This window comes from Triturus cristatus, chromosome 8 (assembly GCF_964204655.1).
Source record: "Triturus cristatus chromosome 8, aTriCri1.1, whole genome shotgun sequence".
NCBI classification, from domain to species: Eukaryota; Metazoa; Chordata; class Amphibia; order Caudata; family Salamandridae; genus Triturus; species Triturus cristatus.
Genome location: NC_140591.1, coordinates 419209475 through 419497832, shown reverse-complemented (window position 1 = coordinate 419497832; position 288358 = coordinate 419209475). Strand labels below are relative to the sequence as shown.

The 288358-nt window shown below is 44.3% G+C and overlaps 1 protein-coding gene across 1 annotated transcript; it reads right to left on the bottom strand.

Annotated features, from left to right (window-relative positions):
* Window positions 1-74400: 74400 nt before the first annotated feature.
* Window positions 74401-211118, bottom strand: CCDC122 (coiled-coil domain containing 122). The gene is made up of 4 exons (XM_085623737.1): window positions 211005-211118; window positions 184727-185125; window positions 100226-100342; window positions 74401-74550 (listed from the first exon to the last, which is right to left on the bottom strand). The coding sequence occupies exons 1-4, from the start codon at window positions 211116-211118 to the stop codon at window positions 74401-74403; spliced, it is 780 nt and encodes a 259-aa protein (XP_085479863.1).
* Between the last annotated feature and the right edge of the window lie 77240 nt (window positions 211119-288358).

Below are 288358 nucleotides of genomic sequence, written 5' to 3'. Positions count from 1 at the left end.
TTATTTAACCTCCCATGGTGCCCACATTCAGCACGGACCCCTCATTCATGCTTTGTTAGACGCAATACATCTACCCACTGCTATATCGATTATGAAATGTAAAGCACACACGAAGGTTACTGATACCATTTCTCAAGGCAATGATTTAGCTGACAAAACAGCTAAACAGACTGCTCAGAATCGCACATTAGACATGACAAAGCCAATAGTTCAGACACCAACACAGTGTATGACAATTAAGGACCCCGCACTTGACGTAATTGACATACAGACACATGCCACAGCAGAAGAAATAAAGAAGTGGACTGAACTAGGAGGGATCCAGACAGATCAAGGATGGATGACGAAGGAGAAATCTGTATGGTTTCTCCCTGATTCCATGGTTCAAGCCATTATAGCTACAGTTCACAGTCCAGCACATTTAGGAGAGAAGGCTATGCTAGACAGCATTCAGCACATTTGGTTCAATAAACATTTACGAGCAGCAGCTAAACAAAAAGTTCGTACCTGTATGATATGTTGTCAGTTTAATCCAGGAAAGAGTGTTCCCGTAGAGCAGGGTGGATTTCAGCCTCCTGACCATCCTTTTGAAGTCCTCCAGATGGATTATATTCAGATGGAACGTTGTCGAGGATTCAAATATGTTCTCGTAGTTGTCTGCGCTCTCTCCCGTTGGACAGAGGCGTATCCCGTATCAGATTACACTGCCCCGACTACTGCCAAGCAGCTAATTAGAGAATTCTTCCCACGGTACGGTTTACCACGTGTTGTATATTCAGATAACGGTCAGCCTTTCTCATCCGAATTAATGAAACATGTCTCACTCTTGTTGGGATATCAGTGGAAATTCCACTGTGTCCGACACCCCGAGGCAGCAGGTCTCGTGGAACGACATAATCAACTTTTAAAAATCAGATTGTCTAAAATATGTCAGGAAAAGGGTGTGGACTGGATAGTAGCCTTACCAGTTGCGCTATTTTACATGAGGATGGTAGCACACTCTCGAACAGGGCTATCGCCTTATGAGGTGATCTTTGGTAGGCCACCGAATATGTGGGGGACGCCTATACCCCGTAAAATAACTGATGTTGACTGTAATATGCTGACAGATTACCTGGCTTCCTTGATGTCTGCACTACAATCTTGTCGTTCACAGGTAGTCGCAGCTTTTCCTGACAACACCGAGGTGAAACCTCATGACGTAATTCCCGGCGATTATGTTCTCGTCAGGAATTTTGATCGGAAAACCCAACTGGAGCCAAGGTGGAGGCTTCCTAAGTTGGTCCTGCTGACGACCAGAACAGCTGTGAAGATCGAAGGGAGGAAAGGCTGGGTGCATTCCAGCCATATAAAAAAATTTCATGGACTTCCTCCTGACACAAACAGTACTCCCCGTGTGTCTTCCCCCATTGACTCAAAGCTACCTTTGGCTGAGGCCAGTAGCACCGAACTCTATAAACAGAAACTCAGGTCCAGATCTAAACTGTCGGACGATTTGATTGTTTAAGTCCTCTCCAAGGTGAAGCGGTTGAATCTGTCCCGACATGTATCCCTTAGGTCTGAATCATGTAGAGTCCAGAATCATAATGAAACGACATGTTTATTGTAAATCACTGCGTAGCCACTGTATTGTGACTTTATTAATTTTGTTTTTCTTGAGTTTTTTAATAGTTACTGCAAGTATATTGTTGCATATGTATTATCCTGTTTCTAAACGTGCTTTCAATATAACTGATGAACATTCTTTTAGTGACTTACCCCCACATGAGTTGTCCTATAGACTTGCGCTGCGTAATAACACATTCATTAGTATGTTACATCATTCCCATCAGACTAGTAATGCCACCAATTGTTGGGTGTGTGGCCGACTCCCTCCCTATCAGAATACCAAAGGAGTTCTGCCTTTCTTTCCACATCCGTTCACACACAATGGCTCCTGTGGAGCATGGTTTAGTTTATTAAATTCCATAGACCCAGACACAGCAGTTTATCAACAACACTGGATATGGGGAAATCTGAATATAGTTTTATTCAAAGTCTGTCACCCCAATAAGGAGGGTCACCCCAGTAGAACAGGAACTGATTTAGAAAATGAAGTGTATAAATTAGGTAATTTTACGCCTAATCTTATGATTTTGAATGTCAAATCCGAAGTTGAACTAATTCTGCCCACTATGTCAGTATTTCCAGTTAAGGGTGAATTATGTGTGAGAAAAGTTGGTTCCATACATATGGGCCATAGCCAATGCGTTACTATAGTAGAATATAGTGATCAAGGTAAATCTTCATTTAGAGCTTCTCGCCATTCTTACTTCATATGTGGCCAGACGGCATATATGCGTCTGCCTCTAGATTGGGATGGTACCTGTTACATAGCATTCCTTTTGCCACCTGTTTTCCTAGCTCCCCCTGATTATTATCGAAATGTTCATTTAGTACACAATAGAGAGCGAAGAGATCTCCCAGTTGTCGATTATACTGAGACAGCATGGGACAAATATGTAGATTTCAATAAAGGTATCTTTCCCTATATAGGTACTATATCAAATAGTAAGCTGATACGCAGACTCACCAAGACTCTTGAAGCTGTAGTAAACGAGACTATAGCCGCCCTAGGCAATCTGACAGAGGAACAATCAGTGATGAGAATTGTTGTTCTCCAGAATCGTCTTGTCCTTGACGTCATCCTGGCCGATAGGGGCGGAGCTTGCAGGGTCATCGGATCCAGCTGCTGCATATTCATACCAGAAAATTCGCCATCTGTATATAAAGCTATAACACGCCTTCATAAGATTGTAAGCCAGATACACGAGAATCCAGGCACTTGGACGTGGTCCGGGTGGTTTTGGAGTGTGATATCAGCCTGGGGATGGAGAGTTCTATCCTTCCTAGGTATTGGCCTTCTCATACTATTCAGTTGCTGTTTATGTCTACAATGTGGACCAGCGATTTGTGGTCTGTGTGCCACATCGTGTATTCCACCACCAAGGTCTCGTTCAGAATGCCGGAAGAAGAAGGAAGAAGAAATGATGCTCCATGAGCAAATCGATGGAATGATGAAGATTGATGTCTCTTGAAGGGCAAGAAGGGGACAAGGAGGGAATGTGGAAATGTGGATTTTCCTGATCAGTTATGTCCCCTATCTTGGACCCCAACGGTTCTATATGCATGTTACAAGTACATGTATGTTCCCTCCAGTTCCAGTTTCTAAGACGCAAACATATGTGTGTCTTCCGTCGACATGTTCTCTGTCAGATCCGCCATCAATGGGCTGGATATTCGATTCCTAAGTATGAAAGGCCACCGACTTTATATGGCTAAGTTACTCCATTTTTACAGTTCAGGCAAGTAGGCCCGATTCTGTCCTCAAAGCCTTTCCCTGCTCTCTGTCTCTGACAGCTTCAGCTTGAGCTCGCATCTGTATCCATGAACTTTGTCCTACTCCCTGTGCAGCTAACGGTGCCTGCCTCGGCCAGTTTTCGCATGCCTGCCATAGAATTATCTATTTTGCTCTTCAGCCGATGCATTCCTGTCTAGTGATTTAGGTAAACATTTCCTTTAGCTCACAAGCAAGGACTCAGCCTTTCCGTCCTCCTGCAAGTGATTCATAGCCCTGCTGCCATGGAAAGTTTTCTGCCCCTCGCATCTCATATAGACACTTAGACGCTTGTACACGCACACACAGTTAGTATAGAATAGATTCTGTCCGAGAGTCCTTCCTTGTGGATAACATAGTTCTCCAAACATAGGATGGTAGATATGATTTGGGATTAGGTTGACTTGACCCCCCAGACTTCTCGTCTCCACATGTAGAGCTAAATGTCAAGTCCCCTTCACCCCCTAGTTGCACGTCAATTACACGTCATGCTGCTGCGCGCGCATCTATGCCAAGTATTATCTTATAGATCCACCTATGTCTGATAATGCAAACCAATCATGTTTCTTTTATTCCTTATTACGCCTAGTTTCGATTACGTACCTGTTTTGTCACTCTTCTTATCAAATGTTACGCCTTCTACATTCGTTTCATTGTAATGCACTTATTATAAAAATACATGTCTGTCAATAAATTATTGTACTTCACTTCCTGAACCCTCGTGGTGACGGAACCTGAAGGCCGCGACTCGAGTCGGCCATTTTGAATGGAATAAAGCCCATTTAGAAAACCTCTTATACCACGGATTCTGCCTCTTGTTATTTTGAGCTATTTTACTTTATTTTAGGATTCCGTATGAAATTCAGTCCGGTATTTTATTTACCACACTTCACTGCATCCATCCTTTCAAGCAGCAAAGACTTGTAGTAGAAGAAAGAACTACAGGTTCTCAGAACTACAGTTACGAATTGTCATATCTGCAAAGAACATAGACTGGTAAGAAAGAGTAGAAGAGTAATGTGATGGTGGAATCTTGAAGGAAGTACGTGGAGAGTAACCCAGGGTTTTTTTCTGTGCATATACAGGTTATAGAAAGCCGTAACCAGAACACATCGAACAATATAAAGAGAGGCAATACTCAAGCAAAAGATCTGGTAGGAGAAAAGCTCAGATAGAGAGAGAGAGAGAGCGAGTGAACAAGATCTGTTAAGTAGGTTAGAAAGGGTACTGAATGGCATTCTGTCTCCTTCTGTGCATTAGGTCTCCCAGAAATCCCGCTGAAGATTGAGGAGGGAGCCAGGCCAGCTCGAGTGTCTCTTTCTCTGTCCAACTCCCCTTTCCCCCTGCCTGGAGCAGCTGAATTAACGCAGTGAGCTCTGGGAGGAGGGCATTGGGAACTTATCTTCATTCTGCCTCCGTGGAGAGTTCCGTTTGGCATTCTTGACAGATTGAAGTGCCCACGAGTTTCCTTCACCTGGGCAGAATGGCGGAGGGTTTCAGTTTAAAGGCCTTAGGGGATATGTCGGAGGGTATTCAGAGGGAATTAGGCACCCTAAGTGATGAAAATAAGAGTTTAAGGCAGGAGGTTATGGCTTCTAGACAGGAGACACTGTTATTGTCCCAGAGAGTTAGTGAGATATCCTCAGGGGCAACCTCCGCTCAAACCTTTCCTAGTGATGCACAAACAAGACAAGACCCACGCACTGTAGCTCAGGTTGTACACTCTGTGTCCCCCATCATTCCTTTGGCCCCCCCGAAAGATATTGTGGAGACCCTCAGAAGGCGCAGCTCTTTCTCACCCAATGTTCCTTACATTTTATGTGTCGTGCCAATTTATTCCCAGATGCTCAATCACGAGTAGCTTTTATTTTGTCCTATTTGGGAGGGGATGCTGCAAATTGGGCCATGCCATTAGTATCTCGGGACGATCCTTTTTTATATAATTTAGAACAGTTCAAGACAGAATTCCTCAGAATCTTTGACAGGCGCCGAGTATCTCAGGCTACAGACAATGAACTTTTAGAACTGCGTCAAGGTAATAAGGATCTTATCTCTTACTTAACTCAGTTTAATAAACTATTGGTGGAGACCAATTGGCCAGAGGAGAAGAGATCAGCTCTGTTTTATCGAGGCCTACGTGATGACATCAAAGATACCTTAGCACAGATTCCAAAGCGACCTATTGAATTCTCAGAGCTGGTGGATTTAGTTCTAGAAATCGATTTCCGCAGCGCAGAGAGAAGAGGAGAAAGGAAGACGAAGGACTTTCGCTGGAATTATCCACGCTTTGATCGAATGAAGACAGAACCCAGCAAGTCTACTGGTGGAACGGTAGAAAGTGAGCCAATGCAGATTGGGTCTGTTCGAGGCCCTTTGAGTAAGGAAGAGAAGGATCAAAGGAGACTGAAGAAACTATGCATGTATTGTGGGGGATCTGGGCATTTTGTGAGAGAGTGTCCAAAGAGGCCGAAGACCCCAAATCCGGGAAACTCCCAAAACCATCTGTAGGCGGAGTCGCTCAGATGGCGAAGGAGAAAAATCAGACTCCAAGAGATCACCAAATTTCGAACACCCTTCAGACTCGGGCACCACATTTAACCTTACAGATGAAATTAAGATTTAGGAGGCAAGAGCGGCAAGGAGTGGCAATAATGATCGATTCAGGTGCCACTGGCAATTTCTGCGATATAAAATTTGCCAAGAAGATGGGAATCCTGGCAATGCGTAAGGAGCAGAAGGAATCAGTCCGGGCTGTTGATGGTACTAACCTCTCGTCAGGTCCGATCACTCATCACACCGAAATGGTGGAATTGATTCAGTCCAATGGTCATAGTGAGGCTTTACAGTTCAATTTGATTGATGCCCCGCAATTTCAGATAATTTTGGGACTTCCTTGGCTGACCCTGCATAATCCTACTATCGATTGGGAAGATCGAACCATCGAGATGGATTCCGCCTACTGTGCTGACCATTGCTTTTCTTCAGAGAGCGAACCTTCCGAACCATCTTTGGCCACCTTGCTGTCTTTTAGTGGAGAGTCTATTGGAGTAATAAATACCTTGGAAATTCCAGCAGAGTATCAAGAATTCCAAGAAGTCTTCAGTGAACAGGAGGCCGAGAAACTCCCTCCACATCGTTCCTACGACTGCACCATCGATCTGGAACCTGGGGCTGCATTACCTTGCAGTAGGGTTTATGCGTTAACGGAAGCGGAGAACTGCTATCTGAAAGAATACCTAGATCGTTACCTGGCTAACGGATTTATCCAACCATCTCAGTCCCCAGTGTCTTCGCCACTATTTTTTATTCCAAAGAAGGAGGGGTCTCTGAGAACTTGCATCGATTATCGTGCGATCAATCGGGTAACGGTCAAGAACCGTTACCCTTTGCCTTTGATTTCTGTCCTCCTAGATCAGATAAAGGACGCTCAAATCTTCACAAAATTGGATCTTCGAGGGGCCTATCATCTCATCCGCATGAAAGAAGGCCATGAATGGAAGACTGCTTTTAGGACGAAGTACGGACTATTTAAGTATCAAGTCATGCCTTTTGGCTTGTGTAACGCTCCAGCAGCCTTCCAGCATTTCATCAACGATATTATGGGAGATTTGGTGGATCGGATCGCAGTGATCTATTTGGATGACATCTTAATATACTCCGCTGATCCAAGAGAACATTCAAATCATGTAAAGGCTGTCTTGGAGAGATTGCGCAAGCATCAACTTTTTGTAAAACTGGAGAAATGCGCCTTCAATGTGCGAACTGTGGAATTCCTAGGTTTCGTGTTATCTCCAGGAGGAATCACCATGGAAGCAAAGACGGTGCAAGCGGTGGTAGACTGGCCGTCACCAAAGGATGTGAGAGAGATTCAGAGATTCTTAGGATTCGCTAATTTCTATCGGCGATTCATCCAGGGATTCTCGCAGAAGATCATTCCAATTACCAGATTGCTGAAGAAGGGAGTGAAGTTCCACTGGACAGTGGAGGCAGAACATGCTTTCGAGTTTCTCAAGACGAGTTTCACCTCTGCTCCCATCCTGCTTCATGCAGACCCTACAAAACCTTTCTTTGTGGAAGCTGACGCTTCTGATCAAGCAATTGGTGGAATTTTGTCTCAACGACACAAGTCAACTGGGCAACTACATCCAGTGGCCTATCATTCTCGGAAATTGAATTCAGCTGAAGTAAACTACACCATCGCTGAAAAGGAGCTGCTGGCTGGGAAAGACGCCTTTGTCGAATGGAGACATCATTTGTTAGGGGCCAGACACACCGTTACAGTGTTTACCGACCACAAAAATCTTCAATTTCTAAAATCTGCAAGAACGTTAACTCCCCGTCAACTACGATGGTCTCTATACTTCGCAGACTTTGACTTTGTGATAACTTATCGACCAGGAAACAAGAATGGGAAGGCGGATGCCCTGTCCCGGATTCAAACCGAAGACACCGAACATTCAGTGACTCCGCAACCCATAATTCCTGAATCCAAGATTGTGTGTTCCATTTCTGAGGCCCATTATCAAGAAGCAATCCGAAAGCTAATGTCTGAAGCAGAGATGGCCGAGTGGGCCAGTCAAGAAGAAGGTCGGCAAGTAATCAATTCCTTGCCTTATCAAGACGGGGCCCTATACCTTCCTACTAAGGAGATCCAAGAACAAGTTTTGAAAGACTGCCATGATCAGCCGTTGGCTGGTCACAAGGGAGCAATGAAGACCATTGATCTGGTTCAGAGATACTTCTGGTGGCCTAATATGACTTCTCAAATAAAGAAATATGTAGAGTCTTGTGAGATCTGTGCCCGGGGAAAAGCTAGTAGGCAGGCTCCACAGGGGTTGTTACAGCCTTTGCCCACACCACCGCATCCTTGGCACACTGTCACATTAGACTTAATAGTAGACCTTCCACTGAGTAAGGGTCACAACACCATCTTAGTAATAGTAGACACCTTCACCAAGATGAGCCACTTCATTCCAGTCAAAGGGATCCCTTCAGCTTCTGAATTAGCCCGTCTTTTCAGGGAAAACATTGTAAGGGTCCATGGAGTTCCCAAGATAGTGATTTGAGACCGGGGACCCCAATTTGTGTCACACTTTTGGAAAGCGTTCATGAAGGGAATGGGAGTGGAGGTCAGACTATCTACTAGCTATCACCCTAAGACCGATGGTCAGACCGAGCGAGTGAACCAAGAGCTTGAACAGTACTTGCGTCTGTTTCTCTTAGATCAGGGAGGTGACTGGCCAGATTTATTATGGATGGCTGAATTTGCGCATAACAATGCCAAACACGCTTCCACAGGTTATTCTCCCTTCTACCTAAACTCTGGTCTGCATCCTAATCCCTTTAGTAACCAGGGAGATTTTGGAGTTCCAGCAGTCAGTGATTTATTCACAGATCTGAGTAGGGCTCGTAAATCTGCAGAATCCAACTTACACCAGGCTAAGGCAGGCAACAAGAAACAGGCCGACAAACACAGGAGGAAGACACAGCAGTATCAAGTTGGAGATTCAGTATGGTTGTCTTCAAAGCATCTTAGGTTAAAGGGAAATAGGAAGTTCCAACCTCGCTTCATAGGTCCCTTTGTCATCGAACAAATTCAGGGTCCGGTCACTGTCAAATTAAAATTACCTGCTCAGTTAGGAATTCATCCAGTGTTTCATGTATCCCTTCTAAAGAAGACAGCTCCTAACCTCAGACTAAACAAACCTCCCCCCCCAGTGATGTTTGACAAACATTTAGAATATGAAGTAAAGGGAGTGCTAGATTCCAAGAGAAGCAAAGGAACCCTACACTATTTAGTGGATTGGAAGGGGTTTGGTCCTGAGGAGAGATCATGGGAACCCGCAAAGAATGTACATGCTCCTAGACTAATTAGACGATTTCATGCACAACATCCCCTGAAAACCTAGACCGATGGATCGATCTTTGAGAGGGGGTACTGTCAGGATGGGGCTGAATGCTACAATCACGCCGCGCAGTTCATTAGGACTGCATCGAGTTTGGGTTAAGCCCTCCCTCTGCAATTTATGGACAAGTATTTAGAGCTTTAGATTTTGTTCAAAGATGGCCGCCGAGTTTTCCTGACTAGCCCATTGCGTTTGAAGTCTCGCGGGATCACGAGACTTCGTCTCCTCACGAAGCGCGTCTTGCTGCGCACTTCAATTTAACCATAGTCGTGTGAGGGAGCATTAGTTCACGCTCCTCACAAAAGAACTCCTGGCACTAGGAAATTCATTTGTCTCCGCAGGACTGTTGTCAGCTGATGGAGACGCATCTCAGAGAGAATTGTAGACTTAAAGTCTGAGAGAGAAATAACCTTAACCAGAGTCGCGGAAGTAAGGAGAAGTGGTATCAGAGTTCCAGAGTAACTTCAGAATATCCAGGGTCTCTCGTCCTCCGGTAGGCTTACCGTTGAGTAAGGAGTCCGCCTGGAGACCGGCAGCAGATACGGTGAGAGTGTTCACTCAGTTTTCTCAAGTAGCAGATTCAGAGAGACTGGAGTCCAGTTCATTCTCCATTCAGCAGAACTTTGCTTCGTCTCAAGCTCTGTCTCCCCTTACCGCCCTATGCGCTTTTCCTTGAACTTTCCCTTCCTCCTGTCTATCCTTCCCTGTCCCTTTTTGCGCGTTACCTTGAGAGCAAGGGAGACTTGAGACTTCACTGCATCCATCCTTTCAAGCAGCAAAGACTTGTAGTAGAAGAAAGAACTACAGGTTCTCAGAACTACAGTTACGAATTGTCATATCTGCAAAGAACATAGACTGGTAAGAAAGAGTAGAAGAGTAATGTGATGGTGGAATCTTGAAGGAAGTACGTGGAGAGTAACCCAGGGTTTTTTTCTGTGCATATACAGGTTATAGAAAGCCGTAACCAGAACACATCGAACAATATAAAGAGAGGCAATACTCAAGCAAAAGATCTGGTAGGAGAAAAGCTCAGATAGAGAGAGAGAGAGAGCGAGTGAACAAGATCTGTTAAGTAGGTTAGAAAGGGTACTGAATGGCATTCTGTCTCCTTCTGTGCATTAGGTCTCCCAGAAATCCCGCTGAAGATTGAGGAGGGAGCCAGGCCAGCTCGAGTGTCTCTTTCTCTGTCCAACTCCCTTTTCCCCCTGCCTGGAGCAGCTGAATTAACGCAGTGAGCTCTGGGAGGAGGGCATTGGGAACTTATCTTCATTCTGCCTCCGTGGAGAGTTCCGTTTGGCATTCTTGACAGATTGAAGTGCCCACGAGTTTCCTTCACCTGGGCAGAATGGCGGAGGGTTTCAGTTTAAAGGCCTTAGGGGATATGTTGGAGGGTATTCAGAGGGAATTAGGCACCCTAAGTGATGAAAATAAGAGTTTAAGGCAGGAGGTTATGGCTTCTAGACAGGAGACACTGTTATTGTCCCAGAGAGTTAGTGAGATATCCTCAGGGGCAACCTCCGCTCAAACCTTTCCTAGTGATGCACAAACAAGACAAGACCCACGCACTGTAGCTCAGGTTGTACACTCTGTGTCCCCCATCATTCCTTTGCCCCCCCCGAAAGATATTGTGGAGACCCTCAGAAGGCGCAGCTCTTTCTCACCCAATGTTCCTTACATTTTATGTGTCGTGCCAATTTATTCCCAGATGCTCAATCACGAGTAGCTTTTATTTTGTCCTATTTGGGAGGGGATGCTGCAAATTGGGCCATGCCATTAGTATCTCGGGACGATCCTTTTTTATATAATTTAGAACAGTTCAAGACAGAATTCCTCAGAATCTTTGACAGGCGCCGAGTATCTCAGGCTACAGACAATGAACTTTTAGAACTGCGTCAAGGTAATAAGGATCTTATCTCTTACTTAACTCAGTTTAATAAACTATTGGTGGAGACCAATTGGCCAGAGGAGAAGAGATCAGCTCTGTTTTATCGAGGCCTACGTGATGACATCAAAGATACCTTAGCACAGATTCCAAAGCGACCTATTGAATTCTCGGAGCTGGTGGATTTAGTTCTAGAAATCGATTTCCGCAGCGCAGAGAGAAGAGGAGAAAGGAAGACGAAGGACTTTCGCTGGAATTATCCACGCTTTGATCGAATGAAGACAGAACCCAGCAAGTCTACTGGTGGAACGGTAGAAAGTGAGCCAATGCAGATTGGGTCTGTTCGAGGCCCTTTGAGTAAGGAAGAGAAGGATCAAAGGAGACTGAAGAAACTATGCATGTATTGTGGGGGATCTGGGCATTTTGTGAGAGAGTGTCCAAAGAGGCCGAAGACCCCAAATCCGGGAAACTCCCAAAACCATCTGTAGGCGGAGTCGCTCAGATGGCGAAGGAGAAAAATCAGACTCCAAGAGATCACCAAATTTCGAACACCCTTCAGACTCGGGCACCACATTTAACCTTACAGATGAAATTAAGATTTAGGAGGCAAGAGCGGCAAGGAGTGGCAATAATGATCGATTCAGGTGCCACTGGCAATTTCTGCGATATAAAATTTGCCAAGAAGATGGGAATCCTGGCAATGCGTAAGGAGCAGAAGGAATCAGTCCGGGCTGTTGATGGTACTAACCTCTCGTCAGGTCCGATCACTCATCACACCGAAATGGTGGAATTGATTCAGTCCAATGGTCATAGTGAGGCTTTACAGTTCAATTTGATTGATGCCCCGCAATTTCAGATAATTTTGGGACTTCCTTGGCTGACCCTGCATAATCCTACTATCGATTGGGAAGATCGAACCATCGAGATGGATTCCGCCTACTGTGCTGACCATTGCTTTTCTTCAGAGAGCGAACCTTCCGAACCATCTTTGGCCACCTTGCTGTCTTTTAGTGGAGAGTCTATTGGAGTAATAAATACCTTGGAAATTCCAGCAGAGTATCAAGAATTCCAAGAAGTCTTCAGTGAACAGGAGGCCGAGAAACTCCCTCCACATCGTTCCTACGACTGCACCATCGATCTGGAACCTGGGGCTGCATTACCTTGCAGTAGGGTTTATGCGTTAACGGAAGCGGAGAACTGCTATCTGAAAGAATACCTAGATCGTTACCTGGCTAACGGATTTATCCAACCATCTCAGTCCCCAGTGTCTTCGCCACTATTTTTTATTCCAAAGAAGGAGGGGTCTCTGAGAACTTGCATCGATTATCGTGCGATCAATCGGGTAACGGTCAAGAACCGTTACCCTTTGCCTTTGATTTCTGTCCTCCTAGATCAGATAAAGGACGCTCAAATCTTCACAAAATTGGATCTTCGAGGGGCCGATCATCTCATCCGCATGAAAGAAGGCCATGAATGGAAGACTGCTTTTAGGACGAAGTACGGACTATTTAAGTATCAAGTCATGCCTTTTGGCTTGTGTAACGCTCCAGCAGCCTTCCAGCATTTCATCAACGATATTATGGGAGATTTGGTGGATCGGATCGCAGTGATCTATTTGGATGACATCTTAATATACTCCGCTGATCCAAGAGAACATTCAAATCATGTAAAGGCTGTCTTGGAGAGATTGCGCAAGCATCAACTTTTTGTAAAACTGGAGAAATGCGCCTTCAATGTGCGAACTGTGGAATTCCTAGGTTTCGTGTTATCTCCAGGAGGAATCACCATGGAAGCAAAGACGGTGCAAGCGGTGGTAGACTGGCCGTCACCAAAGGATGTGAGAGAGATTCAGAGATTCTTAGGATTCGCTAATTTCTATCGGCGATTCATCCAGGGATTCTCGCAGAAGATCATTCCAATTACCAGATTGCTGAAGAAGGGAGTGAAGTTCCACTGGACAGTGGAGGCAGAACATGCTTTCGAGTTTCTCAAGACGAGTTTCACCTCTGCTCCCATCCTGCTTCATGCAGACCCTACAGAACCTTTCTTTGTGGAAGCTGACGCTTCTGATCAAGCAATTGGTGGAATTTTGTCTCAACGACACAAGTCAACTGGGCAACTACATCCAGTGGCCTATCATTCTCGGAAATTGAATTCAGCTGAAGTAAACTACACCATCGCTGAAAAGGAGCTGCTGGCTGTGAAAGACGCCTTTGTCGAATGGAGACATCATTTGTTAGGGGCCAGACACACCGTTACAGTGTTTACCGACCACAAAAATCTTCAATTTCTAAAATCTGCAAGAACGTTAACTCCCCGTCAACTACGATGGTCTCTATACTTCGCAGACTTTGACTTTGTGATAACTTATCGACCAGGAAACAAGAATGGGAAGGCGGATGCCCTGTCCCGGATTCAAACCGAAGACACCGAACATTCAGTGACTCCGCAACCCATAATTCCTGAATCCAAGATTGTGTGTTCCATTTCTGAGGCCCATTATCAAGAAGCAATCCGAAAGCTAATGTCTGAAGCAGAGATGGCCGAGTGGGCCAGTCAAGAAGAAGGTCGGCAAGTAATCAATTCCTTGCCTTATCAAGACGGGGCCCTATACCTTCCTACTAAGGAGATCCAAGAACAAGTTTTGAAAGACTGCCATGATCAGCCGTTGGCTGGTCACAAGGGAGCAATGAAGACCATTGATCTGGTTCAGAGATACTTCTGGTGGCCTAATATGACTTCTCAAATAAAGAAATATGTAGAGTCTTGTGAGATCTGTGCCCGGGGAAAAGCTAGTAGGCAGGCTCCACTGGGGTTGTTACAGCCTTTGCCCACACCACCGCATCCTTGGCACACTGTCACATTAGACTTAATAGTAGACCTTCCACTGAGTAAGGGTCACAACACCATCTTAGTAATAGTAGACACCTTCACCAAGATGAGCCACTTCATTCCAGTCAAAGGGATCCCTTCAGCTTCTGAATTAGCCCGTCTTTTCAGGGAAAACATTGTAAGGGTCCATGGAGTTCCCAAGATAGTGATTTGAGACCGGGGACCCCAATTTGTGTCACACTTTTGGAAAGCGTTCATGAAGGGAATGGGAGTGGAGGTCAGACTATCTACTAGCTATCACCCTAAGACCGATGGTCAGACCGAGCGAGTGAACCAAGAGCTTGAACAGTACTTGCGTCTGTTTCTCTTAGATCAGGGAGGTGACTGGCCAGATTTATTATGGATGGCTGAATTTGCGCATAACAATGCCAAACACGCTTCCACAGGTTATTCTCCCTTCTACCTAAACTCTGGTCTGCATCCTAATCCCTTTAGTAACCAGGGAGATTTTGGAGTTCCAGCAGTCAGTGATTTATTCACAGATCTGAGTAGGGCTCGTAAATCTGCAGAATCCAACTTACACCAGGCTAAGGCAGGCAACAAGAAACAGGCCGACAAACACAGGAGGAAGACACAGCAGTATCAAGTTGGAGATTCAGTATGGTTGTCTTCAAAGCATCTTAGGTTAAAGGGAAATAGGAAGTTCCAACCTCGCTTCATAGGTCCCTTTGTCATCGAACAAATTCAGGGTCCGGTCACTGTCAAATTAAAATTACCTGCTCAGTTAGGAATTCATCCAGTGTTTCATGTATCCCTTCTAAAGAAGACAGCTCCTAACCTCAGACTAAACAAACCTCCCCCCCCAGTGATGTTTGACAAACATTTAGAATATGAAGTAAAGGGAGTGCTAGATTCCAAGAGAAGCAAAGGAACCCTACACTATTTAGTGGATTGGAAGGGGTTTGGTCCTGAGGAGAGATCATGGGAACCCGCAAAGAATGTACATGCTCCTAGACTAATTAGACGATTTCATGCACAACATCCCCTGAAAACCTAGACCGATGGATCGATCTTTGAGAGGGGGTACTGTCAGGATGGGGCTGAATGCTACAATCACGCCGCGCAGTTCATTAGGACTGCATCGAGTTTGGGTTAAGCCCTCCCTCTGCAATTTATGGACAAGTATTTAGAGCTTTAGATTTTGTTCAAAGATGGCCGCCGAGTTTTCCTGACTAGCCCATTGCGTTTGAAGTCTCGCGGGATCACGAGACTTCGTCTCCTCACGAAGCGCGTCTTGCTGCGCACTTCAATTTAACCATAGTCGTGTGAGGGAGCATTAGTTCACGCTCCTCACAAAAGAACTCCTGGCACTAGGAAATTCATTTGTCTCCGCAGGACTGTTGTCAGCTGATGGAGACGCATCTCAGAGAGAATTGTAGACTTAAAGTCTGAGAGAGAAATAACCTTAACCAGAGTCGCGGAAGTAAGGAGAAGTGGTATCAGAGTTCCAGAGTAACTTCAGAATATCCAGGGTCTCTCGTCCTCCGGTAGGCTTACCGTTGAGTAAGGAGTCCGCCTGGAGACCGGCAGCAGATACGGTGAGAGTGTTCACTCAGTTTTCTCAAGTAGCAGATTCAGAGAGACTGGAGTCCAGTTCATTCTCCATTCAGCAGAACTTTGCTTCGTCTCAAGCTCTGTCTCCCCTTACCGCCCTATGCGCTTTTCCTTGAACTTTCTCTTCCTCCTGTCTATCCTTCCCTGTCCCTTTTTGCGCGTTACCTTGAGAGCAAGGGAGACTTGAGACTTCACTGCATCCATCCTTTCAAGCAGCAAAGACTTGTAGTAGAAGAAAGAACTACAGGTTCTCAGAACTACAGTTACGAATTGTCATATCTGCTAAGAACATAGACTGGTAAGAAAGAGTAGAAGAGTAATGTGATGGTGGAATCTTGAAGGAAGTAAGTGGAGAGTAACCCAGGGTTTTTTTCTGTGCATATACAGGTTATAGAAAGCCGTAACCAGAACACATCGAACAATATAAAGAGAGGCAATACTCAAGCAAAAGATCTGGTAGGAGAAAAGCTCAGATAGAGAGAGAGAGAGAGCGAGTGAACAAGATCTGTTAAGTAGGTTAGAAAGGGTACTGAATGGCATTCTGTCTCCTTCTGTGCATTAGGTCTCCCAGAAATCCCGCTGAAGATTGAGGAGGGAGCCAGGCCAGCTCGAGTGTCTCTTTCTCTGTCCAACTCCCCTTTCCCCCTGCCTGGAGCAGCTGAATTAACGCAGTGAGCTCTGGGAGGAGGGCATTGGGAACTTATCTTCATTCTGCCTCCGTGGTGAGTTCCGTTTGGCATTCTTGACACCGAGCAACTTGCTAGAGCCAGAACATAATTTCTCACAATCTTCTGAGTTCCCGTCGTATATTATGCCGCATTCAGCAAACAGACAAGATCCCGTATTAAACACCATTCTGTCACTGCAGAGAATTATGGATTCTATATTAACACTCTTGGAAAAGAACTTGGAAAACTCGGATCAGATTTTTGAAACTTAAACTGGAATCCTTCGATATCTTGTAGATAAAAAAAGGAAATAGCAATTGACTCAACCAAACCAACCTGTTCAAATGACACACTCGCAATCTCTTTTTCTACAGTATGACGCAGGCAGAAAAGAGAAGTGTCTCTTAAATCCCTCAGTCCCCAGCATTCCCCCATTGCAAGAAAATGGGGAAAAGCAGAAGGAAACTAAGATGGAAAAAAACCAAATACAACTAAATCAAAAAACGAATCTCCTCAATGGTGATGAAATTTACTCCCTTCAAAAACTATTCAAAGAGCCCTGCCCAGGAAGTGTCAAGGGGAAAGCCATTCAAAACAACATATCTCTATTTCCAATTTTTCAAGAAAAAGAACAAAAAACTGGTCTCTCCCCTTCTCGAATAATCGATGGGAGAGGCTCAGGGGAAGCCCCAACCCGGAACCAATCATTTCAACTGGAAACCGTAAGAACGCCTCATAAAAAGGAGAAATACAAGATCTGGCAAAAGAATAAGAAGAAGTTGACAAAGAAAAGAGCAAAATGGAGAATATCGAAAAGAGCTCCGCGAAAAGTAAAATTTCTCCAAGCAAGCCCAATAGAACAAGAAGGGGAAGAAATCAACCACATCAAGGAGAGTAGTAATGGATCCCTTAATATTGTCCAGCAGTCTCCTCCAAAAATCCCTCTAATCGAAATAAAAGACAGAAAAGTCTTAAATCCGCTTGCACCAAATTTCTCATCAAAATTTTTAAAATCAAAAGAACATATAACAGAAGATAAACGCATCTATCAGGATCTCCAGGATGATTCCGAAAGCCCAATCTCAAACTTTTTAGAATTTACAGATATATTTCCTAGCGGCAATTGTCAAACCGAGGGAGAATAGTCGAACTGTTACGTAAGAATAGACTGCTCCAATCATTAACTACAGGAGAAATAAAATTAGTCTCTTTTCCTGACAAAATGATCTGCTCAGTGGCTCGCGAAGAGTTCTGGTCAAATGTAGTTCCAGCTATTATCATTAAAGAACAAGACATTCTTCATAAAAACAGCTTTGATATCGCCATGGTTAAAAAGGCCAGCTCCGTATGTGAACAGATGAGGGATGCCAAGGAAATAATAGACATCTCTAACAATAATCTTAACCAGCAGAGCACGGAAGGTAAAGAAAGGAAGTATGCGCAAGACATCCCTCTGCAGATCTCTATAAAAGATGGAGTCCGGCAATTCTGGAATGGATCGGACTCATGGCAAAACCCGCTACCGGATGAAAATTCCTGGGCTTGGATAGCGGGCTCTCTGTACAGGAATAAGTTAGGCAGGGATTTGAAATTGCCTTTTTAGCGATAGACATGCAATAGTGTCATGGAACATCGCGGGAAAGACTACTGACAAAATGCTTTCTATTCTGGAATATTTACCCTCAATTGTGTTACTGCAAGAAACATGGTCCATTACAACTTTCTCTCTAAAAGATTACTTTGTGTTTGTTAAAGCAGCAGAGGGCTCTAGAAGAAGCCACGCAAAAGGATGCCTAGCAATCCTACTGAGAGAAGAGATAGACTGGGACCCGGAGGAAATTGAGCTCTCGCTCCCAAATGTCCAATACATTAGCATTAAGTGCCTGAAGAAAGAATGGAGAATTCATCTAATCTCTTACTTTTTAATATATATTTCCCACCAGGAACCACAAAAGATCATATCTTGACCAAAGCATTCAAAAAAATCGAATCAATCCTAGAAGTTAGGGGATATCCTATGATGATAATGGCTGGGGACTTCAAGGGAAAGATCTCTAATACACTAATCAATAATAGGGGGAAATCTCCACAGGATGAAGCCTGTTCAACACCAACTCCCATCTTACCCGATAAAATAAAAGCAGATAAAAGGAGGAAAATGCTTTTGTCGTCTATTGAAGCAATTAATGGCATTATAATAAATGGGAGAAAAGATGCTGATATTCCGGCTGCATACACCAGACTGGAGCCAACTAAGTCTGTATCTGTAGTTTAGATCTATTTCCGAAGGTCCAATCGCTTTCCACTCAATATTCCCACGAAAGTGATCAAGCATTACTTTCCGTAGAACTTGACGTCTATACTCCGGATACTTCTCCGTGGTCACTCCATTCTTTTGAAGGGCAGGCAGTTGTAGATCACAAAACAGGAAGGGTACATTGGAATTCCAAAACAATCAGTAAAAAAAATCATACAATCTCCCAAGATCTGCTAACATCTGCGAGTAAAATAGGCAATCCGATAAACAGATTTGAAGCTACTTTACAATCGGTAGTTGCCTCTCTCCAAGGAAATACTGCGAGATGTGAAAGCGTTAAAACATGCCATGTGGGAAAACTTGTGGATAATAATTCTCGACAATTAAACAAATTGACTAGAATTCAATTTCGCTCTTTCTGTGTGATAAGACAAGGAGGAATAAGGAAACTGAAAAAAACTCTACCAACGGAAAAAGGAGAAAGAAAGACAAGCTCTAAGAGATCAAGTCTGGGTCAACATCCAATTCGCAGTAAAACACAAAAATATTAAATCATTCTGGAACATAATCTCTGCACAGATGGGGATACTAAAATCTGCTCAAGCGACACTAGTATCATCATTTGACTGGGAAAAGTATATTCTAAGGCTTTATAAATCTAATCATCAGCATCTCATCTTCCCTGGACTGGATCAAGCACTGAAGAATCAATCTGAGCAGGAACCAATGAAATTTTCAGCCACACAAATCTCTATTCTGATATCCTCTGCCAGGTCATCAGCAGCGATGGGACCAGATAAGATCCCAATTAAAGTCCTACAAAAAAACGCTGATGACTGGGGTAAATTCTTAGCCCCACTCTTCCAATACTGCCTGAAAAGTGGGGAAATACCAGAATCTTGACAAGGGAGTGTGGTGGTTCCCCTCCTAACAAAACAGGCACAAGAACGAATCCTGCAAACTATAGACAAATAGCCCTTCTCGACGCCACCCGTAAGATCTTTGCTGCTTGCGTTTTGGAAGACTTAAAAGACTGGGCTTTTTCAAGAAAAGTGATCCCCGTGTATCAGTCTGGGTTTCGCCCAAAGCATTCTACATTGGTCAATATTGCTGTGTTCCAAACAGTGCTTGATAAGTTTGTTACGTTAACTGCTCAAATTTTATTTTGTGCTTTTATTGATTTTTTGACTGCGTTCAATAGCATAGACAGATTGACACTATGGAGAAAATTGGCTAATTTGGGGATTCCTAAAGATCTCTTAACAATAATAATCTCCCTTCACACATCTATATGGTGCAGAGTCCAAATGGGGGGAGAAAAAGGCCTAACCAAACCTATTCCTTCGCGTAACAAGCTGAAACAGGGATGCTTATTAGCTCCCCTATTATTCTCCATCTACCGGGGCTTCTCTTTCAAATTAAAAATTACCCTCCAAAATTAGCTCAAGTTGATATACTGCGTTTAATGTATGCCAATGATATCGTCATACTCTATCATACCCCGATAGGCCTGCAGAGAACCCTGAATGAATTAAATCATTACGCAACTGATTTGTTTTGTGTGCCAAATATAACTAAAACTAAAGCACTCCCTTTCAGTGGCAGAAGGAAGCCTTTACCTTATATATGGACTTTAGGAGGTGAACCGATAGAGACAGTAAAAGAGTATGGTTCCTTCCTTTACTTTTATAGATTGCCATGTTTTAATTTGTGTGTATTCCATGGCATATGATAGAATCGGAGGGATTTTCATACCATAAACCTCCAACATTGGTGTAAAGTGTCTATTTCCCGTAGAGAGGTACAGTCTCTGTAAGCCCCAACGTGGGATTCTGCCTTCCTACTTACGTGTTGGAGGTGTGCTGTATCTTCTAAATTAGAAGTAAAAATACGGCCCAAATAAGCATACTCTTTTACTGTCTCTATCGGTTCACCTCCTAAAGTCCATATATAAGGTAAAGGCTTCCTTTTGCCACTGAAAGGGAGTGCTTTAGATTTAGTTATATGTGGCACACAAAAAAAATCAGTTGCGTAATGATTTAATTCATTCAGGGTTCTCTGCAGGCCTATTGGGGTATGATAGAGTATGACGATATCATTGGCATACATTAAACGCAGTATATCAACTTGAGCTAATTTTGGAGGGTAATTTTTAATTTGAAAGAGAAGCCCCGGTAGATGGAGAATAATAGGGGAGCTAATAAGCATCCCTGTTTCAGCTCGTTACGCGAAGGGATAGGTTTGGTTAGGCCTTTTTCTCCCCCCATTTGGACTCTGCACCATATAGATGTGTGAAGGGAGATTATTATTGTTAAGAGATCTTTAGGAATCCCCAAATTAGCCAATTTTCTCCATAGTGTCAATCTGTCTACGCTATCGAACGCAGTCAAAAAATCAATAAAAGCACAAAATAAAATTTGAGCAGTTAACGTAACAAACTTATCAAGCACTGTTTGGAACACAGCAATATTGACCAATGTAGAATGCTTTGGGCGAAACCCAGGCTGATACATGGGGATCACTTTTCTTGAAAAAGCCCAGTCTCGAGCTATCGGTAACGGGAATCTCTGCTATAGTAGTTTCAAATATTATCAGGTGGGCGTACAATTTATTACATGCAGCACCAGACACCTTAAGGCATCTGCTAAAACTGGAGACTTTTAGAGAGGCAGCGTCTGGGTATACTTTTAATAAGAATAGGGTAAAACCCTTTGAGGTTTCTCAATGCAATGTTGCACTTTTACAGGAGTGGTCCCCAGCAAACTTGAAATTGTTTTTAAAACTTTTGGCCCCTAGAATCAGTTATGAATTGGATAAAGAACATTGCATTCAATTGAAGCATTATAAAGTGTTTGCAGAACAAATAGAATTTAAAACCTATGCTCCCTATTTACGTTTTCAACTAGAGCACGGAGTAATGCGCTGTATTCTACTCCCACGTTTGGGTATACTCCCTTTAGCAACATTCTTAGCTAGCTGGGAAGGTACAAATAACCCCAAAGGCATATGTGAATTATGCAAAGGTGGCCGACAAGATTTGCTTCACGTTTTACTAATCTGTCCTAATGTGAGTATAGTAGCGGCACGATGACGTTACATCATTCCAATTCAATTAAAGTATAATGCATTCTTGGCCCAAGATTTAATTACGTTGTACAACTCTCCTGTTTAATGAATTTGTATGCCATAACTTGTTTAAGTTTTTAAAAAGCTTTCTGAAGCTGTTACAAAGTTAAAACTCACAATCAGAAGATTTTATCTTATCTTTATTGAATGTTGTATGGGTAGGCGATAGAATATTGTTACTGCTCCATTTTATAGTATGTTTTAAAAGCAAAAGTTTTACCAACTTAATCATTTTAAATCCAATAATAATAATTTGAATCCTGTATTTGTTGATCTCAGTTGAGGTCTGAATCAAATATAAAATAAAAAACTGAATTTACTGATGCTTCAAATATTGCCTTCTATATGTGAGTCTTTAAGAGCTTGGGAAACAGTTCCTCTGGTTGCTCCTCTTTCTGTGAAGAAACATGGTGCTCACTCCAGGAAACATCTGGGGCCTCTGGATTGGCTGTGCACATTGAGGGTGTGATTAGTGTCCTATATAATATGATTTGATCTTCTGCTGACTAGACAGGCAGAGGTATGAGTGTTGTACTAGGTCTTATGATTCAACATTCTGGTTTCTGGGCACGCCAGAGCAGAAGGGAAGAGTAATGTCCATGGTCTATAGATCAACTGTTTTGTGGCTAGGAATGCAGGGAGGTAAATGTTTGTCTCATAGCCCTATGATTCGACTGTGTGTTGGCTAGCCAGGCTGGATGTAAAGATGGTATCCATGGTCCTATGGAGTGACCATCTTGTGGCAAGACACACTGGGAAGGTCATTTCCTAGGTCGTATGATTTGACTGGTTAGTGGCAAGAGACAGTTGGAGGTAAGTGTGGTGCCCTAAACTTTATGTATCGACCATCCAGAAGCCGGCCAGGGTGGGAGGTAAAGATAGTGGCCTAGGTTCTATTATCTGATGGTCTTTCTGCTGGCTGGACACAATGGAGATACATGCCTTTCTTTACATTTCAGGCATGGCAGTGCTTCTTCTTCAGGATCCCTTTTTTATAAAGCTCTTGTTACCGAAGTGGCATTTTAGAGAACTGGGCAGGATATGCATGCTTTGCAACATATTTGTACTTATAAGGACCATTGACAAAAAAATCCAAAGCAATCCTACTTTACACTTGCATGGGTATCACTCACCCAAGTGAAGTGAAAGAAAAAAAACACATTCTATAAGCTGAGCCAAAAAAGAGATTGTATCATATGATTTTTCAAATTCATAACATTAAAGTTCAAACGTCTTTAAATTAAAATCTCTACAGTAGCTGCCAATTCCAGAGCCAAATTGGATCCGGAGCATCATGCCAGCTTCCGGCTTCTATTTATGAGTCTGTTCTCATTTGCTATGTTCTGTGGACAACACAGCCATGATCCAAAATAAATACTAACAAGTATTAACCCTATATGATGGAATCACAATGAACTTCAAATCAATTTATTTTGAATACACATTCTCGGAATGCTATAAATTAGAATAAGATTTTACATGATTCAAACTTATTTATAAAATTGACCACATCTTTCTATTGAAAAACCTGGATTACAAAAATGTAATCAAATTGTTTTTAAAAAAAAGAGCTAAAACAAATACCTACCTAATAAGATTTTTACTGTAAATGGACAATTCAAGAATTGCAATGCATTGGATACATAAAAATTCGATTTTTTAAAAATATCGGTCTAAACAATACATTAATTGTTCCTTGAATTCCTTTGCTGCATAGAGTACAGTTTGAGCCCCCTTTGACATGTTACAGATCCATCGGCATACAAAGGGAGATGTTATGTTATGTTATGTTATGTTATGTTATGTTATCAGTTTTTAAAGCGCTCAGGGCTGGAATTTAGATGTAAGAATATGTTTCATTTCTGAAGAACAAGAAAAAGTCAGGTAAGATTGTGTTGCCCCTTATTTGGGGGAAGACACAACATACTTTAGTCATTGCACCATTGTTGATGTTACGCAAGTAGCTTAAATCCTGTTTTTTTTATACTATTTTTCAGAGAAACTCTGCTTGGAACAGCTAAGCAGGAGTCTCTTGTATTTCTTAGCTGGCTAAATGCAATTCTCTAGGATTGAAGGAGATTATGAGTCTCATCAATTAGTTCCTCCCAGATAATATGTTGCAGAGAGTACTTAGGGGCACATGTACTAACATTAGTGTTTGTGATTACCAAATAGTGAATTTTTGTGATTCGATATTTGGTAATCACAAACACTAATGCACTAAAGGGTGTTTTATACTTTTTGCGATTCCCAGTGGGTTGCAAATAGAACTACCTCATAAATATTAATGAGGTAAGTCTTAGTTTGCGACACATTGGGTATCGCAAAAATTACTGGGATGGTGGTTTGCTGAGGTTAGCAGGCCACCATATCTGTGGTTACTTTAAATAAATAAATCGGTTTATTTTTTTTAAATGCAGCCCGTTTTCCTTAAAGGAAAACAGGATGCATTACAAACAAAAAAATAAAAAACTTATTTCCATTATTTAAGAGTAGACAGTGAGTCTCATCAATTAGTTGACCCTTATTTAAGAGTAGACAATCTGACCTTGGATCATAGATGGATTCTTCCTTGGAAATAGGAGAGATCAAACTCCCTTACACAAAAGGGTGGTTTGCTAAAGCTGTGAAACAGTTTGAACAGAGCAAATGAAGAAACTTATCCCATTCCTTCGGTACAATATTCAGATGGGACATAGTTATATCACTGAGCCCTTGAAGGTTTTGCTAGAGAATATATTCCACCTTTAGTTGGAGCTCAGGAGAAATCATCATGTGTAAAACTTGTGTCAATGTCCAAAGGAACAGAATTTAAAGACCAAGAATATAATGCAGTAATTAGTTATTCAGAAATGGAGGCAAAAATGGGAGTAGCATTTTTCTCCTTTAATGTCCGTGTTCACTGTTACAATACCGATACTCTATAATCATTCTTTAGTAGGATTAATTTTAATGTAAACCAAAGTTTGGCTTCATAGTTTTGATAAAGTTACCAAATGGAGGCCCTTGCTAATCTCTCCATTAATACCCACATATTTAAACAACCAACTGCTTCCATTTTTTTTGTACATTATTTGCATATTAAAAGATACCAATTACATTGCTAGAACTGATATTTGACAGCAAAAAAAAGTATTCAAATTAGACAAACCCTTTATTAACATTACCAATTTTTTAAGATAATTTTTTTTAGCTACTTTGTTGAAAAACTGTGATGTCAGTACAGATCATCAATGTCAGATAATTGGTTAAAGTGTCTCTCTAACTTTTGCAGTAATCAATTCTTGAGGATATCAAGACGGATATAACTGTTTAACTCTTAGATTTTTTGCTTTAGGAACAGGCTCTGGTAAGGAACCAAGCTGGGCTGGCTACCACTTACTGGTCCAGATATGAGGATTACTACCAAAAAACAAAACCTCTGCTTTGAAGGAGTTCAAATTCAAACAATTGTCTGACATCCAGTTCCCGATGTGACTCATGCAGTCGTGGAAGCTGCTTGCTGTGGAGCTGGATGATCCACATATAGAGACAATTATTTGTGTATCGTCCGCATACAATATTAGGGAAAAACCATAATTTTTATTAGTCTGGCCAGCTGCATGACGTAAAGATTAAAAAGAGTGGGACTCAGGGAAGATCCTTGAGGTACCACACACAACAGAGAAAAAGGAGGGGATACATAGTCGCCTAAAGTGACCCACTGTGAACGCTCCAACAGGAAGGAACCTAGCAGGGAGAGCGCCTTATGACTTGTGGCTGGAGTAGGCTACTGATGTAGTTGAGGACGTGGTGCCAGCTCTGTGAAAAGTACCAGGTCTTGGCTGCATATTCTCATTAATCCAGGTCTTAGAAGTTTATAAGGACCTAGGTTTGGGGTAGTCATGTGGTCCGGTGCAGTTGTTTTTGGGTTATATTGCTATGCCAGACTTCTGGTCATCCCAGTTCTATGTTGACAGCTGTTTCCCTGTGTCAAAAAAGTCAGATCTGAGTGGTCCAGCACTCAGGTAGTCTGCATCTTTATGTTTTAAATCACCCCTTTTCAGTGGTGAGGGTCTGTGTATAAATTGGCCTCACTCCCATTAACTTGAATAGGCCATCATAATAAGGTGAGAACTCTACTTTATATAGGGTGTTTCTGGATATGTTGAGATGGATACCATTCGTAAGGCTAACATCAGTTCCCTTTTCTGGGAAGAAAAATGGTGGCTCTTGCCCTCCACCTGTGCCCCTGAAGGCCGGTTCTACCAGGCTTGGTCCTCCCATTAGGTTCAGAGACATGAAGAGCCTGCAGCCATTGTTTTGATTCTGAAAATTAATATACTTAGATTGCTTTTTTGTATTAAATGCTGATTAATATTGAGAAAAAGTTGCAGTCGGCACTAAAAGTTTCTAGAAAACGAATGCACTGAATGCTGTATTCTTTGTACTCCAGGTTGGCTACTCAGTTTTCAACCACAGTTATTCGTAAGTCAAATATGTCAGCCACTCAATAAAATTCTTCATATACATTAATATCAAATTCATCTCAGATCATAGCCAAGAAAGTTGTTGGATGAATGCTAAAAAAAGATCATAAAGTAAGCAGTAACTGCATTAGGGACCTTACCCATGGTAAAAGAAGACTGACTACTAATTAAATTGTTTTTATGGGAGTTGGTTTAATTCAGAGACCCTTCTTTAAATCAGGACTACCATTACCTGAGCAAGCAAGACTTCAGCTCTGTCAATGAAAATTGAATTGAGTTTTCTCGTGGCATGCCTCATTACTTTCAACACTTTCCTACACTTGCTCTTTAGGAACTATCAAACAATGCTGAGGGACAAAGTATTTTCTTTACTTTTGGTGTTAACTTCTTAGACAATACAATTCCCATATTTTTGGTACCATTTAGGTAATTGTCCATGTAACATATCAAAAAACATCTTTAGAGATTATTTTTATTTACATAGAGAAAGAGTTTGACTGCATCAGCTTGGACTGCTTGTAACAGACAATGTTAAGGAAGTTAGATTTTTATTAAGTCATTAAGAGCACCTTCTGATAATATTAGGACATCAATAATGATCAATCTTTGACTGCAGCAGCTTGGACTGCTTGTAGGAGACACTGTTAAGGAAGTTTACAGATCTTGTAAAGGTTGTTAATGCTGAAAAACCCAAGAAACAACTTTTTGGGGGCTGGCAAAAAGATGTTTCTCACAAAAGATGTTGCCAGAGCCACAGCTAGCAGATGGAAAGAGTTCCTTGATCTTTGCTCATCACTTAGATATCTGGGTGCTCGCTATGACTTGTTTCACGCAGGTTTGTTCAAAGTTACATATAAGCTAAAAACTATAACCTACAACCTTGAGAATCTTGAAAATATTATCAGTGATCACACTGCTGATGTTATGGATACAACTGGTCCTTCAACCCATTAATTCTTCTTATTATTTAGCTATTGTTTAATACACACAAGGTTGTTTCACCTTGCTTATTAATTTTTTTTCATTGCAGGTTTATACAGTATATACTGTCTTTGTTTATTTTATGGTAGTATTAATGTACTCTTTCACATGGTGTGTCTTCCTCCATAGATGTGCAGTCTTAATTATGTGCTTTCACCACCCCATGTTACTTTTCATTCCAGTAAACTAAGTTGCTTCAGTTGTCCTTTGTTTGACGTACTATTTTTCCATCTATCTTATTTACCTTGTTTTCTCCCTTCTCTATAATCCTTACTTCCCTTATCTCCCTATTTATTCTCTCCTCATGTCTCTTCCCCTTTTGATCAGGTTGTCTTTTAGCTGTATTTTGCCTGTTGTACTGTATTATTATGTTTTCACTGAATACCAATTTGGTTGTATTTTCTTTATTTTAATCACTTCAAAGTGCTTTCATGGAGTGTTTAAGGTTTTTAAAAAATCCTATAAAAAGACAGAGGGTCCTTTCTCGTTTAGATAAATATAATCCTGATTTAATGTTGTTACAAGAGACTCATCTTAAGAACTCCTGGGCATGGAAACTAAAATGAGGTTGGGTGGGCTAATTTCTGATTTCTCCAATTTCCATTATGAAAAATTGGGGTAGTTGCGTTATGCAACAAAAAGCCTATTATCAAGGTTATTACCCATGAAACTGACAATGAAGGTAGATGGATTATAGTAAAATTTAATATCAATAATATTCCTTTGACAGTGTTTAATGTTTATAGTCCTAAACGGGATGATTATAACGTTTGGTCTGATACTGCTAAAATGTCTTCAAAAGTAGGTTCATTATTTAATATTGGGAGGTGATTGTAATCAGATTATGGACCCTTTTCTTGATCGACAAATTCAGTCAGATTTATTCTTCATAGAATGCACAAGCGATTTTGCTCTATTATCTCTCACAGGTTATTGATTTATTCTTGGAGGCTTTTTATTCTCCAGTTCATGGGTCACTATCTAGAATATATCTTTCTTAATAAGTAAGCACTTACCCTAAAATATAGTTGATGCTAAGATTGAGTCCATTCCAATTTCTAATCATTCTTCAGATATTACTAATTTGAATTTAGTGCTGATTCAGGATAGGATGGGTATATGGACATTTAATAATTCCTTGCTAAAGATACAGAATTCGATTCATTTTTTAAATCCTCTGTTTCTGAATTGTTTGCCCTGCCCAATTATTTTGTGATACATCCAAAGCAACTGCTCTGGGTTTTATAATTGAGTATGTATCTAAAAAGAAGAAAACGTTTGACAAACAGCATAGAATGTTGTTTGTGACCATTAAAAACATTGAACATCAATCATATTCCTCTACATCTGATACTGATATCTGACACTAATTAAGGCCAGAATAACTTTTAATGAAATGTCTGCAAATAGTGCTTCCCCCATTCTATTTAAAAGTACTGTCTGTTATCATGGAGGTCATAAGAAAGTGGGAACGTTGTTGACTAATTATCTTAAGGTTAGAAAACAGCGTAATAATATAGAATTTCTGCAAAATTCTTAGGGTGCTCACATTTTCAAAGATGATGATGTATTAGCTACATTTGTATATTTTTATAGAAATCTGTCTAATCCAGATGTCATTAAACAACAGTCACATATTAACTCCTATTTACAGTTCATCGACCACTCTGTTTTAAAAATAAAAATTATTGGCATTTATGTAATAGTACATACAACAACACATCTGTTAATGCGATTAGTATGGACTAACAAGCAAGAGTACACAATTGTGCCCTATGTGGACGTTAGAGCGTGTAAACCTAGAGTATGTAGGCCCCCACTCAGTCTTTGAGCTGGCGACAGTTCCGCGAAGTATAACTAACCAGCTTGCATGATGGTTGCTGCGCCTTGCTGGGGTTGTGGGGTGCGTCTGTTCCCCCCTTGTACTTTATCATAGGGGTTATGGGATGGCAGCCATGTGTTAACCATGTCATCAACCACCCTGTTACTAGTAATATTGAGTTCTCTTTTTTAGAAAGAGATATTTCCCTACAAGAAGTTTTTAATGCAGTTCATCTGCTCAAGAAAGTGAAAACACCTGGCCTTCATGGTTTTACTCTTGAGTTTTTTCTCCATTTTTCTGATATTATAGTACCAAAATTATTACGTTTATTCAACGTTTCCTCATCTTCCATTTGTACTAATGGCATATTCCAGGAAGTTCTTATCTGTCATGCACATAAAGATGGTAAAGATCGTACCCATTGTAAAAACTGTAGGCTGATATCACTTGTTAATGTGAAGTATAAGATTTTTGCCAAAGTGTTAACTTTACGGTTAGTCTCTTTTTACCTAAATGAATTGGCAATGAACAGTCAAGCTTTATAAAAGGAAAGCTTTATCTGAGAGCGCTGGATTATTTTTCAAATGTCTTAAGCAAACCTCCCTTTCTTAAATGCCCTTCAACAGCAATAAAATGTTTAGCCGAATTAGCCTTTGATAGGCTTGATTGGAATTTTATACTGAAATCCTTACAGTGGCGTGGAATTGGCCCTGAAATTACATCTTTAAACTCCCTATTAGATAACTCTCCCAAACCTCTGCAATTGTTCACAGGAAAATATGCCCTTTTTTTCCTTTCAAAGAGGTATTCGTCAAGGCTGGCCTTTATCCTCGGTATTATTTATTTTTGCTGTGGAACCTTTTCTTTCCTGACTTCAAAATAATCCATTAATGTCAGGTTTCCAATATGGGGATAATTGTTTAAAGTTATCCGCATATGCTGATGATATTCTCTTTTTTATTTCCAATTCTGCCATTTCTTTATAAGCCTTACTTGTTGAGATCACTTCTTTTTCATCCAAAACCAGGCTACAAAAATTCAGACATAACTGAAATACTTCTATTACACACATTTTGCAGCAAACAATCATTTGAGTCCTAGTCTTCCTAGAATTCCTCTAAAAATTCAATATCTGGCTCTAAGGTTCACTGATTCCATCAAAGAGTCAGTCAACATCACATTACGGGGGTTTAGTCTAAAGTGAAGATTTTGTTTTCTAATTGGAGCCACTCATTTTTATCTTGGTGGGGCCATTTGGATTAGATTAAAATGACAATTTCACCTCTTTATATACCATCTCCATGACCCCTGTAGATATTCCTTGTTCTTATTTAAAAAAACAAAAAAAAGATTCCCCCTTTTCTAAGTTTTATGGGAAAAAAGAAACCTAGATTTCTTTTGACTAAACTTCAAAACCTAAACAGAAAGAAGCAGTTCTGCTTCTGGATATTTACCAGTATCACAAGTCTTTCTGTTTACGACAAGCCCCTTATTGACTAATTAAGAGGATTACCCTATCTCACCATTATGGTTCGCTATTGAAGAAACATATATTATCACTTTTACCTCCAAATCATCTATCACTGCTACACGAATCCTTAAACATACTTGTGATTATTGAAACTATGTTTTGCTTCCAACATTATACATCGCACCACAAGTTGCCTCTATGGCATAATAAACTAATCACACTTAACAACAGGTCAATTTATTGGACATCATCAAGGGAAAGGACATAATTTGGGTTAAATACTTATTTCAGGATGATGATTCCATTTCCTCAATTCCCAATTATTATTATTAGTCAGATTTGTATTGCGCATGGCTGCCCCAGCAACGGGGCGTCCCAGCGCAGCCCAAACTCAAGACATACGCCAAAGAGATAGAAATAAAATGTTAACCCAGAAGGCCAGGGAAGAGCCAGATTTTTATGGCTTTACGAAAGGCCAAATGAATCTGGATTGCTCTGATGGAAACAGGAAGTGAATTCCAGAGTTTTGCCGCCAGACTACGAAAGGAGCGACCACCTGCTCTGGCTTTAAAAACACGAGGAATACAGACCAGCGCACGGTCAGCCGATCTCAATGGGCGCCAAGGTACATAAAACTCAAGCAAGTTGGACAGCTCCAAGGGGGCCTGAAAGGTCAAGATCTTATGCGACACACAGAGCGCCTTAAACTGAATGCATTTTTCGACAGGCAGCCAGTGCAGCTTAGGGAGTATGTGAGCAACTGAACAGGACTTTTGGAGTGCTACTAACAAACGCGCTACAGCGTTCTGGACCCTTTGCAGGCGCTTGATGCTGGCATTGTTAGCACCCAAATAAAGGACATTCCCATAGTCCAATCTGGACAGAATTGATGCCTGGATGATGGTTTGTCGCACCTTGGGAGGGAAGAAGCCCAGCAATGGTTTTAAACCATGCAAGAGCCCAAAGCACACCCCTGCCACTGCTTTGGATTGAGAGTCGAAAGTCAGACCCTGATCGAGCCACACCCCCAAGTTCTTCACAACCTCCTTGGGTATGGGGGCGGGTTTCAGATGCTCCGGCCAACACTGTTCAGACCACAGCTCGGGGTCCTTCCCAAACAGTAAGATATTACACTTGCTGGCGTTCAGCTGCAAACAGTTGGCCGCCATCCAATCTGCCACCGCTAAGAGGTCCTCTTTAAACTTAACGAGATTGTCGCCACAATTCTTAGAAAAGGTGATCACCAATTGGGTGTCGTCGGCGTACGACACCAGTGACAACGCCCTATCTTTTGCTACTGCATCCAGGGGGCGAACATAGATGTTTAACAGAAGAGGGCTCAATACTGAGCCCTGCGGTACCCCCTGTTGCAGAGCAAACTCCTGAGAGTGGAATTGTGGCACAGACACTTGAAATGACCTCCCCTCCAAGAAAGAGCGAAACCAGTCCAGGGCCACATCCCTGATGCCAATTTCCTGAAGATGTGTTAGTAAGATCGCATGGGAGATGGTATCAAACGCGGCACTTAGGTCCAAAAGGACCAAGGCCGCTGAATTTCCGCTGTCCAAGCTGCCCCTGATAGCTTCCGTCACTGCCAGTAATGCGGACTCGGTGCCATGACGAACTCGAAAGCCGTGCTGAGATGGATCCAGAATGGCATTCTGTTCGATGTACTCGGAAAGGACGGAGTTGACGTGCGATTCTGCCAACTTCGCCAAAAAAGGCAGCTGGAAAATCGGCCGATAGTTGCCTGATTCCGCAGGATCCAAGGAAGGTTTTTTGAGTAACGGGATGACTTTAGCATGTTTCCAAGCCCTGGATACGACTGCAGATGCCAGGGACAGGTTAACCAGGTCAATATCCCATGAGGAGATCAAAGAGTGAAACTGGCGAAACAGGGCAGGGGTCAGAGGATCCGCCAGAGAGCCCAACTTGATTTTCAGGCAAAGTGCCTCAAATTCCATAGGTGACACGGAAGGATGGCAAGCTGTTACCCACCGTAGGACCGAAGGGCCTGGTGCCTCCACCTCAGCACGCAGATCCCCCGCTGGCAGATTGAGGTAGATCCGCTCAACTTTGTTCACAAAGTAATGAGCCAACTCATTACACTGGTGATTCGAAGAAATCGGGGAGACCACAGATATGTCCGCACTTTTCATGCCCTTGAGCAGGGACAAAATTGTCTTGGCAGGATTAGTGCAAGCCAAGATTTTATTGACCACATACTCTGCTCGTGATCTCCGAATAAGCCAGTGATACTGCTTAATGGCTGCCCGATATACCATTTTTGCTGTGGCATCGTGTGAGCATCTCCTTTTTAGCTGTAATTAATGAATTATTAAACCAGGGATTGGATGGCCCTCGAATCTTCGCTCCCAATCTAGCTGGAATACAGGTATCCAAACCCAGTGACACCCATTCATGGAATCGTGAGATCGCTAGATCCATGTCTAAAGGTAACTGGGGCCTATGGCTAGACAGGCAAGCAGAAAGTAGACCCAAGTCCAGTTTATGCCAGGGACGTTTCGGAACTGGGGCTGGGCGAAAGGGGACGGCTTTTCCCTGCAGTTGCAGCGAGAATGAGACCAAAAAATGGTCAGTCCACGCCTGCGGGACCGACGGAAGAACTTTTAGAGGACTTATGTTAGAGAATATAGGATCCAGTAGATGGCCAGCCACATGCATACTCTCAAGGACACATTGCACCAACTGGAAGGCCTCCAAGTCAGCCAAAAAACTAGAAATCTCGGCTTTCTCATAATTCTCAAGATGGAGATTGAGATCCCCTAAAATGGTAAAATTCGCAGCCCTACTTGCGTATAACGCAACTTTGCTCAGGAAGTCTTCCCTGAAGCTATTAAAAGGGCCAGGTGGCAGGTAGATTAGAAGACCGGACATAGTGAAGTTGTGGTTCAGCATAATTTTAAACAATGCTCTTTCACAATCCGCGATATTCTCTTTGCTAAGGCTGCAGGTATAAACATCCTTAACAATCACTGCGATACCGCCCCCGCGTCTCCCACCCCGATTAACTGCTTTCAACACATAGCCCTGAGGAAGGGCCAGCCAGGACTCAGCCACCGAATCCTGCGTAAGCCATGTCTCTGTTAAAAATAAGGCATCCGGAGCCTCATCTACTAACAGGTCAAACACCTCAGCATGGTGTTTCGCAAGCGACCGGCAATTCAAGCTAAGGGAACTTAAACTCCACAACATCTGAAGGACGGGGAGCCCAGTCCACCCATGGCAGCTGAATTAAGCAGAGTTTACAGTCGAAGGAGCTATCCTGGGGCTCCCAGCATGCTGAAGAGCATTTAGTTTCCAAAGACAGGAGCTCCTTTCACGAGTAACTGGTGAAATCAGCGGGAAGACGGGCAGGGGGTAGACGACTGGCGACTGTCGGGCGCGGACGGACTTGCCTTAGGCGCGCCTTCAATGAAAATTCAATTGCTCCAGTTCATTTCATCCTAAGTTTTTCCTCCTAATAAACACTATTTTGGATGTTTTTTCTACATTGGGAGATGACCAGGTGACAACCTCTAACACCTTTGACCTAACTCGGATTTTAGCTTCTAAATCTAAGGCTTCTACGATTTATAATTCTTTCGGCTCCCAATCCCTTCCGGCCTACATTGAAAGTCGAGGTGCTCTGGGGAAATTATTTGGACCTTACCTGGCCAGGAATAAAATTTGGCTTAAAATGTGTAAAATCTCCAGCATGGCATCTAAAACTAAGACATTGTTATTTGTTTTTTATGGACTATATGTATCTCCTTCTCTATTAGTTAAATTTTCTCATAATACTAGCAGTAAATGTTGGTTTTTTGATCACTTCAATATTGATTTCATACATATGTTATTTAGGTGCTCGCATACTTTATCCTTTTGGCACAAAGTTTGGAAACAGATTAGAGTAATATTCAACACCACCTACCAATTTAACATTACTAACCTTTTTCTTGGCAGTCTAATTGAGGATAGCAATATAAATCTGTTAAAAAAGAAATTATTGGATCTTTTATTAGCCATCGCCTTTCAACAAGTAACTATTAACTAGAACTATTTTTCAAATATCTCCTTCGAAGTTTCATGGTATGCTGTTTGTCATCATCATAGATTGGACAGAGCATTTTTGTGTCCCCCTATTCTGGCTGTGAATAGAGATGTAGTTTCATCACCAGTAACATATTTTCCTAATAATGTTAGTAAATATTGTTCAGATAAACACATTTTATTGTCAGAGAATTTTAAACCACCTTGAATATAAAGAACCTCTGCTTTCGTTTTCTCTACAGTCCCATTCGTATAGCTATGTACTGCTATCTATTATCAGCCTTATATTTGGCCTTCATAGTCTTTGAAATTATCCTACAATCTTTGTCTTCCTCCCTTCTTCCCCCTTTCCCATAAAATGAACATTTAAAAAGCTTTTACTGTGCTTGATGACTTTAACTCGTTATCATTTCTCTGAATTTGGTTTCTGTTGTTTTTGACATTATGTACTTTATATAACTAAAAACCCTTTTTCTTGTAATTCTGTCTAACAAGATTTATTGGTAAATAAAGCTTTTAGATTAAAAAAAGGAAGAAAAAAAAACCAATGTGCCAATAGTCTTTTAGATTAATTTAAGGGCACAGTTAATTAGCAACCTTCTACGATTCAAGGTGACATCAAAAAACAAGTTAAAACACACTTTTTTGCTGAAATTTGGGAAGGCTGATATTGCTGGTTCAAATTGTCTATAAAAGATTCAGCAGGGTTATAAAGTTTATGAATCTAGTGACCTCTTATGGATGAGTCAGAAAAATAACAGAGTGGTGGCAAGTGCGTACGCTGAACCAGTTAAAAGGGGAACATAATAATTTCTGGAGTTCTGTAATTAGGACTGCACAGGTGCAAACGATGTGGATCACATTTTTATATTTAGGGAGTCTCCATTCCTGCATGCTCATAGACTGAGTTCAACTATCGAGGGACTCGAGAGCTGGAAGAATGCCAAGACGTAGCTTCATTAATTTTAATTTGTAAGAGGCTGGATGAATGTCAGCTAAGTATTTTTTGGGGTGAGGCTGTGTGCAACTAATAATAACAAGTGAAGTCCGAGTTCTCCTTCTAACGCTGTTTTATTTTCATGGAAAGAAAGTTTGTTTATTATTCTTTGAATGTAGACAATGGCATTCCATTATCTAACTTCATCTACTTAAGCAGCTGTTTTTTTTTCAAGTCTATCTTTACTGATTCAGGGAAGATCCTTGAGGTACAACACACAACAGAGAAAAAGGAGGGGATACATAGTCGCCTAAAGTGACCCACTGTGAACGCTCCAACAGGAAGGAACCTAGCAGGGAGAGCGCCTTATGACTTGTGGCTGGAGTAGGCTACTGATGTAGTTGAGGACGTGGTGCCAGCTCTGTGAAAAGTACCAGGTCTTGGCTGCATCTTCTCATTAATCCAGGTCTTAGAAGTTTATAAGGACCTAGGTTTGGGGTAGTCATGTGGTCCGGTGCAGTTGTTTTTGGGTTATATTGCTATGCCAGACTTCTGGTCATCCCAGTTCTATGTTGACAGCTGTTTCCCTGTGTCAAAAAAGTCAGATCTGAGTGGTCCAGCACTCAGGTAGTCTGCATCTTTATGTTTTAAATCACCCCTTTTCAGTGGTGAGGGTCTGTGTATAAATTGGCCTCACTCCCATTAACTTGAATAGGCCATCATAATAAGGTGAGAACTCTACTTTGAATAGGGTGTTTCTGGATATGTTGAGATGGATACCATTCGTAAGGCTAACATCAGTTCCCTTTTCTGGGAAGAAAAATGGTGGCTCTTGCCCTCCACCTGTGCCCCTGAAGGCCGGTTCTACCAGGCTTGGTCCTCCCATTAGGTTCAGAGACATGAAGAGCCTGCAGCCATTGTTTTGATTCTGAAAATTAATATACTTAGATTGCTTTTTTGTATTAAATGCTGATTAATATTGAGAAAAAGTTGCAGTCGGCACTAAAAGTTTCTAGAAAACGAATGCACTGAATGCTGTATTCTTTGTACTCCAGGTTGCCTACTCAGTTTTCAACCACAGTTATTCGTAAGTCAAATATGTCAGCCACTCAATAAAATTATTCATATACATTAATATCAAATTCATCTCAGATCATAGCCAAGAAAGTTGTTGGATCAGTTGCTCTGTTTTTATGGCTGTTACTAGATCTTATGTTTCCTATTTTCATTTGTAAAAGTTAAAGCCTTTTGGAGGAACATGGCGGCCGGCAGCTAACGGTCGCGGCCGCACTCACCTCGGGTCTTCACAGGATGAGGAGGAAAGAAGGGAGGTAGGAGAGGCATTCCGGGGTCCGGTGAGCTGTTTTTTTTTGCCTGCTGATGGGCGTGTAGTTTATGGCAAGTCTCCCTCTGTTCCAATCGCCCGGACTCGATGGGCCTCAGCAGTCAGCCTCTCGGCTGGAGATGGGAGGAGGCAGCGAGGCTCCGTAGGCACCGGGTCCTTGCCTGTCTTTGGTTCCGGGTCTCGGGGGCAGTGTCAGCACAAGCAGCGGTGACGCCGGAGCAACAGCAGGGTCCCTATCGAAAGCTCTTCGAGCAGGCAGCTGAGATATCAAAGGTGAGAGCTGCATGTCATCCTGCAGAAGAAAATAGAGGTGTAATTCAAGCACCAGTGGGGGTTGAGTCTCCGGTAAGGCGCAACGACGGAGTTTTAAGCTTGGTGGGCTCGGTCCCGGCGTTCTGGGGAGGTGGCATTGACATTCTGAGTAAGTGTATGGAGGTGAATGAAGGTGGTTATACAAATGGTATTGTTTCTCCTCCTAGAGTGGGTCGCTATACTCTAAGAACAAGAGCTGCTTACTCTCAGCAGAATCTAGAGGCTACACACGTCTCTGCAACCCAAAAAAAGACATCCATTATTAACTTAACTAAAGCAAAGTTAAGGAGGTCTGGGGCTAGATTCGGGGAGAGCGACGAAGAGGAGGAGGAATTAAAACAAAGAGGAGTTTTCAAAACTAAAATTAGAGTAAAAAAGAAACCCGCACTTACCTCAAAAATCACCCCCTCATTAAAAAGCTACTATAGAGTCATGGCTACCACAGTGGAACCCAATCAAACCACGGAAGAGACCCTTGAAGATACGGAGGGGTTTTTCTCTAAGGTAAAAACCAAGTCTAAACAGTCTAAACTGAAATTAGCTGTAAGCGACGGGGGAACTTCCTCCCACGTGACCCCGTTTTCTCAATGCAAACAAAGGGGGGCTAAGCAATCCACTAAGCGGTCCACCGGGTCTTCAACCGACTCCCCAGTGCTTAAGGCCCCTCAACAGGATGTAACCCTCTCCAATAGGTTCAACGTTTTGGGACTACAGGATGAGGAAGAACTCGCACCGTTTAAAGATCCCCCTGGAAATTCCTTAATAAAAGCGCCCCCTCGGTGTCTCATAGCGGGAAATTCGGAAGCAGCAGAGGGCTCAGAAGTGCGATCTCTGTCGGATATATTAATCACCATGAAGAAGGAGATGCTTAGTGGATTTAAGGTCTCAGAACTAAACCAAGCAGAGCTCGCAGGGAGGTTCTCTGTTTCCGAAGCCAATCAGGCGGCGATCAAGGCTTCTTGTGAAGCTCTGGCCCAGAGGCTCGACGAGGTGGTTGCAAGGACGGACCTCCTCGAAGCAGAAATACCTGGTATTAAAGAAAACATAAGTGAGGCCGCAAAGGAAGTAGGGAAGTTAGCCTTACAACAAAAGGTTCTGAAAGACGACATCGAAAGGTTGGAAAATCACTCAAGGAAGAATAACCTAAGGCTCCTCAATATTCCCGAGAACTTGGAAGGTTCAGACTTAAAGGGGTTTGTCATCTCAGTCTTAAAGGGGACTGTTCTGAAAGATCAGTCTGACATAGATTTGATGTCAGAAATCCAAAGAATTCACCGGGACCCCTACAGGAAAAATCCGAAAAGACTGAAACCCCGGAAGATTTTGGTCAACTTCCTCTCATACTCAGTAAAAGATCTAGTTTTATCACTTGGTCTCAAGGAGGGTTCCTTAACTTTTTCCCCCAATGGTTCGGATTCATTTACCTTTCAAATAAGGTCTGACATTTCTCACATAACGGCTACAAGGCAGTGGGAAATGGGCAGTAGAATGGAGGAATTGAGGTCTCTGGGTGTTAAGGTACAATTAAAATTTCCGGCTCAGTTGCGCACCATGCATAACAATCAGATGCACCTATTCCACACAGTCGAAGAAGTAGACCACTTCATAGTTGGATTAAGGGGGGCAGAGCAGGCAAAATGAGGTTTTTCATCTAAACAAGCGAGGGCCTCTCCACAGGATAGTATATCCTTCGTAACACCCTCTTTTTCTTATCCTGCCTCCAATCTTTTTCTCCAGTACATTATTTTCTCTTTTTCTTTCTTAAACCCGAGGTGAGCGTGACCTAATGGGTTCACCCATCTTTAAGGGAGGGTTCCTCAAGGGATTAGGGGCACGCACGGGGTTGTGGGAGGGGTGGGATCCAGGGGGAGGGGGGCACTATGGGTGGGCAAGGAATAAAAATAAAAATAAAAATAATAAAAACAAAATAACCTCATCTCACTTTTGGGAATCAACTTTCAGTATGACATCAATGCGGGAGGGCGATGAATATGGATGGCAAATGTAACTATTGATCAGGCCGGTTTGGGTCTTCTTTCCTGGAATGTAAATGGGCTACGATGTATCAGGAGGCAAAGGCTGATTATGAAATACCTAGAGCTTTCAGAAGCTCGGGTTTGCCTCCTACAGGAGTCCCACCTAACCACAGGGGAGTCGAATAAACTATTTTCAGGGGCACCCTGGATAAAAACCTTTGGTGTCTCGAATCAATGTATGAATAGCCGTGGGGTGGCCGTCCTAGTTAAACGGGGACTAACCTGCTCAGTTAAATCCATCCAGACGGATCAATCAGGGAGATGGGTGATAGTGGAGTTGGACTTTCGGGGGACTGTTTTGACGTGCGCCTCATTCTATGGGCCGAATATTGATGACCCTTCTTATATTGTCAAGCTACAATCTAAGCTTATGCTGGTGGCTCCCCCAATAATTGTTGGAGGTGATTTCAATGCCCTATTAGATCCTATTCTGGACCGGTCGAATCAGGTGCGTTCCATCTCAACCCCCCTTGTCAGACGGGCAATGAAGAATCTGATCCATGATCTCGGCTTGGTCGATGTGTGGAGGGTCACGAAAGGTGACAGGGCTGGATATACCTTCTACAGCAAGAGATTTCATCATTCCTCTAGGATCGACTATTTATTAGCCAGCAAGTCTCTATTTGGAAAGGATTCTGATGTATCTATCCTTCCTAGCCACCTCTCGGACCATTCCCCCGTTTTCTGTTCCATCAAAAAATTACTAATAAAATCTCAATTGAGATGGACTCTCAGCAGGAGGGGGTTAGATGACTCAGACCTAATTCAGGCTATAAAAACTTCCTCTCTGGAATTCTTTGACACCAATATAGGTTCAGCAGCCATCGAGGTAGTATGGGACGCCTTTAAGGCTACACTGAGAGGTCGATTTCATAATCTCATATGTTTCAAAAATCGCTCTGAAGGGAGTGCGTTAAAGGCGGGCGAAGAAAAGATCAGACTGCTAGAAGTCGAGCATTTGAGGCTATTAAAATCCTCAGACGGACAAGGGGTGTTGCAGATAAATCTTGAACTTGAACAAGCAAGACAAAGATACAGGGGTATTTTAGAAGAGAAGTGTAAGAAGCAATGGGAAAGGAGTAAAATGGAGAATTATGAGTATGGAGAGAGGGCTGGGGCTCTTTTGGCGTAGAAAGCGAGATCCGAACGCTCGAAGAATGATATAGCCGAGCTGGTGATAAATAACCGAGGGGATAGATCCACAGATGCCGGTGACATCCAAAACACCATACTTTCTCTATTTGCAGATCTTTACGGGAAGAATTTATCCCCCTCCAAACAACAAATTTGCGGGTGGCTAAGCTCAAAATCCCTCCCCACGCTAACACAGGCTAATAAAGACCTCCTTGATTCCCCAATCACGTTGCAGGAAATAAGAACCCAAATAAAGATCTCCAAAAATGGTAAAGCCTCCGGTATTGATGCCCTCCCAAATGAAGTGTATAAATCCCTCTCCGAGGAAGTCATTCCGGTTCTGGGTTCCTTGTTCCATTCAATTTACAGCCCAACAGTCCCTAATTCATGGAGGGAGGCTATCATTGTTCTGATCCTTAAGCCAGGGAAGGATCCAGCTAGAGCGGATTCTTATCGCCCAATCTCCCTGCTAAATGCAGATTATAAAATCTTCATGGGCATTTCGGCAGGGAGATTGGGAAAATTAGCCCCGGGATTGGTCAATGCAGATCAGAAAGGGTTCATTACTGGGAGACACATTCAGGAACAAACCCAGCTACTTATTGGGAACATTGATCTGGCGATCTCTAGACTCGAACCCTTGGCGGTGGTTGCATTAGATGCCGCCGAGGCCTTCGACAGGGTATGTTGGGCCTATCTTTGGGAGGTGCTGGAGGAGATGGGATTTGGTCCAATTTTTATACACACTCTGAAAAGGTGCTACCAGGATGCTTCAGCTAGAATTCTCATCAACGGCGAACTTACCCCTAGTTTTAATATTCAAAGAGGGACTAGGCAGGGCTGTCCTATCTCCCCTTTATTGTTCGATCTTTACATTGAACCTCTCGCTCAGGCTATAAGATTAGATGAGACTATAACCCCGTTCAAGACTCAGCAATATCGTTCTAAAATCGTATTATATGCGGACGATATAATTATCTACACAGATAACCCCGAGATATTACTGCCAAAGGTTGGGGCTCTACTGGAAGAGTTTGGGGCAATCTCCGGATATTTAGCTAACTCCGCGAAGACGGAGGTAATGTGCTGGAACATAGATCAGTGGAGTGGGGCCACCAGCAAAAAATTTAAATATCTTGGTATTGTCATCGTAAAAGATCTTGAAAAAATCCCATCTATCAATATAGAAAAAACAATAAGGGAAATTGATCAGTTATTTGCAAGGTGGAGGAACCTCCCTTTGACCATCTTTGGGAAGGTGAATCTAGTCAAAATGACAATCCTCCCGAAATTAACTACCTGTTTAATGCAATACCTCTAGGTTTTCCTAAACACTTTATCTCGAAGGCGCAAAGTAAAATCGGGAGCTTTATCTGGGGTGAGAAAGGGGTTAGGCTCTCCTGGAAAAAACTAAGACGTCGCCTAGCCAAAGGGGGATTGGCGCTCCCAGATATACAGTGCTACCTGGTCGCCTTTCAGTTTAAGGCCATTAGGATGCTCCTAGTAGAACCGACTGCATGTTCTTGGGGAAGGCTGTTGGGAGAGTTGGTTAACTCAGAATGCTGTGGAAATAGAGTTGGGTTTCTCTACAAGTTTGGTTCACCAAAATTTTTTAAACGAGTAAGGCTGAAGGTGATCAAAAATGCTTTGGAGGTCTGGTATTTTATTCGCTCTAGATGTGGGATAGGCTACTACTCCGATCAGGCACCAATTTGGGACTCCCCGGGGACCCCCCCTTGCCTCCAGGATAGTTTGGCCCTTCCAATTAAAAGAGCTGGGGTTGAGATCTGGTCTGAGTTGGGGGATGAAAATGGCATTCATCCTTGGGAGGTATTGAAAGCAAGAATTGGTATGGGGTTTTCAAGATTTAAGTTTATCCAACTAAAATCCTGGTTTGAAACAGAAAAGGAGAATTTAAGGGGAAATGGAGAGGTTGAAGCTGCATTAAAAAACATTCAGCATCGGAAAAAGGAGATCTCCATATGGTATAGGCTACTGATCAACGCGGATGATGTCGGTATTCCCCAACAGGTGTCAGCTTGGAACAATTCTCCATTTGAAGCCTATATCGGGAACCTTTTGGAACCCTCCGTGACCCTGCTTTATAAATACACCAAATCAGCTAGTCTGAAGAAAAATCATTTTTTTGTCACCAACCGAATCTACTATACTCCGGAGAAGATCTCGAAATTCGCCCCCAACCCTGAACCAAGGTGTCCCAGGTGCTTGCTCCCTAAAGCCAATGACATACATATCTTTTTTGATTGTCCCAAATTAGGATCATACTGGGAAGGGGTGTGCAGATATCTATGTATGTCCTTTGGAACTGACATTCTGTTGAACGGCTCTCTGATTTTCTTTGCTAATGATCAGGTGTTCACTGCCAGTATGGCTCAATCCGATAGAGGGCTGTTACTATGTCTGATTTTGTTGGCCCGAAGGGAGATCTGTCTAAGATGGAAGGACCCCCTCCCTCCGAAAATCGAGGACTGGTTAAAATCCGCACTTGCTATGGCCCGATTAGAATCCTTGAGCACCAGCTCTGGCCCCCCTACATTGTGGGCACCCTTTATACGTATGGGTCAGGAATTGAGACTCTGCTGATCCCCGGTTGCAGATGTTAAGGGTCGATAAAAACCATGGTCCTATGATTAACACCTAAATCCCGGACGATATAAGGGGATTGGTTGGATAACCTAAACAAGTGTAGGTGGTCGGAGGGCGCCCCATCATTAAACCGACCAGTTATGCCCTGCAAACAGTTTATAGGTGAGATGAGGACAAAAAAAAAAAAACAAAAAAAAAAGAAAGTTGTTGGATGAATGCTAAAAAAAGATCATAAAGTAAGCAGTAACTGCATTAGGGACCTTACCCATGGTAAAAGAAGACTGACTACTAATTAAATTGTTTTTATGGGAGTTGGTTTAATTCGGAGACCCTTCTTTAAATCAGGACTACCATTAACCTGAGCAAGCAAGACTTCAGCTCTGTCAATGAAAATTGAATTGAGTTTTCTCGTGGCATTCCTCATTACTTTCAACACTTTCCTACACTTGCTCTTTAGGAACTATCAAACAATGCTGAGGGACAAAGTATTTTCTTTACTTTTGGTGTTAACTTATTAGACAATACAATTCCCATATTTTTGGTACCATTTAGGTAATTGTCCATGTAACATATCAAAAAACATCTTTAGAGATTATTTTTATTTACATAGAGAAAGAGTTTGACTGCATCAGCTTGGACTGCTTGTAACAGACAATGTTAAGGAAGTTTACAAGTTAGATTTTTATTAAGTCATTAAGAACACCTTCTGATAATATTAGGACATCAATAATGATCAATCTTTGACTGCATCAGCTTGGACTGCTTGTAGGAGACACTGTTAAGGAAGTTTACAGATCTTGTAAAGGTTGTTAATGCTGAAAAACCCAAGAAACAACTTTTTTGGGGCTGGCAAAAAGATGTTTCTCAAAAAAGATGTTGCCAGAGCCACAGCTAGCAGATAGAAAGAGTTCCTTGATATTTGCTCATCACTTAGATAACTGGGTGCTCGCTATGACATGTTTCACGCAGGTTTGTTCAAAGTTACATATAAGCTAAAAACTATAACCTACAACCTTGAGAATCTTGAAAATATTATCAGTGATCACACTGCTGATGTTATGGATACAACTGGTCCTTCAACCCATTAATTCTTCTTATTATTTAGCTATTGTTTAATACACACAAGGTTGTTTCACCTTGCTTAATTAAGTATATACTGTCTTTGTTTATTTTATGGTAGTATTAATGTACTCTTTCACATGGTGTGTCTTCCTCCATAGATGTGCAGTCTTAATTATGTGCTTTCACCACCCCATGTTACTTTTCATTCCAGTAAACTAAGTTGCTTCAGTTGTCCTTTGTTTGACGTACTATTTTTCCATCTATCTTATTTACCTTGTTTTCTCCCTTCTCTATAATCCTTACTTCCCTTATCTCCCTATTTATTCTCTCCTCATGTCTCTTCCCCTTTTGATCAGGTTGTCTTTTAGCTGTATTTTGCCTGTTGTACTGTATTATTATGTTTTCACTGAATACCAATTTGGTTGTATTTTCTTTATTTTAATCACTTCAAAGTGCTTTCATGGAGTGTTTAAGGTTTTTAAAAAATCCTATAAAAAGACAGAGGGTCCTTTCTCGTTTAGATAAATATAATCCTGATTTAATGTTGTTACAAGAGACTCATCTTAAGAACTCCTGGGCATGGAAACTAAAATGAGGTTGGGTGGGCTAATTTCTGATTTCTCCAATTTCCATTATGAAAAATTGGGGTAGTTGCGTTATGCAACAAAAAGCCTATTTTCAAGGTTATTACCCATGAAACTGACAATGAAGGTAGATGGATTATAGTAAAATTTAATATCAATAATATTCCTTTGACAGTGTTTAATGTTTATAGTCCTAAACGGGATGATTATAACGTTTGGTCTGATACTGCTAAAATGTCTTCAAAAGTAGGTTCATTATTTAATATTGGGAGGTGATTGTAATCAGATTATGGACCCTTTTCTTGATCGACAAATTCAGTCAGATTTATTTTTCATAGAATGCACAAGCGATTTTGCTCTATTATCTCTCACAGGTTATTGATTTATTCTTGGAGGCTTTTTATTCTCCAGTTCATGGGTCACTATCTAGAATATATCTTTCTTAATAAGTAAGCACTTACCCTAAAATATAGTTGATGCTAAGATTGAGTCCATTCCAATTTCTAATCATTCTTCAGATATTACTAATTTGAATTTAGTGCTGATTCAGGATAGGATGGGTATATGGACATTTAATAATTCCTTGCTAAAGATACAGAATTCGATTCATTTTTTAAATCCTCTGTTTCTGAATTGTTAACCCTGCCCAATTATTTTGTGATACATCCAAAGCAACTGCTCTGGGTTTTATAATTGAGTATGTATCTAACAAGAAGAAAACGTTTGACAAACAGCATAGAATGTTGTTTGTGACCATTAAAAACATTGAACATCAATCATATTCCTCTACATCTGATACTGATATCTGACACTAATTAAGGCCAGAATAACTTTTAATGAAATGTCTGCAAATAGTGCTTCCCCCATTCTATTTAAAAGTACTGTCTGTTATCATGGAGGTCATAAGAAAGTGGGAACGTTGTTGACTAATTATCTTAAGGTTAGAAAACAGCGTAATAATATAGAATTTCTGCAAAATTCTTAGGGTGCTCACATTTTCAAAGATGATGATGTATTAGCTACATTTGTATATTTTTATAGAAATCTGTCTAATCCAGATGTCATTAAACAACAGTCACATATTAACTCCTATTTACAGTCCATCGACCACTCTGTTTTAAAAATAAAAATTATTGGCATTTATGTAATAGTACATACAACAACACATCTGTTAATGCGATTAGTATGGACTAACAAGCAAGAGTACACAATTGTGCCCTTTGTGGACGTTAGAGCGTGTAAACCTAGAGTATGTAGGCCCCCACTCAGTCTTTGAGCTGGCGACAGTTCCGCGAAGTATAACTAACCAGCTTGCATGATGGTTGCTGCGCCTTGCTGGGGTTGTGGGGTGCGTCTGTTCCCCCCTTGTACTTTATCATAGGGGTTATGGGATGGCAGCCATGTGTTAACCATGTCATCAACCACCCTGTTACTAGTAATATTGAGTTCTCTTTTTTAGAAAGAGATATTTCCCTACAAGAAGTTTTTAATGCAGTTCATCTGCTCAAGAAAGTGAAAACACCTGGGCTTCATGGTTTTACTCTTGAGTTTTTTCTCCATTTTTCTGATATTATAGTACCAAAATTATTACGTTTATTCAACGTTTCCTCGTCTTCCATTTGTACTAATGGCATATTCCAGGAAGTTCTTATCTGTCATGCACATAAAGATGGTAAAGATCGTACCCATTGTAAAAACTGTAGGCTGATATCACTTGTTAATGTGAAGTATAAGATTTTTGCCAAAGTGTTAACTTTACGGTTAGTCTCTTTTTACCTAAATGACTTGGCAATGAACAGTCAAGCTTTATAAAAGGAAAGCTTTATCTGAGAGCTCTGGATTATTTTTCAAATGTCTTAAGCAAACCTCCCTTTCTTAAATGCCCTTCAACAGCAATAAAATGTTTAGCCGAATTAGCCTTTGATAGGCTTGATTGGAATTTTATACTGAAATCCTTACAGTGGCGTGGAATTGGCCCTGAAATTACATCTTTAAACTCCCTATTAGATAACTCTCCCAAACCTCTGCAATTGTTCACAGGAAAATATGCCCTTTTTTTCCTTTCAAAGAGGTATTCGTCAAGGCTGGCCTTTATCCTCGGTATTATTTATTTTTGCTGTGGAACCTTTTCTTTCCTGACTTCAAAATAATCCATTAATGTCAGGTTTCCAATATGGGGATAATTGTTTAAAGTTATCCGCATATGCTGATGATATTCTCTTTTTTATTTCCAATTCTGCCATTTCTTTATAAGCCTTACTTGTTGAGATCACTTCTTTTTCATCCAAAACCAGGCTACAAAAATTCAGACATAACTGAAATACTTCTATTACACACATTTTGCAGCAAACAATCATTTGAGTCCTAGTCTTCCTAGAATTCCTCTAAAATTCAATATCTGGCTCTAAGGTTCACTGATTCCATCAAAGAGTCAGTCAACATCACATTACGGGGGTTTAGTCTAAAGTGAAGATTTTGTTTTCTAATTGGAGCCACTCATTTTTATCTTGGTGGGGCCATTTTGATTAGATTAAAATGACAATTTCACCTCTTTATATACCATCTCCATGACCCCTGTAGATATTCCTTGTTCTTATTTAAAAAAACAAAAAAAAGATTCCCCCTTTTCTAAGTTTTATGGGAAAAAAGAAACCTAGATTTCTTTTGACTAAACTTCAAAACCTAAACAGAAAGAAGCAGTTCTGCTTCTGGATATTTACCAGTATCACAAGGCTTTCTGTTTACGACAAGCCCCTTATTGACTAATTAAGAGGATTACCCTATCTCACCATTATGGTTCGCTATTGAAGAAACATATATTATCACTTTTACCTCCAAATCATCTATCACTGCTACACCAATCCTTAAACATAGTTGTGATTATTGAAACTATGTTTTGCTTCCAACATTATACATCGCACCACAAGTTGCCTCTATGGCATAATAAACTAATCACACTTAACAACAGGTCAATTTATTGGACATCATCAAGGGAAAGGACATAATTTGGGTTAAATACTTATTTCAGGATGATGATTCCATTTCCTCAATTCCCAATTATTATTATTAGTCAGATTTGTATTGCGCATGGCTGCCCCAGCAACGGGGCGTCCCAGCGCAGCCCAAACTCAAGACATACGCCAAAGAGATAGAAATAAAATGTTAACCCAGAAGGCCAGGGAAGAGCCAGATTTGTATGGCTTTACGAAAGGCCAAATGATTCTGGATTGCTCTGATGGAAACAGGAAGTGAATTCCAGAGTTTTGCCGCCAGACTACGAAAGGAGCGACCACCTGCTCTGGCTTTAAAAACACGAGGAATACAGACCAGCGCACGGTCAGCCGATCTCAATGGGCGCCAAGGTACATAAAACTCAAGCAAGTTGGACAGCTCCAAGGGGGCCTGAAAGGTCAAGATCTTATGCGACACACAGAGCGCCTTAAACTGAATGCATTTTTCGACAGGCAGCCAGTGCAGCTTAGGGAGTATGTGAGCAACTGAACAGGACTTTTGGAGTGCTACTAACAAACGCGCTGCAGCGTTCTGGACCCTTTGCAGGCGCTTGATGCTGGCATTGTTAGCACCCAAATAAAGGACATTCCCATAGTCCAATCTGGACAGAATTGATGCCTGGATGATGGTTTGTCGCACCTTGGGAGGGAAGAAGCCCAGCAATGGTTTTAAACCATGCAAGAGCCCAAAGCACACCCCTGCCACTGCTTTGGATTGAGAGTCGAAAGTCAGACCCTGATCGAGCCACACCCCCAAGTTCTTCACAACCTCCTTGGGTATGGGGGCGGGTTTCAGATGCTCCGGCCAACACTGTTCAGACCACAGCTCGCGGTCCTTCCCAAACAGTAAGATATTACACTTGCTAGCGTTCAGCTGCAAACAGTTGGCTGCCATCCAATCTGCCACCGCTAAGAGGTCCTCTTTAAACTTAACGAGATTGTCGCCACAATTCTTAGAAAAGGTGATCACCAATTGGGTGTCGTCGGCGTACGACACCAGTGACAACCCCCTATCTTTTGCTACTGCAGCCAGGGGGCGAACATAGATGTTAAACAGAAGAGGGCTCAATACTGAGCCCTGCGGTACCCCCTGTTGCAGAGCAAACTCCTGAGAGTGGAATTGTGGCACAGACACTTGAAATGACCTCCCCTCCAAGAAAGAGCGAAACCAGTCCAGGGCCACATCCCTGATGCCAATTTCCTGAAGACGTGTTAGTAAGATCGCATGGGAGATGGTATCAAACGCGGCACTTAGGTCCAAAAGGACCAAGGCCGCTGAATTTCCGCTGCCCCTGATAGCTTCCGTCACTGCCAGTAATGCGGACTCGGTACCATGACGAACTCGAAAGCCGTGCTGAGATGGATCCAGAATGGCATTCTGTTCGATGTACTCGGAAAGGACGGAGTTGACGTGCGATTCTGCCAACTTCGCCAAAAAAGGCAGCTGGAAAATCGGCCGATAGTTGCCTGATTCCGCAGGATCCAAGGAAGGTTTTTTGAGTAACGGGATGACTTTAGCATGTTTCCAAGCCCTGGGTACGACTGCAGATGCCAGGGACAGGTTAACCAGGTCAATATCCCATGAGGAGATCAAAGAGTGAAACTGGCGAAACAGGGCAGGGGTCAGAGGATCCGCCAGAGAGCCCAACTTGATTTTCAGGCAAAGTGCCTCAAATTCCATAGGTGACATGGGAGGATGGCAAGCTGTTACCCACCGTAGGACCCAAGGGCCTGGTGCCTCCACCTCAGCAAGCAGATCCCCCGCAGGCAGATTGAGGTAGATCCGCTCAACTTTGTTCACAAAGTAATGAGCCAACTCATTACACTGGTGATTCGAAGAAATCGGGGAGACCACAGATATGTCCGCACTTTTCATGCCCTTGAGCAGGGAGAAAATTGTCTGGGCAGGATTAGTGCAAGCCAAGATTTTATTGGCCACATACTCTGCTCGTGATCACCGAATAAGCCTGTGATACTGCTTAATGGCTGCCCGATATACCATTTTTGCTGTGGCATCGTATGAGCATCTCCTTTTTAGCTGTAATTAATGAATTATTAAACCAGGGATTGGATGGCCCTCGACTCTTCGCTCCCAATCTAGCTGGAATACAGGTATCCAAACCCATCGACACCCATTCATGGAATCGTGAGATCGCTAGATCCATGTCTAAAGGTAACTGGGGCCTATGGCTAGACAGGCAAGCAGAAAGTAGACCCAAGTCCAGTTTATGCCAGGGATGTTTCGGAACTGGGGCTGGGCGAAAGGGGACGGCTTTTCCCTGCAGTTGCAGCGAGAATGAGACCAAAAAATGGTCAGTCCACGCCTGCGGGACCGACGGAAGGACTTTTAGAGGACTTATGTTAGAGAATATAGGATCCAGTAGATGGCCAGCCACATGCGTACTCTCAAGGACACATTGCACCAACTGGAAGGCCTACAAATCAGCCAAAAAACTAGAAATCTCGGCTTTCTCATAATTCTCAAGATGGAGATTGAGATCCCCTAAAATGGTAAAATTTGCAGCCCTACTTGCGTATAACGCAACTTTGCTCAGGAAGTCTTCCCTGAAGCTATTAAAAGGGCCAGGTGGCAGGTAGATTAGAAGACCGGACATAGTGAAGTTGTGGTTCAGCATAATTTTAAACAATGCTCTTTCACAATCCGCGATATTCTCTTTGCTAAGGCTGCAGGTATAAACATCCTTAACAATCACTGCGATACCGCCCCCACGTCCCCCACCCCGATTAACTGCTTTCAACACATAGCCCTGAGGAAGGGCCAGCCAGGACTCAGCCACCGAATCCTGCGTAAGCCATGTCTCTGTTAAAAATAAGGCATCCGGAGCCTCATCTACTAACAGGTCAAACACCTCAGCATGGTGATTCGCAAGCGACCGGCAATTCAAGCTAAGGGAACTTAAACTCCACAACATCTGAAGGACGGGGAGCCCAGTCCACCCATGGCAGCTGAATTAAGCAGAGTTTACAGTCGAAGGAGCTATCCTGGGGCTCCCAGCATGCTGAAGAGCATTTAGTTTCCAAAGACAGGAGCTCCTCTCACGAGTAACTGGTGAAATCAGCGGGAAGACGGGCAGGGGGTAGGCGACTGGCGACTGTCGGGCGCGGACGGACTTGCCTTAGGCGCGCCTTCAATGAAAATTCAATTGCTCTAGTTCATTTCATCCTAAGTTTTTCCTCCTAATAAACACTATTTTGGATGTTTTTTCTACATTGGGAGATGACCAGGTGACAACCTATAACACCTTTGACCTAACTCGGATTTTAGCTTCTAAATCTAAGGCTTCTACGATTTATAATTCTTTCGGCTCCCAATCCCTTCCGGCCTAAATTGAAAGTCGAGGTGATCTGGGGAAATTATTTGGACCTTACCTGGCCAGGAATAAAATTTGGCTTAAAATGTGTAAAATCTCCAGCATGGCATCTAAAACTAAGACATTGTTATTTGTTTTTTATGGACTATATGTATCTCCTTCTCTATTAGTTAAATTTTCTCATAATACTAGCAGTAAATGTTGGTTTTTTGATCACTTCAAGATTGATTTCATACATATGTTATTTAGGTGCCCGCATACTTTATCCTTTTGGCACAAAGTTTGGAAACAGATTAGAGTAATATTCAACACCACCTACCAATTTAACATTACTAACCTTTTTCTTGGCAGTCTAATTGAGGATAGCAATATAAATCTGTTAAATAAGAAATTATTGGATCTTTTATTAGCCATTGCCTTTCAACAAGTAACTATTAACTAGAACTATTTTTCAAATATCTCCTTCGAAGTTTCATGGTATGCTGTTTGTCATCATCATAGATTGGACAGAGCATTTTTGTGTCCCCCTATTCTGGCTGTGAATAGAGATGTAGTTTCATCACCATTAACATATTTTCTTAATAATGTTAGTAAATATTGTTCAGATAAACACATTTTATTGTCAGAGAATTTTAAACCACCTTGAATATAAAGAACCTCTGCTTTCGTTTTCTCTACAGTCCCATTCGTATAGCTATGTACTGCTATCTATTATCAGCCTTATATTTGGCCTTCATAGTCTTTGAAATTATCCTACAATCTTTGTCTTCCTCCCTTCTTCCCCCTTTCCCATAAGATGAACATTTAAAAAGCTTTTACTGTGCTTGATGACTTTAACTCGTTATCATTTCTCTAAATTTGGTTTCCGTTGTTTTTGACATTATGTACTTTATATAACTAAAAACCCTTTTTCTTGTAATTCTGTCTAACAAGATTTATTGGTAAATAAAGCTTTTAGATTAAAAAAAGGAAGAAAAAAAAAACAATGTGCCAATAGTCTTTTAGATTAATTTAAGGGCACAGTTAATTAGCAATCTTCTACGATTCAAGGTGACATCAAAAAACAAGTTAAAACACACTTTTTTGCTGAAATTTGGGAAGGCTGATATTGCTGGTTCAAATTGTCTATAAAAGATTCAGCAGGGTTATATAGTTTATGAATCTAGTGACCTCTTATGGATGAGTCAGAAAATAACAGAGTGGTGGCAAGTGCGTACGCTGAACCAGTTAAAAGGGGAACATAATAATTTCTGGAGTTCTGTAATTAGGACTGCACAGGTGCAAACGATGTGGATCACATTTTTATATTTAGGGAGTCTCCATTCCTGCATGCTCATAGACTGAGTTCAACTATCGAGGGACTCGAGAGCTGGAAGAATGCCAAGACTTAGCTTCATTAATTTTAATTTGTAAGAGGCTGGATATTTGATATTTGATATTTGAGGGGGTATTTATAAAGCGCAACGTTCGCTCCGGAGGGAGCATCATGGCGCTGAAAAACCTGGATGCCCGGTCTAAGGTAGCTGCGAGGGAGGCTAGATGGCGGCTTTAGTCCAGTCATCTGGGAGATTAAAGATCCAAGTTTTGAGAAGTTTTCTGAAAGGCTTCTCTAAGGTCTGTTGTCTCAGGTGTTTAGGCAAGCTGTTCCAAGCTTTGATGGCCAGGGAGCTTAAAGTTTTTCCACCTTGTGACTTCAAGTTGTACCTGGCGGAGGACATGAAATTGCCATGGGCAGAACGAAGGGAGCGACTCGGGTTGTAATGTGGAAAGCGTCTGGTTAAGTATTTGGGACCAGTGTTGTTAAAAGCCCGAAAGGCAACAGTAAGAATTTTGAAAAGTATTCTTTTATGGAGGGGAAGCCAATGCAGTGTTTTTAGGGCTGCAGAGATTGAGGATTTGCGGGGTAATTTTAGGACCAAGCGGGCGGCAGTATGGAGGACGCTTTGGAGTTTGGTAAGAGTGGATTTTTTGGTCCCAGACAGGAGGCCGTTACAGTAGTCAATGCGCGAGATTACGAGGGCTACTGTTACAGTTTTCCTGGCTTCAAGAGGGAGAAAGTCGAAGAACTTTCTGAAAGATTTAATTATGCCGAAACATCTGCCGGCAACCGTCCTGGCGTGTTGGTCGAATGATAGATCTGCGTCAAATACTACACCAAGGTTTCTAGCTGTTGTGACAGTTTGAGGAGGGGCAACAGAGTTGTCCGGCCACCAGAGGGCTGGGCAGAAGGAGGTGTTCTTTCTGATGGGGAGGATCTCTGTTTTACCAGAGTTACATCGGAGGTGGTTAGTGTCCATCCACTGGAAGACCGCAGTTAAGCAGTTTTTAAGATTAAGCTCAGCTTTATTTGAGTTGTCCTCAAGAGGTACGATCAACTGAGTATCATCGGCATACGAGGTGACGGGTATGCCGAAGGATTCAATCAAGGTAATGAGGGGAATGAGGTAAATATTAAAAAGGAGGGGACTCAGGATGGACCCTTGGGGTACTCCAGAGGAGACCTTTTTCTCCTTAGATTGAAAAGGACCAAGGGCGACGGTTTGGGACCTATCGCTGAGGAATGATCCTATCCATGATAGGGCTGTGTCTGAGATCCCTATAGCCATCAGTCTGTTGATCAAGATGGAGTGTGATATGGTGTCGAACGCTGCCATGAGGTCGAGAAGTATCAGAATGGCTTTCTTGCTCTGATCTTGCAGCGTTTTAATTGTGTCAGTCAGTTCGATCAGAGCTGTTTCAGTTGAGTGTTTAGGGCGGAAACCAGATTGTTGAGGGTGAAGTATATTATGGGTTTCCAGGTAGATTTTGAGTTCTTTATAGACTAGCTGTTCAGTGATTTTTCCCAAGGCAGGGAGAAGGGTGATTGGGCGGAGATTGGTCAAGTCCACTGGGGATTTGTTAGTCTTCTTCATGAGTGGTTTGACAACACCCTTTTTCCATATGCGAGGGACAGATCCAGAGCTGAGTGACAAGTTGACTATGTCATTGATGGTAGGGTTCACCACGTCTATGATTTGGTGGAGAATCTTGGGGGGGCAGGGGTCAGAGGGGGAGCCGGATTTGCAAGATAGGATGGCTTCTCTGGTTTGGGCCAGGGTGACCGGCGTGAAATATTTGAGACTGCCAACTGATGAATCAAGTAGGTCTGGACTAAGGGGCCCTTGAGGGGTTTGCGGAGAGGGAAAATTTCTATGGATAGAAGCAATTTTTTCGTCGAAGTATTCTGAAATCTTGTCACATAGATCTTGGGATGGGGGGATTTCGGGTTGAAGGGCCTTGGGCTGAGTAAAAGATTTTACTATAGAGAACAGAGTTTTTTGTTTCTGACTAGCTTCCTTGATGGCTTTTACGTAGAAGGTTCTCTTGGCCGATTTAATGTTAGAGTGGTAATTTTTCCTCTGTTGGATATAGGCAAGATGGTCGTCATTGTCGTAAGTTCGGCGCCATTTGCGCTCCGCTTTCCTGCATAGTAGGTGAGCGTTAGCTAAGTCAGGGGTGAACCAGGGGGCATTGTTTTTTGTTTTCTTATGAGTATTAACCGATCGATTAGTGGGATTCCGGTTTTTGATTTCTTGTGTGATCCAGTTGTGGAAGAGATCAGCATCCCTTTCTATGTTACCTGATAGGGCGGGGAACTGGGAATGAAGGATAGGATTAAGAATAAAGTTTTCCTGGACAGTTTTCCAGTTGACAGAATTGTTACAGTGGGGATTTGTTTTATTGATAGTTTGAGGGTGGCTATTTGTGATGTGGAATGGGATCAGGCTATGATCTGTCCATATCTGGGGGAGAGGGGGCAGGGTAGTGAGAGAAGGGAAATTGGTGCAGACACCATCGAGAGTGTGTCCTAATACATGGGTGGGAGAAGTAACACTTTGTTGAAGATGGAAGATTTCAAGTGTCTGTAGAAAGTTATTAGTTTGTGAGTCAGATGAAGACTCGAGGTGCAGATTAAAGTCTCCTAGGAGAGGGAAATGTGGATAACGAAGTAGGAAGAGTCCCAGAGAGTGGCTGAGGGAGTGAAGAAATTTGGAAGCATTACCTGGTGGGCGATAAATAAGTGGATGAATGTCAGCTAAGTTTTTTTTGGGGTGAGGCTGTGTGCAACTAATAACAACAAGTGAAGTCCGAGTTCTCCTTCTAACGCTGTTTTATTTTCATGGAAAGAAAGTTTGTTTATTATTCTTTGAATGTAGACAATGGCATTCCATTATCTAACTTCATCTACTTAAGCAGCTGTTTTTTTTTCAAGTCTATCTTTACTGATTTTCAGAGACAGTCATTACAGTTGTATGTGGTTTGTGAAAGCACTCTATCTAGCATAGTAACCGACATTACAATTATACACATGCACAGCCGAGTAACAATTTAGTTCACGTTCTTAATGATTGATTTATGTGACATCTGCCCATCCTCTTGGGTATACACATATGTATTATAAGCTGTATTCATACGATAATCTTCAATTGGGAGATACAGGTTGGCCTTGAGGCACACATAAAGGACAAAACAATGCAGAAAACCATTGCAAATCTCCCTCATCTGGGAGACTAAACTATAAAGCCGGGTGTTAGTCATTGTCGCAATCACAAGGATGGCCCCTTCCTAATGAGTCCAGGTCCTGCCCTGCTAAACCCTGCTGCTATTGGTCTCTCATAATGTGTGTGCCAGTCATATGTGTTATCTCTTCAGTGAGTGATTGCACTGCCTACACCATTCATGGGTGTTACAGTCCACAACTACGGATGCACGATGTGGGTGGAGTATGGTGCGCCTCAGGTCACGCTTCGATATCCACCCACTCATAAAGATTCAAGTCCTTCTCTGCCCTTCATTCAGGGTCGTTTATCATCTCTTTTGGTTGTCTGGTTTGTTTTTCTTAAATATACCAGACGCACAGTAGACAATTAAACAAATAAATCGGATTTTATGATACCGAGACAAACATTATTCATTACTTCCTTTATTGACTTATTGACCAAAGAGTGAGATAAGACAAGTCCGTCAACACCTAGCTAGCAAACTTCATCAAAGCCAACAACGTCCTGGGCATCTCGCAATCCAGACTTCGCAGAAACCTCAGCACCGAGACCGCCCTAGTTGCCGCCACCAACTACATTTGCTCCCTCCTTGAACAGGGCCAAATGGCAGCCCACATCCTCCTGGAGTTCTAAACTGTCTTTAACACCGCCGCTCATCACACACTAGCCACCAGACTCCAAGACACCGGCATCCCCGGAAAGGCCCTTGAGTGGATGTGCTCATTTCTCACAGACAGTAGTCAGACTCCTGCCCTACCTCTCAGAATCGACAGAGACCAGATGTGGAGTGCCCCAGGGATACTCCCTAAGCCCCACCGTCTTCAACATCTACATTGCTCCCCTCGCAGCCATCGTCAGAAACCACAGGCTCATCCTCTCCCTCACCAAAGAACCCAATATCCCCAGGCAAAACTTCCAAGAAGGGATGAAAGCCGTCGACACCACAATGAAGTGAAACTGCCTGAAACTCAACTCTGACAAAAACAGAAGTCCTCATACTTGGCTCCACCCCCTCCGCATGTGACAAAACCTGGTGGTCCCCCCACCCTCAGAACCCCCCCCCCACCCCAACGGACCACGCACAAAGCCTCGGCATCACACTAGACTCATTGCTCATGATGAACCACCAGATCAATGCTGTATCCTTGGCCTGCTTCAACACCCTCCACATACTCTGAAAAAAGTTCAGATGGATCCCATCCGAATCCAGACAAACAGTCATGCAAGCTCTCATCAGCAGACTGGACTACAGCCCCGGAATCAACAAGAAACTCTTTTGCAAGATCTAGACCGTCCAGAACGCCGGAACCAGACTAATTCCTCCACAACATCGGACCAGTATACCTAAACCACTGCCTCTCCTACGCACCCAAGAGAAACCTCTGATCAGCCGACCTCTGTATAACCATCATCCCATGCATCTACAAGACCAGAACAGGAGGAAAGTCCTTCTCCTACCTCGCAGCCAAAACCTGCAATGACCTCCCCCTCCGTCAAAGCCCTACACTGCTCCAGTTCAGGAAGGACCTCAAGACCTGGCTCATCGGATGACCTCAGAACTCAACGGAGCCGCCCCACCCCTACTTGAGACCCTTGCGGGTGAGTAGCTGATCTTTACAAACCCCTGATTGATTGAGTGCTACGGGTGGGTTTGGAACATGGGTATCACTTGGGAAGGCAGTAAAACATCCATAAATCCTTAACTTTGTGGTTATGTACCAACATCTCCATTTGTGTTTCACACCCAATTCGAAAATCTGTACATACTGGCAAACACAAGTGTTTAAATCGGGTTGGCAAACACAAGTGAGCAAATAGGATGTGAAACATTGCCCTAAACATCCATAATTGTAGGTGATTTAGGTTAAGTGGTATTCCAGATCGAGAAATATTTTCTGTGTTGGGAAAGTATCCAAAAAGTAAAGGTGCTTACATAGGTTTATTTTCCAGCAATGGAAAATCTGCTGGTTCAAGACTGGCCATGAAGACACAAATCCATGATTTTATTACGAGACAGAAGGCTCTATTATGCAGACTCTCTTCTTGCATTATTCTGTAGCTCACATAAAAGAACACTACAACTCCCATACTCCATACTCCTGCTTGCCACATAAATAGCATTAGCCCATACACCATTTCCTCTTTTATTGCTGCTAGAGAAAAGTGCATTACATATCACTGTTTGCTAGCACTGAATTGTGATTTACTGTAGGTTGATTGATGTTTAAACTAAAGTTTTTATTTCTTTATGTCAACTTCACATAGGTGGCTGCTTTCAAGGCAGTAAGAAATTGTTACTTTGTTGTTGGACAAATTCATAAACAGCCTTTAAGGCTTGCATGTGAAATTGTAACTTTGTTTCAGTGTGCCCGTGGCTGGTTTGTTTATTTAAGGGGGAATTCATACGTTTTCAAAGGTTCACATGTGAATAATTAATTGTAACAGTGTCAGGCTGCTGGGGTAGTGTTGCCTATATTTATTTTATGGTCAGATACACTGTATAATTTGTTGCAAGGCAGAGTTTTGCCTGAGGGAGTTGTTATGCAAGCAGCTACCTGGATTTATGTGAATGGCATTGAAAGGCACATCTTTTTTACTGTGCAACTTTGTTCAAAGAAAATATTGTTGGTTGACTGCAGTATTAATAATGAGGAGGATGAGGTTTTTAAGAAAACCTGTGGTGAAGTTTTGGACAATTCAGTTCCTAATTCTATTCATAAAGTGGTATCTTCATCATTGAGAAATGGCCGATGATATAGGAAATTCGTTGGCGAATGCCATTACAAACTCTTTAATTCCTGCAGAAGGCAGGTTACATGCCCAGTAAGGAGAATTAGGTAGCACAGCAGTAAAATAATGATGAAAACAATTTTATTTCCAGTCGTGTATGATGAAGATTAATTATGTGGTGGCAAGACCGGCTTTAGGGCAGCGCGACTGGTGCGGCTGTGCTGGGCGCTGACCTGTGGAGGGGGCGCCAAACTCAGGGGGGCTCAGTGTTTTGCAATAACTTAAGATGGGAGAGATGAGGGGCACTTATGCCCGGTGGTAGTGAGAGAATGCGAGGAGGTGGTCAGGGGGTTTGGGGGCACCAAAAAATGATTCTCGCACTGGGCGCCACCAGCGCTAAAGCCGGCCCTGTGTGGTGGTTCAGTTCTGCAGGGAGATAACTAAGCCTGGGCAAAGCACTACGCTACGCTCACGTAGTTTGCGAAGTTTGCGCTACTTCGCACTATGCGAATTGCACGTAGCACTGTGCAAACACGTGTAGCGTAGTGCAGCGGTAATTTTTTACTTGCTCGCGGTCCTCAACGTCAAGTTGGCGACCGCAAGCAAGCAAAATGACATCCCGGTGAGACTTTTTCCTCGTTCGCGATCAAGTTGCCGATCGCAAGCGTGGAAAATAAACCTCCCGGCGAGCTTCTCAATGCGGGGAGGTCAGGTTTCTCATTGCGAGTGGTCGCGTATGCTCGCGACCGCTTGCGATGAGAAACTACCAGTCCGCGTTGAGAAAGCTGCCGCTCGAGTAGAAATCTACTCGAGCGGCAGAAAACGACCGTATGCACTGTGCAAGATGCAGTTTGCACTGATTGCACAGTGCGGACAAGCATCTGGCACTGTGCAATCAGTGCGAACAGCATCTTGCACAGTGCACTACGCATTTTGCGAAGCTACGCGTAGCTCGCGTAGTGCGAAGTGCACTTCGCGTAGCTACACGTAGCTCTACTTCGCAAACGACGCCCAGGGTTAGAGATAACCACTAGGGGTGGGCTGAATTTGCATAGTCGCGCTATGCAAAGCTCCGCGAAATGGTAAAAAATCTCTGCGAGCAAGCAGAAATTCCACGAACACGCGGAATTGCTTGTTCCGCCCGTTCGCTATGCTTTTTTCCTGTTCATGAACATTGTTTGAGTGCTCGGGGGGAAGTATCTTGCGAACACGCATTTTGAAAGCGCGAACAAGCAAAAAAATCCGCGAATCCGCCGACCGCGGAATTTTTGGCAATTCCGTGTTCGCCGTGGAATGCAAAAATGACCCAAATTCTGCAAATTCCGCGAGCGGAACGGAATTTACTGCCCAGGCCTAATAACCACTAGATGTCAATGTGGAAAACCCATATTATGAGTAATATGGGAAGCCGAAGTAAGAGGCTCTCTGATGATTTATGTTTATAAAATTTTGATGAATGCTATGACAATGAAATCACTATTATTTGATGTTTATTAATGTCCTGCAAAGATGAATATTGGGAATAAGCCTCATATTTATATTTTGAATGAGAGAAGTACTCTCATGTTTGAGTCTGGGCTCATTCAGTAGATTGGGATCTTCTACTGTTTACTGATGAATACATTAGGTCCACGATAAAAGGTTCAGTGGACAGGAGTGTTGGATCTAAAATGAGGGAGGAGCGCCCAAGGGCAATAATGTTTGAGAAAGAGGCCTAAACTTCAGGATTGGATGTTAAGAATGCACAATTTAAAAAACAAAGGTGGGAATGACACAATAAAAGATGTGGATAGGGTAGGTCCTGGTGCAGAGTTAAACTATTGGATGCCCTGGGTCCTGTTTTCCTATTATGTGAGCTGATGGAAAGGCAAAAAAGTCAGGGGCCAAATAGACCCAGAAACAATTTCTGGTTGGACACAAATAGCAATCTGCTTTCTTTGGAATGCAAAAGTGGGTCTGTGGTTTGAGAGACACATGGGACCCTTGTTGTTTATAGATCCCAAACTTGGGGAGCTAGCCGGCTTGGATACATAAGGGCCAATTCTCAAGGGTCTCTGGGGATGAATTTATTAAAGAAATTAGGCTGTATGTTCAGAACTTTGCCTCTCTGAACAAGGCACAGTCATCTCAGGCCCGTGTTTTGGACGCGTCTCTCCAAGTGCCAGTGGATATTGGGGAGAGGGAGTTTGATTCAACCACTGGAGGACCTTCTACAGACCCTTCTATCCTTCTACCATCAGCAATATGGCTACTCAAGGCCAACATTCTTTCTACAGAGAAAGGGAGAATGCTTTGTTGTCAGCAGACGCCAAACAAGGGGAGGGGAATCTCAAAGTAAATGTAATGTCCTCTCCCCTTGGAACAGTGCAAGGCAAGTTGGTCCTTTTTTTCAACAGTAGGTATTACAGATGGTTACAGGTTATCAAATAGAATGCTAAGCAACCTCAATACAGACCAGGTGGCCATTGCCAATACATTTTTCTCCGGAAGGGTGGGATCTGGTCACCACAAAGGTACAGTTGTTGTTGCAGAAGGGAACTTTTAAAACCATTTCACTTACACCCCACGGTTTTGTCTGCAACATCTTCCTAGTGCAGAAGAAGAACAAAATTATATATTGGCCTGTAATATACAGAAGGGATCGCAAACAGTTTGTTCTGTACCGCCTTTTCAAAATATAACTATCATATGCCTGAGGAACATCCTTCTTTCGGGGGACTGTACGGTGCATCTGGATTTTAAAAAACGCCTACCTGACACTACTAATATGTCTAGAGCACAAGAAATACTTGCAGTTTCTGTGGCAAGGATAGGTGCTCAGATTCAAGTCCTTTCCATTCAGTCTATCCTGCACTCCTTGGTGCTTCACCAAGTTCATCAGGCCTCTTGCAGTGGCCCTCAGAGCACAGAGATTGAGGATGGTCGTGTACCTGGAAAATATCCTATTCCTGGGACAGGAGAGAGGAAAGCTGGTGAAGCAAATTTGGAGAGACATATCATTGGATCAGTCACTGAGTTTCATTATCAATTTGGAAAAAAGGAGTTTGTGCACTCAGGAAGGATGGAATTATTGGGGTTTCTGATGAATTAAAATATGTAGCTTCTTCTGTTACCTGAAGCAAAGCTAAAGCTTATAAATAAAGCACTGAGGGTGATGTCCTCAATTCAAGCAATTTTTCCAGGACTCCTTTATTACACGGCTCTCCAGCACCTAAAGATAAGACACCTTCAGAAAGGTCTAGAATACTAACAAACAGACCCTTTAGGTCAGCAGTCAATGCAGAAGAAAGGTTGATGCCTAAGTCATGTAAACAAATGTAAAGGGTGCGCCCTCTTCCTTATGTTTCCAGATTTTGTCTTAGAATTGGATGCAATTCACAGTGGTGCAAGATGTGGCAGTTACTTGAATCAAGGAGGATGATTCAGGAAGGAATCCTCAATGTTTGTTAATTTTTTTGAGCTTCTTGTAGGCTCCTTTATAATCCAGCGCTTTGAAAAGAAAACCAGGATCATATGTGCAATCCTCCTTTGCATCAACAACATTGGAGAAGTCCGATACATGCACAGACTCAGAGGAACAAGGAAATTGCTATTGGCAGGTTTAACCAGGCCCCATAAGAACTTTGTCTACAGTGGAAAATATCACTGGTGGCAGAATACGTTTCAGGACTGAACAAAACAGTAACAAATTGGTATTCAAGGTCCACATATGAAAGCATTAAGTGGTGTCTTGCATTTCAGACTCTGAACAAGATATGGGGTCCTTTCAGCGTAGACCTCTTTTCATCTTGATTGACAGTTTTACAGTTGGAGACCAGATCCCGAAACTCTAGCAACGGATGCTTTTCTTCAGGGAAGAGGGAATTTTTATGCTTTTCCGCCATTTATCATGATTCCAAATGTGTTTCCATGATCCACAGTCAGTTGGCAAGGGTCACATTGGTAACTCTATTGTGGAGGGCGCAGCCTTTTTTTCTCTTCATTTCAAGAATTGTCAGTCCATTGACCAATTCTTATTTCAAACTTTCCTCTGCTGCTGAGGCACTTGCTGTCAAGACTACTCACCTGGAACCTTTACTCTTCCGCTGGGATGATGCTGATCCTCCTTTCACTTCCAAGACTAACCATTTATCTGAGATTATATAGCCAGGTGAGCAGTGATAGCTTTAGAAGAGAAGAAGGGGATGGGATAGAAAAAGAAGAGCCACTGCTAATTTGAGTAGTGCGTTCTTGGCGTTTACTCATATTAGCAGTAGATCTCCTTCAGACCGCTTGGGTTCTACTGAGATTGGGTAAGTTGTGCAGTGTACCTATGCATGTAAACAACAGAGAGTTAGGGCTCACATAACACACATCTTAAATTGATACATTTACATGGATACAGTGTGCATTCAATTTACACTTACTTTCTAACAATAATTCGGTTACTTCCTTGGCTTCAGGAAATAGTAAAATACCAATGAGTACTTTTACCAAATAGTCTGGCATCTTTCTCTCATTTGAGGTGAAATAAACGTTGCCAATAAGACTTCCTTCAGTCTCTCCTACTTAGGTTTAACTCAAAATACTGTCCCTCCTTATTAAGATACTTTACAATAAACTTTGGGAGGCTTGTGTCAGTTTCTCCTGAAAAGAAATAATGTCTCAAAAAGAACTCCTAATGTCAGTCCATCTAGGTCCAAGAAGAGTTATTATATTGTGGTGACTTTTAAGAGTTACGTTTGAGTGCACTAACCTTTAATATGCCTTGTTCTTCTTTTGCCGGTGTGAAGTATTGCAGGATACAGATCAGGGAGATGGCGAGGAAAGTGGAGCAAGATGGGGATCCAAGTTACAGGTAAGAGATGTTCTTCCGAGGGATGCAAGAGAATGAGATTTCTTCCGGAAGGTGGTAAACACAGGTTCCAAGCTGGGGACAGGAAGGAAAGATCCTCTCTAATACTGACTCTGAAGCCAAGCTTGGTATTGTGGCTTGGGTGCGGGTTACATAGAAGCGCCCAAGCAAGATGGCTTTGAAACCGTGAAGCTGTGGTATTCTCGCGATTTCTCACAAGTGTTTAAGTGGCGTGAACCACACTGCTGGAATCAAACCAAAAGCCATCCTATGACACTGGAAGTGTTTTCTGACATGTAGGTGTTTACTCAAGCCGGGGGCATCAGGCTCAATATTGGAAGGGCATAAGAATGGGATAAATTCATAATGGGGGCCCATGGTGAGGTGATTTAGGATACAAGAAGAGTCAGAATGTGCATTCCTAACAGTTTTCCCTCCAATGGCCTTCTCAGTGTGTGTGCTTAGGTGAGTAAGAGATGTGAAATAAAGGAACCAATCGAGGGGCGTGGACATGGGAGGCAGGTTCCCAAGACTTCCAATCTATTAAATAAAAGAAAAAAACTCTTGATCCATTTGGTGTCAACTATTCGCTGAACTTGAAATTCTAGGTGATGGACTTACTACTATAGAAGGAGAGGGTTTGTCAGCATGAGTGTTGGGTTTATGTAAGAGCAGGGGCGGCTCCCCATGTGGGTGGAGGAGCGTCGCCCCACTGCTTTCTCACAGTGCGAGAAGGAGAAACATAAAATGGTATTATAAATACCATTTTATGTTTCTGCTTCTTGCACTGCAAGAAAGGAAAGGGGTTTGGTTGGGGGCGGGTGGGCCTGCTCGAAGGCAGGGGAGGAGTGGCTAGCCCAATAATGTGGGCCCTGACTGTCTGATCAAACCAGTCATGCGCTCTCTCTATTTTCTATATGAAGGCTTCATGCAGCCTACATGGAGAAAATGGCCTCCCACCATTGCAGTGTTGTTATAGGATTAGGGGAGGGGAGGGAAGCTACCTGCTTCCCGTTGCAGAGGACGAGGCGGGACTGATGAGGCAGGACCGGGCCAGTGAAGGTAAGTTTTTTATTTTAAATTAAACCCCCCTCCACGCGCACGACCCCCGACCTCACCACCCGCGAGTCATGCCGGCTGCGACTGTGTAAGAGAAGCAGTGAAACATGAAAGACTGGATGTATGGTGAAGTCATCAGGCAATTTCAATTGGACAGCTACTAGGTTGATGACCTGCTGAATTGAAAAAGGTACCACAACTCTGGGTTGTAGTTTCTTTAGTCCAGCCAATTGGAAGAGCTTAGTGGAAAGCCATACTAAATCGCCCTTTTGATATGTAGGTTCTCATTTACAAGTTTTATCTGCTTGTTGTTCATCAGTTCTTTAATATATGCTAAATATTGTTCTATAGTTTTTGGTAGGTGAGAAAGAGTGATATGATGCTTGTCAACCAAAGGGACCATTTCTGATGTTGCTGGAATCTCAATGGGTGGAGATGTAGGATGCCTACCTGTTAAACAGTAAAAGGGGTAATAACCTATAGCAATGTGATCAGAAGTGTTCGGATGCAAATTACACCAGGTGTAATATGTTCTCCTACTCAGTGAATAGGGTCAAGAGAAGACATTAAAGGATTTGTTCCAAAGATTGGTTCACACATTACGTTTGCTCATCCATTTGTGGATGATAGGCAGAAGAGAGTCTGATGTCTATGTCCAAGGAGGTGCATAGTGCTGCCAAAATCTTGACACAAACTGTTTATCTCGGTCAGATATTATATAAGACAGGAGTCCCTGAAGTCCGACAATATGTTGAATGAAGAGGTTGGTTAGATCTTTTGCCATTGGAAGTCCTATCACTGGAATGAAGTGCGACATTTTATAAAAAATATCCACCATCACCCATATAGTGGAATAAGCATTGGACCTAGGGAGGTCTGTGAAAAAACTCATACTAATAGTGTGCCTAGGGTGTGGTGGTTACTGACAAAGGATGCAATAATCCAAAGGGACCTGAATGAGATGTCTTATTTCTTATGCATATCAGACAGGTTTGGACATAGTCTTGAACATTCTTGTACAAAGTAGGACACCAGAACCATCTTTTACAATTTGTTATTGTTTTGTTAATCCTTATATGATCCGCTAGAGATGTGTCATGACACTAAGGTAAAACCTCCTGTATTAGTCCTTGTGCAGGGAGAAAGAACATTTGTTTCTGGTGCAATAATCACTCATGAACACTATCTGTCATTCTTTAACCAGTTCTCTCGCTGTATTTTTAACGTTTCTTTGTTGAGATGACTTAAGAACTCAGGGTCATGCTTGTTACCTATGACTATCACCTTCTCAGAGGGAATTACATTTTGTGGGATATTGATTTCTGTTCCTGAAGAATACACTAGTCGGGATAATGTATTGGCTTTAGTTTATTGAGATCCTGGTCGGTAGGTGATCACAAAGTCAAATTAACAATAACACATCAACCAACGAATTTGTAATGGGGTTAAAGGTTTCAGGGACTTGAAGAATTGTACATTTTTGTGATCCGTATAAATTGCTAGTGTCTCCAGCTCCTCTCTAAATTACTACAGAGGCAATAAATCCATAAATTGTGTGACAGATCATGTTGGCTTGAAGCAACTGAAGATACTGCAGTTCTACCTTGCACTCTCTCATATTAAGATTCCTCAATAAGGGTCTTAAAATATGCATTCTCAAGTCTTTATATAGCTCACAGAAAAAGAGCAGGTGCAACTGAGATTAGGACATTATTGAGTTACATGAGCATGGTATAAGATCTTGGTATAAACATCTGAGAGGTAAGATACCAAATAGTGAACCATACCAAGTCTAAATCTCATTAAAAAAAACCTCTGGTAACGTGGCACCTTGTCTAGATATGGTTCCATATTGGGGGTGTGCACAACGGGAGATGGCCTTCTACTGACTTCTTCCTCAGTTCCATTGCCACTATTTTCCCTACTATAAAGTTTAATATTTAACTTTTCACTGAGATTTTGGTTGATTGATTGATGCTCTGTGGGTTTTTGTACAAATGCATCCTACCAATAGCACGCAGATCATTTTTGACATGCATCAGCCGTGTAATATTGTGGACCCATGACAATCTTTAGTAGTCAGCAATTATCGCTTGGCTATGTACAGCTTCAGGCCTGGACCAGACTGAAAGCCACAGCATAGCTGGCGCTAAGCCTTATGATATCACCTTATCATTGGAGCCCTAGTTCCTCATGACTTTTTTGAGTCAGGACCCTGTTAGTAAATGATAGCAGTCTTCGCAAGAAACTGTTTTGTGTACCCTGCAGGTGTGAATGATCAGTATGCCTCCATACCTCTGCGCCATAGGAGGCAATCAATATAGATCTAGCTTTGTAGATTTCAATAACAGTGTCAATTACCATGGACCCTAACTTGGCAGCACATTGAAACAGCGAGGGTATGTTCTGATTGAATTACATTGTCCTCACTCTAATCAAATGCTTCTAGGAGCTCGTATTGTCAAAGTGGACACCCAGATAAGTAAAGTGGGTACACAATGGAGTGCGGTGCCATCAATATGGAAGAGAGCAATCCTGCTCAAAGGGTGGTCAACCACCAAGGCCAAAGATTTTACTTTGTTAGTTGATAAACCAAGATGAGACATAAAAGCCACATAATCCATCAAATGACCTCCAGAGTCCCCGCACCATTCTTGCCATGAGAACACAATCATCAGCATACATCAGTATTGGTAACATTGTAGTCACTGCGCTAGGAAGATCAGTGTTTAACTCAATCAGATAACTGTCAACATAATTAATATAGAAACCAAAGAGAAACTGGACCAACACACACCCCTGTCTAACCCCACTTATCTTTATAAGTGATGTGCATTCCCCGTTTGTTCCAAACCTAAGACTACCTTCCACACCCTGGTGGGGCTGAGAAAGTAAGTGGACAGTCTTTGGATCAGCACCCTATTTCACTAACATGCCCCTTATTAACATTGTCAAAGGCTGCGCTAAAGTCCACAAACACCCTAAAAAAAGACACCCTTCTTTGGCAAACATATTTACTGATTAGTAGGTGGAGATTCAGATACTGGTCTGTTGTCCCTAATCCCTTTTTGAATCCATACTGAGCTGTCTTTAGTATACCCGTTTTGTTTGCCAAATTCTCTAGTTGTTCCAGTAGTACTCTACCGAAAACCGCAGCTGTAGAGTCTTTTAAGGATATTTGGCGATAGCACTGAGGGTCACCCATGTCCCCCCCTTTTAAAAATAGGGACAATGATTGCCCTGGACCAGGATTTGGAAGGGCCAGCACGAATCCCAAGATGGAGCACATTCACCAAGATCGGAGCCAAAAGTGCCAAGTTATTCTTAAAGAGATTAATTGGGACCCTATCAGGCCTGATGCTTTGTTGTTCGGACATCTTTACACAGCAGATATCTTTGAGAGTAATTGTTAGCTGATCATTGTTCTCTAAGCTAGTTGCCTTCTTCAGAGTGTACAATCGTTGTACGTGGGATAATGGAAGTCATATACATTGGTAAAATGATTGACGCAAATGTGCTTTGGGATGGTTGCATCTAAACTGGTGACAGGGCTATTCACAAAAAAGGTGCATTCACTACCTGCCAGAATTGGTTGCTTCTAAGCCTCCCTTCTAACCTTCTCTTTCCATGTCATAATGGTTTCCTTATAAGGTTTCCCACGGGTTCTGATTTCCGCCAAGTCCCTTAGTGAGCTTTTAAGTGCTTGTAAAAGTCTGCCATGTGCTTGTGAGCATGATTTGTCACACCATCTTTTGCATCTTGGGGTTCGGTGTGGTTGGGATACTATTAATAGCTCATTTGCTTACTTGCAAATTTCAGTAAAGGCTCCAAATACCCTCAACAGGTCGGGCTGAGAACCTAAACACAGCTCAAATTGCTTGTTCCTCCAGGAGCTGTGACTGAAACGCCTCAGGGTCAATATTCCACTATTTATGTTGTACTCTCCCATTTCTAGTGTGCTCCATTGAGGAAGCCAACTTGTTATTAGTCAATCGTGTCAACCCTAAATAAAGGCTTAGTGCCAGCGGGTTATTGTTGCTCATAGAGCTCTTTGTGATATAAAACGTGTGTACCTTCCTCGCCCATACCTAAGATATTGTGATGTAGTTGATCAGGGACCATTTCCCCTGCCCGTGTATGTTACCTACTTGGAGACTTCATTAGAAGCCAGGTCTATACTAAGTATAAGGTCACCATCAGCCTGTTCACTTTGCGCCACAAGGAATGTGTTCAAAATGTGAGTGGTTACAAGATTCATTGTCACCTGCGCCACAAACACAATCATTAGAAATAGGGCATATTCTATCATTAAAATCACCCCCCATATTATAACAAAATCTTCACACACCTGTTGAAGTACAAAGTGGAGACAATCGTATTAAAGTAATGGGTATTTATTCAACATGCAACAACACCCACGACCACGGCGTCTGGCAGGTGCAGATTCTCAGCACGAACAGAAACGTTGCTGAGAAATCCATAGTTGGCGATCCACCACAGAGCTTGGAATACAACTTCAAGAAATAACATGGTTGTCCCCCTGGAGGTCGCCTGTGCCCACAATGGAAGGCTGCATGCGCCCACCTCGTGAACAGTAATTGCAGTAATATCACAACATTTCCCTTCTTAACAAACGAAGGCAAAACAAGACAAGAGAGAATGACCAGCTAAGGTAAAACAAAAGATAGATTAAAATGCAATAAAGAAAAGCACAGGTAATGGTAACAACCTGTAAAAGAAATAAATAAACATGTTAGCTCAGGACATAATCCTTGAGTTCGTCAGGTAATCTCCTCAAGCGAACACTACTTTTGCCACGTCATTTCACATGTAGAAGTAACAGGGAAATGTGTTGCATGTAAGGAGGAAGGGACAGGAACGGATAAAGTAGAATCCACGGGTGGCAAGGAAGCCAAAGTATCCTGTAACCAACAAGAAGACTGTATTTAATCTGTATTTAAAGCCAGACGATTCACGATGATGTCAGTTTGGGCGTTAGTGAGGAGGATCCGATTCCGCTTGTTCCACCATCCTCTGTTTGCTAAAAGAGATGAACCTCTACCCACTTGACTAACTTGCACGGGTGAAGAAAATCTGGAAGTGCCTTTCATTACTTTGTTAGGATTTTTAATTAAGATTAAGAGCCAATCACCAGGTTTGAGCGCTTCATCACTAAAATGTTTGTTAAAATCCAAATGACACTTCATGGCATCTTGATTAGATTTGACCCTAGCTTTAATGACATCCAAAGACTCTGGCTTATGATCAACCCTGCTGGATAGCCACATTGGACACAAGTTAGAGTGCACTTTCCTTCCTCTAAGTAAGGTGAAAGGTGCAACTCCAGTGGTGCAATGGGGAGTGCTGTTGTAGGACCATACCTTATCCTTCAAGTAGTCTAGCACATTTAAACCTGATGAAATTGTAGTTTGTACACCCTCAATCTGTTGCCCCTCTCCACTGGACCATTGGAGGAGGGTTAATAAAGAGCCACTTTGAGGTGTTGAGTATCATATTGTCCTAAAGATTTGCACATGCGTTGGGAAACAAAATGAGTTCCGTTGTTTGTGACAATTGATTTAGGAGCTCCCTCAACACTGAAGATGTGTTCTAAAAACCTAATGACATTATCAGTAGTGAGACCATCACAAAAGCAATAGAACATCCACTTTAAAAAATAGTCTACCATAAGGATTAAGAATTTGTTGTGGGCAGATAACAACTCATAAGGACCAGATAAATCTAGACCAACTTTATCCCAAGGGCCACTAGGAAAAGGTACAGGATGTAAAGGAGTTTGTAAAGGTTTCCATCTCTTGTCAGGAAGAAGGCATTCTGCAGAACTTTCAATAGTTGACTTGACTTGACCCTCCATGGAAGGCCACCAATAAAATTCCTTAATGCGTTGACAAGTTTTAGAGATACCAAGGTGACCCTGATGAGCTATCTGAATAATCTTCATGCGTAAACTTTCTGGAGGAATAAACAAGTCATGACGCATGACAATCTCATCAGTAATTGACATTTCATTGAACACAAAAGCAAAATTCCTAATTTCACCAGAAAGTGTACTACTTTCTGGCAAGCCTTCATGATAAATTCTTTGACCCTATTAAGGTTGTGGTCCTTGGCATGTTCTTCTCTCCATGTGTTCTCAGAAATGGGAAAGCATTCTTCGACTGCATCTATTGCTGCCAACACACACTCAGACATTCCTGTGTCATTCTCATTCTCTTCACATTCTAAAGACATGCAAGATAAACAGTCCGCTCTGAAATTCTTACCACCAGGAAGATGCTTGATTACAAAATGATACTCTTGTAGGGTAGAGAGCAAGCGTACCAGCCTTGCAAAGGCCTTATTGGGACCGGCACCAGTGAGAATGTATACCAGTGGTTTGTGGTCGGTAAAAATGTCAAATTCACGCCCCCAAATTTAAGATCTTAACTTATGTATAGCCCAGACACATGCAAGTGCCTCTCCTTCGATGGTGCTGTAACGTGTTTCCGTGGGTTGCAGTGTTATGGAAGTGAAAGCACTTGTGTGCTCTTTGCCTCCCACCCATTGACCAAGCACAGCACCCAACCCAGACAAGCTAGCATCCACATTCAAAAAGCTTTTACATTCATCCCGAAAAGGTTGAAATGCAGGAGCTTGCTCAATGATGACTTTAACTTGGTTAAAGGTATCTTGCAACTCATCATTCCATTTGAACTAGGCACCATTTCTAAGGAAACCTCGATGGGGTTCCACGATTTGGGCATAGCCATGCACGAAACGGGCATAGTACTCAGATAGACCAAGGAAAGGGCGTAATGCATCCTTGTCCTTGGGTGATGATGCATCAAGCACAGCTTTGATTAATGACAATTTGGGCTTAATACCTTCAGGAGATAGTGTGTGTCCTAGGTAGTACAGATCAGGAACGCCAAACTTGCATTTTCCATGTCTAATGGTCATGCCAGCTGTGGACAACTTGGAAAGGACCTTGGACAAAGTGATGTTATGTGCCTCGCGACTGCTAGCATGAAACAGAATATCGTCCTGGTAAGCCTGGATTCCAGGAATATTTTTTTTGAGTGTATCCATGAGCTTCTGGAACACACTAGCAGCAGAGGCAAAGCCAAACGGGAGCCTGAGATACTTGAATGCTGAAAAAGGGGTGATAAAAGCTGTGAGTTCTTGGAAATCAATGCTAAGGGGAATCTGATGGTATGCAGAGCATAGATCAATGAGGGAAAAATACATGGATCCGCCCAGGCCAGCCAAAAGGTCATGGATCTTAGGAAGGGGATGACCATCTATGATGATGTTCCTGTTCAAGGAGCACAAGTCGGCACAGAGTCTCACCTCCCCAGATTTTTTTCGGACAACGACGATGGGAGGAACCCAAGAAGAAGAATATCCCATGGGGCAATGCTCCCCTCAGATCAAAGATTGGCTAAAACTTTTTTGAGATCATCCCTGACACTAAGGTGTAAGGGTCGAACTTTGTGCACAACAGGTTGGGCATCGGGTTTGAGTCTGATTTGATGTTCAAATCCTAAAACAGTGCCGACCTTGTTAGTAAAAACCATTGGAAATTGGTTGACAATGTTCTTGACATCTGAACAAACATCTGAAAAGGAAGAGTTAGCAATAGATATCGTATACACATTGTATGCATCATCAGCTTTGTAACCTTGAGGTAAGTCATCAAGGACTATAGGATTATCTGAATCTGGTTTTAGGTAAATTCTCATTTTAGCTAGATCCTGCCAAACAACGATGTTCCTGTCTTTAACTGCAACATAAATGTGGGTAAAGACATGATGCCTTAGGCACATTAATTTAGATTTGAAATAACCAAGTTTCCCCATAAGCCTTAGGGTTAACATAAGTCGGAGTGAGTGGTATAGAACCATGCCATTCCTCCTGAAATTAAATGTCAGACAAAATCGTGATGGGTGAACCAGAATCAGCCATGACTTTAAATGGTACACTAGCCATCAAAAGGTCACACCATGGACCCTTAGCTGTGCCTATATTGCTTATCATATTGCACTCGATTGTCAATACAACATTACTGAGTTTTTCAGAGCATGCATGTAAATCCTCAGTAATGTCAATGCTGTTGATTTTCATTGGTCTTCTGGTACTTCTGTATACAGCCTGAAAATGACCAAATTGTTTGCATGATGTGCACTTCTTGCCAATGGCTGGACAATTAGGAGAGTTGCCAATATGTAATTTAGAACCACATCTGTAACATGTTAGAATCTTTTTAAAGTGCAGATCTTCCAGGATTGCTAAAGGTGGAAATCACATTAATAGAAGCTTCAGGTTGAGAGACAAGTGAATTAACAGATTGGCCTTCATGTATAGCGTCGTATTGCTTTGGTTATGTCAATGGTCTCTGATAAGGAGGGATTCCTGCAACTCAGTAATCTTTCCAGAATTTTTTGAAAAAAACATGCAAAGACAAATTGATCTCTAATGGAAATGTCTGCATTTGTGTTAATTTCACAAGTGGATGCAAGTATTCTCAGTTCTGCTATGTATTCCTCCACAGTTTCGTCACCATTTTGTTTTCTTTTAAAGAAGTTGTGACGCTTGAGCATGATTCTTGGCTCTTCATCATATTATTAGGTTAAACAAGCTAATGCTTCCTTAAAAGGATCCCAGTCATCACCTGACCCTACTTGGGGTGCATGAGGCAAATTGTCAAAAACGTTTTGCGCAGCGAGGCCAATGCAACTATAAAGAACGGCTGCTTTACGTGCAGGTAAAAAACATGTGGCATCAATTGCAATCAAATAATTTCAAACATTTTTGATCCATTGATGCCATTTAACGCTTGGTTTGCCTGGGGACTGTAAAAAGGTGGAGAAAGTGGGATTTGCTGTGCAAAAGCCATGGCTTATAGTCACAATTATACAAAAATGTAAGATAAGCAGTAAAATATAGTCAAAGTGATTCCTTTTAGGAATTAAATAAATAATAGTACCCGGGTTCAGTGCTTTCTCCGTAGAAGAAGATGCAAAGTGGAGAGCAAGGTGAGTAAAATGACAGTACCTGGGTGAAGATTGTAGAGGCTGCTGGGTTTACAGAAATTGGCACCTGACGCTGAGAGGGTACACATTTGGAATAGGCTCCTGCCTAAGCGTGTTGTGTGCCCTGCTGCAACATAGAGAAGCACAGCACAGCGCTGGGATAGGGAACACCCAAAATGCAGCCTCTTGATGCGATGAAGGGGGGCGTGTCGTTGGCATTCGGGAGGCACGTTGAGACTTCTTTGTGGGTGTTCGCGTTTCCAAACTGCGTCCTGGGACTTTCTGTGGAAGTGCGGCTGATGGGTAAGCAGCTGGCTGAGAAGATCCCACGAGGAACCGAGGGAGGAAATAGATCCAAAGTAGCCAGAAGAAGCAAGACTGTGCTCTGCCTGATGAGCCGAAGATTGCGGGTCGGTGGGTGTGAAAGCAAAATCCCAATTGTCGCCAAGATGTTGAAGTACAAAGTGGAGACAATCGTATTAAAGTAATGGGTATTTATTCAAAATGCAACCACGCCAATGACCACGGCATCCGGCAGCTGCAGATCCTCAGCACGAACAGAACCGTTGCTGAGATATCCACAGTTGGCGAATCGCCATAGAGCATGGAATACAACTTCAAGAAATAACATCCTTGTCCCCGAGGAGGCCACATGCGCCCACAATGGAAGGATGCATACGCCTACCTCGTGAACCGTAATTGCAGTAATATCACAACACCCCTGCCTGCACCTTTTTTAGACCATGAACAAGTGAATCTACAATTAAAACATTTTTGTTCCCAAACTTATTATATTAACAGTATTGCGAATTATAAAGTGTTCTTGTGAAGATTTATTACATGTGTATTTCTTGTCATAAATCTGCTTCAATATATTAGATACATACAGAGTGTGTATCTTACAGGTCCAGGGCATTTGCTATGTGTTATGTGTATTTTGAAAGTGATTGGATAATGGGGTTATCTTCAGATTTCCCCATTACAAACATGAAGTGGAGATGGTATAAGTAGGTATTCAAAATGCTTGCAGATGAAGTGTGATCGATTTTCTGGTATAATACATTACATACCTGTACTAAAGTAGGAAGGAAAGAATTTTCTTGATGCAAATATGCAATAACCAAAACTAAAAGCTAAATATTTTCAGTACATGCTGTCTTACAATTAACAGGTTTATTATCTCTCATCTGTTGCCAATGGAGCTGTGCACCCCAAAATACTATGAAAACTTAAGAAAAATTAAATACGACTTTTATATAAGATAAAATAAAGCAGACTTTTTGTAAACAGGGGATGTGTTACATATTGTTTCCTAGTAACTTATTTCTATTTCACTGGTGAGAAATATAACATTCACGTACAATGTTTATTGAAGCCTTCTTGAATGTTACTCTGTCATGCCAAGGCATTTCTTCAGTTCTGCTGCTGTTTTTTGCATTTGCTGAATGTTCCATTTCCGCTGCCGGTTGCTCAGTTGAACTTTATTCAGTTGACAGTGCAAACGTTTTAGAATAGCTTCGTACCGTTTGTTTTGCACCTATTTCAATTTAAGTGAAATAAAATATCTTTCAATGTCTTATAAATATCTAGTAAGTCTACAAAAGTAACATGCACTACTGTGGCATAAAAAGTCTATTTGAAAATAGTAATGTTCACAGGAATGTTGTGAATAAAACTCAGACTTATTTGCAAGTAGCAGCTTCTAAGGATGGCACTTCTTCTGGCCTACAAACAGTCCTTGAATCTTCTAGCATTGAAACTACACAAATAGTATCATCGCATTCTAGCCTTATGACATGAACGCATTCTAACTGCGAATTCTACAATACTGCCTTTACATAAATGGACTGGCAATTCAAAAGGAACCTTGGGAGAAACAGAAGGCATGCTTCTTGTGCCAGGTTGGGAGGGCGCCCAGGGTCAGACTGAAGCTTTTCTTTATATTGGTTGGTGGGGGCGAGCCCAGATAGATTTGAGGAACTTCGCTTCACAAGAGGTGGAGCGCACTCCCAATGTAGTAAGGAAAGAATCATGATGTGCGAAGTAACTCTATTTTTGTCACGTTTGTGACCGCTGAGTGATTCAGTAGTAATCCTTAAGATAGTCTATAGTAAAACGCATTTTTGATTTCTAATAACTTTGGTCATCTTTGACTAATTTGTATGAAACTTTCTAAAAGAATAAGTTACTTACCTTTTAAATGCTTTTCTGTTGGATGCTCTATACTCAATCGCTGAAAGGTTGTTCCATTGACCTCTGTTGCAACTATGTCCCACTTCCAGACATGCCATCATACAGCTACCCAAAGGGCCCCAGTGCTTTGTTTCAGCACCCAAAGACATGGATGCATAGCTCTACACATACAGATTTTGGTTTCCTCAAATATTTAAAACTTTACACAAACCTTGATAATGAGGAGGGAGGTCACCCCAGAAGACAATAGGTTTTAAAATGTGCAGCATGTTGGAAGCAGGTGTGAGGGATGGACCCATGCACTGTCTTCCTATGGGTTCCTCTGGAACAAGCATGACAAATGTTGCTTTATGCAGACTTTGAGAAGGCACAGGTTGTCAAGAACATCCAGAAGAAGAGAAGGATTAAGCACCCAAAGCAGACCGGATGCTGAAGTCTGGGTCACTGCCAGAGCTGCAGGGGTTGTCAGGTGTTGGAGGAGTGAGACAAATAAATTTAGCAAGGCAAAAATGGAGTTTTTTTACATTTGTGATACTATAGAAGGGAGTAAAGCAATATGTCAGCAAGCAGTGGTTGGAAGATACGATGTTGGCCTGGAGGATGGACACTTTATAGTGAGCCCCTGAATCTTGATCAAGGAGCTAGCATTAGGTTAGTGGTTTCATTTGTGCCCAGGAGTTTCCTATTGTCACAGTCCCATCATGTGCTGTACACAGAACAGCTGGACATTAGAAAAAACCCAGGATAGATTGGACCATCTATTCTTCTGGCCAGGGATATGCAGAGATACACAAATGTTAAGCTGAACCTGTACTATGTGCAAATAAGTGGTAAGTCAGGAGGTAAGACGGAAGCACCATTGGTGCTACTACCAGGTCAGTATGAGATGGTGGGAATTTACATTGTTGGTCCATTTGAACCCCCGTCCGTTTCAGACAACAAGTACATTTTGGTTGTGGCGGCTCATGCCACCAGGTATTCCAAGAAGCTACTTCTCTAAGGTTTGATTTCCTCGGACAATGTTCTTCAACCAGGAGAACCAGCTTTGCCTCCTCATACACAAGAGATAGTGTGACATACCACTTTTTCACAACATATCACCCAGAGATGAATGGGTTGATGGATAGATTCAATAGGAGTGTTAAGAGCTTGACTGGAATGCAACCAGACAACCTCCGAAGGAAGTGAGATCTCCACCTGCCTTCCTACAGATAAATTACACTGTAATTTAACTCCAGTCCCAGTATGGTGAGTGGGGCCTGGCTCCACTCACCTTAGTCAGAGAAAGGTGGGAAGTCATTTCTGAGTCACCACAGAAGGCTGTGATGAACTATATGGTTGGTCTCAGGAAGTTGAAGGCACAATACACAAGTCAGTTGAAGAAAAACCTTGAGGCAAGCCAAGAGCTGATGAAAGTGTAGTATGACAAAGAAAGTGACGCTCACTGGGTACCAGGAGAGTCAGAAGGTGTTTGTGGTGTCACCCACTTGTCCAAGAGCTTTGTAGAATAAACAGAGCGAGCCATAAAAGGTAGTGCAGAAGATTTCTCAGGTTAACTATTTGATGAACACAGGTGCCACAAGGGAACCAAAGGGGGTGTTTCATGTGAACTGGCTCTTAATATCATGGTTATAAAATAGGAGTTTGAGAAAGACAGTGAACCTCTTCCTGACCTTTTGAAGTCAGGAGGACAGTGAGCTTTTTCCTAACTTGCTGCATAATGATGTGTAGGATGGTTCTATGAATGGGGTACAACTTGCCCCGGAGCTAAAGCTTAAGCAGAAAGAGTATAAAGTGGCCCAGGGAAAATTGACCCATGTCTTCTCACTAACTCAAGGGTTGCTATCTCTCTGCGTCAGTGACACAAATACAGGAAATAGTCTGCCTGATGCATGCAAGACTTACTGGATACCTGCCTGAATGTAAGAATGCATTAAAGCATATATGGCCAAAATGTTGGGATTGGGAATTAATTAGAATTCCCATGGTCTTTGGGCCAGCCCAGTGGTGTTTGTCTCACTTGGCTGGTCCAGACTTGTGCTTTCTGTGGGCTACCAGGCCCTTAATGAAGTCACAAAGACAGATGCAGACCCAATCCCAGGAGCTGATGAGCTAGTGGAAGAGGTGGGTGTTGTCAGCTATCTGGCAACCTTTGATTTGACCAGTGGCTATTTTCGAATCGCTTTTGCACTTAGTGCCAAGAAAAAGCCTACGTTCTCTATGCCAGAGGGATTATACCACTTTAGAGTAATGGCCATTAAGCTGACGAATACGCTTACCACTTTTCAGCACCTGGAGAGCTATGGCCTAGAGTAATGGCCATTGAGCTGACGAATGCGCCCTCCACTTTCCAGCACCTGGAGAGCTATGGTCTATCAGGGCTACACGATTTCAGTGGCCTACCTGGACGATATTGTGGTGTTCAAAACTTAATTGAAGGACCACCTAATGCTAATAAGACAAGTGCTGGTCATGAAACAAAGAGCAAAACAGACCGTCAAGGAATCAAATGCAAGATGAGGGCAGTCCACTGTAGCCTACCCGCCATCCAGGAATTAGTGAGAGCCTTTTTAGGACTCACTGTTTACTATGGGAACTTTGTGGGGAACATAGTTACCCACTGACAGCCCTGACATCCAAGAAATAGCTCAAGAATGTACTGAGCAGTGTCAAAAGTCATTTGAGGACCTGCAGAGAGCACTTATGCAGTGTATCTTTATTTAAGGCCCCTGATTACTGCCAGTTCCTCATATTAGAAACAGTTGCCAGAGATAAAGGAATTGGAGCAGTGTTGAATCAACTTGATGACAAGAGTAAAGAACATCTGGTGGCCTGTTTCAGTCACAAACTACTCCATAGACAGCAGAACTGGGTGGCCATTGAAAACCATGCTTTCACAGTGGAAGAAAAAGACGGAATGAATCATAGGAATACAGATGAACCTTCCTACTACCAACTTTACAGATCCAAAGTAGGAGTGGCCCCGGAACATCCGTGATAAAAGACCTCAACCCCCATGGTTGAAGCCCAGTTGCTCCGACTGTCCCTGTGGCCCCCAAATGAGGTCTGTTAGACCTGGCTCCATAGGTGTGGGTCTCCCTTCTATTTTTTGCCTCTACTTCCTGTGTTTTGCTGTGTGTTGGACTCCATTTTTGCTGGCCTTGATGCTTTGGGCACTTTGCCACTGCTGTTCAGTGCCAAAGTGCAAGTCCTCCCTTTGTAAAGTATTGTTATGGATTAGTGATTCCATGATTGGCTTATTTAATTTACTCGTCTGACCCTAGTACAGTGCACTATGTGTGACCAGGGCTTGTAAATCAAATGCTGCTGGTGGGCTTGCAGCACAGATTGTGCCACCCACAGAAGCAGCTAGTAAAATGAGACTCAGGCCTGCCATTGCAGAGCCTGTGGGCAGTATGGGACCGCTATGTCGACTTGGCAAGTGCACACACTTGCCAGTCCCCAAACCTTCCCTTTTCTACATATTAGTCACCCCTAAGGTAGGCCCTGTGGGCAGGGTGCATTGCATGTGGAAGGTACGATATGCCCTGATGTGTGTGGCATGTCCTGATAGTTAAATACTGCCAATTTCATTGTTCACTTTTGAATGGCTATCTGTTCCCATAGGCCAGGATGGGGAGTTTGTTTATAACATCTTATAAACATAACTTACCCTGGGAACAATATAAGATATTAACGTTTAGTATGCCTGAACTCAGAATGTTAAGATGCATCTTTTTGTGAGGGTGATTTTTACATTCTGTGTTTGAAAATATCACTTTTAGAAAGTAGGTATTTTCTTCCCTAACCATTCCAGTCTGCCTCTGCTAGGTTTGTGTATTGCATGTCTGGCTTTTGGATGACCGGGGCTGGAGAAAGGCAGCGGTTCCGGAAGTCTGATGAGTCAGGGCTGGGCTGAATAGGCCTGGTCTGCATTTGGAGTGGTGGGAGGAGTAGCACCTTCACCTGTGACGGCTCCGCCTCCCTGTGGTGTGTCTGGAGCCAGGGCTCACACTGACAATGGAGGTTATTGTGCACTTGCAAAGTGCACCACAGAACTGGTTTTGGCTGGGTACAGGCACTCTCTGCCTTCAGAGAACAGAGGATTTTGGTGTATAAAAAGAGGGGCATCATCATCAACAATACAGAGACCTGCCCAACAAAGTGGATAGAGTGAACAAGCTTTCATCAATAACCCTTACACATTCAAGTTTACTTTGTTTTGAATTATCATGGTCGGCAAAACTTTTTATGCCGTACACAGATAGGGTCTGATGTCACTCAATTTTTAGAAAAAATCTTAATCGTGTCTGTGTGTGTAAAGTGCCTCCGTTGTTGTCCCACTTCCTAAAAATGTAAAGAGGAAAGAGGAAGAGAGAGACCATGTGCGTGTGGTATCCGCTCAGAGATAGCAGTGATAGAAAAAGGTGAGGGAAGGATGGCGGTGCCTCACGGAAGTAACACCATGGAGGATACGCAGACAGGTACTCGCCTGCTACCTCACGTTCTCATCATTAGCGACTGACATCCAAAAGGAAAAAAAATCAAATAAAAAACCTCTTATCAATACCATCATGTAGTGCTACGTGTGAAAATTAAATTCTAATTTGTGTATCTGTGTTCACAATTAATAATAATGTCAACCCAAATAGGCGAGATGGGGTCTGATCAGAACCCACGTCTATCCACGTTAAAACCGAGCAAAACAACACTAGCTGTATGATTGTTTATTCTATGCTGTGCGTTTGCTCACTTAAAACCAACATGTTTCATTGCCTTGAACACTTTGCGGCAATTTCATCAGGGCTAGGGTCGACTGGCCACACTGCACTTCTGGTTCAGACCAATGAACTTTTTGTCTGCACCTGAGGAAGACACAATTCGTAAACACACAATCAGCCTTTTCAACCGCATAAATCATATGTTTTTTGTAAGAGAACTTTCTCTTAACAGACTGTGCAATTAAAATCCGGTGCCTGCAACAACACCAGGAATATTTACCATGCGGTTGCTCATCTTGAGCATACCTAAACCTCTCTTGTAAATGGGTGTAAGCTACGTCCGGGTGTGCATGTACACTCTTTTCTTGGTCGTCAGATTGCCACGGGTATATATTTCTGGGGGACACAAACATCCAGTTAGAACCCGTACTCAAACATAAGTGTCAATAAAACTGGGTATGCAGGTCAAACGCCACCTTCACTATTACTAATGTGTAATTGCTGCAGACATCTACTCATAAATAATTGCTGCAAGTATCTAATCATGCTTTCCATGGAGACATCTACTCTATTGTGTTTTGTAAGTCATCATTTGTTCAGCCTCACGTTTATGTGTACCAATACTAATCAGTGCGACTATCTTGCCAATAGTGTAAGTGAGTTATTATGGCTTCCATCTAATCGTCGCGCCCAAATGGTGCCTCAAAGTATCGTAATGTACCATCTCCTCGCGGTATATTAACAAACAGCCAATTTCCATATCTATTTAGTTCGTAAGCAATATATGGGGATCCCTACTCCTTCCTTTATACATTCGTCCACTCACCTCGTCGGCCTGCTGATCCCGATAATATTCAGCCTCAGAGTGTGGACGAAAAAACACGTCTTTAATACGCACCGCGCGACGCTTTCTCGCATGCGTAGTGGTTTATAAGTTAGTTGAAGTACGCAGCGGCCATATTGTGTAGACTGTTATATGCATGCCGAGATGAATCCCTTTTATTCCGTTTATTAATGTTAGGAGGGGTTCAAATAGGACAAGAATGCCGGTATTGCTTAAAGAAAAGAGGTTTTGATCATACGATAGTTGGAAGCAAAAAAAAAAAAAAAAAAAACATTTTTGGGAAACAGATACCCAGATGCATGTTGCTCTATTGACAATTAGGTCCATTAGTGATTATGGGCTAAGGCCTTATATGATAAACCTGGAGAAATTTAGACAATCAAGGTTCTAGACTACAGACTACCAGGTCACTACCTTATGCCATTCAATGTAATCGTTCAATCCCTGTTGGTCCACTTTCTCCTGGTAGATCCAACGTGCCTCTTTCGTAGTCAGTCTTGCTTCCATATTGTATAGGTCTCCCACCAACCTTTCCAGCACGACCCAACGCAAATCTTTTGGACTATGTTTCGCCGTACTGAAGTGTTGTACCAATTTCGTGGTTAATTTACCCACTCGTATAGTACCGAGATGCTCCTGCACGCTGATCTTAACTTTGTGTGTGGTGAGGCCAATGTAATGAAGGCCACAAGGGCATGTGAATCTGTAGATGACATTGCAAGTGTTGCAATTACTAAACATGTTAAGGTACCATGTTTTGCCTCCCGACAGCATGACACTTTTAGTCGGTATTGTAAGCTCACACACTGTGCACCCCACACATTGATAATGCCCCGAAGGAATCCCTGTGTCTTTGATCTCTGGTTTTGGTCGAGAATGAACCAACCGGTCTCGCAGGTTGATTGATCGCTTACAAGCGAAGCGGGGTTGAGGCATAATCATAGTAGGGGTGTTCAGCAGGGACCAATGTCTTCTAATAACTTGTCTGATTTTTGTAGACAAGGGTCTAAAAGTGGTAACCACGGGGATACAGTCCCCCTTGATCTTAGGTGTTCTGTCAAGTAATGCAGCTCGGTGAGTATTCAAGGCTCTTTTTTTGGCTTGTTTAATGACCTGTCTAGGATATGCTCGCTCTTCCAATTTACGGGACAAGGCCACTGCTTGTTCCACAAAGCCCTCAGTGGAGGAACAATTCCTGCGGTATCGCAAGAATTGCCTTACAGGCAAATTATCCCTGAGGGCCCTGGGGTGATAAGATCTATAGTGTAAAAGTGAGCTCTTATTGTATAAAAAGAGGGGCCCAGACCCCAGACTTTTAGATCACTGCTGGGAAATCAAGAGGAACCATTGCCAAGGAGAAGAGCCGGATAAGCTGATAAGGAATACTGCCCCTGTGCTGTTTGCTGTCTGGGGTTGGCCTGCAGTGGTTGCTTGCTGCTAAGGAAAGGAGAAAAATACTTTGCTGCTTGCTTTGTCACCTGCTGGAAGAAAAGATCTCCAAGGGCTTGAAGCTGAGCTTGCCTCCTGTTCTGAAGTCTCAGGGCCACGAAGACTTAACCACCAGCTCCCCTGAATTTCCTTGCTGGGAATTCCAGCCTGCAAAGAGGTGCCTGCTGCTGTTTAGGACTTCTAGAGAATGTTTGTCACTGGGAGCTGGAAAATGGACGCAAAATCGAAGAAGCATGTCGCATCCATGTCTGTTTCCGACGCATCGCTGAAGAAACCGTCGCAGGGCCTGCAGCGGCTCGATAAATCGCCGCACGACGCATCGGGTGCAATGATCTATGAAGTCCGAGATCACCGCACCGATGCAAGCCTCCTGTGCGGCTGCACGAGGCCACGCATCGTACCGGATTGACGCATAGCATCAAGGCGCCAAGACTGTCGTATCGCTGGGGGACATAGTAAGAAACAGACGCATCAACTCCCCACGCAGTAAGAAAACGATGCATCACCTCCTCTCCAGTAAGGAACCAACGCTTCACCACCCCCGAAGCAAGAAACTGACGCATCACCTTCCCTGCGTGTAAGAACCGACGCATCACCTTCCCTGTGGCGATTTTGTTTGTTTTGCGTGATGCATCCCAGGTACTTTGTGAGAAAAGTGTCACATTTAAAACTTGCATTGAACTGAACTATTTCTACCATTTGAAAGCCTTATTTTTAATACTGTATTGTGGATTTTTGTTGTTTGGTCTTGTTTTGGATTAGATAAAGATTACTTATTTTTTTTCCAAACTGGTGTGGTGTCCATTAGTAGTGTTGTCACTGTGTTTCTGTATGTGTTCACAAATGCTTTACACACTGCCTCTGAGATAAGCCTGTCTGCTCGTGCCAAGCTACCAAGGGGGTGAGCAGGGGTTATTTTAGAATTGTATCCCACTTACCCTGACTAGAAGCAAGGGTCCCTATTTGGACAAGGGTATCTACCTCTGCCAACTAGAGACCCCCATTTCTAACAGAGTCTGACACCCTGTAAGTTCAAAACACATTCTTAAACTATTGTCTAACAGGAAGAGCCCCATCTTTCAAGCTCAAGTGATGGACAAATCCCCAATACTCACCTAACTTCTCACTGAAACCTGAGCACATTTTCTTCTTCAATTTGTCATACAAAATAAAGGGAATAATAGGACCAAAATATACCATCCCTATAACTAGTATCTGGTCCATAAAGTAAATTTAAAACAAGATCTGTTTTGAACGATTCCTTGAGTCTGGGGTGTGGTACTCAATTTTTCCCTAAAAAGGAGAAATGTCCTCAACTACCTAGGTGGCATGCTTCATCACTGGGCCACACCTGACGATAAATCCAATTATTAATGAGTGTGGTAAGCTCTACTTGGAGCTCTTTCAGAGGTTGTACGTGTTTTTTTCCTTGGCACTTTCTAACTAGTCAGGTGAACTGGAACCCTATTTATAAAGATAAAAATGCATACAGGACAGCTATTAGTTCTATTGGCATTTACCGAACACACCAAACCACATTGGTGTTCCCTATGTTAACCTGCCCTCCAATCTCATCCAATGAGGTGCCTTCCTCCTGCAATTTATGCTATCATGATTTGCAGGGAGAAGGTTCTAGAGACTGGAGCACCATAAGGAATGTACAATATACCAGCCATTTCGAGGAGGTCCCAATCGGTACGGAACCCTGGATCCTCCCTGTCTTTCACCAGCCAATCATTTATATCAATCAGTTGAGTGGCTCAATCTCAGAGGTGCATGCGCGTGCCTTTGTCATAAGCGAACCTCAGGATTTTACTTGCCCAAAGAATAAGTATATATTAAAAAAGAAGGCAAACCTCAAGTACAAAAAGATGGTCTGTGTAACATAGTTTAATGTAAATGTACATTGAAAAATAATACAGCATCAGTGTAGATCTTGTCAATATGCCAACGGTGCTGTGGTGAATAGCACAGTGAATAGTAGATCAAGTGAGGGCAAGTGCACAATAAGTGATAGGAGGGATAAAGTGAAAAAAACATGTAGAAGAGTACGCATATATTCATGTCCATTATTGAACTCATTTGGAGTCCACTACACAGTGGGTAACAATGTTTCAACCTCTCTACTGATCTAAATTCCTGGGGGTCTTCATCAGGATAATAAAGCAGCACCTAAAACAAGACAAGAATACAACTCTTTGTGAGGTGGGTACATAACAAATCAGAAAACCTCTTAAAGCAGACTGTGTACATATCACACTTACCCAGAATGATAATTACTCAAGTGTGGAGAAAAGCGCGAATCATCCTCTTATTACCTCCAATTTAGAAACATAATATACGAAGTAACCAAAGAAAAAATCTTTCTCAAGATTGAAAAAGGCACTCCACATTTTCCTTAAAAGACAGCTAATGCCCATAAACACCAGGCCAAACATCTCTGTGTACTGGCTCTCAAAATGGGGGCGAATGTTTGAATTGTTCAGCATTCCGTCCATCATTTGTTCCTTTTGCTTTCGTCGCCCTAAGTGGGATGGATATGCCCAGCAGTGGGTCCCGTGCTCACCGTGACACTGGATTCAAGCTAGCCTGGCTAATGAGGGGTGGTGCCCCGAAACTGGTCCCAGGATGCTTTTTTCCGGTCCAGGGAGGACCTGGTTCGGCAGTTCGGGCTGGACTGTTCCCATGAGGCAAAGGGTCAAGACGGAATTGCATATGGCTGCGTCCAAACTGGGGTGGCATGGTGAGCAAAAGAATGATTGAGTAAACCCAGATCTTTGTGACTGGAGGTGAATGTTTACATTATTCAGCATTCCATCCATCATGTGTTCCTTTTGCTTTTGTCACCCTAAGAGGGAAGGATATGCCCAGACATGGGTCCCGTGCTCACTGCGCCACTGGATTCAAGCTAGCATGGCTGATGAGGGGCGATGCCCCGAAAATGGTCCTAGGATGCTTGTTTGTGATCCAGGAGAACCTAGCTTAACAGTTTGGGCTGGACTGTTCCCATGAGACACAGGGTCACAACTGATTTGCATTTGGCTGGGTCCAAACTGGGGTGGCATGGTGAGCAAAAGAACAATGGATTAAACCCAGATCTTTGTAACTGTGGGTGAATGTTTGCATTGTTCTGCATTCCGTCCATCATTTGTTCCTTTTGCAAAGCAATATATAGAACTGTACACCTTTACGTAATGTGGTGCCACAAAAACACTGCAACAATAAACAGAGACTCCCACAATGCAATAGCATCAAGGGAACTCTCTGTGTTTATTTCCTCTTATTTCCTCTTCCATGCATTACCCGGTTTGAATGAATGAAAGAAGTGAATACAAGACCCCTCTATGTTTATTACGTTCATCTGTATTACAAAGGACTAAATATAACATTGTAAATCACCCGTGTCTACTAAATGATTTGATCAGACAGAAAACTACCCCTTATAGTAAAACACTTTTCACAAATCAGGATGAAAATTAGCTAATAATTATGCCACGCAGTGCAGGCGAGGTGCACCTGTCATCCTTCAGAGCCGACTGAAGCGGAAAAAAGCCACACACGCTCAGAGGGCCCGATTCACAGAACTAACTTAAGACAAAATCCTAAACTTACTACCATTTTCGTATTCACAGAAGGCACTTACTCATTTTGGTATTCACAGAAGACACTTACTCACTTCGGTATTCACAGAAGTTAGGAGTCCTAACTTTAGGACTCCTAAATGCCTTCTGTGAATACCGAAAGTCTTAAAATTAGGATTTTTCTCAGTTTAGGAGTCCTAAAGTTAGGACTCCTAACTTTACTACTACTAAACTGAGAAAAATCCTAATTTTAAGGCTTTCGGTATTCACAGAAGGCATTTAGGAGTCCTAAAGTTAGGAGTCCTAACTTTACTACTACTAAATTGAGACAAATCCAAATTTTAAGACTTTCTGTATTCACAGAAGGCATTTAGGAGTCCTAAAGTTAGGACTCCTAACTTCTGTGAATACCGAAATGAGTAAGTGCCTTCTGTGAATACCAAAATGAGTAAGTACCTTCTGTGAATACCAAAATGGTAGTAAGTTTAGGACTTTGTCTTAATTTAGTTCTGTGAATCGGGCCCAGAGTCTCCAAATATGGTCTCCAATTCAAGGCACATAATGTGCACGGCTCATAGCTCACCCCTAGGGGTAAAAAATGTAAACAAGGGCACCACAAAAATTGAGAACTTTCTCAGTCAATCAGATAATGGCCTATCAAAAATATCCCAGCAAAAATAATGACAAAAGACGGGTTGTGAAACGACTACAAACTCTAGGGGGTCAACACCAACATTGAAGAGATACTACAGGGCCAGAGGCCATGAAGACCCACCAATGTAGACACATAATTACAGCAAGTTTGACCTAAGTCTGCATTATAGATGGTATAATAGCATACAAACGATACCTTCAAATACATAGGAGAAAGGCATCTGTTTATAAACAAAACAGGGTATGACCATTCGCTGTTGCTGAATTATGGTAATTTCCTTGAAGCATGTGACATGAAGGTTTTTGATGATTCACTTTGTATCAGGGGTTGTATATAGAGGTGTATTGGATTCACATTTAGGTGTACATACACTGAGTGCTCGATATTGCCTTCACAGCATGGAAGAGGAAATAATACAGAGGTTCCCCTTGATGCTACAGGGTTGTGGGATTCTCTTTAAATTGTTGTGGTGTTTTGGCACCATGTTGTATAAGGGAGTAATGTTCTAAATATTTCTTAGACATTTTCAGATCCATTACACAAGAATGCTTAGCCTGGTGTGTATGAGCATTAGTGGTCTTTTAAGGACAATGTGGTGTGCCTTTTTTTAATCTTGACAAAAATGTGTTTTTTTGGTTACTTCACAAATCATGGTTCTAAATATGAGGTGATAAGAGGATGATTCCTTCTTTCCTCCACACTTGAGTAATATTTGTTCTTGGTAAGTGTGATACATACACAGTTGGTTTAAAGAGGTTTATTAATTTGTTATGTACCCACCTCATAAATAATTGATGTATTCTTGTCTTCTTTTAGATACTAATTCACTATCCTAATGAAATAGCAACTCAGATCAGTAATGGGGCTGAAATGTCAACGCTTAAACAATGTTACCCACACCGTGTAAATGACTCTAAAAGTAAGGCAAATATTGGGACTTGAATGAATGTGGTCTCTTCTACATGTTTTTTCACTTGATCTGTCATATCACTTATTACGAACTTTTCCTTATTTGATCCACTATTCAGTGCACCATTCACCACAGCATCTTTGACAAATTGACAATATCTGCATTGATTGCTGTATTATTTGTCAATGTATATGCACATTAACCTATGTTCAAATTCAAATTCAAAACAGCTTTGTTCGATTTTTTAAAAGCAAAACCATAAAAGCATACATATATAAAAATTCATTTTTAACAAAAGGAAATGCAAATTTATACCGGTTAAAAAGACATATCCTAATTCATGGAGATCCTAAATCTTATAATGGTTTTGAGAAACGTTAAAACAGAGAAAATGAGAAATTCATCATCCAACATTTTCATTTTAACCAAAGCCACTCTACATTGCCTCAACCCATGTTTATTTAAAGCGGGTCGGAGCAACCTTTTCCTAGGTTCTGAGTAATATTTGCAAAAAAGGATACAATGCAGAGACGATTGAACAGAAACCTCGTCACAAGGACAGGGAATAAGGTCCTTTGACCAGCAATTCATCACAGGAAAAGTCACTAGTCTGAAAAAGACATCAACCCTAAATCGGGTTAAAAGCATTCGAGAATAGCAGCTAGGGACAAGATTCAAGTATGGCTGTATGCCTGGCTTTTGGATAAGTAAGTGGTTAACCATAACGGAGCTCTTACATTTCTCCAGCAACCAGCGTTTCTCTGACAAAAAGTCCAAGCAGAAATTCTTAAGTTTTTTCCTTGACAGAGCTGCCACGGTGTCTGGAGAATCAAAAAATTCCGAGTGGCCCATCTCAGCAAAGAAAGATTTAAGATATTTGAACCAGGAAATTTTTGGGGACCCATCTAGGCCAAGACAGTCCCTGATTATATCCCTGTTCAAACCTGTCTCGGTTCCCGACCATACTTTATGCCACAACAAAATGGGCTCTAGGTTAATGAGATCTGAGATATAAGGTACGCCCAGCTCTTGATGGCAAACATAAGAGGAGGTGGACCCAGGCACTGCCAATACAAAACGAAGGAAAACATTTTGACAGATCTGGATACTCGAGGCGTTTCCTATACCCCAAATTCCTGCACCGTACAGTGCGGTAGATACACATTTGGCTCTATAAATGTCTAACAGCACTGATACAGGGCGGCCCCCTACCTTATTGGAGAAATGTTTGACAGCCCCTATGGCTCGTGAAAAAGCTAGTTTTCTTGATTCCCTTGCTGCTGACCAAGTGCCCTTTTTGTCAAAATTAATACCCAAATAGGAAAAAGTATTGACAGTCGTAAGTTTTGTGTCGGATAAAAAAGAATTGCAGTGAAGGTTCTTCTTTTTTGTGCAGCACATATTAAATGTTTTGCTGATGTTGATCTTTAGACCCCTATTGCCCATGTACTCTGAAAATTTGCTAATCGATCTTTGAAGACCGATTTGAGTCCGGGCCATAATTACTGCATCGTCTGCATAGAAAAGAATGGGGATATGGGAGTTGCCAATTTTTGGATAATCCTGCTTATCTTCCAGGAGGTGAGATGCAGCTGAGTTAATATATAAATTAAACAAAAAAGGAGCTAAAATACAGCCTTGTCTCACACCCTTTCCTATAGGGAATTTGGAAGTGCACTCCCCCTTATCTCCAAAACGGACCCTAGCACCCGCATCTCGATATAGTTCTCTGATAAAAATTAGAAGGTTTGGGTCCACTCCCATATCCTGCATAGTTAGCCAAAGTTTGTTGTGATTGATGCAGTCAAAAGCCGAGCTTAAACCCACAAATGTGAGGAATAAGTTCTCGTTTTTTGCCTCGACATATTTGGCTACTAGGAGAGCTAGGTTCAATCCTTGCTCAATAGTTCCCAAGCCTTCCCTAAAACCATATTGGAACTTGGAGAGAATACCTTTTTCATCGGCCCATGTTTGCAGTTTATTGAGTATCACTCTCCCCGCGATCTTCATGAGAGTATCAAGTAAGGAGATCGGTCTATAGCACTTCGGCGTATTACGATCTCCTTTCTTGAAAATGGGCACCACGATGGCTTCCTGCCAGGTCCGTGGAAAACCCACTTTAGTAAAGCTGTTAAGAACGTTAGTTAAAAGAGGAGCCCATAACTTTTTATTAGCCTTGTAAATATCCACGGGTATTCCGTCCGGGCCCGGAGCCTTTCCCGCTGGGCTCTTGTCAATGGCTATCAGAACTTCATCAATGGAAAAGGCAACGTTAATTGGATAGTGCAAACTATCCTGTAATCTTGAATTATGCCCCCCTTCTGTAGCTACCAGAGGGTCTTCTTGATAGAGCTCCCGAAAGTAAGTCACCCAGGTCTCTTCAGTGATGGCTATTTCGATAGAGTCTGATTCATTATTAGTGAAGAAAGGAGCATTCACTGCTTTCCAAAAAGCAGTATTATTTTTAGATTGGCTGGCTTCTCGAAGGGTGAGCCAAGCATCCTGTTTAATTTGTTTCTTCCTTTTTTTGACTGCCTGTTGATAGGCGGATCTAGCCAATCTTACGTCCACCATTACTCTGGGATCTCGCTTTAGTTGGGTTAATAGATAGGCGTGAGTCCTGCTGAACTCTCTATCAAACCACCTTTGATTTTTGTTAGCCCCAAGATGCAGAGGTTTTGTAAGTAATTTCCCAATTTCCTCAGTGATACTAAGGAAAGCATCGGTCACTTTTGAAGACTCGACGCTCTCAGTCAGACATATATTAAATTCCACTAACCTGGAGCAGATTAAGGTGCCAAGGAAGGCCACTGGTTCTACTTTGTCCCATTTTAGGGTGTAACCATTCCTCCTAGCAAGCTGCAATCTATGGTTGTATAGATTCTGAACCGTAGAATCAGTGTTACTTTTGCCTTTAGGAACGGCGAGGGACAAACTAAGGGGTAGATGATCACTCATCGCTACCTCACATAATTCAAACGAACAAATATAGTGGGAATAGCGTTTGGATATGAGCAGGAAGTCAATGACGGATTTACAGCCTCTACCTATAAAAGTGGGGCTGAATGGGACTGGTGGAGAGCAGAGTTCATTAGCAAAACCTAGATCCAGAGAAAAAAGTATATCATTTAGATATTTTCCCAAAGAAGTATGGGAAAAATGTGCAAAAGGAGCGCCCTCCCTCTCCCCCAGGTCACATATGTTTTGATCACTGAATGGACATAAAGTGTGATTAAAATCGCCAAACCAAATGACACAGGTATCAGAAGGATCCTTATCGTCCGAATTTTTTAAGGATTCAGTTAGTTCCTTAAGTGTTGAGGCCCACAGATCTTTCGGTATGTTATTATAAAAATTTATCAGATCTATAAATAACTTCCCCCCAAGCGTAATATGCAAAATTTGGTAAAAAGCAGAGACTGGTGCAAAGGAGATTTTTATATCTTTTACACAGTTGGAGACATAGGTGCATAAACCCCCTTTGTTTCTCCCTCTAATGGTGAGTATTGCAGGAGTGTCGTAAGTTCGATAGCCCATCATGTGTATGGGATCAACTGTCCAACATTCCTGGAGGCAAATAAACGAAAACCTTTTCAGAAAGGTAATGCAATTCGTTTCTCCTAGTCTGGAGGACAGACCTGCAATATTCCAAGACAAGAAGGTGAGGTCAGGGCATGTGTCAGCCTCTTGCAAAGAAGGAGGAATGGTAGTTTCACAAGAAACAACGTTGTCAAGCGGGCCTCTGGTTGGACTTAGGGGATGTTTTGGAGACTCTGCCATCTTGAGGTTAGTAAATGTAGTTTCAGAAATATCCCGAGGGGAGGCTATCAATTGTGCTGGCTGTTGATAGAACAATATTAACGCCTCCTCATTTGTAACTTTCCCTACAGGTTCTGAAGCGGGGGGATTTTTTGGGGGCAGTCAATCAACCGCATCTAGGCAACTATACCTATTTGCACATGTGAAAGACTCCAACCAGTCCTGATCAGTTGTAGCCATCCCACCTCTTACAGAATTGCTGTTAGCTATACCTCGCCCTACCTGAACCCACCAGTTGTTATTAGCTTGGGGAGGATAGAAATAAGCAAGTGGTAATGGGGTAATGCTAGTAAAATGTAGAGAGGGTCGTGTCTGTTGGACATGCTTTACCGCCTGGGTATTACTGAAATTGATCACAATACAGTCCCCTGATATATCTTTGTTTCTTCTGCCCACCCAGCTAACTCTCCGCACAAACAAGATCTTGGCGTGGGTACCAGGAGGGAGTGGTCGGTTGTTATTGAGCCAGTGCATTGTTTTGTTCTTAAGCTCATCATATGACTCAGTGTTGTTTGCTCCAATACAAGGTACACCCGTCAGTACGATAGCATATGGTGCGGATTCTGGTGGAAGATATAGGGTAGGTAGATTATATACATTTTCGTTGGGGGAAGCCCTTCTATTAACTTTCGCATTAATATTCTGTGATTTGTCATTTGTAACTATTATGTTAGCGTCTGGGAGTTTCTGCTGAGGTGTTTCACCTAAAAATTGGTCTTTAGTGGCACTAATGCTAGTAGAGTTTTCAGTACAAGCAATGTCCTCACCATTTCTCCGGGATGTATCTAATGGCCGGGCCGAGTGAGGGATAGTCAGAAGAAGGGGGGTTTTCTCTTTAAAATTACTTGCATTGTTAGCTGGTACGAGAGGTTTACAATGCTCTCTATGTAAGTCTATCTTCATTAGTTGATTAAGTTCAAGATTTGTTAGAGCAGTTTGTTCTAATTTTTTAAGGCGCTCTTCTATCTTGATAAGCCTATCTAAAAACGGTCGGGTTGAGTGTTCAAAAAGTTCCCTTATTTTTGAGAAAAAACCCTCATCTATTTGCGTAGATTTGTTTGGGGTTACATCAGGCAAAGATTGATCATCAGTTCCCAGAGAATGGTTGGGCGGGAGTTTATCAGTTTTGGATTTGTTCGATGTTAATTTATTCCCCTTTTTGCCGCGCGGGGCAGCCTTTTGCTTTGGTTTAGCCCCTGGGGTTGAAGCAGGGAACAGGGGAAATAACATCGGAAATGGCATTTAGCTGAGCTCGGGTAGAAACACCATCAGATTGGGTAGTCACAGCATCGGACGAAAAAATGTCAGATCTGTTGGTATTTCTAACAGTATTAGCCCTTTTCCTTTCCAAACTAGAGTCCATAGTTGAATCAATACTGCCCCCCTCGCTAATCGTACCATTATTTGTAATTGAATTTGTGTTATAAGGCGCAGGTGAAACGACTGAAGCAATAGTCCCTAGGGAAGAACGTTTAGCAGTAAGCGGGTCCATCGAGAGACGACGCTCTGTTAGGTCAATTTCACGTTCTAAAAGGTTAGCTGCTCTTACAATAAAATTGTCCAGAGTTCCAGCCAGGGTAGTATTAGTCACGGTACCCTTGGCCCTAGGCATTCTTTCTGCAATTTCAAGTATAGTTATCTTTCTCTCACTAATGAGGTCAAATTGCAGGGGGGGTAGCCCAGCCCAGTGTCTCCAGTCTCGAACGGCCTCAAACGGCCCGCTCTTTAAATGTAAGGTAAAAAATGTAAACAAGGGCACCACAAAAATTGAGAATTTTCTCAGTCAATCAGATAATGGCCTATCAAAAATATCCCAGCAAAAATAATGACAAAAGACGGGTTGTGAAACGACTACAAACTCTAGGGGGTCAACACCAACATTGAAGAGATACTACAGGGCCAGATGCCATGAAGACCCACCAATGTAGACACATAATTACAGCAAGTTTGACCTAAGTCTGCATTATAGATGGTATAATAGCATACAAACGATAACTTCAAATACATAGGAGAAAGGCATCTGTTTATAAACAAAACAGGGTATGACCATTCGCTGTTGCTGAATTATGGTAATTTCCTTGAAGCATGTGACATGAAGGTTTTTGATGATTCACTTTGTATCAGGGGTTGTATATAGAGGTGTATTGGATTCACATTTAGGTGTACATACACTGAGTGCTCGATATTGCCTTCACAGCATGGAAGAGGAAATAATACAGAGGTCCCCCTTGATGCTACAGGGTTGTGGGATTCTCTTTAAATTGTTGTGGTGTTTTGGCACCATGTTGTATAAGGGAGTAATGTTCTAAATATTTCTTAGACATTTTCAGATCCATTACACAAGAATGCTTAGCCTGGTGTGTATGAGCATTAGTGGTCTTTTAAGGACAATGTGGTGTGCCTTTTTTTAATCTTGACAAAAATGTGTTTTTTTGGTTACTTCACAAATCATGGTTCTAAATATGAGGTGATAAGAGGATGATTCCTTCTTTCCTCCACACTTGAGTAATATTTGTTCTTGGTAAGTGTGATACATACACAGTTGGTTTAAAGAGGTTTATTAATTAGTTATGTACCCACCTCATAAATAATTGATGTATTCTTGTCTTCTTTTAGATACTAATTCACTATCCTAATGAAATAGCAACTCAGATCAGTAATGGGGCTGAAATGTCAACGCTTAAACAATGTTACCCACACCGTGTAAATGACTCTAAAAGTAAGGCAAATATTGGGACTTGAATGAATGCGGTCTCTTCTACATGTTTTTTCACTTGATCTGTCATATCACTTATTACGAACTTTTCCTTATTTGATCCACTATTCAGTGCACCATTCACCACAGCATCCTTGACAAATTGACAATATCTGCATTGATTGCTGTATTATTTGTCAATGTATATGCACATTAACCTATGTGATACAGAACCATCTTTTGGCACTTAATGATATTTGGCTAGGAAGCAAAGGCTTGCTTCGCCTTCCTCCGAGGAAATCATTGTTTATTAATATATCACTTAGCGAGGTTCCTAGGAATACAGGTTTTCCCCTTATGATTATTTAATCAAAGAAAAACAACAGTATTTGATTGTATCTGATTGAGGAATTGAATAAGATTTTGTATGGATAATTTTAGATTATATAAAGAATTTTGGGCAGTAGAATCCTTCTGTATAAAACCATCCTTTCCAAAAATTGTTAGTAGGCAGCTTGCTCCAACTGGAAATATATCTTTGCATCTTCCTCCATAGGGCCACCATATTTATTTCCCTTTTTTTGTGGGATCCATGGAAAAAGGAATTGCAAAATATTTAAAATATGAGGAGTGGACAGATAACTGCACTGGATACTCCAGTTATAGGAGGTAGAATCTCCTTGGTGGGGGGAAAGAACAGACTTGCATCTATTGACTGGGAACTCAGAAGCCTCAGCATATAGCTCCATCATATCCATCCATCTTTGTCCTTTACACTTTGGGTAGCAAATGAAAAGGAGTAAGATAGGTGGTATTCAATATTTCCCTATCATTGAAATCCCTGTACTAGACTATCATTTCTAATCCAGGCCAGCAGTGACTCGCTTAAATGGGCGAAAGGCATGGGTAAAATAGGATACCCCTGCTTGGTGCCACTCCCAATCTCAAAGGAAGAGGACAGAGCCCCACTAAACCGCACTCTTGTCAGTGGCTGGTCATATAATAATCTGACATATAATGCGAGTCATGGACCAAAGCTGAATTTATAAAGTATCTGAAACAAAACACCAACTCAGCCAATCAAACACCTTTTTAAAATCAATGAGTATCAATGTGCCCCTGCTAGTCATAAATTCATTTACATTTTGGTTAATCAATGCAGGAATTACTTCAATGAACCGATTGGTTAATAACTCGGCCAGCACCTTTGTATTAACTTGATTAGTGAAATTGAGCACCATGAGTGACCCTCCTGGTTTGGCCAGGACTGATGCTATGACCAAATAAACGTACAATGGTAGTAACCTGAACTCCTATGCTTCATCCATCATGGTTAAAGGTGGGGCAAGATAATTAAAGCATTTAAGGAATTCCACAAGAAAGCATTCGGACCAGGCATTTTGCCTGCTTTCATACCACAGATTGCACTAGAGATTGCGTCTTCAGTAATGGGAGGTCCTGTCGCAGCGTAGGCAATAGTTGGCACTCAAATATGGGACCAGCTTTGTAACTGGAGCTATACAAATCCGAAAATACAGCTGCAACATCTGTTGCATCAAGTTTCAATGCTCTGAAAGTGTCTTGGACTCCCAGAATTACCCTAGTGATGGGCTTCGATGCTAGCTAACCAATATAGGAGCTTACTAGATTTATCCCCATAATTGTATACTCTCCTTTGGGATGCCATTGACGTTAGTCTTGTCCTGTCCTCACAAGTTGTCATAGCATTTTATTTTCACTTTAAGATATATGATCTTTTTCCACCTTGAATATTATAGCCTCAGACTCCACAGCTGCTTCCTCGCTCAATAACTCTTTCGTACGGAGATAGGCTTTATTCTTACCCCTCATAACATAAGATGCTTGTTTGTCAACTTGTAGGTATTCTATAAACTCATCATTTATCAACCACCATGCTTTTAATTGTGAAACACTAATGCAGACTTCTCTCCTCAGGCCACATGCAATTCCATGGGCAAATGATCAGATATTCCCCGTGGGAGGATTTGTGACACTCTAACCCAGGATTAATCAACTGCAGGAATGACAAAGTAATCGAGTCTAGAGAATTAACCATATTTGGGGGAGTGATGTGTAAATAAACTTACCCTTTCAGGTGTGCCAAACATCGCACAAACGCACTGCCAATGCCCATTATGAAAGTTCAGTGTTTCGGTGGCGACCTGAAAAGCAGGTTCCATAAGAGTCCAAGTCAATACCCATCACTCCACGGAAATCTCTCCCAAAGCACCCATTATATCAATTCTGGAAAAAGTGTGCATCATTTGCCTCGGACACTGCGTGATAATAGTGGGGGACGTAAAAGCTAATTGAAGTACAAGGGTGAATTACAACCGTGCCAAGCAACAAAACATAACCACCACAGCTGTCTATCTTGACTTTTGTAACTACCATGGGAAAAGATTTCCATTGCAAGATTGTCACTCCCCTTCTCCCTTTTGTAAATCCAGGATAGATAACTCTATCAAAACCATATTATTGTAGGAAATTGCACCCAGAACCCAATATGTGTGCTTGCTGCATTAGCAGTACAGCTGGTGAATCATGTTTGGTGTACAGGAGCACCACCTCCTCTTCCGTTTATGTAAGAGCCGATTCATGTTCCAGGTCATAATGCAATACCCATCATGATAACCTTAAATGTCTTATTGGTGAGGTAACTGCATAGGTGATTTTAGGTAGTCGTACGCTGTCAGGCTGTCAGTGTTAAACATTATTAACTCTTCTGGTAACTGACAAATATAGTGAACACTCACCCTCTCTTCCCTGTACTTATACCCCAGAAGCACCTCTCTATCCTAACTAGTTTCATAAACTATGGAGATATATGGGGTGTTCCCTCATGCACTCAATGATGCCTGTGCAATGTTGAAATTACTATTGACCTCTAAACTAATCATCACGGAAAACATCAGTTGATTGTTTTGAGGTTATCCCTCTTTATCCATTATTTGAAACCAAGGGGTGAAGCATTCAAAGGCAGCAGTCAGTTTGTGAGATCTGAGACTGCCCTCCATATGATTTGTACTTTTTCCGGCCCACTAAGTGATCTGTTTCTTCAAGGATGGTATGTTGCTTTGACCTGTCCCATCACATGTTGTCTCCCCAACAGCCAGTTCCTTTCAGTCTTCTGCTTGTGAGTGCCTCACGCATGGATTTGCTTTCTGCCTGTTCCATGTATATGTACTGAATGTGAAACTCTTTCTGCTCCTTCACACAGACCCATGCAGATTCAGGGTTTTCAAAGAGGTAAGGCTTGTCCTGGAATATCACTTTAAATTTTACTGAATATAGGAGCTTGTAGGCTTCATTGCTCAAGTTTCTTTTTAATTCCAGAAAATACTCTTGTTGATTGGCAAGATATGTCCTTTAGTCCAGGCCACTTTCAGAATAATGTCCTGCTCATTATAGTTAAGGAGTCTTACAACCAGATGTCATGAAGGTGGGGCCCAATAGAGGTTCGGAGGAGATGATACGATGTGGCCTTTCATTGATAAAGAATGTCAAAAGAATCTCATCTTGTGCCTCAAGTTCAAAGCCAGTTTTTAAAAAATCGCTCTGCATTTGACCCTTGCGCCTCCTTAGGTATGCCAAGAATTCATAGCTTTCTGTAACATGTGCGTCTCTCTCCACACTCTACGCTGTCCTCAAATCTTTGTGTCATCTCCACCAGTCACTGTACCATTACACCAACATTTTGCAAGGAACCTCAGCTTCTGAGATTCAACCTTGCGCTATTGTGATTCTTTCTATTACATTATACACATCCTGGCACAACATGGAGAGGTCTGTAGCCAGTTCCTCAATTTATGATTCATGTGACATGCTGGATGACCTTTATGATAATGTCTATTGATGAAACTAGGTGCAGTACACTTTCAGACTGTTCTTGTTGAGAAGATGAGGACATTTGGATTTGCTCCATCTTTGTCTGTACTTGCTGTTTGTAGGTTTTGTCTTATACCATGGTGCAAGTACTGGGATATATTTAGTTAGAGATTGTAGTGTTTTGTTGAGGCTGATTCTTATGACACTCTTCTTTATCCTACTGCAAGTGGACCCTCCACATGTATTCTAGTATAGAAGTCCTGATGCAAAATATAATTTCTTGTTACCACACTTTAGATATTTTGTACTTGTATGTTTAAGTGCAGAGGAATGTATTAAGGGCCCTCCACATTGCATCGAGCTGAGTCGGTTCCGATGGCTAGGTGGCAGGGCTGCGATTTGAGGCCCTGCATTGGGTTGCGTCACCCTGCATTGGTTCCTATAAGGAGCTGTGATGAGAGGTCCTGCATACAGTTGTGTCACGCTGCCTAGCTTCCAATAGGGAGTTGTGAGGGCTGGGATGCGAGGTCCTATGTCGAGTTGCGCCACGCTGTATCAGTTTCAATGAGGAGCTGTGAGGGATGCGATGCAAGATCCCACATCAAGTTGTGTCGCGATGCGTCAGTTCCGATGAGGAAACCAACAGTTGGGCCAAGAGTAGCACACTCCGATGCCAGCCAAGGGTCTAGGACCTGGGGGGCACCTCCTGGAGATCAGGACACTGTCCAGCAGCGGCCATCAGCAGGGTACAGATAGATCTAGTGTAGTCCAGGCAGCCGGGCAAAACATGTTGAAGCCGATATTTTCCTCAGGCAGGCAGTGTCACTTCTACTTGTGTAAAGTTTAACGTTGCCTTGAAACATATTCTAAAAAATCAGAGAGCTTCTTCGTGAATCATACATTATTAACTTGAAAATTAATCACTAGTGAATAGAGGTATGTCAAAAATGTACCCTAATTTTCAGATTTAAATTAAATGGTTTCTTACAGTTGCAACGAATCCCTTATCAAATCCATCACGTCGTTAGATGAGATCAATCTTTATTTGCTGTCATACTTTACTTATTATCACTTACAGTTTGGTCAAAAATGTAGGGGGGTGTGGAACTTCACAACGAATTCACTGATTATATTACCACATAATAATGTATGAAGAGGAACCGGTGAGTTGAATGTACTGAAGGTTTTATGCTTGCAAGTCTGCAATATGATAAACTAGAGTCCTTGCAAGTGCAAAGATGTCACTCACAATGTACTAAACAGACACTGCGATTTGCACCTGGCTTTGACTCATAATGTCCACAATGCAAGTTCTCGTGCATGGTAAGGAAGACGTGATAAGAGAGGGGTGTTTCACCTTCCTTGCGACTCGCAAGGATATTTATTAACAGTTTGTGACCACTTCCCTGGCATTAAACCATTAATATAATATAGATAACTGAAATTAGCTGTCCTTGAGGCAACACTCACACGACATAAATGTCAGCTGAAAGCACCGAGGTGTGCAGGCAACAATCCATGGAACCATGCATGCTTTCCCCAATGCCCTTTCACACAGTGCCAAATGTTTGTCTTCATTGCAGTCCCTGCCTTTTGAAGTGACAGGCAATGCAATCACAGCATTTCGCGATTGTAGGGCTGGAGGTCTCCACTCCCTCGCAGAGATCCATCCATAACTTATCAGTCATTCACCTGGATTCACAGAAGGAAAGCTACCTAATCAGCTGCTCTGCCAGTCCTTGCGAATGTCCTACTTGCACTTTGCTAGGATCACGCAAACACAGTTTCTGATTTTCAACCTATTCCTTGATACATTTAGCTCATATTCCCTACAGCTACACTGCTGTAAAGGGCTTTTATGCTTTCATGAACACCTTTGGTGCTAATACTGCATAATCAATTCACGGACACAGAACATCATTAAACTGTTAATGATCACCTCTAGTCCGTGAAAACCTAAAATAGGTTCACAATCATATATATCATTATAGTGAGCATTATATCCTTGTGAAAGACTCAGAAATATATAATTTTAAAATATACAAAATCCTGAGAAAAATCTTAGTTGCCTTTTGACTAGATCTGCGCTATCCAAACACCAGAAGCCCACATACAGGCATATTAACACTCATACAAACATTCATTTATTAACCCCTTCGGTGCTCATGACGGAATGGTTCCGTCATGACCCACGGTTGAGCTGTGCTCATGACGGAACCATTCCGTCATGACCACACCCGCGCAAGATTCCGTCAGCACAGCGGCGGAATCTGCGCAGCATCGAAGGGGTTAAGAGACGTTATGGTAGAAACCAAGGATTTAAAAGTTCGTGAAAGTCTGCAAACTGGGCAATTGCTGCTTTCAGTACTACTGAACCATAACAACACATCCATGGTCAATTCTAAACAGAAAGAAACATGTATTTGGTGTGTGTTCTATGGTAAGGTTCTGCTATGCAATGATGTTAGTAGAAAATATATGTATTGCAAAACTCACCTCAATCTCCTTTGTAAGCCTTGCGTGCACTTCTTTCTCTTCGTCCAGCAAAACAAGGTGATTATCGATCTCTTGCTTAACTCTTGTTATTTCCTCCCTTATAGTTTCAATCTCTGCCTGGTGAAGGGAATCATAATCAGCACTATTTCTTGCCTCAACTTTTAAGAAAGTCGGTCAAATAAACAAGCTACTGATCTTATTCCATATAGGACATGAGGCTTAAGTCATATGAACTGGGATGGAAAAGTACAAATAACATATAATACAAGGAAAATATATGTATTGTGAACAACTATTGCGGTATCATGTCCATCCAAAACAACAGCTGAATCAGAATTTAGAAACATTTTACTTTCTCCTATTTTTCGGAACACCTCGGGCTTGGTTAGTGCCGTAAATTCTACATTTTTTAATTTCATTAAACAAGGGAGTAAAATAACAATCAAAAAGAAAACACATTAAAACTTTACTTAATATAAAAAATATATATAATAATACCATGCACAAAATGTAATGAAGTTGGCAACTTTTACAGGGGTTTCCCCACTGTTATGGTGAGATTCTGTTAATCTGAAAGGTTCAAGGCAATAAAACATTTAAACCAATGGGATAAATTAATTGCAGACTCAGCCATGGATAATTCATTTGCAAGAGAGGCGTTCTCTGATGAAGATATTTGCAAGCCATTCAACCAATCAATCAATCAATCAAGTAATTTGTAAAGCGCACTACATACCCGTAAGGGTTTCAAGGTGCTGGGGGGGAGAGAGGGAGGGGGAGGGGTGCTGCTGCTACTGGTCGAAGAGCCAGGTCTTGAGTTGTCTCCTGAAGGTCAGCAGGTCTTCGGTTTGTCGTGGGTAGAGGGGGAGGGTGTTCCAGTTCCTGGCGGCGCGGTGGGAGAAGGACCTGCCTCCGCAAGTTGTTCTGCGGATGTGCGGGACCGTGGCCAGGGCGTGGTCAGCAGAGCGGAGTTTCCTGTTGGGTACGTAGAAGGAGAGTCGGTTGTTGAGATAGGCTGGTCCGGTCTTGTGGAGTGCCTTGTGTGCGTGGATCAGGAGCTTGAAGGAGATTCTCCTTTCGACGGGGAACCAGTGCAGGTTCCTCAGGTGGGGGTGATGTGGTCGCGGCGCGGGACGTCGAGGATCAGGCGTGCAGAGGCGTTCCTATGGGCCTCCAGGCCCATAGGAATGAATGGGAAGGTATTCCTTATTATCGATTCGGTAAATAACGAATCGGTAATAACGAATATTACCGAATCTGTAAAATTTACAGATTGTTTACCTACATTCTATTTACCGATTCTAAAATACCGAATCAGTAAAATTCGGTATTTAGGAATCAGTAAATAGAAATTACCTACATATGGCCCTATAATACATATTTCATAAATACTTCATTTTTAAAAATGCTTTGAGGTGCACAAGTATGATAATAAAATATTGTAACAAATTTGTCTTGTGTTAAGTCGTGCTTATATTTTGTTTGTTTAGTTATTTATGTTTATTTTATAATGTTGCCTTGATGCTTCCAAACCTATTTAGTTATGCAACTACGTTTGTGTTGGAAAACCAATACAAGTGAGACCTTTGAGGAAGAAAATACACACTGTGGTTATGAAGAGAGTATGAAGCCTCACTTTAAACTTATTTTATATGTTTGCACTGCCGGATGCAAATTTACCAGGTTCCTATGCATACAGCAGTACAGCAGAGGAGCACAATTAAAGTATTCCATTATGCTGTAAACAGCTTGGCATAAAAGCAATTCAATAGTAAACACAAAATAAATTGAAGGGCAAGTTGCAAATGCAAGTTTGGAATTTATGTTTTTGGGTTGGACAGAGAATGCAGGCAGGTTTTATTCAAAGTCATTTATGTCTGACATTTCCTCATGGAATCTGGCACTCAGAGGCGCCATGAACCCTTACCTAGGGGCAGAATGGAGGGGGTGCCACTGGCATGGTCCTGAGGAGAGGGTGATAAAAGGGGTCAAGTAAGCCCTGGCACGCAGTGGCGAGGGAGGGCCGGGATGCCTGTGGTCGGAAAGCAGTGAAAAGGGAACACCACAAGCTGACTTGCTCATGACCCCTCTGCAGACCCAGTGTCTCTTGTAAGAGGAACTGCTGCCCGGAGGGTCTAAGACGCTCTTCCAGACTCTACTCACCATCTGCCTCAATTCCGTGTCCAGTTGACTTTCCTAGGACTGAAATCGGAAAATAACACCCAACCTCTCTGAAACAAGCAGAAAACAAGAGCACATACTATGGAAAGAAGCCAAAAGCAAACCCAGCCTTCAAAGCCCATGAAGGTGATGGACGTTAAAGATATCCGAGTGCCTTTAAAAAACTTGAAATATATTGTTTTCTTCAAAATTCCGCAGCAGAGGACACATGAGCTGTCTGCTGCGAATATGATTCATTACTACGCGAGTCATTACATCGCGTGGCATTACAACGCGGTCGTTACAACGACTGCGTTGTTACCACGCAATACCATTACTACACAAGTCATTACATCCACTTGCAGTAGACGGTGCGCTAACATTAGGAATGTATAATTTACTATTTCAACTCCAGCCTACGAAACAGTAGGGAAGGTGTTGGAATAGTAAACTATACTATATATAGTCAATGTCATGACTTGCGTAGTAATGGCATTGCGTGGTAACAACGCGGTCGTTGTAAAAACCGCGTTGTAATGGCATCGCGGTGTAATGACAGCGATGTAAAGGTCATTTTCTGTCTGCTGCGCCGTGACTGGCAAAACATTATCTTTTTTTAGTCAGCATACAGAGCGCGGAAACAACAGTAATCATACCTTGCTATTTTTTAAAAGTGATTCAAGCTTCAAAAGATTACCTCCAAGTGGATGCAGAGAGGAAAAAAACAGACACCCTGCGGTGCATGGCTGCGATGATGTGAGCTGAAGCGTCTCAACCTGTAGCCTCCTTGCCCTTTCTCTCCTGCACCGTAGGAGCATTTATAATTATATGCTTGCAGGAGTAGCGCCACCTTTGTTTAAAGTTAAATGTGAGCAGGAAGGCATTTCCCTGTTCCGGAAACTACAACCAACGCTAGTGCTCAGCTAATAAAATATTAGTCTTCCATGTGTTAGGCGGAGCACCTGCCTAGAAGTACGTGATGTTTATTTTTTTAACATGAAAGCTGGCACCGTGCTGAAACGAAGCGCAGCACCCGTGTACATAAAACTGATGTGCATGGCAGCCCTTTAAGCGGGCGCCATGGTAAAAAATATGTAGTCCCCAAACAAAACATATCAGCACCTACAGTGTAATGAGACTGTAGTTGGTCGGTGCTGCTGGGCTAAAAACTGAAATTATGTATTGCCAGCACCAACCAATAGGGAGCCAGGATATAGGAGTGATGCCGGAGTGAACCAGTGCCAAACAGCAGGCAGGAATACACTCTGTATTGTCCTTACTGCAGGTTTTGCCGACAGCGCATACGCGCTGCCTAGGCTCGACCTAAAAACGATAGGCTTTCCCAAAAATGTAAAGGTCAGCCCACAATGGGCTTTATCTGCAATCTGAAAAGCATTGAAGAACAGGTAATCACCTTCAGTAATGCTCTTTATGGTGAACACTTTAACCACAGACTCTTCAGTTTCAAATTACTTCAGGCAGGAGACAGGATCCAGAAACATTTTAGCAATGATGCTTAAGGCAGTCTCTTTCTACAGGTGTAATCATCATGAAATCAAATGAAATATGTACATAGAAATGTGTAAAAGAATTAACTATTTAGAAAGTGTACAAATGAATGTACCGAAAAGAATGTTTTCAATGTCCATGATGATGTTACACAAAGTGTGGTTAAACACAGCAACAAGATGGCGCCTCCCTTTATGTGATCATGGCTGCAGGGCAGCCACAACGGATAGCACAAGAGCACTTTAATGAAGTATGTGTACAGCAACACTCCTAAGCGTCGGTGATCCTTGTTGGAGGTAAAACCAGGCGTTGGATATGTGGTTTCACCTCTAACAAGGATCACCAATGCTTAGGAGTGTTGCTGGATACGTACTTTAAAAACATGCCAAGATACTCGCTTGAGTCTGGTCTAAGTTTATTTCCTGGGTGAGAGCAATGAACATAAACATTATCAAATTAATGTAATACATCAATATGCAGACGCACTGGTATCATATTGCAAAATAGACATGCGGAAGTTGTCCATTAAAATCGACTCACATGAATGCCAGGATTATGTGGAAGCGAAGGTAATTCACCAACACCCCCCTGAGGTAGATTTCTACACACAAGTTGTTTTACCCGTGTGAAAGATAAGCTATCCCAATGGGAAGGGGAGCTCAGATGAGAGAGAAAGCGAGAGAGATACACTTCCAAAGGACTTCAGGTCTGTTCAGATCGACAGAGACGTTCTTTCACGTTCTTTTCTCTTTCTTTTAGGCCACTGGGACTATGCTGCTTTTCTATTAAATCTTACCTTTTTGACCTCCGAATAAGAAAGAATTTGAGAATAAGATCTGACATACAAGGTATGGTACTTGGTCTTAATGAACTGAGGAACCACAATGAGCAATTGTGACACTTATTAATTACCTTGGCCTAAAGCCTCACACCAAAAAAGTCTCTGAGTTTACTCTTTTTTAATCATTCTTTATGCGTTATTGTTTTCTACTTGTAACATAAAGCAGAATGTTAGCCATCGTAACAACTTCAAATAACAATCAGCACAATACTCTTTTCTTTTGCTTGATCTGAATGATAACCTTTTTGCTTTTGCGAGAACTCAAATGGTCTTCTATTGTCCATAAAATGCCACCTTGCCTACTGCTTGGGTTATTGTTACAATGATGCAAATGTAAAGTCTTCACTTAAAGAGCTTGTGATGCTCCTTGCCAGAATGAACTGATTATTAAGTTTTAGATTTCAACAAAATAATCCTTTGTTTACGTTTTCCTTCAAAATGTAAATTTATGTTCACTAACCTTTTTCCACAGGCCTTGTGATATTTTGCAGATTTGGGAGTCAATATTAATCTTCCTTACCAATTCCCAGTAGCAGCTGCTACCAGGAAGCAGCAGTGGGGTGGTGAGTGGGCAAGATGAGGAGGAGGATTAAAAACAAAAAAACACTTACCTGCCGGCCAGCCGGCTGGCTGGCCGCTGCCACTCTCCTCCATCCTTTTCCTGGCTTTTCTGTGGAAGCAGGAAGCGCCCTGGCTCCCTTTAGCTAATGAGTGGGAGCCTGGGCATGTTCTCAACGCAGGCTGTAATGCAGCCTGCATGGAGAATGTGCAAAGTGCGCATGAATATTTGGCCGGCCCACGGGGCCGGTCAAACATTCATGCGCACTTACATAGTGCCTACCACTTCTACCCCTGCTCTGAGAGCAGAGCAGATCCGCCCCGCCTAGACACTGCAGCAGGGACAAATAAAAGGACAATAAATCAAGTTATTATAATTTTATTTTTCCATTTCTTTCTACTACAAATAGCAGTGGGGCGACACTCCTCCGTCTTAGCAGAGGAGCCACCATTGCCAAATCCTCTTCCCTTTTCAGGTGCAGTGAGAAGCGGTTAGCAGGTAGGGTTGAGGAAACCTCCAGGGGAAGCACAGATCAGGGCGGGCTGTGGCAGGTAAGCCGTTTGATGATCCTCTCTCGTGGGGTATGGACAGCCAAGCAAGGCTTGGCTGTTTGGGTATTGTATTTAGAATACCGCACTGAAAATGTGCACCACTCCCGAAAGAGAGGCTTCCAAGAATGGGAAAGGTTTTCATTCATAACAGAGGCCTTTTTAAAAGGACACTCCAGGCTTTCTCAATTTCGCAATTTGAGAAATTATCGCGAAATCAGCTTAGGAGAGTGATGAACGCAATATTTTTCATTTTGGCCGGAAAAGAACAAAAAAGGTCTTCCGGCAGACGCCATGAGCTGGCATCCCTATCTCTGCCACCAGGGTCCTGGAAGCCCATGCAGAGAGACCTTGTGCTACCGTCGCAGCTCAAACATTAAGTTAAAGCCAGAGAGTGCACAATGTCTTTAATGAGAGGAAAGGATGACTCAGTGATGTTAATTGTATAAGATTCGAGACCCGCAAAACCAACAAGCTTTGGCATGAGATTGCACGGAGGGTGCCATGTATAAAAGGAACTCTGGTGCCGAAAGCCCAGTGTGTCACGGTGCACAGAGCCGAAGCAAGTTAAAAAAAATCTGAGTTAAGGGCAAACAGGGTTCATCCAACACTTCCTCAGTGGACATCAAGAGCCACAGCTGCAAAGTGACTTTATGTGCATGTCGGCATGCAATGCGAATGGTACAAGCCCAAACGATGGAATGGAAGGTGGTTATACTGAATTTTACACAACACTCTCAAGGGCTGATCCAGAGTGTTGGGCCTTGCTTACGGGTTGTGGATACTTTTCAATGGCAGCAGACTTTTGCAAAGTTCTTGATTTTCACAATTCGCTAGTGGTGGAAACTGGATGATTAGTAGTGGTAAATATATATCTACCACTGGCAATAAGGCAACTAACACAGTCTAGGGCTCAGAATAGGTCACAGAAAAGTATTCCCAATCTCAACCCTTGGTAGCTTGGCTGCAAGCAGGCAGGCTTAACTTCAGAGATAGGTATGTACAGTATTTAAAAACAACAATTCAGTAAATAATTAAAACACCCCACCCAATTAAAATTCAACACCAATTTATAAAAGTAAGAATTAGTAGTTTTATCTTGAAAATGACACCAAAACAAAACAAATACAATATAGGGAGCTGAAGATATGAATTTTGAAAGATTTAGCACTATATAGCACATAGAAACCTATAGGGACCTACTCAGACATCTGGTCGTGCTAGACCGAAACAAAATCAAAGTTTCTGGCTGACCGCGATGGAGCTCTGCACGGCTACCCCTCGCAGTTGGTCTCGGTCAAAGTTGTTACCTTCTGACTCATAAACTTTTCTGGAGCTTCTCTTAGCCAGTCCGGATTCGGTGAGGGTTCACCATCTTGTCTTGCTACGAGCTCCCGGTCTAACCTATGGAAGTGAGACCTCCAGAGCTTTCCAGTACGACAAACCAGATAACCAGGCCGGCTCGCAGTTGACGGTGGGAGCTCTTTCTGCCGGGGTCCCTCCATGCTCTTCACCAGGCCAGATTCGGTGAGGGTTCGCCGACTTGGGTTTCGACCTGCTCCCGGTCAAACTCTGGAAGTCGGACCTCTGGAATTTTTCAGCAGGACCAACCTGGAGGGCAGACCAGCTCGTGGTTTAGGGTTGCCGACTTGGTTGGCCAGGTTGAGTCGGTCCACTAATGGAGCTTTTTTTCAAAGTTGCTCCAAAGTTCAGGAACTTCTTCCCGACGTTCCTTCGAGGGTCCCAAAATGTCCAAAACGTACTCCAAGGGCCTTGAAGCTTCAAGATGGCCCTTGAAAGTTTGGGACTTCAATTCCCACAATCCACTTGGACAAGTCCACTGGTTGTATTCTAGGCTGGGGATTCTTGGTGGTGATGGCCCAGATGAGCTCTGTTAACCTGTAGCTTGCAGGGAGTCCATTCTTTAGTCCTTTTGAAGTATGTTATGTCCACAGGGCTGTAGTTCTATATTGTGCAGCAGGCGCAGTCAGTTGTTTTGTAAAATGACAAGTGGGAGCCCAAGTCACTCGTACCAGCTCACCACTCCATTACACTGAGGGAACCTCTGAACGTGAGTCCCTCTTTTGGGCGTACACTCTAATGTAGTGTAAGTTCGCCTTCTTAACAAGGAGCGCGTTTCATCATCCCTCGCGAGTGACGGAGTGTGACGGAGTGGTGAGCTGGTATGAGTGACTTGGGCTCCTACATGTCATTTTACAAAACGACACCAGTGTCCAAGATTGACGATTGATGACCCTGCCCTTACGAAATTGCCTTGAAGTAATATTGGCAATGAAACATGTCGGCTGAGTAATAAAGTGGTCTGCATAAATGCAGCCGGTTTTACATTTTGAATAGGTGCACAAGTGAAGAATAAAGTTGGTAATCAAGCTACTTATCTCAATTTTATTTTCACGTGGTCTTGTTTTTGTGGGAGTCGTGATATACACATCACAGTGGTATTTAAATTTTTTGCACTACTTTTTGGGACACAAGATGGTTGCCAATGATGAGAAAAGTGAGCATAGCTGGTGGTACCAATCAGCAAGCTCGACTGGTGGTGCGCATGTGAGGTGCCATCTTGTCCTTTCACATATTTTTGGTAAGGGTAACACATAGATTGGTGTAACCGGTGTATAATACACTATTAAAGGTACACACTTATATATATATATGGGGGTACATGGGCTTTGACTGTCAGTTGCAAAAGGCTTTGTTTTAAAATATTCAGGCAGAAAAGTGGAAGGACACTACCTCGGATAAAAGTGAGGAGTGGTAGGAAAAAGAGTGATGGAATCCCCGCCTCCACTTATATGAGAATCCTCAAGAAGAGAAGCCTTGGATGAACAGGTCTTTGTGTTGTAGTGGAGGCAGCGTTTTAGATAGATACATTGCTATGTTAGCGTAAGCGCCTAAGATGTTAGAAACACCATCTTGCCACTTTTGCTGCTTTTGCACACGACACTGCAGATACATGTTATTATTTGAAAACTGCTTGCTTGCCTTTTCTTCACATGAGAACTGTCTGTTGTTCACATCCCTAGACGTGCACTGCTACCTTGGTCTGAACATTGTGTGCAGAAACAGTCTGAGCCACCAAACAATGTATGCTTTAGAGTTCTGGTTGATCGACCCACGCTCTAGCCATAACACGCACACAGCTGCATATATCTGAAAGTCGAGAGCCTTTAATATTGCAGTTTGCATGCATTAGACACACATTCTGGAGAAGAACCTTTCCGGGCGCAGAGCAAAGCTGATCCTGTGATGTGATTCACCTAAGCTGATCTTTACAGTATGGGGTTCCCCATTCAAACCTAGAGACCTTCTATTAGTATAATAATACTAGCTCACTAGTGAAGGGAGGGTGGTTGTATTCCACTGTCATTTGCAATATGATTTCTCCCTTCATTTTCTATGGCATTGTAACAATGCTGATGGTTTTAATTGTAATCATTTGTCTGCTTATGTTAGCCAAAGTACTGCATCTTAGGACACGTAGTTTATAAAATAAACATTTTAAACTTTACAGTGTCTCTGATTACTCTTGTTGTGGACTGATATGAGAATAATAACGAACAGGTATTTCTGATTCCCACCATTCCTGAGAGTACTCTAAGTCGCTTGTCCTGTGCTGTCCATACATTGGGAGCTCCGAGAGGATACGGAGGACGAATGGGACACTGATGCTAGTCGGATTGGGGTTCTGGGTACTGAGGTGAGTTTTTGGTACACCGCAATTCACTGAGATCCTGGTTTCCTGCGCATAGTTCTGTGCATGAGCAGAATCCCTGCAACATGGCGCACCTAATGTTTGGTCTTCTGATTTGAGACACCTTAGTAGTGCTTATATTAGTCCACGACACCCTCACTCTTGTTTCCGGATAGCGGGAGAGATGGTTTTAACCTACCTGTTTGTACGATAGGTTCCTTCAAGCTTGTTAATTAAAAAGGTTTTTAGATTTCTGAACCCTTGTGCTACTGTAATATTCATTGTTGTTCTTCTCTGTGTCCTTATGGCGGTCGATATTGCAGTGCATAGCCAGACACCTCTACGACGTCATTTGACGCAGTTTGTGGTGCCGGACGATGGGATGGCCGTTATTTTTGTGGTGAGCGCCGATGCATCATATCCCTAGAAGTTGTTTTACTCTTGGGTGACTATGCCTGCGGTGAATGCAGATGATGATACATTTCACTCCTATACTCCCACGCGGCTCCCAGCAAACTATACGCCATACAGGACGCAAGAAATTCCTATTTCAGCTTGGCAGCATCGCATTTGGTTTAATGGCGCCCTTCCCCATGCAGTTACACCGGTTAGAATGGGCCCTTTGGCAATTCCAGGGGCCACTTGGCCGGTGCTGGCCGGATTTACACCTAATCCTCGTTATTTGAATGTTGTGGTGGATGAGTTTTGTGTCCTTCATACAGCCCTGATTACTGTATAGCGGGCTCTAGTGCAATACGTTTCACACAACGTGCAGGTGGGGGCACCTGCTGTTGCGGGACAGCCAGCTGGCCAGACAGGGGTTGTTATTAGTCCCGTCATGGTTAATTCGGTAATGGGCAAGCGCCCCCCGAATAAGGACGATTTGCCTTATTGGCTTGCTGGGAAATTTGACCAGCTGGAAGCAGTATTTCCGCACTCTACTCCTGTGGAGAGACACAGGATCCTCACCGTTAGTTTGCAGAAACACTTAGTCCCAGAGGTGTCCGATTGTGACAACTGGGGTAAGGTTTTTGCGGCGGTCTACTCGAAGTGCTTCGGCACCCCATCTATTGCTGTGCTTCCCTCCGTCATCAAACGTGTTCAAGATCAACACGGTCCGGAGGCGGCAGTCGAGTTGGGAATGCGGCTTGTCGGTGTGTTCGACGTAGTTGCCACTCTCGTCCTTGGTAATCTCAAGGGGGATGCGGTGCAATTTCAAGTGGCTAATGGTTTAGCCCGCGTCGATGAGCTCGATAAGCCCTGAGAGTTGCCTAAAATTATTGCGGAAGCTTATAGAACTATTGGCCGCAGTAGTTTAGGGATTAAGCCAACTATTGTCATTCCTGACTTAATACAGCAAACTAAGTTGAGTTCGTCTGTCAAAGACGATCGTCCAACTTTTCCTAAACAAAATTGGTGAACAAAGAAACAAGGAAAGCAGCATGAGAAACAGGGGTCTCGTCCTGCGTCTCCAGTACAGGCGACTGGTGAACGCACATTCGATTTGCGCGATCGCACTAGTATTAGGCCACCTGATAGATTTCAGGTTACTGAACAACGTTCTCCTTGTTCTTCACAGGAAACATCGGTCTCACAGTCCGGTGGCGGAGAATGTGGCAAAGGTCGGGGTGCCCAACAAGGACGTGAGCAACCCCGTCAGTCTGACGGTTAAGGCAAGCAGGACGAGTTTGCAAGTCAACGTCCCCCGTTTTAGAAGAAGAAAGTTGCTGCGCTAACAGCAAGGTATGCCACAGATAGTGAGAACGCAGCTTCGGAACCTGATATGGGCACTAACGCTGCTCGACAGCGCAGCGGAGGTTACAGTAGTGCGGTAAGCACTGTGTTCATATCTGGAGGCGACAGCAACTGACACGTTCATTACTGTAGAAACTGCGGACACTAGAGTGGCTCCCCCTGACGGACTATTTGACATAGTCCTCTTAATTGAAGGTGACATACAACATACAATACAAGGGATTTTTTGGGATAATCTAACCTCTTAATATGATATACTCTTAGAGGAGGCGGACTGGCCCCCGGCTTTCATTTTGGATGCTCCTAGAGGGGAGGAAGTAATCCTCCCGTCCTTTACGCAAACAGTGCCAAAGGAACACGCTGAAAGGTTTGCCGAAGAGTGGGCTCAGGTGCTTGCTCCGGCGTTGTACCGTACTCAGGTTGGGTGGGATAAATTGTCTCCAAGCCATGAGATTCCTTTACGGTCTATGTCCCAGCCGCAGCCTCAATATCCCATGCGCCGAGAAGCTAGATCTCACGTCGCGGAAATCCTTGAGCAACTGGAATATCAGGGTGTTATTGAAACATGTGTGTCACCAATGAATAATCCTTTATTCACTGTAACGAAGCCTGATGGGTCGTACCGCCTAGTTTTGGATTACCGGCATTTGAACTCTCATTGTTGGACATGTGCTTTACAGAATACCCACAGTTCTGCCCTTGTTGATAGTCTCGTGAGAAAAAGGTTTAAGACCACACTTGACATATCCAATGGCTTTTACAGCCATAACCTGTCCTCTATTAGTAGTCAGTGGACAGCGTTTACTTCTGGCGGCAAACAAAAACAGTTTAAGAGATTAGCCATGGGCTATAAAAACAGCCCTGGTGTCTTTGCCGCACGTGTTGTCTCTCTGTTAGAGAGCATTGACCCTGATGCGTACTCGTATGTTGATGATATCTATCTCACAGACAACGAGTTATGGCCGCATCTGTGTCGTGTTGATCGCATCATTGTTATGTTTGCAGACTTCGGTTACAAATTCAACTTTGCGAAGTCTCACATTGCAGAGTATACAGTGTTGTTTTTGGGCTACGAGCTCAACAATGAGGGTCGAGGGTTAGCTCCTCACTGCCTGGAGAAGTGCGCATGCGTGCGTGCTCCTACAACACTGAAAAAATTACAGTCTTTGCTGGGCTTTCTGAATTTTGGTCGTACTTACATTCCCGATTATGCCCAGCGTATCAAGCCGCTATATGCCTTGGTACAACCTACTTTTTCCAAATCGAGCTGGCTGCCAGAGCATTCAGTTATTTTGCAATCTTTGCAAGCTGATCTTCTTGCTTCGAAATACATACTGACACGTGATAACCACACTAATCTGGTAATATGAATTGTGCCGGGCGCAGTGGGTTTCACGTACTTAACGTTCAATGAGGGCGACACCGTCCCCGTTGCCTACAAATCACACCTGTACACTTCGGCTGAACTGTGTTTTTCAACAGTTGAAAAAGTTTTGACTGCGGTGCAGATGGCGATTCTTAAAGAACGAGCGCTGTCGCAAGGAAAACGCATGTTGGTGGTTACGCCATATCCTGCTCTGGAGGCAGTAACGAAAGCCAGTGTACCTAATTCTAATGCTTTGCATCCACGTTGGATACAATGGGCCACTTCTTTGACATCGCCAGATGTCACCTATATGTTTGATGCATCATTGCAGACTCAGGAGTATTTGCAGTATGAATTCGTTCATCCGGCTCCTCTGTCTTTGCGCCCGCTTGAAGATTACCATTGTGTCATTTACACTGACGGTTCGGCGCAACCGGCGACGGAATCGAAGCATGCCTATTCAGCAGCCTGCGCAATTGTGGCGGGTACTTTCGTGAATGGAGAATTCAAGTCTGATGTCGTGCATACGCAGTCATTGGGTGATTGTACCGCACAGTTGGCAGAGCTCCGTGCTCTGATGCTTGCACTGGAGTTTGCTGATCCTCAGGTTACTACTCTTATAGTGAGTGACTCGTTTTACTGTGTTCAGTCTTTTAACGACAATCTATTCTTTTGGTCTCAGAATGAATATCGTGATTCCAAAGGTAGCACAATCAAGCATAAAATGCTTTGGGTTCGAGTGGCAGAACTTAAACAACATCTGCCTCTCGTGAATGTAATTCACACTCTTGGTCACCAGCGAGTTGGTGTCCACGCTGTCGGCAACAGCTTGGCTGACGAGGCAGCGAAAACAGCAGTGGCGACATATCTAGTAGCAGCAGTTACAAGATCCAAAAGTAAGATCGATGATGACATCTTGGCGGCTATTGCTGCTACAGAGAAGGGAAGTAATTACCCGAGAGGTTTCCCTTCTCGGTACTCTTATCATTTAAGTCCTGATAAAGTCCCCTATGTGAGAACTAATGACGTTGGTGACAGATTGATTCCCAACACGGACTGCAGACCTTCCTTGGTAACAGTGGCTCACGAGGGTATGGCCTCTGCCCATGCCAGCGTTTCAGCTACTGTTACTCTCTTACAACAGCGTTACAGGTGGCGCAGGTTGTATTAACAAGCTCGCACTTATGTTCTTGATTGTGACATTTGCCAGCAGATTAAACCTTCGACTGCTGCGCGCCCACCACAAACTCAGTTGTACATATCTAATAAACCACTTGGGTGTGTTTATTTAGATCACAGCGGTCCTTTCTCCTCTGATACTGCGTATAAGTACATCTTAGTTGCAGTGGATTCGTGCACACGTTTTCTTTGGGTATGGCCACAAAGGAGTGCTGATGCCCGTACTGTCATCAGGGATTTGCGTGTCTTTGTGGGAATTTTTGCATGTGGTACCTTTCATTCTGACCAAGGCCCTGCGTTCGCCTCTAAGGCGTACAAAGAAGCCATGAGATCTTCGGGGGTCCAAGTCAAATTTTCGTTTCCATACCGGCCTGAGGGTAACAGTGTAGTGGAGCGAATGAACCGTGACTTAAAGAAGTCCCTGACAACTAGGGTTTTAGGCAATGGACAGAACTGGTTAGCCCATCTGTATACCGTTCAACGTGCACTTAATAATCTCCCTAGAAGGTCTCTAGGTGGGCGGACCCCATATATGATGCTCTTTGGCATAATAATTTTGTCCCGGACCTTGATGGTCTAGACATGGCGGTGTCAGCCGCACCCTTTGACGTAGATGATCACTGTGCTGTATTACAGAATCGACAAGAGACAAGAGACAGTCTCGCAAAAGAACACTTGCTCTCCACATCTGATGCTGCACTTCAGATTTCGGCTGGCTACCTTGAGTTGGAGACCTGGTCCGTGAGAAGGTGGAGAACAAGTAGGAGTTCAGCCCCTCTTATCGTGCACCGGTTCCAGTGCTTGGCGTGCAGGGTACAAGAACAGTCATTTTACCTCCACTTCCTGGTCGCAAGGATAACAGGTACATCTCCATTGACAATATCAAACTACAGCGAGTGGCCGATTCTTCCTAGTATGACTCCAGCGGTTTCATGCCCTGCGATGCTGAGAAATTCTGTTTTGGCCCCGGCTTCTACCACCTTGCCTGATGTTGCCATCGAGATGCATACTGTTACTAATCGTTTGTTGCCACCACCGGCTGGTGGTCCACCTGAAGATGCTGAGTATGCTTATCCCGCAGATGTATCATTGCCTGTTTTACAATCAACCGCGGTTAACCAGTAACGTTTCTCCTTTGACACTAACTCTATGACTTCCAGAGCTCCATCAAAAGTTTCTATTTTTGCTGTTTGGTTTAAAACACATTTTTTGATTCCCCCTTGGACTTACATTTGGCTAGTGCTCATATGTATTTTTTTGTTTATGTCCATTGGATTTGTGGTGGTATTTTTTCGTCTTGTGAATGGACACTACCTAAAAGCAAGATCTACAATTAGACTAATTGATGGAACTTTGGCCCCCCACTCCTCATCACACATCATGAAGGGGTACCAGACTTTTGTGAATATTACTGCCTGGCCTGTGTTAGATGGGATTGTGTGGGATGCTGTTAAATTTCAAATTCATGGACCCACTGAGGTTATTAATGTTCCGAATGTTCTTCGTGTTTCTATGGGTGATGTTGTAAAACAAAACATCCGCTCTGATGATTGGGACGTTCAGGCCATAGAGGCGTTATTTTCTGATTTGAAATATTATGCCGCATTTGATGCTGAAGATTTGTATTTGGACACTGCTAATTATGGGGAACTGTTTTGCTATCAACATTATGGCAATCATTTCCTACATAAAGCCAATACGTTTCGAAATTTTGTAAATTATACGCAATGAGAACATTGTCCGACGCCAATGCAAGGCAGCTCCAACACACTGGTGAACACATTTGCTTATTTTACTGATTTCAGTGTTTCAAAACCTGCCGCCTTTTATTTTAAGCTGGCAGCAGAGTCTGCCTCGAAGGTTAGGCTGACACACACTAAATTATTGTGTTCCAAATCCTTTATGGATGAATTGGCTATCAAGGGGTATGACCCTTGGAAAGCTACTATTCATCTTAAATCTGTTTGGGGTTCCAAGAAATGGCAGGTGCAAGGGACTGAGGCTCTGCATCGTGCTTGCCTTATCCCAAACCACATGTTATTTTTGAATTCTACTATTTTTCAGACCACCTGCTTTGGATTGGCTACTTCTAAAAAGCTGAATTCTCCCTCTATTCCAAATCTGGGTGCTTATCCAAATTGGGATAATCATACAGATCTGTCCCTTGATGCGTTGCAGTTGTACATTACAAATACATCCTTCAATATTTCCAAATTACATTCGGAAGGATGGTTAACTTGGCAGACAAGCTCAGATTCCTGTCAACATCGTTTTCTGGGTCTGCAACCTGGGTATACGCAGGTTCGCATAGACCCCCGCTTTGAATCTTCTCATTCTGTTACTAACTACTCTGTAGATAAGTTATGCCAACCTTGGCTGCAACATTCCACCTTGGCATCTGTTAAACTTCATTTATCTAAATTAAATGACAAAATTGATTTGAATGATTTTGTTAAGGGTCCTGTAGGTGGCAGGTCCAAAAGATGGGTGTATGCTGTTTATAACGAAGTTTGGAAATTAGCGCAAATTGAAGCAGCTTCCAGATTGAGAGCCATTGATCAAGCCAATTTGGAAAAAGTACTAGCTGTTATCGATAACAGCATTAACATCCTTTCTTCCAGAATTTACACTTTAGATAATATTGTTTCATCTGTTGTTGATATTGTGCAGGATGATATGTCTGTTTTGTATCATGGTCAAAATCAATTGCGTTCTATAATGCAGTTTGCATGGACTTTGCAAACGTTAAAGGCTGGGAAAGTCCCCTGGGACTACATGAATACTTCATCTTTATTCCTTCCCTTTAATCTGACTGTGAAACAACAATTCATGTCCATGAAAGATGCAACATACTCATTACTGCATATTGAAAAGTTAGAACCTTTGCCTTTCTCTGTGGCCGAATTGAACTCCACTGTGTGGCTTATCCACTGGTTAATCACATTACCATTTCCTTTGTTTAAATTCAGTTTGTGCATGAAACATTATGCCCTAGACAGATATGAACGGTTGGGTACTGCTTTCCTGCATGAGGTTTGGTCACTCCCATTTACATACAGGTGCATGAGAGAAGGTAAAGAAGTTTATTTGGAAGGTGAGGAATGCACTTCCACACCTGATCACTCTGTAGTCTGTAGGCACATCCAATTGCATGGCGCGTGCAATGTGCAAGCGCCTAATTTAGCATGCGTCCTGAAAGGTATTCTGGTGCCAGCTATTACACCCTCTTTCACGTTGCCAGCTAACGGTAGTTATTTGCTTTTAAATAACGAGGCTTGCTGCGGGATGCTAGTGAGAATTCCCTACATTGTGACTGTATCACAGAGAGTAGTCTGTTGTAAAAATGTCCTTTTCCCACCCCCGCATGGGCGGCTGGATGTCTCCATCTGGCCTTCCATTCCAACCTTGAACGCAGAGTTCAACAAGATGAGCAGAATAAGGGCTCTATTGTCTTAAAAAGAAGTCGCTCTGACTTCTTCCCGTGAAACATTTGTCCTTCACGTAGCAAACACCCGCACAGAGGTGCATGCGCTTTTAAATAATAATCTCCCACTACATTTCGGTGCCCTGATTCAAACTATATTCAATGCCTCGTCCACAACTGACTTGGCGCATTTTTTCAAAATTGTGGGCTCCGGCCTCGTGACCTCCTTCCAAACTATTTTTGGTGTGATACCGGCATTTTTTCATTCTATTTTTTCCAGCGCCTTTGGCGGGCTCCCGTTGATTCTCGCCCTCACGGCTGGTGTGCTGTTGTTGGTCTGCTTACTGCGCAATGGCTGCACAATTTGTGTCACACAACAGCCTATCCAGGCTGCTCCATCTTCGTAACCGGATGCTTGCATATTATGGAACATTACCACTGGCAACCCTGAGCATAGCCTATGGATTGTCCTTCCGGTTTTCCTATTTTACTTGCGTACAACCTGTTTTTCATTGCCTAGATTGTCCTTTTGAATGGGCTCTGGATTTGTGCTTGTCAAACTCGGCATCTCCTGCTCCGGATTATGATCGACTGATGAGTCCCTTAGTGGTACATGAGTTGGACTGTTCTGGTGTCAGCATCATGGCCTGTGGAGCGGCACATGGAGTCCTAGGGAATTGGGACATCTGTACGGCAGCGTAAGACTTCTTGGCAAGAAGTTATCTTGAAGAACACGACAGTTGTCCTCTGATTGTGCTAGAGGCCCCAGTTGTCAAGGAACATGTATGTTCGTTTACCTTGTTAGACTGAATGGCGGAAACATTTACAGAACGTTCTAATGACTTCCTCTTGGAAGCTGTCGCTACTTACTGTGCTTACACGTTGATGGATTAACTTGGATGTCATCCAAACTTTCCTTGTACGACCCAGACATTTTTTTTTTTTTTTTGATTCGGCATTTGGGCTTGCTGAGCCTTTGCAAGTTACTGCATGGTTTTTTATTCCTTGTTTTCCCTTTGTTTTTTCTTTTTGCGTTTTTTTTTCTTTTCGAACTTTCACTCCCCTTTAAATGGTTTCCCAATACATGCACTTGGTTCCGCTCTGTCGAACTTGAACTCTGCGTTCTTTTAATTGTTTCCCTAATAGTTCGTGGTCCGATCAAGGGAGGATGTAGTGGAGGCAGCGTTTTAGATAGATACATTGCTATGTTAGCATAAGCGCCTTAGATGTTAGAAACACCATCTTGCCACTTTTGCTGCTTTTGCACACGACACTGCAGGTACATGTTATTATTTGAAAACTGCTTGCTTGCCTTTTCTTCACATGAGAACTGTCCGTTGTTCACATCCCTAGACGTGCACTGCGACCTTGGTCTGAACACTGTGTGCAGAAACAGCCTGAGCCACCAAACAATGTATGTTTTTGAGTTCAGGTTGATCGGCCCACGCTCTAGCCATAACACGCACACAGCTGCAAATATCTGAAAGTCAAGAGCCTTTAATATTGCAGTTTGCATGCATTAGACACCCATTCTGGAGAAGAACTTTTCCGGGCGCAGAGCAAAGCTGATCCTGTGATGTGATTCACCTAAGCTGATCTTTACAGTATGGGGTTCCCCATTCAAACCTAGAGACCTTCTATTAGTGTAATAATACTAGCTCACTAGCGAAGGGAGGGTGGTTGTATTCCACTGTCATTTGTAATATGATTTCTCCTTTCATTTTCTATGGTATTGTAATAATGCTGATGGTTTTAATTTTAATCATTTGTCTGCTTATGTTAGCCAAAGTACTGCATCTTAGGACACGTAGTTTATAAAATAAACATTTTAAACTTTAGAGTGTCTCTGATTACTCTTGTTGTGGACTGATATGAGAATAATAACAAACAGGTATTTCTGATTCCCACCATTCCTGAGAGTACTCTAAGTCGCTTGTTCTGGGTTGTTGTAGTATCTTCATATAAGGTTTACTGTTCTCCTGTATATTGTAACTAGCTGCTCAGCCAGTGTGAGTGTTCCATGTGGAATGATGACCTGACTAGAATGTTGGTGTGTGAGAGAGACAGTTGAGAGGATGGGCTGAGCAGCTAGCAGGCTGCTCCTGGTGGGGCTATTCTATGGACTTTACTATCTTAATAAATAACCTAAAGATATATACTGGCTACGTCTGCTGTGTCACATCAACCTATGGAACCAGGTCACTTCAGTTGTCTATACATTGGGATCTCCGAGAGGATACGGAGGACGAATGGGACACTGATGGTAGTCGGATTGGGGTTCTGGGTACTGAGATTAGTTTTTGGTACACCGCAATTCACTGAGGTCCTGGTTTCCTGCGCATAGTTCTGAGCATGAGCAGAATCCCTGCAACAGTGTTTACATTATATGTCGAGAGGAGGGCGACCCGTTTGTGTTTTGTCCCCTCTATAGCTCTTCATTGATCGAGTCCTCCTTATAAGTACCTGACCCCCCACCACTGGGACACCTTTGGGAGACCCTGAGGGTACCTAATATATCACAATATTGTAGTTTATTGATGTTTAAATGCCCCAAACACCAAAGTCGAGTTTGAGCACAATTTACATGTTAAATGCAGTCCTGCAACACAGGGCTGCTTTTAAAATAACCTCAGGCCTCAGCAGTGCACACATGCAGGGTTAGAAAGGGCTGCTGGCCTCTAAACTGCTGCGCCCTATTATATACTAGGGACTTAAATTTACTTTTGATTCCCTTGCCCTATTATGTACTAGGGCCTTATAGGGGCGGTCATGCCAATCATAAGGGTACCTTAACCCATTGTGTACCGTAGTGTATCTAGGTGTTTTCACTGTATTCTAAGTGTGTTTTCAGCATAGCCCTGGCCCTGGTCAGGCATAGCCCAGGGATAGTCAAAGTCAGTTCCCACCAGTACCATTCAGCAAAGCATGGGGGTGCCCAGGGCACAAGGATGACTTTGCAACAGCTACTTTGCAATGTTTCCTTGTTTAACATTGCAATTTGCAGAAGTAAAACATTTCTGCGCAGTGCGAGATCATTTTCTCTGCACTGATACATCATTTTCACTATGGTCAACAGCAGCCACTATTGAAAATGGATGCACAATTTTTCTCTACAGATTTGATATTCCTTAACACAATGACAAATGTACAGCAATTATTTCTCTGCAAGTTTACATTTTGGCAAATGCGTTGTTCTAAAAGTCCAGATTTTCACAGAACTGCAAAATCTTTGACCGAAAAAAGCTTTTAAACCTCCCACATCCAGCTGCACACTGGTCTAAGTAGAAATTAGGAGAGGAAAGTAAGGCATTTGCAAGGGCAGAGGCTCACTGACGTTGAAATACTGGCATGCGAAAGCCTCAGATTGAAAGGCTTGTAGAATTGGGGTAGAGTCAGTTACATCATGTAAGGGTCCTCAGGTTTTTAGAGGTACCATACTCCTTCCGGATAAAAGCCTATTTGCCTGAGCATCTTTTCCAATTAGAAATACATAGTTGTCCTTGAAGTGAAGGAGTGAGAAAGACACAGATGAGGCAGGGTCACAGGTAGAACAGAGCGTGCATGAAATGGAAAAGGCTTGCTGGAATCTAAGCACCTTGGCGTCACAGGAGGGGCTTAAAATTACTCTAGATGTTCTGAGGACTATAGGAGATCTACATAGTGGATCTCTTGGGGTTCACAGAGTAAACTGACAAGTTTTAATTGCGGGGCTATTTTGGAAATGATGTGAAGTTCTTTCCAAGCAAATAACACGTTTGGAAAGGACTTTCAAGAGATCAACACTTGGAATTTTGGAGAAACATCCTTTACCACGAAGGCTTTACTACGCGGTACGTTTACTACGGTACACTTACCACGTATACGTCTTTACCACGCGTATGCCTTCCACGATCGTCTTTACCACGCAAGTTTCTCCCTCTTCATCGGGTCTTCTACGTTCCTACGTCCTGCGCATACGTCATTTTAGTAGTCCTTTTTTGATTTTTACTGTCGTCGTAGGGGTGTTTTCATGCTTGTTTCACTGGTTGGTGGAAGTAAAGGGTGCTGGTGCAAGGCGTGCAGGTGACAGGTTAGTAAACTAAACTTTATTCATTTAAAAGTAAAACTTAACCTCACTTTAAATCAAATGTATTTTTAAATTAAAGTAATTTGTTTCAAATAAATGTTTCAGACATCGATGTTTTGCTATGTTCTGTACATTTGACTAATTATGCAGGGTTTTTATATGCAGGAGTCGTCTGTTAATATGCTTTATGTTACATTTGTAGTTGTTTATACTTTCTCAATTTGAAGTTAAACCTATGCTGAAAATGAATTTCAGACACACCTATGTATAAGAAATAAAAGTTGATGGTATGTTGATGGTTTTAACATACTATGGTTAAGGCTATGTTTATTAGGTTGAAGTTCTTTTGGGATGATCTACATGACTATTTATATGTTGGATGTTCATATTGGATTTTAATATTTGGGCATTTTTTATTTATTTAAATACCTTGAAATTATTATTGTTAAGGCTATGTTTATTAGGTTGATTTTCTTTTTGGATGAATTACATGTTTTTTTAATTATTATTATGTTTTGGATGTTTGATTATTGTTTGGGGAATTGGTGTATTATCCAGACATTTAAAAAAAAAAAGCCAAGAGTATTAATTTAAATTAGAGAAGTCATTGTGTTTATTTTGCAAGTATTAATAAAAAATTTTAAAGAAAAAAGTACGCTATCCTTTAGGTGTGTTATCTTTTAGGAGCGGGATGCTTGGGATACAGGGGTTTTGGGTGGGGTAGTGTTTTTAATACCTAGGTATTTTTTTCTAGTGGAAAAGAAATCCCTGAGTATTAAATTGTAAGTGTCTATTCCTTATTTTGGAGAAAAACTAGAAGAATACTTACCATGAAATTACTGCGCTAACTTTAAGGAGCGGGATGCTTGGGATACAGGGGTATTGGGCGAGGTAGTGTTTTAATGCCCAGGTATTTTTTTCTTGTGGAAAAAAATCCCTGAGTATTAAATTTTAAGTGTCTATTCCTTATTTTTGAGAAAAACTAGAAGAATCCTTACCATGAAATTACTACGCTAACTTTAAGGAGCGGGATGATTGGGATACATGGGTATTGGGTGGGGTTGTGTTTTAATACCCAGGTATTTTTTTCTAGTGGGAAAAAAATCCCTGAGTATTAAATTGTAAGTGTCTATTCCTTATTTTTTTAGAAAAACTAGAAGAATACTTACCATGAAATTACTACGCTAACTTTTAGGAGCGGGATGCTTGGGATACAGGGTTATTGGGTGGGGTAGTGTTTTAATACCCAGGTATTTTTTCTAGTGGAAAACAAATAAATGAGTATTAAATTGAAAGTGTATATTCCTTATTTTTGAGAAAAACTAGAAGAATACTTACCATGAAATTACTACGCTAACTTTTAGGAGCGGGATGCTTGGGATACATGGGCATTGGGTGGGGTAGTGTTTTAATACCCAGGTATTTTTTTATGATGAAAAAAATCCCTGAGTATTAAATTGAAAGTGTCTATTCCTTATTTATGAGAAAAACTTCGAAGAATACTTATCATGAAATTACTACGCTAACTTTTAGGAGCAGGATGCTTGGGATACAGGGGTATTGGGTGGGGTAGTGTTTTAAAATCCAGGTTTTTTTTCTAGTGGGAAAAAAAAAATCCCTGAGTATTAAATTGTAAGTGTCTATTCCTTATTTTTGAGAAAAACTAGAAGAATACTTACCATGAAATTACTACGCTAACTTTAAGGAGCGGGATGCTTGGGATACAGGGGTATTGGATGTGGTAGTGTTTTTAATACCCACGTATTCTTTCCCCTGGAGGGAAATAATCCCAGTGTATTATGGGGAAAATAATGTACAATCAATTAACGTAAAAAAACATAGATCAATGTAATTATTAATAACCTAACGGACAATTTATATCTTTTTAAATTATATGTTACTATGAATCTAACAAATAAAAATAAAAAAAGCAAATAAATTCAGCCATTTTTCAGTGAAAAGATTTATTTATTGAGTAAATATTTTTTTTAAAATATTTCCCAAAAAGTTATCAGTTAATTTTTAATGAAGCACAACAAATATTTAATTTCAAACTAAAAAACATTTAAATGTTTTAGAAACGTTGTAGTCACACATTGTTTCACATTTGTTTCTGTAGTTGGTGGTACCTCGCAGGATGCAATGGCATGATGACGGGGTGCGGTTAGGATTTGATCTTTATTTTAAATACATTATAACATGTGGGAGCTACATTTACTGTAAGGAAAGATGTGTCAGATCAATTCAAATAGTGTGGTGAGTTAAATTTTTTATTTCTATTAACTACACTTTGATCCCCATATAGGTTGCCGTAACATGCACTCTTTGGGACAATACATTTCTGGCTAATAAACTGTTAATAAAAGCAATCTTAGGTGAACTCAGACACATTTGTTAAACCATACCTTGCCTAACTTTGCAAATTTACAAAAATATGAAAATTTAATAAATGTTTGAAAATAAAAGTATTGAACCACAACTGATGTGCCGTCAGTTCTAAAAAAAAATAGCAAGTTGGCAAGATAGCGAAATTATTTTTTATTTGGGTCAATTTTGAACAAATGCCAATGAAATCTTTTGGAACAGGCTATCAATTCACATGGTTGAAATGGTAGCTAGAAATGAAGAATATAAGCAATACTTTCAAGGTAGTCAGACGTGCCCATTAAAGGAAATAGTTGCATTTTTGATTGAAGTCTTTCACTCATCTCTGTGCTACGTCGTGACACTCGAGGATTTAGAGTACCTGAAAGGGACTGAGCCATCCTCATTTCTTGGAAACTTTGTTCTTTTTTTTAAATTTCCAAGAAATGATAAAAGTTTGGATGACTCCTACCAATTGATTTATTAAAAGAGTTATGCCATCCTTCGATGGAATTGTTTGTCTTTGCTCCTCCCTCTAAGCAAGTTAAGTAGCAGTTCCACCACTCAATGGGGAAACTTGGCTTCCTCCTGCAACCTGACCTGCTAAGATTGCCAATCCAGGTTCCCTCAAAATAATTCAAAAGAGGTGCAAATTTCTCTTCATTTCATATACAATAATATGATTGAACAATTGCAGTGTAGAAGTCATCTACAAAATCAGGAGGAACAAAACACAAAGCTGTTAGTTTATTAAGTTCATATTGTAGTTTGCTGTCTGACACATAATCCTCTTCTAAGGATGTTTTCTGTATTTTCTCCAATAAGCCTGGGAAAAGTGAAAAAAACATCCTAGAATTTGGGTTTCTGGATATAGATTAGTAATAGTATTTATCATTTGTATCTCAAAATCAATTATTACTTTCCTAGGACTTTTGTTGAGAGTTTTGGTTTTTATAACTGATAAAAACCCAGTGTAAGTGGAAGATTGTCTGTCAGGCAGCAAACCAAATACTAAGGGGACAGTTGTGTTGTTAATATTGCCATGAATAGTATAAATTTGGTTAAAAGGATGAGGTGTAGACTTAACAGTGCCATCCATCGTCCAAATTTCAGTATTTTCAAGGGTGGCAAAATTACGTACTGTAGAGAAGATTAGAAGACGTTTTTGAGGATTATCATTATCATGTAAAAGAAAAGTTTCATTAGTAAAAGTCACAGTCAGTTCTGGATCATGCGCCTTAAATTGGGGATTGAGGGAATATTACTGGCAACATGCATGGGGATGTTTTGTGCAACTTCCCGTAAAACTGATTCACAGGGTTCATTGGAGGTGGCAGCCAAAAATGTAATCTGCTGTAGATTTTCCCTTACTTTAATCTCCATTGCAGAGGCAGAGTGGTTATGCTCTGTGAACCTCTCCACTATGTCTCCCAGAGTAACCGCTCTGCCTTTGCAATGTGATGAGAAATATTCTACGCACCTCCAATGACTCCTGGGCTCAGTTAAACGTTCCTTACAGTAAATGTAGCCACCAAATTTCAATAACCTGTTACCCCGCTTTGATTGTACGTAACTTGCTTGGCGACTTGAATTTTCTGTTGATGATCCTGTAAATAAAGGATGATGATAAATGAGTATACATTTTTAAATCTACTACTTTTTGTACAGATTTATGGTACCTAAATTGAATTGCAAAAAAACAAGATTATTTCTGATTTAGAATGGATGCAAGATAAAGTTAAAACAACGGATTTAAAACTGAAAACGGACACTATAACATAACTGTTTCCACGCATATCCATAACCACACATGGATTATAACGCATGCGTTGTTACCACTAATAGTCTTTACCACACATACATTTACTAAGAGATACATAGTAAAGGCATGTGTGCTAAAGGAAATATTAAAAAAGGGGCGCTGGGGGGGTCGCCCCCCCAAAAAAAGCATCTGTTTCCGTTGCGATGTGGAGGCAATCAGCGTTGTAAGTTGAAATGAAAAGACACTTCCGCTTCCTCTTTATTACATGTGACGCAGGGAAGGGGAATTATATTTAAAAAAAACGAGCTGGAGAGGGGAGGGCGCATGTATTTGAAATATTGTCTTTGGGGACATAGCTCTGCCCCTGCAGTGGGGTGTTAACTGTTCGACTACTGAAAAAATGTCATATGTGGAAAATGGTTATGCAATGGTGTCTTGTGATGGCGATGTGTAGCGGTATCTTTGGTGTGGAACTACACATATGTTTGGTGGCAGAGACTATTGGTTGGCAAATCACCAAGGTGCGCTTCAAGTTCGGCAATAATTACAGTTTGAGACATCCTTATTCAACATATATGTGTTCTTTTAAATGCTAGCGCAAGCTTTCAACTGTGCACTCCCTCTTACTTGTTTTCTCTGAGCCTACATGGGCAGGGATCGGAGATTACCTTTATCAAAAATATGCCATTATCATGTATGGCTTTTCAACGAAAATCGTTGAAAAGATATGCAAGGTAAAGTCATTTTCGTGGTAAAGGTTATGCATGGTAATAGAATTCACGTTGTAACACATGCGTGGTAAAGGTATAATTCAAAAAGGAGATTTGGGGGTTCCCCCCCAAAAACAAAAAAACGGGGGTTGGGGCGGTCTCCCCCACGCCAAAAAAAAAAAAACGTTGTGTGGTAAAGGCATGCGTTGTGACGGAATGCATAGTAACGTCATACAACCAATTAAAATGTGCTACATTTTTGACAGTTTTAACATCTGAGAGAAACAAAAGTTAATTATAGAATTGTTTTTCAGGTTAAGTGAAATGTTTCCTATTGTACCTGAGGATTGCATTTCTTTGATCTTCTGTGGTGAAGTTTTGTTTTCAAAGGTATTGATGGAATTGCTGCTTTACTTTGTACTCTCTTTTCTACTCTGATTGGTATTCCAGGTGTATGTTATAGAGGTAGCTGCAATGACAAGTATCAATAATAGGGTTAGAATAGTTTACTTAAAATTGTTGGTTAAAATGCAAATTTAAAAATGTATTTTTAAAGTTAGTTTAACTCTCTGATAAATATTTAATATTACTTTAAAAACCTTTAATTTTTTATGAACGGATTAAGATGGTTGTTCTAATAGAGGTTTTAAAAAAAAGATAAGCTAAATTAAAAGGTTGTTTCATTTCTACCTGCTGATCCGTTTATTTATTTTTTCTTGCAAATGATGTTTTAAGTTGAACTTCCTTTTCTCAATTATGGATCTATGAAAATCGCTCAATTCTCAATTCAATTCTCAATGAAATATCTGGTTAGAAAGACAAAGACATAGCATATTTTTTAATTTTAATTTAGGGGAAACATCGTTTACAACGCGGGGATTACATCGCGATGCCATTACATCGCGGTTTTTACAACGCAAGTCGTTACAACAAGGACAAGGAATAGTATAATTTACTATCCAACACCTCCCCTACTGTACGTAGACTGGAGTTGGAATAGTAAATTATACTACTCCTAAGTCCAGTGCCCTCCAACGCAAGTCGTTGTAACGACTTGCGTTGTCAAAACCGCGATGTAATGGACCGCGATGTAAATGTATGCGTTGTAACGTCATACATTCTTAATTTAGATATATTTCATTTCTTTGTTGAAAGTTACTAAATGTTGACCAACACCTTCCCCGAGGTAAGTACCCGACGGAGTAACAATAACAAAATCTGGCCCACAGACACTGACCAACACCTTCCCTGAGGTAAGTACCCGGTGGAGTAACAATAAAAAAAAACTGGCCCACAGACACTGACCAACAGCTTCCCTGAGGTACGTACCCTGCGGAGTAAGAATATTAAATCTGGCCCACAGACAATGATCAACACCTTCCCTGAGGTAGGTATCCGGCGGAGTAAGACTAGTTAATCTGGCCCCCAGACACTGACCAACACCCTTCCTGAGGTAATTACCCTGCGGAGTAACAATAAAAAAAATCTGGCCCACAGACACTAACCAACACCTTCCCTGAGGTAAGTAGCCGGCGGAGTAAGACTAGTTAATCTGGAATAGAAGAACGTGCTCACAGAAAACAGAGTTAGATTGTTGCGCCAGTAGAAGTTTTAAAAATATATAAGGCAAATTAAAATGTTGTTTCATTTGTACCTGAAGATTGGATGTTTTGTTCTTTCATGCAACTGATGATTTAAGCTGATCTTCCTTTTACCAGTTTATGGATTGACGGTAATGGTTCTCAATGAGATATCTGGTTAGAAAAACAAAGACATAGCATATTTTATAATTTTAATTTAGATATATTTCATTTCTTTGTTCTAACTTACTTAGAAAAGTTACTGTATGTTGACCAACACCTTCCCTGAGGTAAGTACCCGGCGGAGTAACAATAAAAAAATCTGGCCCACAGACACTGACCAACACCCTCCCTGAGGTAAGTACCCGGCGGAGTAACAATAAAAAAAATCTGGCCCACAGACACTGACCAACACCTTCCTTGAGGTAAGTAGCCGGCAGAGTAAGACTAGTTAATCTGGCCCCCAGACACTGACTAACACCCTCCCTGATGTAAGTACCCAGCGGAGTAACAATAAAAAAAGCTGGCCCACAGACACTGACCAACAGCCCTGAGGTAAATACCCGGCGGAGTAACAGTAAAAAAAATCTGGCCCGCAGACACTGACCAACACCTTCCCTGAGGTAAGTAGCCGGCGGAGTAAAACTAGTTAATCTGGCCCACAGACACTGACCAACACCCTCCCTGAGGTAATTACCCAGCGGAGTAACAATAAAAAAATCTGGCCCACAGACACTGACCAACACCTTCCCTGAGGTAAGTAGCCGGCGGAGTAAGACTAGTTAATCTGGCGCCCAGACACTGACCAACACCCTCTCTGAGGTAAGTAGCCGGCGGAGTAACAATAAAAAAATCTGGCCCACAGACACTGACCAACACCTTCCCTGAGGTAAGTAGCCGGCGGAGTAAGACCAGTTAATCTGGCCCCCAGACACTGACTAACACCCTCCCTGACGTAAGTACCCAGCGGAGTAACAATAAAAAAAACTGGCCCACAGACACTGACCAACAGCTTCCCTGAGGTAAGTACCCGGTGGAGTAACAATAAAAAAAATCTGACCCACAGACACTGACCAACACCTTCCCTGAGGTAATTAGCCGGCGGAGTAAGACTAGTTAATCTGGCCCCCAGACACTGACCAACACCCTCCCTGAGGTAATTACCCGGCGGAGTAACAATAAAAAAAAACTGGCCCACAGACACTGACCAACACCCTCCCTGAAGTAAGTACCCTGCGGAGTAAGAATATTAAATCTGGCCCACAGACACTGACCAACACCTTCCATGAGGTAAGTAGCCGGCGGAGTAATACTAGCTAATCTAGCCCCCAGACAATGACCAACACACTCCCTGAGGTAAGTACCCAGCAGAGTAACAATAAAAAAATCTGGCCCACAGACACTGACCAACACCTTCCGTGAGGTAAGTAGCCGGTGGAGTAAGACTAGTTAATCTGGCCCCCAGACATTGACTAACACCCTCCCTGAGGTAAGTACCCAGCGGAGTAACAATAAAAAAAATCTGGCACATAGACACACCTTCTCCTTGACTAACACCTTCCTTGAGCTACTCTTGCCACTAGACACTGGCCAAACAGTTTCTATGAGGAAAATAAGTTCACACCTTATTTTTTTAAAAAATCTATAACTGCCTCAATTAATGTACAGCGAAAATTAAAATAATGGTATAATTAAAAAGTCAACCAACCATGCACTATTTAACTCTTACTCAGAGAAAATATTTCAAGGAAACTGACATTTAAAAACATACATACTTTTTCACTCATGTTATTGACCAGTTTCTTTATTTTTGCTAATTTCCCTCTACTCACTAACTTAAAAAAAGTAAATTGGTTACATTTACTCCTGGGTTAAATGTAGATATATATCATACATCACCTACGTAAGGTGTGTAAAAACTGTACGACACACAATGGTTTCTATGGAAACTTAGTTTGTTTGACATTTTGGTAATATAATCAATTTATTTTTCAAAAGATGCTAAAAAATATTTTACTTCTGTGATATGTTTTTTACTGTTGGATTAACATGTCACTCTCCACAGATAATTTCTGTAAAGTATAATTTAAAAATAATTTTGGTAAAACATTAAAGTTGATTTTATATGCTTGGATATCAATGATTGTGTATTTAAACGTGTATTTACTTTGGACACTAGATGGCAGTGACGGTCTAAATTAGAGTCTGCTTTCTCCAGTCGCACACAACAGTGTGAACTCTCTAGATGGCGGCGAACCAATGACCATAAAATGGTAGACGGCCCTTCATATATGTTAATAGAGGGACAACGATAATTTTAAGTAAAATAAGTTTTAGAAACCGCTTTAAAAATCATTTCAAAACGTGACTTAATGTGCAATTTAAAATGTTTATTCAAAATTAACAAGTGACCTTCTTTGAAAAGATTTACCGCCATCTTGCTTGGGGACAGGTTTGTAGAGGGTCAGTGAAAGTGACAAAAGACAAATGCTAAAAAAGATCACGTCATATTTTTTAGCCAATCAATGTCAATAAGAAGATTTGATGGGAATACATGCTTAAGGGACTTTTGATGTTTCGGAACTAATTTGCATATTAGAAGCGTGGTAAAATGCTGGGTTGTAAAAAGCTGCGTGGTAATGCCCCTTGCGATGTAAAATTTGCGTGGTTATGCCATGCGCGCTAATTGTTTGCGATGTATAATCATACATTCGGAATTTTGACTTACATTGCTACAAAGACACGATGTTTGCAGTTTCTGGGCTTTAGTTTTGCAAGTCATTGCTTCATGCATGTTAGTATCGTGTCAAATGAAAGTCCAGGATCGGAAAAGTTAAGGTGCTGTTAACACAGCCACTCACTATCCTGCAGGTATGGCTTGTGCAGTCTATCATCGGAAATGTGGCTTCTTAGCTCCTCCCACCTGTCATCAAGTGTACATAGTCACTTGTACCCATGTTCTCGCTTCTCTTCTCCTCTTTTCCACTTCTGTTCCACGATTATCTCTATCCATGCCTGCTTGTCATTCTCTGCTTCCAGGCCTCTTGAACTGTCAGTCTTCTTGGCTGTCCACCTCCTCTACTGCCCCCTCCGTCAATAGCTCTCACCCAAACAATGTCATTTATCTGCATAGTAATAATAGCTCAGTAAACTATTATTTTTAAACCCCCTTACAATACAGTTACTGTTAAAGATGGCATCATTCATGGGCATTGGACTATGTTTGATTGAATGTGCATCATCACCACGTCAGGCGTTCCTCACTTTTGCTGTATTAAGGCCTTGTTTCCCTTTAGCATCCCCTCACAAGTGTCATTTTTCCCTTTCTTCAACAAAACCTAGTACTGTATGAGAGATCCCACCCACCTAATTGGCACATTGGCATGGTGGCTTCAGATTAGAAGACTCCCGCACCTTACACTGCACGGCAGAGAATGAAGGTGTCTTGCCCGTCGTTCTGGAGGGCACAGCCTGGGTTTGGGGCAAACAGTGAATGTCATATTAGTACCGGACTCAATGAAAATGTACTGTCCAGTCAGTGCAATGCATAACCCAGAACACCTGATCCTTCAAAGTTACACAAGTGCCATGGTATGGAGTACTTCCGATATACTATATAAATCACGTGGCATACCTCTGCCTGGTCGGCTTTTTTGACAGCAGATGTAGACTTAATTTTAACTGTTGAAAGCCAGTGGCTTCTTAGCCGAACCACAGCCTTCTTTTGTAATTAAAAATGTGTTTCTGTTGAGTTGTGTATTTGTTTTGGACATTTGTGTGATCCTGATTTATTTGTTGATATCACTCGTTGAGTTCAGCAGGATTCCTCTTTCCTGTATAACAAACAAACCCGCTCAGACACTTTAAACATGCCACTTTCAAAATGGAATAGCCTGCTAAAACATGTTCCATTGATTTAAGGCTGAAAATGAATGTTTACAAGTAAAATTAAGTGCCGCAATAATGCCTCAAATTTCAATCTTTGGGCCGCAAAATTTGCAAATCTATGCCACAATATCCTGGGGTGGTAAAGAATGCAGGGGCCAGGGTGTCAATCATCATTTTAACTCCACTGGGGTCAAGGGGTCAAGAAAACAGGACCTAAGAGTTGAGGAGTAATAAAGCTCCAGTTGGGCAAAGGGAGCAAATATAGCATACACTGCAACTTGACTGGAGTGTGACAGAAGTATTTGTGTCGCAAAGCACATCACTGCACTAAGGTGAAGACATGGGTTAAGTAGGCACACTATTATAAATAATTGGCTGACTCACTCAAAATTTGGAGCAAGACACCTCATAGAGGAGGCAGGAGAAAATCTCCCTGTAATCAAACACTACGGGGCCGATTCCGATTCCGGCCGCAAAACGAAGTGACCGACACAGACCCGGACCGAATACCGACCGACACGGACCAGCGCCGTACGACCCGTGCAGTACGATGCAACGCGAGTGAATTACAACCGACACGTACGGAATACAAGCCGTATGACCGAGCCGGAGGGAAAATAGTGATCCGGCCGGAAAAACGACATGATATTCACCGACCGACACGAACCCAGAATCAGCCCGACCGACCCGTACCCGCGATGTACGATTAGCGCAGTACGATGCAATGCGCGTAAAACCAGACCGATTCGCACGGAGACCAAGGCGCACGACTGACACGCACAGACAACCCGGCACACAAGCAATAGAGACCGCCGCGAACGACGCCTACCAAACACAGAAGACAGGAAGCGTGAACGAGGCGGAGAAGCCCGCACGAGACAACAGCAGCGTCCGTTTCCGTCACATGAACGTCTCCTACATGCCTACAAAACACAAAGGAAAAAACACAAAAAAAGGACCAAACAAGCAATGACTAAGCCAATAAATATCCAACACAAATTAATTGGACAAAGACACACCCACAACTACAACTATATAAAGGACTACAATCACTACCATCATCCCTTGCAAACAGGAGACACAGCTAGCAGCAAACACCAGTACACAGCAACCACAGACACACTCACAACTCACCCATCACACAACTCACACACTAAAGCACACACACATACACACAGCAAAACCAACACCAAACCAACATCACTTGCACCCTCACACACACACACATCCCTCACCACCACCACCCATGACCATGCCCCCAAAGAAGAAGCCAAAGTTCACAGATAGTGAGTTAGAAGTGCTGGTAGACGAGATCATCAGAGTAGAGCCACATTTGTTTGGTACATTGGTTCAAAGGACCCCCATCTCACAGAAAACAAAGATGTGGGCGAGGATTGTGTACAAGGTGAACGCACAAGCACCAACGTTGCGCACAAAGGACGATATCCAGAACAGGTGGTATGACGTACGCAGGAGGGTCAAGAAACTCATCGAGAAAGATCACGACTTGAGTCAGCGCACCGGCGGTGGCCCTCCTGCCAAACCAGTCTACTCAGGACCTGGGAGGAGAAGGTGCGGGACATCCTACCACCAGACAGCGTCCATGGCCTAACAGACATCCCAGAGACTGGTGAGTACACAAACAACAAACCCAAGATTGTTTGGCAAGGGGACAGTGAAACCATGCACCCCAAGCAAACCTACACTAACCAATAGATAATCAACCCAAGATGTGTATGCCAGTCACACAAACACAAGACCTGCCATCTCATAGTGACTGGGGACTTTGACATGACATGCACCAACCTACAAACAAATAGAGCAAGCCACTGGCACTAAGCCAAATACATCCAGCAAGACAGTTTGCCACCACAAACACACCACCTCACAGTGCAGCTGACTGTCAGGAAGGAATAGTGGGGATGCAGGTGAAGTGAATGTAGCCAAAAGCATGATGGGGACTGTAGTCACAGATAATGCTCCCCCTCCTCATTGGCCCATCAAGACCTCTCTGAAACATGCCCACATCACAGGGAGTGGAAAATGACTGACAAGATAGCTGACACTGGCTCCTGCTAGGGGTTGTGTGCAAATCAGAAGCAGAACACCACTGACTGACATCCTGAAAGACAACTTGCACGCCCTACAATGGAAGCACGTGTCATGATAGGAAGGAGGACTGACAGCCCTGACCATACTAATCAGCATGGGGAGACCCCCCCCCAACACAAACTCCACACAACTCACCGGGTACAATGCTTTGACACACACCTCATTGAAATATCAGCAAAAGATCCCCCGTACTGGCTGCTGCTGTATGAAGCACAGGGGCTCACTTGGGACTTGTAGCCAAACAAACACCAGGATTTCACAGTCAGCCATCTTGCCATTGCTGTCACACCCCCTCACAGGGAAGCAGAGTCAAGAGGGAGGAAGCATGGGCATGCTGGGAAGGGGGGGTGTAGCCAAGAGTATGATGGGAATCGCAGTCACACACAACCTACACCCACCCACATGGCCCAGCAAGATCAACCTGAACCATACTCGCCTCACAGGGAGTGGGAAGGGACTGACAAGATGTCTGACACTGGGCTCTGTTGTGGGGAGCACAAGGCCATGCTGGGACTGCTAGCCAAACAAACACCAGGATTCCACAGTCAGCCATCTTGCCATTGCTGTCACACCCCCTCACAGGGAAGCAGAGTCAAGAGGGAGGAAGCATGGGCATGCTGGGCAGGGGGGTGTAGCCAAGAGTATGATGGGACTCGCAGTCACACACAACCTACACCCACCCACATGGCCCAGCAAGATGAACCTAAAACATACTCGCCTCACAGGGTGTGGGAAGGGACCAACAAGATGTCTGACACTGGGCTCTGTTGTGGGGAGCACAAGGCCATGCTGGGACTGCTAGCCAAACAAACACCAGGATTCCACAGTGAGCCATCTTGCCATTGCTGTCACACCCCCTCACAGGGAAGCAGAGTCAAGAGGGAGGAAGCATGGGCATGCTGGGTAGGGGGGTGTAGCCAAGAGTATGATGGGACTCGCAGTCACACACAACCTACACCCACCCACATGGCCCAGCAAGATCAACCTGAAACATACTCGCCTCACAGGGAGTGGGAAGGGACCGACAAGATGTCTGACACAGGCTCTGTTGTGGGGAGCACAAGGCCATGCTGGCAAATGGCCAACAACAAGATCAAACTCTGTCCGTGACAAGCTGGGAAAAAGCAGTGTACAGGCAGGCATCTGTTATAAAAGTAGAAAATGTCATGTTTGTGAACCAACGATGCATGTAGAAACATAAATCAAATTGTGTGTCTCTTCCAAACACAGGTCGTGCTGGGCACCCACTGACAAATGACGAGGATACCCAGTCGCAGACTCTGTTGGACACTGAGCTCTCTGGTCTGACTCTCTCACTGTCCTCTTCGGATGACGACGACCAACCTGGCCCCTCCGGTGAGAGCCATCATGCAGCACCAGCAGCAGCAAAATCTGCCCCCCCTGTACCCACGCCTCCACCATCTGGACACCGACAGGGCACCCCCGCCTACACGGACAGACCAAGGACAATCAACACCCACAGCACAGGGACACAGGACCCCCCGGAAGCTACAGCTAACACCACCAGCAACACCACCCAAGGGGTCCCAGGGTCACCTGTGCGTACCGCCGCTGGTCCTGCCCGTGTGGAGAGGGGTGCTGGGAGGGGTGGGAGGCACAGGGCATGCCTTGCAGAGGGGTCTGGACTGCATTAGGACCCCCAACTGGCACGCATCGTAGATGCGTACCAGGATAGCACCGGAGGATTTGGCCAGGTAGTGGGGATCCTCAAGGACATGCAACACGAGCAGGTCGCCCATCATGCCCACATGGAGGCAAAGTGGGATGCCCTTACTGCGGTGCATCGGGACATACTACAATGCCTCCGCCAGATCAACACCAACCTGTCCCCACCCCCCTGTGTGCCCACAACATCTGTCGCAAAACCATCTGCCAGCACCACAGGGAGGGAGGAGGACTCCGGCGGAGAGTCCCCTGCACCGCAGAGGCCTGCACATGAGGATCCCCCCCCCCGGAAGAAGAGGGGTCGTCCGAAGAAGGACATGTGAGAGGCAGATGTCCAAGCACATCCCCCAGGGCCTCTAAACCTGTTCTGGACAATGTTCTTTGTTCGCAACCCGTTCACCTTGTCCAATCGCACACAACTCGCCCACAAGACATGGAGGGTTCATGTTGGGCCAATGTATCAGAAGACTGTGACTTTACTCTGGACATTTCATCTACCAGCACGTCCAACTCAAATGTGAACTTTGGATTCCCAAACCACTGTACAGCACCCAACATCCTGTGCACCTCACTCACACATGTTTGTAAATAAACTCACCAATACACCATACTTGCCTCTGTTGTGATTCAAACTTGTCATGTTCAGGGCGAAGTCGATCTGCTACACAACACAGTGCATGCCAAATACTGCAACAATGTGACCAACGTAAGGTCAGTCATGGGGATGTGACACATGTGAGGGAGACACACCACTATGGCAACACAAAACATACTAACCATGGCCATGTGACTCATCACACACAATGATGTTGACCTGAAACACATTGGCATGCACAGACACAACACCAAGAACAGTCAGTGGTAACAAGTCCACAGGTGAGGTAAGCAGATGTCACTCAGATGTGGGAAGACAGACAACGCACATAACAAAGCATAGCACAGGTTCATTACACACCAGCAACACGTTTATTCCACAATAGTTGCACGGTAATTCTACGTAACAGTGGACACACGCTCACAATGTTTTGGAGAATGGAAGGCCAGGGATGTGTGGTACATCAGTTGATGGGAATTCTCAACTTCCACACTGGTGTTGGCTTCTGGGTGTTGGGGGTCAGTGTTGACCACACAACAGGCAAAGGACCCTGGGAAGGACAGACAAGATACAGTCAAAAGCACAGACGAACAGGAGAGAAATGCAATACACATGCACAAAACATGTTGCAAAACACCTACACAAACACTAGTTAGCAGTACTACTCTATTGTGGAGTACACATCACCTGAATGGACACATCACAGCACGCATCCAGTCAAGTGGCACACAGACACACTCAGACAGCAACAGAGCTGGCTCAACACATTCCTGGAAACTCACTTTCAGGTGAAGAAGTTGTTGATGAGCTGGGAGCGGACGTCATCATCATGTTCATCATCACTGGCCGGGATCCTCCACAGGTGCCGGACGTTGGTCGTCGTCATCCTCATCCAGGATGAGAGGCACCTCCTTCCGCACCGCTATGTTGTGTAGCATGCAGCAGACCAGTATTATTTTGCACACCTTTGCAGGCTCATATGGGAGGGCCCCTCCAGTCTTGTCCAGGCAGCGAAAGCAGCTTTTCAGGAGGCCGAATGTCCGCTCAATCACCCTCCTGCTCCGACCATGTGCCTTATTGTAGCGCAGCTCGGCTGGTGTCACAGGGTTCCTGAGGGGTGTCAGCAACCACGGCATGTTGGGGTATCCGGAGTCACCTACACACACAAAAATGAACAAGTAGATGAGTTTAGTAGGAGTGTGGAATACAACAATGATAAACACACACAATGAGAAACAGTCAGTACACACCAACAAGCCAGGAACGCTGAGCTGGCATCTGTGACATCAGCGTTGCAATGTGACTACTCCTCATTATGTAGGCATCGTGCGCCGAACCAGGGAACCGTGCACACACATGTGTGATCAACATTTCAGCAAGACAGACCACCGGAGCATTGATCGAATGGTATTGCTTCCTGTTACGGTATGCCTTCTCATGTGCCTGTGGTGGTATCAGGGCAACATGTGTCCCGTCAATGGATCCAATGACGTTTGGCATCCTCCCCAGTGTATAAAAGGCATCCTTAATTTCAGGGAGTTCATCTTGGCTCGGGAACTTGATATACACTTTGAGGAATTGCAACATCCCCTCCAAGACATCACGTAGCCCCCGACTAAACATCGTTTGCGACATACCACCAGCAGTAGCCACAGTGTACTGGAAGGTACCAGTAGCAAAGAAGTGCAGGGCTGCCATCACCTTCACCTCTAGGGTCAGTGCTGTAGGGTATGTCCGGCCAGGTAGCAGATGTGGCGCCAACTGCCCGCCAACTCCTCAATCAGTGGCCTGGTGAAGCGGTACCATCTGATGCTGTCGCGTTCCTGCATGGTTGCAAGGTCTGGGAACGGACGATGCAAAGCTGGTGCCCTGCAGTACAGAGATGCACAAAGGAAGATTGTCAGTACATCCCCCCATGTGGCCATGACCACGATCACTCTCACATGCTAGTTCATGACATTACACAATGTACTGAGGTGTGTGCTGTTGGTCATGGACACATATGTCACCTTAAAGGCCACCACCTCACATCTCAATTCCACATGTCCACATGAGTGCCATGTAGTGCGATGGGCTAATCATCTGGCTGTGTCACCCAACCTATGTGCTGCTGCAACGTTCAAAAAACCCACCCCAGTGACTAATGAGGACTCATGTCTCCCAGGCATCACAGATCTTTGCCATGCAGAAACCCAGGCTCCCTGTATTGCCACATCAACACAGCAATGGACATGGCGTAGCACGTACACACCACAAGGCAAGCGTAAGTCCCACAGGTAGTGGCCACTGTTGTCCATGCCGGCCCTGCATGTATGTCTCTTAGACACACACCCCATCAAGGTTGATGCATATACCACATGGATGTGGAGTCTGTCACCCATTGGTAACATGTGATCAGACACATCTGAGACACAACATGCACACAGACTCTGTGTGCACATCAGTATTGGGGCTACAGGTCTCACTGTGACGTACATGCCATCACCCCCAGGACTCAGGGTGTATGTGACATGCCCAGAACATATCCAACCTGACACTGTGGCCTTCACTCATGCCAATTACTGTCCAATTGCACATCACAGTGCAAATGTGCACAACACACAAAGGACACTCCCCCCATGTACAAGATAGCAGCCTGGGAGTGGCTGCACAAAGTGCCAGACAAAAAAACAGCTGTGGCTCCCTCAAACACCCAGGGAATGCAGTCTCACATGCCATGGGACACTGTGTGGCCAATGCTATAGTGTGGCAGGTGTGTGCAGGTGTCCATGGCCAGTATATGTGTGTTGCATTCGTCTAATAGTCACACTAATGCAGTCCGACGCGGGTGACAATGCGTACACATTGCACGGGTCATGTCTGAGCCGTGCGTAGGCCTTGTCATTGAATGTAATGCGGTCTGACACGGGTGACAATGTGTACGCATTGCACGGGTCATGTCTGAGCCGTGCATAGGCCTTGTCATTGAATGCAATGCGGTCCGACGCGGGTGACAATGCATATGGATTGCACGGGTCATGTCCGAGCCGTGCGTAGGCCTTGTCATTGAATGCAATGAGGTCCGACGCGGGTGACAATGCGTATGCATTGCACGGGTCATGTCCGAGCCGTGCGTAGGCCTTGTCATTGAATGCAATGAGGTCCGACGCGGGTGACAATGCGTACGCATTGCACGGGTCATGTCCGAGCCATGCGTAGGCCTTGTCATTGAATGCAATGAGGTCCGACGCGGGTGACAATGCGTACGCATTGCACGGGTCATGTCCGAGCTGTGCGTACGCCTTGTCATTGAATGCAATGAGGTCCGACGCGGGTGACAATGCATACGCATTGCATGGGTCATGTCCGAGCCGTGCGTACGCCTTGGCCATTGAATCGTATGGAGACGGGTGCATGTGTACATTCAAAATACCCGTTCTACAATCAGTTGAACGAGCCGGGCGCACCCATTGGCTCAGGACTGTCATGGAGACGGATGCGGATTCAAAACTTGTACGAGTTGTGCACTGGAAATTCAGTTGGATGCCTACAACAATGTTGCAATTTCAAGTGTTCCATGAAGGTGAAGATTTGAACGATGCGGAAGGCGTGTACGAGTCGTACTTTTAAATGGATTGGCCAGATTCATAGAATGCAACCCTGTTGGACCTATCACTTTGGACACATGGCACAGAGTCTGCCTCTGCAGCACAGATATAAGGCTGGCTGGACCCCAGGGAGCTCACTTGCCTGCACTACATGCTACTGGACCACATCCCTGCTACCACTGCTGCTGTCTCTGCATCCTCTGGCTCCTGCTATGGCACGTACACTGGAGAGGGCCCCAGCCTTCACTGAGGAGGAGAACCAGGCCCTGCTGGACGGGCTCCTTCCACAGTACAGAAAGCTCTATGGGACACCAGGGGAGCAGGTGAGTGTGCTGTCCACTGCCTTCCTAATTAAGCATGTTGTCTGACTAGCAGTGTGTACAGCAGTGGCAAGCATTATCACTGACTACTTTCATCCCCCAAAGTGTGTAGGGACATGTACTGAATATTTTTCCTGCTGCTAAAGTGCATTTTTTTGCCAGCTTAGACTATCCATGCATTGTTAACATGTCAGACATGCATGTGAGTTTTCATTCCCCATGGTTGCACTACCTGTGTAATTATTTTCCCTTTGTGATGATGCCATGTATATCTAATTGTGTGCTGCAAAAAATCTGGGGCATGTGTGTTAATGTACTTTTCACTTTGACCTCCTCACAGGTTGATGCCCACCAGAAGCAGGAGATCTGGCTGACCATCGCCTGGGCTGTTCGTTCTGTGGGGGTCTACAAGCGCCGCATCCGCAACTGCCAGAAGAGGAGGCAGGACCTTTGTGGCTGGACCCGGAGGATAGCTAGAGTCCAGCTGAAGCTGTCACCTCCACGCAGGAGGGGCGGACACCGGACCCTGACTCCCCACATGCTCGGGATGCTGGCGGTGGTCTTCCCGGACCTGGATAGGCAGCTGAAGGCCAGACAGCAGCAGGAAGGGGGTAAGTCCATGCCTGATCTATGTACTATGTCTGACATGCAAATAGCAGTCTTTTGTCCGGGTCACACTTCCACATTACGTAGGTCTTGTAGTCCCCAAATCAGGTCCCTCATCTGTGTGATGCACCTTCCTCATCTGTACCACAGGTGTGGCCCCTACAGTCTTTGGATTGTGTCACTAGGGCACTGTGTCCCTGCAGTCAGCTATGTATCAGGTACCAGTCAGCATCAGTTCCCATGACTCTGTTGTGTGTGTCATGGGTCGGTCAATTGTTTACACAATGCCTGAGATCTGACAGGTGAACTGTGTGTGCCCTTGAGATGTGTACCAATTGCTGGTCTGACTCGCAACATGTTTCTGGGGTATTCAATACAAAACCATGCAGCAGGGTACTCCAATTTTTGGGCATCAGGAGTAGGTATGGCAAGTATGCCACAATTGCTTAGCCACCTGACTACTGTCCGGGGCAAAACACTGTTTCACTTAGTCCTGCCCAGTCCTGCCCCCTCAAGGGCATTCAGAAACACTCTGTAATCCCACTCCTGTGTGTGAAATTGCAGGTTGTGCTTCGTGACATGTGCCCTCAGGTTTGTGCCTCTGTGTCATTAGGGTGTGGATTGTTGCTACGTACAACTGGGGTGTCCATGATTACGAGGGTCAGCATGACATCTGCTATGTGACTGTGGGAGACAAGACCTGTGTGACATATAGGTGTGTGAGCATCTGACAGAGCACAATGGTGTATGCAACTCTGTCCCTCATGCAGCTGGGTTATATGCATGGTAGACTGTAATGTGTTAATGTACATGGAGTCGTGTTTGCTGAGACTCATATGTCTGATTTTCATGATGTGGCGTCTTCTGGGTCCTGGATATGTTGTTTGCATGGGATGGGCAAGAGCGCCGGTCATCTGCAGTGTCAGATTTGCCCCTGAGCTAGGATTGTGAGTCAGTGCATATTGTTGTTGTCTGGATGCCCTGCCCCTGTGACAAGAGACAGTGTTGACTGACGTACAGGCCATCCCAGTGCCATGGCATTGAACTTGCTATGAGTGAGCCTGCGTTGTGTTCAAGTGTGCACCATGCACCCCATTGTGGCCTTGCCCATCAGGACATGAGTACATCATAGTGTGTGTTGCTGGCATGCATCCCAATCATGTGAAATGAGTCTCTGCCCATCCCTTCATCCGGACACCTGTGCTGAGTCAGTCGCAAGAGATGTGCTGTTGTTTTTGCATTTGTCATCCCGAGTGGGAAGGGTATGCCCAGACGTGGGTCCCTTGCTCTCCATGCCACTGGAATCAAGCTATCCTGGCTGAAGAGGGGTGAAACCCCGAAACCGGTCCTAGGATGCTTGTTTCCAGTCCAGGGAGTACCTGGCTTGGCAGTTCGGGCTGGACTGTTCCCATGAGGCACAGGGTCAAGACTGATTTGCATATGGCTGGGTTCAAACTGGAACGGCATGGTGAGCAAAAAAACGATGGATTTAGGCCCAGATCTCTGTACTGGGGTGAATGTATGACATTGTTCTGCATTCTGTCCATCAATTGTTGTTTTTGCATTTGTCATCCCGAGTGGGAAGGGTATGCCCAGACGTGGGTCCCTTGCTCTCCATGCCACTGGAATCAAGCTATCCTGGCTGAAGAGGGGTGAAACCCCGAAACCGGTCCTAGGATGCTTGTTTCCAGTCCAGGGAGGACCTGGCTTGGCAGTTCGGGCTGGACTGTTCCCATGAGGCACAGGGTCAAGACTGATTTGCATATGGCTGGGTTCAAACTGGAACGGCATGGTGAGCAAAAAAACGATGGATTTAGGCCCAGATCTCTGTACTGGGGTGAATGTATGACATTGTTCTGCATTCTGTCCATCAATTGTTGTTTTTGCATTTGTCATCCCGAGTGGGAAGGGTATGCCCAGACGTGGGTCCCTTGCTCTCCATGCCACTGGAATCAAGCTATCCTGGCTGAAGAGGGGTGAAACCCCGAAACCGGTCCTAGGATGCTTGTTTCCAGTCCAGGGAGGACCTGGCTTGGCAGTTCGGGCTGGACTGTTCCCATGAGGCACAGGGTCAAGACTGATTTGCATATGGCTGGGTTCAAACTGGAACGGCATGGTGAGCAAAAAAACGATGGATTTAGGCCCAGATGTCTGTACTGGGGTGAATGTATGACATTGTTCTGCATTCTGTCCATCAATTGTTGTTTTTGCATTTGTCATCCCGAGTGGGAAGGGTATGCCCAGACGTGGGTCCCTTGCTCTCCATGCCCCTGGAATCAAGCTATCCTGGCTGAAGAGGGGTGAAACCCCGAAACCGGTCCTAGGAAGCTTGTTTCCAGTCCAGGGAGGACCTGGCTTGGCAGTTCGGGCTGGACTGTTCCCATGAGGCACAGGGTCAAGACTGATTTGCATATGGCTGGGTTCAAACTGGAACGGCATGGTGAGCAAAAAATGATGGATTTAGGCCCAGATCTCTGTACTGGGGTGAATGTATGACATTGTTCTGCATTCTGTCCATCAATTGTTGTTTTTGCATTTGTCATCCCGAGTGGGAAGGGTATGCCCAGACGTGGGTCCCTTGCTCTCCATGCCACTGGAATCAAGCTATCCTGGCTGAAGAGGGGTGAAACCCCGAAACCGGTCCTAGGATGCTTGTTTCCAGTCCAGGGAGGACCTGGCTTGGCAGTTCGGGCTGGACTGTTCCCATGAGGCACAGGGTCAAGACTGATTTGCATATGGCTGGGTTCAAACTGGAACGGCATGGTGAGCAAAAAAACGATGGATTTAGGCCCAGATCTCTGTACTGGGGTGAATGTATGACATTGTTCTGCATTCTGTCCATCAATTGTTGTTTTTACATTTTTCATCCCGAGTGGGAAGGGTATGCCCAGACGTGGGTCCCTTGCTCTCCATGCCACTGGAATCAAGCTATCCTGGCTGAAGAGGGGTGAAACCCCGAAACCGGTCCTAGGATGCTTGTTTCCAGTCCAGGGAGGACCTGGCTTGGCAGTTCGGGCTTGACTGTTCCCATGAGGCACAGGGTCAAGACTGATTTGCATATGGCTGGGTTCAAACTGGAACAGCATGGTGAGCAAAAAAACGATGGATTTAGGCCCAGATCTCTGTACTGGGGTGAATGTATGACATTGTTCTGCATTCTGTCCATCAATTGTTGTTTTTGCATTTGTCATCCCGAGTGGGAAGGGTATGCCCAGACGTGGGTCCCTTGCTCTCCATGCCCCTGGAATCAAGCTATCCTGGCTGAAGAGGGGTGAAACCCCGAAACCGGTCCTAGGAAGCTTGTTTCCAGTCCAGGGAGGACCTGGCTTGGCAGTTCGGGCTGGACTGTTCCCATGAGGCACAGGGTCAAGACTGATTTGCATATGGCTGGGTTCAAACTGGAACGGCATGGTGAGCAAAAAAATGATGGATTTAGGCCCAGATCTCTGTACTGGGGTGAATGTATGACATTGTTCTGCATTCTGTCCATCAATTGTTGTTTTTGCATTTGTCATCCCGAGTGGGAAGGGTATGCCCAGACGTGGGTCCCTTGCTCTCCATGCCACTGGAATCAAGCTATCCTGGCTGAAGAGGGGTGAAACCCCGAAACCGGTCCTAGGATGCTTGTTTCCAGTCCAGGGAGGACCTGGCTTGGCAGTTCGGGCTGGACTGTTCCCATGAGGCACAGGGTCAAGACTGATTTGCATATGGCTGGGTTCAAACTGGAACGGCATGGTGAGCAAAAAAACGATGGATTTAGGCCCAGATCTCTGTACTGGGGTGAATGTATGACATTGTTCTGCATTCTGTCCATCAATTGTTGTTTTTACATTTTTCATCCCGAGTGGGAAGGGTATGCCCAGACGTGGGTCCCTTGCTCTCCATGCCACTGGAATCAAGCTATCCTGGCTGAAGAGGGGTGAAACCCCGAAACCGGTCCTAGGATGCTTGTTTCCAGTCCAGGGAGGACCTGGCTTGGCAGTTCGGGCTTGACTGTTCCCATGAGGCACAGGGTCAAGACTGATTTGCATATGGCTGGGTTCAAACTGGAACAGCATGGTGAGCAAAAAAACGATGGATTTAGGCCCAGATCTCTGTACTGGGGTGAATGTATGACATTGTTCTGCATTCTGTCCATCAATTGTTGTTTTTGCATTTGTCATCCCGAGTGGGAAGGGTATGCCCAGACGTGGGTCCCTTGCTCTCCATGCCACTGGAATCAAGCTATCCTGGCTGAAGAGGGGTGAAACCCCGAAACCGGTCCTAGGATGCTTGTTTCCAGTCCAGGGAGGACCTGGCTTGGCAGTTCGGGCTGGACTGTTCCCATGAGGCACAGGGTCAAGACTGATTTGCATATGGCTGGGTTCAAACTGGAACGGCATGGTGAGCAAAAAAACGATGGATTTAGGCCCAGATCTCTGTACTGGGGTGAATGTATGACATTGTTCTGCATTCTGTCCATCAATTGTTGTTTTTGCATTTGTCATCCCGAGTGGGAAGGGTATGCCCAGACGTGGGTCCCTTGCTCTCCATGCCACTGGAATCAAGCTATCCTGGCTGAAGAGGGGTGAAACCCCGAAACCGGTCCTAGGATGCTTGTTTCCAGTCCAGGGAGGACCTGGGTTGGCAGTTCAGGCTGGACTGTTCCCATGAGGCACAGGGTCAAGACTGATTTGCATATGGCTGGGTTCAAACTGGAACGGCATGGTGAGCAAAAAAACGATGGATTTAGGCCCAGATCTCTGTACTGGGGTGAATGTATGACATTGTTCTGCATTCTGTTCATCAATTGTTGTTTTTGCATTTTCCATCCCGAGTGGGAAGGGTATGCCCAGATGTGGGTCCCTTGCTCTCCATGCCACTGGAATCAAGTTATCCTGGCTGAAGAGGGGTGAAACCCCGAAACCGGTCCTAGGATGCTTGTTTCCAGTCCAGGGAGGACCTGGCTTGGCAGTTCGGGCTGGACTGTTCCCATGAGGCACAGGGTCAAGACTGATTTGCATATGGCTGGGTTCAAACTGGAACGGCATGGTGAGCAAAAAAACGATGGATTTAGGCCCAGATCTCTGTACTGGGGTGAATGTATGACATTGTTCTGCATTCTGTCCATCAATTGTTGTTTTTGCATTTGTCATCCCGAGTGGGAAGGGTATGCCCAGACGTGGGTCCCTTGCTCTCCATGCCACTGGAATCAAGCTATCCTGGCTGAAGAGGGGTGAAACCCTGAAACCGATCCTAGGATGCTTGTTTCCAGTCCAGGGAGGACCTGGCTTGGCAGTTCGGGCTGGACTGTTCCCATGAGGCACAGGGTCAAGACTGATTTGCATATGGCTGGGTTCAAACTGGAACGGCATGGTTAGCAAAAAAACGATGGATTTAGGCCCAGATCTCTGTACTGGGGTGAATGTATGACATTGTTCTGCATTCTGTCAATTGTTGTTTTTGCGTGGGTCTAGTGACATACTCCTACATGTTCACTTGCATGTACAACTAATGTGTGGGTGGTGCATGTTGGCACATTGGGGTATTAGCATCCAACATGCAACAGAAATATGTGTGCAAATCAAGGAGGGATATGTGTGCCATGGTTGATGTTGGAAATGACAATTATCTTATTCTAAACAGTGTTGGCACTTTAAGCTGTGTTCAGCTGATGATGCCAGGGCTTGCCCTGTGATGTGATGTACTCACTGTGGTGTGTGCAGTCGGTGCAGGTGACTGATGTTGTTCTGTTACTTCCTATTCCTATCCAGATACATTCACGGCCACAGGAGCGGACAGCTCCATGGAACAGGAGGATCCACAGAGCTTTACAGGGACAGAAGGAGAGGAGCCAGGTGGACCCAGTGGCACGGAGGGCGATTTCAGCCACACAGAGGAGTCGTCAGCACCATCCCCCCAGCTGAAGGCCACAGCAGCTCTCAGGATGACTCCCCTGTGGAGGCGGGTGTCAGCAGCCACCAAACCCCAGCTAGTGAGGCAGTCTCCGCCACCGCCACCACCACCACCACCAACACCCTCCCATTGGCTCCCATCCCAGAGGTCCCTGTGGGCTCCCGTGTTCGTGAGCATGTCTTCTATGTGCCAGGCACCGCACCCCCTGCCACTGTGTCCCCTGCTGCCCTGAGTGAGGAGTCTGTGGACTTACTTAGACAGATGCATGTGGGGCAGACGTCGATGCTGAAGGTCCTCCATGCACACACAGGTCTGTTGACACAACTGGTGTCATTCATGGAGGGCATTTCCTCTGGCATGTCTGCCCTACAGAGGACCAACCAGTCCGTGGCCTCCTCACTGACGACAGCAGTGTCCCTCCTCCAACAGTCCCACACCCCTCCTACCCCTGCAGCACCCACAATTCCTAGCACACTACCTGTCCAAAGCCCTGAAACCCCCAAACCAAGGTCTAGACGTGCACACAAGCAAGCGCAGGGGACTGATTCCACACTCACAGGGGCTGGTTTGCTGATACACACACAGTCATCCACAACCACTCCACAGTCCTCCGAGACCTCTCCCTCCCAGCCCCCTTCCCTTGCCTCACCTGCAACCCCATCCCCCAGAAGCTCTTCCTCTATGACCTTGGCCTCTTCCCCACCGACCCAGCTGATACTGATTACAAGGGGAAGAGGAAGTCGTCACACACAGAAGGGAGTGCCCCTCACACCCGGACACCCTCCCCCAGGCGCACTCAGACCAAGACGCCCACCCGCAAGTCCCCCCGGCGCAAGAAGAGCAAGACCCCCCCCGCCAGCAAGCAGCTCCAAGGCAAAGTCTCCGTCCTCCATCCCCCAGGCTACCACTCCAGAGATTCCCCTGCCACTCCCTGCCCTGGGTTCCCCCACACACAGATACACCATCCCCAAAATGCTACGGCCATCCCCCCCTAGCACTTGCTCCTCCACACCTGGTCAGACAGTTGCTGCCACTGATGTGGGGACCGTGTCACCACCCCCTGCCCTGCAGACCTCACCTGTCCCCCATTGCGTTCCCATGGATGTAGGCACTGCTTTGGAGTCCACACCTACCCCGTCTGACTTGGGCACTGCAGTGGAGAGCCAATCCACTCCATCTGACCTGCCCACTGGAGTTGTGCCGGCACCCACCCCATCTGACTTGTGCCCCACAGTTGTGACAGCACCCACCACTTCAGTCATCTCCACTGCAGTTGCAAGTGTCTCGCCTGCATCCCCCACCTCTTCACTGCCTCCTTCTGCTGCATCCTGATCCTGTCACTGCGGTGCCTGGCCTGCCCCCATGTATGCCCCTCCGAGGAGATGACCCTGGTCCGTAGCAGTGCAGGCAAGCAAGGTGTGACAGTTGTAGTTTACTCCTTGGCAATTTGACATGGACTGGCTATTGGCCTTTTGGTTGCACAGACGTTTTGAATTTCATATACTGAATTTGTAACTCTAGTTCACTCCTTGCCCTTTGGACATGGACTGGCCATTGGCCTTTTGTTGGAACAGACGTTTCACTTTTCATATGCTGAATAAAGCTTTTTACTTTGTCCCTGTGAACTTGATTTAGCTGTACATCATGTTGAGGTTGTTTTAGATGCCCTTGCACCTGTAATGCTTGGTTTACAATGTTGCATACTGATGTGTTGCTGTGAGGTACTCCCTGTGGTCCATGAGATATGTATCCTATTCTGGTGGGTATCCATGTCATCCTTTGCAGCTACCTGGGTGTGCCTGGATCAACCATTTGTGTACATCTCTCTGTGAGCATTTAATTGCCATGGTCACATCTGTGGCTTGCACCCCTGCACATATGATGTGCTTCCCATTGTCCAAATTGTCACTTCCACATACTTCGTGCTCATCACAACTGGCCCTACAGGTGTGGGTATCATTCGTATAGGAGCAACTGGGTCCTCTGTGCAACTTGCTGTACATAAGTATTGAGTATGTGCAGATGACTTAAGGGAGACTCACGTACCCAGGATGTTGTGACCAGAGCCTTCATTGTGCGGTAACTGATGGCTGACTGACCAAGTGTTCTGCAGACATGAGTGGGACTTGCGGTGAATATGTTTGGCACAGCTGGGCTCCCACAGGAGTTGTGTCCCCTCAAGTTAGTGTGTTGTCCAGTGACATGGCCTGGGCCCATGGTGTGTATTGTATGTGCATGTGTGTGTGTCCACATCCCTGTTCATACACAGTGTTCCCTTGATATGTTCGTGTTGTTGATGCTTGGTGAGTGGTACTGGGTTAATCCCACTACTTTTCCAATGGGCTACCAGATGTGTGGGTGCATGACTCACTCCTGTTAATTGGTGTATGTCACACTCATGTGTTGGTCACACATGTGCTGTTACTTACTTTGTATGCTCGTAGCCATATTCACTGTTGTGGGCATTTGTCACAGACTACACACTGTTGTCATGATGTTGTGGGGGATGTATTTTGCGGACATACCTGATGTTTGCGTATGCTGGATGTGTTGCGCATCACCCATCCTATGGCTGGGGGTGGCAGGGGTGATGGGCAACAGGTCCCCTATGGCTGGGGGTGGCAGGGGTGATGGGCAACATAAGCCCTGTGAGTGGGGGTGCCAGGGGTGATGGGAAACATAAGCCCTGTGAGTGGGGGTGGCAGGGGTGATGGGAAACATAAGCCCTGTGAGTGGGGGTGGCAGGGGTGATGGGCAACAGGTCCCCTATGGCTGGGGGTGGCAGGGGTGATGGGCAACAGGTCCCCTATGGCTGGGGGTGGCAGGGGTGATGGGCAACATAAGCCCTGTGAGTGGGGGTGGCAGGGGTGATGGGAAACATAAGCCCTGTGAGTGCGGGTGCCAGGGGTGATGGGAAACATAAGCCCTGTGAGTGGGGGTGGCAGGGGTGATTGGAAACATAAGCCCTGTGAGTGGGGGTGGCAAGGGTGATGGGCAACAGGTCCCCTATGGCTGGGGGTGGCAGGGGTGATGGGCAACAGGTCCCCTATGGCTGGGGGTGGCAGGGGTGAGGGGCAACAGGTCCCCTATGGCTGGGGGTGGCAGGGGTGATGGGAAACATAAGCCCTGTGAGTGCGGGTGGCAGGGGTGATAGGCAACATAAGCCCTGTGAGTGGGGGTGGCAGGGGTGATGGGAAACATAAGCCCTGTGAGTGGGGGTGGCAGGGGTGATGGGAAACATAAGCCCTGTGAGTGGGGGTGGCAGGGGTGATGGGCAACAGGTCCCCTATGGCTGGGGGTGGCAGGGGTGATGGGCAACAGGTCCCCTATGGCTGGGGGTGGCTGGGGTGATGGGAAACATAAGCCCTGTGAGTGGGGGTGGCAGGGGTGATGGGCAACATAAGCCCTGTGACTGGGGGTGGCAGGGGTGATGGGAAACATAAGCCCTGTGAGTGGGGGTGGCAGGGGTGTTGGGCAACAGGTCCCCTATGGCTGGGGGTGGCAGGGGTGATGGGTAACAGGTCGCCTATGAGTGAGGGTGGCAGGGGTGATGGGAAACATAAGCCCTGTGAGTGGGGGTGGCAGGGGTGATGGGAAACATAAGCCCTGTGATTGCGGGTGGCAGGGGTGATGGGAAACATAAGCTCTGTGAGTGGGGGTGGCAGGGGTGATGGGAAACAAGCCCTGTGAGTGGGGGTGGCAGGGGTGATGGGCAACATAAGCCCTGTGAGTGGGGGTGGGAGGGGTGATGGGAAACATAAGCCCTGTGAGTGGGGGTGTCAGGGTTGCTGGGAAACATAAGCCCTGTGATTGCGGGTGGCACAGGTGATGGGAAACATAAGCCCTGTGAGTGGGGCTGGCAGGGGTGATGGGAAACAAGCCCTGTGAGTGGGGGTGGCAGGGTTGATGGAATACATAAGCCCTGTGAGTGGGGGTGGCAGGGGTGATGGGAAACATAAGCCCTGTGAGTGGGGGTGACAGGGGTGATGGGAAACATAAGCCCTGTGAGTGGGGGTGGCAGGGGTGATGGGCAACAGGTCCCCTATGGCTGGGGGGTGTCAGGGGTGATGGGCAACAGGTCCCCTATGAGTAGGGATGGCAGGGGTGATGGGCAACATAAGCCCTGTGAGTGGGGGTGGCAGGGGTGATGGGCAACATAAGCCCTGTGAGTGGGGGTGGCAGGGGTGATGGGCAACATAAGCCCTGTGAGTGGGGGTGGCAGGGGTGATGGGCAACAGGCCAAATGGGTGTGGGTGGCAGAGGTGATGGGAAACATAAGCCCTGTGAGTGGGGGTGGCAGGGGTGATGTGCAACATAAGCCCTGTGAGTAGGGGTGGCAGGGGTGATGGGCAACATAAGCCCTGTGAGTGGGGGTGGCAGGGGTGATGGGCAACAGGCCCCCTATGGGTGGGGGTGTTAGTGGTGCTGGCCATGCAACCCCTATGGTGGGCTGTTAGTGGCCAGGATATGTATCCTGTGTGTGTGTGCCATTTTGCGGGTACGTGTCGTTTGTTTATGTGGAAGGTGTCTGACTTGCCGTTGGCGTCGGTCCCTGATCCGGTCATAGATGTAGAGTACTGGTATGACCTGCTCGATGAGATTCATGATGTGTTTGTGTCGTACACGCTGCTTGTTGCTCCGTCTCCTACCCACTGCAAGCTGTTCCGTCTCGTAGCCGTGTATTGAGTTGTGGTGCGAATCCTAGCTGATATGCTCGTTTTCCGGATGCTGTGACGTGCCGTACGTGACGAACCGTCCGGTACGTAGGAAGTACGCATCGTACTTGTCATGCCGGAAACTGCTATGGATACTGCTTCCGGGCGACACGGTTCCTCTTTGGGAGTTACGGCTCAGATGGAGAATGGCTCTTGATTCACAGCCTATGTATCGGTTGTGTTTTTGCCAGTTATGCGCGTCGTACTTCCTATACAGGATGGACCGGCGACGGGTACGTGTCGGTCGCAGGGTAAGGCTACGGACAGCTGTCCGACCGGCCATCGGAATCGGCCCCTACATGTAAACAAGGCGGGTGAAGATTCATCTCTAAAGCCAAGGTAAGGTTGTCTGCACCACAAAATGTTGCACCTAGTGGCCTCCCACTTACTTCATCAATGAAAAGATGTCTCTGCCATTAGTGTCTCTGCTTCTCCTTGCCAGTCACTCAAGGGAAGAAGAAGCCATGCTTTTAAGGAGGTCACAGAAAGCAACATTGCTTCTGCGTCATTGCACCACCCATGTAGATGTAAAGCTTCAAACATTAAACACTAGAGTCATTCCACTGGACAGTATCTATGGAGAAATTCTTCACATGTGAATCAATGTTTTCAGATCTGGTGTTTAAATCCAGCAAGACATTAATCATGTATAGTTCGGGAAAATTATATCAGAACTGAAAACTTTCTGAATAGGGCTGACAGTTGTTCACATTCTGATGACTGTTGTAACTAAGAGATAAAGAGTTAATCAGTTGTAACATTTGTCTGCACCTAGATATGGACAATTCAATCAGTTCTATCAAGATCAAGCCTTGGTCAGCACCATGGTCAAGGAATGTGTTCAAGGAGTTAAAGTTGGTAATCCTTGGGGTGGCGGTGGGGGGCATGTGAGAGTGTTGGTGGTTCTGTTCTCATTGTATTGTTCTAAAAGGGCCAATACAAGATATTGGAAGAAACTGAGGTGTATTATTATAGAAATATGTCAGAACCTGGAGAGATATCTAATATATTGAACCAAGGGAAGTAGGATCTCAAGTGTCCAATCATAACAGAGTGGACAAGTATTGACAGCTACATTTAATACAAGTGAGTTGGTTCAAAGGTATGTCCTCATTTAAACCTAGTGTACGGGGTTTTAAATGAAAGACCCACCTTTGTTCCCTGCCTACAGGATGGCTTGGGAGCAGAATGTTAAGCTGGGATCCATGGTTTGTCAATGAATACCCAATAAAGGTCGTTTTCTGTGTCACCCATCTCTAAAAAATGGTATTTGAGACGAGTCATGCTCTTTTTACATCTCACATTGCTCCTGTGTTTGTTCATTTATATTTAACGTTTTTCATTGTCATCCCGACATACTTCAGGCCACAACTACATATAGTCAGATGGATGACATATTCTGAATTGCATGTTGTATGTTTATTGAGTGACCAAGGGTTTGATAGTCCTAAATCAATGTATTTCCCTGGGTTTGTAAGGTGGCATAAACTGTAATTAGCACAATGAATTGCTTCTCTGACTGGACGTAGACACCAAAGTGTGGTATTAGTTTTAACAGCAAGTGTGAGGGTTATTGTGTAATCTAGAGGATCCCATAAATTGGCACTTTTTCTGTAGGAGAAGTTCAGTTTGTGTCAATGTTAAAATGCAGCAGTGCTTATTTATGTTTCTTTGTATACGGTTTGATGATGTTTTGTAAGTTGTGTCACAAATCAGTCAATCTTGTTTCTCTTGTGAGTGTAAATCTAGGAGGTCCTCCTACCCTATTGCTATTCCTGACTCTCTTTCGTGCTTTGTTGATGGTATGTTTTGGATAGAGTTAATCCTGAAGTTTGGTTGACAAAGTCTCTGCTTATTTTTTTAAATCAGACACAAAAGAACAGTTCCGAGAAGGCGCAAAAAATGTTGAATGGGTAAATTCCTCTAATGGTAAATGAAGAAAATGATCAAATTATGATAGACCGTTTCTGTCTGTCTCTTTGCGGTCATGGTAGATCTCAAGGAAGCCTGGCAAAGGAAAAAATCATAGGTCAAGAAAGGCTAGTTTGGTATTTGAGATAGTGTGAGTGAGTTTAGGAATGCATTATGATTAATAGTCCATTGTAAAAAAAATCATCCATCACTTGTCTATTGCCGTGCCATATCATAAAGAGGCCATCAATATACCGATATCTGACCTTTATATTGTTTTAAAGGAATCGGTGTCCGTATAAAGACCCTTTTGAATTTATAGACATACAAGCATGCCAAACTGGGAGTGAATGCACTTTCCGTAAATGCCAAATGGATTTGTAAATACAATTTGCCTTCAACCTCAAAGAAGTTCTTGGTAAGGGCAATTCTGGTAAAATCTACACTAAAGGGTCTTAGTGTAGAAGAGTTCCAGTCACTGTAATAAAGACGTTAATCGCAAAGTCTCATCTTAGGGAATTCTTGAGGAGAGTGAGTCTATGTTTAGACCCAAAAGTTCTGACCCTTCTTTAAACTGTAGATTGTTGATTATAATCAGCATTTCTTTAATATCCTTGACGTCGGGTAGCATTTCTTTATCGCCGGAATGGTCCCAAAACTGTGGCAAAGGCTCCTGATGGAACTGATAAATGACATAATAAGGCTTCCAAGACAGAGGGGTCACTTGGGTTTGTGAATCTTGGGTAGGGTATAGTAGTGAAGTGTTCTATGATTGCTTCATGTTAAAAAATCAGCCTCATCTCTGGGAATTCATTTGTTATGTGCCCGGGGTACGAGTCGTACGGCCCCCCCAGCCTCCCACCCCACCCGCGTACGTCCGCACCGTACCCCCCACCCCCCGTATGTACGGCCCGTACCCCCCACCCCCCTATGTACGGCCCGTACAGCCCACACCCTATGTACGCCCGTACCCCCACCCCCCTATGTACGGCCCGTAACCCTCACCCGCGTATGTCCGCACCGTACCCCAGGCGTACCCCAATCCTCGCGTATGTACGGAGGATGTACGGAAGTAAATTATTAACAATTAATCATTCATTTTTATTACTATAAATGTTTTAATTGATAATTATTTATGGTAATTGCGTAATACATTTTTTATAAAGTTACGTTTCAGGTGTGGGTTGTGGGTTTTCTAGAGGTATAGGGTGGGAAGAAAATTCATTATAATTAATTAATGAATAATATTTTATTCATATTCATTATTTAATTGATAATTATTTATGGTAATAGCATAATTAGTTTTTTTAAGTTTCAGGTGCGTATTGTGTGTTTTATAGGGGTATGGGGGGAAGTAAATTAATTATAATGAATAATACATTATAAATTAGTATTGATCATTTAATTGATAATTAATTATATAAATTGTGTAAAACATTATTATCTTTTTTGTGTGTTGTTTTTGCCTGGGTAAGGGAAGTGCAGGAAATTAAATATAATAATTAATAAACCATGTTCATTTATAACAATTATTTAAATCATAATTAATTATGTAAAATGTATAATTAAGATATTATTTAATTTATATATTAGGTGTGAGTTGTAGCATTTGCAGGGGTAAAGGGTGGGAAGTCAAATAGAATTAATTATTAGTTAATTATTAATAATTGTTTAATTGACAATTAATTTTGGAGCTGATTCAAATATTATATTTTTAATTTATAAATTAGGTGTGGATTGTTGGTTTCATATAGATAAAGGGTGAGAAGGTAATTACATATAATTATGTTACTAATAGTTTATTATTATTTTAATAAATAATTAATTATGTAAAATGTGTAAATAATATCAAATTACAAATTAATTTTAGATATGTGTTGTGTAGTTTGTAGAAGTAGAGGGCAGAAAGTTATTTAAGTAATAACACATTTAAACAGTAAATTATTTTTGGGGATTTACGTTATTTATTATTGTAAGTGTTAATTGTGTTGTGCTTCTGAAATGCAAATAAGATTGCATTTATTGGTTGTTATTATTTTGAGAATTTAGTTTGGTATTTTAATTATAATAATATTTGTAGTAAGTTATGATATGTATTAAACATTGAAATACATATTTAATTAGTTTTTTATTATATTTATATTTAAATATTGATATTTTTTATTTAGTATATTTCTGAATTTTTTTTATATTGTTGAAGTGGATTAGTCTGTTTCTCATGTTGCGAGAGTGCAGTGGGAGAAGTAAATTTTACCCCTTCGCAATCCAACACTTTCCCAGCTTTTGCACTGACTGGACTGGGAACAGTAAATTTTACCCCTCCGCAATCCAACACTTTCCTTACTGTTGCACTGACTGGAGTGGGAATGGTACATTTTAACTCTTCACAATCCAACACTTTCCCTACTGTTGCACTGACTGGAGTGGAAATAGTAAATATTACCCCTCTGCAGTCCCACAACTTCCCTCCTGTTGCACTGACTGGAGTGGCAATGGTAAATTTTACCCCTCTGCAATCCAACAGTTTCCCTACTGTTGCACTGCGTGGAGTGGGTATAGTACAGTTTAACCTTCCTGAGTCCAACATTTTGCCTACTGTTGTATAAAAAGTTTTTAAATTAAATTATAATATACATTTTAATTATTAATTCAATATTTCTCAATTAGATTTATGTAAATACATATATATATATATATACATTAATATATGTGCTTTATTTTTTTAAATAAGTATCATTGTTATACTGGTTTTAAAATCAATTAAATATAATTAATTCTTATATTGTCAATTTTACTATATTTAATTTTTATTATTTATATTTATACATATTTCTAAAAATGATATTTTAGACCATATTAGTGACAACGATATTTTTTTCTGCAATTTTTGTCATTTACATGCTAACTATAGGATGACTATATTTTTTACATCCATATTTATGTCACAATATTTTTGTTTGATGATATTTTCAGGTTCGCTATTTTGTCAGTGAACAACAATTCCTTGTCGCACCTGAATCTATCATTACTGAAATTTACTTCAACATGGTTTCTCTAAAATTGAGGGTCATGAAAAAAATTAGATGAGGGGAGTATGATTGCAAGGTGTTAGCCAACTGGTAGTCTTTTAGAGTTGTGTCTGAGGACCTCATTATGAGTTTGGCGGTCCTCCAGCGGGGCCGCCACTGTGCCGTCCGCATGTGCCCCCCTGCATGCGCCTCCAAGGCCAGGAGTGGTAGGGGGCCGTTAGGGCCCCCTTAGTTGCCTCTCCCCCAACCTGTCCATGGTGGGTTTGCCGTCATGAAGAGGGCGGTGCACATGCAACTCAGAACATGCTTGACAATGCGGTAGCGACACCGCCAGCATAATCCTGCTCCTGACCGCTGCACCCCTGCCACAAGATCCTGGATCCCTGGCAGACGCAGCTGTCCTATGACCATCCAACCGCCACACTCATAATACTGCAGGCGGACCCGCAGTGTGGCGGTGGTCAGACCACCACCACGAGTACGGTGGTCCTATGGAACGCCGTACTTGTAATAAGGCCCTAAATCCACACTCACCAGTCCAGTTCCTCTTACTGATGGTGCTGTAAGTTTTCCTTCTGGGGTTGCTTGGGTTTCTTAGGGCAATTTCTTACATAATTCCCACTTGAACCACACTATAAAAATTGTTTGTCTCCTCTTCTTTTATTTTGGCAAGTCTATCTCCAGGACCAAATCAATTAAGACTGAGATTTCTGTAGGTGAATTGGTGCTTTAGCCAGAGCATCCTTCAGTTCAATCTTAACTCCTCTATAAAAGACTGCTGCTCTTTTGCTTTCTGGCCATTCTGTTTCGACCACCAGCTTGTTAAACTGGGCTAGATAAGCTACCAGATCTCAATTTCATTGTCTTATTTCTTAGAACTCATTGTCCGTGGCTTGTGACACTTTTCTCCTATCAAATATTCTTAGGAACTGTTTTTTGGATTTGTCAAAATCATAGAGGACTGGATCATTCCTTGAGACTAATGACATCGACCATGCCGTTGCATCACCGATAAGGTAGGATAGGATGAAAGCCACGCAAGACTGTGAATCTAGGAAAATTGTAGGATGGCATGTGAAATGTAGAGTACATTTGTTTTAGATAGTACTGGAGGGGAACATTTAATCTCCAAGATGTACATAGCATGCGCAGATATAATCCCTATAAACAACACCAAATTGAGGGCTTCCTGGGAGGCAGATCTGGGACATCCCATTCTGGATGACCAGTGGGCAGTGTGCTGCAGTCAGACCAAGGAGGTATCCCTGAACAGTCGTCATAAGCGGATTCACTTTAAATACCTACGGAGAATATACATTACCCCGGAGATGACACATAGACTAGACCCATACAAACCCCATTGTTGTTTAAAGTGTAAATCCCCACACGCTGATTTTGCCCATCTCTCCTGGAGCTGTGGCAAAATCAAAACCTTCTTGGCCGCAATTTTCAAAACACTAGGGGAAATGATAGATTTAGACATCGCACCCACCCCAGAGGTCGCACTGCTGGGCTATGTGACAAACATTCCAAATGCTGACCGTAAACTTACCGCTATAGTATTACTTCTGGCTAAGAGAGAAATTGCAATTAAATGGGGGCGTAAAACGCTCCGACACAGAAGGATTGGCTAAACAGTCTTGCGTATTGCAACACCAACTATGATTTAAACTCCACTACGCTCCCTAGAACGTCCTGCCCTAGGGACATTTGTGGCCCGTTCCAGCACTACGCGCCAGCAGCGCAGTCACAATATGCCACTCAACTTGAACACAGCTTTGTACCAACTGGAGTAAGATGAGTGGATAGCCCATTGACTACAGGGAATAGATTTGTAATTTTTACTCATGTTTTAAATGTATTTATTTTTGGTAAACTCGTGCAGGTTATACGGCGTGTTGACAGGCTGGAGTGTTGCTCACATAATTGCTGATTCACATATTCATTTTGTGCTGAATATTGTTGTAGCCAGAGTTTGGGTGGAACCGGCGAGGTACTTAATTGCTGCTGTATTGGCATTGTCATCCATACATATGTACAAGATTTTGAAGATGCCATGATTTTGAAACTGGTAAATAAAGTAAAAAAAATTAAATGTAGAGTACAATGGGTAAAGACAATGTGGGTCTTTTTGGATATTGCCATGGAATCGTTCCGGGTTGTGGGGGGGGGGGGCTGGGCAGGTGGAATCACCGGGGATAATGAATGAATGACCTAGGTTGTGACCTTGGGCAATGGGTGTGATGTGACACTAGTACCCTCTTCTTCTGATGATGGAAATCTAAAACTAGCTCCTACTGCCATACTATTCGTCTTAATGGGTAGATGGAATGTTTCCCTTCTTGATGCCACTAAGTCTAGTCTTAAACTTTTATTTTCTTCCCTAACTGTCAGTATTTCTTTTTGGATTACCTCTAGTATTTCTCCTAACTTTTTAAAATCTAAACCTTGCGCCATTCTGCTCAGGTGTTCAAATTAAAATGGCACTTCACTTTGTCAGAACTCTCACGTGGATCAGCGCTAGAGCAGAAAGACAACTTTTCCCAAAGCCCCTCTCTGAACCCCTCCATTATCCAATATCTTTTGGAATAACATATAAGCTCAAAGGGGGAAAGGCGATGGGGAGAGAGAAGAGACTATCAGGTCTATCTTCAGTTTCTTCTAATATATAATCTTCACTCAAACACCTTGTAGGCGTGGTCAAATTGTCTGTGGTTACTTCTCAAGAATTGAAAACTGCAAGATTTACATAACCTTTTACTCTTAATACTCCTTACCACTGGTCTTTTATATATGTTGCTTTACATGCAATACCATACTCATATGCCAAAAAGACTTTACTGATTTCCTCTTTTCTATTTTTAGCTACTAAGGGGCCGATTCCGATTCCGGCCGCAAAACGTACCAACCGACACCGACCCGGAACGGAGACCGACCGACACGGACCGGCACCATACGACCCGTGCAGTACGATGCAACGCGTGGGAATTACAACCGACACGTACGGAATACAAGCCGTACGACTGAGCCGTAGGGAAAACAGTGATTCGGACGGAAAACCGACGTGAGTTGCACCGACCGACACGTACCCGGAAGGAACCCAACCGACATATACCCGCGATGTCCGATCCGCGCAGTACGATGCAAAGCGTGTAAAGCCAGACCGACTCGCACGGAGCCCAAGCCGCATGACCGACACGCACAGAAAACAGGGAGCCCAAGCAATAGAGATCTCCGCGGCCGACGCGTATAAAACACAGAAGATAGTCAGCATGAACGAGGCGGAGAAGACCGCACGAGCCAACATCAGCGTCTCGGTCAGAAGAACGTCTCCTTCATGCCTAGAAAAAACAAAGGAAAAAATACAAAAAAAGGACCAAACAAGCAATGACAAAGCCAAAAAATATTTTAAACCTGGAACAAAGACACACCCACAACTCCACCTATATAAAGGACATCAATCATTACCATGATCCTTTACAAATAGGAGACAACAGCCAGCAGCAAACACCATCACACAGCAACCATTAGCACCTCACCAAAAGCAAACACACATACAGCTAGCAAAACCAACACTAACCCACCCTCACTTGCACCCTCACACACACATTACTCACCACCACCACCCATCACCATGCCCCCAAAGAAGAATCCAAAGTTCACAGATGATAAGTTAGAAGTGCTGGTAGACGAGATCATCAGACTAGAGCCACATTTGTTTGGTACATTGGTCCAAAGGACCCCCATGTCACAGAAAACAAAGATGTGGCAGAGGATTGTGGACAAGGTGAATGCACAAGCACCAACGTTGCGCACAAAGGACGATATCCAGAACAGGAGGTATGACGTGCGCAGGAGGGTCAAGAAACTCATCGAGAAAGATCACGCCTTGAGTCAGCGCACTGGCGGTGGCCCTCCTGCCAAACCAGTCTACTTCAGGACCTGGGAGGAGAAGGTGCGGGACATCCTACCACCAAAGAGCGTCCATGGTCTAGCAGACATACCAGAGCCTGGTGCGTACACAAACAACATACTCAATATTGTGTGGCAAGGGGACAGTGAAACCATGCACTGCTAGGAAAGCCACAGTAACCAATAGATAATCATCCCAAGATGTGTATGCTAGTCAGACAAGCACAATACCTGCCATCTCATAGTGACTTGGAACTGTGTCATGACATGTACCAACCTACAAACAAATAGAGCAAGGCAGTGGCACAAAGCCAAATAAACACTGTCAGACAGTTTGCCACCACAAACACACTACCTCACAGTGCAGCTGACTGACCTGAAGGGATAGTGGGTATGCAGGTGAAGTGAGTGTAGCCAAAAGAATGATGGGGTTTGTAGTCACAGATAATGCTCCCCCTCCAAATTGGCCCGTCAAGACCTCTCTGAACCATGCCCACATCACAGGGAGTGGAAAATGACTGACAAGATGGCTGACACTGGCTCCTGCTGTGGGGAGCACAAGGCCATGGTAGGGCTTGTGCGCCAATCAGAAGCAGGACACCACTGACTGACATCCTGAAACACAACTTGCATGCCCTCCAATGGAAGCACGTTTCATGGTGGAATGTCTGGCTGGCTGGGAAGGAGGACTGACAGCTCTGACCATACTTACCAGCATGTGGAGTCACACACACCCCTCAACACAACAAAACGGTAGAATTCATTGACTCACACCTCAGTAAAATATCAGCAAAAGATACACCGTACTGGGTGCTGCCGTGTGAAGCACAGGGGCTCTCTTTGGACTTGTAGCCAAACAAACACCAGGACTTCACAGTCAGCCATCTTGCCATTGCTGTCACACCCCCTCACAGGGAAGCCGAGTCAAAAGGAAGGAAGTATGGGCATGCTGGGAAGGGGGATGTAACCAAGTCCATGATGGGAGTTGCAGTCACAGACAATCCACACCCGCCCACATGGCCCAGCAAGCTCACACTGAACCATGCTCGCCTCACAGAGAGTGGGAATGGATTGACAGGATGTCTGACACTGGGCTCTGTTGTGGGGAGAACAAGGTCATGCTGGGAACTGGGCACCAACAAACACCAGGACTGCACAGTCAGCCATCTTGCCATTGCTGTCACACCCCCTCACAGGGAAGCAGAGTCAAGAGGAAGGAAGTATGGGCATGCTGGGAAGGGGGGTGTAGCCAAGAGCATGATGGGAGTTGCAGTCACAGACAATCCACACCCACCCACATGGCCCAGCAAGCTCACACTGAACCATGCGCGCCTCACAGGGAGTGGGAATGGACTGACAGGATGTCTGACACGGGGCTCTGTTGTGGGGAGCACAAGGCCATGCTGGGAACTGGGCATCAACAAACACCAGGACTGCACAGTCAGCCATCTTGCCATTGCTGTCACACCCCCTCACAGGGAAGCAGAGTCAAGAGTAAGGAAGTATGGGCATGCTGGGAAGGGGGGTGTAGCCAAGAGCATGATGGGAGTTGCAGTCACAGACAATCCACACCCACCCACATGGCCCAGCAAGCTCACACTGAACCATGCGCGCCTCACAGGGAGTGGGAATGGACTGACAGGATGTCTGACACGGGGCTCTGTTGTGGGGAGTACAAGGCCATGCTGGGAACTGCGCATCAACAAACACCAGGGCTGCACAGTCAGCCATCTTGCCATTGCTGTCACACTCCCTCACAGGGAAGCAGAGTCAAAAGGAAGGAAGTATGGGCATGCTGGGAAGGGGGTTGTAGCCAAGAGCATGATGGGAGTTGCAGTCACAGACAATCCACACCCACCCACATGGCCCAGCAAGCTCACACTGAACCATGCTTGCCTCACAGGGAGTGGGAATGGACTGACAGGATGTCTGACACTGGGCTCTGTTGTGGGAAGCACAAGGCTATGCTGGGAACTGGGCACCAACAAACACCAGGACTGCACAGTCAGCCATCTTGCCATTGCTGTCACAGCCCCTCACAGGGAATGAGAGTCAAGAGGAAGGAAGTATGGTCATTGCTGGGAACGGGGGTGTAGCCAAGAGCATGATGGGAGTTGCAGTCACAGACAATCCACACCTACCCACATGGCCCAGCAAGCTCACACTAAACCATGCTCGCCTCACAGGGAGTGGGAATGGACTGACAGGATGTCTGACACGGGGCTCTGTTGTGGGGAGCACAAGGCCATGCTGGGAACTGAGCATCAACAAACACCAGGACTGCACAGTCAGCCATCTTGCCATTGCTGTCACACTCCCTCACAGGGAAGCAGAGTCAAAAGGAAGGAAGTATGGGCATGCTGGGAAGGGGGTTGTAGCCAAGAGCATGGTGGGAGTTGCAGTCACAGACAATCCACACCCACCCACATGGCCCAGCAAGCTCACACTGAACCATGCTTGCCTCACAGGGAGTGGGAATGGACTGACAGGATGTCTGACACTGGGCTCTGTTGTGGGAAGCACAAGGCTATGCTGGGAACTGGGCACCAACAAACACCAGGACTGCACAGTCAGCCATCTTGCCATTGCTGTCACAGCCCCTCACAGGGAAGGAGAGTCAAGAGGAAGGAAGTATGGTCATTGCTGGGAACGGGGGTGTAGCCAAGAGCATGATGGGAGTTGCAGTCACAGACAATCCACACCCACCCACATGGCCCAGCAAGCTCACACTGAACCATGCTCGCCTCACAGGGAGTGGGAATGGATTGACAGGATGTCTGACACTGGGTTCTGTTGTGGGGAGAACAAGGCCATGCTGGGAACTGGGCACCAACAAACACCAGGACTGCACAGTCAGCCATCTTGCCATTGCTGTCGCACCCCCTCACAGGGAAGCAGAGTCAAGAGGAAGGAAGTATGGGCATGCTGGGAACGGGGGTGTAGCCAACAGCATGATGGGAGGTGCAGTCACAGACAGTCCACACCCACCCACATGGCCCAGCAAGCTCACACTGAACCATGCTCGCCTCACAGGGAGTGGGAATGGACTGACAGGATGTCTGACACTGGGCTCTGTTGTGGGGAGCACAAGGCCATGCTGGGAACTGGGAATCAACAAACACCAGGACTGCACAGTCAGCCATCTTGGCATTGCTGTCACACTCCCTCACAGGGAAGCAGAGTCAAAAGGAAGGAAGTATGGGCATGCTGGGAAGGGGGGTGTAGCCAAGAGCATGATGGGAGTTGCAGTCACAGACAACCCACACCCACCCACATGGCCCAGCAAGCTCACACTGAACCATGCTTGCCTCACAGGGAGTGGGAATGGACTGACAGGATGTCTGACACTGGGCTCTGTTGTGGGAAGCACAAGGCTATGCTGGGAACTGGGCACCAACAAACACCAGGACTGCACAGTCAGCCATCTTCCCATTGCTGTCACAGCCCCTCACAGGCAAGGAGAGTCAAGAGGAAGGAAGTATGGTCATTGCTGGGAACGGGGGTGTAGCCAAGAGCATGATGGGAGTTGCAGTCACAGACAATCCACACCCACCCACATGGCCCAGCAAGCTCACACTGAACCATGCTCGCCTCACAGGGAGTGGGAATGGACTGACAAGATGCCTGACACTGGGCCTGAGAAATTATGTGGCTGACAATCACACATATGCACTGGCCAAATAAAACCCGGTCGCACACACAGCCATTGCAACCATATGTTCAAAATCATTGTCTGGGGACGCAGTGTCCAGGGGTGCCCCCTGGCCGGGCTGGGGAGGTGTGTCTTGCAGATGACAAATGTGGAGAGCCATATAAGGTACATTGCACAAAACACACAGGAACTCATATACATCATTGACAGGGGACATCAGACAGTGAATGGAATGGACACACCAATATAGCCGACACCATAGCCTGTTCGCATTCACACTCGGTGCTGTTGTGAGCTGCATTCCACTCCTACATTGTGCTGAAACATATGCATCCTTCACACAACACACCACTCACTGACATAGACACTGTAGACACAATGTCAAACCTGGACTGCATTGGAGTAGACATGCTACTCACAGCAGCAACACACACACCAACGTCCCTCACTGTCATGAGCATTGAAAAGCCAGAGTGCTACCTTGCCCAATCCATGTCACCATGGAGAACATTGACAAGTCAAATCAGATATGCACGTCCAAAACTCAGCACCAGACTCATTAACAATGGTGACTTCATCACTTGTATGAAATGAGATGGGAACTAGGAACAATGGCCCACATACATCAAAGCAAAAACCAGTCGCAAACGGGCAGATTCTCAGAATCTGCCCCTTTGCGACTGGGATTTTTGCATTTGGGATCCCAAATTGAGATTCCTTAAATGCAATGCATGAAAGATAAAAAAATTAGCGATTTCGCTAACAGGGGGAGCAAATTACCATGAAGTTGAACTTCATGGTAATTTGCAAAAAATTTGAAAAATGCACTAAAGTGCATTTTTCTAAGTTCCATTTTACACACACACATGCCCTTGGGGCATGTGTGTGTGCAAGATGTATTCATATGCAGATTTCAGGGGTGCAACAGGGTGTCTTTTTGACACCCTGGCACCCTTGAAATAGCATGAGCAATTTGCGATTCTCTAATTGAGATTAGCAAATTGAGAAAGTCTTCCCATTCGTTCCTATGGGCCTCTAGGCCCATAGGAATCAATGGGGAGGTATTCCTTAATTGCGACTCGCAATTTGCGAGTAGCAATTAAGGAATGTTTAGAAATCGCTATTTTGTAAGCGATTTCTACATGCATAGCCCTTTGCTATTCCTTATTAGCGAATCCTTATTTTTCGCTATTAAGGAATCGCAAATGGCATTGTTGATGCATGTGCCAGAATGTAAAGAAACACTTCCTCAAACGAGATCACAGGCATACCGGACCGTGACCATGTCGTACCAATACACCAATGTGGCACACAAAGACTAGCAAAATCTGCTACCACACATGCCCCAATAGTACAACATATCCTCAGTGGAATAGCACGTATGTCCTTGTTAAAGCTCACATGTGTACAGGGATGACACAACTGTGTCAGCAGCATGATGGCCCTTGAGTAGTAATGGCCATGTACAGACAAATCTATCCATGAGCTGGGCATGCACACACTTCGACATGCACATTGAAATGTTTCTTTTTAGCTGGTTAATGTGCAACAACAATATCAATCTCTGTCCGTGACAACCCCGGACAAAGCAGTGTACAGGCAGGCATCCGTTCGTACAGTAGAAAATGTCATGTTTGTAAACCATTGATGCCTGTAGAAACCTAACTTACATTGTGTGTCAATCAATCAATAAAGCTTTATTCGACAGTTGAGTCATAAAAGCACATTACAATCATAACACAGAAAACATATAAATTATCTAAAATTTTTAAAACTAAGATTAAATTCATATTACAACCATCGCTGAAGCTAAAATCGATCTAAAACCCATACAAATATTCTCAATTTAAAATATCACATATATTAAAATTACTGTTTGTGTTCCCGACCTTGAGGCGAGCATTGGGTAAGACTTGTACAATTGCAGTTGGTTACTATAGGTTGCCATCATAACTCAGGGCTTTCGTCCGTATGCCCCAGGCCCACCCTAAGAACTTGGCCACTGCTATACAAATAAGAGGAGCAGTGTCAGTACTCAAAATACGAAGGGCTGTGCGATAGTTCCTGGTACCCAGTAACTTACAGATGGGTTCTATCCTGGTTTTCCGGGGTATCATATACATTGGACAGAAAAATAACAAGTGTTCTACGGATTCACAATCCTCTGTACATCTATAGCATTTGTCACTTTTGTTTAGGGGGCTCCCCCAACTAGCAGTAAATTCTGCAACCGGTAGGGTACCCCCCCGTAGCTGGAAGTATAGCTTACGATCCGAGGGCCTCTCTATTATATCCCAATACCTCTCTAGCAATGGACTAGCTTTTAGATCGAGAAAACGACCTGTTAAGTGAGAGGAAAGTCCTTGCGTAGTTTCTATCATGAAAACCCATTCCCAGTATATAGCTTTCAGCTTATCCTTAGAAGGGAAAATAGCGTTTGGCGGGTCATTCCATAATTCGATCAAACCTATACTGCCCAAGAGGAGCTTAATACTATGCAGCCAATGTATATTATGTGATGAATCAGTTTTTAGTATGTCACTGAAGCCGCTCTGATAGTGTACAAGTTCGTCAGTGCACCAGAGTCGGTGCCAGTAAAGAAGTGGACGAAGCTTTACAAGATGGACTAGTGGCTTTTTCCCTAAATCTAGCAATAAAGGGCGCAGTGGGGTGCTAGCTGGAAGGCTTGTAATTTTACGTAAAAATGCGTTTTCAAGCAACGTCAATTTGTTCAAGTTACTAAAGCCCCAGAGCTCAGACCCGTATAAGCATGAACTCAATACCATTGTCCCATATACTTCAAGGACTGGTGAAATTGGTTTTGTATGTTAGCTTTTAAATCTAGTTAGGAGGGCACCTGATTTTTGTTTATGTAGTAATGTGGCGCGGTCCAATTGGGAATCCCAACGCATATCCTTCTGTATTGTGATGCCCAAATATGTGAAGGAGGTTACCTCCTCCAAGGGCAAATCATTCATAAGAATTTTCCCCCTGAATGATTTGTGTGCGTTAAAAGACATAAACTTGGTTTTTTCAGTGTTGACCACCAATCCTCTCAGTTTACAAAACTCATCAAAGCGTCCGAGTGCCTTCTGTAGACCACTTGGGGTCTTGGAAATAATCAACGTGTCATCCGCGAACATGAGGACGGGAACGCGTGATCCAGCCAAAACAGGTGCATCAGTGGGGGTCTGCGAGAGAAAGTCGACCACCCCGTTGACAAAGAGCGAGAACAGGGTTGGTGCCAAGACACAACCCTGCCTCACACCCCTGCCAACCGGGAAGTCATTGTGTGTCTCTTCCAAACACAGGTGGTGCTGGGGACACAGCAACAACTGAAGAGGAGTCCCAGACTCTGGTGGACACTCAGCTCTCCGGTTTGAATCTGTCTCTGTCCTCTTCGCATGACGTCAAACAACCTGGCACCTCCGGTGTGAGTTATCATGCAGCACCAGCAGCACCAACATCTGCACCCCTTTGTACCCACGCCTCCAGCAACTGGAAACAGGGCACCCCCGCCAACACGGACAGACCAGGGCCACAGAACACCGACAGCACAGGGACACAGGACCCCCGGAAGCTACAGACAACACCACCAGCAACACCACCCAAGGGGTCCCAGTATCACCTGTGCGTGCTGCCGCTGGTCCTGCCCGTGTGGATAGGGGTGCTGGGAGGGGTGGGAGGCAGAGGGCGCGCCTTGCAGAGGGGTCTGGACTGCATGATGACCCCCAACTGGCACGCATCATAGATGCGTACCAGGATAGCACCAGAGGATTTGGCCAGGTAGTGGGGATCCTCAAGGACATACAACAGGAGCAGGCTGCCCACCATGCCCGCATGGAGGCAAAGTGGGATACACTTACAGCGGTGCATCGGGACATGCTCCAATGCCTCCGCCAGATCAGCACAAACATGTCCACACCTCCCTGTGTGGCCACAACATCTGTTGCCACACCATCTGCCAGTGCCACAGGGAGGGAGGAGGACTCTGGCAGAGAGTCCCCTGCACCGCAGAGGCCTGAACCTGAGGATCCCCCCCAAGAAGAAAAGGGTTCGTCCGAAGAAGGACATGTGAGACGCAGATGTCCCTGCATATCCCCCAGGGCCTCTAAACATGTTCTGGACAATGTTCTTTGTGCGCAACCCATTCACCTTGTCGGATCGGACACAACTCGCCTACATGACAGGGAGGGTTCATGTTGGTCCAATGTAGCAGATGACTGTGGACTTTACTCTGGACATTTCATCTACCAACACTTCCAACTCTACTGTGAACTTTGGATTCAAAACATAATGTACAGCACCCACCATCCTGTGAACTATCCTCACACATGTCCGTAATTAAACTCACCAGTACACCATACTTGCCTCTGTTGTCATTCCAACTTGTCATGTGTCATGGAGATGTTGATCTGCTAAACCACACAGTGCATGCCAAATACTACAACAACAGTGTGACCACCGTTATGTGAGTCATGGTGATGTGACACATGTGAGGGAGACACACCACTATGGCACCACAACACATACCCACCATGGCCCTGTTACTCATCCCACACAATGATGTTGACCTGAAACATATTGGTATGCACAGACACAACACCTATCCACAGTCAGTGGTAACATGTCCACAGGTGAGGCAAGCAAATGTCACTCAGATGTGGGAAGATAGACAATGCACCTAACAAAGCATAGCACAGGTTCATTACACATCAGCAACATGTTTATTCTAAAATAGTTGCAAGGCAATTGTACGTTACAGTAGACACACGGTCACAAAGTGTCTTAGGGCCCGATTCACAGAACTAACTTAAGACAAAATCCTAAACTTAATACCATTTTGGTATTCACAGAAGGCACTTACTCATTTTGGTATTCACAGAAGGCACTTACTCATTTCGGTATTCACAGAAGTTAGGAGTCCTAACTTTAGGACTCCTAAATGCCTTCTGTGAATACCGAAAGTCTTAAAATTAGGATTTTTCTCAGTTTAGTAGTAGTATAGTTAGGACTGCTAACTTTAGGACTCCTAAATGCCTTCTGTGAATACCGAAAGTCTTAAAATTAGGATTTTTCTCAATTTAGTAGTAGTAAAGTTAGGACTCCTAACTTTAGGACGCCTAAATGCCTTCTGTGAATACCGAAAGCCTTAAAATTAGGATTTTTTTCAGTTTAGTACTAGTATAGTTAGGACTCCTAACTTTAGGACTCCTAAATGCCTTCTGTGAATACTGAAAGTCTTAAAATTAGGATTTTTCTCAGTTTAATAGTAGTATAGTTAGGACTCCTAACTTTAGGACTCCTAAATGCTTTCTGTGAATACCGAAAGCCTTAACATTAGGATTTTTCTCAGTTTAGTAGTAGTAAAGTTAGGACTCCTAACTTTAGGACTCCTAAACTGAGAAAAATCCTAATTTTAAGACTTTCGGTATTCACAGAAGGCATTTAGGAGTCCTAAAGTTAGGACTCCTCACTTCTGTGAATACCGAAGTGAGTAAGTGTCTTCTGTGAATACCAAAATGAGTAAGTGCCTTCTGTAAATACGAAAATGGTAGTAAGTTTAGGATTTTGTCTTAAGTTAGTTCTGTGAATCGGGCCCGGAGAATTGAAGTCCAGGGGTGTGTGGCACATCACTTGATGGGAATTGACAACTCCCACACTGGTGTCGGATTCTGGGTGTTGGGGGTCAGTGTTGACCAAACAACAGGCAAAGTACCCTGGGAAGGACAGACACAAGACACAGTCAAAAGCACAGCAAAACAGGAGAGAAATGCAATACACATGCACAAAACATGTCACAAGAAACCTACACAGAAAAAGGTTAGCAGTACTACATTATTGTGGAGTACAGACCACCTGAGTGGACACATCACTGCACGCATCCAGTCAAGTGTCACACAGACACACTCAGACAGAAACAGAGCAGCCACAAAACATTTCAGGCTAACTCCATACATTGACATAACAACCCTGTAAACTCACATTCAGGTGAAGAAGTTGTTGATGAGCTGTGTGCGGACGTCACCCTCATCATCATCATCACTGGCATCGTGTCCCAGGCCTGGATCCTCCACAGGTGGCGGAAGTCGGTCATCGTCATCCTGGATGAGCGTCAACTTCTTCCGCACTGCCATGTTGTGTAGCATGCAGCATACAAGGATAATTTTGCACACCTTTGCAGAGTCATATGGGAGGGCCCCTCCGGTCTTGTCCAAGCAGCGGAAGCGTCTTTTCAGGAGACCAAATGTCAGCTCATTCACCCTCCTGCTCCAACCATGTGCCTCATTGTAGCGCATCTCGGCTGGTGTCACAGGGTTCCTGAGGGTTGTCAGCAACCACGGCATGTTGGGGTATCCGGAGTCAGCTACACACAAACAATTGAACAATTAGCAGAGTTTTGAAGGAGGGCAGAATACAACATTACCAAACACACACAATGGTAAACAGTCAGTACACACCGACAAGCCAGGCACGCTGGTCCGGCATATGTGACATCAGCGTTGCAATGCGACTACTCCTCATGATGTAGGCATCGTGCGCAGAACCGGGCAAACGTGCACACAAATGTGTGATACACATGTCTGCAAGACATACCACCAGAGCATTGATGGAGTGGAAATGTATCCTGTTCCGGTATGCCTGCTCATGTGCCTGTGGTGATATCAGGGCCGCATGTGTACCATCAATAGATCCGATGACGTTCAGCATCCTCCCCAGTGTATAAAATGCATCCTTTATTTCAGGGAGTTGAGCTGGGCTAAGGAATTTGATGTACAGGTCAAGGAAATGCAACATCCCCTCCAAGACATCGCGTAGCACACGACTAATCATAGTTTGCGACATACCACCAGCAGTAGCCACAGTCTACTGGAAGGTACCAGTAGCAAAGAAGTGCAGGGCTACCATCACCTTCACCTCTGGGGTCAGTGCTGTAGGGTATGTCCGGCCAGGTAGCAGATGTGGCGCCAACTGCTCCGCCAACTCCTCAATCAGTGGCCTGGTGAAGCGGTACTGTCGGATGCAGTCGCGTTCCTGCATGGTTTCAAGGTCTGGGAACGGCCTATGGACAGCTGGTGCCCTGCAGAATAGAGATGCACAAATGACGATTGTCGGTTCATCCACCCACGTGGCTATGACCAAGCAAAATATCACGATACATCATGACAATACACTATGTACTGAGGTGTGTGCAGTTAGGCATGGACACATATGTCACCTACATGCCCATCATCTCACATCTCAAGTCCACATGTCCACATAAGTCCCATGTAGTGAAATGGCCAATCATTGGGCTGTGTCACCCTACCTATGTACTGTTGTAACGTTACAAACACACACCACAGTGACAAGTGAAGCCTGATGTCTCCCAGGCATCACCGATCTTTGCCATGCAGATACCCAGGGTCCCTGTATTGCCACATCGACACTGGCATGACATGGCGTATCATGTACACGCCACAAGGCAACCGTGAGTCCCATAGGTAGTGGCCACTGTTGTCTCTGCAGGCCCTACATGCACGTCTCTTAGACACACACACAACATCAAGGTTGATGCACAAACCACATGGATGTGGAGACTGTCTCCCATTGGGCACATATGATCAGCCACATCTGAGACACAACATGCACATAGACTGTGGGTGTACATCAGAATTGTGGCTACAGGTCTCACTGTGACATACATGCCATCACCCTCAGGACTCAGGGTGTATGTGACATGTCCGGAACATATCCAACCTGCAACTGTGTCCATGACTCATGCCCATAACTGTAAAGTTGCACATCACAGTGGTAATGTGCACAACATACAAGTATTCTGCCCCGATGAACACGTGCACAGCCTGGGAGTGGCTGAACAAAAGTGCCACACAACAAACCAAATGTTGCCGCCCCCAACACACAGGGAATGCAGCCTTACATGCCATGGGACACTGTGTGGCCAATGCTGTAGTGTGGTAGGTGTGCACCTGACTCCCTGGCAAGTAATTGTGTGTTGAAGCCGTCAAATAGTCACACCAATGAGGTCTGACGCGGGTGACAATGCGTACGCATTGCACGGTTCATGACCGAGCCGTGCGTACGCTTTGCCATTGACTGCAATGAGGCCCGACACGGGTGACAATGCGTACGCATTGCACGGTTCATGACAGAGCCGTGCGTACGCTTTGCCATTAACTGCAATGAGGCCCGACGCGGGTGACTATCATGCATGCGCGACGGGCAGGCATGGTCCGAGACAGGCGTATGCCTTGGCCATTGAATCATATGGAGACGGGTGCATGTGTATTTTCAAAATACGCGTTGTACATTCAGTTGACCGAGCCGGGCACACCCATTGGCTCTGGACAGTCATGGAGACGGATGCAGATTCAAAACTTGTACGAGTTGTGCGCTGGAAATTCAGTTGGATGCCTACAACAATGTTGCAATTCCTAGGGTTTTATGAAGGTGAAGATTTGAACGATGCGGAAGACGTGTACGAGTCGTACATTTCCATTGATTGGCCAGATTCATAGAATGCAACCGTGTTGGACCTATCACTGGGGAGACGCATGGCACAGAGTCTGCCTCTGCAGCCAGATATAAGGCTGGCTGTCCCCCAGGGAGCTCACTTGCCTGCACTACATGCTACTGGACCACATCCCTGCTACCACTGCTGCTGTCTCTGCATCCTCTGGCTACTTCTATGGCACATACTCTGGAGAGGGCCCCAGCCTTCACTGAGGAGGAGAACCAGGCCCTGCTGGACGGGCTCCTTCCACAGTACAGCAAGCTGTATGGGAAACCAGGGGAGCAGGTGAGTGTGCATTCCACTGCCTTCCTAATTGTGCATGCTGTCTGACTAGCAGTACTAGCAGTGTGTACACCAGTGGCAAGCATACTCACTGAGTAATTTCATCCCACAAAGTGTGTAGGTACATGTAATGAACAGGTGTTCTGCAGCTAAAGTGCATTTGTGCAAGCTTAAACTTCCCTGGCATTGTTAACATGTCAGACATGCAGGGCATTTGTCCTTTTCCATGGGTGCACTACCTGTGTCACTCATTTTCCTTTGTGATGATGACATGTATATCCAACTGTGTGCAGCACAAATATGGGGCATGTGTGTTAATGGACTTTTAACTTTGTCATGCTCACAGGTTGATGCCCACCAGAAGCAGGAGATATGGCTGACCATCGCCCGGGCAGTTCGATCGGTGGGGGTCTACAAGCACCGGATCCTCAACTGCCAGAAGAGGTGGCAGGACCTTCGGGGCTGGACCCAGAGGATCGCAAGGGTCCAGCTGAAGCTGTCACGTCCTCGCAGGAGGGGCGGACACCGGACCATGACCCCCCACATACTCCGGATACTGGCGGTGGTCTTCCCAGACCTGGATGGGCAGCTGAAGGCCAGACAGCAGCAAGGAGGGGGTAAGTCCATCTGTGTACTATGTCTGACATGCTAATTGCAGTCTTTTGGCCTGGTCACACTTCCACATTACGTAGATCTTGTAGTCCAATACTCATGTCCCTCAATTGTGTGATGCACCCTCCTCATCTGATCCACAGGTGTGGCCCCTACAGTCTGTTGCTTGTGTCACTAGGGCACTGTGTCCCTGCAGTCAGCTATGCTACAGCATCTGTTCCTGTGACTCTGTTGTGTGTTTCATGGGTGGGTCAATTGTTTACACAATGCCTGAGATCTGACATGTGATCTGTGTGTGCCCTTGATATGTGTTCCAATTGCTGGTCTGACTCGCCACATGTGGCTGGGGTATTTCAAACAAAAATCAAAATAAAGAGGGGAGTTACCCCAATGTGCAACACACAACGGGACAGGGGATAGATAATAGAAAATTCACAAAATGTCCCTAACCAAACTGATCAAGATTGCTCATGGGCATAAACCAAGGGCTGTTGTTGTTTACTACACTATCAAGGTCTACTAAGAACACTGTATATTTCGTATGCACTTTAGAGAAGCTCTATAGGAGGCATGTTACTTAAAACATAATCATTTATTACAGATCATAAAAAAGCATATAAACATATATCTACACCTCCCACTGTTGGGTTACAATCTATAATCATTGTAAAATAAGTTGATGCAGTTCATTTAAAAACACAAAGATTAAAAGTCGACGCAGCGTTTCGGTGTTATTTGTAATATTTGACGAGGGGCCACAGAGCCTGACTGGGAAGAATGCGAGGAGTCGGGAGAACTAGTGGCACGGAGTGCGAGTGGAGCCACACCGAGAAGTCCTAGCCACCGCCACCGCCACCGCCCCCACCACCACCATCACCACCCACCCATCGGCTCCCATTCCAGAGGTCTGTGGAGACTCCCATGTTCGGGAGCATGTCTCCTTTGTGCCAGGCACCGCACCCCCTGCCCCTGTGTCCCTTGCTGCCCTGAGTGAGAAGTCTATGGACTTGCTTAGACAGATCCATGTAGGGCAGACATCAATGCTGAGTGTCCTCCATGCACACACCAGTCTGTTGACACAACTGGTGTCGTTTATGGAGGGCATTTCATCGGGCATGTCTACCCTACAGAGGACCAATCAGTCCGTGGCCTCCTCCCTGACGGCATTAGTGTCCCTCCTCCAACAGTCCGGCACTTTTCCTACCCCTGCACCACCCATGATTCCTAGCACCCCACCTGTCCCAAGCACACACACACCTGCACATTCTCACAAACCCACAGACACGGGCAGCAGACAAACACCCAAACCAAGGTCTAGACATGCACACAAGCAAGCACAGGGTACTGATACCACACTCACAGGGGATGGTTTGCAGACACACACACAGTCATCCACAACCACTCCGCAGTCCTCCGATACCTCTCCCTCCCAGCCCCCTTCCCTTGCCTCACATGCAACCCCATCTCCACAGAAGCTCTTCCTCTGTGACCTTGGCCTCTTCCCCACCGACCCAGCAGATCCATCTTACAAGGGGAAGAGGAAGTCCCCACACACAGAGGGGAGTGCCCCTCACTCCCGGACACCCTCCCCCAGGCGCAGTCAGACTGAGGCCCCCACCCGCAAGTCCCCCCGGGGCCGGAAGAGCAAGACCCCACCCCAGCAGCTCCACGGCGAAGTCTTTGTCCTCCATCCCCCAGGCCACCACTCCAGAGGTTCCCCTGCCACATCCTGCCCCAGGATCTCCCACCCACAGATACACCATCCCCAAAATGCTGAGGCCCTCCCCCCTACCACTTGCTCTTCCACCCCCGGTCAGACAGTTACTGCCACTGATGTGGGGAGCGTGTCCACCCCCTCTGTCCTGCCGACCTCACCTGAACCCCATTCCGCTCACATTGAGTTAGGCATTGCAGTGGAGTCCACAACCACCCCGTCTGACTTGGGCACTGCAGCGGGGAGCTAGTCCACTCCATCTGACCTGCCCACTGCAGTTATGCCGGCACCCATCCCTTCTGACTTGTGCCCCACAGTTGTGACTGCACCCACTACTTCAGTCAGCTCCACTGCAGTTGCCAGTGACTCTCCTGCATCCACCACTTCTTCACTGCCTCCTTCTGCTGCGCCCTGATACTGTCAACATGTATGCCCCTCCGAGGGGATGTCCCCTGTCCTTACCAGTGCAGGCAAGCAACGTGTGACAGTTGTCACTCAAGTTAACTTCTTATCATTTGGATATGGACTGGCCATTGGCCTTTGTTTTGAACGGACTTTTAATTATTCATCTGCTGAATAAAGCTTTTTTCTTTATCCTTGTGAATTTGATTTAACTGTACATTATGTTGATGATGTTTAGCATATGTATTGAGTATGTGCAGATGACTTAAGTGACACTGCGTACCCAGGCTGTTGTGACCAGAGCCTTCATTGTGTGGTAACTGATGGCTGACTGACCAAGTGTTCTGCTGACATGACTGAGACCAGCTGGGGCTATGTTTGGCACAGCTGAGCTTCCACAGGAGTTGAGTCCCCTCAAGTAAGGGTGTTGTTCCGTGACATTGCCAGGGCCCATGTTGTGTGTTGTGTGGGCATGTGTGTGTGTGTCCACATCCCTTTTCATACACAGGCAGTGTTCCCTTGATATATTCCTGTTGTTGATGCTTGCTGAGTGGTACTGTGTTCATCTCACAACTTTGCCATGGGCTACCAGATGTGTGGGTGCAAGACACACTACTGTTAATTGGGGATTCATCATTTGGAGGTGTCATTTCTGAGAGGTGATGATGTTATCAGACGCAGATGGGACACAGTCAGGGGTCCCCAAGGCACTTGTTTGTTCGCAATATCATGTAGTTGTACCTAGGTTGTACCTTTCAGTGATTGATACATGTGTATGTGTGTGTGACTGCTCCCACTTGTCCGGTTCAGGGCTGCAATGTTTGCAGGTGTCAGAATGTGTGCCTTGTGGTTCTCCTTGGCTTCTGCATTGTCCTGGGACTGTGGCAGGTATTCCGCAGGTTACGTGAGCTTTGACGTCATGGCCATGTACCGCATACTGTGCAGTATGTCTGTCATTCACCAGAGTTGTGAACTGTCCTTGTGTGATGAGTCTGTGCACCTTAGTTCCTCCCAACATAACTGTGTTTGTCATGGGTGCATGTGCAATGTCACCTGTCCATGTGGGCTTCACAGATGCACATTGGTGCAGTTCAGGGTGTGTGGTGTTGAGGGTGGACTGATGTAAATGTTTGCATGGATGGGCCCCTAGCTCCCATTTGTCCATGGATGACGGGCCATGCTGAGTGATTTGTGTTTGTGTATGTGTGATGTATGTTTGTGGCACAGGACACATGTCTGGGTTTCACAGTTTGTACAACATCTACATTTGTCAGCACAGTGGAGGTGTCCTGCATGCTTGTGTCTCCTCAATGTCTGGTACCTGGGGGTAGTGCTGTTGTGTGTCAGTCTCTTGCTGTGTTAGTTGCTGTTCATTCCAGCTTGTGTCACATGTGTCTGTTTTGCTCCCTCTCATCTCACAATGCCTGATTGCCCACTAAATGGGGGGGGGGGGGGGGGCATTGTATGGCACTGTGTCCACATCTGTCTCACTGTGGTTCAGCCCCCTTCATGTGTTGTGTAGCTGCCTGGGGATACTGAGACACACACACATGTTGTGTCTGATGTGCATTGTGAGGTTGCTTGTTTGTGTTTGTGCATCTGCACCATTGCATTGGTATTGCTGTTGTGGGCCATTGTCTGGGTGTTGTTTTTGTGATTTACCCTGCTGTCCCTGTGAGTCCTATCACATCATTCTCCACATTCATCCTGGTTGTTATGTCCCATTGCTGGCATGGAATGGGAGTTTGTGACCTGACACCTACAGTCTACATAGGTTGTTTTGGTTGGTGTGTCTATTGTCGAGATGTGTGTATGCTTTGTGATGGTCACTTCTGCTTTTGTGTCATTGTACACTGTATGCATTGTCAGCCCCCATGGGCGGTGCTTGTCTGCACATGGCCGAGAGTATGTTAGGTTTTCACAGCACTGTTAGCCTCACCACATCTCTGTGGGTATGGGACACAACCACTACCTTGCCACAAAAGTGTTATTCATGTGTAGGGACCAGAAATCATACATTCTGTTTGGCATTTACAGCTTTGGCCATGATGACGCTTACCTTTTGGTCACCGTGATGAGGGGGGTTTTGGACCCCATCACCACACTGCTCAATATCTGCTTCAGTTTGGAACCCCACACTTAACTTTTGTTCTACACAGTGAGGGGTTGTTATTTTTACATTGCACAGTGCTAGTGATGCTTGCCTTGTGTAGACCACACTCAGTTTTTGGTCACAAATGTGATAGTAGTTAAATTGTATGTTCGAAGTCATGATCACTGTTGTGGGCATTTGTCACAGACTACACACTGTTGTCATGATGTTAGGGGGGATGTATTTTGCTGACTTACCTAATGTTGGTGTATGATGGATGTGTGGCGCATCACTCATCCTATGAGTCGGGTGGCATTAGTGATGGGCAACATAGTCCCTATGGGTGGGGGTGGCAGTAGTGCTGGGCAACAGGTCCCCTATGGGTGGGGGTGGCAGTAGTGCTGGGCAACATAAGCCCTATGGGTGGGGGTGGCAGTAGTGCTGGGCCACAAGTCCCCTATGGGTGGGGGTGGCAGTAGTGCTGGGCAACAAATGCCCTATGGGTGGGGGTGGCAGTAGTGCTGGGCAACATAAGCCCTATGGGTAGGGGTGGCAGAAGTGATGGGCAACAGGTCCCCTATGGGTGGGGGTGGCAGTAGTGCTGGGCAACAGGTCCCCTATGGGTGGGGGTGGCAGTAGTGATGGGCATCATAAGCCCTATGAGTGGGGGTGGCAAAAGTGATGGGCAACAGGTCCCCTATCGTTGGGAGTTGCAGTAGTGATGGGCAACATACGCCCTATGAGTAGGGGTGGCAGAAGCGATGGGCAACAGGTCCCCTATGAGTGGGGTTGGCAGCAGTGCTGGGTTATAGGTCCCCAATGGGTGGGGGTGGCAGTAGTGATGGGCTACATAAGCCCTGTGAGTGGGGGTGGCAGAAGTGATGGGCAACCGGTCCCCTATGAGTGGGGGTAGCAGTAGTGCTGGGCAACAGGTCCCCTATGAGTGGTGGTGGCAGTAGTGCTGGGCAACATACGCCCTAGGGGTTGGGGCGGCATTAGTGATGGGCAACATAGTCCGTATGGGTGGGGGTGGCAGTAGTGCTGGGCAACAGGTCCCCTATGGGTGGGGGTGGCAGTAGTGCTGGGCAACATAAGCCCTATGAGTGGGGGTGGCAGAAGTGATGGTTAACAGGTCCCCTATGGGTGGGGGTGGCGGTAGTGATGGGCAACATAAGCCCTATGAGTGGGGGTGGCAGAAGTGATGGGCAACCGGTCCCCTATGAGTGGGGGTGGCAGTAGTGCTGGGCAACAGGTCCCCTATGGGTGGGGTGGCAGTAGTGCTGGGCAACATAAGTCCTAAGGGTGGGGGTGGCATTAGTGATGGGCAACATAGTCCCTATGGGTGGGGGTGGCAGTAGTGCTGGGCAACAGGTCTCCTATGGGTGGGGGTGGCAGTAGTGCTGGGCAACAGGTCCCCTATGGGTGGGGGTGGCAGTAGTGATGGGCAACATGAGCCCTATGGGTGGGGGTGGTAGTGGTGCTGGCCGTGCAAACCCTATGGTGGCCTGTTGTTAGTGGCCAGGATATGGATCCCCTGTGTGTGTGTGACAATTTGCAGGTATGTGTCATTTGTTTGTGTGGTGGGTGTCTGACTTACCATCTGCGCCGTCCGCGTCTGTTCCTGATCCGGTCATAGATGTAGAGTACTGGTATGACCTGCGCGATGGGATTCATGATGTGTTCGTCTCACTCACGCTGCTTGTTGCTCCATCTCGTACCTGTTGCAAGCTGGTCCGTCTCATAGCCGTGGATTGAGTTGTGGCGCAAATCGTACTTGATATGCTTCTTTTCCGGATGCTGTGACGTGCCGTACGTGGTGACCCATCCGGCGCGTAGGAAGTACGCATCGTACTTGTCCGGGCGGAAACTGCTATGCATACTGCTTCCGGGCGACTCGGTTCGGCGTTCGGAGTTACGGCACGGACGGAGAATGGAGCTTGAATCACAGCCTACGTGTCGGTCGGATTTTTGGCAGTTATGCGCATCGTACTTCATCAACAGGACGGACCGGCTCCGGGTACGGGTCGGTTGCAAGGTAAGGCTACCAACAGCTCTCGGAGAGCTGTCCGACCCAGATCGGAATCGAACCCAGAGTAGATGTCTTTTTCAGCTACATTTCTTGATGACTAATTCAGTAGCTTTATGTTGAATTCAACTATGCATACCACTTGTCTAAAACAAAGTTCATTGAAAGTACTCATCCTTGGGACACCGCGTCACGAACACATGACCCAACACCTACAAGACCTCCACTGGCTCCCCGTCAAGAAGAGGGTCACCTTTAAACTCCTCACCCACGCCTACAAATCCCTCAACATAGGACCCAAATACCTCAACGAGAGAGTATTCATCCACATACCCAAGAGGAACCTCCGCTCTGCCGACCTCGCCCTGGCCGAGGTCCCCCGCATCCGCAGAAACAGAACAGGCGGGAGAGACTTCTCCTACATCGCAGCAAAGACCTGGAACAAGCTCCGTGTGAACATCAGACGCTCCCCGACCCTGCACATGTTCAGGAAGGACCTCAGGACCTGGCTCTTCGACTGATCTGGAGCTGCTCCCCTCTCTCTCCCAGCACCTTGAGACCCTCACGGGTGAGTAGCGCGCTTTATAAACCCCTGAATCATTGATTGAAAGTAACAGATTTTTTACATTTTTTACCGAAATATAAATCCCATTATATCCCATGGGATTTATATTTCATCGGATGGGTTTTCAATCACTGTTGTGATTGAGTAATCCATTCACCGTGATCTAAATCAGGCCCAAAATTCTCAAGGTCTACCCCAACTTCGCACCCCAATCCACCATAGATGACATCATCATGCAACCCCCTACCATCATCAGGAGCATCCACCTCTAAACGAACTGGAACCCTCTCACCCCAGATGACACTGCCAGAATTATGCAGACCATCCACTCGGGGTCCCCCTTAGACTCCTGCCCTCACCACAAATACAATCTGGGAAGCACACTGATCGGCGCCAACCTCTCCACCATCATCAACTGCTCCATCCTCAGCTTCCCAAGCAGCTGGAAAATAGCAGAGGTCACTGCCCTGCTGAAGAACCCTTGGCAAACGCAAAATATCTCAGCAACTACAGGCCCATCTCCCTCCTGCCCTTCCTGGCCAAGTTTTAGAGAAAGAGTTCACCAAGCAGCTCTCAGCCAATTTTGAACAGCCCCCCCTCCTGGACTCCACACAGTCAGGACTTTGCAGCAACCACAGCACAGAAACCGCCCTCCTGGTAGCAACAGACGGCATCCGAATAATAAAGGACAGAGGAAAACCCGCTGCACTTATCCTGCTTGCCCTCTCGTAGGCGTTTGACACAATTTCCCATAGCACCCTCCTCACCAGACTTCAGAAATCAGGAATCCAAGCACTATCCCTAAATTGGTTTGCCTCCTTCCTCTCCAAAAGGACACAACGAGTCAGACTCTTCACTTTCACCTTTAAACACGAGAAGCTCGTCTGCGGATTCCCCCAGGGCTCAGTCCAACCCAGTTCAACGTCTTCATGGCACCTCTCGCCAGCATCATAAGAACCCACATCAACATTATCTCCTACACCGATGACACCTAGTTCATCCTCTCCATCAACAACACAAACACCACCAGTAACAACTTGACTGCCTGGTTGTCCAACGTAGCCAACTGGATGCGAAGAACTGACTCAAACTCAACATGGACAAAACAGAGATTCTGATCTTCGGAAATAAGAACTCCACTGGGACTCTTCCTGGTGGCCACCCGACCTGGGTCCCACCCCTGCCACCATAGGCCACGCCAGAAACCTCGGCATCAGCCTTCATGAAAAGCTCTCGATGAACAAACAGGTCAACGTTGTGATCGCATTCTGCTGCCACATCCTCAGAATGCTTTCCAAATTGGTTCCCTAGGCACACAAGACGCATGGACAAACAGGCCTTCATCACCAGCAGGTTAGACTAAGGCAACAAACTCCACATCGGGATCTCCAACCGACGCAAAAATTCCAAAGCATCCAGAGTACTGCCGCCAGACGTACCCAGAACAGCAGACTCCACTTCCTACTTCGCGGAACTGCACTGGCTATCCAGTCAGTAATTCTGCAAATTCAAGCTTTTAATCCATGCCTACAAAGCCCTCCACAACGCAGGACCAGTCTATCTCAAAGACCAGCTCCAACTCTACCAACCCTCCAGACAGCTACGCTCCACCTCTCTCCCTCACACAAATGCCCTGCATCTGCAGAAGCAAGGCAGGAGGATGCGATTTCTTCTTTACCGCTGCCAAAAGCTGATATGACCTCCCTCTACACATCAGGACCACCACTTCTCAACTTCCGCAAGAAGCTGAAGACCTGGCTGTTCAACTAGGAGCACTGCCGGACCTACTCTCCTGTTTCAGCACCTGGACACCCTCACAGGTAATAAGCTGAGCCATACAAATCTACATAACATAATGTATGGGAGTCAGTGTTCATGGAACAATCGGCGTCTCTTGAGCTGGCCTAGCAGTCAGGGTACTAATTCTGCGTGACCTAGGTAAATTCAGGTTAGCCAGATTAACAGGGTATATTTGAAATACCAACAGGACAATCTCTTTTCCAATATCCACGCTGCCTATAGCTAAAACATGACCCTCCAGCTCCTAAAACTTCTCCCCTACCTCTCCCAGTTCTTGTCCCAGTTCACCCTCCTTACCGTTGACCCTCCTTGTTTCCCTTGTGAGTGAGCTCCTCAGCCTCTCCTGCTCACATTCTGTTGCATGTTCTGAAATTTTAAAGCCATCAGCGTAAATTCAGCAGTTGCTTTCTTGTGTTCCTGAGATGCTATGCGATTGCTTGCCACATTTACTGGTTCAGCCAACGTTTTAGCTTGCTATCCAATAGAGAAAGTTTTCAATTAATTTTGCACATTTGCTGACATATTTGCACAAAAGCAGCACCCACAGCTCTCTGAGATATTTCTGCAGGATAGGCAGAGCCCAAATACCTTTCAAACACAACCTTAAACCTGTCTAAGTCATCTGCTGGTGACTATTTTGATTTGTATACAATTTGAATTCTTTGATCAATCAGTATTCACTTGGTACACTTCTGCAACGGCATTCCATAAACCATGCTTAGTTGTATTCAGGGTCCCTCATTCTCTGGAGCCTGTCTCGGCCACTCTCCATTTTGAACCAATTGGTCCCTTACTTCACTCGGCACAACCAAACAAAAACATTGATTTACATCAAACAGATAGGCTTGTACTTTTCGAATATACCTTTCAATTCTTCTCAGAAATGTGTAGGGTTTTCTTGAATGTTAGGAAATTGCCTATTAAAACTCATCAAGTCAAGGTTCTGGGAATTCATCTGGGCATGGTTAGTCTCTAAATGGAAAGAGAGTGTTTGGGGCCGGTAAAAAGGAACTTTAGACATCTGTGTCACTAGAGGGAGGAAAGGCATCTCCCTTTCCTTTAGGACTCCATTCCTAGCCTGTCGCTTAGCAGTCTGTCTTAAACTCTCTTGGATGATAGTAGAGCTGAGTTCACGGGGATCCCTATGCCCGGCTGGTACCAAACGAAATCTAGGCCTAGACCAGTCTATGGTTGTGGAGTCTGCATCTTGTCTTGCTAATCATGTGTCCCCTTCTAGAACCCTGTTGTCAGTTGCCTCCATCACATTGCTCACTTGTACAGTAACTCCTTGTGCTCCTTGGCCGGGCATCCACTGGCACAACCCGAGTTCCTTTGGCTGGGGAAATTGAAGCCATCAAGTAAATAACCCCCTTTTCCATCCCTGTTGTCCTTGGTCACTTTCTATTTTTCTTGTAGTTCAGTGATCTGGGGAAATGGATAGGGAGGAGGCAGGGGCAATAAGGGCAAATGCCCAATCTCTGTCCTTAAAATTGCTTACTTGGTTTTGCAGTCTCTCCTGAGTCGGTTTCCTACGACAGACTTGGGATCCATGTTTGCATTTTTTCACTTCCTCAAACTAATTCAAAAAAGCTGGCCATTGTTCTGCATCTACTTTATTTTTAACAGCTTTCAATATTTTTGTTTAAATATTTTCAAACATTCCAAGTCAAAGGTATTGTTATCAGGAAAGGAGTTCTACCCATTACTGTCAGTGAGTCCCACCCACTCTTTCAGAAATGTGTACTTACCTCTACCGTATTGATGGTACACAGTCCCCATTGCGTCTTCTTCACTCATACATGGAAAACATGAAGGTGTCACAAGGGGGGGTATAAAGCAGGGCAATACGGGGGGCTCTCAGATAATTTTCTTGTAACTGATCTCCTGGAGGGAGGAAAGGTAGTGTTCACTCACACTCACAGAAACCCTGGCCTGCAGACAGCCTTTGCTTATGAGGCCAGAGAGAAGAGCAAATGGGCTGATGGAGCTGGATCGAGGCGATTCTTTTGCACACACATTAATTCTTCAAGGATCTGCACTGGCTTTCCTCTATCGGCAGTCCTCTCTAGCGTTTGCTTGGTTTATACAATAGATGACACACACACACACCATCTCTTCTGTAAGACTACTCCCATTCCTACCTGACCAATCACACTCTTAGCCTGTCATCTCTTACCCAGATGACACTTTGGTGCACCTTCAACACATTACATACACGGAAACAGAGCAAAGCAAAAAATAGTAAACATAAGCAGACTTGACCTTAATTTAGTTAAACATGCTTACACTGTCCAGCCAGATTACCGGTTCCAGTGCTGAGCCATGATCTACCCTGGTCTTCAGGAGAAATCTTACCCTTAACTTAGTGCCTGTGGTCATCTTGTGGAGCCCAATCTAGCGCCTGCTCCTCCAGTGTCTGTGTTAAGACACTTTTCTGCTTATAATACACCAGGTTCTCTGACAACCATCACGTTGACAACCATCACGTTGATAGCAAAGACACAGCAAGCATAAAAATATGCTATGGAAAAATTGGCAGGGAAACAGACCTGCGTTTTGTCATCTGAGGTGTTGGAGAATACAGTGCTAAATATAATTCAATTTCACATTTCTTTTATAATTTTTCTATAATGCAGTAAGCGTACGATAGCATATGTGATGCTATACGACACTATCCTATCGCAGCTAACGAGCAGATGCCTAGCTCTTATCGTAGGAAGAACATGAGAAGACCTTGAAGACTTGATACATGGGGAAAGATAGAAAGCCGACCACTAAATCTGTAGTTTTTGCTTGTCTATGCCAACCTCATGAGGCTAAACTTACTCGAACAGCCAGGCTAAATGTGCACTGTACAGCATGGAAGAACAAAATGGACGTACTTTTAAGTGTTTGTTAATGTGCAATTATGCAAAGTCTTTGTCTGCAAGCAGGTATAAAAACAATTTCACAATATGGTTCAACCGAGATTATGTTTCAGGTTCTCAAATTGTGCCAACTCTAGCAGCAAATAACACATTCACAGAGCGTCAAATAAACATATTTCTAACCTGTAGTTGCTTAGTTACATTCCCGTCTGGATTCTCAAGATCAATCAGTAATTCCTCTTTTCTTCTTTTTAACTTACTGATAGCATCTTTTTTTTCAAGAAGTTCATTCATGATTGGTAGTTTGCTCTCTGCTTCTGAAAATAGCTGTGTGTGGTAAGCCATTCTTTCCCGATATACATTGTTTCTTGACATCAGTGCTTCAAAATCTTCTTTTCGCTCTTCTAAGTTAAGTTTCATCCTTACAATATCTGCGTACACTGACTGGTTGTGGGTTACAAGGCATTCACAGTTGAGATTTGTAGTTTCAATTTCCTCATCTTTCTGATAGATGTCCTTTTCTGCTTTCTTTGTTTCTGCTAAAATAGTCATTCTTTGTCTTTCAAGTTCATTGAAGTGAGCCTGCAAAATATGTTAATGTTTTATCAGAGAATTCAACTGCATCTATAAGCAATAAAACATTGCACTATCAACTACGGTCTAACTTTATTCTCAGTAACTCTGAATTTTGCCCTCAGTGAGCATGACGATCATCCAAGCCCACTGAGGGCTTTGCATTTGAAAGATTAAGAGACACAAGGATCCTGCTCTGAAGTCGAGGGGGCACCAAACTGCACCCATCTTTCAGATAGTGGCTACTGCCTCTCTGAGAATGTCAGTGGTAACGACATAATCATAAAAATCATTGGCAAAGTCAATAGGTCTCGCCTAAGAACCCTATTGGCTTTTGTAATGATTTTTAGCCATGCTGTACAGTATGGGGGTGCAAATGAACAACGGATGGTGGAGGAGGAGGGAAGGCAGCAAGCTGACATCAGGGTGGGAGGGAGGGACTCAGGCAGCAAGCTGAGAATGGAGGGTAGGCAAGAGGCGCTGGAAGAGCGAACTGACATTGGTGGGGAGTTGGGAGGTGATGGGGAGAAAGTGATAACGGATGTACGGCGGGAGGGGATGGAGAGCAAATGGTAACGGAAGCCAGGCAGGAGGGGCTCTTAGAACAAGTTGGCAACAGAAGATGGGTGAGGGGGCTTGGAGAGCAAGCTGACAATGGAGGGTGAGTGAGAGGGGCTGAGGCAGCCAGCTGACTGGCAGGTGGGAGGGGTGGGGTCAGCAAGCAGATAATGGAGGACAGGTGGGAGGGACTGGGGAAGCAAGCTGACAACAGAGGGCGGAAGCGTAGGGCGAGCGGCAAGCTGACATTGGCGAGCAGGTGGGAGTAACTGGGGCAGCAAGTTGACATTGGAGGGTGGGTGGAAGGGGCTGTAGAAGAAAACTCTCAACATTGGAATGGGCAGGCAGGAGAGGAAGGGGCACCAAGCTGACAACAGGGTGGGAGGGAATAGCTTGGGCAGCAACTTGACAACAGTCTGGGAGGAGGGGCTCAGGCAGAAAGCTGAGAATAGAGAGTGGGCATGAGGAGCTGAAAGAGAGAACAGAGGACAGGAGGAAGGGGATGGGGCGCAAGTGGTAATGGAGGGCAAGCAGTCGGGCGGTGGAGCAAGCTGACAAGGTAGTGTGGGTGGGGATGGGGAAGCAAGCTGGCAATGGTTAATGGGTGAGTGTGCTTGGTGCAGCCGACTGACAATGGCAGGCAGAAAGGACAGCAAGCTGACAACAGAGTGCAGGCAAGAAGGGTTGGGGCAGCAAGCTGACACCAGAGGGGCAAGGCAGGAAGCAAAGGGACTATGGAGGGCAGGCGGGGCAGGGCTAGCACACAGACAGTGGAGGGCGGGCAGGAGGGGATGGGGACGCCAATGAACAGTGGGCAGGAGAGGATAGGGAAACACACGGACAATGAAGGGTGGGTGGGAATGAATTTGGAAAGCAAGAGGGCAATAGTTACTGGGGAGAAAACGGAAAAGGGGTGGTGAAAAAGAAAGAATGGGTAAACGGGGAGAAAGCAAGAATGGCAGTGGAGGGAGGGAAAGAAAGAGAAATATGGAGGCGGGATAAGTACATGAGGGTAACAGCTGGAAAACACATGCTCTCGCAGAACGCTTAAACAAAAAGAAATAAAAGTAGCATCTGAAACATTAGTAGGGGAATGACACAGGTAATACGTCCATACTCTGGGAGAAGCAAACACAAGAAGAGGAAAGAAATCCTATGGAAGCGGACTAATATGAAACAAGCAAGAGAGTAACAATGATGGCAACTAATGGCAAGCAATGGGCTGAAAGATAACATGTTTCATAACTGACAGCTCAGTCGCTGTCTTAGGTGAAATCTAAAAACAGATGTGCTGATCAAACTAATTGACTTTGCCAATGCTTGTTTGCAGATGTTGCTTATGTTTCCAGGATGGGTAAATATTGCTTCTTGTAAGTGTTTGTGATGCATTGTGTTAATCAATGCCTTGAAAATGCTATGTAATGTACTTGCCAAGCCTGGTCTCTGCTGTTACTTCTGTAGTGACATTTACCCTTTTGTGGGTGCATACGCAGTTTTGGCATTTGCATTACAAATTAAAATAGAAGTGGCTGAAGCATTAAAACGGTTTGTGTTCTCAGATTATGTACCACTGTTTAATTAATACAAATCAACTATATGCTCGTTACCAACAAGAGCTCTCATTTATGATTAAATACATTTTGTTTACTAGAGGTTTGTTACCAACGAGACTCCTGCTGTACCAGCCAAGTGCAAACACACCAAATTAAGTCCAGGTTGTCATGCACCAACACAACAAATGGGCTTGGTTCTTAATTAAAAAAAAATAATAATAAACAAATGAAAGAAAGCAAGTTGCCCCTGTGACGTAAACGCTTGTGCTGAGATGTACGGTGACCAGGCAGTCATGAGTAAAACAAACTGAGACATTTATGATTCCAAGGTGGTTAAATTGAATATAATTACATTTAAAGTGTGCATCTGTATAACATATACCCAGTTTATTATCCTACCAAATACTTATTGTTTTTTTAAGTATGGCTTCTGTCTAGGGGATCATTTAATATTAAGGATTGTGACTTCTATTTATAACATTTACAATCTATATCTGTGCTTGAAAGAAACATATTGCTTGTCACATTTTACTGCCACCACTCGAAAGGATAGCTATAATGATAATGTTGCACCACAGACGCTACAATGCAAATGCGATGGTAGTGGCACTTCTCAGCAGAGCTGTTTTTCACCAAGTATGCCTCAGTAAGTGATATCCCCCTCCATTCATGCACTCACTTCTACAACAAACACCACTGCCCCGTCTCCTGTACATTGGTTGATGGGAAGAAAAGGGCTTCAGTGTCATGCTCTGGCCTTTCCCGGGGAGGTTTTGGTCTACACGCTTCAAGAAGCACTGTCTGCAAACTCAAGAGTTGTCCGAGAGGGCTGGACTCTGTGACACAAACTCTCCAGGGACAGTAAACATGACAGCAGGCTTGAAATAACGAACAGTACACTAGCCGGACATCAAAGGTCCGGCACAACGAAACAACATGACCATTTAAAAAGGGTTTCAATGCATTCTTTGCTCACTCAGTGTGACAGAAGTAGGAAATTGGGGTCTTAGATGAAGGGGTGAGAACTTGCTTTAAATAATAATCACAATCCTTGTCAGTGTGACCACAAAAGTCACTAAATAAACCTGTGCTTAACCATCTAGTAGCACAATAACAGCCAGACTTAACTTAGAGGCATTGTGTAAACTATTTATGCAGTACTCAAACAGTATTAAAGTGAAAACACGCCACAAGAAAAATCACATACCAATCTAGAAAAACAGAGAAAATAAAATGACACCAAAATGATTATAATCCAATAAGTAGAACCAGACGTATGAATTTTTAAAGTCTGAAGTAAAAATAGCACCAAGTGGTGCTTTTACCAAGCGCCAGCCACGGTTATCTCATCGCACCAAACCATGCCAAAGTCAAAAGTTAAGGCGCATTGTGATGGAGGGTGTGTTGTATACAGGAAACAAGGTCATTCCCGTGGAAATCTGATCTTTTGACTTAAAAATGTATCTGGAAAAAAGTGGTTGTCAACTAGTCAATGGCCACGCAAGCTACAAGCAGGGTCTGAAGCATGGATAGACGAAGGTAGGCTGTTGAAAAGTGGGGCATGATCGCTGACAAAGGTGGAAAAGATTTAAATAAGCGAAGTCTGAAGTCTATGCCTAGGAGGGCCTCGAAATCTACGGTTTGCTGCTTGGCATCGGTCCTGATGAAGCCCTCTACGCTTTGATACATAAGGAGTTTCAATGAGTCTCAACATCAAGAAGGTCCACATATTTCAGCCATATATCAACATCTTCATGGTCAGATGGCTTTATTCAAGACCAACAGGTATTAAACAGCCAAATGTCTACTGCAACCTTTATCATTATGTCTCTAGATACTGCACTATTTCTGCCCTCAATAGCTATTGTGAATTTTAACTTAATCAAACTTCATTTATCCTTGCATTCATTGTTTTCACACCATAGTCCGAACTTTCATCAGCGGGTAAAGTGTAAATCAGAAAGAGAGAATGAGTTCCAACTTTACTCCATTGTACATGTTTATTTGTGAACAATCTTAGTGGGCACAGCAGACAACTATATTGTGAATTCATAATGGTTCACATGCAATTTTCTGTGGTTAATACCATACTACACTCTAAAAAGGCTTGCAATTTAGCCTTTTTTTTTTATCCATGACAACATACAGAAAATCAGAGTGCAACACATGCAGTTGTATTATGTCAAAGACTTTCTCTGTGATTTTGTCCAAGCCCAATAGCGCCTTAGAAGTAGGCGAACCCTGTAGTCACACACTGCAGTAAAAGTATTGCAAATTACAGATGTTTAATGTCAATTTTAATCCCTTCTCATACAGTCTATCTAGTTATTGTGATCTTACTCTCCTCCATCACTTACTTTGTCAAGAGTGAACGCCCACGTGGGACCTGGTTGCGTTCTCTAGGCTCTGCATCTTGCCCTGTGTGTGTCCCAATGCTACTTCAGCATCTTGTGGGTCAAGTGAGGCATCTAAAAACGTGCACATGATATTGCGTGTGTACCTTGGCTCGACACTTATCTGCAACCTCTCAGCGTCAATATGTTAGAAATAGGCCTGGAAGTTTTGTGTAGCCCTATTTTCCAAAAAACCTTCTTTCAATCCCATAAATCGTTTGTCAATGCACTGTAGGAAAGGCGAAAATTATTGAAGATGTTCTTAATTTTGGTAATCTATATTACCTCTAATGATTGTCGTGTATAAATAGAAGGGGAACAATATTTTTATGGAGCGTGAGAGAATGAGAATAGGGGTGTCAGTTCATATATATGTTACCCAAGGGACGTCATCATTTAGTCCTCCCTTGCGAGTAGCCAGCCTGTATTTCCAGCACTGTTCTTTTTCAAATAGTCCTTTTTTCAGAGTGTCTGCTGTTGCTATCTGTTGTTCAATATCAACCCATATCATGTTGCCCATTGTGTGTTCCTTCATTATGTAATGGTTGGCCATTTTGGTGGTGTTCCCCTTGCACCGTCTAATGCTGCGATGTTCACCTATGCAGATCTTGATTTTCCTGCAGGTCATTCCTATATATCTAAGGCCACATGGAAAGGTAACCATATAGATTACCTGTGTTGAATTGCAATTTGTTTATCTTTTCAGTGTCCAGAGTGTTTTAAGTCCCAGTTCTCATGTTTTTTTTCTTGTATGGCTTGTGAGGTAGCAGAGGTAGCAATAAATAAAATGGATACTGGCCCATTATTTTAGGAAGATCCCACGGATTAGGCATGGAATTTGTCTTTGGTTTCTGGTCCCTGGTATGTATCGGGGAATCTCTGAGAAAACTAGCTTGTTTATGTGAAAACATTGTTTTTTCAAGAATAGAGAGCCAGTGTTTAGTATGCCCCAGTTATTTTGAATAATCTTTTTGACCTGATTCGAGGCTCTATTGTAAGTGGTGAGTCAGATTAGTCTTAGGTCATGGTTTTCCCTGGGTCTTGTTTTTAATAGTGCTTTCTTATTTTGGTTTCTGGCGCTCTTTTTGGCTTTCTGTATAATGTATTCTGGGTAACTGCGTTCCCTTAGTGTGTTAGAGAGGTTTCTGTGTGTGTTTTAAAATCAGAGATTTTACTGCAATTTCTTCTTTTAAGGAAAAACTGCTGATATAGATATTTTCGCTCAGTGGCTTCGGGTGAAAGATGTCAAATTTCAATACATTGTTTTTGTCAGTAGATTTGTGATGTATGTCTGTAAGCAGGACTCCTTGTTCAGGGAAGATCCTCACATCTAAAAATGTTAGTGATTCTTTGCTGACCGTATGTGTAAAAGTAAGATGTTTATTGCAGTTGTTTACCCAGAGGAAAAAGGGGATAGCCGAGTCCATATCACCTTTCCGAATTAGCAAGGCTTCATTATTTACTTTTTCCAAATTATTACATTGGTTCTCAAGGGATTTAAGACACTTAAGATGAACTTTCTTCCAAAGTTATGAATATATAGACCCACTATGCCTGGAGCTAAAGTACCACTAAATACCATGGATTTGAAGCTAGCATTAGTAAATACTCAGTATGCGTTAAGTATGTCGGGTGCTTTGCACTATAGATTTTAGGAAGAAGTCACAGAAACGTGAGAACGTTTCCAAAACGAAGGCTATTGCTGATAGCATTGGGCACCTGGGTGGAGGTGTTATGTGCTTGTGTATTTTGGGGGAGTGTATAAAAATATGACATTACTGGGTCTGTAGTTGTCAGAAAATCAGACTCCTCTTCAGATAGTCACCTTCCTATCTCAGCTTCCTCCAGCATGTCATTGATATGTCTATTAAGTTGTGACGTGAGGTCTAATTTAATGACTTTGTAGTTCTTTTTGTCTTGTAAGAGGCAGATTCACTCCTTTCTGTAATCCATCGTGGACTGTAATACAATGCCTCCCCCCTTGTCAGACGGTTTTATCACTAGCTCAGTGACGGAATTCAATTTCCTCTAGTGCTTTTCTCTCCTCTCTTGACATGTTGTGAAACATGTTATATTGTTCTTTTCTATGGCTTCTACTTTATTAAATACTGCCTGTTTGAATGTTAGGACCTCAACAGGGATTGCAGAGATTGGGAGGCAGACAGTTGATTTATTTTGTAATCCTGTATCACCTTTGTCTCTTGTGCTCTCCGTAATCTCTAAGAAAGACTGAGTCTAGGTTTTCTCAAGAATTCAGGCAGCTCTTAATGGGGTCTGAATTTTTCTAAGGTTGGGTTAGGGACAAATGCTAGTCCCTAATTAAGTTGTATTGTTGTCAGCTCTTTTTAGTTAAGTTTGTTACTACGTTGTGTTTGAACTGGTCTGTGGTGTTGTGTCTCTATTTGTGCTTCTCCTATGCATTCTTGCCCATCTGTCTTTCCAATGGACTTGTGTGTCTTTGTTCTTCCTGTCTCTGTATCTCTGTCCTCTTCCTAGAAAAGTAAGCCTGTTCTTTTGAGGGAATCTTTGGGTCAAATGTTAGTTATAAGGTATTCCCCAACAAAAATATTGTATGAGTTGTGGTGGGTTGGTATTTGGTCATTATGAAAACTGTTCAAAGTTTGCACCCATGGCCTACGCCTGTTTTTTCCCCTATGTCTACCTTGTTGTTCTTCCCCATTACTCCACCCTTCTGTGTATTGTGGACCTGGTGCCTCATCTGTCTTTCCTTTTTTCACCTGGTGTGGTGTAGTCTGGAGCAGAGTGCGGGTATAACTTTGCAGGAGAGAACAGTTTAATATTGTTCTGGACTTTCTGGATTTTTTATTGTGCCAAAAATTCCTTCTATTCTATCATCTCATTTATTTCCTCAAGTTTCTTCTTGTAAGTAGCGATGATGATTGTTGGTTTGAACTGTCTTTCGTTGGTCTACATTTTTATTGGCAACGCCTCCGATAGTTTCTTGGTCCGACGTGATAAGACACACAGGGATTGCCGCGTCCATTACAGAGCGAGGCACTATGAAGAGTTTGAAGATTGCAGACGTGATCTAACGTAGATTCCGGATAGTTTCCACACCATATTGAAAGAGCTCCAACCAGAGAGAGTTGTGGTGTACAGCACCAGCCATCCACATTTGGGAAGGACGACACATCCTGTGACGGTCTGTGGTCTCTACAGATATATTCGTTAACTATTGGCTTTAGAATTTGAATTACCAATAGGTGTTTCCATTCCGGAAAGCTCCTTATCCTGGTAAGAATCAGTTGAACTGATTCTGGTCCCGCACTTTCCTGAGGAGGCCATAAGTGGAAAAAAGAATCTTGCAACATCAGTCGCGCATTAGATGTCATACAGAAAATGCCCTGCTGGTAGAACACTACCGAAGACAGGGACATAACGAAAAAGAAATGCGCTGGTGGTTGATAGATGTGGTAAAACCCACTAAGAGACAAAGTAATGTTGATCAAGTACTAACAATCAAAGAAGGCAGATGGATATGTCTCACTGACTTAGTTAATCGGTGGCTCAATTCTGCAACAGAATGGCACACCTTAGCTTGCTTGTACTAACTTCCTCTGAAAATACAAAAACTACTGAAATTGGTACAAATGGATACTGTCCTGACCACCCAGAATATGTAGGCCAGATACATTTAGACTTATCAGATGTATATAATGAAGACCACATTCATCTTAGATGAAAACAGATACATATAATGAAGACCATATCCATCTCAAATGAAAACTACACACAATCTTGTTTTGTAATGATAAGCCTATGATGGCAAAGCCTTTAAATGTGTCATACAATCTTGTTTTGTATCAATAAATATTTGACTGTTAGACATGAGCTCTTAAATGTACAAAAGGATATTTGAGTTACCATCAGTAAGAATTTCTAAAATCTTTCATATTATGATCTGATATCATTCTACGTGCCATAGTTGGTTTATGATGTAAAGTAATGTTGCTACATCGATGTTATGTTCTCCAGTTGTCAAATGTTAAACATGTTTTGACCTATGAAATATGGCTTCTGTATATATAGTGAACATATTTTGTATTTATAGACCAACTGTAACAATCAATATGAATTATGAAGCTTGACACTATTTTAGTGTAGTTGTACTCTAGAAATAAAAATCCTGGTCAAATGCTTGCCATAAATCTTATTTTAGATTTGTGTAATCAAGCAGTGAATACTGCTAAAATTATGGAGGTTTGACATTTAATAAGGTAGAAAATTAAGCACAACTCTATGCTGATTCAAGAAGAGAAATTGTGCTTAGTAAAGCCAAAATATCTAAAATGAAATGAATAAAACCTATGCCAAGATGGCCACCAAAGTTGAGATCGATACTGTTTTACCTAAGTTAGTCTTTTTCACCCCAAAAGATCAAAGGAAATGCGTTTGTGTGATTTTTGTCATTTATGTGGTTTGACCGTAATCGAAATGATGAAATACTTATATTCGATAAGTTTTTATCTCGAAACAAAACAGAGAAACACCAATTCAGGATGGCCGCTAAAATAGAGACCTAAACCAACTTACATACATTAGTCCGCTTTCGCGCTCCAAACGATTAAAAGAGTGCTAACGAATGAATACGTAAGCATGTATGCCGATGAGTGCGATCGCGTATCACGGAAATAGACTGAAAGAGATTGCAGGTACGTTCAAAGGGTAAAATATAGTCATCTAAACTTAAAAATGTCTGAGGAAGTCCCTAAATAATTATTCTATATATCTTTATTATAGACTCAGAAGTGAACGTCCATACGTTTTCCTGGCTGTAAATCAAGACGCTAAACGGCCTTGACTCTCTCTGTAAATAATCGGCGCTTATTAAACAAGCCCCGACACGCCAATGTGCCTTAAGACCATGGTATATTGTATTTGAATTACCACTTTTGTATTTAAAAAAGATGTTAAAAGAGAAATGAAACCTAATACAAACCTTTTATGTCTCTTTAATTAGATCGACTACTTAAGATTCTAGAAACAATCGCTAAAATAAAGACGGCTGTTGTCTACAAATTTGTTTGGAAAATCGTTAGAAAAAAATATTCAGGTACTAACTTTACGATACTTTAGCGTGTCAGACTTTAGACATAATGCTATTGCTGCCACTATTGGGAACAATAACATTAATTCAGTATATACAATAACCTTCTCTATCATCATTTTAATCTCATTAATATATTGTTTATGAACTGCCTGGAAGTCATCTAGATAAATAAAGTCCAAATGGAGGGCACAGTCATTTGTAGATACCAAACTGATTTCTAGATAAAACCGATAAAAATATAATTTCACGCTGTTTAATTCTAGCGATATACCGACAAAGCATATTCAAGATGAAACTATAGATCTGGCACCATCGAGTGAAATACATTTAATAGATTTTCACAGACAATATACATTATATGCAGAAATATGTGCTTGTTTTGATCAATTCAAATGTGTATATAATGATTGAAATCAAAAGAGAAAATATGGGAGGAGGAGCCTAGCGCTTGACCAAGATGGCCGCGTGAGCCTTGAGCTCCCGCTACCCTCGCGCCCTCCTGTAATTATCCTGTCCTAAATCCTGATTTTCATGCACGGCATCCTGCAGATGAGTCACAGCTGGGGCGACTGACGTTATCCGGGCCAAGATCGCCCACCGGGAACCGAAGTTGTGCGTGGCGGAAGATTGCGGCCTACCCCCGACGGATGCCAGGGGCTTGCGGTGGCAGGTTGCCCGGCCACTAATTGAACAACAACGGCCTTGGGAGGAGTGAACTGACGGACGGACGCCGCTGCACTTTCACTTTCTCGCCCTTTGTTTGCTCAGGGTGGGGAGTGTTCCGTGCAGGCCCTCTATTGTCTGGAAGACCTCCACACGGTCCTGACTAGCTGCTGAAGTCCTAGTTGACCCTGTTTCCTCTAGCGGAGTGAGGGACGTCCTTTTGCGACTGACCGTCCTGCTCTTCGAGATGTCGACCAAATCAGAGGCGGACAGGTCGAAGTCTAAGACTACCAGGCGAGGCGGCTATACCCAATCCAACAATATGGATCGTTATGCTCAACAGAAGGGGTCGCCTGGTGGATCGGGACAGTCGCTGGAAGCGCAGAAGGCCGATTCATCCCCGGCCTCGGAGTTATCATTGCAGGACATCAAGGGGGCGATAGATGGGATGCAATCTTCGATTGGCCGGCAGTTCGAGACCCTGGCGCACAAGGTGGACATGATCTTGGTTGATGTCAACTTGATCCGCGCGGACCTGGGCAAAACCAACGAGCGGGTCAAGTCCCTGGACCTCCAGACTACTGGCCTCGCGGACGACGTCTCGGAGCTTCAGGCCGAGGTTCGCAAGTTACGAACCGCGAATGACCTCTCCGCCCGCCGGCTCGAAGACTTTGAAGGTCGGGCCCGGTGCAACAATGTGCGCATTATTGGGGTCCCGGAAACTTCAGAGGAGCTCTCCGTGGATTTACTTGTCGAGGACCTTGTGGTGAATCATCTTGCGCCTAAGGGCCTCGGCAAGTTTTTTGCGGTGGAGCGGGCTCACCGAGTGCCTGGCGGACGGCCTAAGGTGGGAGCTCCCCCGCGGCCGATTGTCGCCCGGATCTTCCATTTTCGAGATCGGGACGCTATCATGCAAGCATCGAGGGTGACAGGCCCGGTGCCTTTTCAGAATGCTTCCGTGAGCTTTTACCCTGACTTCACCCAGTTGGTGCAGAAACAGAGGCAAAGTTTCCTGGGGGTGAAGCGGCGGCTTAGTGATATGGACCTGAAGTATGCCATGCTTTTCCCCGCCAGGCTGCGTGTGGTATATGAGGATCGGACTTTCTTCTTCGAATCACCGGACATGGCAGGGGACTGGTTGGATGCACTCCCTCGGCGACAGCCCGGCCGGGACAGCGTGGATGGGGCGGAAGGCGACCGGGATGGACAGAAGTGATACCTCCGGTGTCGGCCTGTTTTGATTCAGCCCCGGACAATGACTTACACCTTATTGCAGTAATGGGAGGGCGGCGGGGGGAAGGTAGGGGCTCTTTCCTCCCTTGGGGTACTTTTTGTAGATTTGTTTTTGATAGGGCGACAGGCACACTGCAAGTTGGGGGGGCTTTGTAAGCTGACGCAGGGGTGCAGGGTGGGGGGGGACTCAGGATGTGGGGGTTGTTGTTTGGGGTTGTTGTTTTTTTTCCTGCAAGGCGTAGCACTGACTGTCAGAATTGTCCGACTGTGGTTCTCCGGGGGGGGGGGGGGGGTCTCTTTGTGTTCAGGGATGGGGGCTTAAACATAATTAGCTGGAATGTAAATGGCTTAGGGGATCGTATTAAACGGGGGATAGTCCTGCAATTTTTGAAACGGACCTCGCCAGATGTGGTCCTCCTGCAGGAGACCCACCTTATAGGTAATATGTGTAATGCACTTAACAGAAAGGGCTACAAATTCATTGCCCACTCGGGGTTTTCCTCGGGATCCAGGGGTGCGGGCATACTTGTCAGAGCTTCCCTACCATTTGAGGTTGACTCCACTATTGCTGATGATAGGGGCCGCTTTGTGGCCGTGGCGGGGAGGTGGGAGGGCAGAACGTTGGTATTGGTTTCTGTCTATGTCCCTCCTGCCCTGCAGGCCTCCACGTTTGCTGATCTGGGCAATGCCTTGTTGGGACTCCCCGAAGGGATGCTAGTGGTGGGAGGAGACTTCAATGCGGTTGGTTCTGGAATGCTCGATAGGTACCCGCCCAGAGACATCGGGGGTGCTCAGAAGTGGCTTCCCGACTTTATTGATACTTTTGGTCTGGTAGATTGTTGGAGGCTGCGGCACCCCACTCAGAGACAATATACTTTCCATTCCGGGGCCCACGGGAGTCTCTCTCGGATTGATTATTTGTTCACTCTGGCGGCACACGCCTCTTTGGTATCTGAGGCTAGGCACATGGCACGGGGCATATCTGATCATTCACCGGTGTGGGCCCGTCTGGACATTGGCCGGGTGGTGGGGGGCAGGGTGGCTCCCGTTAACCCCTGGTACTTTCGTGACCCCCAGCTGCGCAGCGCGTTGCTGAAGACAGTTGACCACTATTTTCGAGATAATCAGGGCTCAGTTGAATCCGCGGTGTCCTTGTGGGAAGCTTCTAAGACTGTACTGAGAGGGGAGGCTTTGTCCTTGGTAGTGGCCGCCAAGCGGCGGAGGGACGCCGAGGTGATACAAGTAGAGGACGAGATAGCGGCTTTAGAGGTGGCCTTGGAGGGGGATGTTGCGGCGTCCACACTGCATAATTTGAGCCTGAAGCAATTGGAATATAGGGATCTGGTGACAAACGCCGCCAAGACCCTCAACAGGGAGCAGCAGGGTCGATTGTATGACGTTGGTGATAAGGCCGGGAAATTGCTGGCATGGCTGGATAAAAAGGAGCGTGTTAATCGTGTGGTGCCGGAGTTGTTGACGGATGGGGGAGAGGTTGTCACTGATCCTGACGGTATAGTTCGATGTTTCTCGGACTATTTTCGTACGGTATACACCTCGGTCTCGGATAGGCCGACTGAGGACTCGTGTGATCTTCTGCGTGACATCGCTCTGCCCTGCCTTTCTGCCATTGATAGGGAGGACCTCGATGGTGATATCACTGTAGACGAAGTGGCGGGTGCTATCCGTGCGTTGCGCTCCGGTAAGGCTTCGGGCCCAAATGGTCTGTCGATAGAGCTGTACAAGCTTTGTCCGGATACGTGGGCTCCTCACCTGCGCGCCATGTTCGTGGAGGCGCGGGGGCATGGGTTTCTTCCGCTCGATCAACGGCTGGCGACGATTGTGGTAATACATAAAGACGGAAAGCCCCGGGATAAGTGTGGCTCCTATCGGCCGATCTCACTTCTCAACGCCGAGCCGAAAATCCTTGCCAAGATTCTCGCTAACCGCCTGGTCCGGGTGCTTGGCGACTTGATCCACCCGGATCAGTCGGGCTTTATCCCGCACCGTAACACTGCACTAAATCTTAGACGCCTCCATGGAGTGATTGCTAGGACGGGCACGATGCGAGAGCCGGCTATTGTGGCGTCCCTCGATGCCACGATGGCCTTTGACACGGTGGAGTGGGCATACCTGTGGGCTGTGCTAGCCAAGTTCGGCTTCGGGCCTGGATTTGTGGGATGGGTGAGGCTGCTCTATGAGGGGCCTCTTGCAAGCGTCGTGGTGAACGGGCGGGCGTCGGCACCGTTCGAGCTCAGGAGAGGCACCCGGCAGGGTTGTCCCCTGTCGCCGTTGCTGTTCGCCCTTGCTCTTGAGCCGTTGGCGGCGTGGATACGGTGGCACCCGGATATACGTGGGATTCGTTGGTCACCTGACCACGAAGACCGTATTTCACTCTACGCCGACGATATTCTGCTATACCTTGCCTCGCCCACGAAATCTCTGATAGTGGTTTGTGACGTCTTGACATCTTTCGGTAGAAACTCGGGCCTAGTCATCAATTGGGGGAAGTCATACTTGTATGTCCTGTGTGGGGATGTCCCGCCTGTCCCGCGCAACTGCTCGATCCAGATAGCCCAGCAGGGCTTTTTGTATTTGGGGATCTATATTTCCACCGACCCCATTTTACGATACGAGAAGAACTTGCTCCCTCCCTTGGCGCGTCTGCAGCGGGATGTGGCGGGCTGGCGGCGATTGCCGCTTTCCCTCCTTGGCCGTGCCGCGCTGTTCAAAATGATGTCCCTTCCCCGTTTCCTCTATGCTCTGCAGAATACCCTTGACTTGGTCCCGGCCAGCTATTTCCGTGAGGTCGAAAGCCACCAGCGTGCGCTCTTGTGGGACGGGCGTCCGCGTATAGCGATCGCTAAGTTGACGCTTCCGTGGTACGACGGTGGTATCGCGCTTCCAGACATTCGACGTTATTACTGGGCCACACAGTTGAGCGCGATTAACCATGGTGTATATGGTCCGGCGCTGAGCCCCGGCTTCGCCATGGACCGATGGTTGCTCTGTGGGGGTAATTACCACAGAGCGTTGTACTCGAAGTCGTCGGACTTCACCCTTACAGGGCCCACCAGAGTGGCTGTTCATGTATGGAAGGTGGCGACGGACTCGCTGGGCTGGAAGGGTAAGCTTACCTTTGCCACCCCTCTGTTTGACTCCGATATTCTAGGGAATCTTTGGCATACAAAAGGGTTCGAGAAATGGGACCTGATTGGCATATCCAGGGTTGGAGACCTTTTGGTTAAGGGTAGGATAAAGTCATTCGAGGAGTTGCAGAAGGAATACGAACTGGGGAGCACGGAGTTCTTCCGATATGCTCAAGTGCGCCACGCCTTGCGGTCAGTCCTTGTAGAAGGGGAGAAGGTGCCCGAGTCCTCTCCGTTGGAGGACCGGATCCTGGATGGCCATATGCCAGAGAGCACGATTTCGCTCATTTACAAGAAACTTATTAATGTTCGGGCGGATCTTCTTCTAGGCTTGCGCGATCAATGGACCAGGGATGGCCTTGAACTAGATGATGAGGATTGGCAGTATGCAGTTTCTTCTCCCAAAGAGGTCGCTATCCCCGCGCGCCTGCGGCTGGTGCAGCTTAAAATACTCCATAGGGTCTATGTGACGGGGCCCAGGTTGGTCCACATGGGTTTCTCTGAGGAGGGCTTATGTAAGAGAGGCTGTGGTATGGTGGGTACCTTCCTACATATTATTTGGGAATGCGGTGCGATTATTGAGTTTTGGAGGCGAGTCCACGAGGTGATGGGGGAGGTTACGGGAATTGCCATGCAGCCTGAGGCGCGGTGTTGTCTCCTGAATGTCTGGAGTCCTACTGACCACAACGCGGCACAGACTCAGTGGGTGACCCTAGGGAACATGGTAGCCAAGCGCGATATTGCTCGGCTGTGGGGCTCTAATAGGCCTCCTACCTTGACAGCGTGGATGGAAAACATGGACTGGAGCATGTTTAGGGAGAAGACAGCGTATTGTGCTCGAGGGCGCCCTCGGAAATGGCACTCTGTATGGGGGCCATGGAACCAGTACAGAGGGGACATATGCCTGCCCCCAGACCCGGACCCGCCTGAGGAGCAGCTTTCCCCTTAGCTTTCTTTCCGGCTTTGAAGTTCTTGCTGATATGTGTTTGTTTTCTTGAGTCTCTGCCTTTCCCTCCTTTCCCTTACTATAGACCTGTGTCTGTTGGACGGAATGGGGCTCGTCCCCCCTGATGGGAACCTCTTTTGGTGCTTACGGTACTTAACGCCTTGTTTGTGTTTTAGGGTTGGATTTATGTTTATTCAAAACAGAACCTTTGACTCTCCTGTCAGTAAAATGTGGACGCAAGCATGTGTTGAGTCTCTAAAGCTGCCGTACCTCCGGGTTGTCGGCTGAATAGCTGTGTCACTGATTTAAAATAAAGGTTTTTATAAAAAAAAAATAAAAAAAAAAAAAAAGAGAAAATATGGATACTTACATTTGATCTTGAAAAGGTTTTTAGATTATAATGTATCAATGAATTGTTTTTTGAGAAATTGTATTATTTGCACGGGTGTTAAATAATAATTTTTATAAAAATATGGTAATTCATTATTTTTATCATATTCTATTAGGGGTCAACTTTTTAATATGCTAGTCCTGAAGATGATCTTATCAACGAAAGTCTAAAGACCGAAACGTCGACTCGTACACTCTTTTCTCGTAAAATAATCAACTGCAATTGAAAAAGTGTATAAAATTATCACAGTGAAGGCATGAATAATTGAATGTTCCCTTCCAGTACAACTGTAATTGTTCTATTTCAAGTACCCTTTATGAATCTTGTTGATAAACTTTATTAGTTTTATACACACCCGTGTTTTCTCTTCTTCTTTGTTGCTTTGGATTAATTTTAATTCTCTAAGGGATATTTACTTTTTCGAGATGTATTTTATGTGATTGGTTCATAATCAGATAGAACTGTATTGTTTAAAATATAAATTGTCAAAGACAAGAAATTAGTGTGTAAGCAAATTACAAAACCGTACATCTAACTGAGATTTTGAATTGCATAATTAAGTACTTGAATAAATCCCTTGAAGGCACCTCTTACCTGTTTTCTACGGTAACATGGCTTTCCTCAGGATCAACAAGTTATAAAGATCTCAATATCTACTGTAAAGCTTATTGTTACGTCTCTATATACTGCACTGTTTGTGCCCTTAATAGCTACTGTGAATTTTAACTCATTCACACTTCATTCATCCTAGCATGCCTAAGAGCTAAATTTGAAAAAATAGCAATCTGCATCGACATTAAATTCTTTGCACACCATGTTGAACAGCATGAATTAGTTTACCTGTCAAGCAGAGATTGTATCAAAGATTGAAATATTTCATAGACCAGTGATATTTTAACTAGAATCAACAATCTTGTTGAAAGTAACACATATTCAAAGGCAAATAAGCCAAGCAATGTGCAGATGGTCACACCTGCTTAATTTCTTGTAAATTAAAATAACATGAAAAACTACATCATGATAGGGGGACTATTTAAAGGTCAGACTTTTCTCAGAAGACAGCCCTGTAAGAAATGAGGAAGACTATTTAGAGACCTGATAGGTGCTGGGCCATCCAGGTATTGGCAGACTGGAGAGTATCAGAGACTAAAAAAAGGAACCATAAACTGAATATGGCTCTTTACAACGAATGCGTTGTTCACGCATTCCATTACAGCGCAGTTGTTACAATGACCGCGTTGTTTCTACGCAAACCATTACATCGCAAGTTGCTTTAACGACTTGCTGTAGGGGGCGCGCTGGACTTAGGAATAGTATTATTTACTATTCCTACTCCAGTTTGTGCAACAGAAGGGAAGGTGTTGGATTGTAAATCCAACACCAGCGCTCCCCCTAAAGCAAGTTGTTGAAACAACTTGCGATGTAATGGTAAACGTGGTAACAATGCGGTTGTTGTAACGACTGCATTGTAAAGGAACCGCGTTGTGTAGACAGTGTTGTAAACGCTGTTTACCCCACAAAATGAAAGCTTCAAGGCCATGCAACAAGAATTTGGCAATCCTTAAGGTCAACAAAAACAAATGTAACTGCAATAGATATTGATCTGTTAAAATGCCATTTTGGTAGTACAGAATCAGGAAAAGAAGCTTTAATCCACTTTATTTCAATGAAAATAAAGGAGCATAAGAAAATGCCTAGTTATGTGAGTATTTTAAAATTGACTTACTGACGAAAGGAGCACAAGCTAATGAAAATACCTGGGATGAGGCAAGTTGTCAGGGGGAGCCAGATTAGCTTTCAAGATAATAGTGAATCTGTAACTCAGGACTGAGATGAGAATTCCGCCATCTTATTAAGAAATGGTAAGAGGTTTGTGTAGATGAATACCACCTAGAGAATACAGATGAAAAATCTAAAGCGTCAAAAGCGGTTTTCTCAGAAAGGCAAAGAAGAAACTACAGGGAAGAAAAAGGTTGCAATCCTCCTCTAGGCACAGAAGGAAAGTGAAGTTTATCCGAGCGCAAGAACCATAAAAAAGCACCTGAAATACTGTTGGCTACAAGGAAGTTGCTGAATGTAACTTGAAAAAGACTAACTGATGTTGAACTGCTGGGAAGCAAATGAGGTTTCAGCAAAGAGTGTGATACAACTCAAAAGGAAGGTATTAATTCATGAAAATGTGTTCTCAACATTAACAGGTCCCATTCTAGCTTTTCTGTTTACTAATACTAGGTACTTTTTCTTCTATCTCCTTCATAGAAAGTGTGAAGTTTTAAAGACATGCGTAGAAATGTTTGCATTAGGTCTGTCTACTGTCTAAGAGAACAGGTTTTTGTTGTTTATAATGCTGGTTATCTATAATATTTGTGGTAATCGAGATGATGCATTTGTTGCCATGATTATTTAGACTTTTTCTTGCCTTATGTTAGCAAGTGCTAAATTTGGTTTCATATTATAAAATCATCAATTAGATACAATAAAAACTCAGGCTCCTAAACACAGACAGAGAGAGACTTTGCACTAGGACTATCACACTAGAAACTGTGCCAGTTTGCAGCACCAACCAGCCATGGCGGGCAGTGGCACGCGGGACAGCGAGCAGAAGTGTTTTTCAATCTGTCGCTATTTATTTCCAAGCCCTGAACAGGCTGTGGTAGAGTTGCTATTCCATAACACAAACACAATTGTGCTGTGCTATCTATCTTGAGAAATTCAAATAAAGGCAAGCTATTTACTGCTTTATCTAGAGTTAGCGCAGCACTTAGAAATAGCCCAAGGTGCTAGGTTACTAAAAGCCCAATAACATTGTTAGAAATCCAACGGTTTCGGTATGGAAGGACAACATGGATTGGTGTATGTTTCGGGAGAAGTTAGTGTATGTGGCGAGAGGTAAGCCTGGGAAATGGGTGATGGTGTGGGGCCCCTGGAACTCCTATCGTGGCGGGATTTGTACCCCGCCACTGACGCCTGACTTGGCAGCGGCCCAGTCTCCCTAGTCTGCTTGTTACCTTGATTCTGTGTCGTCATGCCCACTTTGTTTCTGTCCCGTACCGCCCCCCCCCCCCCCCCCCCCCCCTATTCCTGTGGATCGGTGGGGTCCTCCCGAGGGGAGCACATAATGCTGCTTAGACTTCTGCTGCCTTGTGGGTTTGTTTGTAGTTTTTCATTAAAAAATGGAACCGCCATTTGGGGGGTCTGGACGGTGTGGCCACGAACGCTTCCTTCGATTTCTGGGACCTTTACCACTTGCCGCTTGTGTTTTATAACTGTGTTTTATGGTCCCACTGCTTGCTAGCAGCCGGCCTGAAGGTTGTAGGCCCATACTTGTATATCTATTGCATTCTGTAATAAAGGTTTCAAAAAAAAAAAAAAAACATTGTTAGAAATATTTCTACTGTTTTATCAGACCATAACATGCTTAGTTGCTTTGTTTTTCATTTTTGTGTGGTTTCCATTCATATTTTTAGCACTAGGTTATGATTCAAAGTAAACTTTGTAAACTACATCTCCTGTTTCTTAATGCTTTTTTTGATTGTGGTATTTATTTAAGAAAGATGGCTTGGAGTTCAACTGTGTCCAGAATTCATTTTGTGGCACTAATATGTGCGGTAAACACTTCCAGCTCAGTACTGATTGATCAGAGAGTTGCGTATGGCTAGGAGTCCAATATGATTTCTAATTCATATTGGTGCATTGACCAAGTACTTGTACCCCTGCAGCTCTGGTGGGCAGATGGGGGTAAATTGACGGAAACAGCCTGTCAGATAGGTAGACTGGGGAAAAGCTGGATGTACCAGTGTGGATATCAGAACCTGAAAAGTACTGTACTTCCTGTGTTTACAGATAGTGGAATCCATGTCACCCTCATCTATGCACCATATTACAAGAAATACTAGAAACATTTACCAGGAGGGTTGTCTCTACACAGTATTGCCGCTGTTCTCTGTGAATATATTGGATACATGGTGGTATAGATCTGCATTCCCCAGAAACTTGCTGCTGTGCAATCAGGTATGTTAAACCCTTGCTCTCATTAGAGAAACCAGTGACAATGAGGCATGAACCCTTTGTGTCTAGGCAACTAATTCCAATGAACCTAGAAATTTACTCCTGATATGCAAAGAGGAAACTAGGTTCAATTATGATCAAATTTTAAACATGTATAGTTTCAGTCAACAGGCAGATCAGAAGGAATTCAGAAAGGAGCTTGAAAGAGTAGTGTTGAAAGTAGAAGAATAAATATTTACAGTTACTAATGTTTATAGATGACAAATACATCTGCAGAAATTCTGACAAGGGGAGACTTTCTGCAGTCAGAAATTTGGATATGATGTGGAGAACCATCCATTGTCATAAGGGAAAGGCAGAAAGGTGGCCATTGGCAACGTTAGGAGCTCCCAAAAAGTCAGGTTTGTGGTGTTAAATATCCCCAATGCATTTTCCTACCCCAAAATACACACGTAAACATACCCTGAAAATGTTCAACTTTGAATAAGCCTTGGGTGAAATAATTCCCCGAATACCTCCCTATATTCAGAGGGTGTAAGGAAACGTATTTTTCTCTATATAGAAAAATGTTTCCAATGTAGGAAAAAAAGCAAGAACAAAGATATGCCAAATGCATTTTTCCCCTACAAGTACATATCAGAATTAGTGTTAAAGGAATCTGGTGCCTGTCTGGAAATCTACATTGTTTGTAGATTTCAAGATTTTTTCTGAATCCCTTCAAATAAGACACTTTCCCAAAATCATAGAGTTGAGCCCAATATTAATTCTTTAAAAAACATTGATCCAATAAATATATTGTACAGGCAAAATTTATTATAAATACATTAGAAAGACCCCCCCATCCTCCCAACTTTGAGTGATCTTGCGATTTGCAAATTTACCGGAAAATTGACAGTATTGTGCGATACTTGCAATTTGGTACAGACCAAGCTAATAAATAAAACCTCTGAAAAATGTTTCCTTTTTTTAACGTTGTGCCATTTTTAAATTGACGAATGGTTATTGACATATATAAATTCAATTGCTATTGGCAGTCTACACAATGCATGCCATAACGTTCCTATGCATGCCTCTGTGGAGAAGGCCTAACGGCAGTTTCGTTTTCACTCCTTGCAGGAGTAGGGTGTATCAAACAATGGCCATACTTCAGCAATGACTGGCCTTCCCATATTTTACTGCCCGCTTGCCTTTATAGCATGGCTCAGTTCTTTCTGCAGGTATGAGTGCGGCCTGATAAGCAAGGTGAGAACTCTCAACTCCTTCGCCCTGCTAGTTTTTGTCAGGAAGGCCCTTCTTATCTGTGTGATAAAATAAATCTGTCTATTTTTTCTAAGTGCCGGGCCCATTCTTTTGTTCAGAAGCCCGCGGCTGATGCTATCAAAGGGTTCAATAGTATCAGCCGTGGACTTCTGAACAAAAGAAAGGGTCCTGGCACTTATTCTTTTATAAATTAAGCACTGGCTGCCACAGTTTAAAATATGTATTGAGCACAGTGTAAGACAGGCTGCTTATAGAATAGGATAGGCAGCCTTAACATTTTCAAAAATATTAAGCATTTCAATTATTACAATGTACCCAGACCAGAGATGTGGAATTCCTATAGCCCGAAGCCCAGGACATAATGTTTGGGGTCAAGGGCAACAAGTTTTCATATGTATTTTGTCCTTGGGACAAGCTGGCCCAACCCCCTGCAGCAAAAACCCTTTGGCTGCCAGTTTGTAGTACCACATTATGAATCAGGAAAGGGCACTGTCTGCAGTTAAGGTAACATTTTTGTCCATATAGTATTTATGGTTCATTAATTGAAAGCCTTTTTTATTAGGATGAGCGATCTAAGTAAATATTATAAGCTCTGACTGCACTACTGACAGTGGTTCCAGTATAGAAATGTATACACACTTCTTCAAAGTTTAGCAATATGAGGCTATGTATAATGCTCCCAGAATGCTCTCTGATTGTATGCAAATATCTGCAGAAGCTTGGAAGCAAGATTGATGATTCTTTGCTTTCAAAATAAAATGTTCATAAAAAAATGAAAGCAGAAAAAAAAACATTTTGCGAAACTACTGTAAAATTTCAGGTATTTCTTTGCAGCATCATTTAGTAACATGTGTTGATTGATGCATGCTAGTATTTCCCAAAAATATTCATAATGGAAAATAAATGTAACCAGTTTCAATAAGATTATGGGAAACAAAAATAAACGAGCATTGGCAAAGCGAGTAAGTCTGAAATTGGTGGTCTGCGTTTTAGTTTTGTTGATTTGTGACTTATTTTGGCATGGTTTTTGAAAACCCTTATTGGTGTGTGAGCTGCCGGGCCCTCACCCTTATAACAAACATTGGCAAAAGCAAAAATAGTTTTTGGTCTCAAAAAGCACACACTGCCACAGTAGTTACTGGCACTGAACAAAACTACTTTTTGTACCGATATGCTCCTTGTGAAAGAGCAGAATGCTTTCACTCATAGTGAAGCTGTAAGACCTGGGGTCACCAAGCCCTAAGGGGGTAACGTGACTCGAGCGGCTGGGCACCCAAAGGCTTATGTGTAAAGCGACCATACAACACACACATCCTCTGAAGCAGGGAACTCACACAATAAGGGACGCCACACTGTAGGGTTTATGCAAACAGCTCAAGTTTATCTAAGCAGTTAGATGTAAATGCAGTTCATCAGATGTAAATGCAGTTCATTAGATGTAAATGCAGTTCATTAAAGGTAAATGCAGTTCATTAGAGTTAAATGGCATTCTCCACATAGGTTAGCATCTGTTTCACCAATATTGCATAACGGTGCTGTAGGCAGTACCTGATGACCTCAGCGCTATATTCACCAGCAATTCCCCCTGAGGCCCTAGGCCACACTCGTATACCTTAACATCTGTTGTAAGGACTGGGAATCGTAGCGCCACACCTGGGGACTAATAGGGACTCAGGGCAGACTTCGCAGGCTTACCGCCCCCCCTGGTACCCTTAGCGCCTCAGTGGGCGATGACCGCGCTACTCGCACCAGTCAGGCCTTGTACACCTTTGAACAGAGCTTAAGAACCCAGCGCTACTCGTGATAATTGCGCATTGAATCCTTGTGAGCAGAGCCTATAAACCTAGCGCTACTCGTAATACCTAAGCATTGAACACCTTGGAGCAGAGCCTGCGAACATAGCGCTACTCGTAATAATTGAGCATTGAACACTTCGGAGCAGAGCCTGCGAACATAGCGCTACTCGTAATAATTGAGCATTGAACACTTCGGAGCAGAGCCTACCAACACAGCGCCACTCGTAATAGGCAAGCATCCGGCACTTCTGTGCGGTTTGTGGAGCACGGCACTACTCGTAATAAGCAAGCCTGAAGTACTTCTGTGCAGTTCGTGGGGCACAACGCTACTCGACAGTCTTGGAGGAAAGGGGCAATCCCTCGGAGGGGTGTCAAAGTCTTGGATGAACGGGGGGAACTCCCACGGAGGGGAATCAGGGTCTCAGGGTGCGGTGCTGCTCCCGGTCTGTAGGGGGCGCACCGGGTACGTCCCAAGCCTCCCGGCTTACCTTGATCTTGACGTCTGGAGGCGTCCGACCCAGCTCCGGACTCCGCAGCCGATCCTTCCGTGACGGGGGCAGGCCACGGCCTCCCACACCTCCGCCAGCAGCTGCAACGGCAGCGACGGGGCCCCGGGCTTCTCCGCGGGCCTCGACGCGATGAGGGGGCACACTTCAGGCTTCCGGGCCGCGGCGGTGAGCGCGCTCTGGTCCCCGCACAAAAGGGGGGGTCAAATTAAGCGGGCGAGCTCCGCGCTCAACGGGGATTGATGCAGGGGATCCCAGGCCAGGTCAGGGAGCGCAGGGGTCTCAGCGCTAGTACCTGGTTGATCCCCAGCCGTTCCGCAATCAGCTTTGGCATAAAGTTTCAGTGTTCAGGTTTGACATGAATTCTCAGCATTCAGGTTCAGCATGCAGTCGTGACATGAGGTCTCAGCATTCAGTTTCAGCATGCCGTCAGGACATGAGGTTTCAGCATTCCGTTTCTGCATTCAGGGGTGACCTGAAGTCCTGATGGCGCAGATGTCTCTGGCGCCCTTGGGGGGTTCTGTTCCTGGGGGGTAGGGATTGAGTTGGAGACTAGGTCCTTCCTAGTCAGGCTGGGCAGAGGTTCCCTTGGTCCTCCTACTGCTGGGCAAGATCAGTGGGCTTTACAGGATCCCTCATTCACTTAAGAGGCAGCACCTAAATCCTGTCACTCTCAGAGGCATAAGTCCCTGGCTAGGCCCTACCGCCTAAAACTCCTGCGTGGATTCTCCAGCTCTGCTTTACCCCACTGGCCAACTAACTAGAAAAAGTTCCCTCCCTCACTTAAGTAGCCCTAGGTCAGGTGACCTCTAGCCAAGGCGGCAAAAGTAAAAACCACACCTCCCTTCTAGAAGGTTCCAGCACATTCCAGGAGCTTCCCCATTCTACCTATGGGACAAAAAGGCGGGCTGGTGTCGCAACATTGTTGTGGGGTTCCAGCCAGCTCCTGGCAGCTAGGGTGCTACTAATGAAGACCACTCTGCAGTAGCAGGGGCCTGTGGCAGCCATCTTGGGAGAAGGGAGCACCTGCATCTTAACACTGGTTATTTGATCTAACAGGCATTAAAAAACGAAAAAATTCAGGGAAAAAGGGCCAAGTCCGACAGAAGCCAACTGATACAGAGAGAGAAACAGAATTTTAATAAACGCAAAAGGTCATGGTCAACGCCAGACCAAATTAGGGGCCCAATTATTAAAGAAAGTCTTAAAAGTGCGCCCCGTGGTATATGTCCTTGCATTAAGTGCACCTATACGGCTTTCGTGAATTCTCAAGAATTTACAAAAGTAGGACAAGAAATAGTACGCCTAGAAAATATTTGTGAACTGCATTTTAGCATGAACAAATATGCATGTGTAGATTTGCTCATGCGAAAATCTTAGTGTTTGCATGTTCGCTTTCCCTCCAACCACTTTTTTCCCAACTCTGGAAGAAAGTTTACGTCTGTCATTGTCAGGAGGATATTTCCAACATTTCTCAGTATGGGAAAATATTACAGAAGAGTTGTTTGAAAACCCTTAAAACATGCAAGTTAGTAGGTTTGCAAAGACTCAAAAGGGCATTCTAACCCTGGAACTAATGCTTACCACTACCTTCAGCCCCAGTATGTAGATCTGCGGAAACATGGCAACACAAGGGGATTGCAAGTATTCGAACACTACTATGGTATGAGCCCTAGCATAATCAGAGAGGCTATACTAGAGCTCTTATATAATGAAATTGCTGCCATAATTTGTTGCCCCACTACATGGCACCGAAGGGACAAGTGGATTTTGTTACAGGACAAGTTGATTTATGAAGCAACCTGCCCGATGGATAAGTAGATATTTTATTAAATTCCACACCCCTGCCAGACGTTATGGTGATCTGTATCAGAGAAGTGTGACAAGAGAGCAAGGGGAGGATTATGGCAGAGTGAGCGGAGGACAGAATGGGGAAATGATCGTAGTGAGGTGATGGCAGAGAAGTGGGAGGATCATAGCACATGAATGCTGGGAGGTAAGGGTCATGATAGAGGAGTGGGGTGGCAACATAATAGTAATAGCAAGAGAAGGTGATGACGTGAGGGTGGTAGCAGAGGAAGAGAATATAAGAGAAGGGTGACTGATGGTTAGTGGCAGGAAAAAGTAAGGTTTTGGGGTTTTAAACTATGATAAACCAGGAAATATTAGTGAAATAAAGAATTTCAAAATTTGTCGCAACAAAATGCAACTTAGTGCCGCAAAATATCCATTTTGGTGCCACAAAATCCTGGGGTGTTCTGCCTAGAACAGGAGACAGTGTGGTAATTAACAATATAAACAAAAATATTCAGATGAAACGTAATATGAATGTACATTCACTACATCTTGCTTGTTATACCTCACCTGAAACTGAAGCAGAAGTTTTTTGCTTTTTTCCATTTCTGAGGTTTGAGACTGTTGTTGTTGTACTACTTGTTTTACAACATCAGACAATGAAGGCAGTCTTTTGTCCGCCATTTCTGAGCAAAGAAAGCATCAAAGTATTATCGGAAGCGAATATAAATAAGTATAGCAATAGTAAATGTTGTTTTCTATAAATCATAAGATAGTGTAAATTTCTAATTGGATCTCTTTCACCGAAGACTAACATTTTACATCATCACAAAAAATATATAGAGAATAGTCTCGCCTTGTTCATTTGCTCCATTAAGAGTACATTGTGGAAGCTTTAAAAATTAGCTTAGTAACAAATGAATTATTTGAATTATTCCTCTAATTCATGTTTTAGTCAATAAATGTCTGCACTATAAAGCTCGACTGTATACTTACTTGGTATTTCACAAAATTTGAATCACGTAGCAAACACAAACGTCGATGAATTTAAAGCACAGCAGAGATTTACACTGGAGAACCTCATGCACACCCTCTACAAGTGGAAAACTCTAATGGTACTATCAAATAGGTGATGGGAAGTGAGGTTTTAGAGTAAAAAGTGCCTCATGGGAAAGGAGCCCAAGCTTTACGACTTGAAGATGGGAATATAAACCGAAAGAGAATTTCACGAAACATCAGGGTGGTATTTTCTCTCACTGGGTGTATACACCTGTAGGTGTGGGAACGCTGGCGGCCATCTTGTAGTGGAATTTCACTACCTGACGAGTAATTTGTTGGTACCTTCTATTACTGAAACAAAGTGTAACTTTTTAACTTCAGCTCGATTGTTTCAAAGCCATATGATGTATTCGCACATACTTGTAATCCCAGTTGGAACCTCATTTTCCCGAAGGTTTCCTCTAGCTAAACTTTAGATTTACTGAATCCAGTGGGCCCGATTCACAGAACTAACTTAAGACAAAATCCTAAACTTACTACTTTTGGTATTCACAGAAGTTAGGATTTTGTGTTAAGTTTGTCTTAAGTCTGTCTTAAGTCTGTCTTAAGTCTGTCTTAAGTTTGTCTTAAGTGTGTCTTAAGTCTGTCTTAAGTTTGTCTTAAGTTTGTCTTAAGTCTGTCTTAAGTCTGTCTTAAGTTTGTCTTAACCCCTTGCATGCCCGCCCCTTTCCCCGCCCAGTGCCGCGCCTTGCATTAGCGGGCGGAGTTCATGACGAGCTGGACTCGTCATGGGCACAGCGCCACCGCAGCCCATGACGAGTCCAGCTCGTCATGGGCACTGAAGGGGTTAAGGCAAACTTAAGACAAAATCCTAACTTCTGTGAATACCAAAAGTAGTAAGATTAGGATTTTGTCTTAAGTTAGTTCTGTGAATCGGCCCCAGTGTATTTAAGTATTGAGTATGCATCACAACATTATTTGTGGGGCCCAAGCAGGGTTGTGACCTGGCAGTTTTTTGTCAGCTTGACCAGTATTGTTGGGTTTTGGCCAGTACAAAAGTAGGAAAATCACTTAGTAAGTATTTTTCCCTTATCAGTACTTTCTTTAAAGACTAAATACAAGAAGAAACCACTTTAACATGTGTTCTAGAGAGCTGCCTTAATTATACCTCACAGATACTTAAAGAAATCAAGAACAGAAAGATAATGCTGAAAATGAATACAGACTATTTTCTATAAGGTTTCATTTAAGTATCATGCATGGAACTTGGCAGCACCCTTGCCAACTACCGCGCATGAGGGGTTAGATTAACGCATTTTAGAACTTGTGTCCGAATCACTGCACTAAAATGCATTAGTCACACATTTATGGCTCCACAACACTACCCCGTGAAGTGCCTTATACATTTGTCAAAGGCTACAATTGGTTCTGTCGGGAAATAACAATTGCTTAGAATTACAAGAAATTAATCAAAAAAACAAATTTAAAAAACATACATTTTGGTTTATAATCACGCTGTATTTAGTGATAAGGTTGTAACACAAAAGACAGACAATTATGCACTGTTTCAAACATATTTACTTGGAGCATTATTTAAAATTTTACAAAAAGGCTGTCAACAATTCAATTGAAGATAAGAGTGACATTAAATAGAGTGAAGAACGACGGTGCTCTGTTACATGGGTGTCATATATACATGGGTGAAACAATTGTATGTGCAAAACGTCGACGTTGTGTTTGGTCCAGTTTTTTCTGGTCATCTGGTTCTTAATTAGCAAGCAATTCTACCAGAGACACTGATTTCCCTTTCATACTGACCATGTAAGCTTCCTTTTCCCTTGTATAAATTGTACATAAAATTGTTTCACACATGTATATATGACACTCACTTCACTCATGACACAGAACACCGTCTATTTAATGTCACTCTTATCTTCAATTGAATTGTTGACAGCCTTTTCGTAAAACGCAAAATAATGCTCCAAGTAAATACGTTTGACGCAGTGCATATTTGTCTGTCTTTTGTGTTCCAACTTAATCACTAAATGCATCGTGATTATAAACCAAAATGTATGGGTTTTTTAAAAATAAATTTCTTGTAATTCGAAGCAATTGTTATTTCCCGACAGAACCAATTGTAGCCTTTAAATAGATACCCAAGTTCTGAGGGACACAGGGTTACCCCATTGTGACTATACATTATACATTACATTAGAAGTCATCCCAGAGTCATTGGTACATCAACCAACTACTGTAGAAGTCATTTTCACGTCATCAGACATCATCAAGCTCTTGAAGTCATCAGTAAAGTTTAGAGACTTCAGCCTGATGATTCGAGGATGACTTCAAAATGAGTATCTGATGACTTCACAAGGTGTGACTATACCGGATGACTTCAGGAGGATTTAAAAAGGAGTTTCTGATGGCTTCACAAAGTGCAGGGCCAGAGTGGCCCTAGCGGGCACCGGGAAGTTCCCCGGTGGGCCGCCAGGGTGGGGTCCGGTTTTAGGCCCCCAAGGGGCCATTTTTGTTACCAGGGGCCGGCAATATCGGCCCCGGTAACAAAAATGGCTAAGACAGGCACTAGGAAACAGCTCGGCCGCACCCCTTCCTCCCCCCCAGGGGGACCGGACGAGCAGTGTGCCAGGGCCGGTTTCGGTTCCCAGTCCGGCCCTGACAAAGTGTGACTATTTCCGATGACTTCAGGAGGAAAAGAATGAGTATATGATTACTTCATATGGTCCGTTGTTCTGGATGATTTGAGGATGATTTGAAAATAAACATCCAAAGCTGCACAAGCATCATTTATTTTAACATGATGAAATTGCTCCTGATGTTCTGAGAATGATTTGCAGATTACCCCAGAAATATAAACACTAGGTGGGGTCAAATGGTAAAATCTCAGTTCGCAGCATGAGAAGTAGAAGTTATAGAATTTATTTTTTTGGAAAAGCTGATGGACATGGGGCATCTTTATAGAAATGGCCAATAGGAGCTTGCGTATATGTACATTTAATATATGTGGGCTAAATAATGGTTTAAAGAGGAAACGAGTTGCTGCTGAGTTGTGGCTGATTAACCCTGACATTCTCTGTCTGCAAGAGACGCATGTCCCGTGGGATAATCGTAGGATATTATTAGAGTTGGGGTATAATTTACTATCAACCTCTAAGCAATCTACTATGAATAGGGGGGTGGCGATCATGGCACGCCATGTTATAGTCAGTACGGGTAAAGAGAGGGTGGACAATTTTGGGAGGTGGGCTATTACTGAATGTATTGTGGGGGGAGTTAAAATTGTCATTTGTGTAGTATATGGATCTAACTTGGATGAGGCTGAGCCCTTGGAGTTTTTAAATGTTGAGCTGTCTCTTTGGGGGACTCCGCTGATACTAGCTGGGGACTTTAATATACATGGGGATGTACAGACATGGGAACCTTATTTTATTAATTATAGAGGGCGTAAGCCCAAAGTATTCAGGGCCTTGCAACAATTGATACAAAATCATGGACTAGCCGATGGCTGGGGGATTGGGGAACATGATGAAGGGGATCTTGGGTATACTTTTTACTCATCCCCGCATAACAAGTGTGTTCGGTTAGATTATATATATTTACCCCGATTGTTGGCTGCTGATTCAAAAATACAGGTATGGCCTCGGATTTCGTCAGATCATGGACCCGTGGTTATGGATCTTGTTAGTCTTGCCCTCTTAAGGGAACAGCGATCTTTTACATTTAATAAAAAATTGTTAAGTGATGAGGAATATATTCAACATATTCAAACGTGGGCCATGGGATTTATAGAAAATAATAAAGGGTCGGCACCCCAGTCAATGATTTGGGATTCTTTAAAAGCTGGCATAAGGGGCGAAACATTTAGTTATGGATGGGCAAAGCAGAAGAAACGGAAAGAACACATGTTGGGTCTATGTGAGGAGTTAAAGAAGGTCGAATACGAATTTATTCAAGGGGTTAGAGTAAAATCGGATACTAAAGAGATCCTAGCAAAGATGGGTCGATGCAGGGCTAGAATTAACGAGATATGGAGTCAAGATATTGCTGTTCAGTATAAAACCTATAAAACTGAGATATATGAATATGGTGAGACCGCAGGGAGACGTCTAGCGCAAAGGTTGCGGGGAAGACAAACCTCACAGCGAATAGATGCATTGGAAGATGGGAAAGGGGGAGTAGTAGAGACTATTGAAGGTATATTGGAGGTACTCTATCTATATTACAAAGAATTATATACTCAGGACTTGGTCACGCAGGGTACTATAGAGGAATATCTATCTAACCTAGACTTGATCGAGATAGGGTTAGCTGATCGAGAGGAACTAGAAGCTCCTATGTCAATGTTAGAAATACAAATAGCGATAGCAGGGCTAGCGTCAGGGAAAGCGGCAGGGCCGGATAAACTTCCTTTGGAAGTATATCGGATCATTTTTCCTATGATTAAGGATGATATGTTAGCTACGTTTTTAGAAGCCCAACGTGGTAATCCCCACCATCATGGGACGATGCTAATATAGTGATATTTAAAAAACAAGACAAGCCTCCTAGAAATCCGGGGTCATATAGGCCGATATCATTAATTAATGCTGACAACAAGGTGTACTCGAAAATTCTTGCGACACGACTAGCTAAAATTATACCATTGTTGGTTTCTCGATGTCAGCATGGCTTTTTGCCCGGTAGGAGCACGGTAAATCATATACACAGGGTAATTTCATTGATAGATTATGCTACAACACGTCAAGAGCATATGGGGTTAATCTTTCTTGATGCTGAAAAAGCATTTGATCGAGTGTCCTGGGCTTTTCTGTGGGCCACAATGCAAAAGATGGGGTTTGGCCCGCAATTTTTGTTAGCTTTGCAGACTATGTATAAACGTCCACGGGCTAGAATTTGTACGATGGGGAAGAAGTCTTCTTGTGTATATATAACTAGGGGGACCAGGCAGGGATGCCCTTGCTCACCTTTACTTTTCGCTATCTACATTAATCCACTGGTGCAAATATTGGAAACCAATAATGGCATAAAGTCAATGACAGTGGGGGAACAACAGACACGTGTCCTTGCTTATGCCGATGATATAGTGGTAGTAACATCTGATCCGGAGCAGGCAATTAGGGAGATTGAGGTTCAGACTCAGCAATATAGGGAAGTTGCTGGGTATAAGCTAAATATTTCTAAAACCCAGATCGTATGTACTGAGGGACTCTGTCCTGGTGATGCTCGAGTTACATCGGAAGCAAGATATCTGGGTATAAAGATTAGAATGTCACCTCAAGAGATAGTTGAAGTAAATTGGGCAGGTATACTCCATGCTACAAAACACAATTGGAAAAGATAGAGTGCCTCCACTTATCAATGGTGGGACGTCGTAATGTTTTAAAAATGTGTATACTCCCCCGGGTAATGTATTACTTCAGGACGGTAATGTTGGAGTTGACATGCGTACAATTAATGCAGCTACAGTCTATTGTAGATAGGTTTATATGGGGATGGAAAAAAAGTCGACGAGCCTCAAAATATATGACACTCCCACTGATACGTGGTGGATGGGGCGTGCCGAATTTTACGCTCTATTATTTAGTTTGTTTTTTGCAGAATATGCAATACCTGGTGATTGGGGCCGAAGCAAGGCCCTTTGAAACACCAGATGTATGCCAGATGTTGTTGGGAATTCAGGCGAGGGAGGCCTTGCTTAAGTTTTACGAACCAAGCTATTTTAAAATAAATCGGTTCAAAATTGTATTAGCTGCCAATAAAGCCTGGACGAGGATACGAAAAACTACTTCTATAAATCGGATAGGTTACTACACACCATTTAACTCTATGGAAATTTTCCCTCCGGTGTTTTGGGATACAAAAATGGCTATATGGCAGGGTAAGAGGATACGACGTTTAGGCGATTTTTTTAGGGATGGGTCAATCATTCCCTTCTCCGAGTTGGTGGAACGGTATAAAATACCTAAACATGACTTCTTCAAATACTTGCAAATCCGAGATTTTATTAATAAACACTGTAAATGTACACGTGTGGTAACAAATGACTTATTAGAGGCATTATCAAAAAAAGCCAAAATTGGGACTTTGTATGATATATTATTGGCAACTCAGCGAGATGATATAGAGGTGCAAGATGCGAAATGGAGGGATAGATTAGGTAATGCTGGTCTATATGTGCAATCCTCAATTGCGATGGCAAGTAAAGTTATATTAACGGCAAATTCACGCACCCAACATTATAAAACTTTGTTTAATTTATATTGTACACCTGTTAAGATGATGAAGTGGGGTGGGATTCATGATGGGAAATGCTTCAGATGTCAGGCGGATAAAGCTGATATTGTACATGTATTTTTGGATTGTATAGCCTTAAAACAATATATATTTGATATTTCAGCATTTCTATCACAAACTACTGGGGTAGAAGTTAATATATCTAGAGAGGTTATGTTATTGGGTTTGGGTGAAGATATTGAACCTAGCCATATATGCTATCCCTTTCGTTATTTTATATTTATAGCGATGGCCGTTGCTCGATTATGTGTTGCATCTATGTGGCTGCAAGTAGAAGTCCCATCATATGAAATGTGGCGCTCTAAGTTTCATAATGTGTTTAATTTAGAATATAGCCTCTATCGTATAAGATCTTTGAGGAAAAAACAACTAGGGCTTAAAATTTGGCAGCCAATGTTACAATATATGGAGTTGTAGATGTTTTACGCAAGTATGTTTGTGTCATCAGGACTTAATGAGATTTATATTTGGTTTTATTATATGTGATGCCCCAATAGCTTGGGTGATTTAAATGATTGATTTATGTATGATGTATTGCTGCGAACTGAATAATAAAGATATAAAAAAAAAATATATATATATATAAACACTATTTTGGTTTCATTTTCAACCGGAAAAGTCCAACCTGCTGTGTGATTACAGAATTATTTGCTGATTACTACTCAGTGAACACTATTTAGGCATTAAATGAGTTTACTTTGAATGCAAATTAGCATACAGTGTGCTTCATAAGACTTAGGGGCATATGCATCAACATTAGCATTTGCGATTCCTTATTAGCGAAAAATAAGGAATCGCTAATAAGGAATAGCAAAAGGCTATGCATGTAGGAATCGCTATTCAAATAGCGATTCCTTAACATTCCTTATTACCGAATCGGTAATACCGAATCGGTAATAAGGAATACCTACCCATTCATTCCTATGGGCTTGGAGGCCCATAGGAATGAATGTAAAGCCATTCTGTATTAGCGATTCGGTATTACCGAATCGCTAATAGCTGGAGCACTTTCAAGGGTGCCAGGGTGTCAAAAGGACACCCTGTTGCACCCCTGAAAATGATATGTGCACATATGTTGCACACACACATGCTCTAAGGGCATGTGTGTGCGCAACATGACACTTTGAAAAATGCACAAAAGTGCATTTTTCAAAGTTTTTGCAAATTACCATGCAGTTCATCTTCATGGTAATTTGCTCCCCTTATTAGCGAAATCGCTAATTTTTTAACTTTGATGCATTGCATTTAAGGAATCTCACTTTGGGATTCCTTAAATGCAAGAGCTATTTAAGGAATCGGTATTTAAGGAATCCCTATTTAAAGAATCGCTATTTAAGGATTCCTTAAATACCGATTTCTGCTTTTGGGTTGATGCATTGGGATTGGGTATTTTCTACTTAATACCGGGAGCTAATAAGGAATCGGTATTTTACCGACTGGATTTTGGCTTGATGCATAAGGGTGTATGTTAAAAAAGTCGCAGGTAAATATGTTTTTATTTTACATCAATTTTATTTATAAAAATCAGTATTAACAAGTATATTGAGATAAAATGTTCAAAACATGCTAATATTGATTGCGCTTGATCAATTGTAGGTAGGGCCAATGGAAATAGGCAGCAATGGATTATGAAATAATTGGGCAGTATTCTCTAAACCATGCAGCTGGGTAAAACAAATTATGAATTCAAAGAATGCAAATTATATAGCATGTTCTGTGAATTTGTGAAATTTAGCCACTTGGCATTTTAAAAAAGGGTTGCAGACCTGAGCAACTTGAAACTTTACATACTTTTTTTTTAACTGTACAAAGTGTGATACTGGATAGTAATTTTAAAAATTTGCAGCTTCATCGGAACTCTGCGTCAGTGAGAAACCATTCCTACTCTGGCAACTTTCGGTGGGTGGACTGTTGCCACTTGGCTGTGGTCTCCATCGGAGACCCTACCTGAAACATGTTTCCTAATCAGGTTCTGAGTTGAACATTATGCACCATCTACTGCTATCGAGCTATGTTACTTGGTCTTACACCCCCGATAGACAATACTTCCAGAACTTCAGTGTCACCCTAGTCCCCACCTTTTCACTGTCAAATGTTCTACCTTGGAAAACCAAAGGCTGGAACACCCTGAGGCTGGAAAAAAAAGTTTAATGTACAAATTTCAGGTCAAGTGGCCAAAACTTTGTCTTGTTCAAACCATAAAGGGGGACGTTTCTCGACTTTGTGGGTGAAGGGTGAATCTTCACCTGCCTCTATGTTCACCACATGGAGGTATGGATCCAAAGTGCATTCCAGTGCTTTAAATAACTGTACACCTACTCACCCGACAATTACCAAGTACTTTACTAATGAAAAGGCGGATCGATTGACTTCACCACTGCTCGCAATTAATACTGCATTTTCTACCTTTTACATGAAAATAGTCTAAATCATGTATATGCACATGTGTATATATGTAGGGGAGAGCAAAATCTGAGTAATTTTTTTACGACTTAATACACAAAATTAAGGCAGAATTGGACAAAATAGCGTTAATTACGGGAAATGCAAATCCATCATTTTGTACTATGTTGTAGTGTGAAATGTGTCTATTGTTGGTGCAAGGACATCAGGGAGAGGAGTTAGCATTATGATTAGGACGTCCACCTCCAATCTGGGCAACTGAGTTTGAGCCTCGGCAAGAATGCGCAACATCCAATGATTCTGGGCAAATCACTTAATCTTCATGTGACTAACAAAAATGAATGTGTCCTCTTGTAACGCAACTGGTGCTTGTGTAAAGCGCTCCAATACCATCGGGTCTAGCTCGCACTATAAAAAACTCAGTTAAAAAAAAGGATGCATTTACAGAAATGCACCGTGAACAACAGCTGCTCGCGTTCTGTTGTTCACAAGCATTTGCGGTAAGTTTTTACCACGCATTGCACGTTCAATGGCGCATAATTTCATGTAGCAGGCGCAAAATCCCAAAAATTATGGGAATTATGGTAACGTAATTTTAACTTTGCCCATGCCTAGTATATATAAATGCGATATTTGTATTTGCAAACCTGGGGGAAAGGATGAAAGGCAAAAATACAGTAAAATTGTATTGGGGGAAAAGCTGACTTCTGGCAGTAAAGGTGGATTGTTATCATCATGATGTAGTGTTCTTTAAAGAGGTGAGTTTTCAGCTCTCTCAAATTGAAGCATTGTTAGAGTTGTTTTTTGTGGCTCTAGGGATGTCATTCTAGATACTCGGTGGGTAAATGTAGCAGCCCTGTGGCATATTTTTTTTTTACACTACTTGATGTCTAGTCTCATGGTGTCTTGACTGCAGGAGTGCAGAGAATAATTGGATGTGGTGAGCATGACGGCTGGAAAGGGGACGATTGCTTTGTAGATTAATAAGTTGACTTTGAAAATGGTATGGTACATGCTGTCAAGGGGAACCAATGGAGTTGTCGGGGAAGGAGGTGATGTGATCATATTTCTTGAAGCCCAGATGAGGCATGCTGAAGCATATAGGATACCTGGTGGGGTAGGTTGTTTGGGCAGTGTGGACACTAGAAGGGCTTTACAACCATCTGCATGTGAGAATACAAGGACTGGGACAGCAGTTCTGAAGTCATTTTCTCGTAAGAATGTTTTTGTTTACTTCAGTACACAGAGATGGTATCCAACTGTCTTCCTTCAGGGTGAGGTCAGCATCTATAGTGAATATGAATGAATTGGGTGGATGGTGGGGTTCAAATATGCCTGTGTTCATGTCACTGTGCCAAGTTTGCACTACTTGTTGCTTGTTTTTTTTTTTTACAATTAGTGTGAATTGTGTCTTGGTGGGGTTGAGCTTCAGGTATATATTGGACATCCAGATCTGGATGAGATGAAGGCAGTGTTCTAGGTGGTATATTTTCTTTGGGAACTGGATGCATAATGTATTCCTGACATACAGAGATACAACTTAAATGTATTTTAAAGTTATTGTAATGACAGTATATGCTATACTCAGGGCGACTGGAATTATGCAATTTTGTGCAGCAGTATTTTCCACATTTTTAAGGATTTGCTGCAGTTCCCACATAATCCATCATCTGCTACATAATCTGCAGATTTTAACATGAAAAACAGTTTCTTGGTTAGATTAAACGTTACTAAAAATGCGATAACACATGTTGCTGTGCAGTAGAAGGCCCTTCACAAAGGTTGACTGGTCACCTTTCTGTTGCTTGTTGCTGTATTTCAGTTGTCAGACTAGTAGTATTGAGTTTAAATGTTCACCTAGACAGTATTAACATGTGTAAAACTGACCAAGTAATGAGGTAATACTATATCAAAATGCGCAACATTACGCTGCATAATTTGCCTTCTATTGCCTCATAATTTGGTAAAGCCTGCCACATAATTTGATCCATACCTGCTGCATAATTCCAGTGATCCTTAAAGTACATAGGAGACTCTGTGAGAAAGAGGCAGAATTGTACATTGTCGACATTTCAGTGTTAGGTATGATGGTTTTGTCGTTTTTTTACCAAAAAAAAGCTGATATTTTACCTTTCTCTTGCGGAAACTTCCTTCACTGTGGGTTAATGAAATTCCTCTGATTTTTCCCACATAGCTGCTCTTGCACTTGCTTGTGTCCCATCCTTTGATTTGCTTTGCAGTATATTTTATTTTAAGCAAAAGAAAATACCAATAAAGGAAAATATCAATATGGTGAAATTGTTGCAATTTTTGTGTGCAGTTTTATACAGTACGAGGGCAACTTGTTTTTTTTATGTTTGGTTAATAAGCACAGGCACATTTAGTGATCTGCCCAGAATCACAGGATGTTGAGTTTATGCTGAGAAAAAACAGTTGAGTCTAAAAGCCCTTTACCCAAATTGGAACCGGTACCCTATCCTGTGCCCCAAAATACACACCTTCATTACAACTGGGTGTAACAACTGCTTGGGGAAGTGTGTTTTTTTGTATTTGACCTTTCAATAAAAATAATAAAGATTTGGTTATAAAAAATGCTTGGGGAAATACTGTTTTTGTACTGTGTATATTTATGTGTGATTAGAAAAATGCTCCCCTGAAAATTGCAAGAAATACAGTGGAAATTGTCTTTACCACTAAACACCAAAAGGGGGGGGGGGGACTGGGAGCGTTAAAGAAAAGGTAGGTCCAGTATCATTGCTCCCAAGAACTGACATGTACTCACTGGTTGGTAACTGTTCCTAAGAGAGAAAGGTATAACCTACTTGGTTACATAGAACATGAGTTAGAAAAAGGTCTCTATCTGTGCTTCCAGTCTGATGAAGATGGGGGAATTTCTCCTTTAGAAATTAGTGCCCTCACACACTCTTTCGAGTGTCATGCTTCATCATCGGGTGTTGCTCCTCGTGGGGATGGCGCTGCTGCCCTCAACGCGCCCCGCAAGAGGGTTCTTTGTCGGAGATCTTTTAGGAGACGCCGCAGTTGTGCATGTGGGTCTAAAAAGGGGGATGGTGCAAGTGTATTAAAATTGCCCCGCCGGTACCCTGAAGTAAGTTTTATTCGTAGGTCAATGGGGTCAAGGTAAAAAGATAATTGGGAAAGATGAGGCACCGCTATAAACAAATATAGTAGAGGTCGAGGTGTTACTCTGCTGCTGTCAGTACCCGTGTGTATTCGTGAATGTGAAGCCTGGTCGACATGTTTCACGCTAAAGGGAGGTCCCAAGTGGATCCTGGTGCGCTTCGTCAGGACCGTGTGATGCGAATTGGTGCAATAAAATCAATAAAAATAGGAGCGGGAAAAAGGCACCCTAGAGTCCAATGGTACCTCTATTAAGGCTCTGAATGAGTTAAAGTACTCAATGGAACATCTCAGTGGTGTTCCTGTTATTAACTGGATGGAAACAAACCAAACAACAACAAAAAATGGAGACAGACAAATAGAGACAAACATGAGTTTACAGTAAATCAAGTTGTATCCACATTAAACTTAATTCCAGCAGCTGTGTGTCAATCAGACCATGCAACTCGTGCGGCCATAATGGTTGCAAGTGCCTTATTTTTCTTACACCTGAACACATTTAGACAGTACAATCTGTCTATATCAGCGGGTCATATGGAGGTCTCATGCGTGGACCTCATGTTGACTGTGCATCTTGTGCTACAAACCATGTGAGTGACTCGAATTCATGAGTTCCGGTAATGCTGGCCACCAATGGTTAAAAAAGTTAATACAAGCGCGGCTTGTAGTGCAAGCGGTAAAAGGGGGTGTGGTGGCCTTTGTGCATGAAGGCAAGTCGTTACCACTCGCTATGTATGGACTTAAGCTGAACTCAGACAAGACGGAGATCCTCATCCTCGGGCCCAACCCCTCAGCATGGGACGACTCCTGGTGGCCCACATCACTGGGGACCCCCCCCCGGACCCTACCGACCACGCACGCAACCTGGGAGTCATCCTCAACTCAAAACTCACCATGACCAAACAAGTCAATGCAGTCTCCTCCACCTGCTTCAACACCCTCCGCATGCTCTGCAAGATCTACAGATGGATCCCGACAAACACGAGGAAAACAGTCACCCAGGCCCTAGTCAGCAGCAGACTCGACTACGGAAACGCCCTCTATGCCAGAGCCTCATCCAAGCTCATCAACAGACTACAAAGAATCCAGAACGCCTCTGCACGCCTAATCCTCGACATCCTGCGCCGCTACCACATCACCCCCCACCTGAGGAACATGCACTGGCTCCCCGTCGACAGAAGAATCTCCTTCAAGCTCCTGGTCCACGCACACAAGGCACTCCACAAAACCGGCCCAGCCTATCTCAACAGTCGACTCTCCTTCTACGTACCCAACAGGAAACTCCGCTCCGCTGACCACGCCCTGGCCACGGTCCCGCGCATCCGTAGAACCACATCCGGAGGCAGGTCCTCCTCCCACCGCGCCGCCAAGACCTGGAACACCCTCCCCCTCAACCTACGACAAACCGAAGACCTGCTGACCTTCAGGAGACGACTCAAGACCTGGCTCTTCGACCAGTAGCAACAGCACCCCCCCCCCAGTGCCCTGAAACCCTCACGGGTATGTAGAGCGCTTTACAAATGTTTGATTGATTGATTGAACAAACATTATACATGAACACAGTGTCATGTGAATCGGTACTACTAAATGGCGAAAGACGCATGATCACACCCAAGGGAACAAAAAACGATTACCCCTTCATAAGAATGGAGTGCCTCGACGGCGGGTCCCCGCGGTCTAAAAGAGGGGTCTCTGTTGGGTAAAACAACTCCACAAGTGTCTTTGCGTGCCTTGACATACCTGATCGTGATTTATTTATTTATTATTATTTTTTTTTGCATATTTATATAGCGCAAACTCGACCCGAAGGTATTGGAGCGCTTTACATAGCACCGTATTTACATTACACATTCAGGCACGGGGAGATTAAGTGATTTGCCCAGAATCACAGGATGTAGACACGACCTCGAGGCTCGAACCCTGGCTTCCTGCACCAGAGGTGGCGGCGCAGCCGACGGACCACATCCGCAGAGCAATACTCACAACTTCACCCCTGCGCAATGGCCTTGAACCTGCCCAACCACTTGGTGACTGCCGGAGGGTTACTGGCAGATTGCCAGCCGGTTTAAACTTCGGCGGGGAAATGTTTGTGCCTGATTTTAAACTTATATTGGCAATATATAGACGTCAATGGGAAAAATACATTCTCCCATTTTTTCCAAAATTTCTCTCTTCCTTTTTCTTAAATATTATGCCTAATCCACCACTTAGAGCGCAAGTATAATATGTTGCGTTGCTCTTGTAAAAAAAGACGGAATTCTACAAACTAAAACGGAGCGCTGGTATTTAAACTTTACTAAAAAGAGTTTTCTGAAACTCTAAATTTTATGTAGCTGCTTTTCGTCCTCGCACTTTTAACTCACCCTGCAACAGCTTGACCACCAATCGTCACCAATGTGCAAGAGGCCTCAATCACACGTGGGTTTCAAAAAGGTTTCTATGCACTTAGGGGGCAGACATCCGGTGGCGCCGGAAGGGACGTCATCCAGGAAGTAACGTCGCCTGCCTGTACCGACATTTTCAGGTACACGCGATGATCGAAGTGGAACAATCACAAGGAGAATGAATGATTGCTCTGAATTGCCCTTCTCAAATGCATTTTCAGCAACTACCTACTCGAAGATGGGCATTCAGCCCCTGTTTTCGAAGTGGTTTGAGGTAAAACCGTGGTTAGCGAAATAGGGGGATCGGATAGTACTCAGACATGGCCGGCACCCGGTAACAACTCCGTAGCTGGTGTCTCTGTTGGTTTAGAAATGTATTGATTTGATAATCTAGTTCTACTGTATTTACAACTGAACGCTGCGAAGGCACGGGCTTGCTTCAGTCGAGCAAAGCCTGATCTGTAAAGGTCTCGTGGTCTCTGCGCATTATGGCTAGTCAGGGTGATAACAGAATTAAACACGCTGCTGTGTATAATTGGCTGATTGGTGGCCTCAAGCACTCACTTGAGGCAATGGGCATTAACTTTGTTTTTGTTTGCCGTACCCGCCGGCGACAGAGCATAAAAGAGGCACCGCCCTCATCCATGCCTGACCCTCGGTGCTGCTCGAGTTGTTCAGCAGGTCACGTTCCCACAGCGGCCGGTTAAAATGAGCTAATCTGTTCCAATCACAGTGCTGTGGGCAGCAGGTATGGCACATGGTTTCCACTCTCTGTTCGTCCTCTCCCAGTCTCCTGGACATACAGCCAGGGCAGCGCAATATTAATGTTGTTGACTGAAAGTCAACAAGCTGTCCAGTCACGTGCCAGATCCAGCCGAGGGCACAGTTAAAAGCAGCACCGCCATACGAACTGCCCATAGTCATCTGACACATTGCAGAATCTTAAAAACTGTACAAATAGCCGGTATTTTCCTCTGTTAATGGTGACAACCTTAGTCCCAAGTCATATGAGCAGCTCCATGGATACAAAATGTTGAGCGTCGCACACAGAATGCCCTTATTAAAATGTATGATGCACCATGAAAAAGAGCTGGAATGATAGCGCTGACCATGGCTCAATAATTTTGTATTGCGCCAACCAACCACTATTGGACACCCAAGGTTGCCATCCCTCAACTCCAAAAGTAGGGACCAAGTCCAAGAAAAAAATTGGATTGGAATAATTAGCGTAAGTGTCAAAAATTACCATATTTTGCGTGACATTCTCCCAGATATTTTCCTTCTTTTACTGAACCCAGTGTTGTTGACCATAGAACTCTGCGCATTTTACGCCTGCTGATCAGTAGTAAAGTGCTTGTGCTCTCCAACTCAGCATGGTAAAATTGACATATTCCTAATTGGCACATTTAATTTACTTATAAACCCTTGGAATATGGTACCTCATGTACCCATGGCCTGTAAATTAAATGCTACAAGTGGACTGCAGCCACCTACTTAAGTAACAGTGTAAAACATGTCACCAGACCTGCCCTTGCAGCTTGCGTATGCAGATTTAAGCTGCCATTTAGACCTGGCAAAATAAATCTTTTGGCAGGCCTAAACATTCCTTTTTTAATACTTATAAGTCACCCCTAAGGTAGGCCCTTATTGCCGATAGAGCAAGCTGCATGGTATTTAAAAAGTAGGACACATGCATTTAAAGTTTTTACATGTTCTGGCAGGAAAAAACCTACAATCCCATTTTTCACTGCTGCAAGCCTGGCCCTCCCATAGAAAAACAGTGGGTTACACTATGACAACTTATAGTGCTTAATTTCAGTTTGGTGCTATAAAGTTGATTCAATGACTTATGTTGATAGTAACTTAAAATTCAACTCAATGATAAAGTCAGGTTTTACATTACTATTTTGGAAATTGCACTTCTAGAAAGTTATTTTCCTATCTAACCCTGAAGGGTTTTAATGTGAGTGTCCTGTGTCACCTGACCCCTGATGGCTCCCTTTGAGTGATATGTGGATTGTTTGCAGATAGTGAACAAAGGACTCTGGCAGTGGTGAGGGGTACACCTCCCTTGACGAGATGGCCTAGCGGCTGTTCCCATCCCCTTCCTAAGCTCACACTTAGGCCTGCCTCCCTTCTCTAGTCAGGCTGGCATCAAACCTAGTGGGGTAAGAGGAACAGACTGGTACTTTCCATGAGCCACAGGCACCGGCCTCTGTGCAGCCTCTCTTGCCAGGTCCAGGGGTCAGCAGGGCAGTTCTTTTTCGGTCCCTTTGCCAGTTGCATCGTGATAGGAGGTTCAGGGGGCAAGGGGTGCCAAAGTTATGATCATCAACAACAAAGACCTGATATGTTCGGGCAGCTAATTCCGTTTTGTTTATTGAGTGGGAATAGGAGTTTACTTTCTCCTTTATATACTATATATATTTTTGTCCCTACTCATAGTATCCAGCTCTTTTCTGATTCATAAAAACAAAACAAACTCTGAATCACCAGTCACTGTGTCAAACAAAGTACCCTGTACTGTGACAGAGGCACACCGCAACAAGGTACGGGAATCTATGTGCAAAGAAAAATTCTTAGAGAAAAATGTGAAACCTCACGTGCGCACCACCAGAGGAGCCTGCTGGTTATCAATTACCAGCCATGCTCACGTGTATCATCATTGGTTGCTATCTTGTAAAAACAAATATTATAGGTGTCCAGAAAAACCAGTGCACAAATGAAAAAAGTGTGTAAAAAATCACACATAACAACCCCGTGAAAATAAAATTGAAATAAGTCCCACTGTCACCATCAGGATACTTTTTTATTCACTATTAGTGGGCTTATTCAAATTAAAAACAAACTGCATGTTTGCAGACCATGTTATGCTGGGCCGACATGTTTAATTGCCTGTACCTTATAGTGGCAATTTCTTCAGGGCACGGGGACACTGTCCACCCCTTCTGGACCCTTATTTCAAATACATGGTGACGATTGACAGCCAAGGCCCCTCGTACCAGCCAGACACCTCGTCACCCAGGTACTTTCTAATAATGATCCTGTTTCTCAAGAAGGATACTTGTGTTATCCAAACTCGGAATCCCCATCAGACGAGCGCAGGGGAACGGTGTTCGAGTCTCGGCAATGATGCTGAACATCCTGTGATTCTGGGCAAATCACTTAATCTCCCCGTGGCTAACAAAAATGAATGTGACCTCATGTAATGAAACTGGTGCTAGGTAAAGCGATTTGATACCCGATTCGGGTCAAGTTCGCGCTATATAAAACTCTGTAAAAAAACAGCAACAAAAAACCAGCCAATGACTACCAGGTTCCCTTCCCTCCGTGACGACTTACGCTATGTGTGGCATCTAGTAAACTCCAGAGTGGACTATTCTGCCCACTCTCAAGATGTCTGAACCCTCCTTGGATGTTAGGAGCTTGCTAGCTCACCCTAGAGGTGTGGCTACCTGTGGGCTACATGCCCAAAGAAAAACCAGTTTGGCCATGGGTTTACCCCGTCTGTTCCTGCCACCATCCTGTCTACCTGAACTAAGGGGCAACCCTTCAGGAGCCTGATTGCCATTGTCCCACCAAAGGTAGCTTCGCCTTTGAAGCTCGCCTTCTGGGCCAACGTCCTGAGTGGCTTCCAGCAGCTTCATTCCAAAACCTTAGCGGTGATCATACAAAAAGTTGTATTTCCTTACACTTATGTTTTGCATTCCGAGTCTTTAACAGTAAGGGCCCTAATCTGTTGCATCATGTAATGCAACCTTATACTCTAGTGAGACCTCTTAGATAATCAACTTTCTACTCAGCCACAATTCCCAGATTCTTCTTGTTTCTAAATTATGGAACTCTCTTCCATCTATCCTTCAGATTTTCCCTGATGAATGTATTTTTAGGAAATCTTAAGACTTGGCCATTGGAACCTTTGTGTTTAGATTTTGACTGGCTCCTAACTTTCTTAGCGCTGGGAGGCCCTCTATAGGTAGCCAAGCACATTACAAAATAGAATAGAATATTAAAGTCCTAACGTAGAGAGCTTTTTTGGGGCTGACACCGAGCAGCAAACCATTGAAGTTGAGGCCTTCTTGGGCACAGACTTTGGTCTTCGCCCACTTTGAGTTTTCTCCCCTACCATCGACGACCATTCTTCAGCATCCCACCGTCGTTTTGCCCTGCTCCGGATCGAGCTTGCACCTTGCTATTCCGACAACTTGTTGATGACCAGTTTTCCCCCCAAAATGTTTCTTAATCAGAAAGTACATTTTACACCAGGAAGATCCTGTCCCTATATCCGAACAGTACTCCATCGCAGTCAGGCTTAACGCATGACTTTGATCTTGTCTGGTGTGACCAGCTAACCGCAGATCTTGCTTTGTGCTTTTTGATGCTAAGTTTTAATTAAAACTTTAAAAATGATTATCTCTAGTGCCACTTATTGTATCTTTCTCATTTTGTTGTAATTTCATTTATTATCATTCACTCTATTTTTCTAAATTGCTTTGGGATTTTTCTCTATGGGCCTCATTACGATGTCGGTCGGACCACCACCGACAGACTGTCGGTCCGACTGCCGGTGGTCAGACTAAAATCGGTCGGAGGGGAGACCACCGCCTCCACCAGGATCGGAGATCCCGACGTGGCGGAGGTCGGATATGTATTCCCTGAATGGCGGCGGTGCCTGCCTCAGGATTACGATATCCCTTTGCGAAATCCTGTTCAAGGCGGTCAGACTGCCATGGAAAGGCTGTCAGAAAGGGATTTTGGGGGCCCCAAACAGGGCCCCTGTCCCTCGTGGGCCACTCTAAGGTGGCCCTGCGGGCACATGTAGTGGCATGGCAAACAGTGCATGGATGTGCACAAACTGCTCATTTACATTGTGGCTTGTGCAGCAGCCATTTTCCTGGGCCGTAGCACAAGCCGCCATGTAAATGAGCACTTTGCGACAGGCAGTCACATCCTGATTCGGCAGTTGGACCGCCGCCTGCCTGTCGGGTGGTCTCCTGACCGCCGCGATAGCGGGCAGCTGTCCGACCGCCAATATCGTAATCTGCCCCTAAATTAGGTCTGACTGCTTTTGCAACAAGCAACTATATGGTTGAGCACTTGTTTATTTAGTGACATTTGGGGTTCACCTAACAAGGATTGTGATTGTTATTTTAAGTGTGTTATCACCTCCCTCCCAAACTAACACTCCAGTTTCCTATAGAAGGCGATGTGCATCAATGTCACTTTATCATTAGGATCAGTGGTGGCTGCTGCCACTAAAACTTGGAGGAGCCAATAAAAATGGAGGAAAGGTAAGAGGCACGCACAGGAACCAATGATAAGCCAGGAAAAAGAGGAGGTTGCATCCTGATTCGGCGGTTGGACCGCCGCCTGCCTGTCGGGTGGTCTCCTGACCGCTACAATAGCGGGCGGCTGTCCGATCGCCAATATCGTAATCTGTCCCTAAGTTAGGCCTGACTTCTTTTGCAACAAGCAACTATAAGGTTGAGTACATGTTTATTTAGTGACTTTTGGGGTGCACCTGACAAGGATTGTGATTGTTATTTGAAGTGGGTTATCAACGCCCTCGCTAACACTCCAGTTTCCTATAGAAGGCAATGTGCATCAGTGTCACTTTATCATTAGGATCAGTGGTGGCTACTGCCACTAAAACTTAGAGGAGCCAATAAAAATGGAGGAAAGGTAAGAGGCACACACAGGAACCAATGATAAGCCAGGAAAAAGAGGAGGTCGGATGTAAGTCCCTTTAAAGTTTATATTAAAAACAATGAATTCCTCAAGCACAGTGCAACCGCTGTGCAGGCGAATCTTAAAAAAGAACTTGCCTGCCGCCTCGGTGCTCCTCTGCACCAGCCACCTCGGTGCTCCTCTGCTCACCTCACCACCCAATCCAGACGCTGCTCACATACTATATTCCAGCATGAGAGAAGCACCGGGATTGGTCTGAGCAGGCTGAAATGCCGCTCAGTTAGGGACAAGGAGCCTGTTCCTCTTCTCCCACCCGGCTGTGCAAGACAGCTCGGTTGGGGAAATGTAAGTGCACGTCGGTTTGGCCATCCAAAGACAGCCATCCAAACTGACGTGCATTTAAAATGTACCTACCACTCCCCCTCCCTGGCCCTGGCTGCTTCTGATGCACAGCATGGCCCGCCATTCCCTAGGTGCAGTAGACTGGCCAAGTAAGTGAAAAAAAATGACAATAAAATAGTTGTATTATTTTATTTTTCATTTGCTGCCTTTCAGCAGTTGGGTGACGCTCCTCCACCATAACAGAGGAGCTGCCCCTGATTAGGATGATTATCACAACCTTACTGAGCCCCTCTTAATAGTCGTAGGTGAGGTAAAAAGTGTATTGTAAATGCATGTTAACATATGTTCATATCACAGGATAATGATCATGCTTTCTTTTTATTAGTGCCCTGAAAAGGACTCCTCACTTTTTAAACTCTATTAAAAAATAAAATAAATATTATCCCAAATAGAAATGAAAAAAGAACAGTTATTTTACCTATTGTAATTCATATGCATATTTTCCGGGTTGGAAAGTTAACCGTTTAAATAAGTCAAAATGACATTTTTAAACAAGGGGTTAGACATGCTTGCTTGGTGCATATAAAGAAGTCAGGTTTTCGACAGGGAAATTAAAAACACTGCCTTAATGTTATAGTACTTAGGTGCAAATAATCTGTAAAATGAGATGTGGATTTGAATCGTAACCATATGAGTGTCTCTGACATCCCACCTCTGCCCCTTTAGAAATGCTGATCACTCACGTTTTCTTACCTTATCTGCCAGAAAGCAATCATCTATCAATCCATGAGCCATGCTTATGTCCAACTAGTAAACAGGGTGAACATTGGTTGAAGCTTTTTAGGCAGTCAGCAGATAGATAATGTAAGTTATCTGCTATTTAGCCAGCTGCCATTTAAATACCAGCAATTACGTCCTAATTGGCTAATGGACAGGCAAAGAGTAATGAACCTCCTCCAAGTACCCGGCATGTCAACTAAACAGCTAATATACTACATCGCCTGAGGCCTGGCAGCTAGCAAAGAAACTTCACTTTGTAGCCAGTCACTAGTTAAATAACATAATTCATGTCTTATTTGGTTGGTGGCTGGGCAAATAGCAATTAAACTGTATTAATTCGTACTTTCCAACTTTTGGGATCACGAAATTTAATTTCTCCATTTCACTGTGACAAAACAGATTCTCACACAAATTAAATCTGTCAAATCAGAACTTTAACGATTTGCATTATAGAAAAGGCAGGCTGTATAGAGTAGATTTGAGCTGCGTCGGGCATGGGCTGCCAGTAGGCCCTCTTGGCTGCAAATGTGAAGTGAGTGAATCCATCCACCTCCATATTTCCGTGAGGTTCTGAAGGAGACCATCCCTATTAACTTTCAAAATACACTAATCAGGCTGATATTAGTGTGACATTGCAAAGATTCTCGAATGTCATAGGAGTGCCCACATTTATCTCTAAATGGGCAATTATGGAACCACAGAACAATGAAATCTGTAATAACTAGATAGTTTAAATGCCACTTCAAAGGAGACTTGAAAGTATCTTCCCAAGGGACTTATTTGCAAACATTTAGGAATAGATGTCCACAGATTGATTGAGCACTTCCACTCTACCATACCTGTACCATACAAGTTCTTCATCCCCTCGTGCCTTTAGCATCTTTATCAGATAAAGGGAAGTGACAAGAATGAGAGGAAGAGCTGTAGTCAATTGGCTGTCAACAAGTGGTTTGAATCTCGGTGTCTTCATTTGACCAAATTATGTGATATTGGACAACGTGCTATTTTAAACTCCCTTCTTGTTCTTTACAAAATGCATCGCTAGAAGTGAACATATGCTGCCAGCCTGATCTTTGTAAACTGTCATTGCTCTTTTCTGGCAGGCAAATACAATAATGGGAAAATAAACGAGTTTTGCCTCTAAGAAAATGCATGTTTGTGTTTCTTTACCAAGTGGGATTGACAGGAGCAATCCGAGAACTGTTTCAGGGAAGGCGGCTGCCATCCCTTGCCCCCTCAAGCGCTTTCAAAAACCTAACTCTGCCTAGCCCAGGGGATGGTCAATTTGTCCCTCTCCATTCAGCTGGGTACATATTTAAACGTCTGGTCATTTTCTACATCATCCCAGGACGTATCTTTTCCATGCTCCAGCGCACCAGCCATCTTGATGAAGGAAATGTTTTCACAGGATTCTGACTAACATCGCAGTGCCCCGTACTCTTGTCCTTAGCAGGCTGCCTGCGCTTATTCCTCGACAATAGCCTCTTTCTCAGCCTGGCTGGGTGGCTGCACAGCAGCACGCTAGGCTGTCCCTCTCTGTCCTAAGAACACACTATGAAGCCTGAGACGGAGGGACGCCTACGGAAGCCAGTCATAGTCTGCCAGAGCAATGCACTAGCACACAACTCCACCTACTCCTTTCTGATGTAATTCAGCATGACCCCTGCCATTTGCTCTCAGCCTCTGGTGGCCGATAGTGCACAATTTTACTTTGGCATTCAATAAAAGGTTCCACCCACCCTGTGCTGTAATGGTCAGGGACAAACTAATCTCACACCATCAAGTGATTAGAAAAGGTTAGTCCCTCCCACAATTAAGCCAACATGGAGGCCTGGGGACCTGTAGGTGAGAGCTTCATTTTCTGGGTCTCTGGTTGATTAACTCGAAATGCGGATGACACCTTTAATTTGTGGGTGACTGGAGAAGATGTTGCAAGTTGCTACATTACATCTCCCCCTTGTAAATGTAATGAGTGTCTCTAGCACTTTGACATGATGACAGGGACTTCGCGGGGTTGTTTGATGGCAGATGCAGAGAGACTGGTAAAGTCTGTAACTATGGAGTTGTGTGTCGTGCATGAAACATTCCATAGAAGGACTTTCATAATGGAGTTCTTCCATCTTGGTGACACCGTCCTCTTCTTGCAATTACATAATTTAAGTAATCATTTAGAACTAGAAAATATGGGAAGTTCTGGTCATGGAGTGTCCATCCCTTCTTATGGTGGGCATGGGTCCACTAAAATCTCCTATTCTATGCAGACAAGGATTAAAGACCATTTCTCCTTCTGAAACACTTTGACTTTACAAGCACCACTTTCCCTTGGCAGAGAGGCGAAGATTTGACTTCCCGCCCCCATCTGTATACTGTTTCATGCTCCTTTTTTTTTCTGTAGTCATCCTGATGCTGTACTTCACCAGCAAAACACACAAGATGATGGACGGAATGTTACACATTGGCAAAACATTCACCCCCAGTCACAGATCTGGGTTTAATCCATCGTTATTTTGCTCACCACCCACCCCAGTTCAGACATGGCCATATGCAAATCAGTCTTGACCCTGTGCCTCATGGGAACAGTTCAGCCCGAACTGCCAAGCCATGTCTTCCCTGGACAGGAATCAAGCATCCTAGGACCGGTTTCGGGGTTTCACTCCTCTTCAGCCAGGATAGCTTGACTCCAGTGGCGTAGTGAGCATGGGATCCACGTCTGGGCATACCCTTCCCACATAGGGCGAACAGCAAAACACACAAGATGATGGACGGAATGTTGCACATTGGCAAAACATTCACCCCCAGTCACAGATCTGGGTTTAATCCATCGTTATTTTGCTCACCACGCCACCCCAGTTCAGACATGGCCATATGCAAATCAGTCTTGACCCTGTGCCTCATGGGAACAGTCCAGCCCGAACTGCCAAGCCATGTCATCCCTGGACAGGAATCAAGCATCCTCGGACCGGTTTCGAGGTTTCACCCCTCTTCAGCCAGGATAGCTTGACTCCAGTGGCGTAGTGAGCACGGGACCCACGTCTGGGCATACCCTTCCTACATAGGGCGAACAGCAAAACACACAAGATGATGGACGATAAGTTGCACATTGGCAAAACATTCACCCCCAGTCACAGATCTGGGTTTAATCCGTCCTAGGATGCTTGTTTCCGGCTCACTGTCTAAACTGGGGTGGCATGGTGAGCAAAATAATGATGGATTTAACCCAGATCTCTTGACTGGGGGTGAATGTTTTGATTTGTTCTGCATTCCGTCCATCAGTTGTGTGTCTTTTGCTTTCTCGCCCTAAGTGCGCCAGGTATGCTCAGACGTGAGTCCTGGGCTCACTGTGCCACTGGAATCAAGCTATCCTGGCTGAAGAGGGGTGAAACCCCGAAACCGGTGCTAGGGTGCTTGTTTCCGGTCCAGGGAGGACCTGGCTTGGCAGTTAGGGCTGGACTGTTCCCATGAGGCACAGGGTCGTGACTGATTTGCATATAGCGAGGTCTAAACTGGGGTGGCATGGTGAGCAAAAGAATGATGGATTTAACCCAGATCTCTTGACTGGGGGTGAATGTTTTGATTTGTTCTGCATTCTGTCCATCAATTGTGTGTCTCTTATACTTCACCTGAAATCAATTCAATTCAATTTATTAAGATATGGAACTCAAAAAGAGGTCCACTTAAAAGTTACAAGCGAATCACACAATAAAAATACAGTTTGCTTTGTGCAAATTAAGACCTTTATCATAAAATATTATTCGTATAAGTTAGGAGAAACAAGTCACTCACATTTAACAGGATAAAAAGTATAGCAGCATTTCATTGAGAGAACAAATTTGTACAGATAAAATCACCACCATGAAATCAACAGAAAATTTAGCTAGAAAAAGAGAGAGAAAAGACCTTAAAAAGGTATATAGAACATCCTTCAACCAAGCAGCAATGGTTAAATACAAAATTCTGCAGGCAGTAAAAAGATACTAATAAAACAAAATTGAAAAAGAAGTCAAATATCACAATGAAATTGGATTATAAAATACAATTATAGTTCCTTTATCACAACAAATAAGTGGAACAGTTATGTATACAATGCACACAATACTAAAGGAAGAGAATGAAAAAGAATCTTATTGATCGAGTCCACAATAGGAAAGCTTCATTCAATCTAGCAGCAACTATTCAGTGCGGAGTTCAGTACATTAATTTAGGAACACTTTAGGAACTGTAAGGAGAAATAGAAAACAATGATATAATGAAATTGGATACAGTACAATTTCATTACCGCAAGAAATAAATTACATTATTTGAGTACACAATGTCATTAAGTACCAAAAGTATAATAAGTGGCGTATAATCTCATAATTGGACTCGCAGGGAGGAGGCAACATGACCAAGTATAAGCAAGAATTTAAAATACGACTTAAACAAATTAAAAAACACCTTAAAATGTGAAGATTTATTTACAGACTAATTCATTCTTAGGGAAAAGGAGAAACTCCTGGGCAGTAGCTACAGTTTTGATATTATTCTGTATGAACGAAGGACGTTAAGCGTAGGCAATAGGGTAGTTGGACTCTGCATACAAACAGAAAATGATCAATAGTCTGATTGCCCAGATTACATAGGTTGAAATATCTTCCTGTACTCGCAGTGGAAGACCATCTTGCCGTTAAGTCAAGATTTAAAAAGTAGAAGTGGGCAGAAACAAGAACAACAAGCATTTGCAATGCAATAGGTCTCGCATTTGCGGGATTTCGAGCTATTGGCACTGTAAACGACAATGCTTTTTATGCGTTTTAAAAACCTACAAGCAGTGCGTAAACACGCAGTTTGTACTTCTACTTATTGCTAAGCCACTCTATGGCACTCTACTGTACCCCCTCCACTCTACAACACTCTTCACCCCCTCAAAGACACACCCCACCACAACACTCTACTCCACGATACTCCACACCACTAACTTTTAGCCATGCTGAACATAATCCACACTGGTATACAACATGGCCAAAGCACACTGGCAAAGCCAATAGCTCTTACATAGGAGAGACCTATTTGCTTTGCTAATGCTTGTTTTAGGACTACTGCGACCCAGTAATTAAAACTGAGTGACAAAGGGAACAAAGAAAAAAACAGCAAGGCAATATTAAGAAGGATGGATGGGGCGGCAATTAAGTTTGGACGAGGGGTGGTCTTGAGGATGGGGGTTACTAGAACTTTAAAAAGTGCCTGGTAAGTAACCTGAGGGAGTAGGTAAGGGGCTTGAGAGGGTGAAAAAACAAGGGGAAAGGATTTTTGGATGGGGGGAACCTCCCTCTCAAAAGAGACTAACCAAAAAATAAAAGGAAAAGGTCAAGGCAGTGAGGAGACTCGAAAATACAAGCTGTACAAAAAGACAATTTACCAAGATGGGTACTCATCAGGTTGGTTGTCACCAGTCTGCTCAAAGCCATTCTAGGTAAAAACATTTGTCAAAACAAACTCTACAAAAAAGATTCATTAGAATCGTTTTCATTGTGTTCTATTTTTGACGAATACACAAACAACCAGTACACGGTCAGAGTAAGCCTTGTAACTGCTTTGACATGAGCTGGCGAAGAACACCCAGAAATCAGGATAATGGATCCATACTTGGACTTTTAGATTGATCCACAGAACATCATGTTTTGTTGGCTTCAAAATTAAAAAGGTTAAACCGACCACCACTTCCTTACTGTGGGTACTCGGCTGCTGAGGGCAAGGACCAAGCTCATTTCCATTAAATGTACATTAAGGCCTACTTGTATTTTTGCAAATGAGTTGTACTTCAAGCTTCATACACATACAAATATGGCCCAAATTTTATGAGGAAGATTCTCTAACAGCCTCATAAATGATTAGAACAGGAGAGAATTGACATTTATGGAACATCCCATTTCAATATTTGATGGTATCAGCCAAATGGCGAAAGTGCAACCAACTGTAAACATCCAGCCAGTAAGGACTTGAACCAGACTAATTGGGTACCTTTAAATACCATGATAAAACATAATTCTGACAACCCCCCCACCACTCCCCTCTCCCGTGTAAAAAAATAAGGAACTTAAAAAACATAGCGCCTTGTTACATTATAAACAGTCGCCGTCGCTGACTCACTGAAGCTCCTACGGTTTAAATGCTGCACTACTTCGCGTTGCTGATTCACCGGCAATTTGTGATCTGTAATCATTCCCCTTAAGAAGTAAATCCAACTCGCGAAAGAACACGGCCTCTAGCACTTCCGGTCTGGTGATAAGAGGTTTAGCGAAAAACAAAACAACAGGCATTGTTAAATACAGTGCGTAAGCCTCGGCTGAGCTGCGGACACATCATGCGGACACGTCATGGATCCTGACATTTGTCCTGCGCTACTGTGCTCAAACGCCGGGAGCCGTGCACGAGGAGATGTGCACGCGTGCTGCAAAATAGAAGCACGAGGGGTGATGCGCATATGGCTGCAGGGCCGTGATACGTGCGAGTGCGACCAGCTCCTCGATGTGCTGTCCGCGTAGGGAGCGCTTGAAAGTGAAGAGACACCGTGCGCGTGCCAATGTGCTGTCCGCGGTGGGAGTGTTCGAAAGTTAAGAGACACGTGAGCGTGCACATGGGCTGTCCGGGCACCGTGAGCGTGCACGTCCCTGTCCCCCTTCGGCCACCAAACCGACAACTATAGGTCTCGCCAAGGCGAGCAATGCATGCGCTGCGTCGCTAGGCAAGACCTAAAAATTAAGAAATGTGAGCAAAGGGCAGCAGAAGAAAAAAGAAGGAATGAACCTTGGAAAGATGAGCTGAAGAAAAGGAGAAAAAAACAAAACAGCAAAAGAAGGAAACAAATAGCAAAAGAGAGAAAGAAAAGCAAATATTTTTTCAAAAGAGCGTGGGATATGTGGTCTTGCATTTTCATCTTGCCAGACCCCACAAAAAGAGATGCAATGTATTTTAAAGTGCTACCTTAGCATTGTGGAAGCTGCATATTGTCAAACTAGCTGACAGGTAATTATCAGGTGTGAATTACTCAGAAATAGCCTGAGAGCTACTGTATCCCCCAGTCGACTGTTGAAGACCTCTGGCCTAGATAAAAGAGGTGACCCAAAGTGGACACGCGGCAACGTCTTGAGAGCATACCTAAACACAACTCATTCCATGGCTCTGCACCCCTGTCTCAGTACTCTGAGAGAAAAGTACACAATGTATTTCCTAGAGGTCATTGTTGGAGTTCCAAGAAGCTTGATATGCTAGTCAGTCACCACCAGGGAACGCAAAATAATGAGAGTGCCACTTTTATATGGCAAGCGCACAATAAGACAATAGTTAGAGGTTATGCGACCATTCTCAAGGCTCGACATTCCAGATGGAATGTCTGGACCTCCTATGAGAAAGGTCAATAGTCAGTATATCAAGTGAAAGGGACCAAACATCTGGAGTGTGTAGTCTGTGTTAGAGCACCTGAGACCCAATACAGGTGTAATGAGAATGGTGGCAGGGAAGTCCATTGTGTTAAGAGCCTTTAAAGAGGCTTTCACACTTGAGACTAATGGCCTCATTTAGAAGTTGATGGATGCAGAACATCAGCTAAAATGTGGCAGGTGTTTTTCTGCCTTGTTAAGAGTACACGGAGGCCCAATGCACTGTAAGTATGGTGGATGGGACTTCCACTATTTTGGTGCATTTCCTGCATGCTATCAGCTTAGTCCAGTTGGATATCTATCCCTGAAACACCAATGCACTTCCTTGCTGTCTTGTACAGTATTTAATTAAAGTTCAGTTGCTAATTGCTGCTTTTGAATATTTTACTAATTAGATCATGATCAATTTTGATGGTGCATGTTTCAATCAGTCCAGAGAATAAGTAAAAGGAAATGGTTTTAGGGACTTGCTGCTTTTGAATACTTTACTCATTAGATTATGATAAATTTTGATGTTGCTTATTTCAATGAGTGAAAGGAAATGGTTTTAGTGAGTTTCCTCAATCGCGGCCGGCATGAATCGCAGGTGGGAAGGGTGGGAGGGGCGGGAGGTGTTAATTTTAAATAAATTTAAAAAAATGTAACTTACCTTTGCGGCCCGCTCCGGTCTGGTCCCGATTCTTTCCTCCACACAGGAAGCAGCAAAGCAGGCTGCTTCCCTCCCCTTCCCTAAGTCAATCACAACGCTGCAATGGCAGCATTGTGATTGGCTGGGACGCCAACCACACAGGCATCTATGGGGAGGCCATTTTCTCCATGCAGGCTGTATGCAGTCTGCATGGAGAAAACTGAGTGTGCATGACTGGTTTGGTCAGCCCTGGGGCCATCCAAACCATCAGCGTCCACAACAGTGGGCAAGCCACTCCTCCCCTGCCTGGAGGAGGACCAAACCAACCGAACCCTTCTTTCTGCTTTCTCGCAGTGCAGTGCTACTTGGGCCGATTTCACTCCTTTCAAATAGGACGCTTCTATTACTGCTGCGACTGTGCATACTGCATACACTGCACTCAGCACTCCTTCATCTGTTCTCAAACATGACCCATCAACGAACATCTCAAAATCACTTTCGGTCAAAGGTACATCTTTTATATCTGGTCGTGGTTTTGTACAAAAGTCAAGTACATCCAAGCAATCATGATCTACTTCATCTCTTACTTCCACAATCTCAGCATCAGGCAACAAGGTTGCAGGATTTACATTCAAACATCTTGCAAGAATCACATTAGTCGCACCTAATATGACCTTTTCATACTTAGTCAGCAGACTGTGTGTCATATATTGTGTACGACTCCTTGTTAACAGAACCGCTACATCATGAGGCCCAAACACTTTCAATGGATATCCCATCACAATTCCTTCACTCTGCTCCAAACTTCCACATGTTGCAGCCACCACTTTCAAACATCCAGGTAAAGCTACAGCTACTGGATCAAGAATTGATGAAAAATATGCAATTGGCCTTCTCAGTTTTCCATGCTTCTGAATCAACACAGAAAGTGCACATCCATTTCTCTTACTGCAATACAACTCAAATTCTTTCTCATAGTCAGGCATACCTAATGCAGGTGCTTCACACAAACCATCTCTCAATTTTCTAAACGCTGCCAATTCCTCCTTGTTTAATTCAATGGGATCTTTCACATCACTTCTCGTTAATCGCACCAAAGGTTTTGCGATCAAGGAGAAGTTGCTGATCCACTGACGACAGAATCCAACCATTCCCAAAAACATTCTCACCTCTCTTTGAGTCATGGGAGCTCTCATTCCTTTTATTATTCTGATTCTGTCTATGCTTATTTTCCTTAGTCCTTTCTCAATGTTATGTCCCAAATATTGTACTTCCTTCTTACAAAACTGTAATTTCGATGGTGACACTTTAAGTCCTCCATCTGCCAAATGATTCAGCAAGGCTATCGTGTCTACCTCACAGGCTTCACGTGTTTTTGACGCTACCAAAAGGTCGTCAATGTATTGAACTAATACAGAGCTTTCGGGCATTTCTAGACTCTCCAAAGACTTCTTTAATAGCTGATTGAATATTGAGGGGCTTTCTGTATACCCCTGTGGGATTCGGCACCATGCCAAAATACGATCTCCAAAACGAAATGCAAAAATTTGCTGACTGTCGTGGTGCAATGGGATGGAAAAGAAAGCATGACACAGATCAATCACTGTATACCATTCTGCATCATGGGGAATCTGATATAAAATTACTGAAGGATTTGGTACTATGGGGCAACATGATACCACAATTTTATTCACCTTTCTCAGATCTTGCACTATCCTGAATTTCCCATTAGGCTTTTTCAGTCCCATTATCGGTGAATTACATGGACTACTCATTATCTCTCTCAAAACTCCTTGCCTGATCATTTTCTCTATTACAGGAGTTACTCCTTCAATTATTTCAGGTGTCAATTTGTATTGCGGGACATTTGGATATGTTACATCTTCCTTTACTGTTATTTTAATTGGATCTACATTTCTCATTAGCCCTACATCTTCTCCAGTGAAATCCCAAACTTCTGCTTTTACAGATTGTCTCAATTCTTTAGGTAATTCATCAGGGTTGAATACAGCATATGTTTCAGTAACTTCATTTTCTCTGTTAGCTATGGTCATTTTATACAATACATCATCATCTGGTGTTTCAAAAGCTATTCCATCCGGAGTACAAAATATAGTGCAATTCATTTTGCACAACTGGTCCCTACCTAATAAATTCACAGGACTGGTGTCACATACCACAAAGCGGTGCATTTCAGAAAATTTTCCTATACTAACTTTCACTGGTTCTGTAAGATATGTTTTAATCTGTCTGTTGGACACACCAACTACTTGCATCACTTCATCCGAGAGAGGAAGATTCTTAACATCAGCTGATTTAACAGTTGATCGAGTAGCACCAGTATCCACTAGGAAAGTAATATTTTCATCATTAACCTTCCCATCTACAAAAGGTCCTGTCTGGTCTACTTCTAGAGTTGCGCCAAGTACGCACTCTCCTTCCTCCCTTCGGCACCGTCAATAGCTCTCTTCTGAGTCACTCTCATCGCGTTGCAGCCAATACTGCGAGACATCACTAGCGCGGGGCAGCTTATTTACCTGTTCTTCATTGTAGAATCCCGATTCACTACTATATTTCTGTGTGTTTCTGCTCTGTGGAAAAGGCGGTTTTGGCACCTGATTCTGTGGGGGAACAACTTGCTGCTGTTGCTGCAGTTGACCACTCACCTCATGCTGTACCTGCGGGTTCAATTATGGATTTTCATTGTTAGTACTCGGGGAAACTTACACTCAGATTTCCAATGCCCTACCCTGCCGCAATTATGACACGGAATTTTTTTTTAGCTTCTTCAATATTCCCTTTATACTTCCCAGGATGAAATTTCGGCTTTGACCCGGCTTGTTCCACTAATTGTGCTTCTTGTCTCTCCGCTACCTTTACCTGTGCCCACATTGCCTTCTCTTTTAGCTTCCGCTGTTTTGCTTCAATCTCTTCACTGAAGTATTTAGCATGTCTCAAAACTTCATCTATTTTCTTGTTTTGCCAATCTACCGAAAGTTGTTTAATCATTTCACCAATTTCTGGACGTAAACCATATACAAATCTGTACACAAAATGACTCAAATCCTTTTCACTCAGATTCTCATCTCCGCTAAACTGCTTAAAAGCTAGTATTAGCCTCTCATAATATGCATGTACTGACTCTTTACTTTCCTGGTGTGTTCGATCAATTTTGACCCAATCTGTCGCTTTAGGGGTCACTTTATTTTTCAAAAATACCATAACCTGCTCATATTTCTTCATTACCTCGGGATCTGGAGCTCCTGTTTTAGGATCCCTAGGATATTCCTGGGTTGGTCAATTAATCATAAGTTTGCACTCTGTCCATAGATCTGCTGGTACAATTATGTCAAACAGACTATTCAAATCAATCCATAATACTTTAGACAATTTCACAAATCTGTCTACCTGCCTGTACCACTCGACGGGCTTCTCACGCAGTCGAGGGATATCATTTGTAAAAGACAAAATATCCTGTCTTGTCCATGGGACATGTACATATCCTCCTCCTGGAATCTCTCTCATAGGGCATTCTGTCACTACCTTCTCCTTTTCTCTTACAGGAAATGCTGAAAATGTCTTATCTGAGACATCATCGCGTTTTCTATACCACCTGCTTCTCCATTTATCCACGTCTCCCCATTTTCTCAGCAAAATGATTATGTCCTTAATTTGACCTATTCGTCCTGTGGTGTTCATATTTTCAATATCCTTTTCGGTGAAATCTACTCGATATGGTTTCTGTAAGGCTTTTACTTTTTCAATATTAATGCCCATCTCATTTGCCACTTCTTCTAACCTTTCATGTAAGTTTTTTGCTCTCCAGGTCACACTTTTGCACAAAAATAATAATTCTTCATCTTGATAGGTTTTCAATTTTTCTGTTAGTCCCTACTATTAATTCTTCCAATACCATTCGTAACTTGGCCACATCAATTGATTGGGATTCTTTGTCTTTCCTCTGCAAGCTTCTTAACCATTCACTTAACTCCTCTGTCGATGGTTCTACTGGTTTTTCTACACTTCCTTGTCCAAAATCTTTTTGTGTTTCTGACACTGTCTCTATCATTGTCATACGTCTCTCTGCACAATTCTGACCTACAAATGGATTATTTGAAAAATTCGGTTCCATTACACTCATAGTCTGCCTCCATGGATTCTCATTCTGACTCACTCTTGGTTGTTCTACCGGTTTATTACTTCTGTAAGGAACTGTCAAACAATGCTCACTGTCCTTCTGTTTGTCAAAAATAGGCATTACTGGACCTATCGTTACTGGAACAGTTACCGCTTCTAGATTCTTAGTCAATTTTCTCAGTTAATTCCAGGGTGGTTTTCGCCAATTCTACAGAATTTTCTCCATCTGTTTTTTCTTCCGACCTCTTTTCTACTTCTCTAGTAGCACTGTTTTTACCCAAACTTAGGGATTCTGGTTCCGATTTTATAATTTGCATTGTTTCTCTCATTGGGGCACTTGGAGTTAATATTTCTGGTTCTGGTCGATACGGTGGTGGATTTTTATAGAACATATCATCAAGAACATCCTCCTCGGACTCATTCACTCCATACCCTTTCGACTCCACATTATGCCTCTTTTCTACACACTTTCGTCCTTCATTCTCCCCTACAGTTCTTACAGGGAACACACCCTCAGTCATACTCGCATCCCGCCATCTTCTCATTCAATCATTATGCGTTTCATGTCCGTATGGTCTTCCAAACAGGTACCTATATCCTCTACCATTTTTTTTCTCTCTCGTTCATGCATTTCGTCTTCCCATTCCGTCAAAGCCTCAAACTGCTTCATCATTTTCTCTCTCAAGTTTCTCAAAACAGCCAAATTAAATGAACCATGCTCTGGAAAAGCTAATACTCCGTCCTCTTTCGTATATCTCACCCAGTTATCTAACCAAATACAAGTATGATACCCATATTTCGCAATCATAAAGGATGCGGGGGTTTTCGGTGGAGGAAGTAACTGTCCTTCCCTAGTTTTAACTGGTTTGTTCTTCTTAAACCACTTCTTGATTCTTCCTAACCATGTTCTTTTCTCTTTTTCTGGTGGATCGTAATACATTTTCTTGCCTTTCGCGTTTCGCTAGTCTCTCTTTACAACTGTACCGCTAGTCCAGCGGTGTCAAACACAAGGCCCGCGGGCCGAATCCGGCCCGCCAGACCTCGTCATGTGGCCCGTGTAGCTGCCGCCGGCCGCCAGCCTTCACCGTTTATTCTCGCTTTTATTCTGAAGCCTTCACCTTATTCTCAAAAGCCGCCTCTTCAGCGCATGCGCGGCCGCCTCTTTAGCGCATGCGCGGCCGCCTCTTCAGCGCATTGCGCGCCAGCCTACAAGCCAGGGAACGTCTGGTGTAGCATATCTAGGACCCTCTGGGCCGGGTCTCTCGGACTGCTGGCAATAATGGCCTCATGAGCGATGCTGTCTGGGCCTCTCAGCAGTGTGCTTCTGGCACAGGGGCTCTCTGGACACGCCCACTTTCCACTGCGGCTTCAGCTCGGCCCACCGCGCTGCGCATGTTGCAGAAAGTTCCTGGCTGGATCAGAGGTGCCGACGGGGCTGGCCATCCAGTGTAGGCTCCCCTGGCTTCACTCTCATAATCGTGACAAATTGGGACATGAAACACAGGTGAGAACCCAGAACTTCTTGGAAGTCATCACAAGAAATGTGTTTTACATGGTTTAAAAAGGAAATACGGCAGTAATTACTCACTTCCTACGTGTCAAATGGCCTGTTGCCAGTTAACTCTGCTTTATTATTTTGTTGCACTGTTGTGTAGAGAAACAGGCCTCACACTCCGTGCACAACATTTTGCATCTATTGCCAGATCTGAACCGCAAGACTTGACCTCTGATGTCCCACAGGGCTCAGTTTTGAGTCCTTTGTTTAACATCTACGTCCGCCCTTTGGCTGATGTAGTGGAAAGCTGCGGCTTGACCCTTGTTTCCTAAGCAGATGATGCACAGATCATCTTTACTTTGACATCTTCACAGAATCATGCACCTTCTGACCTTAACCTGGGCTTGAAAACGCATTTCCGCGTGGATGAATAAAAACTTGCTCAAGTTCAATGGGGATAAGACGGAAGTCATGATTCTGTGAAGCCACTTCTCTCTCTGGGACTCACAACATTGGCCAGCATCTTTTGGCTTCTCTGACGACTCCTTCGCCAAAGGTAAAAAACCTGGGATTCTGTAGTGTAGGGATGAGACACTTTCCATGAAGCCTCAGATGATCATGGTGACTGCCACTTATTTTTCTGTGCTTAAGTGACTAAGAAAGATAACCTGGATGATAACAGTCTCAGCCCAAAAGAGGGTGATCCAGGCCCTTATTTTATCCAGATTTGACTATGGCAATGTGTTAAGTTGCTGGCAAGATCGGTTGCAGAAAGTACAGAATGTGGTTGCTAGGCACCTGCATCGCCTTCCAAAATTGGCCTCAGCCTCTCATCTTCTACATGAGTTGTACTGGCTCACAATCTCTAAGCACATTAAATTTAAAGCCCTGTGCTAAATGTTCAAGGCTAAAGCTGGACTGGGACCCCGATACATCCAGGGCTTGCTGGTACTTCATCAGCCAACCTGAGCTCTGAGATCTCCAAATCAAGCCTTTGTTTAATCATGTGTCCAGATTGTGCCTGGCCTGCATGAAAACAGTGTTTGGCAATATTTGTATGTTTAAAAAAAAAAAATTGCTGCCTGTTACCAAAAATCATTTTTCAATAAATTGTACAATAATTGTACATTTGAATATCTACTTGCCATTATTCTGACTATGTTTCTGCTTTCAGAGCTAGTTATTACTGTCTTACACATGATTAATACAAAAAACAGTAATAATTGAATGCAGTGACAATAATTTATGATAATAAATAGTGGACACATAGTCCTACTACAGATACAACCGGCCCTTTGAGGGTGACCAAACTGCTGATGCGGCCCCTGATGAATTTGAGTTTGACACCCCTGCGCTAGTCTATCCAATCACAGCGCGACTCACACTAACGCACCAATTCAGAGCGTCTACGTCACTGTCACAATCCTCAAATCCCAGTGCGACTCACACTAACGCACCAATAAGGAGCGTCTACGTCACCCTGTATTTCTCTACTCCTAGCGCGGCGTACACTAACGCACCAATCCGGAGCGTTTCACAGTTCTGACCGACTGTCCAATCCCAGCGTGGTCGTTCTGACGTCAGCAGCCGCTGCGGCAGCTCCTGCTCCTGTGTACCCCTCCTTTACAAATCTGCTCCGTAAGTTTTTGTTTCAATTTCTACACTTCTGTTAGTAACAACATAGAAACATCTCCATTGTCCGCTTCGCTAACAAAAGAACAGCAAAAGACCTTTCTCACAAGAAGTCCGTCTTTCCCGAGAGCAGCGCTTACCTCTGCCCTACTACGGAATCATTACTTCCGATGATAAAGTAGCACATCCCTCTACTTCACCCTTCTATCAAGCATTAGACTAATTGTTTCTCTAGTATTTAAGACACATAGTTGGAGACCTAATGCTCCTGAGAAATAAACCCAGAGTTTCGCAATTAACCCGAATGCCTTTACATTCACGCTCGTTCACACAAGAAAATGTAGTACATTCACACAGAATCCTGTCTTTCCCGAGAACAGCGAACAGTCTGTTCTACTACAGAATTATGACATACGTTAACAAAGCAGCGCTTACCTCTCCTTTGTCCTTCTAACAAGCTCAGAGAGTACCTATTACCTTTCCAGTGATAAGCATTATCGAAATGCCAGTTGGATCCCTGGTACCTAAGACCAGAACTTCACAGGTAACCTTCGCTATCATACACTCTTCTCTCACACAGAAAATGTCTCTAATGGCAACACACGACGATGCTACCGAATCGAACCCAGACAATGCGTCGTGCAACTTCAATAGTCACACGTTTCCCCTGTGTGCCTACAGGGCAACAAAAATTCCGTCTTTCCTCTGCTCTACTACGGAACTGTTACAAACTTCCGACTTCCTACATCCCAGAAGCCGTGCAAAAAACATATAACTCAACGTAACTCAACATAGAGTGTTAGTACATAAATCAATACCAATCAATAACCAAAAAATCAATAAGCAATGTACAAGCAATAATCACCAAACCAAAACAATAACAACCATCATTCTGCTACCAGAAAAACTGCTCCAGCGTGGAGTGCAAAATCCCTCCCTCCGTCACAGACCAAAGATCTCACATACACACACTATCCATACGTTCGCTGGTGGGGCCCATAACACCAACATTCACTCATCATCAATCTGCGTTTCCTAGGAGGCGATTATCTTCCAAACGCTGGCATGAAAGGAAATACCACTTTTTACCCTAATGAGTGACAAATCTATACAACTTTCTGATACTCATTAGGCCCTGAACTTCACCTTTAGTATTCCTCTCATAAATCGGGATGGATCAGTTAGTTGCAGGTTTAGATTGATTTCTTATTCTCTAATTAACCTTTTTGTTAACACATTTTCAATGAATAAACAACCCAACTCATTTCTGTAGTTATTCAATTTCAATCTTTATCTAAATAATGCAAATTAAATTGTTCATTTAATCAAGTTGCCATTCATATTTACCTATTCTGGCTAATTATCGTCCTCTATGTCAAATCTGGTAGTCTCGCAAATCTATGCCCATCAAATTTAGTAAATTCAGTTCATCAGGAGTTTGGGCATTAATTCAGTCCGTCAAAGATTCAGGGAAACAGCTGTCCTGCAGTGTCACCGTCCTCTCTGTCAGCATAACGTCAGGAAATCGAGAAAGGCCAGAAACGAACCCGCCCCAACCTCTCTATTCTACCGTAAAATGATTGACAAATTGTAGCAAAAACAGGTCTTCAAATGTTCTGATTGGTCAATGGAAATCGTCTGACAGGATTCCCACCAAAATAATGTCTCTGAGGTCATTATTCTTGCTTATTCCGGTTTTTAGAAGCACATTATTGTTCTATCTGAAAAGCTGGCTTGCTTCCCGGGATAACCTTGAAGGGTACAGTCTGGTTAGGGTCATGACGAGGCCACTGTAGCTGGCGTCAGCGCAGGCGCACTTCACCCAAGCCTCGTTCAGCGTCGACAGTCGGATTAGGTACCAGAGGCAGCCATTTTGTGGCAGGCCCAAATGGTCAACTTAAGCAAAGGAAACACGAAACATAATTAATACATAGAAATGACTAAATAATTGTTATTCCCTCACTAATACCCATGTGTGTGTGTATTTATCTAGCAATAAGCAACACTCAAGCGGGTTTATACTTACAAAATAAAGCACAAATCACGAATACATCACAAAAGCGACATATATCTTGCAATATTCTAATTGTCTATCATTAGTATGCGTACAGAATTTAGTATACGATTTAATAAAGTCATGCATAGCAATCCCACGTGTATTTCAGTCATTAATAATGTTGATTAGTTATTTCCACTTCAATCCATTAATTCGATTATAATTGATTAATTAATCTAATTAATAAACATGCAAAATGGGGTGGGTATACAAAATGTTTGCATTACCCGCTCCAGCACTGCTGAGGCGACGCAAGACCTCTTTGGGACAGGGGCGTCAAAGCCTGCTGATTCGGAGGCCCCATGATGACAGGGGTCGCTGGTGAGCCTGAGGCCAGAGCTGCGGTGCTCCGCTGGGCCTCTCATCCGCTCCGCGCTGCTCTGGGCTGATGCCGGCATGGGCAGAGATTGCGGCCGAGGTGGAGGTGAGTGGAATCGACCAGCTCTTGGTCCCTGGGTGAGTGAAGACAGTTGCTGCTGCGGCCCTACATTAAACGCCGGTTTGGCGTGTGAGGCCACTTGTGCTTGTTTTGGTTCATCGCCTTCTCTGTGCCCGGCGCCGGCCTGGGGTGATCGATCCTGCTACCCCGATTTCCCAAGAAGCCAACACCGTTGGGAGGGAACCAAGAGCCAGGGGCCCGGGTCAGACACTCGAGTGTCACAAGCCCGATTGGCGACCTGAGGTGGGGCCCAGGCCTATCCTGCAACGCCCTGGAACGACCGGCCGGTCCACTCGATTGCCCCCCCTGAACAGAGATGGCGTGGCAGGGGAGAGAAGAACCACTGAATTTGCTGCATTGTTGGGATCCTGCGAGGCCTTAAACGTCTCTGTGCCTGCGAGATGGGGTGCACGGCCTAGCCATATTTCGCCACTCCACAGCTACCACCTCTCGTCAAGCCTCGTGCACAGCCCTGAGACATACACCCTAAGCAGTCCCACAGTTTATTTCTTTTTTTGGGGCCCAGAACTATCGCACCGTGAGGGACGCTGGAGCCTGAGCTGCCCCCCCTCCCACACATTTCCATACCAGTGTTTTTTTCCTGAGGTTGGGCCTCCACCCTTGTTGAGATCCTGGGCTGTCGTCTCTCTTCGCTGTGCCCTCCTGCTCCCTACGGCGACATTCCTACTTACTTACCATAACCCACATGGCTGCACCCCCACCCCCCCGCTGACACGAAGGGACGTGGCACCCCAAACAATGCAAGCTGACCTTCAACAGGCCCGGCACATCGGACCCCTCAGGACAAAACCTTGAGACAGGGAGATGTAGAATCTGATACGCAGCCCCCCACACTAGATGGCATAGAACTGCGTGTTGGGTTTCGCACAATTGACACTAGGTTCGACTCACTCACCGCTCGGCTCGACAGGATCGGAGAGCGTCTTGACAGGCATAACACCCAGCTTGACGCAGCTGAGGAACGCATCTCCACTCATGGACAAAATGGAGTGACTATTGAAAGCTGTAGCGATCCAGAACGAGGATTTAGAGGCTAGATCCCGGAGAAATAATACACGAATTCTGAGCTCAGCACTTCTCCAAAGTCTTTCTTATGGAAAGAGCACACAGATCTTTGGGCCCCTGTCCCGCCTCCCCCTTCCCCGGGCGCTCCTGCACTCCCATAATTGCACGCCCGCTTAACTACAGGGAATGTGATACTGCCCTTCGCCTGGCCCAGGAGAATGCCCTGGTGCATTATCAGGGCTCCACGCTCTCTCCCGGATCATACAGCCACTGTCCAAGAGGCCCACCGCAAGTTCACCGATGCCAAAGTACAGCTTCACAAACTGGGTCTAAAATATGCGATGCTCTACCCAGTAAGATTGCGGGTATCTGTAGGCATAAAGCCCAGCTTTTTCGACACTCTGACTGATGCTCTGGCTTTTCGCAAACTGTAAAATAACAATAAACGCAGAAGTTCGCCTCACTCCTCTGGACACTCGTCCCCGAACCGACAGCTGACGGCAAGTGCAGAACTTTTCCCCTCGGAATACCGGCCGCTCCGTTTCCTATCTGCTATTATCATTCTGCATTATTTGTGGTCACAGTAGGAGAGATTTTGTCACAAGCTAATTAAGGTAGATGGTCATGAGCATGAGGTCCATTTTTAGTTTCTAACATTTAGTCATTCAGAACATATATATTTTGAATATTGTTTTCATGTAATTAATGTAGAATTCAAATTTAAGTAAACATTCTATAACTCTTCTAAAGATATACATTATGTGGTATTCTGAATGTCTTATAAGCTACACACAATGTTACTTGTGGTAGTTAAGGGGTTAGGTTCTGATGCATTATTATCACACCACAGAAGGATTAGACTTAGACTAACATTTTATATCATATGTTGCAGATGAACCAGTTATATTTACCAGCATACATAGCTGCAGAATGCTATGCCACTCAAAAAGGGATATTATACACTATATTTTAGACAATGTAAGACAGTTCAGTTCAGAAGACAATACAATAATTATTTGTTTATTCTCTTCAGGACGTGACTGCATGAGAAAAATCCATACCAGGTCCAAAAGTGGGTGCTATGCAGTGATGTGTGTCTTTCCGAATTCTCGTTTCCCCGTGTTCTACGGAGGGGATTTTTAGCTTGCTCAGCTAACAAAGTGGGCGATACAGGTCTAGCATTAAAGTACTGATAACCCTGTACTTAAAGTGTTAGTTTGACTGCAGCAGGGTTGGCTCAGGCATTATGGAAGGGCTGGGTTCCGTTCAATGGCAACAGTTTTCCAGGAGCCCTGAAAGAAGAAAAAAGGACCGGTCAGCGTTCAACTCCTGTCTGGAGCATTGGGGGTGCACCAACTCCAGCTTGATTGCCTAGACTATCCAGAGCTGGAGGCTGCAGCTCCCTGTACGTCTCCCAGGTTTAATGGGGCATGGACATGGTATAGTTTACTGAAGGAGGATGCACTGTGCTTTCTGCTGCTAAAGAACATGCTTTAGTGCTCTTAAGTGTGACTGCAATTGCACAAGTCAGCCTAGAAGTAGATGAAGGGCTGTGTAGTTGGGGAGTGTAGATAATGACTGTGGCCTGCACCTGAAAACCTAGTAGATAGGGTTGCATGAAAAACCCCATGTACCACCCATGTGCCATACCAACAATACGCTGCTTTGTGTTACCTTTCCGTACAAACCAACGCAAATACCAGGTTGCGTTGGTTTGTTAATCCCCAAACAGGTTTATCATCGGGTTTGCCTTTAAAAAGTAAACCCAACGCTAAACCTTTGAAAATCTGGGCCATGGTGTTTCTGTACTTTCAACACGTTCCTTTGCTCGTTGTATATGCACTGCTATCCAGCCATCACTAGCGCTATGCCACGCCTCGAATCCCTGAAACCTTTGAAGCTGACCTGTGTCTAAAATATTTACTGGGACCATGCCTTGTTACAATATCGTTTCATGAGAGAGCGCCTTCACTGTTCACCAGAATCCACAATGACCATATAAAATTGCTACCTTCAGGGAAGGCCCTGGGCCAGTGCTTAATATGATCTGGTGGGTTCCGGTGCGCTGCACTGGAACTTAATTGGCAGCACTGGCTCTAGAGATAATACACCACGTAGTGGAGCTGTCTTTTTAAGTTTGAGGTGAGCAAAAGTGTATTTAATAAGTAAAAATACATAAAAATAGTCTGAAATCTATCACTTATAGGAGTGTGACGGTTAGTTATGTTATGTTATGTTAAGGGAATTTATATAGCGTAGCGATTACCCGGAGGTGTCCTGGCGCTGATTGTTATTCCTAAGTAAAGAGACGGTGAACTGCTATTACAGGTTAAAAAGCCAGATCTTAAGACTCTTCCTAAAAGTCAGGAGGTCTGGGCTTTTTCTTAGGTGGAACAGGAGGGCATTCCAGGCTTTTGTGGCCCGCACAATAAAACTTCTTCCGCCCCAGGAGGCTTTTCTTATAAGTGGTACAATAACCAACTTGGCTTCCATGGAGCGCAGCGTCCTTTTAGGCCAGTACCATCAAATGTTTTGTTTCAGAAACTCAGGGCCTGTGCCCTGAAGAGCCTTGAACACAATACACAAGGCCTTGAAACACACCTGTTTCCTAACTGGCAACCAGTGAAGTTTACTGATTTCCTTGGAGATGGACGCAAATTTGGATGTGCCCGACAACAGCCTTTCTGCTGAATTTTGCAGCATTTGGAATCTATTCATAAAGCGTTCCTGTAGGCTCAGATAGAGGCCATTACAATAATTAATCTTAGACAGGACAAGCGCTGTGACCACTGTTCGTTGACTGTCAGGCGGTATAAAGGGGAGAAGTACGTGGAAGGTGGCAGATGACATTGAGTTGATCTGATCTCCAAAATTGAGTTTGTCATCTGTCATGATGCCTACGTTTTTTACCTTCCTTGACGGTGTGGGAAGAGTGCCAAGTGTTATTGGCCACAAATAAGGGGTCCAAAAATTAGCATCATTCCCAAAAAGGATAACCTCCGTCTTGTTTGAATTTAATTTAAGGCAATTTTGTGTCATCTACCTCCCCACAGCTTCCATGCAATCGTGGAACTGATTATCTCGTTCAGTATCCTGGCCTGGCCAGGGTGACACAACAATCTGTGTGTCATCAGCGTCAGATGTCAATTTAAAACCAAAGGAGCTGATCAAAGGAGCAAGTGTTGAAACATAAACATTGAAAAGTAGGGGGCTAAGCGAAGACCCCTGAGGCACTCCGCAGGGCAGGGTAAAAGGCTTGGAGTGAAAATTATCCAATGCAACTATTTGTGAATGCTCCGGTAGGAATGACTTTAGGAGCATCCCAGCTTTACCTTGAACTCCGCAAGCCAACAAACAGTCCATCAGTAAGCCGTGATGGACCGTATCAAAGGCTGCTGATAGGTCAAGCAAGACCAGGGCAGCCTTACCTCCCCTATCTAAAGCTTCCCTGATCTCTTCTGTTGATTTTAATAATACTGACTCAGTGCTGTGACCCTCTCTAAAACGGTATTGCTTGGGGTCCAACACTTGGTTATCCCGGAGGAAGACACTGAGTTGCATATTCATTCCCTTCTCAATGATCTTCACTGGTAGTGAGAGGCGAGAGATTGGTCGAAAATTGTTTGGGTCCTTGTGATCGATGCTAGTCTTCTTTAGCAAGGGTAGAACTGAAGCGAATTTCCACAATTTTGGGAAATGCCCTGTATTGAAAATAGCATTAAAAAGGAAAGTAAGTGCCTGGGCTACAGGATTTGGGGCGAGTTTAGTCACCGAAACCGGGCAGGGATCGAAGGGTGAGCCTGATCTCGCTGCCATGAGAAGTTTCTTAGTACCCATTAGAGATATATCTGTAAATTTATTAAAGACATGGGGAGGGTCCCTGGAAGGCTCAACTCCTTCCTGCAGAACCGCCGAATCTGTGGCACTTAAAAGATTAAATGCCGAAATATTTACCTCCACCTTGTTCAGGAAGAACCTCGCAATGTCCTTGCATAGTTCCTGACTAGATTCCATTTTTACTGGACGTGGGGGTCCAGATTAGATACAGTTTTTAAAATTTCTTTTGCAGAGTTTCTTGCTAAATTGATTTGATTTACAAAGAAACTTTTCTTAGCATTGAAAATTAGAACCTTATATGACGCAAGACTCTGTTTGTATCTCTTTCTATCTGACTCCTCATATTTTATTCTCCAGTTCCGCTCAAGGGATTTGCATATGAGTTTCTAATTTCTCAGCTCCTCCGTATACCAGGGAGCTGTTGGGTGAGATCTTTTTGGGAATCGGAGTTTTATAGGGGCTAGTTTATTACAAGCTGATCCCAACCAGTTAGTGCAAGAAGTTGTTGCCTCATCTATTCCCGTGGGAAGCGGACCCGAAGTTGCTATAAGTGCCGTCTCTAGTTCTTTGCCCTCAATTCTGTTCCATGACCTTCTCTCAATTTGTCTCTTAGTGCCCCCCTTGCTGGTGCTGTGACCTGGACAGGTCAGTTTAAAAAGTAGACTGAATGATCAGTCCATGTAAGGGGAAGCACGCCCATACATGTCAACTGAGGGTGATTAGAAAAGATACCATCCAAAGTGTGGCCTGATTTGTGCATAGGTCCTGTCACTTTTTGATTGAGATCCCCACTCTTCATTGTGTCAATAAGAGCCAGTGTATCGGGATCCAAGAGTGCCTCCAAATGGTAGTTAAAATCACCCAGGATCGTGAAGGAGTCAGGGCATAGACCTACTTCCAACAGATTCCCAATGGACTCAAGGAAGTTGTTTCTGGGCCCAGGGGGTCTGTAAAGTAGGATGCCCTTAAAAGTATGGTGATCAGACAAAGAGAGGCTAAAGAAAAGCGCCTCACAGGCTGAGTTTGAAGCAATGCAAAAACCCGCCTTCAGTGAGTTGTGATAAATTATGGCTACACCCCCACCTTTCCTGACAGGTCTATTTAAGGTGTGGCAGAGAAACCCTGGATGTATTGCTTTGACAATATCGGGCCCTGAGGCTTCGTCAGTCCATGTTTCAGTAATAAACGCCATTTTAATGTCTCTTTCCTCAATTAAGTCCGCGCATTCTATACTGTGCTTAACTAAAGATCTGGCATTCAGCAAAATACATTTAAATGCTGTATTCTCCTGTACCATATCTATTTGCTTCTTTGTTACTATGGGGTTAGCATTTTGGTACAGAATTCTGGGTAATGTGCAATTACAGTTCGTGCAAGTGATCAAGGAAGCGGGAGGACATGATTCCCACGTCAGACACAAACACCCAGGAGATTTATAAATTGGTCTCGCCTTTAATAACTGTGCTTTAGTGTAACTTAGGGCGGGGGTCACTCCTAATTTAGTTGTGTTGGTATTCATTTGCAGCGATGTCAAGGGCAAAGGGTGATGTAGCTGCTGTAGCCTCCTGAGAAGGGCCCTGATATACATTTTTTTTTCTTTTTTACAAATTAAGCACTGTCCTGGGCATCACCACAGCGGTCATGTAAAGAAGAATGCGGAGCTCTGCTTGCTCTGGGTCAGTGGCCTTATAGTCATGAAAAGTGTTGTACACTGGTACATTGGTGGGAGAGACTGCTCCTTTGAGAAGACTTCCCCGGATTTGCAGCAGCTGGATCTGCGACTCTAAACTTTTGGGACAGAGATCACGTACGAGTGTCACATCAACATTAAGTACCGTTAGAATGGAAACGAGTTGCTTATCGATTTTGTATCTGATTTTGCCTTTTGATGTTGTGGTAATTTTCTAGGCCCACGGAGCGCAAAGAGCACTGTCTACACAGCTGCTGTCATCTACAGGATGGTAAGGGATCTGCATCAGCAATCTAAGAACTTAACCCTTTCGGTGCTCATGACGGAATGGTTCCGTCATGAGCACCAGTGCTCCTGACGGAACCATTCCGTCATGTGCACAGGCGCACTAAATCCCTCTGCTGCCAACAGCAGAGGAATTTCCTTATGCGGGGGTGGGGGGCTCGGGAGATGGGGAGCTTCCCAGAATGGGCATCCCAATGCCCCCATTCCCCAAAAATTGCTACTGTCTTTCTGCCCCCCCCGGAGGCAATAGCCCCTTATCTGCCCTCCACAGTGATCACACATTTTTGTGTGGGATCACCGTACCGGCACAAATGTCCTACCACCTAGCGTTCCCCTTGGTCTCCCGAGTTTGATGCTACCTCACTTGTGTGGCCGTCCAATGCAGAATCGGCTTTAAACGTATTTTAAAAAACAATTGCGCTTGGAATTGGCTGTGCTATACTCTTAATCCTTATGTTTTTTGCCCCTCCCAGTCACAGGCCCTTGGATCACCCACACAAGTGAGGTATCATTTTACTCAGGAGAACATTGGGAACGCTGGGTGGTAGGACATTTGTGCCGGCACTGTGATCCCACACAAAAATGTGTGGGAAAAGTGATGTTTCGGCTACATTTGAGGTTTGCAGGGGACTCTGGGTAGGGAAGCGTTGGAAGATCCACACAAGCCCTATCTCATTGGACTCCCCAGGGTGTCTAGTTTTCAGAAATGTGTGGGTTTGGTATGTTTCCCTGGATGGCCGCCGAGCCTGGGGCCAAAAACCCAGACCCCCTACCTTGCAAAATCAAGTTGTTTTGTGAAAGGTCATTTTGATGTCTCTACAACTCGTTTTGGGCCCTTGCCTATCACAGGTACTTGACTCACCCACATGAGTGAGGTATCATTTTTATCGGGAGACCTGGAGGAACGCTAGGTGGTAGGAAATTTGTGTCAGCCCTTGCCCACACAGAAATTTGAGAAAAGTTGATTATTTCAGCTAAATTTGAGGTTTGCAAAGGATTCTGGGTAGGAAAACGTTAGGTGGTCCACACAAGCCATACCTCCCTGAACTCCCCTGGATGTCTAGTTTTCAAAGATGTCTGGGCTTGGTAGGTTTCCCTAGATGTCCACCGAGCGCAGGGCCAAAAACCCAGGTGAGCCCCTTTGCAAAACCAGGTTGTTTTGTGATAGGTAATTTTGATGTCTCCGCATATTCATTTTGGGACCCTCCCTGCCGCAGGTACTTTGCCCACCCACACAAGTGAGTTACCATTTGTATCGGGAGACTTTGGAGAATGCGGGGTGGGTTGAAGTTTGTGGATCCACGTAGATTCCAGAACTTAACATCACAGAAATGTGGGAAAAAGTTGTTTTGTTTTACAAAGTTTGAGGTTTGCAATGGATTCTGGGTAACAGAACCTGGTGTGAGACACACAAGTCACCCCCTCCTGAGTTCCCCTAGATGTCCAGTTTTGAAAAATGTATAGGATTGCTAGACTTCCCTAGGTGCCGGTAGAGCCAGGGTTCAAAATCCACAGCTAGGCACTTAGCAAAAAGTTTTCACTGTAAAAATGTGGTGTGGCCATGTTGCGTTTTGGCCTGATTCCTGTTGCGGGCACTAGCTCTGACAAAGAAAGTGAGTGTACCATTTTTATCGGAAGACTTTGGGGAATGTGGGATGGGTAGGATTTTGTGGATCCGCACAGATTCCAGAACTTTCCATCACAGAAATATGAGGAAAATGTGTTTTTGTGTCAAAGTTTGAGGGTTGCAAGGGATTCTGGGTAACAGAACCTGGTGAGAGCCACACAAGTCACCCCCTCCTGGATTCCTCTGGTGTCTAGTTTAAAAAAAATGTATAGGTTTGATAGGTTTCCCGAGGTGCCGGCAGAGCTAGGGTTCAACATTCACATCTAGGCACTTTGAAAAACTAGGGTCAGTTTTCACTGTAAAAATGTGGTGTGTCCATGTTGCATTTTGGCCTGTTTCCTGTCATGGGCACTAGGCCTACCCACACAAGTGAGGTACCATTTTTATCAAAAGACATTGGGGAATGCGGGGTGGGTGGAATTTGTGGATCCATGCAAATTCCAGAACTTTCCATCACAGAAATATGAGGAAAATGTGTTTTTGTTTTACAAAGTTCGAGGTTTGCAAGGGATTCTGGGTAACAGAACCTGGTGAGAGCCACTCAAGTCACCCCTTCCTGGATTCCTCTAGGTGTCTAGTTTTTAAAAATGTATAGGTTTGCTAGGTTTCCGCAGGTGCTGGCTGAGCTAGGGTTCAAAATCCACAGCTAGGCACTTTGCAAAAAAAGGGTCTGTTTTCACTGTAAAAATGTGGTGTGCCTACGTTGCGTTTTGGGCGGTTTCCTGTCACGGGCACTAGGCCTATGCACACAAGTGAGGTTCCATTTTTATCAGGAGACTTAATGGGAACACAGAATTGTAGAGCAACTGTTATTACCTATTGGCTTTCTATGCATTTCTGCCTTCCAAATGTAAGACAATGTGTAAAAAAAGGTCACTTTGAAAAATGTCATATAATTCACATGCTAGTATGGATACCAACAATTTTGGAGATGTGCAAATAGCTACTGCATCTAAACTCTATATTTTGTTCCCATTTCGGAAATACATAGGTGTCCTTGAACCCTATTTTTCACTCTTTATATTTTACCAAATGAATTGCTATATCCCCAGTACACAATGAAAAGCCATTGCAAGATGCAACTCAGTTATTGGCTCTGGGTTCCTCTGGTTCTTGGTGAACCTACAAGTCTTATTTATTCCCACAACCAGAAGGGTCCAGCTGATGTAACAGTATATTGCTTTCAAAAACCTGTCAAACTTAGAAAAAGTTAAAGGTGAAAATGTTGGCACAAATGACTGTTTTTTTCCAACTCATTTTCAATTTTTCTTATTTTCAACTCTTAGTTTCTATACAAAACCTTGAAGGATCTACACAAAAGACCCCTTGCTGAATTCAGAATTTTGACTACTTTTCTGAAATGTATAGCTTTCCAGGATCCATTATTTCTTTGATACCCATTTCTACCACTAACTAGAAGGAGGTTGAAAGCACAACAAATTGCACAAATAGGCCCAGTAAAATGGCAAAACTGTGTAAACGTTTTTGGTTTCCTGACAAAAGTCTGTCTGTCCCTGAAAGCTGGGAAGATGGTGATTTCAGCACCACAAACCCTTTGTTGATACCGTTTGCAGGGAAAAGACCAGACGCTTTCTCCTGTAGCACGTTTTTCCCATTTTTCAGAGAAAAAACAAAATTCTGCTGTATTTTGGATAATTTCTGGGTCCCCCCCAGAGGAATTAACAAACCTTGGGTACCTTTAAAATCCCCATGATGTTGGAACTGTAGGACCTGGGGTCTCCAGGCCCTATGGGGCGGTAACGTGACACGAGCGGTCGGGCCAAAAAAGGTCTGTGTGTAAACAACCATACAACACGCACCTCACATGCGACGAGGAACACACACAATAAGTGACACCACACTGTAGGAATTATGTAAATACTCAAGTTTATCCAAGTAGGTCACGTTAAATGCAGTTCATGAGGTAGCAGTACATTTCATATGCGAATAATACAATAGCTAGCGATGTACATATCGGTCATGAGCTATACAGGCTGTTTCTACCACATATGCAGTTTATGAAATGATAGTACTGCCTGGGGCACAACTACCACTCAAGTAGCTGCACACGCGCGTGGGGCGCGTTAACCGGTGACGACCTCAGAACGGGGCACCTAGCATGGAGAGCTACTCGTGATCTCTGGCACATAGCACTGTAATAGGGAATATAAATAACAGAGCGCTACTCGTAATCAATAGCGTTTAACACATCCATATGGCACAGGAATAACAGCGCGCTACTCGGACTTGATAGCACGTAACACTTCAACCTGGCTCATGAATAACAGCGTGCTACTCGGACTTGATAACACGTAACACTTTGACCTGGCTCATGAATAACAGCGCGCTACTCGGACTTGATAGCACGTAACACTTTAAGGCAGGGCATGTAAACACAAAGCGCCACTCGTAATTGATGACTCTCAGTACCTTGGAGCGGAGCATATAACATAAAGTGTCACTCGTAATCAATGACACTCAGTACGTTGAAACGGAGCACATAGCATCAAGCGCCACTCGTAATCAATGACACTCAGTACTTTGAAACGGAGCACATAGCATCAAGCGCCACTCGTAATCAATGACACTCAGTACTTTGAAACGGAGCTTCCAGCGGGGAGCTCCGGTGCAGTTCGTTGGGCACCACGCTTCAGTATCGCTCGAGGGGGCACACGGAAAGGATCCCTCGGCGGGGTCTCTTCCGTCGTGAAGACAGGGGGGGGGAATCCCACGGAGAGGAATCCCGGCTAAGGGTGCGGTGTGGCTCCCAACCCGCAGGGGGCGCACCGGGGGCGATTTCAGCCTCCGGGCTTACCTCGATCTCGGCGTCAGCAGGCGTCCGCTCCCACGATGATGGGGGAACTCGGCCCCGGCCTTGCACACCTCCTCACGCAGCAGCAACAGCAGCGACGGGGCCCCGGGCTTCTCCGCGGGCCTCGTGACACGGCAGGGCACTTCTCCAGGCCTCCCGGCCACAGCGGTGAGCGCGCTGGCGTCGCCGTCACAGGGGGGGCTCAAATTAAGGATGGGGTTCAGTGCTCAGCGGAGCACGCTGCCGGGGGTCCCAGACCAGGGCAGGAAGCGCAGGGGTCACAGCGCTAATACCTGGTCGATCCCCGGTGGTTCTCCTGTCAGCTTTGCATCAGGGTTCAGGCGTCAGTCTGGACACGCAGTCTCATTGCTTGGTGAATAGGTTTTAGAGTTCAATCTGGACACGCAGTCTCAGTGCTTGGTGAATAGGTTTCAGAGTTCAATCTGGACACGCAGTCTCAGGGCTTGGTTCTCAGCTGTTAGATGAAGTCTTATTGGCGCAGATGTATCTGGCGCCCTTAAGGGGTTCTGTTACAGGGGGTTAGGAATGGAGAGGGGGACTAGATCCTTCCTAGTCAGGCTGGCAGAGAGTCTCTGGGTCCTCCTACTGCTGGGCAAGATCAGTGGGTTTCACAGGGTCCCTCACTCACTTAAGAGGCAGCACCTAAATCCTGTCACTCTCAGAGGCATAAGTCCCTGGCTAGGCCCTACCGCCTACACTCCTGGTGGATTCTTCCAGCTCTGCTTCACCCCAATGGCCAACTCACCACAAAAGTTTCCCTCCCTCTCTTAAGTAGTCCTAGGTCAGGTGACCTCTAGCCAAGGCGGCAAAAGAAAAAACACACCTCCCTTCTAGAAGGTTCCAGCACATTCCAGGAGCTTCCCCACTCTACCTATTGGACAAAAAGGCGGGCTGGAGTCGCAACATTGTTGTGGGGTTCCAGCCAGCTCCTGGCAGCTAGGGTGCTACTATGAAAGACCACTCTGCAGTAGCAGGGGCCTGTGGCAGCCATCTTGGGAGAAGGGAGCACCTGCACCTTAACACTGATTGGCAATGAAAAGGTGCCCGGAGACCTAGTCCAACATAAAAATGAGTGTGGAAAAAATGAGGCACGATACAAAAATGGAAGGGGAGACCACCCTAGGGCTGACAGGTCCAACATGCGTCCCCCCCAGCCGAAAGAGGGGAGAGCTACCCAATCTCTAGGGAGTTCTCATCACTAAGGCGGAAAAACCTGGAGAGACCATCAGCATTGGCGTGGTCAACTCCGGGCCGATGTTCCACCCGAAAATCCATCCCCTGTAGGGAAATGGACCACCTCAACAACTTGGGGTTTTTGCCTCTCATCTGCATGAGTCAGCGAAGGGGCCGGTGGTCGGTCTGAATAAGGAAGTGAGTGCCAAAGAGGTATGGCCTCAACTTCTTCAGTGCCCAGACCACCGCGAAGGCTTCTCTCTCAATGGTGCTCCATCGCCGTTCCCGAGGGAGGAGTCTTCTGGATATGAAGGCCACAGGTTGATCTTGGCCCTCGGCATTGAGTTGTGAGAGCACCGCACCTATGCCGTGCTCTGAGGCATCTGTCTGAACAATAAATTCCTTGCTGAAATCGGGTGTTGCTAGTACTGGAGCGGTACACATCGCCTGTTTCAGCTTGTCAAAGGCTTCTTGGCATGCAGCTGTCCATATGACCTTGCGAGGTTGCTTCTTTGAGGTCAATTCCGTCAAGGGGGCTACGATGGTACCATATCCCTTGACGAACCGGCGGTAATACCCAGTGAGGCCGAGGAAAGCTCGGACCTCTGTTTGGGTCTTGGGGGGCTCCCAAGCCAAGATGGTTTCGATTTTGGCCTGGAGGGGTTGCACCTTACCTCTTCCCACCAGGTGTCCCAGGTACACGACAGATCCCTGTCCAATCTGGCACTTGCTGGCTTTAATTGTTAAGCCAGCGCGTTGCAGCGCCTGCAATACCTCCTGGAGGTGTTGCAGATGGTCCTCCCAGGAGCTACTGAAGACAGCTATGTCATCCAGGTAGGCCGCTGAGAAGGACTCCAGGCCAGATAGTACCTGATTCACTAACCGCTGGAATGTGGCCGGAGCATTTTTGAGCCCAAAGGGCATCACTCGAAACTGGTAGTGGCCCTCGGGGGTGGAGAACGCTGTCTTCTCCCTTGCTCCATCGGCCATGGCAATCTGCCAATATCCGGATGTCAGGTCAATGGTGCTGAGGTACCGGGCTGCTCCCAGCCGGTCCACCAGCTCGTCTGCACGTGGGATGGGGTGAGCATCTGTCTTCGTGACAGAGTTCAACCCCCGGTAGTCCACACAGAACCGAAGCTCCGGTGTCGTACCCGGTGGGGCCGCTTTCGACACCAACACCACTGGACTAGCCCACGAGCTGCTGGAAGGTTCTATCACCCCCAGCTCCAGCATCTTTGCCACCTCACGCTGGATGCTATCCTTCACTCGGTCAGAGAGCCGGTAAGACTTGTTCTTCACCGGGGGGCTGTCCCCTGTGTCCACATCATGGGTACACAAATGAGTGATTCCAGGCGTGAGGTAGAACAACGAGGCGAATTGTCCCAGGACATGGTGACAGTCCCTCTGTTGCTCTGGGGTCAAGGATGGGGAGAGGACTACACCTTCCACCGAACCATCCTTCTCTTGTACCGCTAGAAGGTCAGGAAGAGCTTCACTCTCTTCCTCTTCGCTCCCATCCGTCACCATAAGGAGAGCAAGCTCTGATCGCTCATGGTGCGGCTTCAGGCGGTTGACGTGGAGCACCCTGAGGGGCTGACGGGGGGGTTTTCACATCCACAATGTACGTGGTCTGGCCTCGCCGCTCCACAATGTCGAACGGGCCAGTCCACCGGTCCTGGAGGGCACAATGCTCCCCAGGTTCCATAACCCACACCTTCTGTCCAACGTCTAACTCGACCGTCCGAGCGTTGCGGTCATACCACTCCTTCATCACGGTCTGGCTAGCCTCCAGGTTCTCTGAGGCTGCCTTCCACAGCTTGGCCATCTGGCTGCGGAACGGCAGCATGTAGCTGACAATGTCACGGGGAAGCTTCTGTGAAGTCTTCTCCCACCCCTCTTTCACTAAACTGAGGGGCCCCCGAACGGGATGGCCATAGAGCAATTCAAACGGGCTGAACCCGACTCCCTTCTGCGGTACCTCCCGATAGGAGAATAACAAGCAGGGGAGGAGGACGTCCCATTTACGCCTCAAGCCCTCTGGTAGGCTTCGGATCATCCCCTTCAATGTCTTATTGAAGCGCTCTACAAGTCCGTTCGTCTGGGGATGGTACGGAGTGGAGAACCGGTAGGTCACCCCACACTCCTTCCACATGGCCTGCATGTAGGCCGACATGAAATTGGTGCCCCTGTCCGACACCACGACCTTGGGGAATCCCACTCGGGTAAAAATCCCCAACAGTGCCCGCGCCACCACCGGTGCAGTGATGGTCCTCAGAGGAATAGCCTCTGGGTACCTTGTGGCGTGGTCCACCAAAACCAAGATGAACCGGTGTCCCGCTGCGGTCGGAGGGTCCAATGGCCCAACAATATCGATACCGACCCTCTCAAAAGGGGTCCCGACCACGGGGAGCGGTTCCAACGGGACCTTCAACTTAGTCCCCATCTTGCCACTAGCCTGACAAGACTTGCAGGTCTTGCAAAAGGTGTCTGATGCAATCCTCATCCTGGGCCAATAAAAATGGGGGACCAACCGTGCAAAGGTTTTGTCCTGGCCCAGATGTCCGGCTAAGGGTATCTCGTGCGCTAACTCCAGCAGAAAGGCCCGGTAACATTGGGGGACCACTATGGCCCTCGAAGATCCATGTACCGGCACCCTGGGCTCACTGTATAGGAGACCATCCTCCCAATACACGTGATAACCTCCCAGTTCCTGACTGGCCACTTGGGCTTCGGCCTGCCGCCGCATGCCTTCAAGAGTGGGGCACGCCCTTTGTGCCTGACAAAATTCTTCCCGGGTAGGCCCTCCTTCCACATGCCAGTCAGCAAAGGTCGGCCAGTCCTCCACAGGAACGACATCTACCTCCGCGGACTCCGGGGGCACCTCTGCGGCCTCCCCATCCATCTCACGAGGCATGTCCTCTACCACCTTCTTCTTTCCACGTTGGGCTTTGGGTTGGGCTATGATTCTAGGCTCCAACCCAGGGTGAGTTCCATGCCGGGCAGCCATGGACCGCGTGCTCACGCAAGTCCACCCTGGTAATCCCAGCATCTCGGTGTGAGCGTGAAACTCGACATCTTTCCACTTGGTGTGCTCCAGGTCGTTCCCTAGCAAACATCCCACAGGCAAGGCAGGGCTCACAGCAACTCTCAGCAGGCCTCTGACTCCTCCCCACTCAAATGGAACACGAGCCACTGGATAGTGACTCATACTGCCGTCAGCCAATACGGCCGGATGGAACTCCTCGGGGACTACTTGGTCTGGGGACACCAGCCGCCGCACGACAGTGGTCATGCTGGCCCCTGTGTCTCTCAGAGCTTCCACCTCCTCCCCATTAATTCTCACCCTCTGCTGATATTTAGCAGTGTTCGGGGGCAGGGACACTACGGGGACCACTTCTTTATCCCCGAGTGAAACCAGCGTCAGGCCTGTCTACTCCCCTTCCCTATCTAAGGGCAGCTCCACCCCAAGCGCTATACTACTCACCCCGGGACTTTTCCCGCCCGTTGGGGCTGGTGGTCGCTTGCGACACTTGGGATCTCCCCTGTAGTGTCCAATCTCCCCACACTCGTAGCACCGCACAATCCTAGGCTGCTGACTCCTGTCAGGGTAAGTGGGTCTTGTGGAATTGGACGGGGGTGGGATTCCTACTCCCTTCCCAAACTTATTTTGGGGACCTTTCGAGAACTCCACCTTTTTATCTCCCCCCTCTTTCTTCTGGGGGAAACCCTGTCCGCCTTTCGAGCCATCTCCCCCGGGGCCCTTGTGAGACATCCGGGTGCTCACCCAAATATCTGCCTCCTCCGCAAGCTCACGGGGATCCATTAACTTGCGGTCCACCAGATGTTGGCGCAGCTCCGGAAAGCTCTTATCCAAGAGGTGCTCCCTTAAAAAAAGATCGTACAACCCTTGGTAGTCCTGCACCTCGCTGCCACGCACCCAACCATCTAGTGCCTTCCTCGCATAATCAAAAAAATCTACCCATGTCTGGGTGGACAGCTTATGGCTGCCACAAAGCTTTTGCCTGTACCTCTCTGGGTTGAGACCAAACTTCTTTAACAAGGCCTCTTTCATGGGGGCATACCTTACCTGATCCGCCTTGGCCAAATATAACAGGGTGTCCCTAACATTAGGAGGTATATACCGGTATAAACCACCTCCCCAATTACTCTCGGGTACCCCATGGGCCGTTAAGGCTACCTCGTATGCCTCCAACCATTTCATGATGTCGTCCCCCACTGTGTAATTGTCAATTACCTCTTTAGGTAGGTAGAACTTTGACTATTGAGGTTCCTTAGGTATGCTGCCACCATTGTCCTTATTGGACGCGTTCAATTGGAGGGCGTGTAACTCCAGCTCTTTTAGCTGAAGCTTGTGCGCAAGCTTCTTCTCCTCCATTGCCCATCTCCTATTTTCTCTTTCCTGTTCCACTCTGGCCAATTCCCTTTCTTTCTCTTGTTCTAACTTGGCCAGCTCCCACCTTAACTGCCTCTCTTCCCTCCTGTCCTCGTACTCCTCTGGGGACGCGCTCCTCCTCGACCCTGTCCTACTACTGGCCCCAGAACGTCTCCCTGGGGGCACATTTTCAGACACATCTACATTCAATATGTTGGTCACTTCTTGGGCGCTCTCCTCCTGAGGTGCATCTGGCGCCTCCTGTCCCTCATCCCCTCTCCCGTCTGGGTGGGCTTCTACCCATGCCCTAATGGCTGTGCGGAGTTCCGGTCCTTTGGCCTTCCGTACCCCAGGCACCCCCATCCCCTGCCCGAACTCCCTTAGTTGCTTCACTGAGTACCCCTCGAGGTCAGCTAACCGGAATTCCATTCTGGCAGGTGGGGACCTAGACACTAAGGAGAAAATTTCTTAGGGTATAGGTAACAGTTCTCAGCTAACCAGGCTTCCTGTACTCTCAACCTGGACAGCGGAAATAAAAAAAATGCAGCAATCAATGGTTTCAGAGCTCTGGAACAATTAAGCGTTTAATTGTGGCGCCCTCCACCTCACGGAAGGGTGCTGTATGGTCACAGGTCCTAAGGATCCCACCGCTGCCACCAATGTAGGACCTGGGGTCTCCAGGCCCTATGGGGCGGTAACGTGACACGAGCGGTCGGGCCACCAAAGGTCTGTGTGTAAAGCAACCATACAACACGCACCTCACATGCGACGAGGAACACACACAATAAGTGACGCCACACTGTAGGAATTATGTAAGTACTCAAGTTTATCCAAGTAGGTCACGTTAAATGCAGTTCATGAGGTAGCAGTACATTTCATATGCGAATAATACAATAGCTAGCGATGTACATATCGGTCATGAGCTATACAGGCTGTTTCTACCACATATGCAATTTATGAAATGACAGTACTGCCTGGGGCACAACTACCACTCACGTAGCTGCACACGCGCGTGGGGCGCGTTAACCGGTGACGACCTCAGAACGGGGCACCTAGCATGGAGAGCTACTCGTGATCTCTGGCACATAGCACTGTAATAGGGAATATAAATAACAGAGCGCTACTCGTAATCAATAGCGTTTAACACATCCATATGGCACAGGAATAACAGCGCGCTACTCGGACTTGATAGCACGTAACACTTCAACCTGGCTCATGAATAACAGCGCGCTACTCGGACTTGATAGCACGTAACACTTTAAGGCAGGGCATGTAAACACAAAGCACCACTCGTAATTGATGACTCTCAGTACCTTGGAGCGGAGCATATAACATAAAGTGCCACTCGTAATCAATGACACTCAGTACGTTGAAACGGAGCACATAGCATCAAGCGCCACTCGTAATCAATGACACTCAGTACTTTGAAACGGAGCACATAGCATCAAGCGCCACTCGTGATCAATGACACTCAGTACTTTGAAACGGAGCTTCCAGCGTGGAGCTCCGGTGCAGTTCGTTGGGCACCACGCTTCAGTATCGCTCGAGGGGGCACACGGAAAGGATCCCTAGGCGGGGTCTCTTCCGTCGTGAAGACAGGGGGGGGGAATCCCACGGAGAGGAATCCCGGCTAAGGGTGTGGTGTGGCTCCCAACCCGCAGGGGGCGCACCGGGGGCGATTTCAGCCTCCGGACTTACCTCGATCTCGGCGTCAGCAGGCGTCCGCTCCCACGATGATGGGGGAACTCGGCCCCGGCCTTGCACACTTCCATACGCAGCTGCGACGGCAGCGACGGGGCCCCGGGCTTCTCCGCGGGCCTCGTGACATGGCAGGGCACTTCTCCAGGCCTCCTGGCCACAGTGGTGAGCGTGCTGGCGTTGCCGTCACAGGGGGGGCTCAAATTAAGGAGGGGGTTCTGTGCTCAGCGGAGCACGCTGCCGGGGGTCCCAGACCAGGGCAGGAAGCGCAGGGGTCACAGTGCTAATACCTGGTCGATCCCCGGTGGTTCTCCAGTCAGCTTTGCATCAGGGTTCAGGGGTCGGTCTGGACACGCAGTCTCAGTGCTTGGTGATTAGGTTTTAGAGTTCAATCTGGACACGCAGTCTCAGTGCTTGGTGAATAGGTTTCAGAGTTCAATCTGGACACGCAGTCTCAGGGCTTGGTTATCAGCTGTTAGATGAAGTCTTATTGGCGCAGATGTATCTGGCGCCCTTAAGGGGTTCTGTTACAGGGGGTTAGGAATGGAGAGGGCGACTAGATACTTCCTAGTCAGGCTGGCAGAGAGTCTCTGGGTCCTCCTACTGCTGGGCACGATCAGTGGGTTTCACAGGGTCCCTCACTCACTTAAGAGGCAGCACCTAAATCCTGTCACTCTCAGAGGCATAAGTCCCTGGCTTGGCCCTACCGCCTACACTCCTGGTGGATTCTTCCAGCTCTGCTTCACCCCAATGGCCAACTCACCACAAAAGATTCCCTCCCTCTCTTAAGTTGCCCTAGGTCAGGTGACCTCTAGCCAAGGCGGCAAAAGAAAAACCACACCTCCCTTCTAGAAGGTTCCAGCACATTCCAGGAGCTTCCCCACTCTACCTATGGGACAAAAAGGCGGGCTGGAGTCGCAACATTGTTGTGGGGTTCCAGCCAGCTCCTGGCAGCTAGGGTGCTACTATGAAAGACCACTCTGCAGGAGCAGGGGCCTGTGGCAGCCATCTTGGGAGAAGGGAGCACCTGCACCTTAACACTGATTGGCAATGAAAAGGTGCCCGGAGACCTAGTCCAACATAAAAATGAGGGTGGAAAAAATGAGGCACGATACAAAAATGGAAGGGGAGACCACCCTAGGGCTGACAGGTCCAACAGGAACAAAAAGTTACAGGTGCCTAAGCACGAACTACCCCAGAAAGAGGCTTAGTACGGGGGGGGGGCTAGCAGTGATGGGGTTAAATCTGTGTAGTCCAAAAGAAAGTATGCAGAAAGGAAAATGAGGCAAAGAAATTGATCTGTATTTCATCTGTAACGTTATGGAGAAAATGAATAACAGAATTAAATAAAGATAGTGGCCCTGTAATCGTGGTTTGAAGGGAGATGGTTTCAATCCGGAGGTGAACTCCAGACCCCAGCATTCCTTGCAGCCAGAGTGCTGCCAATGTGACACATTGCACGCGCCTGGAGCCGCTTATTAGGGGCCAGGGTCTCCCACAGGACAGGACGCACGCAGGCGTGCCCAGGCCAAGGGCGGGCCCATCAGCGCCCGTCTGTGGCCGGGCTGGGCTTACCCTCTTGGTTCCATGCTAGCAATCCATGCTAGGGGGACGACGTCGGGACAGCAGTTGCAGCAATGGCCAGAGCGGCTTCGTATTGTTTTATATCGGCATTGGAGCTAGAAGAGCAAGGAGGTGGCTTGTGGCTGACTACTGACCGCAGGACATTAATTGTAGATCCAGCTCGTGTGAGTACTGTTTCCATCCCTCTGGATTGTCGTAATCATTTTGCCCCGTGTCTGGGAGGTGGGTTCATAAGTTGAGAACACCATGGGGAAGAGGAAATGCGCACCCCGGACTAGGACTCAAATAAGGGAACCATTGACTCATTATTGGTAAAAGCGGTGGGGCAATTACTAAAGAGATAGACAAGGCAGGGAGGCGCCTCTCTCTGGAAAACGCTGGGGCAGTATCATCGCTCCTGGGGGAGTTCTCGGGCCGGGCGGCTGAAAAGTCTTTAGCGGGAGCACTGGGACAAGGTCAGGAATTGGAGGATCCAGGGGTACCTAGCCCTGGTGCTAGCCTAATTAACACTGCTGCTGGATAGAACACATGGAATAGGGCTATGAGGACACCTACCCATGGTGCGGATTTAAGTGGCTCCCCGCTCCTAAAAAACTACGGAAAGTAAGTAAGAAAATAATTCCAGAAAGTGGAAGAATTATGGGTGCCCTTGAAACAAAAAATTGTGAAAACAGTGACTGGTCTATTGAATAACTTTTTTAATGAAATCTCTAAAGTTTTGGATGACACTAGAGTCACACTTGGTAAAATTGATAAGGCATTGTCTCCCCTTAGCCAGGTCACGCAGAGCACAGTTTCCCATCACAAGGATGCTCAACCAGTAACTCTCCCTGTAGTGGCACACACCGAAACCCAGATCCCTCAAGTAATCTCTGGCGTAACTCAGGCTTCGAATTTGGGGATATGTCTACCCGTACCACTGATAGTGTGTTTGACCCTAATACCCCAGACCTACCAGTCATAGATCTCCCACCAGCGAGCTGCCCTTACACCGTGGTCCTGGCAGGAGTACCAGGATTAAATAGCGCAAAGGACGAGTCCACCGACCACTTGATTAATAAAGTAACGCACTGGTTATGAAAATATGCGAGGTTTAATATGGCTGAGCACAGGCACATTCTGATGGCCCGGAGGGTAGCTTGGATTGGCAGGACCAAGAAAACATTTACAGGAGATAACGTGATTGTCACACTTAGGCACCCAGAACTGGCCCACAAGATCCTGTCTCACTCCCTGCAATCATTTTCAGTTGAATCTGGGATTAAACCATTACCTTTGTTTTTTTTATATGCCACCTTTTAGCCCTATACCACCCCAACGTTTTGTTGTGCATGAATAGGGTTCTACCCTGAGCGGGGGACTATCGACATTACCCAACTCATTCGCCCACTTGAGGGATCTAAATGATATAGACTGACTACAAGTGGGGGAGGGTATGGGCAGAGTTACTGACATTTGGGTCGAACCCCCTGGTGAACCATATGTGATGGAGGAGACCATTTCTGGGGAAATAACAGGAATCTCTCCCAAGTTCGGAGACCAAAGTCAGATGGGACTATGTAATGCAGAGATAGCTACCACTGCCCCCTCCTTCAATCAGGGTAGGCGCATTGTGGGTGACTTAAAAATAGTCTTGTGGAACGTGCCAGGTTTAGCCAGTACATTTTTAGATGAGCAGTGGCTTCAATACATCAGAGATTTTCATCTATTATGTATTCAGGAAACATGGGAGCTAGTTAATAACTTTTTTATAGAGGGTTATAAAACCTTTTTCTGCCCAGCAATAAGGTTGAGTGCAGAGAGGGCAAGGGGGAGGGGGTGGGGGTTAACTGTGTTTATAAACCTCAGGATTCACAGTAGGTGAAAGATCTTGTTGTGGGACTCTGTTGTCGTTCAAGGACTCACATTATCAAGTAACTCATATCGATTGGTTCTAATTAATTTTTATAATGCTAGATCACTACTAATCTCAACTAATCCTAGTTAGAGACTTCAATTTCCATCTGGTGACTCATTGAGACTGGTCGACCTGCACATTAATTGAGGGACCGCATATGGAACATACAAAAAAGGGCAGGATTTGAGTGTCCTCCTAACACTTATGGCCTAACTCATACTCTGGACCTGATCGCTACCCACCCTGATTCAGATGTGCCCCAGACTTATAAAGGCAGAGTCTGCTCATAAATTATTGATTTCATATTTGTGTATCTTACATTGAGGAGGTTTATAACCTTTTTTAATATTAACCATGGTATATTTAGTGACCATAATCCTGTGACCATGTCACTTGTTGCCCTTTGGAATCAGCCCGTACCCCATAGGATAACTGGGGGAATGATCTCTGCAACTGACCAAGGTAGGTGGTTACGTTGGGTAGAGGTCGATAGTGTTGCTTTTAATAATTCACTTTTTAGAATAGGCAAAGAGGAGATTTTTAAATGCTTAGACCCACAAGTGCAGCGGGAAGAAATGGTTCAGGCATTTATTGCTATTACACAATTAGTGGCTGGCTTATTAACAGTACCGGCAAACTCCCCTAGCATGGATGTCCCAAGATGGTTTGACGGGCAGTGCTCTTGGGTCCTTAGAGATCTTAAGATGGCCCTTAAACAGACACCGAGAGACAGGGGTCGGGTGGCGGTCTGCCGTAAAATATACAAGCAAACCATCAATGGGTGGAAACGCTAACTACAAAAGAAAGCCTGGGAGGACCTAATAGAGGTATCTGAACTAAAGGACTCTACCCGTTTCTGGAGGGTCATTAACTATCCATTTTTTAAAGATTTCCACAAACTAAGGCTAAGCCATAATATTTTACCAGCGCAATGGCAGGCTCACTTTGAGGGACTGTATAATCATTCCCACAGAGAGGAGCACTTACAGGAACTAAACCCTGATCAGAGATCTGATCCCATTACCTTTACTTTGTATGAGGTGAGATTAGGAATTGAGGGACTTTCGCGGAATAAGGCGCCGGGACCAGATGGGTTCCCACCAGACCTTTTCCAATGCAATACAGAGATATGGGCCCCTCTCCTAGTGAGGGTTTTAAACATGGCAGTAGCATCAGCAATGCCAGCATCATGGTCTACCACCACCATTGTACTGATTTTTCAGAAGGGAGATAGGGACAGCCCACATTGTTATCGCCCCCTATCATTATTGACGTGACATTAATGGTCTCGATTCTGCCCTGACGGCCTTACTGGCTGACACCCCGATGATAGGCACAAGACCGGTCTCTGTTTCGTTATATGCGGAAGACGCGTTACTCCTTGCACGTACCCCGAAGGGCTTGCAGCTTTTATTAGATGGGTTTGTGACTTTTATGGATACGATGGATTTGTCTCCTAATCTAACAAAATCCATTATAATGGAAATTGGAAAGCAGTACATACAAAGTAGGTATACATAGTCTAGGGAAAGTACCGGCCTTCTCGTATCTGTGTACTTTATTTGATGAGAAATTGAGTTTTAAACACTTATTAGAGGAGAAGTGTCTAGGATTGACATGGTCTACTCGAGCAATTGCAAACTATGCTCTTAGATTAGTCAACTGGTCACCTGTTACAATTTTAAAGTTATACAACACCTTCTGTACTTCTAAAGTTTTATTTGGTAGTGAGGTATGGGGATATAAGGTAGTTAATAATTTACAAACTGAAGAAAATAAATATTTTCGGCGGATGCTGAAAGTCCCTCATAGTACCCCTGCGTACTTAGTACATGAGGAATTGGAGTCTAAGTATATCTCTGATATGGTGGCTGTTAAACCCCTCCTGTGTTGGGTGAAGATCTGGTCCAACGAGGAGGCAGGCTTTAACAGGCAGGCAATCCAGGACTGCCTCTCCCCCGATTATGCGTAAAAGATCCCGTGGTTAAAATATGTAAAGGACACTCTCACCGCACTAGGACGTGAAGATCTGTTTACTTATCATGGCAAGGTGGGAGATCAGGATAAGCAATTATCAAAGATTTGTTTTTTAAACATTTCAATGCACACCGTGAGGATAGGCAGATCAGGAAACCCACAGTCAGAGAACGCATTTTAGTAAAGTCAGTGCAAGGCATGGAACCCTAATTAACCCTTATAACAAATGCACATGATAGATTTCTAATTACACGTTTTAGATTGAACTTATTTCATCACTTGCTGGCTTTACCCCCCGGCTTCATGGTACACGCAGAACATAGAGGACACTGTGGCTGCGACAACAGGTCTCCACAGGACACCTTACATTTTGTCCTCCTTTGTCTATATTACTCACATCCTAGACAAGTGTTCCTTAAAGGGCTTTTGAAAAAGCTTAGATTTAGGTAGGCACGTGTTGCCTTACTGTTTTTACAACTTTCTTCCGATATTTTTACACCTTTTTGTGTTTCTATCTTTTTAAGATCTGCTTTAAAGATAAGAACCACTAGAGGTGACTGATGGTCACAAGAGTATTTGCTAATTTTGCACTGTCTGAGGCTGATATAAGTCTTGAAATGTGGGTCACTTTTTAGGATCAGGTGTAATTTTCACATGTTAAATTAATTTTAAATTAGGATTTTATTATTTTATTGATCATACTCTTAATTGAAGAAAGGGCTGTTGGAAGTACTGTGAACTTAAGAGACCAATGGGGATAACAATATACCGTGGATCTCGTGCTGTCTCACCTGGTACACTTTTCTGTTTCATGGAAAATGTTTACATTTGATGTATGTGTATTTTAAATAGTCTCTTTTATGGTCATATTTTTATACGCCGAATAAAGATTATTATTATTATTATTAAGTTACGAATACGGAGGGCAAATAAATGAGCTGATTAGTTCTATCTTACCTGCTATCACACACAACACATGACTTTATCTGGATTTCTTGAGCTAAAATATTGTGTGTACAATAAGCGTAGTTTAAACCTGATATGACCAATTACCACAGGATGGTGCTCAAGAACCACAATTTTTCCTCAGCATGTCGGAATAAAATATATCAAACAAAGAGTACCGAAAACCCCCTTTTAAAGCTTAATAAAACCTGGTCCAAAAAAGCCTTAGTACAAACTACATTTCTTCGTAATTTGGAATATATCAGGTGTATTTTTGCACCTAATTCATGCATCTGGCCAAAAACAAAATGGGACATTTTTCAGCACTATTAAGCCAGTGGCGTAACGTAAAAGAATGCCTCTTTCCCTTGTAGAATGTGAAGAGGGGCCGCTTACCCTTAGTCTCCCATATATCCTAGATATCCATTGGCCTTGGGCTAAACAGGTCCTCCCCGAAGTACTGACTGGCCCCTGAAAAAGTCCCCTTCACAGTGACCGGCTGGTCACATTCTAGTGTTTTCAAATGCTGTGCTCGAAAGGTTTTTCCCCCTTGAGAACTTTTTTAAAAAGTGGTGTAAGGTTGTGCATTTTCCAGCAAAATGTCTAAAATAAATTAACCAAAAAGCACATTTTTCTTATAGGCATTTTTAAAGGAAAACTTGAAAAATGTTGTACAGAATTTCTAGCTTTTCAATCTGCAAATTTGAGAGGTAGAGGTGGGAGAGACATTGAGAGCTCGAGCTAACTGCCTGGCTCTGGCTAAGTTTGGGGTCCTTTTGGACTCTTGAGCCCAACATTAGCAATGCCTTCATGTGGCACCTGCCTACTACCCATGCTCTAATCTCATGTGCCAAGAGAGGGAGACAAAAAAATAACTTTCAGAGTAAAATAGGGCAGTTAGAGAAATATCCATCTAGTGGCTTAACTGCTCAATGTAACACAAGAAAACCAAGGATCGATCCTGGCTTCCCATCTAACCAAATTGTGCGATCCTAGGCATTAGAGTCTGGCTGCTGCACTCAACTGGATCAGGAGGTCCCTGACACCGCTCTATACATGTACACAGACCTGAGTGCAGTAATTACACGGCACCAGAATACAAGTATTATTAGGAAATATGAAGAGAAGGTAGGGCAAAAGAAAAAAAGAAAAAGAGCAGGAAATAAAAAGAAAGGACATGCTAACAGAGAAAGAAAGAAATGGACATAAAGGATAAGAAAGGCGTCAAGAAAGAAAAAAATATGTAAGAACGAAGGCAGAAACAAGCACAGTGCACAGAAAAGCAAGAACAGTGAAATTAAAAGAAAATTATTAAAAACCATTAAAGAAGGCTCAACAGTGCAGAACTCCTAGCATCGTTGACAGCGGCCTGTACCTGATTAAGGCCCCTCCCTCAATCAGGCCTCCGGCTCCAAACTTCCACTCTCCCCTTAGGCCTCGCAGACTTCCTAACAGCCACCCAGCCGGCACAGGCTCAAATTAATCTGTAAACCCACCCTTTCCCATGTTGTCACAGGATACCATGGGATCAATGATGTCCGAGGACCCCTCCCTATCCTGTGACGACATGGGAAAAGGCGGGAGATCGGGTGCGAGGCAGCAATAAGTGGCATGCAGCCTCAGGCAGTAAATGGATGAGGCCCAAAGCGCCCGGGGCTGCTTGGAAAATTATATGCTGCTGTACATCATGTGGGGTGGATCCTGGAGACCCGTATGAACCGAAGGACTGGGCTGAGAAGAGGTAAGCCCCTTGGTAAAAAAAAAAAAAAGAAATGGACATCGTCTCACACTTGCGCATTATGCAGGTGACTGTAAAATGTGCCTGGTTGCCTGACGCTCGCATTAATAAAAGTCAGTTTGTCAGCCAGACACTGTTTAGTGCAGAGATACACATTCATATTTGAGGAAGTAAAGCTGGATGGCGTTAGAGATTATCATCCTCGTTACCAACCACAGGGCGTAGCCCCCATGCCCATGCTCAGCGGCTGCTGCTGGTGTTTCCAACAGCCACTCCTAGAGGGCTGGTTTCCACACTCACCTCACACCCATCCATCACAAGTGTTACTGGTTGGGTGACCTTGCCAATAAAAGGGGCTGGGTGTATGTGCCCTGGGCTTGTTCCGGAATGTAAGCCACTGTGTCTGCATAATTATTCTAACTGCATGGGGGCCTAGGGCCCCGACCTTACATTGGCGATGTGTGGGTCTGCCCTGTGTGTGGAGAAGTCCTAAAGTTGTCGAGGGATTAAGTATGCCCAAGCATAAGGAACCCCTGCCTGCAGGATGCACAAGTCTGGCGTGGAAGAGGGTGCCTGCATGCCCATGCCCAGTAGCAGCTGCTGACCATAAACCAGTGTCAGCACCCTGATGTAGAGAGGGAGAGCTGGTCGCACAGAAGCAGTCCCTGTTGACCCGTCGGGTGAGAGGTGAGCCCGAGGTGTTGAGCCAGAGGAAGTCAGCCTTTGGAAGTGCCCACGTGGGGAAAGGAGACTGCCCCCATATGCCCACAGTGAAGCAGATTCACAGCCCGCACCTGTGAAGGGCAGAAAGAAGACTGCGCTGATGGTGCAGCAGATGAAGTAGCAGCAACTGTGAGGAGCGGCGAGAAGTGGCATCCGACAGAGGAGAGACCTGCCTGGTACTGGCCGGTCAATGATCAATGTTCCGAAATTAACCAAAAGTTCAGCCATAAAGACCCTTTTAAATAAGGCCATACACTGGATATGCCATGTTCGGGGCTGTCGCTCACTAATCTGAGACAACATCATTGGAGCAACAAGAATAGCAAATATAAGTACTGGGCTGAACAATGTTGAGTTAACTTTGTCTTCTCCCGTATTGGGTGACAAATTGGTTGCGCTAGACGCAAGAACAACTCCTCCAGGTCCCTCCAACATACAATTCAAATGCATTACTACTATGCTTGTACAAGTATAGTAAGCCCCACTTCTCCCCTTAGTCGGGGACTTAAGAAGGCACATTTTGTACACATGCACATTTTGTACACATGCAGCTATCCCAATTTCTGCCATCTGGTATAACTGGTGTACTACCAGGGGAGGTTAGTAGTGAGACTGCCTCTAATCTCAGCCCTTGCTTAATGAACGTTTCTGCCAGCATCACTTTAAAGCTAATCGGACATTGATTGATCACAAGCCCTTGCCTGGCACCTCCGGTCTTATAAACTATCCTCTTCTTATTGCTTCAAATAGACCTGCAATTACCAACTTGATTGACGTGGCTTCTATGAAAACCCGTTTTAGCCCCATTGTCTCAGAAGAGAAGGATCCTGTATGCTCCAGCTAAGATTGCACTCCCAAACTTGAATCCACATAGCAGTCTGACTTGTCTTCCTCATTGAATCATATTCCATGGAATACTGCAGAGCACTCTCTAACACTTATCGCTTGGAACTTTGCATGGCTAAGGATCAAGCATTGCGGCCAAGACCTGGAACGAGCTCCCTGTCGACATCAGACGTGCACCCTTCCTGGACACCTTCAGGAAAGCTCTCAAGACCTGGCTCTTCAACTAATCGGAACTGCTGTCGCCCCCCCTCCCCCCTCCAGCGCCTTGAGACCCTCACAGGTGAATAGCGAGCTTGAAACCCCCTGATTGATTGATTGAAGCTTTATTATGTGGATTGGGGACGGTATATAGATAATTTCCTTCAGATAGAGCTCCAAGGCCCACCTTTCCTAGAGGAATTATAACAGCCACATTGACTACATTTTGCTGGACCTAAGAATAAGGCATGAGATATACGACTGGGCAGTTTGCGTTCACCATGACAGTGACCATTTTTCAATTTTGTTACTTTGGGATAAGATGGCAAGGAAGGGTAGAGGGGCTGTAGAAGATCCCGATGCCGCAATTCCGGTGTTGATCACTAGTAACAAATGAGTGGTCAAATGGGAGGTCCTCCTCAATTCCGAGGAATTGTTAGTTATTTTATATCAACTCATACTAAATTAATTTACTGCACTCTTGCAAAATGAGCCCACCCCATGCCAGATAGTGGCAGCTCATAATAACTTTTTTAGCAGATTAGGCTTACAAATTGTACAAATGTGCAAGGGGAAAAGGGCCCAAACTCTGTAAGATCCAACAAATGGTTTGACCATACATGTAGATCTGCTAAGAGTGTTCTTATTAAGGCCCTAAAACGCAGGGAGAGATCGCAGATTGTCTCAGCCAGGAGGGAGTATATCAAAACCATAAAGGTAAGCAAAGCTTTGTGGGAAGAGAAAGTCTGGGAAAATGTATTGATGGCAGCAAGGACTACAGACAGCAACCGCTTTTTGCAGCTGGTATCCCAAAACAAGCGTTAGCGATAAGCTGAGGCCAGATTGCCACATCCCTCCAGAGGAATGGATTCTACATTTTGTGGGTCTTTACCTGAAAAAGTACTCTATTAGTTTATAGCGAAGTAGACGCATTGACATCCCACGTAGATCGTGGGAGTGAAGATTACAAGGAATTTACGCTTGAAGAAACCACCCTAGCTATATTAGCAAAGAAGCCAGGAAAAGCCCAAGGCTTAGACAAAATCCTCGTTGACCATTACAGAAGCAAACCACAGATCTGAGCCCCATATGAAAACTTTGTGTCTAATGCTCTGATGGCTGGCGGTCGGGTCCCTGATTCTTGTAAAGGGGCAACAGTAGTGCTGATCCACAAAAAGGGAGATAGAGCTATCCCGAGCAAATATAGACCCATAATTTTTATTGACAATATTCAGAAAATATTTCGTTACCAAATACTAAATAGGTTATGGGATTGTATTGTGCAAGATAAGGTCACTGATCAACGTCTTAGATAATCACAACCAGTGTTGCACACACATAGTAGTAATTACGCTTTAATCACCTGCCTTAGAACAAAAATCTCAGACAAGGTAGCGGATGTAACTTCAAAGCAGGAATTGTACATATTAACTACAAGATGAAAGGGTCAAATCTGTTACCTGTAGGTAACAATTCATACTCTATAGTATACCAAGCTCTCTAGAAATGCAACCAAAACCTTTAAATACAACCTGCTCAGAAAACCCTGAAATACTAATTTCAGATCCCTCCTTCAACTCTAAAAAGGGTATAATCATTAACAACCTAATTTTCTTCACTAGATCTCTGGCTAAATGGTGCACTCCGGTGTCTAAACTGCTATACATTAAGGAGTCAAGAAATATCTCATACGGCACTAAGGGCCAGATGTACAAAGTTTTTTTACGTGTGCAAATGGTTGTTAGACCCATTTGCACCCGCAAAAAACCTGTGGCCCATGTACTAATCCTATTTTGCGAGTCGCAAATCAATTTGCAACTCGCAAAATAGGATTATCGACTTGCTATTAGGAAGGGGTGTTCCAAGGGCGTCCCTTCCTATAGTGACTCCTTAAGCTATATAAGAATGTTTTGTGACCGCAATTGCGGTTGCAAAACACTAGAAGGGTGGTAAAGCACTTCCCATTGTGAATGTATGCACAAATATTTTTTAAGGCTAGGGAGTGGTCCCAGCGACCACTGCCTGCCCTTAAAAAATGAAACTGAAAAGTTTCATTTTTATTTTTTAAATGCATCCCGTTTTCCTTTAAGGAAACCGGGCTGCATTTAAAAAAGAACAAACTGCTTTATTTAAAAGCAGTCCCAGACTATCCCTGGGAGTGCCAGCCATTCCCAATGGGGTCGCAAATTGCGACAGCCTCATTTATATGCATGAGGCATGCAATTTACCGATCCCATTGGGAACACAGTGTCTCAGACACTGTTGTGCATCCCAATTAGTGAGTCGCAAATTGCTAGTCTCAAATGCGATTCAATTTGCGACTCGCTAATTGGAGGGTCGTACATCTGGCCCCAAGTTGTTTATAACACCTTCAAAACATTTACGGGCCACACTGAATATAACATACTACAAAAATGGCATGGTACTCGTTCAAGCGGCCAACACGGATCTTGAATTATTTGATGACTACTTTGCCATGTTAAAAGATCATGTCCATAACATCCTTCATTCAATTCACCAGCATGGCAGCACCCCATACACTATCACCCACACTTCACGGAGTGCACTGGCTAAGAGTGGAAGCGGTACTAATCAGGAGAATCAGCATACATCAACCCACAGTACAAGTGATCAGGAGAATCAGCATCCTTGTCAGCATCCACCAACCCCCAGTACAAGTCACAGTTCAAGGTCATGCCATATAGCCACCATTCCGTTATTGGTCATACACAAAACAGTAAGCAATAATTCCCTAGAAGCAAACCAATAAAATTCAATTTTGCCATCCAATCTTCACATGTCTGAAGCAAATAACCTCACAACTTAACAAATAGTTGATCTCTCGAATGCAGCATCCATCGATCAGAACTTCAGGCGGATAAATAACAATACCACTAATAATTCCGGACTAGCCCCTCAGATTAAAGCAAAAGCTACAGATGAACTAATGGTATCCACAAGCACGCGGAACTTGAACCAGCCAGCATACCGTTCTACAGGCCATCAGCCATGCTACAAAAGCATCATTCTTCTCCTCCTTCAAGTAAGGAACTAGAAAGTCACATTGCCCCAGCAGATTGGTTAGCTATTGACTTGCAAAATTCCATTATTAACATGAAGAATATTTTAATTCTCTCTGAAAGCTATCTCTTCAAAATTATCCATATCCAATAATCAGTTCACACACTCCACAGTAAGCATAATACTACCCCTCTGCCTCTGTCTAATAGGATTTATCGTCCACGTAATTTACTGAGATACCTGACGGACACTGACACACAATCCTTACTACTAGCTTACGAGTCGACATCCATTCTCCCCGCTAAGATAATTGATCAGAAAATCAGAGTTGTTCCAATTAATGTTAACAGAATAACACAATCTAATTGCAGGAAGCTAAACCCCAGCAACCTGAAAGAAATAACGCTAATCCCCGTGGGGCATGACCCTAACCGAGACAACCCTTCAAAATCGATTTCCTGCCTACTACTAAATTGCCATTCAGCAGTAAAACATGCTGCTGTCATTGCCGACCTAATCTTGAACCAGGACATTGACGTGGCTATTCTAACGGAATCGTGGCTTTCTGAATCTTCTTCCCTATGCCTTGACTTACTTGTGCCCCCAAATTCCAACATTGTAAGATTAGACAGGCTAAAGAAAACGGGTGGAGGTGTGGCCTGTATCCACAGATCAGACATTGTCATCTCTAAATTTCTCTTAGACCTCATGGTTTCATGTGAATACCTCAGGCTATCAATAACATTTACAGATAATCAACTCTACAAAATACACACGTTCTACCACCCCCACCCAGGTAAAAATGTAATTTTCATAGACCGGCTAATGGAAATTATTACAGCAAATTCAGAACCTCACTCCAATGATATTTTCCTTGGTGACTTCACCCTTCATTGGAATGACTTCAAGGACAATCAGGTAAATATTTGTAAAGAATTCCTAGCTGACCACGCTCTAGTGCAAGTGTGTGCCCTTCCAACTCATTCTAAAGGCTCTATTTTAGACTGGACCATCTCCAAAGAAAACGTGGTTGAATCAATTTCCTTGTGACTGGTCAGATCACCACATCATCACTTTCCAAATGCCATCCAAAAAGAAGAAAACAGCGTCATAATTAGTCAAGCCCAAGCAGTGGGTTAGAGACACTAAGGGCCTAAACATGGAGAGTCTGACAGTGCACTGCGAGAATGAACTTCAACCTCCTTTTGCACTGGAGGACGTCAGTGAACTTACTCATCATTACAATCTTACGATTTCTAAAATAATTGATAATATAGCCCCTCTAAAACTTGAAAGAATACAGGTTAAGGATAAATGTCCATGGTTCAACGGTTCTCTTAATGAAGAAAGACGGATATTCAGACTAACAGAACGGAATTGTAGACAACACCCATCATCCCCCCATCGAAAACAGTTAAGAAAGACCAGGAAAGCATACAATAAAAGCATAACTAATTCTAAAAAAATATTTTTCAGAAGTGAACTGGATAACACAAAGAACAGACTGAGAAAGCTCTTCAAAATGCTAAACGATCAATATAACAAGTTGGCCAAATCCTCCCTCCTAATACATAAATCAGAATTGAGCTGTGAAGACTTTTGATCATTCTTTACAGCTAAAACCAGCTCACTGGAGAGAGAACTCACTAATACCGCTGACAAAGCCTTGAATCTAAGGAGTACACTTGAGGAGCATCCAGCACAACCTGCACATACAATGCCTAAAAATAATGCTCATTGATGAACATTCAAACTATACGACCAGAATGACATTGCCAAAACCATACTAACTTTGAAACGGAACAGCCATTACAATGATCCTCTTCCCGCAAAATGTTGGCCTTCAATCAACCACAAGGTCATCCCACTTTGAACTTAGATAATCAATGCTTCGCTAGACCAATGATCATTTCCTGACTGTCTAAAAACTGGCCAGGTCATCCCTCTATTGAAAAAACCTGCTGAGAACCCTTCGAATCCTAACAACTTTCGTCCGGTAACAAACATTCCCTTACAAGCCAAAGTACTAGAAAAATGCGCTCAACAACAATTGGGCCAACACATTACTGAATTTAAGCTACTAAACGATTGCCAATCGGGGTTCAGACAAGATCACAGTATGGAAACAGCTATTCTGCACATAGTAGATGACACTCTTCTTTCTCTTGACCATAACAAAACTTGTCTCCTTGTCCTTCTAGACCTATTGTCCGCATTTGACACCGTGAATCTTGCCAAACTATTAGAGTGTCAGGAGAACAGGATGGGCTTATCAGGAACAGTCTTTAAATGGTTTTATTCCTTCTTAGAAAACAGATCGCAGAGATTCCTGGTGAACCACAAGCTATCCCTGCCATCCCCTAATCAAATTGGAGTTCCACAAGAATCAACTCTATCCCCTTCCCTTTTCAATCTGTACATCGAACCATTAGCAGAAGTATTACAGCAGGCTAACATTTCCTTCCATATATATGCAGACGACACTCAGTTGTATATGAAGATTACATTATTGGAAGAGATCAACATAATGAACCAAGCACTATAGAAGACCGTTCAATGGCTATTGGGCAATCACTTCAAGCTTAACCCGCAGAAAACAGAATTCCTTCTGATCTACCCTCCTAAAAGCACCACCAGGATTATGGAATGGACCAAGATGATCACTGCGCTTAACGGCTCCCGATTCTGGTAGATTCAACTAAGTCTCTAGGAATGACGCTGGATAAGGAATTAAACATGCATACCCAAATCAACACAATGGCAAAAAATGCCTTCTTCCATCTGAGCTACCTTAGAAAATTGAAGCAGTTTATTGATACAGATGACCTGAAAACAGCAGTCCAGGCGCTTGTCATATCTAGAATTGAGTGAAAGCCCTCAATTGGCTATCATACGAGGCAAGAATACAACTAAAGATTGCATGTATGACACATAAGGCCCCACACCACACAACTCCATGTTACCTGGCCCAGAAAGTTACGTTGTCTGGAGGTAGTAGATCCTCTAGGGGTGCCAGAGATGTTTTACTGAAACTAGCTTTCTTCCAGAAGAAGAGAACATATGATAAAGCGTTCGCAGGAGCTGCACCTAGAATTTGGAATTCACTCCCACCGAATATTAGAAGGATCACCTACGCTCCTTGATTCAAGAAGGAGACTAAGGGGCTCATTTATGAGCCCCTGCGTCACTTTTGCGCCACAGGTGCGTCACTTTTTGTGATGCACCAGTGGAGTAAAACATGCGCCATGCCGCGCCATATTTACGAAGTGACGCATCTAGGTAGATGTGTCACTTCGTAAACCCCTGCGCTACATTATACCTGCGCCAGGTATAATGTATGCAGGGTGGGCGTACCCCCGCAAGAAAGGGTCGTAGGAGTGGCGCAGCGAAATCTATGAGATTTTACTGCGCCACTACTAGGACGCCAATGCGTCAAAACCTTACGCCTGCCTCATGGCAGGCGTAAGGGTGACGCAGGCCCTTTCACATGGGGCTTGCCTCATGTGAAAGGAACATTGCTGGAGTTGAGTCAGGCTTCCGACACAACTCCAGCAATGTGCCACTTTTTGCGCCGACAGATACGTCAGTTATACTGACGTATCTGTCCCTCCTTGCAACATGATGCGTCATATTATAAATATGACGCATCATTGGTGTTGCAAGGAGGGCGTACTGAGAAGTGACGCATCGCTGCTTTCACGCAGCGATGCGTCACTTCTCAAAAGTCTTTTCTGATGAGTAAATTCCTCCCATAAGAAACAGCGGTCAATACTATGGCTCTGTACAAGAACTACTGACAATCCTTTGATCTAGTACATCCAGTCGTTCAAGTAAGTGACTGTAAGCAGGAGTAGGGGGCTGATCAATCCACTTTCGTTCTGGACTTGTCATGCAATACTACAACCATTGTGGATACCTAGTCATACTCAGTAGTTGTTTTGTTTTGAAATTAAGTGTGAAGTGAATTGTATTACGGTAATTCTAGTGGATGTCTAGTAATATTAATTGTGTGTTATTGTAAGTTTTAGAATATGCCACTGTTATATGTTTACCTATTCCCTGTAGTAGGTGTTAAAGTATGGGATATCATCTGAATGCGGTTGAACTGTAAAGCGATCTGACACCCAAATTTGTGGGTTTCACGCTATAGAAAACACTGAATAAATAAATAAAAAAAATAAGGTGCAATCCCATTTACAGTCGGATTTTCGGTTCAAAATGAGCACAACAGACTAAATCATACGCTTTTTAGCCATCAAGGGGAGGACTGTAGATCTGGAAAATGGGAGATTATTCGTGGCCTTTGTGGATCTTCGATCTGCGTTTGACTTTGTTTCAAGGCCGAAACCATGGGAGACCCTGCTTAGGATATGGTCCCAAGAGGCCTGTTGACCCTAATCTAGACTCTATACGCAGACAATTTTGCCAGGGTCAGGTGGGGACCTGCAGGAGAACTGACAGATGAAATACCAATTCTTATAGGTGTGCGCCAAGGGTGCGTACTGGCCCTCACGCTATTGCTCTTATACATCTATGAATGCTTACTGTACCTTTTTTACTGTGAGAACAATTCCCTCAAGATCAAAGATACGAAGACACCATGTTTATTATTTGCTGACAACACCCTGTTATTGTCTAAAAGTCCCCGGGGCTTATCCATATTGCTTGAGAGGTTTTCTCTATACTGTTGGGATTACTGGTTAGCAATCAATAACAACAAAACCAAGTGTATGTTATTTGGAGCTCGCAAGGGCAAAATAACTATATAATTAGATGGGGAAGCCCTTGAGGGGGTCTCTGTGTTTGATTATCTGGGTGTTCATTTGGAAGACTCACATAGGTGGTCAGATCATTGAGGAAGAGCATCCTGTCTCTAAAACAGTCCGCAGGGTCTTTCATAAGGTTTGCAAATAGCGCTCTTTCTTTCCCCATTTCTCCTCCTTTGGAAATCTATAGAAAGCAAGCTTGTGGGGTGGCCCCTTACGGAGCAGACATCTGGGGGTCACTGTAACTTGTAGATGCTGCAAATTGCAGAGAGCAGTTTCCTCATATCGCTGTTAAAAATTCCCCCGAGTACTCCCACACTCCCCATCGGTGTGGATCTAAATCTGAGACCTATGTCTGCTATTGCAGCATTGAGACGGATTCAGTATTGGTTAAGAGTGTGGGTCACAGAACTAGTGCCGTGTAGGGAATGGCTACTAGGCTTATTAGAGGGTTTGTGTGCCAATAGGATCCCTCGGTGTGCTTACAAAAAGACCTGGTTACATGAGCTTGGACTGGGGGGTTTCTGGTCAAACTCCCAAGATTTACCATGTAACGCTATTGAGAAGTACAATGTGACCTATTGGGACTGTGTGCTGGGAGAAAACAATTCCAAGACTGTTTAGGGTAGTCTGACTGATGCTTTTCTCACATTTAAATGTGGTTTCTAGTTTGAAATGTGTTTAGATATGATTACCAAACTGTTTACAAAAGCACTTTTTATCAAGTTTAGAATGGGCACACTACCAATAGCTTCTTTCATCTATCTTTGGAAGAAGGGGTCAGGCATATCAAACATGTGTCCTATGGGATGTGAGATTCCAGAGTCCGTTGAACACATCTTATTCTTCTGCACGGCATACAAAAAGCAACATACACGTTGTATCAGACCATTGTGCAAATTGATGGGCTTTAATGACCATATAACAGCACTGCGAGTATGCAGAACAATGTTTTTAACAGCTCTATGGTATCTGAGGTTCAAGAAAATTATTGTCTGAGAAAGGACCTTAGGGATATTTTAGAATTCTTCACATCTCTGTCAAAAGGGTTGTAACCTGTTTTTTGCATTTTTTATCTATTGTGTTTTTAAATCTACATATATGTATTTGGTGTTAGTCTGTTTTATTGATATATGATTGTTTATAGTTTGTTACAAACGGAAATAAAGAAAATGAATGAATGGCAAATCTTGTCTCCATATGAGCCTGCACTTCAAAACTCATCCGGGTGGCACTAGGCACTAGCCTTAGGTTAGGAAACCATCTGAGTTGTATCACTTTGCTATCAAGAACTTCCAGATTCTTGCAAAGTCAAGTGAAACCTCAGGCTGACCTAAGGATCCCCTTCCAGCTAAAATCTTTAATGAGCTTCTAGAGTAAAATCCCATGCTTGGTAGAATTATCATTAATGCCTCACTCGCCTGGGAGACAGTGCCAAGCCAGTTTAAATGAAAGTCATGAACACCATTACTTTAATAAAACCTACTTTAGGTCCTGAGGACCTGTCAAAATTACCGCTCAGTCTCACAACTGCCTTATTCGGCAAAGTTGATCAAGAAAGCAGTATTTCATCAGACAACTCCCTTCTCCGAGGAAAGCAATTTGCTGAATGCCCTTGAGAAAGGTAATGCACCTGCATATGTGCCTTTAATGCTTACGCGTTTGCTATGCCAATGCAAATGTCCATGTGTGCCTTAATGTGGACCGTTGTATTTTATTCATAAATTGCAATTTCATTTTTATAAGTGTTTGAAGACCAATAAAACCTTAATATACCTGCACACTTACATGCATTTTAAATGAGTTCCCATTTTGT

Coding starts and splice junctions, on each gene's coding strand:
- CCDC122 (XM_085623737.1), bottom strand. CDS start 211,118: ATGGCGGACAAAAGACTGCCTTCATTGTCTGATGTTGTAAAACAAGTA. Junction 185,126..211,004: donor AACTTCTGCTTCAGTTTCAG/GTGAGGTATAAC, acceptor CATATTTTGCAG/GCTCACTTCAATGAACTTGA. Junction 74,551..100,225: donor GGCTTACAAAGGAGATTGAG/GTGAGTTTTGCA, acceptor AAATTGAAATAG/GTGCAAAACAAACGGTACGA.